Source organism: Lissotriton helveticus, chromosome 8 (assembly GCF_964261635.1).
Source record: "Lissotriton helveticus chromosome 8, aLisHel1.1, whole genome shotgun sequence".
Taxonomy (NCBI): Eukaryota; Metazoa; Chordata; class Amphibia; order Caudata; family Salamandridae; genus Lissotriton; species Lissotriton helveticus.
The window spans coordinates 617,102,474-617,390,831 of record NC_136069.1 but is presented as its reverse complement, the minus strand read 5'-3'; the positions used below and the strand labels follow the sequence as shown (position 1 = coordinate 617,390,831).

The following is a 288,358-nucleotide window of genomic DNA, read 5'->3' as shown; positions in this document are numbered from 1 at the left end:
GGCAGATTGCCTTAACTGTTGGGGCCAAGGAGAAGTCAGCATTTTCAACCCCAGAAGGATATTACCGGATCCAGGTGATGGCCTTTGGTTTGAAGAATGCCCCTGCCACCTTTCAGAGGTTGGTCAACCAGGTGATGGCTAGACTGGAGGATTTCAGTGCCGCCTACCTGGGTGACATTGCTGTGTTCAGTTCCAGCTGGGAAGAACACTTGCAGCACCTCAGTAAAGTGTTGAGGGGCAGGCCTCACGATCAAGGCCAGTAAGTGCCAGATCGGGCAGGGTTCTGTGGTGTACTTGGGACACCATGTAGGAAGCAGCCAGGTCGCGCCCCTACAACCCAAGATTGACACTATTCTGGCTTGGGAGCCCCCAAGATGCAGACAGAGGTGAGAGCCTTCTTAGGTCCCACAGGGTACTGTAGGAGGTTTGTTAAGGGCTATGGCACCATTGTTGCCCCCTTAACAGAGCTGACATCCAGGAAGCAGCCCAAAAAGGTGATTTGGACTGAGTCCTGCCAGAAAGCTTTTGATGTCCTGAAGGCAGCCATGTGCACGGCGCCCCTGCTCAAGGCACCCAACTTCTCCAAGGAATTAGTCGTGCAGACTGACGCTTCAGAGCATGGTGTGGGAGTGGTGCTCTTGCAACTGAACGAAGAGGGCCTAGACCAGCCTGTAGTCTTCCTTAGCAGTAGACTACTCCCCAGGGAACAGAGGTGGTGTGCCATAGAAAGGTAAGCTTTTGATGTGGACTGGGAACTACAAGAAGCTGAGACCATACCTGTTTGGGACTCACTTCCGGGTTCAGACAGAACACAGGCCCCTAAGATGGTTGATGCAATTGAGGGGTGAAAACCCCAAACTGCTGAGGTGGTCCGTCTCCCTACAGGGAATGGACTTTACGGTGGAACACCGCCCTGGCACAGATCACGCCATCGCAGATGGTCTGTCCAGGTCCTTCCGCCTTAGTGAAGAGAACTCCGAGGAGGGTAGGTAGTTCTCCCAACTTTCAGCTGGAGGGGATGTTTGTTAGACTTGGCATCTTTTGGCGTGTTTTCCCTGAGTTTTTGCTTTCTGACCTCCCAGGTTTTGACTTTGTTTTTGCTGGAGTAATGATTCTGCTCACTTTTCTCACTGCTGATCAGTGGTTAAGTGCAAGTGCTCCTGTGGTAAAATGCGTTGTGGATTGGTGTTTCCATGATTGGCCTATTTGATTTATGTGTCAGTCCCTAGTAAAGTGCACTGCGCGTGCCAGGGCCCATAAATTAAATGCAGTTGGTGGGCTCCAGCACTGGATTGTGCCACCCACGCAAACAGCAGGTAAAGTGTAACTTTGGCCTGTCTTTGCAGAGCCTGTGTGCAGTCTGGGACTGCCATGTCTACTTGGCAAGTGCACCCACTTGCCAGTCCCTAAACCTTCCCTTTTCTACATGTTAGCCACCCCTAAGGTAGGCCCAAGGTACCCCTGGGGGCAGGATGCATTGTATGTGAAAGGTAGGACATGCCCTGGTGTGCGTGGCATGTCCTGATAGTGAATTACAGCCAATTTTGTTTTTCACTATTGCAAGGCTACCTGTTCCCATAGGCCAGAGTTGGCAGTTTGATTATAACATCTTATAATCCTAACTGACCCAGGGAACATGGTAGAAAAATGAATTTAGTATGCCTGAACTCAGAATGATAAAATACACCTTTTAGTGAAGTTGGTTTTAATATTCTGTGTTTGAAAATACCACTTTTAGAAAGTAGGTATTTTTTTGCCTAACCATCCAGCCTGCCCCTGCTAGGTTGTGTATTGCATGTCTGGTTTGTGAGTGACAGGGGCTGGGGTGGCTCCAGGAGACGGGGTGAGTCAGCACAGGGCTAAATAGACCCATCTGCATGTAGAGTGGTGGGAGGAGTAGCACCTGGGTCTGAATAGGGCTGTGCCTGCCTTCCACAATGCTGGCTCCACCTCCTGTGGTGTGTCTGAGGACCCTGGCCCATCCTGACAAAGAAAAGAAGGAGTCTTGTAAACAAAGTGCTGCAAGACTGACCAGAACTGGTTTGAACTAGATAAAGGACCCTCTGCCTTAGGAGGACAATGGATTTGGTGGTATAAATAATGGGGCCAAAACCCCAGAACATTAGAACTCTTTTGGATCAAGAAGACTGCCAAGAAGAAGAGCTGGAGACGCTGTGAGGAGGAACTACCACTTTGCTGTGTGCTTTGGTGTGTTGGCCTGCAGTGGCTGCTTCTGTCTTGGGCAGTGAAAGGACTGGACTGAACATTCTGCAATCTACTCTTGCGATTTTCTCCAAGGGCTTGAGGTAGAGCTTGTCTCCTGTTCAAGATGTCTCAGGAACAGCAAAGACTTTTCTTCTGCCCTCAGCACTGGGACTGTGTGTTTTATGCTGCAACAGAAGAAAAGCAACTCAACGACGACGCTGCCGACTCCGTGTCCTGACGGCATCGAAGAGGGCGCCTCCGCAACGCAACCCTGGTCTCACCGACGATGCCTGCTGACGCAGCCACGAGCAGCTGCTCGCACGGCGACCTGTGGGCACCGCACTCCGCACCGCCTCGCTTCACGGCGACGCCGTGGTATCCCCGACGATGCCGCTCCATGCGGAATCGATGCCGCTGCCTGCACCGTGGTCCGAGGGCATCGCTCGTAAAGTTACACGACGCACTGCCCTCATCCCGCACTGCAGCCTCGGCCTACCGACGCCGGTGCCATCTACTCCAGTTCGTCAGCCAACGACAGCGCTTCAGCAACGACGATGACGCTGCTTGCACCGTGACCTGCCAGCTCCGTGGTGAGCACCGCCTTCATCTCACAACGCAACCCTGGTCTCACCGACCACGCCATCTGATGCCACCACCAAGCCGCTGCTCGCACCGCGACCTGAGGGCACTGCACGCCGTACCACTGCACTTTGCACCGCAGCACCCGACCCCTGCCGATGCCAGTGCTCCTGACTTCAACAGAGAGATCGACCTGCAACACGTGTGGCTTTGAGGGCCTCGATGACTCCTGCACCGACCTGCGGAAGCGACGCCTGCGGACACCGTACTTTCGGAAGCTCAACGAGAGGTCGCCGACGCCCTGCATTTCTAAAAGGTACTGTTTGCGTGTTTTCCCAATACCATAGCTGACCCGCGACGCCGTGGTCAGCCAGAACTGTTTGGATTTGTTTGCTCACGACGCCTTGATAGCCCTGGATGGAGCTATCGACATCAAGGAACTGTTTTTCAAGGTTATTTTGATAACTGAAGATTTTTAAGTACTGTATTGTGGATTTTAATCGTTTTGGTCTTGTCTTAAGTATATACAAATATTGGATATTTTCCTAAACTGGTGTGGTGTCCTTTTGTAGTGCTTACACTGTATTACTGTTGGTTATGTGCAAATGCTTTACACACTGCCGCTAAGATAAGCCTGACTGCTTGTGCCAAGCTACCAAGAGGGTGAGCAAGGGTTATTTTAGGAGTGTAACTCCCTTATCCCGACTAGGAAGAAGGGTCCCTATTTGGACAAAGCTGCAAGCCCTTGCCAACTAGAGACCCCGATTTCTAACATCCAGTGAAAGCCCAGATTCCACAGGAGGTATGCGATCTAGCAGACTAAAAAAACAACATCTCGTAGAGAGCTCTCTCGCTCATAGTACAAGACTGGCTTACAAAAGAGCATGGGATGAATTTCTAGATTTAGGTGCTTCTTTTAGAGCCAGCAACGAATTAGGTTGGGAGAATCATAGGGATGACGTTCTACAGTTTATAATGTCCAACATAGAACGGAATATTTCTGCCACTTCAATTGCTGGCAAACTTGCAGGTCTAGCCTTCTATGGTAAGGGTTTTTGGGGCTACAAACTGTCAGTGGGAGAACGAGGTAGGAGAAGTTTACAAGGCTGGGCTAAAATGAGGAAGCATTGTCAGTTTGTGAGAAAACCTATATCTTTTCAAATATTATGTAACATCATTCAAGTTGTAAGTTTTAACACAAATTTTCTATTCACAATTTGAATTCTTATTATTCAGACTTTGTATGGTTTGGTTATTTTTTGGAGCAGTCAGGATCTCAGAGTTATCGAGTAGAGCAAAATCTGAAGGGCTAAAAGTGTCAAAAGTATTAATAACCTAACTGTCTTTACAAATTCTGTTGGAAAAATCGAAAACAGATCAGAAGGGGAAAGGAGCTACAGTGGTATGGCGGAAGCTGAACGGCCTGCTTTGGCCGGTAAAAGCTTGGTTTGAATTTAGATCAGTGAATGACTCTTTGCACATCTTTATTTTCAAACAACAGGACGACTCTTCTTTAAAAGCATCACAGATTTTATCAGTTTTAAGAAAAGCATTAAGCCTCTTAGGTTATAATCCTAATGATTTTGGTACTCATTCCTTCAGAATAGGTGCCGCTTCAGAGGCAGTAAGAGGGGGTTTCTCCTTGAAACAATTAAAAAGTTTAGGCCGCTGATCTTCCAACTGTTGTTTGATATATGTTAGAGAGTTAAAGGATTTATAAGTTTTTACTGCATTTCTAAAAAATTTCTCTTTTTAGGTAATCTGTTCAGCCCATCTGCGTCCATGGCAAACTTCTGGATCATTGGACATTGATTTATAAAATGGGCAAAGCCTAAATAAATCATTATGGACAGAACCTTGGCTTTAGCTTTGATGATATTAAGATTCATTGGTGGGGCAAAGGCGGTATGAAATGGGGTCAATTGATGCCATTCTTAAGTGAGCTGCGTTTGTCTAGAAAATATCCAAACATTTTCCTTATTCATTTGGGCGAAAACAATATTGTACAGCTTTCAAGTCTTGGGCTGCTGATTGCGATCAATCAATCAATCATTGGTTTGTTGAGTGTGACTTCTCACCCGTAAGGATCTCAAGGCGCTGGGGTGGAGGGGAGGTGCAGGATTCAGTCCATCAAGGAGGAGGTCTTAGTGGAGAACCATGTTTTGAGGTTTCTCATGAAGATGGGGAGTGATGTTGTCTCTCTGAGGTGGAGCGGTAGGGTGTTCCAGGTTCTGGCTGCGAGGAAGGAGAAGGAGCGGCCTCCCGATCTGGACTTCCTGGTGCGGGGGCTACGTTTTGGGAGAGCTGGGCTGATCGTAGGGTCCTTTGAGGTGTGTGGAATTTGAGCCCGCTGTTCAGGTTTGCTGGTCCGGTGTTGTGGAGGGCTTTGTGTGCGTAGATGAGAGTTTTGAAGATGATTTTAGCCTCGATGTGGAGCCAGTGGAGTGTGGGCAGGTGCTGGGAGATGTGGCAGTGGGCTGGTAGGTTGAGGATTAGTCTTGCAGCGGGGTTCTGGATGTTTTGTAGCATGCGGTGAGGTTTTTGTTAATTCCGGCGTAGAGTGCATTGCGGTAGTCAAGTCTGCTGCTGACGAGGGCATGAGGGAAGGTCTTTCTGTGTTCGAGGGGGATCCATTTGACGGTCTTGCGTAGGAGACGGAGGATGTGGAAGCAGGAGGATGCGACGGAGTTGATCTGGCAGTCCATTTTGAGTTTGGAGTCCAGGATGATTCCGAGGTTGCTTACATGGTCCGTGGAGGTGGGTGGGCTTCGGAGGGCCGGGGGGGCCACCAGGTGTCGTTCCAGGTGTCGGGTGAAGGCCCATGATGACTACTTCTGTTTTGTCGGTGTTGAGTTGTAGGCAGATGCTCTTCATCCATTTGGCGACTGCCTCCATGCCTTCTTAAAAGTTGTGTTTGGCTGCGTTGGGTTCGTTGGATAGGGAGAGGATGAGTTGGGTGTCGTCTGCGTATGAAACAATGTTGAGTTTGTGGGTTCTGACGATGGGGGCGAGTGGAGCCATGTAGACGTTGAACAACGTGGGGCTGAGGGAGGATCCTTGGGGGACTGAGGGAGGATCCCTGGGGCACTCCGCAGGTGGTTGGTGTAGGGTCCAAGAGGAAAGGAGGGATTCTGACTTGCTGTGTTCTGCCGGAGAGGAATGAGTGGATCCAGTTGAGGGCATTGTCCCGGATCCCTGCATCGTGAAGTCTGCGTATCTGAAAGAGACACGTTAGTATTAGATTCCTTACCTTAGATTCCTTACCTTAGAATATCCCCAGGCGTCAGACTGGATCCGGAAACTTTTGCGTAGCAGTACCCTTGTGCGTCGGTAGGCGTCGTCTGTGGCTCCGCGTCCGTCGTCGGCGTCGTGGGCGCCGTGATGACGTCGTCGGAGTACTTAGACGCCGCCTCCGCGTGCTGACGTCAGTTCTTCTTTTTTCCGCGCCAGCAAGCGCAGATCTGGAAAAAGCAGTAACCCTAGTCAATTTTGACTAAACTTTTTGATTGCTATTTGGAAGTCTCTCGACTCCGAAACGGTGCCGATAGGGATGCCCGGCTTCAAGCATTGCGACGATTGCGACCGGCTGATGTCGGTCACGGATCCTCACCGTGTGTGTTTGTCGTGTTTGGGCGTCGACAACGACGACAAGGCCTGCTCCGACTGCCGGGCCCTCTCTTCGAAAGCCAGGCGGGAGCGGTCCCGTAGGCGCCTCGAACTCCGGCAGTCGGCCCCGCGCCGTGGGAGGTCCCGATCCCATGGGAGGTCGGGGGACAGGTCGCGGGCCCGGAGCCACCACAGCTCCGAGAGTAGGCCGCACTCCTCCGGGTCGAAGTCGTCGTCAGGTAAGCGGCACAAGAAGTCCAAGCGGCGTCATCGCTCCTCGGACTCCCCCTGACGCTCGCGCGATGCGGCCGGGGGTTCGGGTGACACCGCCCACACGGCTCCGTCGGAGGCGCGGGCGCCGCGTCCAGCCCCATACCCTACGGTCCCTGGGCTCAACGCGACGCCGGAGGAGGTCGAGCGCTTCCTCATGGCCATGAGGAAACTCTCTCCTCCGACGGGCTCCGCGGCGCCGACGGGCCCAGCGGACCCGTCTGGGAGCCCTAGCGGGTCGGCGGCTCCGGCCCCGACGCCGTCGGGTGCTTCGGCCCCGACGCCGCCGATGCCTTCGGGCCCGGCGCCGCAGGTCCCTGTTATCCCGACACCGCCGGCGCCTTCGGGCCCGGCGCCGAGGGGTCCAGTTGTTCCGACGCCACCGGCGCCTTCGGGCCCGGCGCCGCAGGACGCCGCTGGTCCTCCTTCGGGATCTGGTTCGTCGCCGGTGGATCTGACGGCCTCCCCGGCGTCGGACCCTCAGGTGTCGCCTCCGGCGCCGTCCTCGGGCGGCGCCGACCCCGGTCCTCCTTCCGTTCCTGTTCGGCCGTCGGGACGGCCCCGTTGGGCGCCGCTCCAGACGCCGTTGGGTGAATTTCACTTTTATGAACAGGCCCCATTGGTTGAGGACCCTGAATTTCAGGAGATGGGTGAAGGAGAGGACTGGGAGGGGTCTGAGGACCCTCTGACCAGGGAGTGTCAGTCTCATGAGGACTGGACAGGAGACCTTGGGGAGGCCAGTGGCCTGGACACCTCTCCAGACACTGGGTTTGTCTCCCCTCCTACCGTGGCTTCGGAGGAGGGGGCAACATATAGTGTGGTGCTGATGAGGGCTGCCAAGGCCTTGAGCCTTGAGCTCCCCGTCGCGGCCGTGAGGACTAACCTCCTCACTGAGGTCCTTAAACCGCAGTCAAGCTCGGCCGAGCCTCTGCTGCCCTTTAATGAGGCCTTGACTGACGTTCTTCTGGGCACTTGGTCCAAGCCCGCTACGGGTTTGCCCGTAGATAGGAACGTGGCCAGACGCCACCGCCCAGCCCCGGGCGACCCATGTTTTCTGTCCTCCCACCCTACCCCCGAGAGCCTGGTCATCCAGGCCTCCAATTCCCAAACCGCATTCCCGTCGGCCCCGCCAGATCGGGAATCCAAGAGGTATGACCAGTATGGGAAGAAGATCTTCTCATCCATTAGTTTGGGCCTGCGGTCTTCCAACATCGCCTGCCTCTTGGGACGTTACACCCACTCTGTGTGGGATAAGGTCGCGGAAGTGCTGCCAGAGTGTCCGTTGGAGGTACGGGCCAAACTCGGCCAAGCCCTTGTGGAGGGCCGGGATGCAGCCAAGTATTCCATCCGGTGTGGGCTGGATACCACTGACTCGCTGGGTAGAGCGATGGCAACGACGGTGGCGGTCAGACGCCACGCCTGGCTGAGGTCCGCCAACTTCTCAGCAGATGTCCAGAGCACGCTCATGGACATGCCGTTCGATGGCCGTCGCCTCTTTGGCGACAAGGCAGACCATGCGCTTGAGCGTTTTAAGGACTCCAGGGCTACGGCCAAGTCCTTAGGCCTCTCGGGCCAACGCCAGCAACCGGCTGCCTATCACTCCTTTCGTGGCCACGGAAGGGGTGCGCCCGCACGTGCCGCCAGCCACGCACCGCAGGGCAATACCCAACGCGGTGGCGGCCGTGGGAACCGCCGTCCAGGCGGTCGTGGGCAGCGGCGAGGTCAGTCCACACCTTCCCCCGCAGCATCCGCCTCAAAACCCTCCTAGTCCGTGCTTTCAGGCCCATGTGACGCCAGTGGGGGGCAGGGTTCGCCATCACCACCTCCACTGGCGCACTGTCACGTCGGACAGGTGGGTGCTGCAGATCGTCCGAAGGGGCTACTCCCTCCCCTTCGAGGCGACTCCTCCAGCCATGCCACCGCAGAACCACCGTGTATAGGGGGATCACTTGCGACTTCTGCAGGAGGAAGTTACGGCGCTCTTGGCCAAAGGGGCCATCGAGCGCGTTCCTGGGCCAGAAGTAGGGTGTGGTTGCTACTCCCACTACTTCCTGGTACCCAAGAAGGGCAAAGGGGGCCTGCGCCCTATCTTGGACCTACGGAACGTCAACGGCTTCCTCCGGAAGGAGAAGTTCAAGATGCTGACACTGGCTCAGGTCTTAGCTGCCCTGGATCCAGGAGACTGAATGGTAGCGTTGGACTTGCAGGACGCTTATTTTCACATCCCCGTCCTGCCTGCCCACCGGCGCTACCTGCGGTTCATGGTTGGCCACGAGCACTTTCAATTTACCGTGCTCCCCTTCGGCCTTACCAGCGCCCCACGGGTGTTCACAAAGGTGATGGCGGTGGTCGCGGCTTATCTGCGCAGGTTGGGGGTTTCAGTCTTCCCCTACCTCGACGACTGGCTGTTGAAGGCGGGCTCGCCCCAGACAGTCGTCAGCCACCTCCAGACTACGGCAGACCTCCTGCATCAGCTGGGGTTCTCGATCAATGTGCCAAAGTCACACCTGTGCCCCTCTCAGAAGCTCCTCTTCATCGGAGCGGTTCTAGCGATCAAGGGTAATGGGCATGATTAGGCTGTGGGGTTTTAGGTTTAAACCTATAATAACTGATAAAACCCCACTGAAAGAAAAATAGCCCTCACCGGTGAAAACATATAAACACTGAAAAAACACCTGCACAACCACAAACTAAATGCCATTCAAAGAAAGGAAAAAGAAAGTGAAAGAGTCATTTTGTTCTTACTGAAGGGATCAATACAATGTAACTTTGTTATACAAGCTAGCAGTAAGAAAGACTGGCTAACATTATTCTGCTTGAGTTTTGTTCTTTAGGGATGCCACTTAAATATTGTTTCTTCTTCCTTTTACTTTTTTCAGTTTTATGGCCTTTGGTCTAAAGATGCAGGGTTTAGTTTCACGTCTTAGGTTTAGTTTAATTATTTTATACACTGTACAGAATCAGGACATATCAAACTCACACTTGATATTTTGGCAGCATTTGATTCTTTCACTGATAGGTAAAATGGCTATTTTCATAAAAATCTTTCCTAATATGTGTCATCACATTTACCCACAGAGAATGGGTAAAACCCTTAATACATCAGACCATAGTTTCTAGTGGGTCAGTATTGATAGTAGGCGAATTGCCAACACCTCAGGCTTTAAACATTAATTGCAAGGTATAGCATCTGGGATAGTGGTGAAAACGTGACACCAGACTTTGGGAAAACATGGAACGCAGTGTCACTTGTTATGCTCTGCAAAAAATGTTCTGTCCAAGTTCAACAAAGATTGGAGTGGTATTGTTTGTATTTGTAGTGATTCAGCTACATATATAAAACATTTGTGTGATGACATGTCAAAATTGATACCCGAGCTGAAGTGATTCCCTGTAGAAGATCCTTGACACTTGTTAGATGGTATGCTGAAAGCATCTTTACAATCTTCAGAGTTAATGAGGGATGCTATTGACTTTTTAGTCCATTCTGGTGCACTGTTTTCTTATGCCCAGGAACTAAAACGCAAAAATTTATCATTTCGTGCTTTATGTGGCATCAAAGAAAGAGTCATCCCAACTGTGTCCCTTAGCTGCCGGTTCTCAGCCCAAGGTGCTATGAATGCTGAGAAGGCCTTTTCACAGAAGTTTACATGGGAAGGAAAGCACGAGCGCACATGACCAAAGACTCACTGAAGAAGTATTGTATGGTGTACTACAATAAGATTAATTTGCAAAAATCTCTTTGGACCTCATATACACTATACGTACACTGTCTATATACCATGTTCAAGCAAGCAATGATAAAAGCAAAACGTTCCATAAACACCGGAAAAACACTTTTTCTGTTGTTTTTAGTGGTGTGAAAATGTGTAACCACTGATAACAACTGTTTTTTAAAATATTGAAAACACTGAAAAAACCCCACCAGAATTTACCAAAAATAGAAACTGAAAACAGGACAGCCTAGGCATGATGTAGCAGAACGGTTTCAAAATGGAATGACTGCTATTGGTGAGTGGATGGCGAGAAACTGCCTAAAGCTCAATTCCGATAAAACGGAGGTGGTCATCTTTGGTACTCTTACGCCAGCCTGGTCCCCAACCTGGTGGCCACCAGCTTTTGGCACCCCCCCCCCCGTGCCCGACCTCTAAGGTCAGAAACCTAGGGGTAACCTTCGATGACCAGTTGAACTTCATGGCACATGCAAATAAGGTAGCAGCTTCTGCTCATTTTAAACTTAGAATGATAAGAAAAATCATTCCTTTTCTGCCAGACACGGCCGCCAAGACCCTGGTTACTTCTCTGGTCTTAACATCATTAGACTACTGTAATGGACTCTTGCTTAATGCACAATCCCGAGTCACAAAAAAGCTCCAGACTATACAGAATGCGGCGGCACGCCTGTTGTCCAGAACGCCTAAATTTGCACCTATTTCAGAAACATTAAGGACCTACCACTGGTTGACCGTTCAAAACAGGATTAAATTCAAATCTCTGTGTACAGTTTATAAAGTACTGCAGGATCAAGGACCTCGTTTTTTTAAAGACCAGTTAATTCCTTATAACCCGGTCAGACAGCTTCGATCTACATCTCTCAATCAACTGGTGGTCCCTCGTTCCAGAACTGTCTCCTGGGGCGACCGCCGCTTTGCGGTGGCGGCTCCTAAAATATGGAATACCTTACCTCATCACATAAAAACCAGTTCTTCACTCTTGCAATTTCGAAAAAGCCTGAAGACATGGTTATTTAACCAATAAAGCAGATCACCTATCTGTAAGAGCTTTCAATCACTAGGGAGGGACATTGTTGCAGTCTAGCGCCGAGACGCCTACGGGTATTCGTTCGCGCTCTAAAAATGTCAGTAAATAAATAAATAAAATAGACTCGGCGCAGTTTCGGGTTTATCCACCCGAGCAGCGGGTCCGGGATATTCAGGCTCTGATTCCCATCTTTCAGCCGTTATCCCGGGTTTCGGTCAGGTTGACGCTGCGGCTTCTGGGGCTGATGGCCTCCTGCATCCTACTGGTGCATCACGCCAGGTGGCGGATGCGGGCTCTGCAGTGGGACCTGAAGTTTCAGTGGGCCCAGCATCAAGGCAACCTATCCGACCATGTCCTGATCTCGGAGGGCACTGCGAGACAGTTGCAGTGGTGGCTCACGGACCGCGATTGGGTCTGCGGCAGATCCCTCTCCCTTCCCCAACCGGAGCACGTAGTTGTGACGGACGCGTCCCTCCAGGGCTGGGGAGGCCACATGGGAGAGGCGGAGATCAGAGGCCTCTGGTCTCCGGCGGAGACTCGACTCCACATCAACCTGTTGGAGTTACGGGCGATTCGTCTAGCACTGAAGGCATTCCTCCCCTCTGTCCGGGGGAGTGTAGTGCAGGTGTTCACGGACAACACCACCGCCATGTGGTACTGCAACAAACAGGGCGGGGTGGGGTCGTGGACCCTTTGCCAGGAGGCTCTGCGCCTTTGGCAATGGCTGGAACATCAGGGCGTGACCCTGGTGGTTCAACACCTGGCAGGTTCTCTGAACGCCAGGGCGGACGAACTCAGCCGCCGGTGCATGATGGATCACGAATGGCGTCTGAACTCGGACGTGGCGCAAGGCCTCTTTCAGCAATGGGGAGAGCCTTGGTTAGATCTATTCGCCACCGAAGAGAACGCGCAATGTCATCAGTTCTGCGCGTTGGAATTTCCAAGGCGGCACTCGCTCGGCGACGCTTTTTGTCGCGAGTGGAGTTGCGGTCTGTTGTACGCCTTTCCGCCTATACCACTTCTGCCCAGAGTGCTGAAGAAGATCAGGCGCGACCGGGCCCAAGTCATCCTCGTGGCTCCGGACTGGGCTCGAAGGTACTGGTATCCCGAGCTACTCAGTATGTCAGTCGATCCCCCGGTTCGTCTGCCTCTTCAGGAGAACCTTCTGTCGCAGCAGCAGGGGACGGTCCTCCACCCGAACCTGTCCAGTCTCCACCTCCATGCTTGGAGATTGAGCGGCGACAGTTGAGGCCATTTGACTTGCCTCCTGAAGTCTGTAACGTCATTCTGGCAGCCAGGCGTCCCTCCACAAAGTCGGTATACGCCTGCAGGTGGAACAGATTTGTGGCATGGTGCACAGCAAAGGCTGTGGATCCTCTTGCTGCCCCTCTTTCAGAGGTTCTTCTCTTCCTTCTTTCTCTTGCCCAGCGGGGCTCTGCTCTGGGCACTATCAAGGGCTACCTTTCTGCCCTTTCAGCCTTTCTCAGGCTACCTGATCAGCCTTCTTTGTTCAAGTCCCCTATTGTAAACAGATTTCTTAAGGGCATCACTCACACTTTTCCTCCTGTTCCGTTTGTGATGCCTCAGTGGGACTTGAACCTGGTTCTGACTTTTCTGATGTGCGCTCCCTTTGAGCCACTTCACAATTGCCCTCTTCGCCTTCTGACTTTGAAGACTGCTTTCCTGGTTGCCATCACCTCTGCCAGGAGAGTGAGTGAGCTCCAGGCTCTTTCTTGTACTCCACCTTTCCTTTCTGTCCATCCGGACAAAGTGGTGCTTCGTACCAAACCATCTTTCCTGCCCAAGGTTGTCACGGCCTTCCACATTGGGCAGTCTATCACCTTGCCTACCTTCTTTCCGCCACCGCATCCCTCTAAAGAGGAAGAGCGGCTCCATCGTCTGGACCCAAAACGTGCGCTCTCGTTTTATCTGGATCGCACACGCCAGTTCCGGGTGGATGACCAACTCTTTGTTGGTTACGTGGGCGCTAAGAAGGGGAAAGCGGTGCACAAGAGGACCATCTCCCGGTGGATCATCTTGTGTATCCAGGCATGCTACTCCTTGGCTAGGAAGGAGCCCCCTGCTGGATTGCGGGCTCATTCTACCCGAGCCACGGCGACTACCACTGCCCTGGGCAGGGTGTGCCCTTACAAGACATCTGTCAGGCAGCTACGTGGGCATCGCTGCACGCGTTTGCAAGACACTACTGCCTGGACAGCCAAGTCCGGAGGGATGGCTTCTTTGGCCGTTCCGTCCTCCAGGACTTTCTGGTGTGATTATTGGTTCGCAGACCCACCACCGGGGTTGGTATTGCTGGGGTATCTATTCTAAGGTAAGGAATCTAATATTAACGTGTCTCTTTCAGATGCACAAGTTACTACTTGTGTAACGATATATCTGTAAGAGACATTAGTTAGTATTAGATTCCTTACCGACCCGCCCATCCTCCCCGTTCTGCGAACCAATATCTAGGGTTAGGGTTGTCCCCTTCAGGGCCATAGTTTCAATGGCACCAGTGTTGGTTTTTAACATGGCTCTGCGTTTCTGGCGCGGAAAAGCTGTGTCTAAGAACTGACGTCAGCACGCGGAGGCGGCGTCTAAGTACTCAGACGACGTCATCACGGCGCCCACGACGCCGATGACGGACGCGGAGCCGCAGACGACGCCTACCGACGCGCAAGGGTACTGCTACGCAAAGGTTTCCGGATCCAGTCCGACGCCTGGGGATATTCTAAGGTAAGGAATCTAAGGTAAGGAATCTAATACTAACTAATGTCTCTTACAGATATATCGTTACACAAGTAGTAACTTGTGCGTTAGGGTGCGGTGAAAGACTGTGTCGAAGGCCGCTGAGAGGTCGAGGAGGATGAGGGCTACCGTCTTTCCTCTGTCCAGGAGGGAGCGGATGTTGTCTGTTGCGGCGAGGAGAGCGGTTTCTGTGTTGTGGTTTTTCCTGAAGGCGGATTGGGAGGAGTTGAGGATGTTGTGCTCTTCAATGAAGGTGGCGAGTTGTCTGTTGATGGCTCTCTGTGACTTTCGCTGGGAACGGTAGCAGGGAGATTGGTCTGTAGTTTTTGAGGTCGGTGGGGTCCGCCGAGGGTTTCTTCAGCAGGGGGTTGCTCTCGGCCTGCTTCCAGTCCTCAGGGAAGGAGGCGTTCGCGAGGGAGCGGTTGATGGTGAGGCGAAGCATGAGTGCAATGGTGTTGGAGGCTCTGTTGAAGATGTGGTGGGGGCAGAGGTCCGTGGGGGCCTTGGAGTGGATTGACTTCTTCGTCTTCAGTATGTCTTTGGTGGCGAGGCCTGTCCAGCTATCAATCGTTGACTTCAGGGTGTCGGGTGGTTGGTGAGGTTTTAGTGTGTTGGCTGTCTTCGTCAAAGTTGTTGTAAATGTTCTTGATTTTGTGATGGAAGAAGGTGCTGAGTTTGTTGCAGAGGTCTTGTGAGGGAGGGATGTCTGTAGACTCGCTGATGGGTTGGGTGAACTCCTTGATGATGCTGTAGAGTTCTTTGCTGTTGTGCGCATGTGTGGAGATTTTGTCTTTGATCGCAGCTTTTCTCGTATTTCTGATGAGTTGGTGGTGGGTTTTGGTGGCGGCTCTGAAGTTGTTGTGGGCTTCTGTAGATTTGGAGTTCCTCCAGTCTTTTTCGAAGCGGCGGCATGTGCATCTGGACTCTCGAAGTTTGTTGGTAAACCATCTGGCTTTCTTGGAATGTGTGTTGTTGTTCTTCTTGAGGGGGGCTATGGTGTTGGAGCTGTCAGAGATCCATCTGTGCAGAGTTTGGGCTGCGGTGTTGGGGTCGTCGTCTTCCGCGATGGTTTGGGTGGAGATGCTGAGTGAGGAGGTGAGCTGGTCATCAGTGATTTTGGTCCAGTTTCTTCGTGGGAGCAGGTGCTGGGTTCTGTGAATGGTGGATGTTCTGATGGTGAAGTGGATGCATCAATGGCCTGTCCAAGGGAGCTTGGTGGAGTGTCCTGTTGTGAAGAGGGAGTCGAGGGTGTCCCCAGCTGAGTGCGTGGGTTCGGTCACGATCTGACGGAGTCCTATGTTGTGGAGGTTGTCCAGGAGGGATGTGGTGTTGGGTTCTAGTTGGTTGTCGAGGTGGAAGTTGAGGTCTCCCAGCAAGGTGTAGTTGGTGGAAGCAATGGCCTGCGGTGTGATGATGTCCATGATGGAGATGGTGAATGGTCCGCAGTGTCCGGGGGAGCTGGTAGATGAGGGTTTCCCGGAGGGTGGTGGTAGGGCTTGCCTGTATCTTGAAGTGTAGGTGTTCCATCAGGTCTGTGGGCTCGTCGGGGAGTGTGCTCAGCTGGAGGATGGATTTGTGGACGATGGCGATTCCCCCTCCAGGCAGGTGGGGAGGCCTTTCCGGGAGATCTTGTATCCTTTGGGAATGGCGATAGCGTTGTCCGGTCCCAAGGTTGTGTTGGTCCAGGTTTTGGTGAAGAATGCAACGTCCGGGCGGTGCTGTCAAGGAGGTCCCAGATTTCAGTGGCGTGTTTGTAGAGGGATCGGACATTGAGGAGGATGCATTGCAGGGCCTTCAGTGTCGTTACGTTCTTACGGGTGGGTTGTGCAGGATCCGTGGTCTTGGTAGTGGTGCAGGTGTGGCGGCAGCACTGACAGCTGAAGGGTCTGTGGGTGTTGGCTAGTGATGCTAGCTTGCAGTTGTTGCAGCCTGGTTGACAGCGTGGAGTGCCGCTGGGTTGTAGTTTTGGCGGTGCGGAGGTCCAAGGTTCTTGGCGCTGGTCGCATTCGGGTCGGGCGCAGACCGGCTTGCCTTTGGTGCGTCCGTCATTAAGTAGGGGTCGGGGAGGGCTGAACAGCTGGGAGGCGGGGAGGGGAAACTGGCTTGGGTGGTCGCGCTGGAGGGAGCCGCCGTGGGGGCAGCAGCAACGGGACAAACGGGCGGGAATGTGCACTAAAAGGGAGCAAAAAACAGCGCAAAAGTAGGAAATGGAAGGTGATAGCAAAATTGATAAAGTGAAGAAAGATAGAAAGAGAGTAATGGGTGAGAAAATAAAGGGTGAAAAACGAAAAACAGAGCAGAAAGGAGAAGATAAAAGGAGCCGAATAAGCAGAGCGAGAGAAGGAGTCAGAGGTCCACTGGACCACCAGGGATGAGGAGCAGGTATAACCTGCGGGTGGAGGAGGGACTCGAACACCAACACTTCAGGAGCAGGGGCTCAGGAGGGCCTCACTTGATGTGAAGCTGCGAGTGTGGGAGAGCAATTTCACTGACAATAAATCAGATTTAGAGTTAATAGTCACATCCTGGGCAAATACGACACCAAATACGAGGCTGATCCTGACTGCTCTAGAGCTCAGAAGGGTTCGGAGGGGAGGGAACTGAGAAATTCACAGCTGTAGACAGAGCCAGAAGGAAAGTTAACAGAGAACTTCATTGTTTTTGCGGTATTAATGGGATACATTTGCTAGATCATGTGTAAATAACAAAAGAGGATTTCCAATTTTTCCATCCAGATGGGGTTCATCTTTCATTCATAGTGAATGAATTATATTTGCTAAATTAAAGAGGTTATCTGATATGCTGGGTTTGAATACTTGGTGCTAAAAGATGGCTGTTCGTCTGCAGCTTTTCACAACTCTTTTTTCAAACCACTGTCTGTTAGCCGGTGGGATGTTTGATTTAACTGCTAAGCGACAGTGTGAACAAAAATTATTTATGTTGCTCAAATCGAACCTGTTTTCTTTCCTAAGTTGGTTTTTATAGTTTTGTTTCCTATTCAAATTGAACATTATCGCAATTAAAGGCATCGGGGAGGAGGGGGGACAGGAAAAACGCCTGTCCAGGGTATCAATGTATGTGGGGAATCAATTAGGGGCAGCAGGGGTGTTAGACTTGATTTGTATTAGTTAGGCCTTATCAGTTTTATAGTAAAATTACGTAAGCTGCATGCCTGTTGCAAATAAAGCAACCTTTTACCCCATGCGGCCTTTGATGTACTCATTGTCCGACGCTCCTGGGAATTTCCATGCTGAACTTGTTTAATTGGCCGTTGTCTTTTTCAATCAATCAATCAGAGTGCTTGTAAAGCGCGCTACTTACCCATGAGGGTCTCCAGGTGGTGAGGGGAGGGGGTGCCGCTACTGCTCGAAGAGCCAGGTCTTGAGGAGTCTTCTGAAGGCGAGTAGGTCTTGGGTCTGCCGTAGGTGGGCAGGTAGGGTGTTCCAGGTCTTTGCGGCCAGGTAGGAGAAGGATCTGCCGCCGGAGGTCGTTCGTTAGATGCGGGGGACAGCGGCGAGGGCGAGGCTGGCGGAGCGGAACTGGCGGGTGGGGGTGTAGAAGCTGAGTCTTCTGTTCAGGTAGGCTGGTCCGGCGTTGTGGAGTGCTTTGTGTGCATGGGTGAAGAGCTTGAAGGTGATCCTCTTGTTGACGGGGAGCCAGTGTAGGTCTCTCAGGTGGGGGGTAATGTAGCTGTTGAGATGTTGAGATCAGTCGGGCGGAGGCGTTTTGGATGCATTGTAGTCGTTGTAGGTGTTTGGCTGGGATTCCTATATAGAGTGCGTTGCCGTAGTCCAGTCTGCTGCTGACGAGGGCCTGTGTCACTGTTCTTCTTGTTTCGGTCAGGATCCACTTGTAGATCCTGCGTAGCATGCGGAGGGTGTTGTAGCAGGAGGAGGAGACGGCGGTGACCTGTTTAGACATGGAGAGGGAGGAGTCGAGGATGAATCCTAGGTTGCGTGCCTGGTCGGTGGGTGTCGGTGGTGTTGCCAGTGTGGTCGGCCACCTGGAGTCGTCCCAGGCTGAGGGGGTGGGTCCGAGGATGAGGACCTCCGTCTTGTCCGAGTTCAGCTTCAGACGGCTGCTCCTCATCCAGTCGGCGACGGCCTTCATTCCCTCGTGGAGGTTGGTTTTGGCAGTGTGTGGGTCCTTGGTGAGGAAGAGGATGAGCTGGGTGTCGTCAGCGTAGGAGATGATGTTGAGGTCGTGATGGCAGGCCACTTATGCGAGGGGGGCTATGTAGACATTGAACAGCGTCGGGCTGAGGGATGAGCCCTGGGGGACGCGGCAGATGATGTCAGTGGCTTCGGATCGGAAGGGTGGGAGGCGGACGCTCTGGGTTCTGCCGGAGAGGAAGGACGAGGTCCAGTCGAGGGCCTTCTCTAGGATTCCGGCTTCTTGTAGGCGTGTCTTTAGGTTGCGATGGCAGACCGTGTCGAAGGCAGCTGACATGTCCAGGAGGATGAGGGCTGATGTTTCGCCGTTGTCTAGTTGGCGCCTGATGTCGTCTGTGGCGGCGATGAGGGCTGTCTCGGGGCTGTGGTTTCATCTGAATCCGGACCGGGACGGGTCGAAGATGTTGTTGTCTTCGAGGTGGCGGGCCAATTGTATGTTGACGATTTTCTCGATGACCTTTGCTGGGAACGGGAGCAGGGAGAAGGACCGGAAATTCTTGAGGTCCTTGGGGTCCGCCTTGGGCTTCTTGAGGAGGGCGTTGATTTCGGCGTGCTTCCAGCTTTCCGGGAATGTCGCTGTTTCGAAGGAGATGTTGATGACCTTCCATAGTTGGGGGGCGATGGCTGCGTCTGCTTTGTTGAATACGTGGAGTGGGCACGGGTCTGACGGAGATCCTGCGTGGATGGAGATCATGACCTTGCGTGTCTCGTCGTCGTTGACGTTGGACCAGGACGTCAGGCGGTTGGTGCTGCTGGTGTTCGTGGGGGAGGAGGAGTCTGGTGTAGTCGGGCGGTTGTGGGGTTAAAGCTGTCGTGGATGTCAGCGATCTTGCGGTGGAAGAAGGTGGCTAGCGAGTCGCACAGTTCTTGTGAGAGCGGGATGTCGTTGGCGTTGGAGAGTTCCTTTACGATGCTGAAGAGCTCTTTGCTGTCATGTGCGTTGTTGTCCAGGCGGTCTTTGAAGGAGGATCTCTTGGCTAATCTGATGAGGTGGTGATGTATGCGGGTGGTGTCCTTGTGGGCTGCGTGGTTGTCCGGTGTGCGTTCGTGGAGCCATTTCTTCTCCACTTTCCGGCATGCGCGTTTGGAGGTATGGAGCTCGTTGGTGAACCAGGTGGCTCTCTTGCTGGCGTGTTTGTTGGAGGGTTTCTTGAGCGGGGTGAGGGTGTTGGCGCAGTCGTCGATCCACTGTTTGAGATTGCGGGCTGCGGTGTCTGGGTTGGTGTGTGGGTTCTGGGCGAGGATCAGCTGGTCTTTGGTGACTTTGCTCCAGCAGCGGTGAGGCAGCTGTTGGGTGCGGTGGTGCGTGGTTGGTTTCTTGAAGGTGAAATAGATGCAGCGGTGGTCGGTCCAGTGGAGTTCGGTGGTGTGGTTGAAGGCGACTTGGGTGCCTGTGGCGAAGACGGGGTCCAGCGTGTGGCCGACGGCGTGGGTGGGTGCGGTGACAAGTTGTCTGAGGCAGAGGTTGGCGAGGTTGTCGATCAGAGTGGCGGAGTTGGCGTCGTTGTTGTTCTCGAGGTGGAAGTTCAGGTCCCCGAGGAGGATGTAGTCCGTGGAGGCGAGTGCGTAGGTGCTGGCGATGGAGTCGCTGAACTGGGCCCGGGGTCCGGGGGGTCTGTAGATGAGTGTTCCTCTGATGGTGGTGTTTTGGGGTCGGGTTGGATCCAGAAGTGCAGGTGTTCGGCGGTGTTGAGGGTGTCGTATGCGTGGGTGGCGACCTTGAGGGAGGACTTGTGGACGATGGCTATTTCTCCTCCGATTCTGTTGGCACGATCCCTGCGGGTGATCTTGTAGCCGTCTGGGATGGCTATGGCGATGCCGGGTGCCTAAGAGTCGTTCCACCAGGTCTCGGTCAGGAAAGCTACGTCTGGGGCGGAGGTGTCGAGCAGATCCCAGGCTCGACGGCGTGTTTGCGTGCGGAGCGGGTGTTGAGGAATATGTAGCGTAGGTGGTTGGGTCCAGTCCTTGGAGGTTTGCTGGCTCTATTTTTTTTTTTTACATTTTGTCCTTATTTGCCCGACTCTCGTTCCAAGAAATAGCCAACCACCTTACTTGTCCTTAGGAAAGAGACCAGAAAATGATCCCATCCTGCACCCGGACAGACGTACCGAATTGGCGGGAGGTACTTTCAGGAAGATCTTACTCCATCTAGGCATATTTCAGCCTGTTGGACCAGGTTCGTTGTCGTAGTCAGGCGGGACCCCCATCTGGACCATGGAGTGTTGGGGCATAATCATCGGACCCGGGGGAAAAAAAAAAAAAAAACCCGGAAGCCCGAGTAGCTATTCATCTCCACTTAACTAACAGATTTCAAAATGCAAGGTTCCGAGAACTGCCAGATCTAGCTGTGTCCACCCTTGATGTTTCATAGAGAGATGACAGCCAGCCTGCGTGGGTTGGTGCTTTGGAGTCAACCCAATGTTTACATATCTGCCGTCTCGCCAGGAGGATTGCGTAGAACAGAAAGGTCCTTGCCAGCCCAGTTATGTTGTCATCCAGACCAAATATAATTAATGGCAAGCTGAGGGATATTGATATTTTGAGAATTAACTCCAAGGTAACCTTAACTTCTTCCCAAAATGTGATGATACTGGGGCAGTCCCAAAACATATGAATATCGGAGGCTGCTAGGAGGTGGCACTTGTTACAGCACTTTCCTGGCTGGAATTTAGATAGCCTTTGGGGGGAAAGATATTCTCGATGCACAGTAAACAGGTGGTTACGCTTTAGCCATGCTGGCTCAACAGCTTTGTAGAGGAGACTAAAAGATCTAGACCATAGGTCCTCACCCTGAGCCCCCATGTCACTTCCCCACAACTCCATCGGGAGATTAAATTTGCCGTCTGCCTCCTCCATAATGGATCAGTACCAGAAGGCCACTTCCTTACCCCCCGTTTGCCTTTCTACCAGATATTTTTCCAGAAAGCTGCACCTCCCAACCTGATCGTTTTTGCTTAACTGCTCCCGGGACCAACTGACCAGTTGTATATATTTGAATCTTGATAGGGCTGGGCCGACCCTCTCAAAGAGCACCTCCCATTCTACCAGAGAGCCTCCTGCCATCAGCTCTCCCCATCTTAGGATCCCGCCTCTAGTAGGGGAACTGCGAGGCTATCTTTTAGACAGGGGGGAGCCCTGGAGAGTCCCAGATTGGGGCGAGATTGGAAAAATATGCCAACCCAACTCTAGCTTTTATTTGAACCCAAACTTTCGGCAATGATTGTAACATCTTTAGCCTCACCTTTTTAAAGAACCTCTGGTGTCCAAACTTAAATAAAAATCTGTCAAGTGGAAGGTTAGCCCAGATTAACATGGCCTTAAACATTTTCCCGTTTGCTGTGTCTGCTGGGGTCTTCAGCAACATCCTGGAGTGGGACAGCTGAAATGCCCAGGCGTAGTACTCTAAGTCTGGCAATGCAAGCCCTCCCTTTTCCCTCCTCCTCCTTAATTTTTTCCATGCCAGCCTTACTGTTTTATAGCTCCAAATAAAAGAATTTATTTCCTGCTGACATTTATGGAGCTGTTTGGGGTCAAACGCTAGTGGGATGGAGTTGAAAATAAACGTAAATTTGGGGAGGATGGACATTTTCACTAGGTTTGTTTTCCCAAACACAGTTAGGGGGAGGAAGGACCAAGCTTTCAATAGTGCCTTAGACTCACGAAAGACCCGGTCTAAATTGGTCTGAGCTAGGGTACCGATGTCATGGGTGATTTTAACTCCCAGGTAGCGAATTGAGGGGGTCACTGGAATATGTATGTTGTCAATGTTCCAAGTCATGAGCTCCGTTTCCCCCGCATTAATTTTGTACCCGGAGACCCGCCCAAATTCCTCCGCCCTCTCTACAACCAAAGGGAAAGCCTGAGCCGGGTCTGTGGTATAGATGAGAATGTCATTGGCGTAGAGTCCAACCTTCTTCGCCCAACCACAGAATTCAAAAGACGGGATGAGGCACTCGTCTCTCAAGATTTGGACGAAAGGTTCGATATAATTGTTGAATAAGAGGGGGGAGAGCGGACAGCCCTGCCTAGTGCCCCTCATGATTTGAAAGGGCTCGGTGCGGGAACCGTTGACCAGAATACTAGCCCTGGAATCTCTATATAGAAGGTTGATGGCTCGACAAAACTTGGCCCCGAGTTGAAAATTCCTCATTACCGCGGCCAGATAGGGCCAGTTGACCCTATCGAATGCTTTAGTAGCATCGAGGGTCATAATGGCCAAAGGAAGGGCAAAGGTTGAGGCGATATCAATCGCACCAACCAGGTCGTGGGTGACGTCTGCTAACTGGCGCCCCCATATCAATCCCTTCTGATCTTGATGGATAATCGTGCCTATCTCACTCCCAAGCCGTGCTTACAAAAGAGCGGCGAAGATCTTATAATCGTTGTTTAGGAGCGAAATCGGCCGATAGGACCCACAGTCAGCTGGGTCCTTGCCTGGTTTTAGAATCAGTGCAATGTTTGCCTCACCCCACGACTCAGTTGGCACCGCTCCGTTCAATAAAATGTCATTGAACAGGACAGTCAAAACTGGGACAATGGCTGAGCCCAGAGCGCGGTACAGCTCACCAAGGATACCATCTGGCCCAGCGGCCTTCCCCCGCTTCAGTTGTCTGATAGCGTTGATAACTTCTGCCTCTGTTATTTCCTTGTCAAAACGATTGCTCTGTTCCAAGGAAAGCGCAGGAAGACCAGCCTTCTCTAACCACACTTCCCTAGCCATTGGGTCATCCATAGTCTCCTCTTTATATATACTCTGGAAAAACTCCTGAAAGGCCCTTCCTATGTCGATGTTTGAGGTCCTAGCTGTACCTTCCCCCTCCACTCTCACTTCCCTGATATACTTTTTGGCCTGATCTTATTTAATTTTCCAGGCTAACACCTTGCCTGCGGCCTCTCCGTACTCAAAGTGTGAGAGCTTGCTAGCCTCCCACCTCTTTGCCACCCTTTCTTGGAGTATATTATCCAGATTTGCTTTTAGCTCCACCCGTCTCTCTTGGTCTACTAAGGGTATAGTGCCAGAGCCTAACTTCAGGTCTAGGAGTGTCAATTCCCGCTCTATGCTTGATATCGCTTCTCTGTATTGCTTCCTTCTATACGAGGCTCGGTTGGTGATACATCCTCTTAAGTAGGCCTTAAATGCCTCCCATACAGTCGCCAAGGAGGCCGAGTTTAAATTACATTCTAGAAATGAAGTAGACTCTACTATAAGGAAGTCCGCCTCTTCTTCCTCAAGCAGAATCGTCCGGTCGAAAGACCAGGAGGTATATTTAGTCTGCTGATCCAGAGTTAGGGTTGCTGGCTCTGTTGCAGGTGAAGCTGCAGGTGCGGCAGGAGAAGGGTGCGTAGGTCCGTTTAGGGGTGGCCTGGAAGCAGGTGTGGTTTCGGCCGATGTTGAGTGCATGGAGGGTGCTGGTGTCGTAGTGGAGTCTAGTGTCGTGGCATTCGCGGGGTCCAGGGGTTCTGGCGCTGGGCGCGGTCCAGGCGGGCGCAGACGCGCCTTGCCTTAGGCGCGCCTTCAGCATCCGTGCAGCGTCCGGCATATATGGGGAGGTGGGAGGGAGGAGCAGCTGGGAGGCGGGAGCAGCGATCGGGCAGGGGGCAGGGACGCAGGGGTCACAGTGGTGGGGAAGCAGTGGAACAGCAGCAAAATGGGGCACAAGAGGGAACAAAAGAGTGTTATAGAAGGCAAAAGGGGCACAAAAAGGGGGGAAACGAGTGGCACAGAGCACATAAACGAGGCACACAGGCAGAGGGGCAGAAAAGGGGGGAGAAAAAACGAGTGGCACAGAGCACAAAACGGGGCACACAGGCAAAAGGGGCGAGAAAGAGGGGTGGGAAATGAGTGGCACAGAGCACAAAAATGGGTTACAGAGAGGGGGAGCAGTGGCCCAGAAGCCAGAGGACACTTACCAGCGAGTTGGCAGCGGCAGCAGGGGCACACAGTCGGAGCTGCGTGGAGGGGGAGCGACCTACCAGGAGGGTCAGGGGAGAGATAACACTCAACAAGTAACTCCACTCATGGAGCAATCTAACTATTCTGACCTTTCTCAAAATTTTGAATCACCTGATTGGAAGCCTGTGTTTACTACCTGATACATCCTGCCACATTCTGCTGAAGTCCGCGACTACTGCCACGGAACCGGGGGCCGTCTAGATCACCACAGGGCAACGCTGACGACTGAAGCGGCCAGGGGACTTCATCCCCCACTGTCCTTTGCGACGCGCATGCCGCGCACTGCATTTTCAAGCACCAGGAGGCGCTGAAAAGGGGGCCAGGGCTCCCGTGTTTACTACCTGATACATCTTGCCACATTCTGCTGCCACATTCTGCTGAAGCCCGCGACTACTGCCACGGAACCGGGGGCCTTCTAGATCACCGCAGGGCAACGCTGATGCCCGGAGCGGCCAGGGGACTTCATCCCCCACTGTTCTTCGCGGCGCGCATGCCGCGCACGCCGCGCACCGCGTTTTCGAGCACCAGGAGGCGCTGAAAAGGGGGCCAGGGCTCCTGGAGCGCGGGAGGCGCGCGTGCGAAGGGCGGGCCCATCTGCGCCCGTCAGAGGCAGTAAGAGGCTGGGCTGGGACACTCCTCTGATAAGTTTGGATTCTGCATTTTCTCCTTGGAAACCCTCAACCCGATAGAAGAACTAAGGTACTGCTAAGAGTCTGCTAAAAAATGGAAAAATGTAAGGGGGTTGCTGGCACGCTAGATGCCTTTCTAGTAAGGGCGGAGTCACTCTTAACCCATGAAATTAAATTGTCTGAGCGGCGTCTTTCCTTAGACCCCTCTACATTACAGAGAAACTTAACAACTGACATCTCTTCACCTGTATTGGGGGATAACAACCTGGAGATTCCACCAAACATTACCTTAAGTGCCCTGTCTACACCTGCCCCTGCCCCTTCTCTATCTCCTCTCTATATACTAAGCTCTTCAGTGGCCCCAAATAGAGCTACCAGGGCCAGGGCTGCACAAAACGTGATTACAGATAGGACTGAGCCAAGAAAAAATAAGGGCAAGGATAACAATGGCACTTCTTCCCCCTTAAAAACCACTTTGTTTGGAACACAAACAGAGATAAACTTTTCTTCTACACCATTGAATGTAGCCAACACTAAGGACGTTATGACCGTGTTTCCTGCAGGACTGAACGACCCTGGGTTAGAAGTAGCTCTAACTCGAATTTGTGACCTGACTAAAAAAAAAAATTCTAGACTGTGGGATAAAATCAGCCTTTTACAGTCTAAAATAAAAACCCTAGGTTGTAATATTGTGGGTGTGCAATCAACCAGAGCGTAAAGGGAGGTCACAAGGCCAGCAATGGATAGTTGCTCATTTTCTGCCCATGAGGGGAATTCTGAGAACACACATAGGAATAGATCCACTCCAAATAACAAGGGGAAAAATAGTTTTGATGCACTGTCTGTAGGATCGAATGTGGTAGTCTCCCAGGGCCCACAGAGGGGGTATGTAGTAAATTCAGACATGAGTGCTGGAGCGAGTGCTCCTATAGGGCGCCTGAGAGCTAAGGAACCTAATGATACTTCGGCCCCTAACATGGAGACATTGTGACTCCCCCTGACATCATGACCTTATGTTTTGATTTTGCCTGGGGTTCCAGCATTAAGGGTTGGGCACAAAGAAAATTGGATTGACCTAAGGAACAAAACTGTAGACTGGTTGGCTAGACACAAGAACTATCATCCTTCTGATAGCAATGAGATTAGAATGGTCCGCAGGGTAGGATGGATAGGGCAGTCCACTAAGAGTATAAGAGGTGACTGCATTGTGGTCAACTTTCGTAGGCCAAGGGTGGTTCACCATCTTTTACAACATCGCGAAGCAACCTTTGCCTTTGATATTGGGATTAGTGTACTTCCCTTGGGATTTTTCTACAAGCCGGAAGCTGGGAGCAGAGCCCTTGGACTTCCAACTGCCACACAATTTAATAGATACCAAGCATTGTCAGACCTGGATTCCTAGGACTGACAACTACTTGGAATTCGGCAGGGTAAGACCAATGAGGGTGCAGCTGTGGCGATTCCTATTAGTGCCTTGATAGCTCCTATAGGGACAGGAACTATAGCTATTGATAATATGGTCCCAGAGGAGCTTATTAGTACTCGCCTAAGGGATCTGACAGGTAACCTCGATAGTATTCAGAACGAAACTTTATGTAGGAATTCTGGAGGACTTGCAAAGTGCATTGTTGACTTAAGCAAAGTGTGTGATGGGAAAGATCCAGTAGCCAAGCAGAATGAGGAAGATATACTAAATGGCAACTGTCAGTAACTTTGGTAATGATTGTGAAGAAGTCCCAACACTAGAAAATGGTAGTGAGAAGACAAACTGTGAACAAATTATGGGAGAATGTAAAACAAAGATAAAATTGACCTCATGGAACATTGCAGGGATTAGGAGAAATCAAAGGGATGTAATATGGCAGGATTACATTGGGCCGATTGAAATAGTCCTATTCCAAGAAACCTGGGCCATGGAAAGCCCTCACAAGATAGGATTTCAAACCTTTAGTACTGCTGCTATTCCGTCAGCGAGAGGAAGGCCTTCGGGCGGCCTAGCTATTTGGGTGAAAATTAATCTAGGTGCTGACTTTAAGCAAATTGATTCCCCTTCTCAAGACATCTTGGGAATAAAGTTTCTAGCACCAGACAAAAGGGAAGTTTACATCTTCAATATATATAGTAGACCAAATGCAGCAAGTAGAGAAGTAGAAGTTATCGAGCAACTGGATCAAATTTTAACTACGATTAACCAGAGTGCTTTGATAATTATTGGGGGTGATTTCAACCATAAATTTGAACCTGTGGCTGGGTTTGAAAATATCTTTGAAGATGAGGACTTGGCCAATAACATTCAATTTTTGGATAGTAGCCCAGTAGTATCTTGTACATGTGTTGTAGCGCAGCTCTTAATGCTGGTTTCAGCCCATGGCCCTCGCGCCTGTAATGGGCGATTACCTTCTGATAGCCCTAACTTACCAACATTTACTCGGGGAAGTTCTAAAAGTTACATAGATTATATATTGGTATCTATCCCACTTTGGTCTATGGTACACGATCTATTAGTTGAAGATCGAACAGAGAGTGATCACTACCTTTTATGTCTGACGCTCTCAGCCTCCCTTTTTTTTGGAGATGTGACCCCAGCTATAGTCCAATTGAGTTTTTATTATTGAATAATTGCAGGACACTTAAGTGACCCTCGGTTTTGGGAAATGAAGAGACAATTAAAAAAATGTATGATATTTACATAGAAATAGTCTCACCGTATATAAATTTACCAATACTAGAGATACCAATTATGGATAGGCATGATAAGCTGGTAGAGGAACTTGAACAAATATTAAGTAAGGCTCCAAAGCCATCTAAAAAGGGAATATCTAATTCAGCAAAGCTAGAGAACCCATGGTATAACAAAGATTGCCGTAATGCAAAAAAAGATTTGATTCATGCGACAAAGGCTAAGGGTATGATAATTTTAAAGGAAAAAAAGGATTTGTTATAAGAGGGAACTAGCTCAGGCAAAGAAAAGTTGGGAAGATAACATCTGGACTGAGTTGATAAATGCAGGTAAATTAAATGACCAAGCACCTTTTGGCGTTTGATATCTAAGGGTAACAAAAAAGGGAAATGTAATAAGGACCTTTTCCTAGATGCAAACACCTGGGTAACTCATTTCTCGCAACTTTATTCAACCGCTAATAATGATCTCAACTTTAACGAACTTGCCATTAATACAAGTGATGTCCCTTTGCACTTTATTATAGCGAAAACAACAGTAGCAATAAATTCAATAAAAGCAGGGAAGGCACCTGGAACGGATAAGATACCAGGTGACCTACAGAGGCACGAGAAAGAGGTTTGGGTTCCCTACATTAATCTTTTGTGTAATGCATTTGCATCGGGTGCACCGATCCCTGAAACATGGAGGGGTGCAGAGATTGCAACTATTTTAAAAAAGGGTAACCGTCACGATCCGTCGCACTATTGGCCGATTAGTTTAATTGATGTTTTACAAAAGATATATGCACGTCAAATTTTAAATAAATTGAGTAACTGGATTGAGAAGTAAAGTATTTCATCTAAGTATCAAGCAGGCTTTAGAGCCAAAACTAGCACATTTGACCAGGTTTTTTTTTATTTTATTTTTTTTTATTTTTTTTGGGTTCGTAAGAGTTTTATTGACAGTTAGCTTCATAACATTCAAGTCGCCTACATCCCTCCGGCCGGCTACATTCCTCAATCATATGTGAAGGTTATATTTTACACAGCTGTTCAGCCGACAACCAGCGGTCCGGCAGCAATTGTATCGGATTCACGTGTACATCAAATCACATGGCATTGCATATTTTAGGTATCTCTTACTTTTGTGTTTTATAAACATAACTTTAACTTTGATCAAGAATTTCGAAGAACATCTCTCAAGTCTGCCCTTTGTATGTGGTCATTCCATCCTGCGGTCAGTTATGCCCCCACCTTAGACGACCATGTACAGTGATCCCCCCCACAACCCATCCAATGTGTAAAACTGTTCACGAGCCCCCTGAGTCTGCATTCAGTACCGTCATTCATCCGAATCCTCCCCCTCTGAACTGCCATCATCGTCTTCCTCCAGCGGTTCACATATGTCTCCCCGGTATTTATTCCAGGGTGACCACACTGCATTCCATTTGCGCGGGTTGGCCCTCTTCTTGTACACCGCTCTTTCCGTCACCATAATCAAATCCATATTCTTGCACCACTGGCCTAAAGTTGGTGTCTCAACCGCCCCCCACTTTTGTGCTATATCCCGTTTAGCCACCATGCATCCCACAGTCGTCCATACCTGGCCCTGGCGTGTCAGGTCCGTCGGTCCCCACATATGAAGTAAGGCCACAAGGGGGTCTGGCACCAGTGTCGTGTATAATGTCTGTGAAATGGTGCGGGTTACACGTCTCCAATATTCAAAAATCCTAGGGCACTCCCAAAGTGTATGCAGGAATGTACCCTCCCCACCACAACCCCTCAGGCAGCGCGGGTTATCTGTTCTGTGTAGTTTGTATAGGGTTGTCCTTGTGAAGTATATTCGGTGAAGGACCTTCAGTTGGACCAGACGGAACCGTGCCGAAATACCCGCTTCTCTGGGGGAAGCTAGCGCCGCATTCCAGTCTGTTTCATCCATGTCACCCAGTTCCTCCGCCCACTTCTCCCGCAACTTAAGTAAGGGGTCGGGCATATTATGTAATAACTTACGGTAGGTGAGGGAAGTGGCGCCAGTTTGCATATACTCTGTCAACAATCTGTCCTCCAGCGGAGAGGACTCCGGGACTGTTGTTCCCGCTGGTATTGCAGTCATCAGTGCGTGCCTAATTTGGATATATCGATACGTTTCATTTGGGCCTAAGTGGTAAGTCTGTTGGAGTTGGGAGAATGGGACTACACCATCAGTCGCCCACAAGTCTCCCACGATAGATATACCTATGGTGTCCCATGCAGTGAAGCCCTTAGTATGCCGCAGGCTCCCGAGTGCCCTAGTGTCCCACAAAGGTGTCAATTTCGTTATAATTCCCCTCCATTTAAGCTTAGCCTGTGCGCTGTGCCAGAGTGTCACTGTATGTTTGGTCGGTCCCAGGAGCTTGCTCGCCTTACCCTTATGATACAGCGGTGCCAGCAAGCTCTGCACGCCCAGTTGACATCTATCTGCCAAGTAGGCCGGATCATCCTGCGGGACGTGGAGCCAGTGATTGATGACTTTAAGCTGCGCTGCCCAGTAGTACAGTTGTATATTAGGCAGGGCTATCCCGCCGTCATACCAACTTCTAGTAAGTTTCATATGCGCTATCCGTGGTGGGCGTTCGTTCCACAATAAGTTATTCACCACCGCAGTCACTGCCCGTAGATAGCTCGCGGACACTACGCTTGGGGCGTTTTCTAGTACATACAAGAATCGTGGCAGCGCCAGCATTTTAAATAACGCTGCCCTCCCCAGCAACGTTAATGGAAGAGTCTTCCAGTGTCTGACGTCCCCCTTTAATTTATTCAACGGTGGCAGTAAGTTCTTCTCATAAAAGGTCGTAGCGTCCCTCGTGACGTGTATGCCTAGATATTTAAACGACGTGCCCGTCGTTTCCAGAGGGCAGTCAGGTGGTAGAGCGGGGGGGGGGTCCCCTTAGCTCGTATATGACAGATTTGGTCCAGTTTATCTTATAGCCAGACGCCCGTCCATGCACCTCACACAGTGCCAAGAGTACTGGGACCCCTTCTTCTGGGTTTGTGAGGTAGATCAGCATATCGTCAGCGTACAGGGAAACCCTGTCTTCCCAGTCGCGACTCCATGGGATCCCCCTGAGCAGTGGAGTGGTTCTAAGTATCACCGCCAGTGGTTCCAGGACTAGTGCGAAGAGTAACGGCGAGAGCGGGCACCCCTGCCTCGTCCCTCTGTTCAGTGGTATCTCACGGGAGACATGCCCATTGGCCGTCACTCGTGCCACCGGATCAGTATACAAAAGCCGCACCCAGGCTATGTATTTAGGGCCAAAGCCCATATGAGCCAGTACCGCAAAGAGGTAGCGCCACTCCACCATATCGAACGCCATCCTGGCATCCAACGACAGAATGGCCGACGGTTCAGTTAACAGCGACGCCCGTGCTATTGCACCGTGGACTCTCCGGAGGTTCAGTGCCGTACTTCTGTGTGGCATAAAGCCCGACTGATCCGGGTGAATCAGCTGGACGAGATGTGGCATCAACCTGGTGGCCAGTAGCTTAGCCAATATCTTAGCCTCCACATTGAGGAGTGATATCGGGCGGTAAGACCCGCATTCTTCAGGTGGCTTACCTGGCTTCGGGATTGCCACAATGATGGCCTGTCTCTGATCGTGGGGCAACAGCCCTCTAGCCAGGCTGTCTTTGTACATGGCTAACAGGTGCGGGCTCAGCGTGTCTGACATCACCTTGCACCACTCGATCGGGACGCTGCTGGGGCCCATGGCCTTCCCAGAGTGTATCTTGGTAATGGCTTCTTGCACTTCGTCTATTGTAAAATCAGAGTCAAGTTCTTCTACTGCGTCCTGTGATAATGTCGGCGTCGGCACATCAGTTAGCGCTGCCACCGCCATCTCTTCCGTGACACAAGTGTCTGGGGTATAGACCTCCTGGAAGTGGTCCGCAAGCAGACCTACAATTGCCGCCGGACGTGTGTGTGTCTCTCCTCCCCTATCTTTCAAGTGCAGTATGCTCCTGGCTCCTCCCCCCTTCCTTTCCAACCAGGCCAAGAGCTTGCTGGCCTTGTTCCCCACATCATAGACTGTTTGTGCCGTTGCTGCTATGTGTTCCACCGCCCTCTTCTTGAGGTGGTCTGTGTGGAGTCGCTGACTTAGTTGTAGGGAGTGCAGGGTGTCTGCCGATGGGCCCGTCATGTGCGCCTCTGCAAGGTTTAGTTCCAATTGTGTGGCTTCTCTCTCTTGTGTGCGTTTGTACCCTTGTATAGTCGAGATGGCCTGCCCTCTCAGAACCGTTTTATATGCTTCCCATAAGGTCGTGGGGGAGTCTACTGAGGTTAAATTTTCTCTAAAGTAATTCCGGGTCCATTTTTTCAGTTCCCTTTTTATCCCTGGTATCGCTAGATAGCCCGGGCGTAGCTGGTACATTCTTTTATACACTCTTTCCGGACACGACAGTGTAAGGGTCAAGGGTGAATGGTCAGAAATACCCCGCGGTCTAATTTGAATATCATCTATGCTAAGGCGACCCTCCCCTAATGTGAAGAAGTAATCAATGCGTGATAGGCTGTTGTGTGTTGCTGAGTAATATGTATATTGTCGCTCGCTGGGGTGCATACTTCGCCACACATCCACCAGTCCCTGGGACTCCACGAACTCACTGAATCGGGAGGGGGCTGGAGTATGTAATCGTACAGGGAACCTGTCCTGTGTGTTATGGATGACAGCATTGAAGTCACCCCCTATGACCACGTCACCTTCCGGAAGCTCCAATAGGAACCTCCCCAGTTCAGGGAGAACTATGTTGTGTAGTGCTGGGGGGATGTAGACCGATACTATAGTCAGTGGTTTGCCCTCCCATTGGCCGCAGGCCGCCGCAAATCGGCCCTGGTCGTCTGTTTTCGTAGAGAGAAGCAGGAACGGGGATGATTTCTGCAGTAGGATTCCCGTCCCCCTCGACCCTGAGGTAAAGTCAGAGTGTACTATCATGTGGTAGCCCTTCCTATTTAACGCCTGGCTTGCAGTACCCACCAGGTGAGTCTCCTGAAGGAGGACCAAAGCCGGGTTCACTCTCCTAATGCCCTGTACCACTAGACCCCGTTTGATTTTATCTCCCAGTCCCCGTACATTCCAGGACATGAGCTGCAGCGGCACCACTGGTACCAAGTGGGGGCCTACCCTTGGGGCGTCAGCCTGTACATTGTGCACCATGTTGCGATTTGGGGTGGAGCAATCTCGATCGTCACTAGGGAATCCCCACACGGGCAACGGAATGGTACAGTGTCTATGTGCATTATTGCCTTACAACGTGTTCTTCCAATCTGAAATAACTTGATAACAAACAACACCACCTACAGTGAGGTGTAAACTTTTAAACTCGCTCCCTCTTGAACTCCCCCCCTCCCTGCCCTCATGCCATACGGACCCATAACTGCCCGCCCCCCCAACCTAGCAGAGTGCTTAGCCCCTAAATTGAACTTGATACTTGCTCGTTGAGGGGAGGAATGCCCCATGATCGGCGGCCTCTCATACTCTCCTCGGGGGCCCTTCGCCCGATATCCAATGGCAGTCTCTCAGGCAGTAGTCTCTCATGTCCGTTGACTTTTATTAACCGGGTGATCATTGTCCCGGTGCAGGGACGTCTTCCACCCTGCCCGACACTTCTGAATGTTCTCCTTCTGCGCGGTCTGGGGTCAGCGAGCTCGCGCGGCCCCTTGCGGGTTGGTCACCTTTTTTCCTGCCCCCTCTACGGTGTTGGGCGGCCGGCCTCCATCCATCAAGCCACTCTCGCGCCATCTCAGGGTTGTCAAAGAACCAAGTCTTGTTTTCCGCTACTATTCACAGTCTGGCCGGGAAGATCATAGAATAGGGAATTTCTCGTGACCTCAGTTCCCTTTTGACGTCCAGGAACGTCTTCCTACAACGCGACCTCCGCAGTGTAATCCGGAAAGAAGGCAATTGTCGTATTCTGTATCTTGATCGGAGGGGATCTCCGGGCTGCCTGTAAGATGGCGTCTCTATCACGAAAGTTAAACATGCGAGCCAGAATGGGTCTCGGAGGCGCTCCCTGTTGTGGTCTGCCCCCTGGTACTCTGTGTGCTCTTTCCACCGAAAAGAACGTCGATAGACCCTTGGGCTTCAGTTCGGTTTTGATCAGTTCTTCGACAAATAAGTCCGTCGCTTCCGTGCCTTCCGATTCCGGAACTCCCAAAATCCTTATGTTGTTGCGCCTTGACCGCCCTTCCTGGTCGTCCAGCTTGTCTTTGAGCGCTCTGTTCTCCGCCGTGACGCGTTCCATCGCCGTCTGCTGCTCCGACACATCCTCTACCAGCGATTTAGTGACTACCTCCAGCGAGCCCACCTGTAACGGGGTGTATAGGCGGTCCCTAGCCTGCGAGACGTATCAACCGCCTACAACTCCCAGAACCCCTCGGGACGCCTCGACAGGCCGAGAATGGACTAACCCAGTGTTGCCTTCACTCCCATCTGTCTCTCTCTCCTCATCCCAGGACATGGACTGGAGCGGGTCGGAGACGGCCGAGACGGAGTGGCCCTTTAAATCCTGGACACTGACAGAAGGGGAGGAGCCGGCGGACTACGCATTCCCGACAAAAGGTCGGGACCCGGAAGGACAGGGGTGCTTGTACACCTGGAGGACGGAGGAGCGGAGAGCGTGGAGAGAGGAGCGGGAGAAGAAGACGAGCGAGACTGGAGAAGGAGGACACGAGAACCGAGAGGCGTCGAAAGGAACATCAAGGGAGAAGGAGGACGGCGGAGAGCGGCGCATACCAACAGAGGCCGGGAGAGCAGAGGAGGAGAAACCACAGAGAGAAGCTGAGTCGGCGCCAGCTGAGGACGGCAGAAAGCCAGGAGGCCACCGTTCCTGTGAGCCGCCCAGCCACTCACCCAGGGGAGGTGCGTGGCTCACTCAGGTGCGTGATCGCTTGCGGGGCTGGGCTAGTAGTAAAGGTACAGCAGGTACCAAGCCACGGGAGACCTAAGTCCCGGTTCCCTATTCCTGTGCACTCCCCTCCACCCACCTAGGGCACTGTAATTAGTTTGAGCACCGGTGACTACTCCCTCACTCCCTATCCCCGTATTCTAGGAAAAATACAGTGTTCTCACAAGTCCCTGTTTCTTTTGTTTATGGTAATTCCCGCCCGGGGAGAAGCAAGAGCCAGCCGCGACGGACTCCGAGGAAGAACCAGACCCATGAACACCCGAAGTACACCGGAAGAAGGAGAAGGACCGTAGAAGAAGAAGGAGTCGCAGCAGGTCACCCCGGAGACCCCCCTCACATAGACAGAGCTGTACCGACCGCTTATTTACTTTAATAAACCCACAAGTGACCAAAACCCGGTTGTTGCCTATTTCTGCCGCGCCCCCACTCAGCCCCTCGCTTACACCACCTTTTCCGATATTTTATGAAGGTCCGCTCTTAGTAATGTAATCTCCGTGGAGATGGAGCCTACCGTGGTTTGCACCTGTGTCAAAGTGCGCATAACATCATCCAGCGTCGCCTTTGGTCCCTCGCCATTCCCTTCCACTAATTTCCAGCCGGGTTGCCGGCTCTCCGTTGGCGAGGACGCTCCCTTGTTGTACGCATATTTCTCGAGGCGGGTCTGTGCCGCACTCCCTCTGGATCCCTTCCCGGCCATTACGCCGGTGATTGCTGCGTGCGACAACTGTGGCCGTTTCCGCTTGCGCAGTCGCGTTGAGCTTGCTGTCCTTCGCCCCCCTAACGTAGCCTTGCGATCTATGGTTCACCCCGGCTCCGTCGCAGGGGGAGCAGTTTATATAGTAGTCCAATAGTAACCGGCCTGCCCGTGCACAGTCGTGGCCACGTGGATGGGCACTGTTCAGAGGACTCTTGCTAATGCGCTTCCCATCACAGGCAATGCCCGATGTCGTGCGCCTTCTCAGTCAGGGGTGTGTGCCATCCGGTGTGCCGTGCGAGTAGCCAGGGTCACTGGATGTCGCGTGATGGGGACTCACTGCGCCTGATTCTCCAACTTCGCCGCCACTCCGGTGTCACTCCCTCGCACTGTACCTCGGTGCGGGTGCGCGGCTCCAACACGTGCGGCTCGCGGTCCGCGGGAGCCCATCCAACACTCCTGCTCCCCTCGATGGATGCGCCGGGGAAATCTGCGGCCGCACTTAGGGTCAGGCCCCGCTGAGTTTTCCAACGGGGCTCGCCTGCACGCAAGGAGCCCTCGCACCCCCTGCCGGGGACGCCCCGCGTGGGAAGGCTCGCCCTCGCCGTGAGCGCCGGTTCCCAAGCGCGAAGCCGACGGTGGTCCGGCGGCGCCGCTCACGGTGCCTCGCGTCTCTCGTCAGCCTGCCGTTCGGGACGCCTCTGCCCTCGGATTCAGTTGCGCCAGGTGTCGGATTCTCAGCCGTGGTCTGGCCGCCACTCTCGGCTTGCCCTTGTCCGGCGTTGCTTCGCTGCTCGCCGACCGGGTGCTTCCGGTCCGGCCAGTCCCTGCTCCTTGCACTTCCGGTCGGGGTGGCTCGTTACTCGCGCCCCCGGCTCCAGATCGCCGCTCAGGCCGCGCAGGTTTTCAGTGCTTATTCGGTCTCCCGGTTTCGGATCGCCACCGGAGTCACCGCCTTCGATTCCGCCCGGTCTCGGGCTTCAGGTACTCCCCAAAAGAGGCAAATGGTGATTCGGATGTTAGGTCGGATTTGAGGAGAGGCCGCTCTAATCACGGAGCTCGTCCTCTAAGCTGCCGCCATGCTCGGCTGCAAGCCACACCCCCCTTGACCAGGTTTTTAGATTTCTTTGGATTATCTGGAAGTACATTACAGTTAAGAAAGCTCATCTGTATAGAGCCTTTGTAGACCTTAAGGCGGCCTTTGACCTCATACCCAGAAATCTCCTGTGGAAATCATTAAGAAACCAGGGTGTCCCAGGGGAAATCCTCGGGCCGATCATTAGATTACACGAGGACAACTTTGCAAGGGTTAGATTGGGGCCAAATGGCGAACTTACTGACCGTATACAAGTAAATAGGGGGTAAGGCAGGGATGCATGCTGGCCCCTACCTTATTTTCGTTGTACGTTAACGACGTTCCGAATACCTCTTGGGCTGCGAACATGATTCTCCCAAGTTGGGGGGACGCCAGTACCGGCACTCTTATTTGCCGATGATACAATTTTATTATCACAAAACCCCAAAGGTCTGCAAAGCTTACTTAATACTTTCGAAACTTACTGTGAAACAAAGGGCTTGGAAATTAATTCTACCAAAACCAAATATATGGCAGTTAATCCACATAAATCTTTTTTTTTTTAAATGTAACTGTCAAAAATGATAAGATCGAATACGTGCTAAATTTTAACTACTTAGGTATTATTTTAGATTCCAAAATGAACTGGAGACCACAGTTGGACAAAAGCAAAACAATATTCATTCAAAATACAGTCCCAATAGTAAGGAAGCATGAGAGCAGCTTGTCTAAAGCTGTTTCTCCTGCACTTGAGTTATACAAATATAGGGCGCAATCTGCTAGCCTTTACGGGGCAGAACTGTGGGGTCATGTAGCAAAGAACATCTTTATGGTGCACAAGAACAAATTTTTTAGGAAACTGTTAAGTTTGCCAATGCGTACACCACTAACACCAGTAGTAATGGATTAAAATATCCGCCGCACTGACCAGCATGCGATTTTGCATCCACTATTGTTTTGGGTCCGTCTGTGGTCAACAGATGAACTTGTTCACTATAGACAATGTTTGGAGGAAATTTTTAGAATTTAAAAATGGCACCAGGTGGAGAAGCTTAGCACGCATCTAAGATGGTCGCGTGAGCAAAGGGCTCCCGGGACTCTCGCCGCCTCCCGCATATATCCTGTCACGAATTCTGATACAGACGACGGGTTATTATGGACATGACCCTGCTGACATAAAAGCTCTTTTCAGGAATCGATTTGGATGCCGGGAACCGGACTCACTCTACTCCGATAGTTGAAGGCCTACACCGAGGAGCAGCCCGGGACTCGAGTCCCCGAGATACCCTGGAGGCAATTGAACAACAACGGCCAGTGGAAGTCGACTGATGCCCTTGACGTACTTTCGGTTTCGTTTTCTGGTTTACCGAAACCGGCTGCCCTCTGACTTTGTTGGCCCATGGTCTAATTGGATTGTACGCTTGCATGCTGCGCCTCGTTTTCTGACTTTTCTCAGCTTGATTCGCGAGGAGCCATTCACACCAGGTCCCAAAGGCCCCTTCGGGGTGCGTCGCTCAACATGGCGAACAAGCCTGAAAGTGAGAAACGGACGACCAAGACCACACACCGGGGGGGTGCCATTCAATCCAGTATCATGGATCGCTACACTCGCCCTAAAGGATCCCCCAGTGGTGTTGGTAAAACCTCGGACGAGCTTGGAGATGGCTCCCCAGTGACGGAGGAGTTGACTTTACGAGACGTCATGGGCGCCATTGCGAGCATGAAAACATCCATGGGCCAGCAATACGAGACATTGGCCTTAAAGCTTGACACAGTGGCTATTGATGTCAACTTGATCAGGACTGATCTGGCGAAGACCAATGAACGGGTCAAGTCTTTGGACATCAAGACCGCCAGTCTTGGAGGAGCTTCGCGCGCAACCAAGATGGTCGCGTGAGCACAGGGCTCCCGGACCTTCGCCACCTCCACCGTTTATCGTGTACCCTATCCTGACTTAGAGGACGGGTCGTTTGTGGCACAGCCCTGCTGATCATTTATCTGTTTTCAGATTTCGATTTGGACTCTGGGAACCGAAGTTACGGACTTCTGAATCTTGTTGGCCTGCTCCCTGGTGCCACCCCGGGCTCTGCTTCTCTGCCAGCCGGACAGTAATCGAACAACAATGGATCGCCTGAGTCACCTCAGCTCGGTCGTCTACTTTCGGTTTCGTTTCTCGCCCTGCGACCTATCTGACTCTGTCCGGATCGGCCTCCCTCGGTTGCCCTCCACCCTACCATATCTCGACATTTGCGGACCTGCCTAGTGTGGCTCACTAAATGGTGTGGATTGCCCACTTTCTGCTTTTGAACTGTTGCGGGCGCACCGAGTGTAGCCATTTTCACCAGGTCTCAGGCAACCCTCCGGGGCACGATATCCAAGATGGCCACCAAACCCGAGGGCGAGAAACGCACGACCAAGACGGCTCTCCGGGGGGGTGCCGTGCAGTCTAACGTCATGGACAGATACACCCTCGCCAGAGGCTCCCCGGGAGGACCGACCAAATCCCCGACTAATGTCGGAGAGGATTCCTTGACGAGTGAGGACTTGTCGCTAAAAGACGTCATGGGCGCCATTGCTGGCATGAAGGCCACATTGGGTCAACAGTATGAGGCCTTGACTCATAAGCTGGACACGGTTGCCATTGATGTTACCCTGATCAGGGCTGATCTTGCGAAGACCAACGAGAAGGTCAAATCTCTCGACCTAAAGACATCCAGCCTCGTTACTGACGTCTCCGATTTACAGACAGAAGTCGGCAACTTGCGAGCCTCCAATGACTATTTCTCTCGGAGCTTGGAGGACTTTGAAGGCCGTGCACGGCGGAACAATATCCGTCTGGTTGGTGTCCCGGAGAAATCGGAGGCCTCTTCGGTGGACCTGCTGGTGGAGGACCTTGTTCTGAACCACCTGGCGCCTAAAGGCCTCAGCAAGTTCTTTGCTGTGGAACGGGCACATAGGATACCGGGAGGCCCGCCTAAGCAGGGAGCCACTCCACGTCCCATCATTGCTCGGATCTTTCATTTTCGAGACAGGGATGCGATCCTCCAAGCATCGCGTCAATCTGGTCCTGTGGCATTTGAAAACTCTACGGTCAGTTTCTACCCAGACTTCACCCAGCAGGTACAGAAACAAAGACTCGGATTCCAAGGAGTGAAGGGGAGGCTGAGAGACAGAGACATGAAGTACGTTATGCTCTTCCCGGCCCGACTACGTGTGGTGTATAGAGATCGAACATTCTTCTTCGACCATCCTGGGGCCGCGAGGGACTGGCTTGACACTCTGCCCTCTGGGCAGGAACATTCTGAACGATTTGGACATTCCGGAGGAGCGGAGGGCGGCCCGGTGGAGCAGGAATAGGGAGCAACGCTGGCTCCCGGGCCACCGCATTGACTTTCAGCTGTGGTTTGATGCTGTGCAACTACTGCTTGCTAACGTTTGATCTTTTCGGGGTGTGGGCGGGGGGTGGGTGAGTCTTCCTCCTCAGGGGTTCTTTTCGTAGACTAGTTGTATGATGGGGCGACAGGCACACTGCAAGTTGGGGTGGCTTTCGAGTCTTACGCAGGGGTGCAGGGTGGGGGGTGAGGTGTTCAGGGGTTTTTTGGGGGTTGGGGGGTTGCAGTTTGTGTTTCTTTGTTTTCTTCAAGGCATAGTGTTGATGTGCTCCTGCTACATAGTGTCGCGTCTGGTGTGGGGTGGGATCGGGGTTGGTTTCTGGGATGGGGGGGTAGGGGACTTAAATTGCTGTGTTGGAACGTCAACGAGTTGGGGGACAGGATAAAACGGGGAGTGGTATTGCAACTGTTGCGGCGTTTATCCCCTGATGTGGTGTTGCTTCAGGAGACGCACTTGATTGGTAATACATGCCACGCAATGAATAGGCGTGGGTACCGTCTCCTGGCCCACTCCGGTTTCACCTCTGGTTCTAGGGGGGCGGGCATTCTGGTACAGAGCTCCCTCCCTCTCGCTATTGACGACATTATCCTTGATGATAGGGGTCGCTACGCCGCCATTGTGGGACGCTGGAAGGGGAAAGTCATCACCCTGCTCTCTGTTTACGTCCCGCCTGGTCTGCAGGCCACTACCTTTGCCGATCTGGGACAAGTACTCCTGGGGGTCCCTGAGGGTCAGCTTGTGGTGGGAGGGGATTTTAATTCTGTAGTGTCGGGGATGTGCGATCGTTACCCTCCCCGGGAAAATGCACGGTCTCAATCTTGGCTGGGGGACTTCTTGGACACTCTGGGGCTCACTGATTGTTGGCGCCTGCTCCACCCAGGGCAATCGCAGTACACTTTCCACTCTGGGGCTCACGGCAGTCTTTCGAGACTAGACTATGTGTTGATGCCCTCCTCACAGGCCTCCTCTATCAGGGAGATAAAACACCTTGCTAGGGGTATATCGGACCACTCCCCGTTATGGTTAGTCATAGATACGAAACTAGGGACTGAGGGCCGAGTGGCTCCGATTAACCCCTGGTATCTCCGTGATCCAAAGGTGAGGGCTGAACTGATTAAAGCGCTTGACCATTACTTTGCTGATAATGTGGGCACCGTCTCCTCCTCTGTCACACTGTGGGAAGCGTACAAAACTGTGATTCGGGGCCACGCCCTTTCCTTGATTGGCAATGTTAGGAAGGTTCAACGGGAGGAGGTTGTCCGGCTCGAGAACGAAATCACTGTCCTCGAGGGGGAGTTGGAATCCGGGGTCACACCGGATAGACTGCACCTACTGAGTCTTAAACAACTTGACTACAGGGCACTGGTTACGGATGCTGCGAAAGAAATGGGCAGGGAACAGCAGGGGCGTCTGTATGATGTGGGAGACAAGGCTGGGAAGCTGCTTGCTTGGCTGGATAGGAGGGAGCGCGCGAGTCGGGTGGTCCCTGTGGTTGTGAATGTGCAAGGAGTGAGTCTTACTGACCCCGCCGACATTGTGGACTGTTTTGCCGACTATTTCCGGGACATGTATTCCCCTGTGTCCGATCGACCCGAGCATGACTCCCAGCTACTTCTGCGAGACCTCTCGCTGCCTCGTTTGTCGGACCCTGAGAGGGGCTCCTCGAGGCACCGCCCACAGTGGAGGAAGTAGTTACTGCCATCTGCTCGGTCCGCTCGGGGAAGGCCTCGGGCCCCAATGGGCTCCCCATTGAGCTCTACAAGCTCCGTCCGGATACGATAGCTCCGTATCTACGATCGATGTTCCTGGAATCGTTGGAGTCGGGTTCCCTTCCCCCTGACCAAAGATTGGCCACCATAGTTGTGATTCACAAGGATGGCAAGCCACGCGACCGCTGCACCTCCTTTAGGCCCATATCTCTGATCAATGCCGAACCGAAGATCCTGGCTAAACTGCTGGCTAACCGCTTAGTGACTGTCATAAGCGATCTGGTTCACCCGGATCAATCCGGGTTTATACCGCACCGCAACACGGCATTGAACCTCCGGCGCCATGGTGTCCTCGCGCGGGCGGGGACGTTGCGCGAACCGGCCATTTTGGCGTCTCTGAACGCACTATGGCGTTTGATACGCTGGAGTGGCCATATCTTTGGGCGGTCCTCTCTAAATTTGGCTTCGGCCCGAACTTTATTAATTGGGTGAAACTGCTTTATACCGATCCCTTAGCACAAGTGGTCGTCAACGGCCGTGTCTCCGCCCCATTTGCCCTCGGCAGAGGGACGCGCCAGGGCTGCCCATTGTCTCCTCTTTTATTTGCCCTCGCTCTGGAACCACTGGCGGCCTGGTTGAGATGGGAGCCATCTTTGAAGGGCATTAGATGGAACTCAGACTTTGAGGACCGGGTGTCCTTATATGCAGACGATATCCTGCTGTATCTCACGTCGCCTCGGAAATCGTTGATCGTTCTTTTCGACGTCCTTACCTCATTCCGTAAAAACTCTGGTCTCGTCATCAACTGGTCTAAGTCGTGCGTCTATGTTCTTTCGGCCGAGGCTCCTCTCTTGCCCCGCGGCTGCCCTGTTTCGGTGGTGCGGGCAGGCTTTAAGTATCTGGGGATCTTTATTACCTTGGACCCGGTACTTCGTTATGAGCGCAATTTGCTGCCCCCGCTCCAGCGCCTCCGCGCTGATGTTGTTGCGTGGGGTAAGCTCCCCCTCTCCCCCCTGGGACGAGCTGCACTGTTCAAGATGATGTTGCTGCCCCGGTTCCTTTATGCGCTTCAAAACACGCTCGACACGGTGCCTGCTAGCTACTTTCGGGAGGTCGAGAGTCTACAAAGGCGATTAATATGGGGGGGGGGCGATCCTGTATTGCCCTGGCGAAGATGACACTGCCGTGGTACGACGGGGGCATCGCGCTTCCCGATATTCGCCGATACTATTGGGCCTCTCAGCTGAGGGCGATTAACGATGGTACCTATGGTCCTTCGCCGAACCCAGCGTTTGAAATGGACAAGTGGCTCTTGCCCGGCGGAGATTATAATAGGGCGCTGTACGCGAGGTCTGTTTGCAGGACCCTCACGGGCCCCACCATGACGGCGGTGCAGGTGTGGTATCGTGCGACGGCGGCTCTGGGCTGGACAGATAAACTGACTTGTGCGACTCCGCTTTACGCGTCTGATAGGCTCGGGTCCCTCTGGACATCGAAGGGCTTTGATAAGTGGGATGTGATTGGTATCAGCAGGGTGAATGATGTGTGGACCAAGGGTAGGGTCAAGACGTTTGAGGAGCTGAAAGCGGAGTACGATTTGAATGATATGGAGTTTTTTCGTTATGCGCAAATTCGACATGCCATACTATCTGTTTTCCCCTCGGGCACAGATATCCCGGAGGCGTCCCCGCTGGAGGATCGGATTCTGGACGGGCACGTCCCGGACAGTACGATTTCGCTCATATACAAAAAATTAATCAACAACAGGATTGACCTCCTCTGCCATCTTCAAGAGGTCTGGACCAGTGACGGTCTGGAACTTGATGATGAGGACTGGCAGGCGGCGATCTCTTCCCCGAAGGAAGTGGCGATCCCGGCGCGCCTTCGGTTTGTGCAGCTCAAAATTCTTCATAGGGTGTATGTGACTGGTCCCCGTCTGGTGTGTATGGGATTCTCTGTGGATGGTCTGTGCAGGCGTGGCTGTGGTCTCGTGGGTACATTTCTCCATATTATTTGGGAATGTCCTGCCGTGATGCGCTACTGGACTCGGGTGCATGAGGTTATGAGTGAGGTCACGGGTGTGCGGTCAATGCCTGAGGCGAGGAGATGCCTGTTGAATGTCTGGGAGCCGAATGACTACAGCGGTGCGCAGCTTCGCTGGGTGACCCTGGGTAATATGATTGCTAAAAGGGACATTGCCCAATTGTGGGGTGCTCAGAAGCCGCCGACGGTTCTGCTGTGGCAACAAAACATGGATTGGTGCATGTTTCGAGAGAAGACGGTTTATGTTGCCCGTGGCACGCCCCGTAAATGGGGTACGATCTGGAATCAGTGGAACACATACCGTGGTGATATATGTACCCCACCTCCCACAGACTTTGAAGCTGACCTATCTTCCTCCCAACCTATTGTTTCCTCCACTATTGATTAGGTGTTCTTGCTTGCTCCTGTTCTCCCTCCCCCCCCTTCCAAAATGTATGGCCCTGTCGATTGAACTGCTAGTGTACTCCCTCCCCCGACGCCGCAGCGACACATCTGTACTGTACTGCCTTGTGTTTTGTTTTCTCTATTTGTTTATGTATGTCTTGATTTTAATAAAAAAATTTCACCAAAAAAAAAAAAAGACCGCCAGCTTTACAACCGACATGTCCGATCTCCAAACCGAGGTTCGTAATCTACGAACCTCGAATGATCTGTATGCCCGCCGGCTGGAGGACTTCGAAAGTCGTGCGAGGCGCAACAATGTACGTATCATCGGGGTTCCGGAGAAGTCCACTGAATTGACGACGGATCTCCTTGTGGATGACCGGATACTTAATCATCTCGCCCCTAAGGGCCTCAGTAACTTTTTTGTGGTGGAGCGTGCCCACAGAGTTCCAGGCGGGAAACACAAACCAGGCGCCCCACCACGGCCCATAATAGCCAGAATTTTCAATTTCAGGGATAGAGATGTCATCCTGCAGGCATCGAGGGCCAATGGCCCCACGAAATTCGAGAATGTGACTGTCAGCTTCTACCCAGACTTCACTCAATCTGTACAGAAGCAGAGGATGAGATTTATGGGGGTGAAACGAAGATTGAGAGACATGGGCTTGAAATACGCTATGCTCTTCCCTGCCCGACTACGCATTGAATATAATGAACGAGCGCTCTTTTTTGATCGGCCTGAGGTCGTTAGTGACTGGCTGGATACTCTACCGACGCATCGAGACCGCACGGAGCAATCTGGAGGCGCAGATGGTGGCCCATTGGAACAGGAGGAGTGAGTGACTACCGGTGCGTGCTCTACATGGACTTTGCAGCAGTGGTTTAACTTTTTGTGATTGTATATATAATGGTATATACCCAGAGGCGGCAGGGAAGACAGGACTCTTCCTCCTCCCGGGGTGTTTTTTCTCTTTTTGTAGACTAGTTTCAGGTTAGGGCGACAGGCACACTGCAAGTTGGGGTGGTTTTTTGGACTAACGCAGGGGTGCAGGGTGGGGGGATGTGTTTCTGGGTTTTCTTGGGGGTGGCGGGGGGAACTTAGCTTTATTTTGTATTGTTTCAGAGGCAATGTATCACTGCATATTTTGACTTTTGTGTCCTTTTCGCTGTTGGGGGGAATCCGCCTTCATTATTGGGATGGGGGGTAGGGGATTGAGGGTACTAAGTTCGAATGTCAACGGCTTGGGAGACAGGATAAAACGGGGGATAGTGCTACAGCTTTTGAAACGTCTTTCCCCTGATGTAGTGTTGTTACAGGAAACGCATTTGATAGGGAACACATGCCACGCAATGAATAGGCGAGGTTATTGTCTAGTCGCGCACTCGGGATTCACCACTGGGTCGAGGGGGGCTGGTGTCCTTGTTAGGAACTCCCTCCCCTTGGAAATAGATGATACTATCCTAGATGATAGGGGACGATATGCCGCTATTACTGGCAGATGGGAGGGGAAGACGATTTACATACTCGCCGTGTATGTTCCGCCAGGTTTACAAACTACGACATTTGCTGACTTGGGGAAAGTGGTGTTGGGGTTCCCCGAAGGGATTTTGGTTGTGGGTGGAGACTTTAACTCTGTTGTCTGTGGTAGAGAGGAACGCAGCCCCCCTAGGGATCTTGCGAGATCGCAATCTTGGCTGGGTACCTTCCTGGAGACACTGGGTCTGGTTGATTGTTGGAGGCTGATGCACCCTGGACAGGCACAATACACTTTTCATTCGGGTGCACACGGGAGCCTCGCTAGGCTTGATTATGTCCTTATGCCGGTGGTGCAGACCGTCTCGGTGAGAGAGGTTAGACACTTGGCCAGGGGTATTTCGGACCACTCCCCACTGTGGCTTTCCATTGATATTCAGCTGGGAGCCGGGGGTCGAGTGGCCCCGATTAATCCCTGGCATCTCCGTAATCCTAAAACCCGGGCGGGCGTGGTCAGGTCCATTGATCATTATTTCGCTGAAAATGTGGGGTCAGTGTCCTCCTCCATTTCACTATGGGAAGCCTTTAAGACGGTAATCCGGGGTCAAACTCTGTCGTTGATTGCCTGTGCTAAGAAAAGCAAGAATGAGGAGGTTGTACGACTGGAGGCTGAAATCACTGCCTTGGAGGGAGAGTTGGAGTCTGGTGCCATGCAGGATAAGCTGCATGCTTTAAACCTCAAACAGTTTGACTATGGAGCCCTGTTGACTGATGCTGCCAAGGCCATGAGTCGTGAGCAACAGGGGCGACTGTATGATGTGGGAGATAAAGCGGGGAAGTTGATTGCCTGGTTGGATAAAAAGGAAAGACGGAACCGCGTTGTGTCTGTTATTGAGAGAGCGGATGGAGTGCGCATTGTTGATCCGGTGGAGATAGTGGAGGGTTTCGCACACCATTTCCAAACGGTGTATGCGCCAGTCTCAGATAGACCGGAGGAGGACTCGCACTTATTGCTTAGAGATATCGCATTGCCTTGCTTGTCTGATCCTGATAGAGAGCTTATGGAGGCGGAATTTTCCAACGATGAAATAGCGCTCGCTATTCGCTCCATCCGCTCGGGAAAAGCTACGGGCCCAAACGGTATTCCCATTGAATTGTATAAGCTGTGTCCGGACAAAATGGCGCCGTATCTCCGTGAGATGTTTCTGGAGTCGCCAGATGTCGGGTCCCTTCCCCGAGACCAGAGACTTGCGTCCATTGTTGTAATTCATAAAGAAGGGAAACCCCGGGACCTATGTGCGTCCTACAGACCGATATCACTTTTGAATGCCGAACCTAAGGTCTTGGCAAAACTGCTAGCAAACCGGCTAATAAAGGTGATTGGCGACCTGATACACCCGGATCAGTCCGGATTCATTCCTCATCGCAATACCGTGCTGAACCTGCGTCGTCTTCATGGCGTCCTCGTGAGAGCAGTCTCGTTACGTGAGCCGGCCATCTTGGCCTCCTTGGATGCCATGATGTCCTTCGACACCGTGGAATGGCCATACTTGTGGGCGGCTCTCGCAAAGTTCGGTTTTGGCCCAGGGTTCATCGGTTGGGTCAAACTCCTTTACGAGGATCCGCTGGCCCAGGTGGTGGTTACCGGCAGGGTCTCGGAATGCTTTGTTCTCGGGAGGGGCACACGACAGAGATGCCCTTTATCTCCACTGCTCTTCGCGCTTGCCTTAGAACCCCTAGCTGCTGGCTGCGGTGGGAAACGTCGCTTAAAGGCATTAGATGGGCCCCCGACTTTGAAGACCGCATATTATTATATGCGGACGATATCCTCCTATACCTCACTTCCCCTCGGAAGTCACTGGGGGTACTGTTTGACGTACTTAGCTCATTTGGAAAGAACTTCGGCCTAGTGATTAACTGGGCTAAATCTAGTGTTTACTCGCTCACTGGGGAGGTACCACCCTTGCCGCGTATCTGCCCGATACAGATATCGCAAACCGGCTTTAAATACTTGGGGATTTACATATCGCTGGACCCTGCGGTTCGGTATGAACGCAACCTGTTTCCTCCGCTTCTTAGGCTTAAATCCGACGTAGCGGCTTGGTGTGGCCTGCCGTTGTCCCCGGTTGGGAGGGCAGCTTTATTCAAGATGATGTCCCTGCCCCGATTTTTATATGCTCTCCAAAATATGCTCGACCTCGTACCTGCCAGCTATTTTCGCGAGATAGAGAGCCTACAGAGGCAGCTGATATGGGGCGGGCGTCCTCGCATTGCCCTAGCGAAATTGACACTGCCCTGGTACGAAGGGGGGCATCGCGTTACCGGACATCAAACGTTATTACTGGGCATCCCAATTGAGTGCAATCAACCATGCCATGTACGGCCCTATGTTAAACCCTGCATTCGAAATGGATAAATGGCTGCTCCCGGGAGGGAACTACAACAGGGCGCTATACTCCAAATCGACTGGCAGGAAATTAACGGGACCCACCGGGGTTGCAGTGCGGGTTTAGTGTAGCGCGAACGCAGCTATGGGGTGGTCGGACAGATTGACTTGAGCGACCCCGCTCTACGTTGCTGATAAATTGGGTAGTTTGTGGACAACTAAGGGCTTCGAGAAGTGGGACCTCATTGGCATCAGTAAGGTCGGGGATCTCTGGGTCAAAGATAGGATCAAGACCTTTGAGGAATTGCAAGCAGAATACGCGCTCAGCGATAGGGAATATTTCCGTTATATGCAGATCCGACACGCACTTGGTTCGGTTTTCCCGGCCGGAACCTTGATCCCGGAATCTTCTCCTCTTGAAGATAGGGTGCTTGACGGACACGTCCCGGATAGCACTATTTCCCTAATATATAAAAAAACGTATTAATGATTGAACAGATCTACTCCTGCAGCTTCGGGTAGCCTGGACCGGTGATGGACTGGAGCTGGATGATGAGGATTGGCAGGCTGCAATATCTTCTCCTAAAGAGGTCGCGATTCCGGCCCGTCTCCGGCTGGTGCAATTGAAGATCCTACACCGTATCTATATAACAGGTCCCCGGCTGCTGCGTATGGGTTATTCTGTGGATGGGTTGTGTAAGCGTTGGTGTGGTAGGACGGGTACCTTCCTCCATATCATATGGGAGTGCCTGGATGTGGTGTTATTTTGGAATCGTGTGCATGCTGTCATGGAGGAAGTTACGGGAGTCTCGTTGTTGCCTGAAGCCCGACGCTGTTTACTGAATGTGTGGGAACCAAATGATTATAATGTGGCACAGACGCAATGGGCTACCCTTGGGAATATGGTGGCTAAAAGGGACATAGCGCAACTGTGGGGGTCTCAAGGAGCACCTACGATCTCAGCTTGGAAAGAAAACATGGATTGGGGCATGTTTAGGGAAAAAACTGTGTATGTCGCACGTGGCAGACCCAAGAAGTGGGGAAGAATATGGAATCAGTGGAACCTTTATCGTGGGGAGATCTGTACTCCTCCTTTTGTAGATATCCCGGAAATGTCGCAGTCCCCATAGCCCAACATTCCTTGTACTGTGTAGATTCTTGCTGATGTTGTGATTGCCGGCTCCCGGCCCCCCTACCCCCTTCCCATGGCTTCATCTACTGACATTTGCATATATTTCTCTTGATACGGCTCTTCCCCTCTTGGGAAGGACACTCACCATATAGTCGATTTTTTGCCTCGATTTTCTTTTGGTTTGTTTTTATTGTTTATTTATATATGTTTAAAATGTAAAACCTTAATTTCATCCTGTGCAATATCATATGCTTCCAAGAACAATATGCTGAATCGCTGCCGGATCCCCGGGTTGTCTGCTGAAGAGCTGTGTATTAGTGTAATATTATGTTACTGTCTCGTTTTAGCGACGGCCGGCCCCTGTGGTTGTAGGCCCGCAAATGTATTATTGCAACTGTAAATAAAGTTTTTTTTTAAAAATGGCACAAGGTTGCCGTGGCTGAATCATATTCAGGATTGGTTCTATAAAATAGGATTAAAACAATTCTGGAAGGCCCCTCAGAGTTTGTCTTCGAGATCAAAAAAACTGTTGAAACAGGCCTTTTGGGCATTTATCCAAGGTACTTTGTCCCATAGTTCAAAACTAGGTACTTTATCTGCAAGGTTTCTTGTTATAAAACCCAATGGCAAATTTGAGTCCTTTTTGCAGATTGATACAAAGACTGTGAAATGGGCACGTAGCGATGGTGGTGCAAATGATGGGTGTTGTGATATCTGCCACACTGGTGCAGAAGAGAACGAATTGCATGTGTTGTTCTTTTGCCCAGCCTATATTCATGTTAGGAGGAAATGGATTAAACCCATTTGCCAACTGTTGGGTATTAGATCATGCCATGAGGCGGGAAGAATATTGCAAACAGGCACGACACAAGCAATAGCATTTAGTGTAAGCAGATACCTCTTTGGTGTTGATCTTATAAGAAGGAAAATAGGACTGAAGCTCTAGGTATCTTTAAGTACATTTGTGTGTTAATGAACTTACATATAGATTTGTACTAGAGGGACCATGTTGCTCTATGTAACATTTTAGATGGTCTCCACGGAACCTTGTATACTTTTGAAAGAGCTACAAATATTTTTATTATATAAAGTGCTCCCCAGACAAATGTGTGATTTTGAATACCACCAAAATCGTTGTTTTATTGTGAATGAATTGTAAAATGTATCTTTTGGTGGGATTTTATTCATATTTAATGTCTTTTTAAATTCTAAGAAAGGCCTTATATTGGGACATTGATTCCCAAAGAAATTGCCCATTTTCGGGCGGAATACCCCTTGAAATACCGATGTATGACTTTTTATATTGAATGTCATCTTTTATGATTTTTTAAATGGAAAAAAGATCATTGAATTGAATCACCTGAATGAAGAGTCAATTGGCAACGCTGGGAGGCTGTTGCGGAAGGTAAGATGACTCGTATAATAAGTATAGATGGTAAGTTTATTATCAGAATATACAAGTAAAGGCCCACGGGAATAATGGGGAAAACGGACCGACCAGGTCATAAGAGCAAAGGCATCTGACCGTACAGTTAGAGTGACGTCATATTTATAGCCACCGAACATTCGGAGGTGACTCACAGTGATGTATACCATAGGATGAAAAGGAAAACAGACTATAGAGCATTGACCATAACAATAGGCCATATTACACGGAGTAACACGAAATTACAATAGTACATATACAACATCTACTTTTCCCCTGAAATTTGGAACAGAAAAACATATCAAAAGAATACATAGTCATCAAAACGTTTAGGAAACCTAACTTCTCTCGCAGTCCGTGCCTGCACCATATGGCAGCGTTCAGTTTGGGTGATATTAGCGTCCGTAATCTTTTGATTTACATTTTGCACTTCACTACATCCTTCTGTGTTGTTTGTCCCATCCTGGTCAAGAGTACCACTCATATCCTCAAGGAACGTATTGTCTGAACTATCGTTGACAGCATTGTCTGTGACTATAGCAGACGAATTAAGGCTTTCATTCATGTCGTAAAAACTTTGGTCACAGGACACATTTTCCTCAACATCAGATATGCTGTCATTGCCACCTTTCATTAGTTTCGACCTTCCATTCATTATGATTTTTTCCTGACCAGCCTTTAACTTTACTACATCATCTTTGCTTCGCCATCCTTTACCTCCCAGGAACACTGCTCCCTTAGAAACCTCCTTTACACACATCGGATGAGTGAAAACTGACTCTCCCTTTGCAACTTTGTACTGCTTTTTCACAATAACCTAATCTCCTTTTTCTATCAATTTCTCCTTAGCCTTATTTGTCATGTCAGTATACCTTTTAGTTATCCTCTGCTCAGCAACTATCTTTCCTTTCCCTTTGCTCACACCTTCATTTATGGTTTTTGTCATTGTGTCATTCTCATACCATTCATTGTATTTGGGTGTAAGCTCATTGTTACATATTCTCCCCCTCATCAGATAGAAAGGTGTATGTTTAGTTGTATCATTAGTGGTGTTGTTGTAGCTGCTAATATTTTCTCTTAAGTATTCTTTTATGGGCAAATTTGAAGCAATTGCTAACTGAACTCCTTCTTTTAAGAATCTATTCATCCTCTCCACCTGCCCATTACTCTTAGGACTATATAATGGCGTTTTTTCCTGTCTAATTCCTAGATTTTTCAAAAAGTTTGTAATTTCTTCAGATACTAATTGGGTTCCGTTGTCGGAAACTAAAATTTTAGGTTGCCCTTCAAGTGCAAAAATCTTTTTAGAAACTGTATCACGGATTCGGTAGTTATACTCTGTAAAAACTCATAATGCACCCATTTAGAATAGTAATCAGATAGTACTATTAAGAATTTGCAATCACTTTGTAACACATTAAACAATCCTGCAAAGTCTATTGCTCTCTTTGACCAAGGTCCATTAGGTACTTCGACCATTTGTACTTCTCCTTTACTCACTCTCCAATGTTTGTCTGCTTTCAAGCATTGTTCACATTTATCCACGTAAGTATTTACATCATTCTTTATACCTGGCCACCAATAATATGCCTTTAAAATGTTTTTAGTAGCAGTGCTTCCTGGGTGTCCCCTGTTTGCGAGATGCATTCGTTTTTTCCTCAATATTGTGGGTGGTACAAAAAGGTCATGCCTTTTAAGGAATCCATTTTCAATAGTTAGTTCATCATTAATTTGTTGGAAACACCTAAGCTCAACTTGAAGGTTCCTAACTGGAGGCCATTTTGTGGTTAAATACTCAAATACCTTTTCCAGTACATTGTCTTTCTTTTGGTTATCTAACCACTCCTCCTCTGTGATCGATCCATTACACATGATTGTGGCATCAACATGAGCTACCACACATTCTGTGTCATCTAGAACACCTTCCTCGCGATACGTTATTGGTAGCCTTGACAAACAATCTGCCCTGCTGTTTTGATCTCCTTTTATGTGTCGTACTTTAAAGTTATACTCTTGTAGTTTTGATAGCAGTCTTATTAGTCTTGAACTAGCCTTCCTATTTCCACGTCCAGACCCATCCATCATGTATATCAATGGTTTATGGTCTGTGACTATCTCAAAATCTTTCCGCCACAAGAAAGTTTTTAACGTTTCCACAGCCCATACACATGCAAGCGTTTCACGTTCTATGGTACTGTAACTTACCTCAGCGTCACTTAACTTTCTAGAAATGAAGGCTATTGTATTTTCCGTTTGACCTTGCTTTTGGCAGAACACGGCACCAATACCTTTAGCGCTTGCATCTACCGTTATTACATTTTTTAGAGTTGGGTCAAATGGTTTTAGAGCATACACTCCCAAGATGTTGCTCCTCATTCCATTAATATCTTAAGTTTTTCTGTAATAATTTTCTTAAAGGTTCGACTTTGTCTGCATAAGCTGGTATGAACCTTGAATAATACTCGCTTAGCCCCATGAATGACTTTAGAGTCTCTTTATAGTTTGGTTTTGGAGCCTCTCTTATTGCTTTCACAAGATCATTTTTAGGCTTAATTCCTTCCGACGTTAGAACATGACCTAAATACTCAATCTTACTTTCCATGTACATACAATTGTCTTTTGCAACAGTCATTCCTTTTTCTTTCAATATTTTTAGTACTTTCCCCAAAATTTCAGTGTCCTTTTTCATCTTTAGAATGTATCAAGATGTCGTCTTGAAATGCTTCGACACCTTCGATGTCGCCAAAGAGAATGTCCATTAATTTTTGGAAAATGCTTGATGCGGACGCTAGTCCGAAGGGCATTCTGATGTACCTAAATGCCCCGCGAAGGAAGTCACAAACGTTGTACATTTTTGGGATTCCTCACTCAAACATACCTGGTGATACGCTGATCTTAACTCGATTAATGAAAAGTATTTTGAACCTGCAGTAGACGTTCGTATTTCCTGGATCTCTGGAAGTGGGTGGCAATTAATTAAGATATTTTTATTGAGTGATCTGAGATCAACATATTATCTGATTTCACCAGATTTCTTCTTTTTAGAGTCTACAATTGCCGATACCCTCTCTGATGCATCTGTCGCCTCAATGACCCCTTCTTTACACAATTTGTCTAGGCCATTTTTTAATTCATGCTCTACAGACAGTGGTACAGATCTTACCTTGTGTGTCACAGGCATTGCTCCATATTTTAGTTTTATTTCATGTACGAAATCTTTAACACAACCTATTTCATTTTTTAAAACATCCTTAAAATTCTCTAACAATTGTTTTAGACGTTCACAATTTTCTTTTACATTAATTGAAACTACATAATCCTCTTCAAGAATTATGGGTTCCTCTGTCCCTGGTTTTAATATCACTCCCAGCTTAGCCAGATTCTTCCATCCCACCAAATTGCGACCACGTCCTGCCACATATATTTTAGTATCTATTAATCTTCCTTTAAAATGTGAGTGTATCATTGAAATAGCCGACCATGTCGATATCAAATTCCCCAAATGCCTTTGGGTTTAGATCTGTTTCATACAAATTGATATTATGCCATTTCTCTTCAAATAGGGTGTCAGATATTATTGTTATTGGTGGCCCTGAGTCGCAGTGAATTGCAACTCAACTTCGCCTATCATCACTTTCACTATAGGTCCTTTTATTTTCCCATCAACTATGTCAACGGACAGTACTATATTTGCGCACATATCCTCTTCAAATTCACTTAAAGCACTGACTTTCACATCACTCATTCGCTTTTTCGTTTTACATAAGGTTGTGATGCCCACATATTTTACATTTAACTCATCTCTTTCCTAGAGCAGGGCATGCCTTGTAATCTGCTAAGTGTTCCTGTGAACCACATCTAAAACAGCATTACTTTTTACCTTCTACCTTCTTGTTACTCTTACTTCTTTCATAGTTTCTATTTTCATATTTCTTTTTTTTCCTGTAAGTAAAACACATTAGAGTTAGCATTTGTGCAAGACAGTTCTTTTGTAGATATTAGCGATCTCTCAATACCCTTCGCAATATCTATTACTTCTTGTAAGGTAGGGTTCCTACATGCAAGCAATCTCTCCTGTACTTTCTTTGAATAACAATAAAATACTAGATGGTCCCTTATATAAACATCAGTCATTTCCTCAAATTCACAGTCTTTTGCCAAAATGTGCACGCTCGCAATATATTCCTCAATAGTCTCTCCTTCCTCTTGTTTCCTACCATGACATTACTTTCCTCTGAAAACTGTTTTTCAAGTCTCTTAATCGCTTCCTGGTAATCGTTTAATGGTATGAAAACACCTGGTGGGCTTTCATACTCAGGCGGACTATCGAATATTTCCTGTCCTGCCTTCCCCAGGAGTCCAAAAAGTAGTGCTTTTTTCCGCTCAGAATCATACCCTTTTCCATCAATTGAAATTATGTAATTTTCGAATGCTCTGAGCCAACGCTTACATTTCATATGTGGTTTCCCTGGTTCATCCAAGAAGAATGGTGGCACACATATGTTATTGCTTTGTGACATTATCCTTTTTTTTCTCTTAATTTTATATGTTTTACTCACTTCCTTTACTCAAATGTATCTTATTTCCTCTTTGTTATTGTTAAATATTTTCCTTCATTTTTGATAGACTTCCATTTGCACTTTGTTTTCATACTTCGCGTGAATTTTATCTTATTCCTCTTTGTTATTGTTAAATGTGTTCCTTTATTTAGGATCGTCTTACATTTGCGCTTTTTCCTCTTTATAACGCTTCGCATGGATGCTCTTAAATGCATTATTTTTATTCCTGTCAGATCATATTTTCCTTTATCTAAAATGGCGGCATGCTTCTACGTGTTGCGTCGGTCTGACGTATCCGGATTTAACCCAGTAACATTGCTTGGTTAAAATCCTACGTTATATCCGACATGAACTCTGCTTTCCTGACTGGAATTCTATGACTGACGCTTTGCTGGTAATTTTCCCCACAAAGTTAATACTGTTTAAGTGCACTTACTTCAAGACATTTCTTTTCCATTAAATCGTCGGCACAGGGTCAAGGCTGATTTCCATATGGCCATGTCTGAACTGGGGTGGTGTGGAGTGCAAAAAAACGATGGACTTAGGCACAGATCTCTGTACTAGGGTGAATGTATGACATTGTTCTGCATTCTGTCCATCAACTGTTATTTTTGCATTTGTCACCCCGAGTGGCATGGGTACCTTACAGAAGCCTCATTTCCCTCCTGAGGCGGAAGCCGGGAGGTCTCCTTCTTTTCTTTTCATTATTGGCACTAAGGAACCTCTACCTGTATTTTTATTTCGTGTCTTGAATTGTGCTTGATTTAGAAGCATTTTTAAACTGGTAGACTGTGTATTTTATCTTGCACTCGATAGGGCTTGACTAATAAGCGCCCTTGAATTTAGACTCCCCCAGCGCTCCTCAGCGCTTTGTGCCCCTTCCCCCCCTCCCCTACCTTCGAACCGCCCTCGGCCGAGCATTGACGCCGAGGGTTGGGATTCGATATTGGTGGCCATATTGGGTGTGGGCCAGGCAAATAGCGCGCTCTAGCAGCGCTATAAAAAGGAATTAGGGACTGCTCCTAGCGATTACCTAACAGAAGCCTCATTTCCCTCCTTAGGCGGAAGCCGGGAGGTCTCCTTCTTTTCTTTTCATTATTGGCACTAAGGAACCTCTACCTGTATTTTTATTTCGTGTCCTGAATTGTGCTTGATTTAGAAGCATTTTTAAACTGGTAGACTGTGTATTTTATCTTGCACTCGATAGCGCTTGACTAATAAGCGCCCTTGACTTTAGACTCCCCCAGCGCTCCTCAGCGCTTTGTGCCCCTTCCCCCCCCTCCCCTACCTTCGAACCGCCCTCGGCCGAGCATTGACGTCGAGGGTTGGGATTCGATATTGGCGGCCATATTGGGTGTGGGCCAGGCAAATAGCGCGCTCTAGCAGCGCTATAAAAAGAACGGTCATGACTCCGCGCAGCGGACGCGTACTGCGGACGCGCCGGATCTGTGCCGGAGTCGTGCCAGAGTCCTGCCCGTCTGCGCCCGTCTGCGCCCGTCTGTGCCCGTCCGAGCCCAGACGAGCCTAGGGCCAGTCACTCTGCCAAATACAGCAAATACCTCATGCACTTACTCCCGAGCGGCATTACTTCGCGCTCGCTCCGTGCCACCTTCATACTGTACCCCGTTTCAAACGAACCCCTCACCTTTTACTCACTGTACACTCTGCCACCCCCCTAACCATGTAGCGGTAAAACACACTCTACGTCTGGGTCTTTTGAACTGTAGGTCTCTCCCCAGACACTCGCTGGAGGTTAACCTCATTTTAGAACAGGAATTGGACATCCTGTTTCTAACTGAAACATGGCTTACGCAAGGTTCAGAAGCAGATATGGTGAACGCCCTTCCCCCGGGCTTTTTAATCCTTACCCAGGATAGACCACTGGGTCGAGGAGGAGGCGTTTTAGGACCCAGGCCGCTAAACTAGCTGGTGTCTGTTTTGGCCTCCTCCGATCGGTACGCAAAATACTGCCCCTGATTCCTCCTCCATCTCGAAACTCCTAATCCAGGGTCTGATCATGTCCAGGTTAGATTTTAGTAACGCGATCTACCTCGGTGCCCCAGAGATCACTCTGAACAAACTCCAACAAGTTCAGAACGCGGCTGCACGAATGCTATATAACATCCCCATGTCTCGCTCGGCCAAACCAGCTCTGAGGGCGCTACACTGGCTGCCCATACGGGAAAGGGTGAAATTTAAATCCCTCTGCCTTGCTCACAAAATCCTGCAAGGCAAAGGTCCCCCAGTCCTTCAAAAGATGGTGGTCCCGTATAAAGCCGGCAGAACCCTACGCTCGGACCAGCAATACCTGATTGCTGCCCCAGAGTTAAAAAGGCTCGATCAGGAGGAAGGAGATTCTCCGTTAAGGTCGCGGCCCTCTGGAATGCTCTCCCCTTAGGTCTACGCGCGGAACCATGCCTTTTGCGTTTTCGAAAACAGTTGAAAACCTTCCTTTTCTGCTAATATTTGATCCCCCTTTCTGATTGTAGTACGACTCTGTTTGGCAAAGCGCTGGGATGCTCCAGGGTAACCGTGCGCTGTACAAAACCGATTTAATAATAATAATAATGCTCAGACCTGAGTCCCATGCTCTCCACACCACTGGAGTCAAGCTATCCTGGCTGAAGACGGCTGATAGCCAGAAACCGGTCCTAGGATGCTTGATTCCGGTCCAGGAAAGACATGGCTTGGCAGTTCGGGCTGGACTGTTCCCATGAGGCACAGGGTCAAGGCTGATTTGCATATGGCCATGTCTGAACTGGGGTGGTGTGGTGTGCAAAAAAACGATGGATTTATGCCCCGATATCTGTACTGGGGTGAATGTATGACATTGTTCTGCATTCTGTCCATCAACTGTTATTTTTGCATTTGTCACCCCGAGTGGGATGGGTATGCTCAGACGTGAGTCCCTTGCTCTCCACACCACTGGAGTCAATCTATCCTGGCTGAAGACGGCTGATAGCCAGAAACCGGTCCTAGGATGCTTGATTCCGGTCCAGGAAAGACATGGCTTGGCAGTTCGGGCTGGACTGTTCCCATGAGGCACAGGGTCAAGGCTGATTTGCAAATGGCCATGTCTGAACTGGGGTGGTGTGGAGTGCAAAAAAAACGATGGATTTAGGCCCAGATCTCTGTACTGGGGTGAATGTATGACATTGTTCTGCATTCTGTCCATCAACTGTTATTTTTGCGTGTGCAGTGTCTTTACTCACACGCAAGTTACCATAGAGTTAGAATGGGAACGAAAGAATTGGAAACCAGTTCTTTTAGGTCACTTCCGGATGGACTAGGAGAAAGCTACTTGAAACTTAGACACTTGGATAGTCAATACCCACAGGAGCACCGGAGTACTCGAGTTACCTCACCCACAGGAAGCGGGTGCATATGTGTCAAAGTGTGTCGGGTTTCGTCGCTGAATCCTATGGAACCTTGAAGAAAGATGCTGCAGGCGACCAGGAGAGAAGTGTCCGGTTGGATCCAAGGGCGGATCAAGGATGAAGAGTATCTGAAAGCAGAGGGGACAGAGTCTGGATCACTAGCCAGTGACCAGGAAGGAACGAGGCGATGTCGCGAAGCAATCCGGTGATGTCGTGAAGCTTATCTCTGCAGCCTCGTGGACCAGGAGGCGTCGACGACGACCAGGAGTCAGGCACGGACTGTCCCACGAAGGCTCTCGCTGTCGGCGGTGTCTGCTTCTGGATTGGAGTCAACAAGCCTTGGCTAAGGCAACCCACACAGGAATCGAAGATGGCTTCTTAATCAGACCAGCAAGGTCTGATGGGCTGCTCCTTTTCAGGGGAGCAAGGGCCAGTCTCGAGCAACCAAACCAGCGGAGGAAATTCAAAGGTTCGTCGTCAAGATGGCCACTAGCCAACGGGCAAGTGACCGGACAGACGCGTCGAGCAGGAAAATGCAGAAGGGCCCCACGCAGAACTCGTGGAGTGTGGAGGGCTGATCTTCGGTGCAGTTGGTGCTCAGGGCTGGGGCTTCTCAATCCCCAATGCACAACTTCGAAGGTGCCTCGGACGTTGCACGGAAAGCAATTCGCTTGCTTTCCAAGATGGCCTGTCCCACGTCTCCTCCACGGGTCTCAGCTTTGCTGTGGCTGTGGATTGGGCTGAAGGAAGTCTGGAAGTCCGGGTCTTGTCAGGCTCTGTGCTCGGGCTCCGGCGGGAGCATCGACAAAGCAAGCCGTTGATCGCTGGATGGTGCCTGCTTGTGCAGGGTGGTCACTCCTTGACCACAAGGGAGATTCTTCAGTCTTCTATCTTCAAGTAGATCGTCGAAGGTCCAGAGTTTCGTTTCAAGTTTCAGTCAGGATTAATCTAAAGTCTTGGGACTCAGCTCCTACCTATATACCAAATCTAGGGGTTGGATTACCTGCTAGGTCCCTCCTATGGGTGGGACCAGGGAAAGGGGTGGTTACACCCCTTTCCCTTTGTCCAGTTTCGCGCCAGAGCTGGGGCTGGAGTGCCCCAGCACCGGTTTGAACTGGACTATGCATGGGACACCTTGTGTGCCCCAGGCAGGGTCTCATTTCTTTCAGCCCTCCCTGACCCAATACACTACAGCCTGTCTGGGGTGGTGATAGCACCTCCCAAGACAGGAAACCTATTGTCCCAGCGTCCCTCGCTGAAAGGACTCCCAGCAGCAGGAGGTCAGACTCGTGTCTGTGGCAGAAGCATCCATTTTGTGAGGCTGAGGCTCTGGTTAACTTTAACCGGGATTAGTAGGAACATGTCTTCTCCCTCTAGAAGGGTGGAATGCTACCCCCGTCGCCAGAATTGGCGAGGGGGTAGTATTGACACCTTGCACGACATGTTTCGATAAAGCTAAACCAGAGTTAGCATTTGACCGCGAGGTTCATAATGCACTTAAGAGAATATGGTATGGCTATATCCTAGAACAGCTATAAGGACATGGTTCCGAAAGCTGCAGGCAGGCTCAGCTCATGCTAGAGCCTCATCTCACATAAAACCCAGCACTCTGCCTCCAGGATTGTTAAGGCCTGCCATAGGCGTGACTTATAGGTGTATATGTGTCTAGATATAAGGTTAGATATAGGAATACTATATCTAAGCAAAAGGGTGATTACACAACCTTGCCCCAGCTGAGTGATCAGTCAGTTGTGTCAATGTGAGTGGCCAGCCAGGGGTGGCATAATACATGCTGCAGCCCCTGGTAGGCCTTGGATGCACCTATGCTCTGGGTACCTATAGTACACTGTACAGGGGCTCATAAGGTGACCCAATGTCCAATTGGAGATGTACCTAAAGTACATGGAGTCCATTTTACAGTGAGAGCAGATAGCCTGGGACCATGATTAGCAGGATCCCAGGCCAACTAAGTCGAAAACCAGCTAAACACTAGGCAAAACATCTGGGATAACCATAGTCAGGTATCCACCTTCCTACATCTGGGAGTTGAGAAGTGAATTGTCTGTTGATGGAAATCTCATGAGAGGTGATAAGATGGTGCCACCTTCATCCTTGAGAGAAAAAAATACTTGTTTTATGTCATGAAGGACATTTAGGTATTTACAAGACCAAATGTATAGTTAAAAGTAGGTTCTGGTGGCCAGGTGTGGACATTTCTGTAGAGAGGTTGGTCAGGGATTGTAATCTATGTTCTTCTGCTGACAATACTTTAAAAACCCTCAGGCCTCCTATGGCTGATTTTCTATGCCCAAGTGCTCCTTGGGAGGCTGTTGCTGTAGATATTATGGGTCCAGTAGGAAGCTCAGAGAAGTTTTTCATTTCTATGATGGATGTTTTTTCAAAGTGGCCTGTTCTTAAGGTTATCAAAAAATTAGATACAGACACTGTCATTGCATTTTTCGATGACATTTTCATTTCAGAAGGAAATCCTGCTACCATAATTAGTGACAACGGTGTGCTATTTACCTCAGATGCTATCTGCATTATTTGGCAAAGTGTGGGGTCATTCATAAAACCACTTTCTTGTATAACCCGAGTGGAAATGGTTTAATTGAGAGGTATAACAGAGTTCTTAAGGGAGTAAAAACAATGTATCTTGGGAAATTCAAATCATGAAAACTTTGCGGTATTACAGACTTGCTTTAACAGATTCAACTAAATTTTCTCCATTTGAATTAATGAGAGGGAGAAAACCCAGGTCTAAATCTTATCCTGGTTGGCTAAAGATTATAGTGAAGTTTACTGGTCTTCAATAGAAGTCAAAAACAATCTTTCGCTCAAACATGACATATATAAAAAAATGTATGATGCAAAACATGCCACTAAAGATGTGAAAATAAGTATTGGGCATTGGGTCCAAATCAAGAAACCAGGTTTCATTAAGAAAGGGATGAGCAGATTTAGTGATCCTCAACGTGTCATAGCCCTGAGGAAAAATGCTGTTATCTTAGAAGATAAGAAGTGTTGGAACCTTAAAAGGGTAGCTCTGTGTAATGCTTCTCCTTCAAAAAGAGTTCATATTAAATATGATCAGAAGGGTATTTCTAATACGGGTGGATCACAATCTTTCCCTACTGGTCACAAGGAAATGGACACCGAACAGACCTCATCTCCCATTGCCCTAAATAATCCAGACCCAATGCAATGAGACAAACATCACTGGTAGCATAAAAGGCCACTTTTATTCGTTAGATCAGGCAATTTCATAAATATCCATAAACCTTCGAACAGTTGTAATTTTACATTTATCTTCAGAACCGTTGAATTTGCATATTGTACCAAAACCATAACATTTATTTTTGCATTTATTTATTTATAACTGTATTGTTCCAAAACCAATATAACTTCCTTTTTCTTGAATTCACCACCATGTTTCCAAATCTTTCACTTTCCATCTTTTCTTTCCTTTTCCCCAATCCGGTACCTCCCACCACCCTCTCTCATGAAGGACTGTCAAGTCCGCTCTAGATCTTGACCTCCCCCTATTCCGCCACTACCAGATAATAGGATACACATCAATTGCCTGACCTACCGTGGCATATTGCAGGATTAACATTTCTGTCTTGTCATACAAAGTTTATTAACATACACAAATTTATTTAACATCTTGTAATCAAAAGGGGCGGGTGGGCGGGCCTCGCCTAAAAGCTCCTGCCTCTAAGAAACTGGAACCTAAGATGGCTCCTCTCCCCTGACTAACGCCTACGCAGCAATCTAACTCGCGCGCTGCCCTGCCCTGACACGTCATCGCTCGGGGGAGACCGCTTCGCTCTGCTCCCCCCGAGGATCTCATAAACATCAAGTCATCAGATAAAAAATAAAAAAGACTTACTAGACGTCCTGCAACACTGAACGACTATGTGGGTGAATAATTTAATTCCTTGTGTTGCAAGGGAGATGTGTAGTGTTCTGCTTGTTCTCGTGTATCGACCGGCTGGCGGAGCACGAGGACAAGCGGAAACCTTACAGTGCTTTCTTTTAAATGTTATGTGCGCGTGTTGTTTATCTCGTGCTTTTCTCAACTGCTTTGTGAATGTTTAAACTAGTAACGTTGCTAGAGACAGTTGTTAGCCTTGTATGCCGTGGTGCGACATGCATCTGTTGTATCCGGTTAAGTCTTTCTAATAAATACTTAAATATAATTATTTTGTTCAAGTGTATTCACTACACTTGTCTCGTGTTTTTCCCCTTGCTCGGAGTTCCACATTCGCTCCGAACGCTCCTGGCAATTTCACGGGTGAGCTGTTCAGTTGGCCGTTGTTTTTATAAAGGTGAAGAGCGCTGGATGACTGGATGTGGGCTCCCATTTCTTTAATAAACTTACCTCAAACATTTTCCTCCTCGTCTCCAATTTCATTTTCACAGGCGGCCTCAGAAGTATTCCTCTATGGTTAGCCCCACACCTAGCACAGGCGCGCACCCGGATCGGGGTGTGGCTTTGGTTGGAAAGGTAATTGCAAACACAACAGTGATGGACAGAATGTGGATCAATGTCACACATTCACCCCAGTCCAAAGATCTGGGCCCAAATCCATCGTTTTTCCACTCCACACCACCCTGGGTTAGACAATGGCGATATGCAAATCAGCGCTGACCCTGTGCCCCATGGGAACAGTCCAGTCCGAACTACAAAAGCCATGTCCTTCCCAGAACGGAATCAAGCATCCGAGGACCGGCCCGGTTTCGAGGTAACACCTTTCATCAGCCCGGCTAGCTTGACTCCAGTGATGTGGAGTGCCTGGGACTCACGTCTGAGCATCCCCAGTACACTTAGAGCGGTAATTGCAAACACAACAGTGATGGACAGAATGTGGATCAATGTCACACATTCACCCCAGTCCAAAGATCTGGGCCCAAATCCATCGTTTTTCCACTCCACGCCACCCTGGGTTAGACAATGGCGATATGCAAATCAGCGCTGACCCTGTGCCCCATGGGAACAGTCCAGTCCGAACTACAAAAGCCATGTCCTTCCCAGAACGGAATCAAGCATCCGAGGACCGGCCCGGTTTCGAGGTAACACCTCTCATCAGCCCGGCTAGCTTGACTCCAGTGATGTGGAGTGCCTGGGACTCACGTCTGAGCATCCCCAGTACACTTAGAGCGGTAATTGCAAACACAACAGTGATGGACAGAATGTGGATCAATGTCACACATTCACCCCAGTCCAAAGATCTGGGCCCAAATCCATCGTTTTTCCACTCCACACCACCCTGGGTTAGACAATGGCGATATGCAAATCAGCGCTGACCCTGTGCCCCATGGGAACAGTCCAGTCCGAACTACAAAAGCCATGTCCTTCCCAGAACGGAATCAAGCATCCGAGGACCGGACCGGTTTCGAGGTAACACCTCTCATCAGCCCGGCTAGCTTGACTCCATTGATGTGGAGTGCCTGGGACTCACGTCTGAGCATCCCCAGTACACTTAGAGCGGTAATTGCAAACACAACAGTGATGGACAGAATGTGGATCAATGTCACACATTCACCCCAGTCCAAAGATCTGGGCCCCAATCCATCGTTTTTCCACTCCACACCACCCTGGGTTAGACAATGGCGATATGCAAATCAGCGCTGACCCTGTGCCCCATGGGAAGTCCAGTCCGAACTACAAAAGCCATGTCCTTCCCAGAACGGAATCAAGCATCCGAGGACCGGCCCGGTTTCGAGGTAACACCTCTCATCAGCCCGGCTAGCTTGACTCCAGTGATGTGGAGTGCCTGGGACTCACGTCTGAGCATCCCCAGTACACTTAGAGCGGTAATTGCAAACACAACAGTGATGGACAGAATGTGGATCAATGTCACACATTCACCCCAGTCCAAAGATCTGGGCCCAAATCCATCGTTTTTCCACTCCACACCACCCTGGGTTAGACAATGGCGATATGCAAATCAGCGCTGACCCTGTGCCCCATGGGAACAGTCCAGTCCGAACTACAAAAGCCATGTCCTTCCCAGAACGGAATCAAGCATCCGAGGACCGGCCCGGTTTCGAGGTAACACCTCTCATCAGCCCGTCTAGCTTGACTCCAGTGATGTGGAGTGCCTGGGACTCACGTCTGAGCATCCCCAGTACACTTAGAGCGGTAATTGCAAACACAACAGTGATGGACAGAATGTGGATCAATGTCACACATTCACCCCAGTCCAAAGATCTGGGCCCAAATCCATCGTTTTTCCACTCCACACCACCCTGGGTTAGACAATGGCGATATGCAAATCAGCGCTGACCCTGTGCCCCATGGGAACAGTCCAGTCCGAACTACAAAAGCCATGTCCTTCCCAGAACGGAATCAAGCATCCGAGGACCGGCCCGGTTTCGAGGTAACACCTCTCATCAGCCCGGCTAGCTTGACTCCAGTGATGTGGAGTGCCTGGGACTCACGTACACTTAGAGCGGTAATTGCAAACACAACAGTGATGGACAGAATGTGGATCAATGTCACACATTCACCCCAGTCCAAAGATCTGGGCCCAAATCCATCGTTTTTCCACTCTACACCACCCTGGGTTAGACAATGGGGATATGCAAATCAGCGCTGACCCTGTGCCCCATTGGAACAGTCCAGTCCGAACTACAAAAGCCATGTCCTTCCCAGAACGGAATCAAGCATCCGAGGATCGGCCCGGTTTCGAGGTAACACCTCTCATCAGCCCGGCTAGCTTGACTCCAGTGATGTGGAGTGCCTGGGACTCACGTCTGAGCATCCCCAGTACACTTAGAGCGGTAATTGCAAACACAACAGTGATGGACAGAATGTGGATCAATGTCACACATTCACCCCAGTCCAAAGATCTGGGCCCAAATCCATCGTTTTTCCACTCCACACCACCCTGGGTTAGACAATGGCGATATGCAAATCAGCGCTGACCCTGTGCCCCATGGGAACAGTCCAGTCCGAACTACAAAAGCCATGTCCTTCCCAGAACGGAATCAAGCATCCGAGGACCGGCCCGGTTTCGAGGTAACACCTCTCATCAGCCCGGCTAGCTTGACTCCAGTGATGTGGAGTGCCTGGGACTCACGTCTGAGCATCCCCAGTACACTTAGAGCGGTAATTGCAAACACAACAGTGATGGACAGAATGTGGATCAATGTCACACATTCACCCCAGTCCAAAGATCTGGGCCCAAATCCATCGTTTTTCCACTCCACACCACCCTGGGTTAGACAATGGCGATATGCAAATCAGCGCTGACCCTGTGCCCCATGGGAACAGTCCAGTCCGAACTACAAAAGCCATGTCCTTCCCAGAACGGAATCAAGCATCCGAGGACCGGCCCGGTTTCGAGGTAACACCTCTCATCAGCCCGGCTAGCTTGACTCCAGTGATGTGGAGTGCCTGGGACTCACGTCTGAGCATCCCCAGTACACTTAGAGCGGTAATTGCAAACACAACAGTGATGGACAGAATGTGGATCAATGTCACACATTCACCCCAGGCCAAAGATCTGGGCCCAAATCCATCGTTTTTCCACTCCACACCACCCTGGGTTAGACAATGGCGATATGCAAATCAGCGCTGACCCTGTGCCCCATGGGAACAGTCCAGTCCGAACTACAAAAGCCATGTCCTTCCCAGAACGGAATCAAGCATCCGAGGACCGGCCCGGTTTCGAGGTAACACCTCTCATCAGCCCGGCTAGCTTGACTCCAGTGATGTGGAGTGCCTGGGACTCACGTCTGAGCATCCCCAGTACACTTAGAGCGGTAATTGCAAACACAACAGTGATGGACAGAATGTGGATCAATGTCACACATTCACCCCAGTCCAAAGATCTGGGCCCAAATCCATCGTTTTTCCACTCCACACCACCCTGGGTTAGACAATGGCGATATGCAAATCAGCGCTGACCCTGTGCCCCATGGGAACAGTCCAGTCCGAACTACAAAAGCCATGTCCTTCCCAGAACGGAATCAAGCATCCGAGGACCGGACCGGTTTCGAGGTAACACCTCTCATCAGCCCGGCTAGCTTGACTCCAGTGATGTGGAGTGCCTGGGACTCACGTCTGAGCATCCCCAGTACACTTAGAGCGGTAATTGCAAACACAACAGTGATGGACAGAATGTGGATCAATGTCACACATTCACCCCAGTCCAAAGATCTGGGCCCAAATCCATCGTTTTTCCACTCCACACCACCCTGGGTTAGACAATGGCGATATGCAAATCAGCGCTGACCCTGTGCCCCAGGGGAACAGTCCAGTCCGAACTACAAAAGCCATGTCCTTCCCAGAACGGAATCAAGCATCCGAGGACCGGCCCGGTTTCGAGGTAACACCTCTCATCAGCCCGGCTAGCTTGACTCCAGTGATGTGGAGTGCCTGGGACTCACGTCTGAGCATCCCCAGTACACTTAGAGCGGTAATTGCAAACACAACAGTGATGGACAGAATGTGGATCAATGTCACACATTCACCCCAGTCCAAAGATCTGGGCCCAAATCCATCGTTTTTCCACTCCACACCACCCTGGGTTAGACAATGGCGATATGCAAATCAGCGCTGACCCTGTGCCCCATGGGAACAGTCCAGTCCGAACTACAAAAGCCATGTCCTTCCCAGAACGGAATCAAGCATCCGAGGACCGGCCCGGTTTCGAGGTAACACCTCTCATCAGCCCGGCTAGCTTGACTCCAGTGATGTGGAGTCCCTGGGACTCACGTCTGAGCATCCCCAGTACACTTAGAGCAGTAATTGCAAACACAACAGTGATGGACAGAATGTGGATCAATGTCACACATTCACCCCAGTCCAAAGATCTGGGCCCAAATCCATCGTTTTTCCACTCCACACCACCCTGGGTTAGACAATGGCGATATGCAAATCAGCGCTGACCCTGTGCCCCATGGGAACAGTCCAGTCCGAACTACAAAAGCCATGTCCTTCCCAGAACGGAATCAAGCATCCGAGGACCGGCCCGGTTTCGAGGTAACACCTCTCATCAGCCCGGCTAGCTTGACTCCAGTGATGTGGAGTGCCTGGGACTCACGTCTGAGCATCCCCAGTACACTTAGAGCGGTAATTGCAAACACAACAGTGATGGACAGAATGTGGATCAATGTCACACATTCACCCCAGTCCAAAGATCTGGGCCCAAATCCATCGTTTTTCCACTCCACACCACCCTGGGTTAGACAATGGCGATATGCAAATCAGCGCTGACCCTGTGCCCCATGGGAACAGTCCAGTCCGAACTACAAAAGCCTGGGGATGCTCAGACGTGAGTCCCAGGCACTGCACACTACTGGAATCAAGCTAGCCGGGCTGAAGAGAGGTGTTACCTCGAAACCGGGCCGGTCCTCGGATGCTTGTTTCCGTTCTGGGAAGGACATGGCTTTTGTAGTTCGGACTGGACTGTTCCCATGGGGCACAGGGTCTGCGCTGATTTGCATATCGCCATTGTCTAACCCAGGGTGGTGTGGAGTGGAAAAACGATGGATTTGGGCTCAGATCTTTGGACTGGGGTGAATGTGTGACATTGATCCACATTCTGTCCATCATTGTTGTGTTTGGTTGGAAAGGTAGCCTTTGACAGCGCGGCAGCGTGCACACCTGTCACTCTGGGCACCATTTTGGGGTTGTTTTGACGGCGTCTGTTGCAGGATAAAGCGACCGTGGGGAATCGAAAGCAGAAAGACCCGCATCAGCCGATCTCTAGCTAACTGTATCACGTATTACACACGCTCTCCCAGATCAGTCTGCAGTCCAGCTCCCAGGTTCCTCGCCGTGGAGGCTGCTGCTGTCAGCGCTCAATCAACGCCGCAGGAGCCCCCGCTCCCTATATCCATGTCCATGAGGGCTGAGTGCGGGCCTTGGATGCTGTGCGTCTGCTGCCCGGGTTAAGGAGTGGTGACCGGAGTCACAGAGACCAGCAAGGACCGCTAGGATCTGCTTCAGCTGGAAAAGTGTCTGGGTGTGGGCGTCTGGAAGGGAGGTCCTTCATCTGTGTTTCAGGGGTAGTGTCACATTTGTTTATAACATCTTCCCCACCTCACCTTAATAGTACCCCATATTGAAGCGCGGCCTTCAAAATCTCAGAGGAAGGTGTCTTAGCTGAAAACCTAGAGGTGACGTTGATCTACTCAGCAGGTATGGGTGTGGACGTCAGAGAATACGTGTGTATTTTTAGGGTTGCGCAAATCTCTTCATAATATACTTAACAAAGGTAGTGACGTTCTCGCCTTTCTAATACAGAATTTGTTCAAAACTTGCTTGTAAATTCGTTGATGTAAAAATTATTTAAATGCCACATATATCCTTTTGTTGCATTTCCGTTTCACTGTGCTCTGAGATTAGTTATGTACAGTGCTCCGCTGGCATCTATTCTGTAATCGCCGTCCTATTAAGGTGCATTACTAGCTATGTGACTTGGCTTGCTGCCTTGCTCTATGGAAAAAATATTTATAATGAAAACAAGTTCAGTTATAGCCCACGTTTCACTTTCATGTTTATTTATTTAGTTCTTGATAGAACGTGTTAAAACGTCATGCATTCGTTTTCGGCGCTTTGCAAATGTTCGGTTGAGATGCATACACATCCACACAGGGGCGTATATGTGTAACCCACGACGTAAGGAAATGACATATTTTGCAATACAATCGTGAAGGATAGTAGCCTATAATAGATTTCTGATGAAATGTTAACGCCGGGTGTCAAAGATGGAATACGTGTAATCAATGAGGTTAGGAGCTTCTTATAAACATACAAAAACCAATGGGGACTATCGCGGGACAGCGCCTGCAGCAGGACCAGATGGTAACCCAAAACACCCCTGGCAAATTTTGTCGGACCTTCCTTCATACGATGCATAGCTATCCTGACCACTACAAGGGGTGTTGTGGTAGTTCTCCCCCCCCCCCCCCCAAACAAAATGGTGACAAAAGTGGTGCATCCTACAAAACATTTTTCTTCTACCTTCCCGTATTCCTTCCTCTCCGCCAAATCCTGGAACGACCTCCCACTCCACTCAACTTCACTCGCCAACTTCAGGAAAGGACTCAAAACCTGGCTCTTCAACTAAGGCTCAGCGCCAGGATAACAGGCATGGCTCCAGCAATTTTTATTAGGGTGGGCCAATGGTGCATTTGGGTGGGCCACTGCGGGCCCAATTTGTCGCTTCTGGAGGTAGCCCCAAGTCCTATATAATATCGTATCTATTTGCAAACAGTCACCATGATACAACTGATCGATTCTGTGTGTATACAGAGCATGTGGAGAGTTATTTGAAAGTAAGAGCAATGTATGGACCTAAGTGCAAACCCTCAAATTCCAGTAGGCCAGGATTCAACACCAGTACTTCCCAGACCGATTATACACTTTTCTACCATCCCTCTCCTGTGCACCTTATCTCACAGTTGACCTTGGGCCCCAGCCCTATATCAGTCACCATCCAGCTCCTCTTTCATTATTCTGGTAAAAAACATTAGTAAAATCACCTTCAAACTTAAAACATTTAATATAGCAGTAGATATAATTAGAACAAGCTTTAAAATATGTTCCACAGTTGCCCTAATGACTTGACTGCTAATTAAATTAACAAAAACATAAAGGACATGACAAGGCTGGCTTTAGCGCTAGTGTGAAAGTCTTTTTTGGCGCCCCACCAGTGACTTCTTTCTCCGCAGATACCATGACTACCACCCTCCAACAGTGCCCTTCATCGCTCCTTAGCTCCCCTCTCAAATGCATTTCATTTGTTGTATACTATTTGTTGTGCTACTCATATCAGTGTAGGGTGTTACAGTACTTTACATCATGTACACATTATACAGAGACAATGAATCAAACAAGTATTTAAATCAGTGTATACGGAATGTCACATAAGCCAATGAGGGTTATAAGGTGTAGGAATCACATCATCCATACTGGTGGGCAGTATATTTTAAGAGTTTTCGGTCTGGAGAAGCACAAACTCAGAATTTAAAGCGTACCCCAGTGGTTGGCTTTACTAATAAAAATGTATATCTACCCAAAAGAACTCTTTTTAGCAACATTGTAATAATGAAAGACTGGGGAAGTTTTAACTATATCGCAATACAAAAAAAGGAAGTTCTAACTATACCATTCAGGTTTGTATGCAGCTCTTTGATAGTTCATAGGTCACTGCCCTATGAAAGGATTATAACTTCTGAACAACCCACTGAGCTATGCACGTAAAATACAGTTTATCTGCATTTCAAAACTACCAACAGTCAAAGAATTGCTCTCCAGCAGGATCATTAATCACCAGTTAGCTGGACATCTTTACCGTTGCCTTGCATCTATGGCCATGAAACGATAAAAATGATTTAAATAAAACATACACAAATTATGCTCAGCCTTTGCAGATAAAAAAAAAAGTGTCACACATTTTCTTTCCTACTCAGTTCATGAAACTCTGCCTCACAGCCCAAACTGATGAGCAGCTACACGGGTCAGGAAAGGTGAAATGGGATAAACAAACTTATTTTTTCCAGCACTGAATAGAAAAGGAAATATCACTGCCGCCGCTGATAAAGAAAGAATTTGAATCCTTCACCATTCCCCACTGAACCTGCACGACGCAGCCCATCTTTCTAAAAGGAGATGCATGATTGGGGTTGCTTGTGAGAAAGAGCCAAGGCCCATTCACGCAACTCGCAGAACAGGAAGGAAAACCAGGTTCGGAGGAACCTTTTAAATTAAAAGTGCTCATTTTCTATTGAAGAAAAAAAAATGTATTGGCTTTTTAAACCATCACTGCGAGGGCCAAGGTTCGTGTTTGGGTGGGCCAGGCTCATGTTTGGGTGGGCCAGGCACACACACTAGAACCGGGCCTGGGAATACCCCATGGATAATAATTCACACTCTATAAATACTGATTGATTGATATATTCAATTGTATTAGGTTTTAAAGCATAGTAAATGGTGACCTTACAGTGCACCATTATACAGCAATCTACATTGGGGCTGTTCAGTGATTCCCTCACTATCACCCTCTAACAGTACCTCTCATCTGTCAATAGCCCCTCTCTCACATGTATTTGTTTTATAGTGCCTTTCATACCAGTGTGGAGTGTCGAAGCATTTTATATCACACAAACAGTTACAATGAATCATATGTGCGTAAATCAGTGTATAGAAAATGTTACATAAGACAAAGAGGACAACAAGGTGTAAGATTGACATGTCATCCATAATGGTAAGCAATTTTTAAGTGTGCTTGATCGTGGGAAGCACAAACTCAGGATTCAAAACATAACACAGTGGTTAGGGTGGACCTTACTAATCGGAATGTATTTCTACCCAAACAAAGCCTTTTCAGAAAAATTAGGATAATGAAAGACTGGGAAAAAACATAACTTTCAAACTTAGATTACAGTTTTCACATATGAACTGGGCACTAACTAAAGGATTTCTGTGACAAAAGCGGCCTCCTGGCAGGGCCGGACTGGAAACCAAAACCGGGCCCGGTAAAGTGCTCGGCCAGCCCCCTCATGGGGGTTGTGGGTGCCGCCGAGCTCTTTGCCAGGGGCGGTTTTCGGCTGATTTTGTTACAGGGCCGATTTTGCAGCTACCAGGGGATTGCCCGGTGCCTGCTACAGCCAGTCCAGCCCTGCCTCCCGGGGAAACACCCTATACCCGGTACGGCCAGTCTGCCATGTCCTGCTACCCACACTGCTGTAGTTCAAAATAACCCAATACGTTGTTGAACGTAATTCACACCAACCTCTAGGCCATTGACGAGTTGGCAAGAAAGGTGTTGGAACGTTGTTTTTTTCCCCCTTTCACAGTTTTTCTGGGTCTGGTGGATTAGTGAATTAATATGCCCACTGTAGGGGCCTGTGATCGGACTCATGGTCACAGGTTCAAATCCTGGCAGGTCCACTCGGTCTTTCATCCTTCTGATATTGATCAAATGAGTACCATTGAATTGGATAACAATAAACATCTGTTATTCAGCAACAAGATACGCATGAATGTGAGCTTTACAAATACGCATATTATATTTTGTCTCTCTTTGGGCAGGTTCAACTGCTACTGCTCACACTGATGCTAAATAACCTCTTTTATCATGGCATTTCTTTTTTCCAGTGAATGTGAAAGCCCATTAAGCAGCGAGATGCTCACATTAACATTTGAAAGGCTAGCTCTGACCTACCACCCACTGTGTTGTTTAACATTTCACTGCAAGAAACTACAAGAAAAAAACAACCATTGGGTCTCTCTTTTGTGGGATGTATGACGTTACAACGCATACCTTTACAACGCGGTTTTTACCACGCATACCATTACAACGCATAGCGCTTTGGGGTGCTGGATAGTGAATAGTTTAATTTACTATTCCAACTCCAGTCCCCGTGGATAGTAGGGAAGGTTATTGGATAGTAAATTAACCTATTCCCTATCCTAGAGCGCCCCCCCAGAGCAATGCGTTGTAAAAGTTGCGTTGTAATGGTAGGTCGTTGTAAAAGTTTCGTTGTAAAGGTTGTATACCCTCTTTTGTGACCATACACATATTTTGCCAGAGCTATTGGCCTTGCCAATGTTTTTAAGCTGTGTTATAGAACAGCATGGCTGCTGTGCAGCACGTTGAAAATGTATAATAAAGTGTTCCAAGGCTTTATTTTACCTTTTATATATATATAACCAAGAAAACATTATGTACAACTGAATGACACGAATAAAAAAAAGAATTAACATAAAAAATGTCGTCTTGGTTTTTTTGTCCTTGCGATGCTGGCAACTTCTTCCTGCCTGTTCTAATGCTAGTATTTCTTGGCTTTGAAACTTGACCATGACTGACTAAAGCTGGCTGCACACATCACCTACTTGCACCAGTGTGGAGCGCTACAGACAAACATCACGTTTACATATCTGTGGTTGCGTCAATCGTGGCTCTGCAAGGAGCTGTTCGTCAATGGCTGTGCTGAAGGACTATTTTAGAAAACATGTGTAATGGGTCTGCCGATTCGGGTAAACGCCTCCAGGGCCCACATCAGAACCCATGGCAACTCAGAGAATTCCCAGAGTTCTCTGATGTGCTTTAATGACCTGAATGTTAATATACTGGCAGGTGAGGCTGATTAGAGACTGAAAGGTGCCTTCAATGTCAGACTTAAAAAGTACCTGGCACAGAGGAACGAGAACAGGGAGGTTGACGTGAAACGAATAGTCTACACCCCAAATCTTACCAGAAGAGACAGTGACCGTAGAGAATCGTCAACAGAAAAGAACAGAAAGATCTGCAAACATTTTCATGCCAATTAAACTGTTTTAGTTCTACAATAACTCAGCCTAAAAAAACTTAATACAGGGTAGGTTAGTACTAAATTGGGCAGAAGGGCAGAAAAATAATAATAATAAAAAAAAAGATCATTGTTGTTCTGAGCGAGGGTACTTATTCCTACTAAAATGCACCAATCGCTAGATAGGTCCAAATACAATTATCACATTTTGCATTTGTTTCAGCAAGCACTCCAAGTCCTTATTTAATGTGTTTATATTTATTAAATCACTGGAAGGTCCCAATTTCCTGAGTCTCTCAGCAGAGAAGGTTAGGTTCATTAACTTTCAGTTTTTTATTGATATATTTATCTATTTTTACAATTGAGTAAGAAGACCGCTTCCTGTCAGTGCAACAATCCGAAGAAAGAGGGTATTTATTCACACCGTAAAATGGGGCAAAACTTTGCTAACATCATTCCCTATTGCCAGACATATTCAGAAACATGATTGAGGTGTTCGGCGTTTTGGCGCATACCACGTTTTTCAAGAAAATATCTGAGATTAGACCGTTTTCTGTCTACAGAAAAAGTTGTTTGTTCTGTTAGAAAGGTGCATCCTTAGCTAGATAAAGTAAACATTTTATTCCCCTCAAAAAGTTGAACTATTGTCTAATAGGATCCAACTACTAGAGCGACACAGCACCACTCCACGAGAGGCAGCAATACCGAAGGCAGGCAGAGTAAATAGCGTGGGAACTTCACATAAGGGAAGCGCATAGTAGTACTGTACGTGGGGCGGGCAGCTCGCCCCCTTCCGTGCCATGGTTCTAAAGGATTCTATGTCCCACCCATGGACATATCCCACCGGGAATCCAGCGTGTCAAGTAAGTACTTGCCAGGCTTCCCAAACCTCCTTCATGTGACCTGGTTCCGCAGACATGTCAAGTGGTGTGAAGCAGAGTTATTTGTTGACATGGAAGCAACACTAGCGCCCTTAGTTTCTGAAGACGCCGCCTCAGCGCATGCCCAGAGCTCGTGCCAAAAACAACTGCTTAGATAAACAGGTGTGGAGGTTGGGAGGGGAACAAGGGCTCCAACACGAAGAAATGGTGGGTGGTAAGTGATTCTAAAAGCAGTAGTTGGCTGAAGGGGCGAGCGTGTGGCGTAACAGCTTGAGCTGCCAGCTTTGGATCTCAGGAACAGGGTTTGAGTCTCAGCATTGTGCCTAAAATAAAAAAAAGACCTAAAGTTTAAAAGTATGTTAATCAACAGTAAAAACACCTATAAATGCTGAAAGATGAAGTGGGCACCGCCTTGAGCCAGGGAACCCAAACACTTGGGGAAGTGCTCGTCAAATTAAAAATCTAGTTCCTGAGCCACAAACCACCTCTCTTTAACGAGAGAGCGTCCCTGCACTCGCAGAACAGCTCCCATCGGAGCAGAACAACTGGTCTTTTCCGGCATGGGAGGAGGTGGGTGGGACAAATGCTGCAATAAAATGCAAATAACTACAGTCCAGAAGCTGAGCACACTCCCACAGTGTAACACGAGCAAGAAAGAAATTATAAAATAGCCCCCCCCCCCCCCCCCCCAAAACCACAGATAAGCAACCAAAGTGTAAAGATGCAGTACTTAGTCCCTGCTCCGTTGGAAGGAAACAAAGACAAAAGGGGGACAAAGAGGTAGAAATGAAATGAAATGTGTATTTATAGAGCGCGGTTGCTGCCCAGGGGCGTCCAAGCGCTAGTATGAGGTGTATTTGCTGAACGAGAGAGGTTCGGCTGGGAGATTAATGGTGGGCATTGAACAGAAAAGTTTTCAAATGTTTCCGAAACGAAAGAAGATTGGGGTTGGACCTGAGGGGAAGGGAGTTCCATAGCTTGGCAGCATTGAGAGAGAACATCCTGCCACCAGCTCTTGCTCTTTTTATTCTGGGCACCAAGGCCAGGAAAGACTGACTTGATCTAAGATTTCTGGTGGGGTGGTACTGGGTTATTAATTGGCGGCCGATTGCTGGACCTGTGCGCCAAAATGCCTGGTGGGAAATACACATTGCCTTGAAGGCGATTCTTTGTCGTACGGGTAACCAGTGCAGCTTGTTCAGCCCAGGTTTGGCTGATTGTCTGAAGGGCAGCTGGAGCAGTGTCCGTGCACTGCAGTTCTGCACTATCTGCAGCTTTCGTAATGTGTATTCCGGGGCACGGAGATACAAGGCATTACTAAAGTCCAGCCGAGATTGAATCAGGCCCTGGACGGCAACCTGTTTGGCCTCCATAGGCAGGAGAGGGAGGACTTTCCTCAAAATCCAGAGAAGACCAAAGCAGGTTGCGGACAGTTTCGTGGCCGGAGTGTTAAAAGTAAGAGCTTTATCCAGCCATACACCCAGGCTCTTTATGTTGTCTTTGGGGGCTGGGGGTTGCCTAGGCAGGGTGGCCAGAAAGAGTTGAAGTGTACTGGAGATGTGGGTCCCAGAAGCATTAGCTCCGTTTTATCCCCATTTAGTTTAAGGGAGGATGTCATCCATCCCTTAACTTCCTCCAAGCATTTCGATAGTCCTAATGAGTATGATTGGCCGCCCTCCTGCGCCAGAGAGACCACCAGCTGAGTGTCATCCGCATATGAGATGATTTTAATGCCAAACGGACGGACAACCTCAGCCAGTGGTTTCATATAGATATTAAAAAGCGCAGGGCTTAGGGAAGAGCCCTGCGGAACTCCACAATTCAATGGTCTGCTTTTGAGACTGTATCTCCATCAAAAATCTGGAAGGACCTAGTGCTCAAAAATGATTTGAGCCACTGCAGTGCCGTGCCTGTTATTCCTACATCCACTAATCGGCTCAGCAGGGTGACATGGCTGACCGTGTCGAAAGCAGCGCTCAGGTCAAGGAGGACCACTGCCACTGATCCCCCTTGATCTAAGATCCTTCGAGTTTCCTCCGTGACTGCTAGCAGAGCGGTTTCTGTTCCGTGCTTCCGTCGGAAGCCTGTTTGGGTGGCGTCTAACAGCTGGTTATTCTCGAGAAATTCCTTTAGGTGGGTGTTGACATGTTTCTCGAGAATATTGCTCACCCATGGGAGCAGGGAGATCGGGCGGTAGCTGCTAAGATCCTCTGGATCAAGATTTGTTTTTTTGAGCAGAGCCCGGACCCTGGCCTTTTTCCATGCAGGCGGGACGGTGCAGGAGGTGATGGAGGCGTTTAGTAGGTTCATTATGGTGGGAAGCACGGCTTGGCTTGACAGTAACATTATCTCTGGCGGGGCTGGATCGCATGGTGATCCTGATTTTACTTGATGAGCTAGTAGGTCCAAGGATTCGAGGTCTAGCAGAGGGAAATGATCTAATGTCGCCAGAGGTTGGGGGGGGGGGGGGGGGGGTGCCATCCCCGGGTTCCCCTGTCCCTGTGCTCTAGGGTTTGTAACTGCGGCCGGGAAGGAGGAATAGATTTGGTTAACCTTCTGGTGAAAGAATTCTGCCAGATCATTGCAGTGAGCCGAGGTTTTGGCAGGAGGCATGGTCGAAGTAGAGATTTTTGTGAGGCTTTTTACTATATGGAAGATTTCCTTAGGTTTGGACTTAGCTTCCATGATCTTTCCTGAGAAATAGGCAGATTGAGCGGACTTTACATCGCTCTTGTACGATTTAATTGCCTCTCTGTATTGAGTTTTTGCCTCTGGTGCGTAGTCTAAACGCCACCATCTTTCTACAGAGGCGTTTTTTATCTCTAAGGGACTTTGAAAACCAGGGGGCAGTGTTATGTAATCGTTTTGATGTGACTTTACGAATGGGGAGAGTAGCTTCAAGGGATTTTAGTATCTAATCCTCATATTCTTGGTTGGCTACGCTCGGGTCCTCGTTGCGGAGCGGGCAGGTGTGCATCAGGTTGTGGAGCCAGAGGTCAATTGGTAATCTGGTCCAGTTTCTGGAGTTCCTGACCAGGGGGGTGAGGGGTGGTGATTTGCAAGTGGTCCATGTGAAGGGAATGAGGGAGTGGTCTGTCCAGGGGAGGCAGGTTGGTTGACCGACCACTAGTTCAGTGCAATTGCTGAAGACTGGGTCCAGAAGGTGACCTTTAATATGTGTGGGTGCTTCTACCCGTTGGTCTAACTGAAGGGCTGCTAGGTCGTCTATCAGTTCCGTGGCTATGTGATCATGGATGATGTCAAAGTGCAAGTTAAGGTTGCCTAACAGTGTAAAGTTGGAGCTGGTGGTGACCTGTTCGGCTAAAATGGCTGGGAGCGCTTTATGAACCGGTTTGGCCAGGCCTGGGGGCGGTAGACTATGATGCCGGAGAAACAGTTGGGGGAGAAATCAATACAAAAAGCAAGGCTCTCACAGTCTGGAATTAATTCGGGGGTAGTGCGGCAGCGATACTGCTCTTTACATACGATTGCTAGGCCTCCTCCTCTCCCTTCAACCCGATCTAGCCGGGTGATTTGGAAGCCTGGAAGTAGGGCTGTTACTATATCCGGCTCGGAATCTGGTGGTAGAACTGACCACTAACACAAAAAGAAAAAGCAGTGGACGGAGTTTTAGCCCACACAGAAGTGTATATACTAAAGTATATGCAAGAGGTTGAAACCTGACCTAAAGACAGCGAGGAAATAAACTTTATTATGTATTTCACAATTCTACCAAGTGGTTCTATGACATATGATGCCATCAGCCAACCGCAGCCGAATCCTGGAAGTGTTGCTGTTTTTCTGTGGGGAGTGGTCAGAGTCAGGGGATGGACTGGGCACTAGTGAGGAGTGCCTTTACGGCTTTCGGGATGTGCTGCTGTGAAGCCCCTGCCTACACTGTGTCGAGGACATCAGAGTGGTTGTGGGGCCCACTATATATCGCTGTGTTGAAGCACTGGTGACAGGCTCCCGCTGAATTTCTACTGGGCAGCAGGGCAGAGTGGACAGAGATGCCTTGCTTTCAAGAGCAGGTGCCACCTGCCATAATGACTGGAATGGCACTGTAACCGCTGGGCGAGCCGCTTTGACCATGAGGCGATTGCCGTAGGTGGACTGCAGGAGGGCAGCTTCACCAAGAATGAGTGCTATGGACCCACTCCCTGACCCCTCTCTTTCCAGGGGCCAGAGTACGGACAGCCCAGGGCAGAGGCGCAATTAGAGCCACATTTCGGGGTGGGGGGGGGGCGCTAAGAAAACATTTCGGGGGGGGGGGGGGGTGAAACTTTAAGCAATAGGCAGAGTAGAGCTGCAGGGGCTCTTAGAAGGAGTGAAACAACACCAAAGCCTCATTAACATGCAAATGTTCTTTAAAAGACCTGTGAAGTGCTCGTGTGCCGCTGTGTGTGTGCCCGGAAAGCTGTCTCATCCCGGGATGCCACACACACAAGGGGGGGTTGCTGAAGCCCTTTAAGTCCAAGGCCTTTAAGTCCAATGGGTGTTGCGCGCCTGGCCCAGGGACCCTCCAGTGAGCAGCAGTGCTCCAGCCCCTTCTGAAGACTAAAGAGCAGAGGTTCCCTTCCTTCTCCACTCTCCCGAGCAGCACCCAGTTTGCAGGGGGTCCTATGGTGACGCTGGCTGTGGCCCCCTCCTGAGGGTTCCAACTGCTCAAGCTGCTAGGGGTAGGACGGACCCCCCTGTGCAATGTTCTGATCCTCACCCCCACACCGGTCTTTATCCTCCGGCCTGCCACCGCCCTGACGTGGCGCATGACTGCTGGATCCCTGGCAAAGGGAAGCCCAAGTGGCATATCATCTTGCAGGCCGGGACTTCAACATCACCATGGGACGAGGGGGTCCCCATCCTGCTCAAACACAGTGCAATATTGATAGCTATACAGGCCCCTGTGACTAAACAAAACGCTGTAGACTCTTCTCGAGTTCCAGCCCAACGCCACTGACATTATCCTGGCTATTCACCCCCCTTTTGAACGAAACGCGTTTGCTGGGCTGTTATTGCTGGTATTTTTGAAACAAAGAAGCAATGGAGAATAAAGATTGATTAGTTTTTTTTAATAATCAGTATTCGAGTCTCCTCATTTGAATAGCAGAATATTGGAAAAATTGCCGCTGCACCTTGGACATGGGACTTTTATAGAAATGACTGGCAAATCAAAAATGTAATTGGACTTTTTGAGTGCTTCCCTTTTGTATGATTATCTTCGTGTGTGATAAGGGTGTTTTAGGACAGCTGAACACTGGGTTCTAAGCACCAAATTGAAATTCTAGAATTTACATCTGTGCAGTAGGGTGTAGCCATTGCTGCCAAGGATTCTTGTTTTGGGACTTTTTAAGATGCATTATTATTATACTGTGCTACAGCCCATAGGCAAATATTTTATTACATGGAATTTCTCAGAATACCATAGAAGGAGAAAGGTTGAGCGTTTGTGATCCACCAATGAGAATAGATGATATGCAGTGCAATACACCTTGAAATGGTATTTTGAATGCCAACTGTAATTTTGTATACATATGCAATTTTGCGGCTGTATTCCTGATGGTTGCCTTATGGGTAAACTTATGCTCATTACAAGGGGCCACATTGGTTATGATGGTGAGCTATTATTCATAATAGCTAGAGGCCTGATTAGCTCACTGGGGAAAATATTTCCGATGCCGTAGTTCTGCGTTGTTTATTATAAAAAGTTATGATAAATGAATGTATTAGACTGGATTTATTCGTTGTTAAAAGCATTGGTTAAAGTCAGTAGGACATGTTGGGTGGACTGTTATTTCTGTGTATTGAAGCCAACAGAGCGGTATTTTGCTAGATGAAATGCCCCAGATTCACTTTGTAGAGAAGATGTTTTGTGGTGTTCACTGCCTCTGACAAATTCTAGGGGAGCAGATTTGCACTGTAATAATTTTTGCCCCAGGATCTACTTCGCTGTCTGTCAAGAACTTGTACTAAAAAATAAATAATATATACATCCATTACCCAGTCGCGCATGCTATTATTGAGTAGTTAAATTTAGGAACACATTTCCTTAGGAAAAGCATGTTTTGGTTTGTTTAGAACTTTGATGCGGTTTGACGAATCCTCACAAAACATTCAAAAAAAGTTGTCCACCTCAGCGCTTTCCTGAAGAGTTTTGCGGTTATTTGGTGGGTGGGTGGGTGGGTGGGGGGGGGGGGGGGGGGGGGGGGGGGGGGGGGGGGGGGGTGGGGTGTGTGTGTGTGTGTGTGTGTGTGTGTGTGTGTGTGTGTGTGTGTGTGTGTGTGTGTGTGTGTGTGTGTGTGTGTGTGTGTGTGTGTGTGTGTGTGTGTGTGTGTGTGTGTGTGTTTTTTGGGGGGGGGGGCGGGGGGGGGGCCTAAACCCATGTCAAAAAGGAAGATCATCCTGGACTCATCTGATGATTACAGTCAGGCTATTCCTGCAAATATCTGGGTAAGTCATCTCAAGCCATCCTGAAGTATGCCCGCAGGACAAAAAATTTTATTGTGATGACAAACCTAGACTCATCACAAAAACTACAGTAGGATGGTGTTCTGATGACTTCTACTGGCAGGGAGTGATTACCTTTTACAACTCCACGAATACTAATTGACAACTTCTGGATGAGGTAGAATTACTCCAGGATGGGTTCTAGCTAATTTAAGGATGACTCAATTATTCCAGGATGATCCTATAACCGCTCCAGGATGGAAGTGGATTACTCTGGAATGATCCCATGACAATTTCTGGATGAGTGTGGATTATTCCTGGATGATCCTATGACACCTTCAGGATGGCTATTGATTACATCAGAATGGCCACATTATATTTCCAGAATGAGTGTTGATTACTCTAGGATGACGTGGTGAAAGGGAGGCATGTTTTTGTCCTTGATATTTGGATTTAAGCGGGGACTCCAAGACAAGTTCATTTTCACGGTCTGATGCGTAATTTTTAGTTGTGGATTATTGAAGAAGGACACTAGCCATCCCTGCTAAAAGGGCCAGGTTTTCAAGTTTCTGTAAATTCTTCCGCAAACTTGCATCACCAGGCTGAGAAGTTGTGCTTTCAGCATGAGCTTTGTTACCAACTCTCATATAATCCAGTCCACTCTGCTTGGCTTTTTTGTCCTTGCATCTTTTCGCTGCAATTTCTTCCTCTTGTAGTTCGCGTAACACCCTCTTAAGTCTACCAGCGCTTCCCCGATTGCCACAGTCCATTAACATCTGCTTTTTCTCCAGTGCCCTTTGAAGTAACACCTGTTTTAGACCCTCTGTTGTGCCAGAATAGCTTGCAATTATCTCTTGAAAAATATCTTGAATCATTAGACACTGTTTCTTCACTAAAAAAAGCAAGAGAAAAAAATATATATTTACATATAAACTTCAAAACAGAAAAGAACACATTGACCACTTGCAATATATCTTCACGCTCTAGCCATAATATATAAATAAAGAGCTATTGATAATAAAGGACAAATGTACAATCTATCCATAACCAAGTAAGTAAGTTTTCCTTAATAGACAGTACACATTGTAAGCCTGAACTTGAACCTCCTGAAAAAAGTTGCCTAAATAAAATAGTTTATCCAAAAATGGCTGCCTTATAGTAGTGCCACAAGCTAAACGTTTCAGTCCTTTTCATAAGTGTCACATTTGTCTCTGGAGAGCAATCCAAGGCATATGTGGGGACATGCATGTTCATTTTTACTGTCCATTATTGGATTAATTAATCATAAATGTAGGTTTTTACTGAAACAGGTTGGTAATTTGTACCGTTATCCTGCAGTTGCAAACTTATTATAAAGGTTTACATACTGTGCTTACCAGATGATTGGAACAGAATCATAGCTTTAAAATCTCTCTCTTCGGTGATTGGCCGACCAGCTTCATCTACATTTTCGACCAGCCATTTACAAAGAACTTCCCCGGGATTGTCCAAAAGCAGGAAGTCACTATCTTTTCGAACACACACAGAATGATCGTAAGTGAAAAACAGGAGGTTGAATGAAGCCATGATTATGTCCTGCTAGATATAAAAATCAGGAATTAGTTTGTGTGTGGTTTAAGTTTCAGAGGTAAAATACAAAGCATATCAAACTGATTAACAGATTTAATGGGAGAAAAGCACCCCAAAAAGTACACTGACCTGGTGCAATTTCTATCCAATATGCCTAGATTTTGGACTACAAAGAAGTGTTTGGGCATGCACTGAAGGCCATTGAGGAAATTACCTAATATCAACTTTATTTTTGGAGAGCCAGAGTGTATGCTTAGGTCTTGCTGCTCAGGACAAATAGTAATAGCAAAGTAGAGGCATTATGAGAGAAATAGAAGAACTATCAATAAGTGAACTTTCACACTGGGGTTTGTGACGGGTAATCAAGGTACCTATCCCCACAGATGCATAGAGAGACAGCTGCCTGCTACCCTATGTCCACCGGCACCCCCAACATGAAAGGACAAGCGTTAAAAATGCAATAGGTTTCACCTTTTATTAAGCTAAAGATATTAGCTTTGCTAGTAGTATTGTACGTTAATTGTACAATATGTAATGGCTTTATAAATGAAACAAAAGGCAAATACATAAAGCAAAAGCATTGGCATAGCCAATAGGTCTCCCCTCTGGGACCTTATAAGTGTTTTGCCAGAGGTGTTTGGAAGTTTGGTAAGAGATGCAATTTAACATAAAGGGATCCCATACCTCGTTGACACATGCAGTACCCGCAGTTCAAACGAGAAGAGGGCATGGGGAAACCTCTTATAAGATCTCAATCAATGGGGAAGGCACGCGTTACTGCAACTTGTGCGTGCTTTCACCGTATAAATATTTAACACATGATCCGAGGCAGTTGAATGCTAGATCGAGGAAAGCGAAGAGAGAGAGAGAGGGGAAGAGAGAGAGGGGAAGAGAGAGAGGGGAAGAGAGAAGGCGAGAGAGAGAGGAGAGAAGGCGAGAGAGAGAGGAGAGAAGGCGCGAGAAAGAGAGAAGGCGCGAGAGAGAGAGAAGGCGCGAGAGAGAGAGAAGGCGCGAGAGAGAGAGAAGGCGCGAGAGAGAGAGAAGGCGCGAGAGAGAGAGAAGGCGCGAGAGAGAGAGAAGGCGCGAGAGAGAGAGAGAAGGCGCGAGAGAGAGAAGGCGCGAGAGAGAGAAGGCGCGAGAGAGAGAAGGCGCGAGAGAGAGAAGGCGCGAGAGAGAGAAGGCGCGAGAGAGAGAAGGCGCGAGAGAGAGAAGGCGCGAGAGAGAAAAGGCGCGAGAGAGAAAAGGCGCGAGAGAGAGAAGGCGCGAGAGAGAGAGAAGGCGCGAGAGAGAGAGAAGGCGCGAGAGAGAGAGAAGGCGAGAGAGAGAGAAGGCGAGAGAGAGAGAGAGAAGGCGAGAGAGAGAGAGAGAAGGCGAGAGAGAGAGAGAAGGCGAGAGAGAGAGAGAAGGCGAGAGAGAGAGAGGGCGAGGGCGAGAGAGAGAGGGCGAGAGGGAGAGAGAATAGGAAATATTAATGTGATTTATCTCAGGGCTCGATCCCTCTGCCTCAGTACTTTAGCAGTAGGTCAGGTTGTAACTGGATAATATATGGCTGGGATCGATCGTGGCAGATGTAACAAGACCTGCTTCATTTTTACAGAGATCTTAGCGGTCAAGGTAAATTAGCGCAAACGGGGAATACGTAATTGGCCCTGTCTTGTGGTTCTCAAAATCCGGACGCCGTTGTTTTCCCGATATCGAGGTCCAATACCCGTGTCACAAAATCTCAACGTACCGAGACGATTTTTGTGTCTACGAACCGATAATGATTAGGACATCATTCCTATGTATTTGCGTTACAATCGAGGGTTGCCAACACCCCTAAATCACAGTTTCCGTCCCATTCCTTAAACTCCATTTTGTGAACGGCATCCATCTTGCATCTTGCCCTCATGATAAGTCAATTAAAGGTCGAGCTTGATCCAAATAGACACGTCCACCTTTCGTGACTTTCCCCTGACCTGTCCCAACTGACTCCACTGTCTTCGGCCAAACCTGTTTAGGCAGCTCCTCGCCCAGTGGCCGAATGCGATAGCATCTACGCATAACATTCCACGAACCATTCACTACATACAGACCGCGCTTTCTGCAAACATGCACCTGTCCACGTTCCTTGTTTTATGGCCAGGTTTATGACTGGGTTACACCTTTCTTTATTAAGGTTTCATCGATATCTGATGGGAGCTCCAGGCCTAACTGGGTAATCTATCAACGAACTGGACATCTAAAATATGGGCTTGCTTACATGACTTCGCTCTTTGTATTATTGTAGAAATATGTATATTGCCATACCATAAACTCAAGATTCTTGCTTGAAGCCATATATCTTGTATATAAGGAGACGGCTGGTTCTGTAAAAACAAACAGTCTCCCAAAACCTACTCTCCGTGTGGTGTACTTCTGGGACACGTGTTACTTGGTAGCTACCAATAAAACTTGATCTTTGACTGCGATAGAAGACTCATTGTTTCTGTGGTCCGGAACAAGGGAACTCAGAGGTCTTCGGGTGTTATCCCCTGACACCAGCGGGTTCCTAAAAACCCGTTACCTCAGTTGTCGCCCAACTCGGGGCGATATCAAGCGGTGACGGTCCAAGCCAGATGTTCGTGAGGAGCTTCGTGTGAAAATTCCGGAGGACGGCCAGCCACTTCAGCGACCCCTGTATGTCGACGTGGTTCCGAAGGTCTTTGCTGCGAGGTTCCCCGCGTCCCGACGGCTACGAAGGACTGCTGCCCTGACTATCGCCTTGTTTTGGACCCAGTGATCCTTGGTAGAGCGAAACGATAGACGAGTCTTCTAGCGACGTCACAGATCTTCAAATTCAGTTAAGTATAAGTGGAGCGTCTCCTAGTTCTTAGTTTGTCCTTAGTTTTTGGTATCCTTGAGATACGACTTGATTTGGTACTTGCAAGCCCCAAAGCCGAAGGACTCGTGTATTCACGAGAAATATCGTAACAAATATATCCTTTGAAGTTTGAAGCTAGACTAGTGAGCGAAGATGCCTGGTTTTAGCAGACTTGGAAACTTGTTTTGTCTTTGTTGTAGTAAGGACTCCCAATTGGAAGATTCTTGTCCGGTTCCTCCAATTGGAACTCCAACGTATGAACTCTATGTAAAGCACGGCGTAGGTCCTATAACATATAACGAGGTATGGATAAAATACACCCGCAAGGATGGTGTTTTGAAATGGCCCCAATATGGTAGTTTCGACCAAGAAATATTAGATAACTTAGAGGTCAAATTGTTCAAGAAGAAAGCCCGGCCGGCGATGTTTGACTCTTTCCGCTTATGGCGCAAAGAAGCCAAACAGAAAGAAATAAGATTAGCAAAAAAAGAATAAAAGAGGTATGTCAATGGTGCAAGCTGCAGTTGCATACAGAGATAACGAGGAAGAGCAGGAGAGCGAACAGATGCTTAGGAGCAAGAAACTAGCGATAGATAAATGTTACCCGATGTTGCCAAATAGAGGAAAAGGTCAAAACGAAGGATCCGAGAAAGATCCATTAATGTCCCACCTATTAAATTCTCCGCCACCCTATGCACAAAATGCCACAGCACCTCCGCAACCTTTAGTTGCACCTTTGGTAGCTGTAATACAGGCTCCTTTACCGCACCCACCGGCTACTCTTCAGCTGGCTCCTGTTTCTTTGGCGCAGCCTCCTCAAGGCTCACCGATCACGTCTACTTCTCCTACCGTTCCTTCTAAAATTTTGCCTAGTGCACCTTCTAGTCTCTCTGATACTCGTTCTACGAACATTTCTGTTTCTGCTTTGCGTGACTCTGTTCTACTACCAGTTATTCCTCCACTTTCACCTTCCGTCTGGCATAAAATGGCCAGCATTGTTACTAACTTTCCTTCACCACTTTTTCGGTCGCCTAAAACGACCCCTAACACGGAACGAAGACAATTACGAAGCCAAATGCCTGATTATCAGGAAAGGGAATCATTGAATAAGTTAGCACGAAATTGGGCTATGGATACAGCGAGATATGATGTAGAGTCTGTCATGAACGTCTTCCGTCAATGGGATGAACCAACGCAAAGATACGTCTTTGAGCAGATGTGTGTTTTCCTGTGTGAGGATTTGGAAGATAATGGTCAAAAGAGCAGCCAGCAAGAGTTGTGTAGTGTGCGATTTAAATTTGGGGAGGGTATGATAGTTGGTCCCGACGTTGAAAAAGCAGTTGAGATATTATTATCACATCGAAGTACGGGTGGTAATTCTGGGTCATCCTCTGACAGTGGTACGTCTAGTAGGAAAAGAGCGAGACAGTACCCCATGAGAGAGGTTCCTCCGGTTTGGAGGGAAGGTGATGCAAACGCAGTTCCACCGGTTCTGCCTCATTTCCAGCGTGTATGGGTACATGTCCCCTGGAAAAGATCCGAAGTTTTAGCGCTCAAACAGACACTACCCGATCCCCGTAAAAACCCAACTGGGTATTATAAGGAGTTGTCCCAAACTGCAAGCTCATGTACAATGAATTTAGCGGATATAGACATGTTGTTTGGGAACGTTGTTCCACATCCCTTATGGAGTAAGATACGTCATACGGATCATGACCAAGAATTAGGTGACTCATGGGCGAACATTGCGACTACAGATGCTAGACAAATCGGTGGTTTCAAGCCTGAGCCGTTAATAGCTGAACTTCCTGGTAGAATTATTGCGTACATGAAGACAATTATGCCTGAAGTACGTGTAAACTGGGACAAGCTATCCACGTGCAAGCAGAAGAAAGACGAGAATGTGTCTGACTTTTTCACAAGATTTGAGGAAACTTTCACTTACCATAGTGGTCAGGATATGGCTACCGAGGGTGGCCAAAGACTGTTTGTAGACAAGTTTGTACACAATTTGCTTCCTGAATTGTGTGCTAAACTAAAAGACTCAGAAAGTGCTTGGGCTGTCTCTACGTCAGCGCAGATTCTAGCAACAGCCCAGTACTATGAAAATAGGCGTAAAGACGAGTTAGACAAGGCAGACAAAAAGACGAAAGATTTGAAAACTAAAGTTCTTCTCCAACAGGCCTATCCGCCTCGGATGGCTAGCCAGCCCAATTATCAACAGAATCAGCAGTACTCTAGAGACGCGCAAGGAAACGAGCTTTCCCATCAGCGTCCTACGTATGGCCCGAATCAATGTGCGTATTGCAAAGAAGAGGGTCATTTTAAAGGTAATTGTCCGGCTCTTGCACGACGTTTAAACGGTGCCCAAGGTGTAAGGGGAAGAGGTGTTCAGCATGCCTCTAGAGGTAGAGGCCGTGGAAATTTCACTCAGAATATAACTTCTTTTCCGCCTCAGAAATCCATGAATAGCTTTGATCAACAGAGTAATTCATCGTCCAAGTCAGCTCAGTACTATGCTGACGACTATTACACCGAACACGATAATGAGGGTAACGATCGCTAGGACAGCCATGGACAAAGAGAGGGAGTTGTTTCAGTTCCAGTAGATCAGGATGGACCTTATGTCGAGGTAATTACCTCAGGAGTGTCAGAGCCATTTCTGCTGGATACTGGTGCTACAAAAAGTTCTATTATGCACTCAAAACTTCCTGGCGCACCTTTGTCTGGCGAAATGAATGTCTCAGTAGGCTTCTCTGGCGCCCCTGTTAGAAACCCGATCTCTAGTCCTGTTTCCCTTTCTGTTGGCCCCTGTGAATTAGAAGCACCCCTCATTCTTACAACAGGTTGCGGTGAAAATTTGTTAGGATTGGATTTGCTAAAGAGATTGTACGCGACTTTGTACTGTTCTCCCTCGGGAGTACAGCTTACTTTAGGGAAAAAAGTCATTTCTCCAATGTACTTGTCAAAAGAAGGTATCCCAACCGAATTGTCATCACTTCCGGATATACTGTGGGCTAATGGTTCCAACGATGTAGGTCGTTTAGAGATAGCACCGTATGTCGTAACTTTGAAAGCCAACGTCAGATTGCCACGTATTCCCCAATACAAAATATCTAACGAATGCGAGAAGGCATTATTAACGATCATTTATGATTTGATCGATAAAGATGTTATCGAAGAAACAGGAAACATTTGTAACAGTCCAGTTTTACCGGTCTTAAAACGTACTGATCCTTCACAGCCCCCTGTGTATAGGTTTGTGATTGACCTCCGAGAAGTAAATAAGGTAGTTATACCGCAGTTTCCAGTCGTCCCCGACATTACTGCTTTATTGACAATGGTTCCAGCTTCAGCAGCTTGGTTCTCGGTGATTGACCTGAAGAACGCTTTCTTCAGCATCCCGATCGCCGAAGAGAGTAGAGACCTTTTCGGCTTCAATTTAGGAGGACGAAGCTTCCGCTTCAAATGTGCTCCTCAAGGCTACTGCGAAAGCCCATCAATATTCAGTCAGGCTCTGAAAACACAACTAGACACAATTGTATTGCCAGATGGGTCAACATTGATTCAGTACGTAGACGATCTACTGATCGCTGCAGACACTGAAGAGATTTGCAAGGAAGCTACGTTGTCGCTATTACGTCACCTATGTGACATGAAGCACAAAGTCTCCCTTTCAAAACTGCAATTTTGCCGACAAGAAGTAACCTACCTAGGTCACATCTTGTCGAAGGAGGGAAGGAGACTGACACCAGAAAGAATACAGGCAATCACAGAACTAAGTGCCCCAAGGACACAGAGAGGTGTTCGAGCTTTTTTGGGCATTACATCGTACTGTAGACAATGGATACCGAATTTCTCACTACTAGCCAAACCCTTACTGTCACTACTCCGCAAAGACACGCCTAAACCTATGCCTTGGTCTGAAGATTGTCAGACGAGTTTCCGCGAGTTGCGCGATGCATTGTGTTCGGCTCCTGTGTTGGGAAACCCCAACTACAGTAAGCCTTTTACATTGTATGTCCACGAAAAAGAAGGTTGTGCATTATCAGTCTTAATGCAACTCTTTGGGGACAAACAGCGCCCATGCGCGTATTTTTCGGCAACTCTGGATCCAGTGGCTAAGGCACTGCCAAGTTGTCTAAGAGCAACAGCCGCAGCAGCTGTCTGCATTCGACAGTCTGCTGGATTAGTCATGAATAATACTCTGATCGTTATGGTTCCGCATGCAGTAGACATTTTGCTAAATAGGACAAAGACACAACACCTTACTAGCGCTCGACTATCCAGTTACGAACTTACCCTGCTAGCAAGTCACATCCATATAAAGAGGTGTGATACACTCAACCCCGCTACGTTATTACCCATCCCGACAGAGACAGACAAGATTGACAAGCATGACTGTTGTTTCAGGACAGAGGAAGAGACAAAAGGGAGAGTAGACTTACAAGACACTCCCCTTCCCGAATGCAATGATACTCTATGGGTTGATGGTTCATGTTTCAAGTTGCCGAATGGTGATACGACTACAGCATATGCCATAACGACATTACACACCATTCTAGAGACTGCACGCATTTCCCACGGTTCTGCACAAGCCGCCGAACTTGTAGCGCTTACTAGAGCATGTGTGCTGGCAAAAGGAAAGCGAGTGAATGTGTACACTGACAGCCAATATGCCTTTGGTGTGGCTCACAGTTTTGGGAGATTATGGCGTGAACGTGGGTTCCTTACGTCCCATGGTGCAAAGATACAACATGGCCAGCTAGTTAATGAACTCCTTGAGTCACTCACCTTGCCCCTACAAGTCGCCATTATAAAATGCAGTGCACACAGAAAGATTCAGGATGATGTTGGCCGCGGAAATGCATTTGCAGATGAGGTTGCGAAAGGAACTGCAAGGAACACAATGAGTCGGATGTATGTCATGGGTCCCGCTAGCTGGATTGCTGATGTGGGAATGTGTGAGGACACCATTGAAAGCGTAAAATCGATACAAGCCGAGGCCACTGAGAACGAGATGAATGAATGGAGAGGAAGCACAGGTAGATTGGATGCGAATGATTGTTGGGTCGAATTACCGGAACACCAGCGATGGTTATTACCTAACGCATACGTACTTGCAGTAGTAACGATGGCTCACGGAATGGCACACATCAGTTCGAGAGGAATATGTAAACTCTTGGCCCCAGTATGGCAGAATAGCAATATCCCAAAATGTGCAAAGAATGTGGTCGAAAAGTGTATGGTATGTTTGAAGTACAATCCCGGTAGGGGAACCCCAACTCCAGCTGGTCATTTTGCGCCTCCAACGTACCCGTTCGAGGTTTTGCAGCTCGATTTCATCCACATGGAGAGGTGCAACAATCTGAAATACGTTCTCGTTGTTGTTTGCGCCTTTTCAAGGTGGGTGGAAGCGTACCCCCTTAAGGACAATACCGCCTTATCAACTGCCAAAGCCCTTGTCAAAGAGTTCTTCCCTAGGTTCGGTATGCCTAGAATCGTCTGGAGTGACAACGGAAGTGAATTCGTAGGATGCGTGATGAAGAGAGTGTGTGAGTGTTTAGGCATCCACCAAAAATTCCACGCTGCAAATCACCCCCAATCAGCTGGATTAGTAGAGTGCTACAATGGCACTCTAAAACTCAAACTAGCCAAGATCCAAGCCAGTACAGGTCTTAAATGGCCTGACGCCCTGCCTCTAGCACTTTTGTCAACCAGGACGACTGTCCACTCCAGGTTAGGACTTAGCCCCCATGAGATTGTGTTTGGCCGCCCAGCCAACGTCTGGGGCGTGCCAAGACCCAAGAAACTAAGCGAGATAGAACACCCCGTACTGCTTGACTATTTGTGCGAATTGACAACTAAATTGCGTGTTTTACACCAACAGGTTCACAGTTCTTCTCCACCAGCCTCTGACGATCCAGGTCACCTCATCGAACCCGGTTCGTGGGTTTTGGTGCGGAATTTCCAGCGCACCAACAACGGACAGCCGAGGTGGACTGGACCATACCTGGTGTTGCTTTCAACGAGATCTGCTGTTCGGGTTGAAGGCAAGAAGACTGGGTACATGGGACCCACTGCAAACGGGTCCCTCTACCCCTTCCATACGACCAGTGGGTCAACAAAGGACTTGCCGACTCTGAGACAGAATCCGTACCTCGCTTCATCCCTTTCAGCGATGCCCGTTTGAAAGAAACTAGTACCGAAAAGGAGAGTGATCATATTTTGCAAGGACTTGTGTCACCATCTATGCAATTGGACACTACTGAACCTGAAACGCTGTTTGAAGATCACACCGTACCTGGGAAACGACGATACAACCTGCGGTCTAGACAAAAGAACTAATAAAAGTTTGATCTAATGTAATTTCCTTTTTCCCCTAAGAACTATTTTTGGATTTTCAGCTCTCTCGTCCCAAGGGAACTAGCTCATTTTTGATTTTTCGAACCGCCATCCGGTTCTGCTGCTAGGGTCGCGGTTAAAGTCTGGGGAGTGCAACTGGGAAGTTCTAGGTCCGCGGTTCTGATTGGTCCACGGGAGTTACCCCGGACTGAGCAGAGTGCGCTCCCTGGGAGAATCAATCAACCACCGCGGGCAGCAACTAGAGGATGGAGTTTCCAAGGGTAGAGAGACCTGTCAGGCTCACGAACTTCGAAAAACAATTATGCACGATACTGTCCAGGAGAAGATTCCTGATACTATGTGTTTTAATGTTATGTAGCATACTTGTGTTTTTTACTAGTTATACACTATTCGTTTTTAAAGTTACCTTCTCGAATGACACCCAGACACCACCTCCTCCCACTATTTCTCCACACTACTTTCACCCTTTACCTGAACACGAGTCTGCCCGAAGACTCGAATTTGTAAACAACTCTTTCATCCAGCTTCTACATCAACACCAGTCCATAATGAACACGTCAAACTGTTGGATATGCGGACTTATGCCACACACAACCGATAAGGGGGTCCCATACTTCATTTTGCCATTTAGCTACTATGGTTCTCTGTGGGCTTTCCAGACCTTGTTTTTATTCGCCCTAGAACCATACCAGACCCGTTCCGCTGCGAGCGATTCCAGTAACAAGGCACTAATCGCAGGGATAAGGAACATGAGTAGGGATATCGACACATATCTGACAATGCCCAAAGATGAACTGAGTCCCTACACCCGTTGGAATGTGACTAAACATGGGGTTTACCTGGTCAAGAGCCAGGCAGCACAGAAATCTCGCCCAGTTTGGATAGTTCCCCACCGAGGTCACTTATGCTTACAGGGTATTGGTAGGAACCCCACAGCACAGTTGGGAAAGAGCGTTTGCACGGAAACCCATGTATTTGCTTCCCAAACTTCCCCTATACTCTTGGCAGCCAAAGGCACGTATTTCGTATGCCACGACCAAGCCTACACGTGGTTGAACCCTGATTTCTCAGGTACATGTTTTATTTCATTTCTGCTGCCTCCTACCTACACGGCCCGAGCAGATTACCATCGGACAAGGACAGCTAGAGGTGTCGTGAGTAAAGACGACACCGCGGGTCAGGAATTCGCTGACTTCGCAAAAGGTTTTCTGCCATTTTGGGGGCCCATGGCGAACAGCAGGAATATTCGTCAGTTAGCGAGGATAGTTGAATCCGCCGTGACTACGACGGCCGGAGCACTTGGCAATTTGACAAAAGAGCTTCAGTCGGATCGACTTATGACCCTTCAGAACCGAATTGCCTTAGACATCATACTCGCCGATCGTGGTGGTGTGTGTAGAGTCATCCAATCCAGTTGTTGCATTTTCATCCCTGATAACGCACCGACAGTATACCAGGCCATCTCCAAATTACACGAAATATCTGGTTCCCTTCACACCTCGTGTGTACGGAAGCCTGTGTCGCAGGAGGAGCTGAGTAACAGAATGATGCTACAGCAACATCTCCACGAATTTCTTCATACCGATTTGGACTCAGATTAGCATGAGTTATTGCCTTATATGAGGGCAAAAGGAGGGTCTGCGGTTCTCAAAATCCGGACCCCGTTGTTTTCCCGATATCGAGGTCCAATACCCGTGTCACAAAATCTCAACGTACCGAGACGATTTTTGTGTCTACGAACCGATAATGATTAGGACATCATTCCTATGTATTTGCGTTACAATCGAGGGTTGCCAACACCCCTAAATCACAGTTTCCGTCCCATCCCTTAAACTCCATTTTGTGAACAGCATCCATCTTGCATCTTGCCCTCATGATAAGTCAATTAAAGGTCGAGCTTGATCCAAATAGACACGTCCACCTTTCGTGACTTTCCCCTGACCTGTCCCAACTGACTCCACTGTCTTCGGCCAAACCTGTTTAGGCAGCTCCTCGCCCAGTGGCCGAATGCGATAGCATCTACGCATAACATTCCACGAACCATTCACTACATACAGACCGCGCTTTCTGCAAACATGCACCTGTCCACGTTCCTTGTTTTATGGCCAGGTTTATGACTGGGTTACACCTTTCTTTATTAAGGTTTCATCGATATCTGATGGGAGCTCCAGGCCTAACTGGGTAATCTATCAACGAACTGGACATCTAAAATATGGGCTTGCTTACATGACTTCGCTCTTTGTATTATTGTAGAAATATGTATATTGCCATACCATAAACTCAAGAATTCTTGCTTGAAGCCATATATCTTGTATATAAGGAGACGGCTGGTTCTGTAAAAACGAACAGTCTCCCAAAACCTACTCTCCGTGTGGTGTACTTCTGGGACACGTGTTACTTGGTAGCTACCAATAAAACTTGATCTTTGACTGCGATAGAAGACTCATTGTTTCTGTGGTCCGGAACAAGGGAACTCAGAGGTCTTCGGGTGTTATCCCCTGACACCAGCGGGTTCCTAAAAACCCGTTACCTCAGTCTCAATAATATATACAAACGAGTTAAAAACATTGCATGCACATGGAACGAAACCAGAATGATAGCCTTTTTGGCGAAAGTAGATATTGCAAGATGTTGGAATGCGTCGGACTACGTTTCCTAAATAGGGCGTAAACCTCAATCGCCACAGGCAACCAGGCCTTTCAATTACACAAATAGCAAACAAAATAAGGAACCAGCATTACAACGGCTAAGTTATGTGAAGCATTTATCCTTATGCTTTGAAACGCATCCATGAAAACTGCCAGTGTTTTAGAAGATGTGCTGCTCTGCACACTACACAGCTTGGGGAACGTGACCAGGATTCCAAAATAGAGCACACATTCATTTAGTAATGAAAGCTCACTACAAGTTGCAAGGACACAAGTAATGCTCAACAATATACAATATTCACATAAATAAACGTGCTTAGCCTTCTTTGATTGACAACTTTTCAGTAGAGCGAAAACTGTTCCATTTGGTCGAGAATCTTGAACACACGCAGGTGCACTTGGAACCAACATGGGACCTACAATATACGGGCAGTAATTTATTTTTCCTTACGGCGAAGAACTTGCTGTAAAACACATTTTTTAGGCTTTTTGCAATTTTCAACAACTTACACAGGCACGCACTACGTCACACATACACAAAAATACACATGCTCAAACACAAAAGGTGCATATTAAACAAGCAGGCAGGCTGATACAGACAAACATCAAACACACATCGCAACGCAGGCATTCATTATAACACGTACAAAGCACACACATGCAGGGAGCTGCGTCTGAATTTGCCCCCTTAATGAAAACTCGTGCTTTCCGAAAAATGAGGAAGCTGGTCTGGGACGGAAATTGAGCAGCTGGGACCGAGAGCGGAGGATCGATGCTGCTCTTTTTTAACAGCTGCAGCACTTACCTGAGTATACGCTGGAATCGATGAAGGAAGTGGAGTTGGAAAAATAAAGAGACCGATGCCAATCCATCTGTCCCTTTAATTGCCATTGCACTCACGGCAGTCTTCGTTCTTGCCGGAGAACAATGACGTCACTTCCGGCGCTCCCGGATGTGCGTAGGCTTTTGCTAGAGGAATCCACTGGCTTCCGATATATGAAAAGGTGAGAGAGCTGCTCTTCATTGAGGATCTGCGGTTCGAGTACCAGCCAGCCGGCAGACTGATGGTTTGCAGTAGGTGATTTTGGCATTGTGTTCGAGGCAGCTGTGCTTTTTAAAAATGTATTTTAGTATTGTGATGGAGTGAATTCGGCAGTCACCATGACGACAACGCTTGTTTTCCTTTGCAAGACCTATTCCTCGGGCCATGAGCAGGTCTGTCCGCAGTTGTTTAAAGAGTCAATCGGATTCCACTAAACTATGTGTTTATGGAAATACTCTATGAAGGAAGTGCAGCCTGGGGGTACAGAAAGTATCACATCACAGCAGCGCCTCCCGGCATTCCGCGTTCATAAAAAGTTTGGGGGTTTGTAGGGCTTTTGGATTTTAGGGCGTACATGGTCATTTTAGGGTTGAGGGTGGGTTTGTGTTTTGGGGGGCCAGGTGTAATTTAATGGTTTAGAGCATGTTTGGGGTGCGAGGGTTAATTTTAGGGTTTAGGGTGTGTTTGGGTTTTAGGGTACAAGGGTTATTATTAGGGTTTAGGGTGTGTTTGTGTTTGGTGTGCAAGGGTTAATTTGGGGGTTCAGGGTGTGTTTGGGTTTGATGAATATAGAAAAGTTACAACCGTTACAGCGTTCTGCTGCCCGAAAGGCGTGCTTATTTATTTTATTTATTTTAACATATTTATAGAGCGCACAGCTACTCAGATGAGTGTCCCGGCGCTAGTGAACGGAGCGAATACGAGGAGGCACGGGTACGGAGTAGCACCCGGACTACTGCTGAAACAACCATGTCTTCAGTAGTTTCCTGAAGTGCAGAATATTAGGCGCTTGTCTGACTGTTACCGGAAGTTCATTCCAAAGGTGAGCGACCTGGACTTGGAAGGAGCGCCCTCCCAAGCGGGCACGGTTGAATTTAGGCACACTCAGCCGATGTTGGTGAGATGATCGGAGGGCTCTACCAGGTATGTAGTAGCTCACTCTTTTCCTAATATAGGTGGCCCCAAAACCATGAAGGGCCTTAAAGGCGATGGATAGGGCTTTAAACTTGATTCTATGTCGGATGGGAAGCAAGTGCAGCTTCTTTAGATGGGGCGAGATATGGACTCTGGGTCCCAGCATCAGGATGGCTCTTGCGGCCGTATTCTGCACGACCTGGAGTTTCCTAAGGAGGCATTCTGGGAGACCCAAATAGAGGGCATTGGCGTAGTCCAGCCTGGAGGTGATAAGGGCCTGGACCACGGTCCTTCTATGGGAGAGGGACAGAAGTGGAAGAAATCTTCAGAGCATTTTCAGGGTTCCGTAACAGGTAACGATCACAGATCGAACTTGGGTCTTCATGTTCAATGAGTTGTCCAGTTTGACCCCTAAGTTTTTGGCTACTTCCACCGAGGTCTGTGGGAGGGACATACCAGGTGGCCACCATTGTCTCCAGATATCCTGGTCCGGAGCTCCGTAAAGAATAACTTCGGATTTAGCGGAGTTGCACTGAAGCTGGTTGTGACTAAACCAGGAAAAGACCAGTCTTAAACAGTTCCTTATTTTGTCGCCATCCAGAGCCTCACCCTTCTTATAGGTAAACAGAAGCTGGGTGTCGTCAGCGTAAGATATAATCATGGCTCCAGCCGCTTTGGCCAACAGGGCGAGAGGAGCCATGTAGAGATTAAATAATAATGGGCTCAGAATAGAGCCCTGAGGGACACCCACCTCCGTTGGAGGCATGAGGGAGGAGAAAGGTGGGTTCCAGACTTCCTGCCTTCGGTCTTCTAAGAATGAAGAGAACCGCTTCAACACCGTGCCCCCCACCCCACAGTCTCTCAGTCTCTGTAGGAGTCTCACATGGGGCACGGTGTCGAAAGCAGCAGATAGATCAAGCAGAATCAGAGCCGCTCTCCCGCCTGAGTCAAGAGTCATTTTGATAGATTCCGATATTTCGAGGAGAGCTGATTCGGTGCTAAAGCCAGCTCTGAATCCTGATTGGCTCGCATGGAGACAGTTGTTCGACTCCATAAATTCGGTGGTGACAGTTCACATGGTTTTCAATGACCTTGGCAATGAAAGGCAGGAGTGAGATGGGTCTATAGTTAGACACTATTAGAGGATCTGCTGTAGGCTTTTTTAACAGTGGCAGGAGTTTGGCGTGTTTCCAGATGGCTGGGACCTGGCCACTGCTCAGAGATAGGTTCAACACCGTATTAACCTCGGCATTGATCACCTCAGCCACTGATGCCAATGTTTTAGCTGGGCAGGGGTCTAATGGTGAGCCGGATTTTAAATTCTTCATGATTATCAGGGATTGAGCTAATGTAATAGAAGGGAATTGGAGGAAGGTGGCAGTAGGTAGTGGTTTGACGTGTGGGGGTAATGAGTTAGTCAGTATCTTAGTGGAAGGGTTGAGAGAAGTCTGTATGTCGACTATCTTCGTGTGGAAGAAGTCTGCTATTTGGTGTGTCTAGACTTCAGAAACTTCGCAATTGGATATAGCTGCTGGCGGTGAGGTGAAGTGTTTGACGATTTTAAATATTTCCTTACTTTTATTGACTAATATCTCAATTTTAGTTTCGAAGAGCCGTTTCTTTTCCTCCAGGATTTTCTGGTGGTAAATTTTTAGTTCTTTTTTTATAAAGGGATTTGCTATTGTCACTAAAGTTTTTCCTCCATGTCCTTTCCAGCTGTTTACAGACACTTTTACACTTGCGCAAGGTTTCATTAAACCAGGGTGCAGAGCGATGTAGAGTCCGTCGGGACCGAAGGGTCTCGGATGCTATGGTCTCCACTCCCTGTTTTATCCAGTTTTCCAGGTTGAGGGCATCCAGTTCTAATTTATTACTGCTGACAAAGGAGTGCGTTTGCAGTGCGGAGCTGAGGGCCTCTGGGGTTATCTTGTGAAGAGCTCTACATTTGAGAAGGGGGGTTTTAGTGTTGGTGTATACTGGTTTCATGATTTTAGCCATTGAAATTTTTAGCAGGAAGTGATCGGTCCAGACCAAAGGGGTGATTCTTCGGTTTGGCACGGGGTGTTAGAGAAAATTTGGTCTAATATATGTCCCTTCTCATGAGTGGGTCTATTTATGAGGGGAAGCAGGTTCAGAGAGTTAAGGGTCTCGCCTAGTGTAATGTTCTCAGCACTCTCTGATTTGTCCATATGGACATTAAAGTCTCTGCGTATGGCGAAGTCTTTCAATTGAGAGCACATTTCCATTGCTGTCTATAATAAAGGAGGTGCTTGCTTCAAAGTGTGTTGGCATGTTCTACGAGGACAACCTTTGTTTGAATGGATATGTGTGTGTGTGTGTGTGTGTATGTGTGTATATATATATATATATATATGTGTATATGTATGTATGTGTGTGTGTGTGTGTGTGTATATGTATATCCAAGTAAATCCCGCTAGCACAAAGGATGGAAGCAGGCACTGACAACAGGAAACTGGAAAGGGTTTTTATTCGGCAGAGATGTACCCTGGACGATGCGTTTCGGTGGACGGTGCCACCTTGATCCCATAGCGCGCTACCGCCATTACACTGCCTTAAAGTACCAATGGATGACGCGTGTTTGACAGTGTATTTATGAATTCTTTGTATGTAATGTCTTTTATGAATTTTTCTTAAAATCGAATAAAAGTATTTTGACTGACTGACAGTGGCCACAAAAAACATACTGGTATGTATGCAACAATGAAAAGTGAAGAAGTAAACACGTTTGGACAATATCAAATCATGACATGAAACAAAGAAACTCTTCATTGTGTGACAATTATAACAATTGCATCAAACACTCAATACTAATAATGTTATTATACAGTGGGAGTGATGTACCCAATGAAATAACCTAAGTTAAAATCAATTAGATTGGAAACACAACAATATATGTGTTAGTACATATAACTGCGTGACTAATCATAGCACAGAGCGATGCAATTAAATAACATATATGTATTGCAATTAATCATTGTCACGCTCCGCCTAATCAATAAATATATGGACACAAGATAGGAGAACCCACAGATAGGCACCTTTTCAATTAGGGAGGGAGAGGCATTACAGGAACTTAAATTGGTCCTGATGTCCCAATTGAATGAAATGAAATCTCAGCTGCAGTTATACACACTCAGAAACATGACAAAATAAAATGTGTAAATAAACAAGTTAGAATCCCTAGTGGGCATGTACTGAACAACTGTTAGGATGTGGAGAGTACTAGCTAGCTGTGGAGCTTTCTTGGTTGGACAAGCGTCCAATCTGAATAAAAAGGCCTCCCAGGAAAGACTGAACATACCTGTTTGATTTCTCAATGTGACTCTACTATAAAATATAGTGTCAGTATAATGGGGTGCTTGACATGTGGTGTGACGTACAACCAAATCAAGTGAGGGAACTTAAAGAAAAAGTAAAAGCAGTGGCTGGCAGAAAGTTCTGCATGCAGCTGAAAGCACTTGAACTGGGCTTAAAGGATGCTTGGAACCCTCCCAATGAATCACGTGAGAGAGTAAGTCTATAAATGGATGTACAGTTCCTCGTCCGAGTTCAGACCATTAGGGATCTTGCTGTTAAGCAAGATGATATAGTGGGACTCTAGTCTGCACAGTTTTAACTCCCTGTTGCCACCCCTGATTTTCTTGGTAACCAAATCAATGACATAATACACCAGATCACTACTATTGCCCGATGTGTTTCATTGATGGGTCATGCAACTGGGTATGTTTTGTCATCCTTTGTGATGGCACGGAGGTGTTGAAGGATCCTGACGTGTACCATGTGTTTGGTACTGCCTGCGTATTGTTTGGGACAAGGGCACTGAAGCACATATATGCAAAGTCTCTCCTGCAGTTAAAGGAGTGACTTATTTTGAGAGTGGTGTTAACGAATGAGCTACAGATCTCACTTATGTTGAGGCCAATAGTACATGCCTTGCATTTGTTGCATTTGTGGCATTTATGAAAACTAGGTGCTAGTGCCAACCAAGAGTCTGATTTGATTGTCTCCGGGCTGCTATTACACAACTCTCCCCACATGGATTTGGCCCTGCATATCAAATGCCAGTGAAAATGGAAAATGTTCCTTACTGTTTGATGTTACGCATTGTAACCCGTGATCATTCTCACTGTACCCTGAGTTTTGTATCTGGTCTTTTTCTCTTTGAACAGCAATGCCTCCCTTGAAATGGACTCCACTTTGGTTTATGTGGTCCTCAGTAGCTCTTGGCCATAGCCCCTTTCTCGGAATCTGAGGTCTAGCTTAGCCTGAACTTCCCTCAATGAATGCATTTCGCTGCAATTTCTCTTCATGCGCAGGTTTTCAGCATAAGGACTGCTTTGCCTTCATTCTAGTGGATGAAAACTCTGCGCATGGAGTTGCCAGCCGTTTTCTTGCGGAAGGTCTTGGTGTGGATTCTAATGTGTGTGAATGAATATATATATATATATATATATATATCAAGTACCTGGGGGAAGGGTGCCCTCCTCAGGCCCTTGAAACCCCATCCAAAGGGGTAGAGTCATCAAAAAAAGTTGAGGGGGCAAGCTTCCCTGTTTCATTTCCAGATCCTGTGAACCCCATTCCCTGGGGCCAAGTTAGTAAAGGTGTCTCAGGGACCCCATCCTCCTGGACAGCACAAGAATGCAGGCAGGGAAGTCATGTGTGCTCCCACCCAGCCGAAGCAGAAAGCTGCTCCATCCAGGTGGGAAGCACTAAATTTCTCCCTTCACACAGGCAGGGAAATATAAAATTGCTTGTGCCCTATAGGAGCAGAAAGAAAAGCTGCTTCTGCTGGATGGTAGCAATGCTGAATCTCACCACACCCAGGACGTTACCAGCCGTTGCAACGCAGTTTTTACCACGTGTTGCTATTACATCGCATACATTACAATGCATGCGATATTACAACGTGTGGTAAAAAAACGCGCATATGGATGGCCATGACTGGGAAATGTTAGGTCTGAAAAAAAGTTTGGGACTGCAACCGGTTGTCCGTTCATCTAAACACTTTTTAGAGTTAAGATTTTACAGATGGCGAGAGATCTGTTACTTCATAGGAAAACCTTTGTTTTGCTGCTAATGCTGGTATGGTTTAATAATTTGCACAGAATTTATGTACACATGTTCTTTATTTACATTTGCCTTTTGAAGGAACCTCTGTATCTGCAACCAAGTCCCTGGGCTGCGGGGTGCCTCAAGGTTCCTCCTTGAGCCCTATGCTATTTAATGCGTACATGAGACCACTGGCTGGGATTGTTCGTCCGCATGGTATTAAGATCATCACATATGCTGACGACACCCAGCTGGTGGTCTCTCTTATGCATAAGAACGCCCACCAACCTCAAACCAACCTGATTACTTGCCTGAAGCAGGTGAAGAGTTGGATGACAAAGTCATGCCTGAAGCTCAACGGAGATAAAACTGAGCTTATGCTTCTTGGCCTGTCAGCTCCTTCCACCTTGGAGCTGTCATGGCCTACTAGTTTAGGTGCACCCCACACACCGAAAGAAAACATAAAAAGCCTTGGGGTTTGGCTGGACAAGTCCCTGACCTTTTGATTCACAAGCAACTAAATTGTCAGCGACCTGTTTTAGTCTCATCAGGATGATGAAAAAAATCCTCCCGCTTCTACTATTTGATGCCAAGCAGGTAGTTATCCAGGGCCTAATCCAGTCCCGTATTGACTTCAGTAACGCCCTGTATCTATGGGCGCCTGAATACTGCCTGCAAAAACTGCAGCGGATCTAGAACTGTGCAGCACGCACACTCCTTGGAATCCCACGCAGAACCCCGATAGAGCCGGGACTCAGAGCTCTACACTGGCTTCCTGTCAGAGAAATAATTACGTTTAAATCCATGTGTATCGCCCATCAAGCTTACTGGAAAGCTGGCCCAACAATTAGCCACCCTCTAATCACCCCTTACTATCCAAAGAAAGAGCTTTGCTCTTCCCATGCTTTTCTGGCAACAGTCCCTCGGATCCGGAGATCCAGAGCAGGAGGCCGTTCTTTTTGCTTATAATGCGCCCAAGCTATGGAACTCACTCCCCCTACACCTAAGATCTAATCCTAATTTGCTGACCTTCTGAAGACAGCTCAAAACCTTTCTTTTTAACTAATCAAGCCTACCCTTGGACCGACTCACCGGAAGGTTCAATCTAGTTCCTAGCGCCTGGACGCCTCAGGGCAGCTGCTGCGCTTAATAAAACCTCTTTTCGTTTCATTTCATTTCATTTGAACCTTTAAAGTTATCTGCAGTTTGCTTAATGCAGAGTCCAACATTATAGTGGGGATTCCAAAACACAATTTCTCAGTTTCAACTCCCATTTGGGGGTTTTGGGGTGATCTACAGGAGAAAATGACAGCAAACTTGGCTGGTGCACTGAGCACACTTTCTTATTAGTTTTTGTGAAGTTTTGTGTAAATCTTTTAATTGCTTCTCTAGTTCTAAATTATATGTGGATCTCCGTGGATAAGAGACCAGTGTCCACGTACTCCACATTTGTATGACTGGACATGGACTCTGTTTCGAGCAGATCCTTTTTATTCAGTCAGAGATATTTGATTTAGCGTGGTGTCTTCAGATTATTTTAAGGTCTGGAGACTTTGTGAAAATATTTTCCCTAGACCAGGGGGTAAAGCACTATGTTGAGGTTACTCCAAATCCCCACTGAATATTGTAGCCAGGGTACAAAATACAAGTTTTTTTTTACCTCCCATGCCCCCACTTCCCCCAAAATAAAAATTATTATATATCGCTTATTGAATACTACAATATGCATTTTTATTTTTAAAGCAGATTTAAGAGGAAAATCTATTAATGTACTCCTAAATTCACATTCTGAATAAGCATAAGAATAGCTTTCCTATTGTGATTATGAAGCGCCACCATGATCTTCTTTAGAAATGGTCTGTTTGTGTGTTCAGAGAAGACCTGGTCACTGAGAACCTTGTAATCAGTTGCATGAACGTGTAAGTGAAATTGACCTTTCTTAAGTTAGACAAAGCATTGGATTTGCTAATCAATGAGGTGGGACTACCCTGGCTCTGAAGGAGAGGTGGTATCTCGGAGCCCCAGCATGGGCTCCTTCAAGTAGATTTTATATCGCGCACAGCTGCCCCAGCGAAGGGGCGTCCTGGTGCTAGAACAGGTACTGAAACATAACACAGAACAAGAAAAAGGACCCTAGGCGGGTACAGAAAACAAGAAAGTTTTAATCATACGTCTAAAAACAGTGAGATTATTCAACGCACGAATGTGCACCGGGAGAGCATTCCACAAACCAGCGGCAAGTACTCGGTAAGATCGGCCACCCATCCTACTGAGTTTAAAACGGGGGCAGAGCGCAAGATGGAGAGCCTCCGATCTCAAAGACCTCAACGGAATATAGGGAGTGAGCAAGTTCGCAAGTGCCGGCGGCGAAGAAAGCTTCAGAATTTTAAAGGCCAGGCATAGCGACTTGAACTTAATTCTTTGCCTAACCGGCAGCCAATGTAGAGCAGAAATCGTACTGGACACTGAACAATGTTTGGGAAGGCCAACAATGGCCCGCGCCGCAGCATTCTGTACCCTTTGAAGTCTAGATGCTTCGGCCTGATTAATTCCCAACAGCAGCACACTGCCGTAGTCCAGCCGAGATAGAACCGTGGCTTGAACCACGAGCTGCCGGGTGGAAGAATCGAAAAACTTGAGGACAGGTCTAAGGCCACGCAAAATACCATAGCAGGTAGCTGCGACTTTCTTCGTATGACTCGAGAAAGAAAGGGCCGAGTCCATCCAAATTCCTAGATTCTTTACCTCGGAGACAGGAACAGGAGTGACGCCCAGTTCCGGCGGCCACCACTGATCTCCCCAGAGCTCTGCGTGTTTCCCCAACACCATAACTTCAGTTTTTTTGGCGTTCAGTTGTAAGCAATTGGTTCTCAGCCAATTTGCTATGGCCAAAAGTCCTGCTCGGAATCTAGGGGCATCCACCTCAGGGTCACTACTCAGTCACCGCCAGCTGCGTATCGTCAGCATATGAGGTCATTGTCAGACCCCATTGTTTGACGATCGCAGCTAGCGGTTTCACATACAAGTTGAACAATGTTGGGCTCAACGAGGAGCCCTGAGGGACCCCCAGATCCAGAGAATGGAAGGTGGACTGGCCAGGTGGTATAGCCACTTTGAATGACCGACCGGAGAGGAAAGAGCAGAACCACTGAAGAGCAGTCCCCGCAATACCAGCCTCCTCCAGGCGCTGAGTCAGAATACGGTGGGACACAGTGTCGAACGCGGCGCTCCGATCTAATAAGAGGAGCGCCGCCGTTCGCCCAGCATCGAGCACCCCACGTAGGTGCTCGGTCATATAGAGCAACGCGGTCTCGGTACTGTGTCCCGACCGAAAACCATTCTGACTCGGGTCTAGGATATTATTGCGAGCAAGATGTTCAGATAGGATGGAATTTACATGTGCCTCCGTGATTTTGGCTATCCAGGGGAGAAGGGATATGGGGCGGTAGTTCTCAGGCAAAGCCGGATCTAAAGTAGCCTTCTTCAAGACAGGAGTAACTACCGCCTGCTTCCATAAGGAAGGGACCGTTCCAGAAGATAGCGACAGATTAATTAAGGAAAGTATCGAAGCCCGGCACGAGAGGGGAAGAGTCCTGATTTGCTCAGGCTTCAGAGGATCTAACGGAGATCCAGATTTGATCCTGAGACCTAGTGTGTCAAAAGCCTCCCTGGACAGGTCCGGCAAAGAAGATAGAATCTCCACCTCCGGCGAGTTAAAGCTCCCTAACTCTGGGTCAGGCAGTGACCGGTTGAATCCTCGATAAATAGTCTGCACTTTTTCTAAAAAGAAGGATGCCAAACCTTCACAATGAGCGTCAGTGCAGATTGCAGTCGAGGTGGCCCTTTTATTCAGAAGGTCCTTAACGACCTTAAAAATTAGTTTTGAGGGATTGGTGCTGGTTTGGAATTCCTGGGCATAGAATGCGGCCCGGGTTCTGCAAATTGCCCTATGGTAGTTCTTAAGTTTGGCAAAATAAATGGACTTCAGATTAAGATCGTAAGTCTTCCTCCATTCCCTCTCAGCTTTCCGGCAGATTTTTTTTAGCTCGGCAAGCGAGTCATTATACCATGGACTTGGTACTTTAGTATGGCATTTTGACCAGCGCATTGGTATAAGGGAATCGAGGGCGTCCGAAATCCATTTGCAAAACAGTTCGTAACCTTGCTCCACATTCAAAGTAAAGCCCAGGGGCTCTTTCTCCAGCATCCCGAAAAACTCCTCCAATTTCAACTTATGCCACTGCCTTTTAAAAACCAATCTTTCCGCCGATTTTAAATGGCAGATCATCGATGGGGCAGGAGACTTCCACCAACAGATGGTCAGTCCAGCCCACCGGGATCGGGTTGGACACCTTCACCCCCTCGAGTAGTAAAAAAGGGGTCCAAAATGTGGCCCCCAGAATGAGTAGGCAGGTTAACTAGTTGAACGAGTTGCAGTGCTTCAAGGTCCGCGAGCAGAGTGTCTATGCCCGTGGACGCCCTACAGTCGAAATGGATATTAAGGTCGCCCGTGATGTTAAAATTTGCACAACTAGGTGCAAAAGAGCTTACCATATCGGCAAGGGCAGCCTTAAAAACTGTATCATTACCTGGAGGACGGTAGATGAGAATACCGCTGAGAGTGAAATGATGACTGAAGGCCACTTTAAAAAGGGCACTCTCACAGGCAGGCAGATCAAGAGATTTCCATTCCGAGGGGTAGCACGATTTTACTACCATGGCGATGCCGCCACCCCTCGTCGGACGGTTCAAAGTAAAAACCGTATATTCAGATGGAAAAGTAAGGTTGAGGATAGCGGCATCAGAGTCTTGTAACCATGTTTCGGTGAGGAAAAGTAGGTTGGGCGAATCCTTCACTAAGAGGTCATGTACATATTGATGATGCTTAACCAACGACCTCACGTTCAAATTCCAGATCCGAAGCATACGTCCCGCGATGTTATTATGTGTGATCGCAGCACTCTCTTCCAGCGATCGAATCCTGGCCGGATTTTCTAAAGACCAGCTATTGCAGGTACACACATATGGGCCGGATAGTGGGTGTACCGGATCGCACCGATAAACACCAAGTCTTCCACCAATGGAAAATATCTCATCCAGAGTGTAGCCAAGTGTCAGAGGCGTCGACATGAAATAAATCGAGCTAAGTGCCCAGAGTCCTACCACGACTCGCGCTTCCTCGTCGCTGACGAGCGCAGACGGGCAGGACTCTGGCACGACTCAGGCGACGCGAGGGTGCCCCGACTGCGCGCCCCGCTGCGTGGGAAAGGGCGACTTTAAGTTGGCGCTCCCAGGAACAGGACGAGCGTGAGGACGCTCCAAGATGGCGCCCGCCGGGCTGGGCAGAGCCCAAGGCAAAATTGCGCCCAAAAAGGACGGACCACCCAAGGGACCCGGACCCACCAAAGCGGCGGTGCTGACACTCAATTATGTGCGGTAAGAGGGAGGGGGAAGAGCCCGGCCTAGACCCGCTAAAACCAGGGGAGAAATGAAAATAAATAAACGCAAATAGAAAACCAGGAAATGTTAAAAAACGAAGCGCCAGCAGCAGCGCAAATGCAGCAGTACAAGTACCTGTTCAGGTGGTCAGCGGTCAGAGACAGCCTCGGGGTATATACTGCCAAAGGAGACCATTCCTAGATGCAGAATGGGAAGCTGCTCATGCGGAGATGATCTGGGTTTCCTAAAATACAATTGCTGGCTGCCAATCGAATGAGGCACACCTCCTCCCTCAGCTACAAATACTTTAGAGGTGGTGCCTAATAGCACGGGCATGACAAAGGTGAGTGTTCCATGCTGGAATAGTGTTTAATACACTGCCCCAGAGAGTCAGGTGACACACTTGCTCTGCATTGTGCGTCCATTGAGGCCCTGGGACTTTGGTGCATGAAACCACTGAGCGTTCAGGTAGTGAGAAGGGTGGGTGTTGCGGTGGGTGTTGCGGGGACTGGTGTGCCTTAGTGAAGGTTCCTGTGTTAGGATTAGTGAGAACTAGAGGGCTCAGACAGGAAACAATCAAGATCTCTACAGCTAAAAGTGCAACTTGTATAACATAGAGACATAGGTTGTGTTACTGCCCCCTACGAGAATAATGGGTCAAGAGGGGGAGGAAGGCATGACTTTTTAAAATCTTTAATTTGCTCATTCTGTGAGAAATGTTGTAACTGAGATCGGGAATTCAGGTAGTCTGTGTGACAGAGAGCCATCATACGGTGGGACTGGGATACTGAAGATATAACATGATCTCTTGCACACCGCCAAATTATTGACAGGAAGCCACAACAGTTAAAGAAACTCTTTCCTCAAGGAATGTGTTTAAGACGTCGACTGAACATACAATTTAGAATTTGACAGCAAGGGTCACTGCCTTGGAACTGGAGGTCGGAAACCTACTGTCAAGAAAAAAAATTGTTTAAGACCTGTCTGTGGATATTCTTGGTACAGCTGGAATACCAGTTGAGGGGAATAAAGAAAGCTTTGTGGATGGAAAATGTCTTGATCCTTGTGCTCCTTCAAATACCGAAGGGTACAGTCCTTTTGATGGCGATACAGATCTTTTGGATACAAAGTGCTAATGCTGGTACAAGTCTCAGTGTAGCAGTCTGTAAGGCTTGTACACTCCCATCAAAGAAACAGAACTGAGATGAGAAGCCCAGTGATGTGTTGAAATGAGAAACCATATGAAAAACAGGTACTACTTCAGGCTGTTCGCCAATGAAGGAAAATCCAGTTAGAAGATGAGCAGGCCTAATCTTTCTGGAATACAGCCCCACATAACCTTGAATCAGCAGTTGCAGCAGGCAAAGAAGGTCTTGATTACATTCAAAGTGGTGGTATCTCTACGGCACCTAGTGAAATTGAAAGTCCTATATGAAGGCAGGTTCCAGATCTTCTTCCAGGTTTAGGCTGTGTATTAGTTTATCATGGTGTTAGCAGTTAGGCTTAGTCATGTGAAGGAAGTGCAGGGCAGAGTCCAGAAACTGACTGAGATTCATGCTTTTTGACATGTCTCTCCATATTGTGCCTTGAATTTAATCCTTTGAGGAAAGTTCTCATGCTCTTGTGCTGCCCTCTTTCTCTTACTCTGTCAGTGAGAGTGACATAGCTATCATTCTGGAGATCAGTTCTGTGGATGTACAGTAAATAACTGTAGTCTTCAATATGATATGAATCGTTTCATTGCTAAGCAAGAAGCATAGTGGTATCTGCATCTGCCTTTACAGTTCTTCTCTGATATGTTTGTGTAGTCTTTTGTTTCTCTTCTGAGTAAAAAGATCCTGGTTGCAGGGGCCAAGCAGTGGTTTCCCTTAGGAACAGAAATTGCCAGATAAGACAAGCTAAGCCTGTCTGTTCCTCCCCAGTGGCATGATGTCTTCAGCAGTTGTAGCCATGCCATCCAAGTGAAGACGGGTACACAGGCAAGGCAGTTGCACCTTTGGGCTGATGCAGCAGCTGTGATGTGTCTTCAGCAGTTTCAGCCTCCGAGTCAGATTGGCTCCACATCTGCAGTAATGCAGCTAGTTTTCAGCAGTGGTTGTACTAGGTTATGAGCTTGCAGCAACTGCTACCGGACACAATGATGCTTGGACTTGTAAAGTTGTAATGCAGTTAACAATAGGAACTATGTAGAGAGACCAAGACACCCTCTCATGACACATGGTGCTCCTCATTTTGCTCCGTAGGGCAATCTTCTTTCTCTGGGTGTTGCTCACTTTGGGCTTCACCTCCAGCAGGGCTAAGCACTCTCCTTCCCTCTCTCAGCAGGCAGGTAGGCTTCTAGGCACTAGACAGACCCTCGGCTTCTCCAGAAGAATCTTCAGATTTCACATGATGTCCGCTCACATCAGGGAGACTTGCTATGAGGCAGACACCAACCCAGGTCACAAAGTCCTTTGAGTACTCTGCAGAGCACACTCTGTTCCTTGTCCCATTTCTTCATGACAAAGGAAAAGTGGGGTAGTTTGGACCCACTTATATGCACATTTTCCAGATGGGAAATGAAGCGCAAGTTTCTGCTCCTGGTGACCATCTCCTTTTTGGTTGAAAATGTCTTTTATTATTTCCATGGCTAAGAGGACAACGAACGAGCCAATTCGCTCTATGGTCATCGGGATGCAACCGGGCAATTGCGTTTTCATGGTTGGCCAGAAGGATAACAAACATAGCAAAAAAGAGAACACCCACCCCACCCTCCTCACTCCATTTAAAAACTGTGCATCCAATAAGTGGTAACAATAAGGTCGAATCAGGGAAGACCCATAGGGAAAGACACATTAGGTAGCAGAGATATTCGTAGTTGTCAGTCTGGGAGGGTCTGCAAGTAGCAGGAGATGCAGATATTTGGGACAAGTAAGCTCCGTGAACTCAGACGTTAGTAATGTAAGGCTAGGTGCCCATAAATCATGAAAAGGGGCCCCAGGATGGGTCAGAGAAAGAGATATCCTCTCCATTCCCAAGATACCCCACAACCTATGAAGCCATCCCAACTGGGTTGGAACTGTCTTAGTGACCCAGTGAGAGAGAATATTCTGAACCGCCGCCCCCAGTGCAAGAGCCACCTGTTTACCCCTGCAAGATTTAAGGGGAAAGGTAATAGCGTTAGGGAGGCCCAAAAGAACATACACTGGAAAGCAAGGGATCTGTGTATCAAAGTGGGAGTCAACGTCGTTGAGGATCTGTTGCCAATATGTCTCTAAAGAAGGGCAATCCCATAGTAAGTGAGTTAGGGTTCCCAACTGGCCCCAAGCGTGCCAACATTGCGGACTAAGTGAGGGGTTACCTCTGTGAAGTCTGACAGGAGTAAGGTACCAATAAGTAACTACTTTAGTGGCTGTCTCAACGGAGAATATATATTGGAAGCTGTGTGGCCGGCCCTAAAATAGACATCATTCCACTCTTTCTGTATCAAGATTCTACCTAGCTCCCCTTCCCAACGTAATTGACCAGAAGTCTTCCCGAAATCTGGGGCGTATCTAGTAAACCTATATCAGTCCGAGGTCAAATGTGCATCAGTGTGATGCGTAAGCAGCCACTTCTCAAATGAAGTGAGGTGTCTCTCCGCACCCCCGTACCTCCCCGTGCAGTACCCAATGGCGAATCTGTAGATATCGGTAACGCTCTGATTCTGGTGAAGCCTGCTTCTTGCGAAGCTCAGTGAAGGAGTGGGGGCCAGAGAGATCAAAAAGGTGCCCCACTGAGCGATATGATTCTGTGGTCCAGTAACGGATTTCTCAGAATCAAGGCCTGTTGTAAAGTTGGGGTTATGGACTATGGGTGTGATTGGTGACGGAAAAGTAGTCAACCCCCGAGGGACAGTAACCTTGTCCCACGCCAGCAGGGTAAGTCTAGTCACTTTCGAGAGGTATAGGTTTCGGGGCCGACCCAGGCATGCCAGAAAGGGGACACCTATAGGGGCTTGCCAGCAAGCGATCTGTCCATAAATAGCCAATGTTTTTCGGTCTCCGGACGAGACCACTCCACTAAAGCCCTAAGTTGAGCCCCCTCCAGTAAGCTTGAAGATCAGGGATCCCTAGACCACCCTCAACAGGGTCCCTGTAAGTGAGATCCCAACGTAAGCAAGCCCTTTGGTCGTGCCAGATAAATTGTTCTATGTCTCGTTGCAATGAGCGTATGACCCCAGGTGGAGGTACAAGTGGCAGTGTGTGGAATAAGTAAAGAAGCTGGGACAACATCACCATTTTCACCCCAGCTATACGGCCCAACCAGGAAACGTAGTGCTGCCTCCATTTGCGGAGAGATTCTCTGACCTGTCGGGAGATTAACATCAACTTTTGGAAGCAGTAATCCGCGGCAGGCAAAAGGGCAGGGCTTGCCCAGAAAATTCCTTAACTTGAGCAACAGAAACTGCAGCCCCACCCCCATCCCTATCCTCTACCAAATGGCAGTACTAAGACATAACTAATCAACCATTGTTTGCTAGGAAGATGCTCATGGAATTTCTAAAGGGAGCCCGGTCTACATTCCCCAAAATTCTTATGTCTGGGTCTCTTACCTTCAGCTACCGGAATACAGGTGGTATACTTCCTATCTAGGGGAAACTGTTTTCATCTTCTATCGTGCACCATACTAAACCAGATGCATAGGAAATGGATCCCATTGGCCCCTGAGAGAAAGCAAAAGTAAGAGTGTGTCTGTGTAAATTGTCTTTCACTTCCATGCTTTCCATACCAGTTCTACACACACTTTCACCATACACATGGGTTGTCAATGCAAGGTTCTGGGTTTCACATAACAGAAGAACTTTACAGAGAAGGGTCAGTAGCCTGCGCTGTCACTGACACAGTAAAGAAAAGGTCTGATCACACTATAAATTCACAACATGCTGCCACCACTGCTTAACGTGATACACTCAGGGCATGCATAGTAGTCCACTGCCTACTCTGAGGGCACTCTTGGTGCAACCCTACAGGTCGCAGGACGGGACCTGAAAATCTCTTTACTTTTAAAAGTTAAAATGTCCTCCATAATTAGTGACTCACATTTTGATAACCTAATACATATTTTTTTCGTGTCGCTGAACATATACTTGCTGTTGTTTACAGAAGTACAACACTGTTCAACAACTTGAATTTTGACATACTGCATTGCATTGTACATAGGGTGATGGGGTAAGTAACTGAAGTTCCTTGAGGCCTAATATTAACTGGAATTAATTTTGAGGAGCGCTGGTGCTTGATTTCTACCTTCCCTATAGTGGTCATTGAGGTCTTCTCTGCTGCAAGGTGTTCAATGATTTAGTACATTACTTTGAAGAAAAGAAAACACTTTGTTGGCACATGCAACCATAGTATCATTAAACAAAAAGTCAGCAACTCCAGTGCTAAAGATAAGTACAGGAATCCACCATGGCTCTAACCCCTATTAAATAGGTAATGCACATAAATATCAAAACCAAGAAAAACCACACTGGAACCCTATAGGAACCAAGATGAAAGAGTAGGAGGAGACGGCAGGCAAACACAACAAGCAATACAGCATATCTCAGAAAGTTGGGGACAAACCACTTCAGTCTCCTCACCTCCTCCTCTTCTAGGAAAGAACTGCCTCGAACTACTGTAACTAGACCCACCTAGCCCCCCCCACCCCCCCAAATTTTTTTTGCATAATCACCAAAGATCCCTCAAAAGTAAAAACTTAGTGCACCAGTCACCCCTCACCCTTCTATCCATAGCAGCCCAGAAAAGCTGCTAGTAGTTTAGCCTGTGAAAAAACGTGCAGCTCGCCCTGATGGACCACCTTCAGCTTCACTGGGAGGCCAACAGAAGCCACCAAAACCTTGCTCTGCAAACTTTTCATTGTCAAGCTGTACGTTGTGAGAAGTTAGCCTGGCATATGATGTCCACTAGTTCTAGTGGGCACCTTGCACCAGTCTAATCGACCCTTATTGATGGTGGTTGTAAAGTCAACCTTATACAAAGCTATCCTAGTGGTAGCATGAACCAGTAGTCTTCAGGCTAAGACTTCAGTAGGCGAGTCAAGCAAGTTGTTTTACCATATATAGGGCCATATGTATCAACACATTTCCCCATAGACACAGAATGGGCCAAACCCTTTGATACATCCGGCCCATAATCCCTTGAATACCAAATGAAAGGACACCACACAAGGTATATATCAAATATATATGTATTTAATCTAAACACAACCCCTCTGCACTCTTTACGAGGTCAGAGATAAAAATACAATACAAGTCACACAGTTAATCCACAATAAGTTGCACAGTCTACGTTGTGCCCTAGGGGCCTCACTAACCATACACTAAGAAAGTGGTATGAGTACCACGTTAGAGTTAGAAAGCAGGCCTAGGGCCTGTAGAATCGCTGGGGCTACACTAAACGACCAAAGGTTAGGAAGTAGGAGACCCACGGGAGCCGCGTGCAGTGTCTAAACACAGGCGCGGGTTCCCATTGACTTTCTATGGAGTTCGTAAAAGTTACAAAGTTACAAGTTAAGGACACTTCCGAATGGACTGGGACGGAACCCTTTTAGACTTAGACACTAGGAGGGCCAATACCCTTGAGACTACCAGAGTGCTGGTGTTACCTCACCCGCGGAAGCCGGGTGCATAGGTGTCTTTTGATGTTGAGTTTCGTCGTCGTTTTCTATGGAGCGCTGCAAAGAAGTGCTGCAGGCGACCAGAGGAAAAGTGTCTGGGTGGATCCAAGAGTGGATCAGAGATGTGAAGAACCTGAAAGCAGAGGTGACAGAGTCTGGGTCACTATTATGTCTGATGCCCGATAGAGCTACCTGGTTTAGTTATAGGGGAGACTGGCTGGGGACTCCTTCCTTGGACGTCACCTACCCAGTTGGTCTTTAGACAGACTTCCTTTCGTCTCTCCTGTTGTCTCTTCCCACATCCTCCCTCTATTCATGTCTCTCCTTCTCTCCTCTCTCAATGTATTGAGACTGAGCTATTTTGTCTGATGCCCGATGGAGCTACCTGGTTTAGCTATAGGGGATATGGGCCGTGGATTCTCTCCTTGGTCGTCACCTACCCAGTCGATCTTTAGACAGACTTCCTTTCGTCTCTCCTTGTTGTCTCTTCCCTTATCGTCCCTTTCTCACCCCCCTGCCCCCTCCACTACTTTTCTCTCTCCTTTCTCTCCTCTCCTAATTGTATTGCCTATTTTTTGATGTATTGTGTAATTGTTGATCTTTTTCTGTTACATTGTTGATTCTCATGTAAAGTGCTCTGATACCTTCGGGTCTAGCCAGCGCTATATAAAACTCTTTTAATAAATAAAATAAATAAATAGCCAGTGACCAGGAAGGAACCAGGCGATGTCGGGTGCTTTAAGGTGAAGAAGGTGAGTTTGTCGCTTCAGCCACAAGGTCCAGGAGGCATCGACAATGGCCAGGAGCTGGATTCGAGCTATCCCACGATGGATCTAGATGACTGCAGCGTCGGTATCCGGATTGGACCCAACAAGCCTTGGCAACGGCAACCGCAACCCACGCAGGATGTCGAGATTGCCTCTGTTGCAGACCAGCAAGGTCTGTGGCGCTTTCCTGTTTAGGGAAGCAGGAGCAAGCCTGGATCAACCAGGATCGAAAGTCCGATTCAAGATGGAGACTTCAGGGGGCTCACTAGCCAACGGGCAAGGAGCCGGGAAGTCGCTTCGAGGACAAATGTAAAGGCGGGGCCCACGGGACACCCGCGGAGTGTGGGGGCCTGGGCTTCAGGTCAAATGGTGCTCGGGGCAGAGGCTTCTCGTACCCCAATGCACAACTTACTGAGGCTTCAGGAAAAGAGTGCAGGTAGCAAAATGCAGGGTGTCCAAAATGTCCGGTCCCACGTCTCTCGTGTCCGCCACGGGTCTCAGCTTTGCTGTGGATGTGGGTCGGGGTCAGAGAAGTCTGGAAGTCCAGTTCTTGAGTCGCAGAGTCTTCGGGTTCCGGCGGGAGCCTTGAAACTGAAGACCGGCAAAGGTGCTGTTGGTGCCTGTTTGAACAGGGTGGTCACTCCTTGACCACAAGGGAGATGTCTTCCGTCTTCTAGTCAGAATAGAATGTCGAAAGGTCCAAGAGTTCTATATCAAAGTTTCGTTCCAGGATAATCTAAAGTCCTGGGGACACAGCTCCTATACTTATACTAAGGATGGGGGCTGGATTACCTGACTAGGTCCCTCCTATGGGTGGACCTGAGAAGGGGGGTGGTTACACCACTTTCCCTTTGTCCAGTTTCACGCCAGAGATGGGGCTGGAGTGCCCCAGCAACTGGTTTGAACCGGGCTATTCATGGAGCACCTTCTGTGCCCCAGGCAGTGTCTAGATGCATTCACTGAATGCAGCCCTCCCTACCTCAATACACAAAACCCCTGTCTGGGGAGGTGGACAGGAAACCTATTGTCCACGCCACCCTTGCTGGAGTTTCCCCCAGCAAAGCAACAGGAGGTCAGACTCGTGTCTGTGGAGCAGCATCCATTTTGTGATGCTGAGGCTCTGTTTAACTTTAACCGGGTAAAGCAGTAAAATACATGTCTTTTCCCTCTAGAAGGGTGGAATGCTACCCCCGCCGCCAGAATTGGCGGGGCGGGGGGGGGGGTAGTTTTCCAAAGTGTTTGACACCCTACATGACATATTTTGATAAAGCCAAACCAAAGTTAGCATTAACCGCGAGGATTATAATGCACTTAAGAGTATATGGTATGGCTATATCATAGAACAGCTATAAGGAGAAGGTTCCGAAAGCTGCAGAGGGGCTCAGCTCATGCTAGGGTATCCTCTCACATAAAACCAAGCACTCTGCCTCCAGGATTGTCGAGGCCTACCATAGGAGTGGCTTATAGGTGTATATGGGTCTATATGTAAAGGTAGATATAGGTATACTATATCTAAGTATGGGGTGATTACACCAAGTTACCCAGGCTGTGTGAACAGACCTGTTGTGTCAGTTTCGAAGGCAAACCAGGGGTGGCACAATACATGCTGCAGCCCCTGGTAGGCCTAGGGTACACCTATGCCCTGGGTACCTATGGTACACTATACAGGGGCTCACAAGCGTGACCCAGTAACCAATCTGGTATGCACCTAAAATGCATGGTATCAATTTAGAGAGAGAACAGCTGGGCTGTGGGTCTGATTAGCAGGCCCACAGCCACATTAAAGTCGGAAAACCAGAGAATCACAGCAAAAAGTGGGGGTGACCATAGGAAGCAGACCCTACTCTCCTACACACGTTCTTTCTAGCAATCATCTCCGGGCTTAAGTATGGAAATCTAATAATTAATCTGTCTCATCAGCTTCGTCGCTTTCTGACGTGTTGCCTCTTGAACTAAAGGGAGGCAGCACAGCACAACCATCAACAACCTAGCTGAGGCAGATCTTTATGAATAGAGCCCAAGGGAGGTCTAATATCCTCTTCAACTGGTGATGATTATCAGATGTAGAGCTCAAGAGGTAACGGAGCACCGCTGCTTTTTACCCTGTCAACAACTCCGTATAGACCATTGAGGAAACACACAACGCTCAGTCTGTCATCTCTTCACAAACTGGTTTAGAAAGAAAGAAATTGGCACCGGGTTATGTGCATATATTTACATCACACTAGTGAACGCTAAATAATAATAAAGTCAATGCCTAATTGAATTTTGTGTGAAAATATTTTTCTTTTATTTTATTATGATTATAAACCTTTCTCCCATATTTGAAACAATTGATAACTGACTGAATAATTATTTACATGTGTATAATACAAATTAGTGCTTTACAATTCAAAACGAAATCAAGATAAATTATTTCAAATAATACAGATTTAATTCCCCTTCAACGCGTTTCGGCGGTTAGCCTTCCTCAGGAATTCTGTATGTACAAGTTGATACTTTTGGCAAGGCTGGAGGTGGCCTCGGTTAGTATCTTTCTCCGGAAACTCTCGATTGGATTCTATCTGGTTGGTGTTTCTTTAATAATTTCTGTGGCCACCTTATGCTGCGCGGAGATGGATAATGAAAAGTTGTGGCGATCCCCAATTAGTTATTTAGGGTGCGGGTCACGCTGTGATACATCTCAGTTAGGGTGTAAGTTCCCATCTTGAAGAGTGGGGCTGCAATAATTATTGAACACGGAGGAACCCTTCCGCGCGATGGTCTCCTGAATGGTTTTGAATGTCTTGAAACCTCCCACCCACTTCACACTGTCCCCATGGCCTGGTCCCTCCAGTCACTGCAGTATAACATGAGTAAGAATCCATAAAGCCTCCCATATCACATAGCCACCCCACCACCAGTTTCAATCTCCACCTTCACCGTCATTGCAGCAGTAGCCGCTGTTTCATGTTGATGTGAGCATCTAGAGCGTTTATTTAGCAAGAACATGGTCATCCCATTAGTCATATGAGATTAATTGGGGGAATTCTCCACAACCTCTTGGCCATTTGTAGTAGATAAGATGTGGAGCTTCAGGAACTCTTAATTATTTTTTTTCTGTGAACCTTAAGCAAACTTTCAACTTGGGCCACAGCAAGCAAAGTCAATGTCCCTTATTTATCCCAAGGACATCAGTCTCATCTCATCTAAGCAGCCACCTTGTTGGTGTGTGGTTTTGTTTTCGGAATGGTGATTATCTTCTAAGCCTGTGCGTGGGAAGATAAGTAGAGTAATGTGAAACATCATTTGTATGATGCAGGTTACACTGAATGGACTCCAGTCCTAAGTGTCACATCGTGGGACCTGAGACTGTTCAGTCATTTCTTAGTTATTCTTTGGGGCATTGGACCTAGACCTTAATATAGAAAGACGCTCTCTGAGACTGGCAGAAAGAACATGGAGACAACACCCTCCCAATCCCATCTTGCCCTCCTTAGAGCTGCAAGATCCTCTCACAAAAACACAATTTTTCAGAGGAAGCGTCATTTTTTCGTCTTCAACTCTCTCGCGCCAAAAATAGACCTAGAGAACTGTTCAACATTATCAAAAACCAACCCTGCACCCCTTAACCGAGTGGCCTCCATTAGCAAATGCGAAGAAATCGCCAACTTTTTCTGTGAAAAAATCGCAAAAATAGACAGCGCTTTCCTTGACGATCCACCCTCCCTCTTCCCTCAACCACCCCTGATTACCTCACCTCTTCCCCCTCTCCCCTTGAACGCTTCCGACCCCCTCTCACCCCCTCCCTTCCCTCATCCCTCCTGAACCCACCCCCGTCCACTTAAAAATAACACCTCATGGCTTAATTTCCATCCTATATCTGAACATGAGGTCTCCAACAATTTAGCCAAAACCAAACCTTCATCCCACACCAAAGACCCACTCCCTCCCGCACTCATCCAAGATCTCAAACATGTTATCGTCCCCTACTGGACCAAAATCATCAACACCTCCCTTTCTACAGGGATTGTGCCCATCTCCCTTCAACTCGGGCAAATCACTCCCATCCCCAAAAATCCTAAAGCTGACCCCAACGACCCCAATAACCTCTGCCCCATCTCCAACCTCCCCCTCCTCTCCAAAGCCCTGGAAAAATGCGCCCTTCTCCAGCTGGACAAACATATCGACACATTCAACCTGCTGGACCCCCTCCAATCTGGCTTTCGCAAAGGGTGAAGTACGGAAACAGCTCTTCTCAATATAGTTGATGAAATTCACCTAGCCCTGGACAAGGGCGAGACCTACCTACTCATCCTTCTTGACCTTTCCGCGGCATTCAATACAGTTTACCACCCAACCCTACTCAACACACTCAAAAATCACATCGGCCTCAGTGGCACTGTCCTTAATTGGTTCACTTCCTACTTTCAACACAGAACCCAACCGATTAAAATTCAAAACTGTCTCTCTAGCCCAACCTCTGTCTCCCTTGGTGTCCCGCAAGGATCCATCCTCTCTCCTGCTCTCTTTAACCTCTTTATGGAACCCCTTTCCCGGATACTACTCAAACAAGAAAACATCAATTACCACCTATATGCTGACGACACCCAATTGTACTATAAAATAAAATCCCATGAAGATATCCTCCACCTCAACACGGCCTTAACCAAGATCCAAACCTGGTTCCACAACAATCATCTGAAACTCAACTCGAACAAAACGGAGATCATCCTCTTCTCTCCCAAAATCAACCCATGCCCCATCCAATCATGGATCCCCAACCTTAATGGGTTAAACTGCTCTCTCTACCTCGCCGATTCAGTTAAATTACTCAGCATCGCCATCAACAATAAACTCACACTTAATTCCCATGTCAAGAACTCAGCAAAAAGTGCACTCTTCACTCTCCGGCATCTAACAAAAATCAAACCTTTTATCCTAGCCGAAGACTTTAAACTAATTATCCAGTCTCTTGTTCTGTCCAAAATAGACTATGGTAATGCCCTTCTCTCTGGCACCCCCAAAACCTACCTTGCCCCCATCAAATCCGTTCCTAACCTCGCCACCAGGCTAACTACTAACTGAAGTCGCTTTGACCACATCTCCCCTGCCCTCAAGTCCCTCAAATGGCTCCCCATCGAAGGCAGATCCTCCTTTAAAATTGCCTCTATTACTCACAAAGCCCTTTACCAAAAGACCCCATCCTACCTCTCAACTCAACTAAACTTAAAAAAGCTGGCTGTGCCCGAACACTGAGAAGCACCAACACTCTTCTTCTCATACCCCCTACTCAAGAAAGCTGCTTCGAAATCCCGCTCCTTCTCTGGTAAGACCCCACCCATTTGGATTGCCCTACCCAAAGACCTTCGTTGCAATCACTCCAGCTTCAAAAAAGACCTAAAAACTCATTTGCTCACTAAATTTTGGGGAAACTAAAAACCAAATCCCAGATACCCTCTTTGACTACCGCTCCTTCTCCTCCCCCTCCCCACTCTCTCCCTCCTTTCTCCCCCCTCCCCATCTCTTTACAACCCACTACCCTCTATGTCTTTTAAATACCCCTAGACACTCTGTTAAATTTACTTTTTATAATAACATTCTAGTTCCGGCACCTGCTTCTCTATCTCTATCTATATGTACCTCTAAATCACAATGCTCCTTATATTACTCCCTGTATTGTTTTATTGGTTTGAGCACCTGCATAACCCGGTTTGTTCAACTGCCATGATTGTTTGTATTATGTACTCCCATTGCTTATGTAAAGCGCTCTGATACCCCAGGGTGGAGCTAGCGCTATATAAAACCTTCAAAATAAAATAATAAAAAGTGTGCTGTAGCTTTAGACATTTTGAAAGTGGTCATTATGTACAGCTTGAAAAGAGGTATCTCAAACGTGATGGTGGATACATAGCTATAAGAAGTGTTCAGTAAAAACAAAGGTTATCTTTTAATAGCCCCTGTGCACAGAGTAGGGAGGATGATTAACACGAAGCCTACAGTGCAGTTTGCACGCTTATTGTGCAATGCCTTGCTGTTGAGCTTGAAAATCGGAAAAAGATATACGCTAAAATAGATGTGTCACCAAGACTATAATCATGAATACAGTTGGTCATGTTTTGGCTTGATAATAGGGTTTAGCTCAGGTTGTGAAAACTCGCCCTGATACGTTCACTACAAGTCTCAAACAGACCTAGTCATAGGTGTAATCAACCTCTTGTGTTTTTTTCAATCTGGTTACCGCCTTCATCACTCCCTGTTGATGCGATGTCAGCCAACACGTCTCTGCACGTGTTTCTCTGTTGCTTGCATGCTTCACTTTCCTTGTAATATATGAGGTCTGTATTTTACAGTGCCTCATTGGCCTTATTCATAAGGTGAAAAAAATAAATTTAATTGTTTTAGATTTAGTAAGTACTGAACTGTTCGTTGCCTAGACTACCTAAGTTCCACGCTTGTCTTTGGGCCTTTATGGCCCAAAATATGTGCACTAATTGAAAATGTATTTTAAGCTGTTTTTTGTGAGCTGCAGACTGCATGTAGCTTATAATCGTGCTTGTTTTACACATATGTATTTATTTTCATTGAGGCTTTTGAACAGAAATGCATACCGAGCCATTCTAATTGTGCCATCTGGACTAACGTAACAATTACAGGCACCTTATTACATCAACCATGGAATGATGTAAAGATGTACAATTAAGAATATGAGCTCAAATAATTATTCATTGAATTATCTGTCCACTTGAGCAAAGCCGCCGAGAGGGTCCTACTTTTAGGGTCCAAGCACAGTTGATACCAGATTTTCAGAGCCGGTCTGTTTTTGTGAGACAACCCATCTATCCTAAAGATCAGGTGATGGATATTTTATTAAATAAAATGAGTGGGTGTTTAAGTGGCGTTGTGGATATATGAGTGGATGTATGAGTGGTTCTATAGATCTGTAAGTGGGTGTGTGAATTATTGATATTGATAATTTTTATAGGGCACTCGGTTACCCGAAGGCATCTTGGCGCTGGCATCTGCTTATTGATATCCGAAAATAAAAAAAGGGCTTGCAAATTAGATAAAGAAGGCTGTACTAAAGGGGCAGAAAATATGAAAAGAGCCAGGTTTTAAGCAGTTTTCTGAATTGCAGTAGGATGGGTTGTGCTTTGAGGTAGAAAGGCAACTTGTTCCACAGTTTAGCAGTGGCAACAATAAGTCTTCTGCCACCCCAGGAAGTTTTCCTAATTTTGGTTACTACCATTTTTTTGGTTGATGAAGAGTTCTTCTAGGGGTATACCAGAGGAATTTCTTTCTAAAATAGTTAGTGCTAGTATCATGAAATGCTTTGTGCCAGGCAGAGCGCCTTAAAAGCTCCTCTTTTTTGTGATCGGTAGCCAGTATAGATCCTCAATAGATTGAGAAACTGATGTACATTTTGGGATCTTTATAAGAAGGCAGGCTGCCGCATTCTGGACTACCTGCAATTTATTTAACTGACTTTGTTTGATGCCTGTAAAAAGTGCATTACAGTAGTCGATCCTGGAATGAACTAAAGAGGTGAGTACTGTTTTTTCAAGATCAAATAGAATGACAGGGAGAATCATTTTCTGTGTTCCTAGAAAAAACAAAACAAGAGGATGTAACTTGATTAATCTGCCCTGAGAAAGTTGGATTTCTATCAAAGATTTACCACAGATTTCAGACTTTGCTGACTGGAGGGGAAGGAGACCAATCTCTTCCCTGAGTTTAACTTGGGACAATTGTCTCCCATCCAGCTTACTTCCTCTCACATACAACTACTGAAGCGTTTGACAACCTCGTTGGGATCACATGAGGTCGAGACTACAATTTGCTTATTGTCCATGTAAGAAACTTTGGAAAAACCAAAAGATCTGATCAGTTTGGCCAAAGGTGCCATGTAAATATTAAGAAGGGTGTGGCTAAAAGGGGACCACTGAAGGACTCCGCATGGTAAGGTGAAAGATTCAGATGTAAAGTCACCAACTGCTACTGATGATATCCCTATGTGTTGGACAAATCTCTTAGCTGAGATCCATTAAGGCACTCCTTTGGAAGTTGGGGGTGGAAATCTATTGGATCTCAACTGAGAAGATGGGCCTGATCCCTAGAGAGGGGATTAAAAGTAAATGTATTGGGAATTCATAGCCACAGAAACTGTGACAAAGTGCAAGGGGTCTCTTACTCTAGGTTTTGTAGCTTGCGGTATGAACAAACCATTGATGAAATTACTCCCTCCCCTGCATGGACATTCTATTTCCAATTTAGATACAGAACCCCACCCATCAAAACGTTCTGTAGCAAATGGCAAGGGAAGGTTTAATCAGATGTCCTGTGCCCAGTATGTCTATATGGTCTGGAAACATTGCTACACATAATATTCTTTTGCCCGTAATATAATAATCTATGGGCAAACTGGATTGTCCTCCTCTCTAGGAATTTCGGTACTAGACTCTACCTAGAATCATACAAAATACTCAGAACTGACAAGTAGAGTAGTGGCTTTTGGTATGGCTAAATACGTGGTGAAACTTTTTGGATTAGGCCTTCTAAGTGAATTCTTAGAAAGTGAATTAACTGATGTGGGGATTGTGAACACAATAGCACACCTCTTTAATCTACCAGCTGGTTAATACTAAACTAGCTAGGGCTACCTCCCATAGTAGGAATACAATGTAGGGAACTCTTGCGCTTTCTGATCTTCATATGCTTTATTGTTCGGTATTAGATCCTGCGATAGGCAAATGATGCAATTGAGTACTTAATACTGAGAAGTTATTTTAAAGTTTGCTTTTATCATTCCTTTGTGCCCACAGTATACTGAACAAAGTCCGGGGACTATAAAACTAGCAGCCTTTCCCCCTCAGTATATTGAGTGGACCAAGCTGAAACTGCATTTGTTTTATTTTAACTCATTTAATTGAATGTGGCTAATGCTGAATTTGGTTTTCAAAATATTTTAATTGAGAAGAGGGTGTGGTTGGTCATCTCGGGCTATATTTGCACTTGTCAGTTTATTTGTAATTGCATATTAAATTTTTGCTAAAGTGTTTTGACTTTTACATGTTGATGAGACTTTTTGGGATTATATTGCCGTATATTTAATTCTGTGATCTATTTTTCTTTTCCATATGATTGTATATTCGTGTTTTGTACTTCTATGATCATAGTGATCGAACCTCAAGTTTATGATGATGATGATGATGAGCACTGAGCGACAAACGGTATCTAATGTGGAGTAAAGATCCAAAAAGATTAGTGCCGCTTTTCTGCCGCTGTTCATGATCACTCCAAGTTATTCAGATGCTGTGACTAGCACCAACTGGATGCAATGTTTTTTCTGCTAGGTATCCAATATCTCATCCTCCTCCAAAAAGGATGAGAGCTCAAAGTTTAGGTGTTTCTACAGGATCTTGGCTATTTGGGGAAGACTAGAGATGGGTCTAACCTCATTATAGTCGAGTGAAGGTTTTTTTCATCAGGGGAAGAATGGAGGCTTTCTTCCAAATAATCGGAAAAATTCCTGCGTGGATGATCCTTTTTAACAGCTTAGTAAAATAAGCCCAGATTGTACTTGTTGCCTAATGCAGAATTTAAGGCAAACATGGATCCGAAGGGGTGCCTGGTCTAGTGGAATCTATAAGCATTCAGCCTTTGTCTTCATTAAGCGGCTGAAACTCAGAGTACCATGCAAATTAGGTGTGTCCTCCAAACTGGAATTCTTAGACTTGGTATTCTGGCTGGGATCGAACTCGCGGTATATTTCCTTTACCCTTTCTTGAAAGAAGGCTTCTATCTTGTCATACAGTACTTGGTCGGGTACCAAAGTGTTTGGGGTATTTGGACTGGAGAGCATTTCAACTCTTTTGAATAACTGTTTGGCCAGGTTGATATTCTCCATGAAGTAGTTTGCCTTAATTGTTATGCTCATTGTTTTTATTTGTTTTTTTTCTACATCACAAAAGATTTCCCTCCATTTTTAGGTTTCGCCTCGCCGAAAGCTGCGCAGCAGACTTTCGCGCAGGGCGAAATCTTTTGAGTTACAGTATGGATGTTTGACCCGCCTCTGTTTCCCATTGGCTAGCTCCATAAATGGAGGCTAGCCATTGGAAAACCGAGGCGTCCGTCATTCTGCGAGTCGACTCGTGGGCGTTCCTGAGATTTTTTTCTCATCCAGCCCCTTTTAGGACGTCAGTGTGGCGGTTGTTGGTTTTTTTTTTTTTTCAAGCTTCGTTTTCGCCATTTTGGAAGTGCCGTTTGCAGGGGTAGGTTGCGCGATGTCCCGCTGTCCGGTCCCGCTGTCCGTTCCCGCCTCCCTTCCCGCTGTCCGTGTGCCCGTCATGTTCTTTCACTCACCCATTTAAAGCACTGGTGGTTTTACAAGAAAGGCCCGGATGAAGAACAGTGCAACACGGCCCTGGACATAGCAATCTCTGCGTGTTACGGCGTGAGGGGCTCGAGCCGCCTGGAGACATCCGGAAGATTGATGAATGAAGCCTGGGGAATGGGGTGAAGTAAAGGTGAACGCACTCTAACTGCCCCGCCGCAACCGATTCACACTCCCTAATATTCCGGATTTTGACGTACAATCCTTCCAGCTGTGGGGCCCCAGCAACGGAGGGGCTCTATGCGGACTGCTCAAAGGCTGACTGGGGGGGGGGGGGGGGGGGGGGGAGAGGAATGTCCAGCGGTTTTATTATTTGCCTTTGTTTCTACCAACACTTCGGTTGCAGCTGACCCATGCGCTTGGAATTCTTTTTAATACCATGATTCATTTCTGCGCACAGCTTGCACCCCCGGGGTTTCTGGGTGGCTGTGCTTGGGGTTCGCACTTGTATGCTCTGTCAGGGTTTGTAGATGTGTTGGAGTGCGCTTTCTGTGGCTCTGGGTGACCCCGTCCTGAGATGGTACATTCCAATGTTAACAATGAAACGGCTGACATGTACTGGTCTTGTACACGCATCCATTAAGTTATAACCATTATTTTTTACATTTCAATTGTGCATCATTTTATTTTATACCTCATACTCCATCCTATTTTACCTGACTGGGTTCTACCCGTCATTCATTTAATCCTGTATGCAGTCGTCAAACCTCATAACATTGCTCGTGAGAGACCAAAGTGGGTCACCGTCCTCGACGGCGAGGTGTAAGCAATGTACATGGTTGTTTCGGGCAAATTGTTTTCGTCCTTTCTGCCTTTTGTTTCCTCTCTGTCGAAGTCAGATGTCGAAAAGTAAGTCTCTGTCCACTAAACAAAGTGCTGAGGCCTTCTGGCTGCAACCACCCGCACACATTAAGCACTGCGCCCGTGCCACATCCTTAATTAAACTAAAACAGAAAGACAAAGGGAGAGGTTATGGCGGAGGGCCTGGCATTCAAAATGCTTCAAAGTATGCCCTTATGTTGGGCGACGTACTACCAGGCTCTTTAAGACGCAGAACCGTTCATATAGGGCAGAGTCTAGAAATACACAAAAACTGACGAGCTTAGTGTACAATTCAAAGGGGCTGTCTCTGTTACTGCTGCATTGATCCAATCCGTGTAATCAGTAGGAGCGGCATTGAGGCCCTTTACAAGGGTTGGCTGACAAACGGGCAGGTTTTCATTAAACTTATCAATATTTATTTTTTGCCAAGCTCTTGCTTTTATTGTCTGTGGGGCCTTATTATCTGGCGCTCCTTTAGGTAAAGTTTTTAACTTGAAGAATGCCATATTAGTGGTTTGACTGATTTCAACTCTCACTAGAGTTATTCCAGAAAATGTAATTGAGAGTGTGGCCTGCGTTGAGTGGCATGATAAACCAATTGTTTTAGGTGAAAATATTGATTAGTAGTTCAGTTTCTTTATGAATCTATGGGATCTTGCAGCTTTTATAATGGCCACCCTGGTTCACATACTAGATGACAACAGCACCCCCGACATTGTCTCTGCCCTACCACCCGGCTATAAATTACTAAAACAAGATAAAAGGGGAAGAGGGGGTGGGGGGCACAGCCATCTTATTCAAAGAGCACCTCACCTGCATCCCTATGGTAGTCAATTGTACAGGCACACATGAGATTCTAGCTTTCTCGGTGTTCAAGGAGAATACAAACTATTTGGAGGGGCTGTTATCTACAAACCTCCTGGCTATCACCCTAGCTTTAGCGCTAATTTGCTATCACAGCTTCTCCCTCTCTGCCTAAAACAGAACCAGTTTCTAGTCATAGGTGACTCTCGATATCCACTATGAAATCTCCACCATCCGGGGCCAAACACCTGGATAATGATATGGCAATATTACAATTAGCCCAGTAGATCAATGAACCAACCCATGTGGCTGGGCATACACTAGATCTGCTGTTCTCCAACATTAAAACTATCAATGTCTATGACACCAAATCATTACCCTAATCTCTTTCTCCTTCAGCCTACCAGATAATTCATCCCAGGCTGAAACAGTGTATCAGTCAGGGAAAAGAGCCTGGAATCAAATCACCCTTGACTCGTTCTCCTCACACTTCTCACACTATAACCTTGACGCGTCTTACTCTAATTCTGCTCATGCAGAAGCTGAACATCTCCAAAAAGAAATTCAGAAAGCACTTGATCAGTGTGCCCCTAATTTAAACAGCAAACCCAACAATAAAACTCAATCTGAAAAAGGGTATTCATTAGAACTAAAACTAATGAAAAAAAAAGTGTCAAACCCAGGAGCACAAATGGAGACTGTCAAAGGACAGCTAGGATAGACAAAACTACCTAGTCGAACTAAAAAGCTATCACTGTGCCCTAAAAATGCAAAGATAAGTTACTATACAAAAAGGATCGAAGATAAAGGCAATTCATCTAAAGAACTTTATAAAGTAATCCGAGAACTCTGCAAGCCCACTAGCCTATCTCAAGCTATGGCTTCCGCAATCAAGAATTGCGAGCTACTTAACAACCTCTTTACAGACAAAGTGACCAAAATCTATGCATCCTTTAACAATCACCCAGAGGGAGATAATATAGACTGGGAAATCATGGTCCCTCACCCCCTGGCCCAGGCCCATCTGGCCACTCTGGCCCCTTTCTCAGAAGAACAGGCAGCTAAAGCTATGACTGAGTTAAAGGCAGGATCACCACTTGATCCCTGTCCACACTTCATCTTTTCTCGACTAGTATCAGTTCTATGCCCCCATGTCACCAAAGTTTTTAACCAATCTCTAGAGCTAGCCTCCTTCACAGACATATGGAAGGAAACCGGGGTCTTCCCTCTATTAAAAGAAATCAGGCCTTGAAATCTACGACCAAGCAAATTACCGACCAATCTCGCAGCTACCGTACCTGTCCAAAGTCTTAGAGAGATTGGTCAATAGACAACTCACCACTTTTCTGGAAACCAATAACCTACTGGACCCCTCCCAGACTGGCTTTAGGGCCAACAACAGCTTCGAGGCCACTTAACTTGCTGTATCAGATAATATCAGATCCCTAGTGGATCAAGGCAGAGCCGTAGTATTGACCTTCTTGGACCTTACTGCGGCTTTCGATACCGTATCTCATAACAATCTACTACAAATCCTCCATGAGAAAGGATTACACTTAAAAGCCCTGTCATGGTTCGCATCCTTCCTGAAAAACAGAACCCAAAAATTTCAAATGGGATCTTCATCCTCTACCCCAAAAAGCATTAAATATGGAGTCCCACAAGGAGCCTCTCTGAGCCCCACCCTTTTTAGGGCTCGCCTGCTGATGCGCTTCTGCGCATCGCTGGCGAAGCTCTATTACGGCTTATCCAGTGTTTAACCACCACTGGCGATTCCTTCAAGTGCATGTGCTTTTTAGGTCATTGCGCAAGCCCTAAAAAGCGCGTGCACAATGCCACCAGCCGCCTACCTGCCTGCCTCGCATTACCAGATCAAAGGCAGCCCAGCCCCCCTCCCACAAGCTTCTCAGCGTGTGCTCTGCCTCAGGCCGGCATTTCTCCTCCCCTCGGGCAAACAGATAGCCGCAATAACACCCTCCCTGCTCAGCTTTTTTCTCAATTTCTCCCCGTCTACACTTCCCATTAGGAGCCCTTCCTCCCCCCAGATAATCTATCTCCATAAGAGATAAGCAGCTCTTCCACCATCTCAAACCCGTATCTTATTAGTGCACGATATACAGCTCGGGTGTAGCTACATCTGAAGGGATTTAACACGAATACAAAGTGTGAACTGATCACCTGGGACGCTGCACGTCACATTCGATGTACTGAAGGCGACCAGTACTGCTATAAACAATTCCGTTTTCGACGTTGAAAGGATGAAATGCGAAGTCAGCCTGTCTGCATTGGGACTTCTGACATGGTATGCTTACGAGTGCTTGCAGTGAGGTCACAACAGTGGTTAAAAAAACTCACTCTGAAGCGTTGACATTTGGATCACTAATAAGCAGATGTTGCTTTTACGGTTTATTTTCGGCTTGCAATTTTACCATGGATGCTTGCTGTGCCCCTCAATTGGAAAACATTGAGCATTTTCTATCTAGATTTGAGTCTTTACATGAATCGGCCTTTGTTTGTAATACATTTAATGGGAGCACGGGCAGGGAGGAGTGTGTTTTCAGTTTTACCAGTTTCGGACTGCTCTCTCGAATTTTCTTTTCTTGGTATTGTTTGCAGACCGGCGAAGCTGGCAGTGGAAATAGCGCATTATTCACTCAAACATGTCCTATGCATGGTGTAGAAATGTTCCCGCACTTTTAAATGTTAAGATAACTTATTCGTTTTTAAAACTCAACTACTTAGTTTGCCTAATTCATAGTTAGAAAGCGATACAATATTTGATGACTAGCGTTCGCATGTGAAAGTCATTTATTTTCCTTATGTCTGTTAGTTGGCTAGATTCAGGAATGCGCCCCCTTCGACCCCCCTCCCCTTCTGCTGTGTCCATGAGCGGGGTATTAATTAACATTCTTATCATGGTTACGGCAGGCGGGATGGGCTGTCTTTCCTAGAAGTGGGCGGGGCTTGGAGCTGCAGACTATGCTGAGGTAGAGCGCATACAGAATAGCCATCCCGTGGCCGCTCAGGAAAGCATGAGCAGCATAGCCGTGCAGGGCCATGTTTGATGGTAACGGGTTGCATTTTTACAGTAAAGTTCCTCTCGGTGCTGCTGCTTTTGATCATAGTTATTTTCAAATATCTGGGTCCACAGAGGTGTTTTTAAGTTAGTCGGTGAATAATTAAAAAACATTGTTGGAGGTCTGCCAGGCAGCTTACCTCGTCTGGTTTTCATATTGAAACCTAGAGCAGGGCATTATACTACCGCTGGCAAAGTGCTATATCGGTTCAAAAGTAATATCTAGGGTATCAAAATTATGTCCCTATTGCTGAAAGGTAAATTGGGTGAGTTGAACAGAGTGCATAGTGTTGTTTCCATGTTCTCGGGGTCCAGAGCATTTGCTAGGATTGGCCTAGACAATCATTCTAGTCTTATAAAAAATGCATGCACACATAGAAAGGCTTTGACTCGGACCTACTCATCAATTGGCATGTGTCGTCAGTAACATTTTTGCTTTCGCACCAATATACCAAGGCAGTGGCGCAGCCCACCTCTGGGTACCGATGCACCCACCACACAGCTCCACCGAGGCACCCACCACACAGCTCCACCGATGCACCCACCACACAGCTCCACCGATGCACCCACCACACAGCTCCACCGAGGCACCCACCACACAGCTCCACAGATGCACCCACCACACAGCTCCACAGATGCACCCACCACACAGCTCCACAGATGCACCCACCACACAGCTCCACAGAAGCACCCACCACACAGCTCCACAGAAGCACCCACCACACAGCTCCACCGATGCACCCACCACACAGCTCCGCCGAGGCACCCACCACACAGCTCCACAGATGCACCCACCACACAGCTCCACAGAAGCACCCACCACACAGCTCCACCGATGCACCCACCACACAGCTCCGCCGAGGCACCCACCACACAGCTCCGCCGAGGCACCCACCACACAGCTCAACAGATGCACCCACCACACAGCTCCACAGATGCACCCACCACACAGCTCCACAGATGCACCCACCACACAGCTCCACAGAAGCACCCACCACACAGCTCCACCGATGTACCCACTACACATCTCCACCGATGCACCCACCACACAGCTCCGCCGAGGCACCCACCACACAGCTCCGCCGAGGCACCCACCACACAGCTCCGCCGAGGCACCCACCACACAGCTCCGCCGAGGCACCCACCACACAGCTCCGCCGAGGCACCCACCACACAGCTCCGCCGAGGCACCCACCACACAGCTCTGCCGAGGCACCCACCACACAGCTCCACCGATGCACCCACCACACAGCTCCACCGATGCACCAATTAAGCTCCACCGATGCACCCACCACACAGCTCCACCAATGCACCCACCACACAGCTCCACCGATGCACCCACCACACAGCTCCACCGATGCACCCACCACACAGCTCCACCGATGCACCCACCACACAGCTCCACCGATGCACCCACCACACAGCTCCACTGATGCACCCACCACACAGCTCCACTGATGCACCCACCACACAGCTCCACTGATGCACCCACCTCCACCGATGCACCCACCACACAGCTCCACCGAGGCACCCACCACACAGCTCCACCGAGGCACCCACCACACAGCTCTACCGAGGCACCCACCACACAGCTCTACCGATGCACCCACCACACAGCTCCACCAATGCACCCACCACACAGCTCCACCAATGCACCCACCACACAGCTCCACCGATGCACCCACCACACAGCTCCACCGATGCACCCACCACACAGCTCCACCGATGCACCCACCACACAGCTCCACCGATGCACCCACCACACAGCTCCACCGAGGCACCCACCACACAGCTCCACAGATGCACCCACCACACAGCTCCACCGAGGCACCCACCACGCAGCTCCACAGATGCACCCACCACGCAGCTCCACAGATGCACCCACCACGCAGCTCCACAGATGCACCCACCACGCAGCTCCACAGATGCACCCACCACGCAGCTCCACAGATGCACCCACCACGCAGCTCCACAGATGCACCCACCACGCAGCTCCACAGATGCACCCACCACGCAGCTCCACAGATGCACCCACCACGCAGCTCCACAGATGCACCCACCACGCAGCTCCACAGATGCACCCACCACACAGCTCCACAGATGCACCCACCACACAGCTCCACAGAAGCACCCACCACACAGCTCCGCCGAGGCACCCACCACACAGCTCCACAGATGCACCCACCACACAGCTCCACAGATGCACCCACCACACAGCTCCACAGATGCACCCACCACACAGCTCCACAGATGCACCCACCACACAGCTCCACAGATGCACCCACCACACAGCTCCACAGAAGCACCCACCACACAGCTCCACCGATGCACCCACTACACAGCTCCACCGATGCACCCACCACACAGCTCCGCCGAGGCACCCACCACACAGCTCCGCCGAGGCACCCACCACACAGCTCCGCCGAGGCACCCACCACACAGCTCCACCGATGCACCCACCACACAGCTCCACCGATGCACCAACTAAGCTCCACCGATGCACCCACCACACAGCTCCACCAATGCACCCACTAAGCTCCACCGATGCACCCACCACACAGCTCCACTGATGCACCCACCACCCAGCTCCACCGATGCACCCACCACACAGCTCCACCGAGGCACCCACCACACAGCTCCACCGAGGCACCCACCACACAGCTCCACCGAGGCACCCACCACACAGCTCCACCGATGCACCCACCACACAGCTCCACCGATGCACCCACCACACAGCTCCACCGATGCACCCACCACACAGCTCCACCGATGCACCCACCACACAGCTCCACCGATGCACCCACCACACAGCTCCACCGAGGCACCCACCACACAGCTCCACCGAGGCACCCACCACACAGCTCCACCGATGCACCCACCACACAGCTCCACAGATGCACCCACCACACAGCTCCACAGATGCACCCACCACACAGCTCCACAGATGCACCCACCACACAGCTCCACAGAAGCACCCACCACACAGCTCCGCCGATGCACCCACCACACAGCTCCGCCGATGCACCCACCACACAGCTCTGCCGAGGCACCCACCACACAGCTCCGCCGAGGCACCTACCACACAGCTCCGCCGAGGCACCTACCACACAGCTCCGCCGAGGCACCCACCACACAGCTCCGCCGAGGCACCCACCACACAGCTCCGCCGAGGCACCCACCACACAGCTCCGCCGAGGCACCCACCACACAGCTCCGCCGAGGCACCCACCACACCGCTCCACCGATGCACCCACCACACAGCTCCACAGATGCAACAACTAAGCTCCACCGATGCACCCACCACACAGCTCCACCAATGCACCCACCACACAGCTCCACCGATGCACCCACCACACAGCTCCACTGATGCACCCACCACCCAGCTCCACCGATGCACCCACCACACAGCTCCACCTACACAGCTCCATAGAGGCACCCACCACACAGCTCCACCGAGGCACCCACCACACAGCTCCACAGATGCACCCACCACACAGCTCCGCCGATGCACCCACCACACAGCTCCGCCAAGGCACCCACCACACAGCTCCACCGATGCACCCACCACACAGCTCCACCGATGCTCCAACTAAGCTCCACCAATGCACCCACCAAACAGCTCCACCAATGCACCCACTAAGCTCCACCGATGCACACATCACTCAGCGCAACCACAGCATCACTCAGCGCAACCACAGCATCACTCAGCGCAACCACAGCATCACTCAGCGCAACCACTGCATCACTCAGCGCAACCACAGCATCACTGGTTCAAATATGTTCTTTCAATGTTTCAAGCAGTTTTCAAGCTTTCACGCTTTATTGCAAATCACAAAAAGATGTTAATATTTCACTTCTGTTCTTGGATTTTTGTCACAATAAAAAACACTGAACATAATCTTCACAAAAGTTATTTACAAAAGTTTAAGCTATTGCCATTACAAATTAAATAAATTATTTAAGTATTAATTATTTAAAAAAATTAAAAGCCATTGTTATTTGTAATATCAATACATCTAAGTCACGTAAATACAAAACATGTTGCATTAAAAATGCTATAGGTGTCACATTTGCGAAAGTTATAACTATTGGCATTGTAAATGACAAAGCTATTAATTTAGCTATTTAAAAAAAAAACATAAATAAAAAAAAATAATTTATAAGACCAATAGCTCAAACTTTCCTAATGCGAGCCCTATTGCATTTCCAATGCTTGTTAATGCGTATGTCTCCTCCCTAGTAGACAACAGCAGGGAATGGGTCTTTGATATTTGCTCATACTCCGACGATACATAATTAATGATGCCCCTGGTTGACAGTCCGACTAATATCGACACTAAGAGCAACCTAATCAACAACCTCGCCGAAATTGCAACTTGGATAACAGAGCACTGCCTAAAGCTAAACGCTGGAAAGTCTGAGATCTTGCTCTTCGGGGGTGCACACTCAATTTGGAACCGCAGCTGGTGGCTCCAAGCATTTGGTACCGCCCCTGAACCCAAACCTGTTGCAAAAAATCTGGGCATCCTATTCGATGATACCTTATCCATGCAGGATCAGGTATGCACGCTGTGTGGAAAACGTTTTGCCATACTGGACTTTTCTCTTGGATCCCTTTGAATTGCAGGAAAACTGTCACACAGGCCCTTTTTCTGAGCAGACTGAATTATGGAGATGCACTTTATGTTGGCATGGCCGATTACTTTTTTTCTCGACTTCAAGTAATCCAGAACGCTGCTGCTAAACTGGTCTACAATAAAAACAGATACATTTCAGCATCCCACAGCATTAAGGAACTACACTGGTTGCCGATGCGCCAAAGAGACAAATTTAAGCTCCTTTGCTATGCACACAGAACCTTACATAAGAAAGGCCCGCACATTCTGCGGGACAAAATGGAATTCCACAGCTCATCACGCAGCCTGAGATCGCGCCATCAGGCCCTTGCAAAGGCCAAACGTACTACCTAAGTCAGATGGGCGATCGCTCCTTCTCTAAGTCAGCTGCATTTTCTGGAATGACCTCTCACTTGACTTACGCTTGATAGATGATTATCCGCTTTTTAGAAAGACGCTTAAAAACCTTCCTGTTCCCCTGATGCTAAACCAATTGATCATTAATTTAGAATAACCCGCGCCTTTCTGTTACCGCATTGTATGCGATCCTAGCGCTATAATGTCCTCTGGGATGAATGTTGCGGAATACAAATACCTCTAGTTGGAACCTTGCCACGAACAGGATGTCACTCAGTCATTTTCTTTCACTTCCCCCTCTCCTCCTCAGAAACTCTTTGCTGCTTTGTAACAACCGCAGAGACCATTTCCTGCAGATTCTTTCATGTGATGTCTACTACGAAAACGGTAAGTGCTGCCTTTTTACCGTACAGTTACTGGAGTTCTTTACATACATAACAGTGGATTACTAACTGCCCCTCACTTGGCCATTGTTTTGGGGCTGTTCTATTTTTAAGTACCATGCTATAGTCTCTGCAATAAATGCTGTTTCAGGCAAAAACGTATACAGCATTTGTTTGGATCCTCTATAAAGTTTAAGCATGTTTTTGTTTCACCTTATTAGTCGTACCTCATGCCTGCACACACACAACTTGAACTGCAATGTTTGTGGACGTGGTTCAGGCTCTGCTCAACATTTTGTTCCTTCTTTGTGTATTTAATTACCCATTGTATTTTTCTTCTTCTTTTTTTTTTAATTCATTTCCAAAATAATACGCATTATTACCATGATACAATCTAAAGAATTACGTCTTACCAGTCAGTGATACATCAAAAGCAGCAGGCACTATAGAGTCTAATAAGTGACATACAAGAATGTCAAGTCCAGTGCATCAAGTATATTCTAGAAACATTATCAGTGTGATGTTCATTCACTCCGAATCCTGCAAGTCAGACGAGGTCTGTCGCTGCAGGTATTGTCGTAACGGCTCCCAAATGTCTCTGGGCCTGGATGGAATTGGCAATTCCTCCGCATACAGCTCAAGGTTTTCCTTACAGTATACCATGTCGCTGATCCAGTGGTCCAATTTCAGCCCAAGTGTGGCTTCCCATATCTGAAAGAGACACGTTAGTGATAAACTCCTTACCTTAGAATATCCCCAGGCGTCAGACTGGATCCGGAAACTTTTGCGTAGCAGTACCCTTGCGCGTCGGTAGGCGTCGTCTGCGGCTCCGCATCCGTCGTCTGCGTCGTGGGCACCGTGATGACGTCGTCGGAGTACTTAGACGCCGCCTCCGCGTGCTGACGTCAGTTCTTCTTTTTTCCACGCCAGCCAGCGCAGATCTGGAAAAAGCAGTAACCCTAGTCAATTTTTGACTAACTTTTTGAGATCATTTATGATCCTTTCTCGAAGTCTTGCGACTCCGATCGGTGCCGTAGGGATGCCTAGTTTCAAGCACTGCGAGGAGTGCGACCGCACGATGTCGGTCACGGATCCTCACCACCTGTGCCTAACTTGTCTAGGCGTCGACCACGACGACAAGGCCTGCTCCGACTGCCGGGCCCTCTCTTCAAAAGCCAGGCGGGAGCGGTCCCGCAGGCGACTCGAACTCTGGCAGTCGGCCCCGCGCCGTGTGAGGTCCCGGTCCCACGGGAGGTGGAGGGACAGGTCGCGGGGACGGAGCCACCATAGCTCCGGGAGTCGGCATCACTCCTCCGGGTCGAAATCGTCGCCAGGTAAGAAGCACAAGAAGTCGAAGAGGCGTCATCGCTCTTCTGACTCCCCCGGACACTCGTGCGACGCGGCCGGGGGTTCGGGTGACACCGCCCACGCGGCTCCTTCGGAGTCGCGGGCGTCACGTTCTGCCCCACACCCTCCGGTCCCTGGGTGAGACGCAACGCCGGAGGAGATTGAGCGCTTCCTCGTGGCCATGAGGTCCCTTTCTCCTCCGACTGGCTCCGCGGCACCTCCGGGCCCAGCGGACCCGTCTGGGGCCCCTAGCGGGTCGGGGGCTTCGGCCCCGATGCCGTCGGGTGCTTCGGCCCCGACGGCGCCTTCGGGCCCGGCCCGCAGGGCCCCACAGTCCCGACACCGCCGGCGCCTTCGGCCCGGCGCCGCAAGGTCAAGCGGCCCGACGCCGCCGGCGCCTTCGGGCCTGGTGCTGCGGGACACCGCTGGACCTTCCTCTGGCTCTGGATCGTCACCGGTGGACCTTGCGACCCCCCCGGCGTCGATCCGTCAGGTGTCGCCTCCGGCGCCGTGCTCGGGCGGAGCCGCCCCCGATTCCTGCTTTGCTCCGGTTCCGACGTCGGAGCGGCACCGCTGGGCGCCGCATCCGACGCCGTTTGGAGATTTTCACTTCTACGAACCGGCCCCATTAATTGAAAACCCTGAGTATCAGGAGATGGGTGATGAGGAGGATTGGGAGGGTTCTGAGGACCCTCTGACCAGGGAGTGTCAGTCTCATGAGGACTGGGCAGGAGACCTTGGGGATGCCAGTGGCCTGGACACCTCTCCAGACACTGGTTTTGTCTCCCCTCCTACCGTGGCTTCGGAGGAGGGGGCAACCTATAGTGTGGTGTTGATGAGGGCTGCCAAGGCCTTGGGCCTTGAGCTCCCCGTCGCGGACTTGAGGACTAACCTCCTCACTGAGGTCCTTAAACCGCAGTCAAGCTCGCCCGAGCCTCTGCTGCCCTTTAATGAGGCCTTGACCGACATTCTTTTGGGCACTTGGTCCAAGCCCGCTACTGGTTCGCCCGTAGATAGGAACGTGGCCAGACGCCACAGCCCAGCCCCGGGCGACCCATGTTTCCTGTCCACCCACCCCACCCCCGAGAGTCTGGTCATCCAGGCCTCTAATTCCCAGACCGCATTCCCGTCGGCTCCGCCGGACCGGGAATCCAAGAGGTACGAGTCTGGGACTGCGGTCTTCCAACACCGCATGCCTCTTGGGCCGCTACACCCACTCTCTGTGGGAGACGGTTGCGGAAGTGCTGCCAGAGTGTCCGTTGGAGGTACGGGCCAAACTCGGCCAAGCCCTTGTGGAAGGTCGGGATGCAGCCAAATATTCCATCCGGTGTGGGCTGGATACCACCGACTCACTGGGTAGAGCGATGGCAACGACGGTGGCGGTTAGACGCCACGCCTGGTTGAGGTCCGCCAACTTTTCGGCAGATGTCCAAAACACTCTGATGGACATGCCGTTTGATGGCCGTCGCCTTTTTGGCGACAAGGCAGACCACGCGCTTGAGCGCTTTAAGGACTCCAGGGCTACGGCCAAGTCCTTGGGCCTCTTGGCCCCGCGCCAGCAAACGGGTGCCTTTCGCTCCTTTCGTGGCTAAGGAAGGGGCGCCCCCACACGTGCCGCCTGCCACACGCCGCAGGCTAACATCCAGCGCGGTGGCGGCCGTGGAAATCGCCGTAGAGGCGGTCGGGGACAACGGCGAGGCCAGTCCACACCTTCCCCCGCAGCATCCGCCTCTAAACCCCCCTAGTCCGTGCTTCTCGGCCCATGTGACGCCAGTGGGGGGCAGGGTTCGCCATCACCACTCTCACTGGCGCACTGTCACTTCGGACAGGTGGGTGCTGCAGATCGTCCGGAGGGGCTACTCCCTCCCCTTCGAGACGACCCCTCAAGCCATGCCACCGCAACACCGCCGCGTATCGGGGGATCACTTGCGGCTTCTGCAGGAGGAAGTTTCGGCCCTCTTGGCCAAGGGGGCCATCGAGCGCGTTCCTGGGCCAGAAGTAGGACGTGGTTGCTACTCCCACTACTTTCTGGTACCCAAGAAGGGCAAAGGGGGCCTACGCCCTATCTTGGACCTACGGAACGTCAACGGCTTTCTCCGGAAGGAGAAGTTCAAGATGCTGACTCTGGATCAGGTCTTAGCTGCCCTGGACCTAGGAGACTGGATGGTAGCGTTGGACTTGCAGGACGCTTATTTCCACATCCCCGGCCCACCGGCGTTACCTGCGGTTCACGGTAGGCCACGACCACTTTCAGTTTACCGTGCTCCCCTTCGGCCTTACCAGCGCACCACGAAGGTGATGGCGGTGGTCGCAGCTCATCTGCGCAGGTTAGGGGTTTCAGTCTTCCCCTACCTCGACGACTGGTTGTTGAAGGCGGGCTCGCCCCAGACAGTCGTCAGCCACCTACAGACGACGGCAGACCTCCTGCACCAGCTGGGGTTCTCCATCAATGTGCCGAAGTCACACCTGTGCCCCTCTCAGAAGCTCCTCTTCATCGGAGCGGTTCTCGACTCGGCGCAGTTTCGGGTTTACCCACCAGAACAGCAGGTTCGGGATATACAGGCTCTGATTCCAATCTTCCAGCCTTTATCCCAAGTCTCGGTCAGGTTGACGCTGCGGCTTCTGGGGCTGATGGCTTCCTGCATCCTTCTGGTGCATCACGCCCGGTGGCGGATGCGGGCTCTGCAGTGGGACCTGAAGTTTCAGTGGGCCCAGCATCAAGGCAACCTGTCCGACCATGTCCTGATCTCGGAGGGCACTGCGAGACAGCTGCAGTGGTGGCTCACGGACCGCGATTGGGTCAGCGGCAGATCCCTCTCTCTTCCCCAACCGGAGCACGTAGTTGTGACGGACGCGTCCCTCCAGGGCTGGGGAGGCCACATGGGAGAGGCGGGGATCAGAGGCCTCTGGTCTCCGGCGGAGTCCCGGCTCTATATCAACCTTTTGGAGCTGCGGGCGATTAGTCTAGCACTGAAGGCATTCCTCCCCTCTGTCCGAGGGAGTGTAGTGCAGGTGTTCACGGACAACACCACAGCCATGTGGTACTGCAACAAACAGGGTGCGGTGGGGTCGTGGACCCTCTGTCAGGAGGCGCTGCGCCTCTGGCAATGGCTGGAACATCAGGGCGTGACTCTGGTGGTTTAACACCTGGCAGGTTCTCTGAACGCCAGGGCGGACGAACTCAGCCACCGGTGCATGATGGATCATGAATGGCGTCTGAACTCGGACGTGGCGCAAGGTCTCTTTCTGCAGTGGGGAGAGCCTTGGTTAGATCTATTCGCCACCGGAGAGAACGCGCAGTGTCATCAGTTCTGCGCGTTGGAATTTCCAAGGCGGCACTCGCTCGGAGACGCTTTTCGTCGCGAGTGGAGTTGCGGTCTGTTGTACGCCTTTCTGCCTATACCACTTCTGCCCAGAGTGCTGAAGAAGATCAGGCGCGACCGGGCACAAGTCATCCTTGTGGCTCCAGACTGGGCACGAAGGTACTGGTATCCCGAGCTACTCAGTATGTCAGTCGATCCCCCGGTTCGTCTGCCTCTTCAGGAGGACCTTCTGTCGCAGCAGCAGGGGACGGTCCTCCACCCGAACCTGTCCAGTCTCCACCTCCATGCTTGGAGATTGAGCGGCGACAGTTGAGGCCATTTGACTTGCCTCCTGAAGTCTGTAACATCATTCTGGCAGCCAGGCTTCCCTCCACAAAGTCGGTATACGCCTGCAAGTGGAACAGATTTGTGGCATGGTGCACAGCAAAGGCTGTGGATCCTCTCTGCCCCTCTTTCCGAGGTTCTTCTCTTCCTTCTTTCTCTTTCCCAGCAGGGCTCTGCTCTGGGCACTATCAAGGGCTACCTCTCTGCTCTTTCAGCCTTTTTTAGGCTGCCTGATCAACCCTCTTTGTTCAAGTTCCCTATCTTTAATCGATTCCTGAAAGGCATCACACATACGTTCCCTCCTGTTCCCTTTGTGATGCCTCAGTGGGACTTGAACTTGGTTCTTACATTTCTGATGTGCGCTCCCTTTGAGCCACTTCACAACTGTCCTCTTCGCCTTCTCACTTTGAAGACAGCCTTACTGGTAGCCATCACCTCTGCCAGGAGAGTGAGTGAGCTCCAGGCTCTATCCTGTAAACCTCCTTTCCTTTCAGTCCATCCGGACAAAGTTGTGTTGCGGGCAAGGCCCTCCTTCCTACCCAAGGTAGTCACGGCCTTCCACATTGGGCAATCTATCACCTTGCCTACCTTCTTTCCGCCTCCGCATCCCTCGAGAGAGGAAGAGAGGCTCCACCGTCTGGACCCAAAACGTGTGCTCTCGTTCTACCTGGACCGCACACGCCAGTTCCGGGTGGATGACCAACTCTTTGTTGGTTACGTGGGCGCTAAGAAGGGGAAAGCGGTGCACAAGCGGACCATCTCGCGGTGGATCATCTTGTGTATCCAGGCGTGTTACTCCTTGGCAAAGAAGGAACCCCCTGTTGGGCTGAGGGCTCATTCCACTCGAGCCACAACGACTACGACTGCTTTGGGCCGAGGTGTGCCCTTGCAGGACATTTGCCAGGTGGCTACGTGGGCCTCGCTGCACACGTTTGCAAGACATTATTGCCTGGACAGTCAAGTCCGGAGGGATGGCTTCTTTGGCCGTTCCGTCCTCCAGGACTTTCTGGTGTGATTATTGGTTCGCAGACCCACCACCACGGGGTTGGTATTGCTGGGGTATCTATTCTAAGGTAAGGAATCTATCACTAACGTGTCTCTTTCAGATGCACAAGTTACTACTTGTGTAACGATATATCTGTAAGAGACATTAGTTAGTGATAGATTCCTTACCGACCCACCCATCCTCCCTGTTCTGCGAACCGATATCTAGGGTTAAGGTCATCCCCTTTTAGGGCCCTAGTTTCATGGCACCAGTGTTGGTTTTTGGCATAGCTCTGCGTTTCTGGCGCGGAAAAGCTGTGTCTAAGAACTGACGTCAGCACGCGGAGGCGGCGTCTAAGTACTCCGACGACATCATCACGGCGACGCCGACGACAGACGCGGAGCCGCAGACGACGCCTACCGACGCGCAAGGGTACTGCTACGCAAAAGTTTCCGGATCCAGCCTGACGCCTGGGGATATTCTAAGGTAAGGAATCTAATACTAACTAATGTCTCTTACAGATATATCGTTACACAAGTAGTAACTTGTGCGTTAAAGCAACTCTACGCTTAGCTAAAAGTAAAGCAATACGTATAAACTTCCCTATAATCCTTCTCATCTGTGGAACATAGCATAAAAGGCAAGCTAATGGTGTAATGGTGTACATTGAATTTGTAGCCCCGACGTTTCCTGTATTTTCTGTGTTACTTGTTCCCAATAGCAGGCCACCCTCTTACATTCTCATGCAAGATGCATGAAATCCACCTCCGTCTGGCCACATCGTTTACAGGTGCTAGTATCTCTCAAGCCATATTTATGTAAACGCAGGGGCGTGTGGTATACCTGATGCAAATATTTAAAATGAATTACGCAGAGGTTCCCATTAGGAGTGAGTTTGCTGGTCAGACTGCACACGTGCCCCTATTCTGCAAGGGTCACAGGGGGGGTCAGCACAGCGTTCCATCGGGAAAGGCTTTTGTCTGAAATGGCGGTAGTTTAGGCTCCTATTGCCCTATATAATCTCGTGACGAGCTTCTTACTCGTGGGTGTTGTGAGTATAAGTTGTGAACGTTGTAGGTTCGGCTGGATATGTATGATGTGATTTGATAGCGTACCTCAATCTGTGTACCGCAAATCTAAAAAGTAGTGTGGGGTTGGCAATGTAGTGCAAATCCTCAGAGGTGAGGAACGTACCACCCGGATATAGATCCTGCATTGTGCTCAGACCCGCTTCGTTCAGGAGCCGCATGGGGCCAGTTTCCTGAGCTACCGACCGTGCCATATGGTGCTTTATCGGCAGCGCTGGGGCATAGATGGGTAGCTTATCCGCAAGCCGTCCTGTTGTCTGCCATGCCGCTATTGTAGTGTCGATCGTGTTTATTTTCGATTTGGGTGTATTGCGTCGCGTGTGAGTGATGATAGAACGAAGAGGGACCGGACGTCACCATCCTCAACTGCCACATGAGGTGTGAGGCATGCCCGTTAAACCAATAATACGCATATTGTGCCTGGGCACTCAGATAATATATGTAGGGGTCCGGTGCACCACATCCCCCTCTGGTATAATCCAAGGTGATGACTGCTCACGAAACCCGTGCCTTACCGCCACCCCAGATCAGTTGTATCAGCGAGGTAGGCAGTATGGCGAAAAAACCCTTTGTCAGTTTAATAGGGATCTTAGAAAATAAATATAAAAAACGAGGCAACACTACCATTTTTAGGAGTGCGATACGGTCCGCCAGTGAAAACGACAATGCTATCCAAGTATTTATTTGGCGATCAAGTGTAACACAAGCTTGCCCATAGTTCTCACGTACAACCACCTCCGTATCCCGATGAAACCAGACCCCAGATACTTAACTGGGTCTGTTGACCATATAATCGGATATTCCAATGTCGGTGCGGAGGTAATTGCCGTCAGGGGAACAATAATCGACTTGTCCCAATTAATATGAAGGCCGGAAAGCAACCCAAATCGAATGTATTCCCTCAGTACCTGTACCAGATTACGAGCGGGCTTGCGTATGAAGAGCAGCATGTCCTCAGCGTAAAGCGATCTATTCACCGGGCGATGATTAAAATTCAGAGTCTTCTCCCTGTGTCTTTGGCGTATAACGCTCACCAGGGGCTCGATTGCGTGTTTTTCTTATTTCTATTTATTTACTTGGTTTTATATCCACTTTCCTGGGGGACTCAAGAATTCCGGGCATTCTTTGTTAATGCACACCAAAAATGTGCCAATGAGCAGCATGACACGGGATTTATTTTTAGCTTCTTTTTCCAACTTTCAGCTTGGTATTTTGCATTCTGTTATATTGCTACGCAACGGCATCTTGGATCTTGGTTTTATATTTCAAATTGCTGGTTCTGTGAAACGCCTACCTGTTTCTTGTTTTTTTTATTTTTAATCCATGCATTTAAGTCAACACTCACCAGAAATGTGCCAATGAGTAGAATTATGTCCTGACTACTAGCTTGGTCTTTGTAATCTACGATATTGCTATGCTGCTGCTTTTTTGGACCTTGATTTTATAACCTCATGTGTGTTAGTCCTTGTAGGAAAGTAGGATCCAACAGCTTAACAACTGACATCCCTCCCTCCCGAGACCTCTGCAACAAACTCTGCTCCTTCTGTCTCTTCAAGATCCAGACTCTCTACGACAACTTCGATTACTTAGACCACTGCCCCGCCCCAACCCGCATCTCCAGTGACTCCACCCAACAGACCCTTCTCATCTGGACCCCTCTCACCACAGAAGACACCTTATAGACAATGAAGAGCATCCACTCCAGAGCACCTTCTGGCCCCTGCCTGCCACACATCTTCCAATGGGCTGCCACTGCCATCACAAACCGTGCTACACTGTACTATCAACTGCTCCCTTGAGACAGCCAAGTTCCCCGACAACTTGAAGCGTGTCGAAGTCAAGCCCCTTCTAAAGAAGCCCTCTGCAGACCTGAAGAATTCAGGCCCATCTCACTTGTTTCCTTTGGCAGCCAAATTCATCGAAAAGGCAGTCAACACCTAGCTAGCACACTTCATAGAAACCAACAACATCCTAGACACCTCTTAGTCCGGATTTAGCAGCAACCACAGAATTGAGACGGCCATGGACCCCTCGCAACCATAGTCAGAAACCACGGGCTCAACATTGTCTCCTACGCTGATGACACCCAGCTCTTCCTCTACCTCACCAAGGAACCCGACATCATCAGGCACAACTTCCAGGGAGGGATGAAAGCTGTCGCAACCTGATTGAGGAACAGCTTCCTGAAGCTCAACTCGGAAAAAAACTGAAGTCATCATCCTCTGCTCCACTCCCTCTGCATGGGACGACACATGGTGGCCCCCTGCCCTTGGAAATCCACCCACCCCAACGGTCAATGCTCATAACCTCGGCATCGTACTTGACTCAGCACTCACCATGAATGGCCGGGTCAACGCCATATCCTCCACATGCTTCAACACTCTCTGCCTGCTCCGCAAGACGTTCAAGTGGATCCCCCGACTCCGTGAAAAATGTCACTCCCGCACTCATCACCAGCAGACTGGATTACAGCAACGCCCTCTACGCCTGAATCAACAGAAATTCCTCCATAAACCCCAGAAAGCTGCAGCAAGACCTATCCTCAATATCTCATGGGATAACCACATCCCCCATCACCCCTGTGACCTCCACTGGCTCCCTGTCGAAAGAAGAATAACATTCAAGCTGCTCACACACGCCTACAAGGTCCTCCACAACACCAGACTCCAATAGCCTCAATGACCGAATATCCTTCCACACCCCCAAGAGAAACCTCCGCTCAGCCGACCTCTCCCTAACCACGTCCCACGTTTTTACAAGACCAGAGCAGGTGGAAGATCCTTCTCCTGCCTCGCAGCCAAGACCTGAACAAACTCCTGTTTCACCTCCGACTGAGCTTGACCAGGCATACATTCAGGAAAGACCTCAAGACCTGGCTCTTCGAATGACCCCACGTAGTTGCTCACTGCCGCCCCCAGCTCCTTGAGACCCTCATGGGTGAGTAGTGCGCTTTACAAATCCCTAATTGATTGATCTGCTTTCATGGCTACCCCCACTTTTTGTTGGTGTTATTCTGTTTACCAACTAGTCTGACAGGGATTCTGCTAATCAGGACCCCAGTCACTGTGCTTCCTCCCTAAATTTTACTGTGGTAAGTAATTTGGTGCCTTTCCAGTTGGCTACTGGAGTACCCATGTACGTCTCTAGTATATGGTACTAAGGTACCCAGGGCATAGGTACACTAGGGTTCTCCCACAGGCTGCAGCATGTATTATGCCACCCACGAGAGACCACTCAAACTGTGACTACAGGCCTGCCATTGGAGCCTGTGTAAGCTGGTGCTAGCACCACTTACGACAGATATACGTTTCCTTATATCTGAGGTCACTACACTTAAAACCTATGTCATCCCTTAAGCAGGCCTTTCAGTCCTGAAGGCAGGGACTAGGTATAAGTGTGAGGGTGCCCTGCATGAGCAGGACACCCCGTACACACCCCAGAGTCAATTCTCCAGGCTTTGTTAGTGCTGTCCACCATTTTGATACATATAGTGGCCATTTGTTATTATGAGATGGCTAACTATATACTGGCTGTGCTGACCCTATGCATGTTTGGTATCAAACATGTTGGAATCATTATTGTTGGAGGTATGATTCTATGCACCAGGGGGCTCCTCCGGGAAGCCATCAGTGCTCCCGGTAACAGCCTTCCAGGTTCTGCCAGCAAACAAGTGCTGCTGCCGATCCCAGATACGATTCTGCCCTCCTGCTGCTGAGCTGGACTCGAGCAGGGGAGGGTAGAACAATAGGCTTCCTGTTACAGTGAGGTGTGACCACCTCCCAGACAGGACTCAGTGTATTCAGCTGGGGTGGGGGTGCTTGCCAGCGCCGCCAGACTGCTTTGAAGGGCACATTTGGTGCTCTTCATGCATACTCCAGTTTGAGCCAGTTGAGGGAGCCCTTGGCTCTCGATCTGGCGCGAAACTGGACAAGAGAGTATCCTCCCCTCTGTCTCTGAAGAGACACTTGAATCGTCCCAACCCTTTCCCTAGGGTACTGAAAGGCTTACTTGTGGGTGGCTCTTCAGATTCGTACTGGGACAAGATTAAAACCCGAAACCACTTCAATCGTCTGGGCTCCTTGGACTTCATTGCACTTCACCTGGAAGAGAAACTGCATCAAGGAACACCCCTGATCTCGTCGTCCTGCCAGTCTTCTGCGTCGTCTGTGCCTGTGCTCAATCCAGGTTCCTCTCCAGGCCTGTGGGCATCAAGTACATCCAAAGTAATCTCCCTTGGAGTAAAGGAGTCACTCCCCTGCATCTGCAGGCATCGCATGGAAGCTGACCAGTCTGCTGCTCCTGATGTCCTACAGACTCTGAAAGGCCCAGCAACACAGATGGTGGTTCTGCAACTCCCTCGAGTCCTGCCCTGCCCTCTCAGCAGGTGTGAGGCCGGTATCCCTAATCTGAACTGCTGGAACAGAACCCCTGTGCACCACGTCGACTTGCCGTTGCCAAGCCTTGTTGACTCTGTCCTCCGGAGATCTTCGGGCTGCAAGAAGCTCCAGCTTCCAGCATCCCTTCCTACCAAGATCTTCGTCCTCACTGCATCCTCTGCACCGTGGGCCTACATCTTTGGTGAGCTGCTCGAGGTCCTCCTGGAATCCTGTGCCTTTGGCCTTTGGGTCCTTTTGAGGGTCTTCTTTGTCATCAGTGGGCTCCCCTGCTTGCTCAGGGCCTGCTCTGGCTCTCCTGCACTTGGGGAGTCCCTTGGACCTCGCTGGTCCCAATGCTGTCCCTTCTTCGTTCAACCCATGTTACGGCTGCCGAGGCTTATTGGTTCTTCCGCCGGACTCCGACCCCCTGGTTTTTGACTCCCGATGTTGGATAACTCGTGAACAGCTCCTGGTCTTCCACACCATCGCCTGTTCCTCACAGCTGCAGTGACAAAGTCACTATCGACACTCCTGCATCTTCCGTCATCTGTGGTCATTGCTCTTCCGTGCCTCCTGGTCACCTTTGGGTGGCATAGACTATTTCCCCTCTGCTTGCAGGTTCTTCTCTTCCGGAATCCATCCTTTGATTCCACTTGAATCGTTCACCTTCGCCAGCAGCATCTTTTCCGAAGTCCTCCATTGTGGTCTACTACGGTTTCCGACCTCACTTAACACCTTTGCAGCTGGCTTCCCTGGAGTAGGTATCCTAGTTCCTGTTGTATCCACAGGTGGGGGACTCTCCAACCTTATGTCTTCCACTGGATTTCTTCAGGGTCCACTGGGAAGGATCCTTCTTCTTAAAAACTGCAGTAGTGACTTTCCCATTGACTTGCATTGAGTACGCATCTGTGTTTCCACTCTGCACACAGCCTTCGTGGGATTCCTGGGTACTTACCAGGGGTGGTTCCTTGAGTCCCCAGCTCTTCTGAGTCTTCTGGTCTTAGACCTGACTTCAGTTGTAGTTTGCATTCCACTTGATTGGTAAATGATTTGGTCTCCCACTGTGTATTTGTGCTAACTTACCTGTTTTACATTTGAAATATTGTGTGTATTTTGTTGACATGTCCGTGTAGGAGATAGACCAAAGTGTGAGTATGTAAAATAAATATAACTTTTTATAAGTACACTGTGGTTCTTTCTTGTTTAAACTACACTGTGTGGTTATTTCTGGTAAAACAAGCTGCTTAACACTCCTTCTGGACTAAGCTGAAGGCTGCTCTCCACAGCTCGACTTGGAGACTTTTCAATGGTTGTCCAAGACCACTAAAATCACCATAAGCGTTGTCTGGATTAGTGCAAGCTGTTTCACTTAAATAAGTGTCCACCATATACTAAGCCAGCCTCCTACAGTCCTGTCAAACTCTCAAACTGATAGGTGGGCATGACAAGGCTTCATTTTTCTGCCTTTTACAGATTGTTTTTGGGGTAGTTCATTTTGTAAAATGTATCCTTCTCTCTTACTTCTCTCATCATTAGAGACTGGACAGTGTTTCTCCCATTCTCTGGTGGTTATTTTAATCCTTGTTTTTCTGGTCCTCGGACCATTTTTTTTCGGTTTTTACTTTTACCCTTGGCGCACCAATTTTTCTTTCCCTTCCTTTCTTTCCCTCCCTTCCTTTCCACAAGAAAATCACATGTTCCACTCTCTTAATGTTTGATTTCCTCATGTTTTCCTAAAAGCTGATTTTTCTGTCAGCGGATTTCCCTCCTAGGAATGCATTTCTTCTCAATTTCTATCACAAGTTTTTCTTTTCACTAATAATTATAAACATGAAATGACTGGCACAGTTTTCTGTCTAACAATTGTCATGTGACTAAACCACAATGAGTATATACTATGTGCATTGTCATTTTAAATGTGCATTGTCTTTTTAAAACTATCATTGAACTTGTGAGCCCATTTTTTCCCCTACCTACCCCTTCTCTTTTCCATTTCCCTTCGACCTTTTCTTTTCCTTTTCCTTCTTGTTTTCTTGCTTTACGATGTTTGGAACCTTTCTTTTTGTATTTCGGTTTTCTTAATCATTATGCACATTGTTTGGGTGTACAGTCTTTTGTATGTTATGGCTCATATTAATGGTTATCAGCCTTGAGAAAGCCCTAGGTGTGCCAGCCACTGTGGGTGAAACATGTGTCGGCTGTACTTTCTTTCACATCATCTTTTAAATCCTGATCCTCTCAAAAACTAATCAAAGATACAGAGAACTCTTTGGGCATTTATTCTCCAATTAACCACACAGAGATTCAGCAAAATCATAACTGTTTAATAAGTGAACAGGCATAAATCAGACTGCATAAAAGTTGGTCAGAGCCTTCTAGACCTTTTGGTTTTCTAGAGTGATAGGAGGAAAATGTGGGTTGGTTGGGCGTACGTGATATTGGTGATAGATGTATTTTGTAGGAGTAATTCTAGTATTTACAGTCGACCCAGTATCATTCTCCAAATTAAATATATCGCAAGAGTCATTCTTACCTGGTGTGTTGAGCCTAAGGAGTTGATTCTTCGAATATGTATGTGGGTTAAAATGGCTAGGGGTTCCGGCGCAAGGCGCTGTACAGGCACAAATGGGCTTGCCTTTGGCGTGCCCACTGTGCGCTCTGTCCTATTTGAAGGCCACATGAAGGGACGTGGCCATGAGCCTGGCTACACACCAAGCGTGTGTCGGTGCTTCGGATTTCAAAATGAGTGGGTAACGAAAAATCGACACTGGAGTCCAGCCCCCCAACTCCCAGCGCATGCTGCCCCGCGTTTAGAGAAATACTGGAAAAGAATGTATAGAATTACGATAACCCTGTAAAATTTTAAAGTCATGAACTGAGCATAGTAGGGTCATAAGCCTTCCAATATGGAGCTTCCAACGGAGCGCTACCCTGAAGCACTGTACCTCCCACAAAGACACACAGTGTCTACAAGGAACTCAAATGTTGGAAGCTGCGCTGATGCGCTCCTCTGTCCCTTTTAAAGGCAGACATGAAAGGGCGCATGGCTACACACAGAGTGTGCAGTCAGCGCTTCGGTTTTTAAAAATAGTGTGATAAAAAATAGAACTGGAGTCCAGCGCCCCTCCCAACTCTCAGCACAAGCCTCCCTGTGCTAGTAGAAATACTGGAAAAGAAAGTGCAGAATTAAAATAACAGTGCACATTTTTTAAATCCTAAACGGAGCATAATGGGGGGTAGCCCTTCCTATCTGCCGCTTCCAACTGAGTGCTATCTGGGAGCCAGGCACCTCCCAAAAGGAGACAGGGTGTCTACAAGGAACTCAAATGTTGGACACTGCGCAGACGCCCTCGTCTGTCCCTTTTAGTATTAAATCTTTTTATTAAGCAGCACAGAAAAACACAGCATCTCACACCGCCAATGCATCTGTCGGAGTACCCGGCGGCCATGAACAGTTCAATAGCGTGAATACGGCCAATAAGTGCTCCTACTGCCAGTGTTAACACAGCAAGCCGCCTACAACCCATCTGGGCCGGCCGCGTCATAAAGGCTGAGATGCATATGCAGGCGGCGCTGACAATGGAGTACGAATATGCAAGAAGAACAGAAGAAGGAAAAAACAAACCCCAACCCCCACCTCCCACAACCACCCATCTCCTTGTCCACAGCGCAAAGACTAATACCATAGGGGATCACTACTCTAGTGGGTGCCATCGGGTGCGTAACTCTCCGGTGCCTTGCGCTTGTGTGGCTGCGTCTTGGGTTCCGGGAGCGGGTTGTCCGCCAGGCGCAGCAATCGTATATAGCGGGGACAACTCCGCTCTCGGAACTCCTCTGTCAGCAGGGACAGAAACGGTCGCCAAAGTGCTGCAAATTCTTCTCTCTTCCCTGCCTTGGCCAATGACAATTTCTCCATTCCCAGGATTGCCCACAGCCTATGTAGCCAGCCTATTTGTAGTGGCGGTTGGACGGCTCTCCAGTGTGCCACAACATTCTGCACAGCTGCCCCTAACGCAATCGCAATAAGCCTCCCTCTCCAGGATTTTAGGGGGTACATCAGAGCGTTAGGGAGGCCCAGTAGGACATAGGCCGGAAACCTTGGCAGCTGGGTATCTAGGTGGGAGTCTATCAGATCCAGGATCGAGTTCCAATATGGCTGAAGGTGGTCGCAGCTCCAGAGTAAGTGCTCCAACGTTCCCAGTCCCCCACACCCCCTCCAGCAGCGGTCACTGACCCGGGGATCCCATTGATGCAGTTGTTCGGGTGTGTGGTACCAGTATGTGGCAACTTTGGTCATAGTTTCGGTGAGGCCCGTGTGATGGGCAGAGTGCCTGGCTCTGTAATAGACTCCCCCCCCCCTGCCCCCCCCCATTCCTTGCACGTGAGTTGTCTCCCCAGGTCTCTCTCCCACCTGACCCTCCCTGCATTGTATGTTTATATGTTGGTGAGGAGTAAGTGCTGGTACAGATCTGATATTAACTTTTTGTCGGATGTACGTGTCAACAGCCACTTCTCGTATGGGGTAAGGTGTCGCTGTGCACCGGGCCGGACCGACGGTTGCAGAACCCAATGACGGACCTGTAGGTAGGGCAGACGGTCCGTTTCAGATATACCATAATCTTCTTTCACCTTCTGGAATGGGAGAATGCCCTTCAGATCGAACATATGTCCCGCATCCCTACAAGGTGTCTTCCACCATGTCGCGTTAGCCCGAGGGTCGAGGCCAGGCGAGAAGTCAGGGTTATCGAAAATCGGCGTCATGGGGGAGGGAAAGGAGGTGAGGTCTCGCTTGACTGCCACTCTGTCCCAGACATCTAGGACTGTACTGGTGATCCGTGAGGCGTAGAGGTTAGGAGGCCTGTGGCAGCGCGGCAAAAACGGGATGCCCTGAAGTGTACGCCCAGCAACTGCCTGGTCCTGAAAGAGCCAGTGTTTGGCGGATTCCAGTTGATGCCATTCCACCAGAGTTCGTAGCTGAGTTGCCTGGAAGTAGAGAGTGAGGTCGGGCACGCCCACGCCACCATGGTCAGGGGGAAGTGTGGCGATTGTATGCTTAAACCGCGGACGGCGGCCGTTCCAGATAAAACTTGTTAGATCTGATTGGGTTTTCTGAAGCCATCCCGCTGGTGGGCGCAGAGGTAGGGTCTGGAATACGTAAAGAATCTGGGGCAGCAGGGTCATTTTTACGGCAGCAATCTGACCCAGCCAGGACAGGGTCAGGTGTTTCCACCGTCTGAGGTTATCCCGAAGTCGGGAGCTGAGCCTGGCATAGTTAGCGTCCGTGGAGGCTTGCACTGTCGGGGCCAGTAAGACCCCCAGGTAAGGGATGGTAGACTCCGTCCACTGAAGGTCAAATTCAGCCTTGGCATCCTCTAGCACCTCCGGTGACAGTGACAGATTCAGGGCTTCCGACTTCGCCACAATGATCTTAAAGCCTGAAGCCTGTGCGAAGGTGTGAAGCTCGATAAAAAGCGCCCGGAGGTATTGCATCGGGTTAGTCAGGGAAAGTAAGATGTCGTCAGCGTATAAACTGATTGTCTGCGTGTCTCCGCCAAACGGTATGCCTGTAATGAGGTTGTGATCTCTCACCCGGCACGCCAACGGCTCCATGTAGAGCACGAATAGAAGGGGAGAGAGTGGGCACCCCTGCCCGGTCTCCCTGCCAATTGCAAACCTCGGGGATGTGTGGCCGTTGACCCGGACTGCGGCGTTTGGTTGGCGATAACAATTGAATATACGGTTGCGAAGGGTTTCTCCGATTCCGAACAGCTGCAGCACCAACTCTAGATAGGGCCACTGCACCCTATCGAAGGCCTTCTCCGCATCAATCGTGAGGAGCATGCAGTCCGGTCTCGTCCGAGACCCGGCCTCAATGAGGTGGAGGACTCGCTTAGTATTGTCGCTTGTCTGCCACTGTGGAATGAAGCCTGCTTGATCAGGCTCCACCAGCTGTTGCATATAGGGCGCAAGCCGACTTGCCAGGATGCTGGTGTAGAGCTTCAGATCGATGTTCAGCAGGGAAATCGGTCGATATGAGCCGCACCGGGTGGGGTCCCTTCCCTCCTTGGGGATCACCGAGATGGCGGCCTCCAGTAGGTCCGGAGGGATGGCACCAGGCGTGTCGAAGGTGTTGAAAAGGTCCTTCAGCAGCGGGGCCACTTGTGGGCAGAAGGTCTTCTAGAAGGCCGCCGTGTAGCCGTCTGGGCCAGGGGATTTCCCCAGTTTCAGGTGAGAGATCGCTGAGATGACCTCCTCCAGGCCTATGGGCCGGTCGAGGAATGCCGTCTGTGCCTCATTGAGCGACGGGAGAGTTGCACCCTGCAGGTAGTTATGGCCATCCTGCAGGTCGAGGCCGTCCGCTGTGTAGAGGTCGGCGTAGTAGTCGCCAAAGGCCGCGGCGATGGCCGCGTCCTCAGTGATGGGGGCGACGGAGCTGGGCTGGAGGGTTCGGATCTGCTGTCTCTGGCGCTGCTACCGTAGTCTGCTCGCCAACAGCTTCCCGCAGCGGTCTCCCCCAGTATAGTACGCGTGTCGGAGACGCATGGCGGCATATTCCGCTACGTCCTGGTCTTATGCCGCCAGCATCTTCCGTTCCATGCATAGTTGCCGCCACGCCCGTGCAGCCCCCGTGCGTTGGTGCATCTGTTCCAATTCCGCCACTCGCTGAGTGAGTTTGGCCCTTTTCTGCGCGCGTTCCCTATTGTTAGCTGTGGCTATAGAAATGAATTTGCCGCGGAGAACCGCCTTAAGGGCCGCCCATTGCGTAGCTTTAGAGGTATCTCCGTTGGCATTATGGGAGAGGAACTGAGCGAGCGCTGTTTTAATCCGCTCCAGTGTGGTCGGAAGCTGCAAAAGGTTATCACGCAACCGCCAGTGCCGCTGAGGGCCGGGCGCCGCCGAGACCAGGAAGGACGCCACCACTGGTGAGTGATCAGATAAAGAGGCCGGGAGTATCTCCACGTCGCCTGCTTGACGCGCCAGCTGGGAGGAACACAAAAAGTGGTCGCGTCGTGCATATGTTTTGTGGGCTGCGGAGTAATAAGTGTATGCTGTTGCCCGTGGGTGTGCGTGTCTCCACAGATCAACGAGATCTAGGTCTGTGATATGAGCGTGTCCCGCCGCTGAGAGAGCTCTCACCTGACCGGACCGCTGACCGGAACGGTCTGCTGTGTTGTGAAACACCAGGTTCAGGTCACCCCCGAGCAGTATATGTGGATGCGTGTTAGCAGTGGCGGCCTCCAGGTCAGTGTGTAGGAATTTCTCATGGTTTTCGTTGGGTGCATAGATAGTTCCCACCAATAGTGTCTGCCCCGCTACTTGGAAACGATGTACCAGCAACCTACCCCTGATCTCCGCCTCTTTTTGCAGGACCCTACCCCCAAACGACTTGGCCACCAAAATCGCCACTCCGGCCACCTTCTTGTTAGCGGACGAGAAGAACTGCCAGGGAAAGGTTCGGGATTTGAGCCTGTGATGATCTTTGGGCAGCAGGTGGATTTCCTGCAAGAGGCAGATGTCCGCCTTTGAGTGCTCCAGGAGAGACAGGACCGCCCTGCGCTTACTAGGGTTGTTGAGCCCTCTCACATTGAGCGAGAGAATCGTTAAGTGGTGTGTCATCCCAAGCCACTACGTGCGGCACCAGGCCTGCACCGGCCCGTGGCTAAGCTGGTCCCTGATTTGCACGTAATGGCCTAGATAATCCCGGAGGAGACACAAAATTTTGTGGACAAGGAGATCCCTCGCTCTCTCCCCCCCAACCCCAACATCCCCAAAGTCCCACATTCCCCTCCCCACCCCCCTCCAACCCCACTCCAACCTCGAGTGTCTTGTAAGCGAACATTGTCCCAGTTCCAGCCATTAGACCAACTGGATCTGTGGTAAAGTAGAACGTCAATGGGGAAGCAATGACAACGGCAACCCGCTGGCTCCCCGCCCCGACCCTCTCGCCGCTCGGCGGCTGTGTATATCAGTGGCTCAACCCGTCGGGTCCCCCGGCGCGCTAGCAGTGTCTTTTGTCACTTCTCTGATAGCGTCAGCTTGCTCTTGCGCCACTGTTTCGGGGTTGGGCTTGCTGATCTTCTTCTTGGGGCGCTTATGTCTCACCTTTTGCCAGCTGTCTCTAGCGCCTGGTAATGGCGCCGTTTGGGATGGGGAAGTGCCGGACTCGTCTCCCGAGCCTCCCTCGTCATGCGGGATGCCCAGCAGGTCGCAGGTGTCATGCAGGGACCTAAGTTGGTCGAGGTTCCCGTTCCATTTAAAGACGATGCGGAACGGATGCCCCCAGGAATACGGGACTCCCTTCTCCTGTAGAAAAGCAGTGACTTTCTTGAACGCACGACGCTTCTGCAGGGTAATTGCGTGGCCCTGATAAGTGAGGGGGTGTCGCTGCCGGGCCATCTTCAGGATGCGTTCCTTGAGGGGAAAATCTGTGAGGAAAGCAAGGATATCCGGGGAGAGGGTCTGTGCGGTGCGGAAGACCAACTCTGTGTGCTCTGTCGATCCGAATCTCGTAATCGTCAGGTTCCCCCAGAATGTCTCGGAACAGGCCCTGTAAATAGGTTGTCACATCCCCCCCCTTCGGCTTTGTAGGGTAGATTCCGGACGCGGATGTTATTGCGTCGGGAGCGGTTCTCCAAGTTCTCTGAGTGGGCCTGCAGATCCATCTGTTGCTCCTGAAGCCAAAGTATTTCTTGTTGAAGTGCGTGTACTTCCCCGCTTCTAGCCATATCCGCCGTCTCCACCTCTCCCACCCGTTCTCCAATCTCGTCCACGTCTCGCCTTAGTTCCTTGTACCCCCCGACCATCTCCTGTTTGAGAGTCTGTATATCTTCTTTAAGGGAGGTGAATAGCGCCTCCATAAAGGACTTCGTGGCTGGCGCCTCGCCGTCTGCCCTGTCCCCATCTTTGGGCTGTGCCGCAGGTGTCAGCTTGTCGGGGCTTTTCTTGCTTTTGGCTGCTCCCTTCACCAACATGTCCGTTATGGTGCGCCCAGTTCTACGATTTTTGGAGGACATGGCCGGGTTGCGGTGTCAGGCCTGTGGTTTGCCTACCCCTTGGGTGCTCCCCTCCTTAAGGCTATCGGTGGGCCCAGCGGCAGTTACCGGCGGGTACGCTGGCCGGGTCTCGCAATGGACGCGTGCTGGCGGTGTGGCGCCTCCTGTCTCAATGGTGCCTGGAGCTGTAGTCTGGGCCGTCGAGCGAGGGTATTTATGCTCCCGGTGCAGACGCAAGGGGGGCGAGCTCAGGACTCCTGCGAGAAGCTGCCCCGAGGGCGGCCCGCGATGTGCAGTGTTGCCCGCTCCAACGTCCTTGGGAAGGTCAGCCGCGATGGCACAGCGGGGCCTGCGTGTGGGGCCGCCACTCGGGGGCCACGGCAGCTCTGGAGCGGCCACGGCAGCGGCGGGTGTCGCTGGGTGGGGTCTCAGCTATGTTGTGCGGGGCCTCCCAGCTAGGGCTCGGACATTGAGGCAAGGATCCTTCGCCTCTCCGTCGTACCAGACCCCTCAGGTCTCGCGCGGGTCATCTAGGCCGTACGCCGGGGGCTCGAGTGTGCCCCCCGAGTCTCCTGCTCTCCTCCCACCAGTGCGCTCCTCACCTCGGGCCCCGGTCTCATCAGGCCTCCGCGTGGGCACCGCCGGCTCCGTCCAGCCACTCAGGATGGTACCGCCGCTGGCGCTCTGCTGCCCTCGTCCTACAGGTCCCCAGCGCCACTGCCTCATTGTCGGCGTAGCGCCGGGGTGCACTGCTCCAGCCCGCGCCCGGGTCGGGCGCTCTCCTCCGGAGTCTGTTGGAGCCCCGTACGAGTAGGCCACATGCCGGGGCCTCGATTTCTGAAGCTCCGGTAGGCACCTCCGTGTCGCTCCAGCCAAGCCGCCGCCGGAGCAGTCGGTACCCGCCGCGACCTCTTGGGCTAGAGTCGCGGGACTGCAGGGCCTTGCTGCCAACCCCTCAGGGAGCGGATCGACCCCGTCTCCACTCAGAGACCCGGACCGCCAGTCGGAGTGGTGCTGGCGAGCCCGCCATGGCAGCTGCCATTTTCTCCGCCGCAGCCTCCGGCCCCGGCCCTCGTCGGATTGTCCACTCGGCCAGGCAGGCCCCACAGCCGCCTCGATGGTGCAGGTCACAGCCGCAGTCAAGTAGGGGCCAGCGCCGCGGCGTTAGGGCTGTGTGGGCTGCGTTAAATGCTATTAGCAAGAGCCGGGGCAGGGAGCCACGGAGACCCACGTCTGCTCAGGTCGCCATCTTGGCCACGCCCCTCGTCTGTCCCTTTTAAAGGCTGACCGGAAGAATGTGTGGCTACACACCCGAGCGCAAGTCAGCACTTCGGTTTTCAAACCTGAAGTTCTTCAATCCCCCAACTCCCAGTGCAGGGGAGTATGGGGGTCCAGTGCAGGGGAGTATGAGGGTCATGTGGCTGTATAAGTGTGTAAAAGGATGTTTGAGTGGTTTCTGGGTGTGAGTGGCTATATGGGTGTGTGAGGGGCTGTGTGGGTGTGAGTGGTGTGTTAGGGTCTATCGGTGTGTGAGTTGGTGTGTCAATGGTATTGCTGTGAGTGGGTGTGAGCCTGTGTGGCTCTAAGCTTGGGTGTGGGAATGTTTTTTGGGTCTCAGAGTGAGTGTGTGAATGTGTAAGTGGGCATGTGAGTGTGATGGATACCTGTATGAGTGGGTGTGGAAGTTGCTGTGTAGGTTCTGAGTGGTGTGTGTGTGGTAGTATGGGCGTGGTAGTATGGGCATGTGAGTGGGTGTGTCAGTGGTTGTGCTGAATTGTGTGTGAGTGCCTGTGTGGGTCTGTGAGTGGATCTCTGGGTCTGTGAGTGGATGTATTAATGATTGTATGGGTGTGTGTGTGGCTGCATGGGTGTGAGAGTGGGTGAACGGATGTGTGAGTGGGCGTATAAGTGGTGGTGGATCAGCGCAAAAAAAAAATATTTTGGACAATTCTTTTCCCATGATATGTTCCCTTATAGACCTCTCCATCAGTCCCATGGGGTCAGGGTAACGCTACCCTGACTCCTCCTATTCCCCCCCATGCAGTCGAATCACTATTCACAAAATGACAGCTGCAACTTTTCTTTCAGGTTGCGGCTAGCCGATCAGGGCATTGCTGTGTATTTGCGGATAGATCGTAGTGGATCCGTGTTGGATTCACATCTCTAGATAAACATGCATCCTTTATTTTTATAAATTCCTAAAGTACTGAACAGCGTTTCCCCAAATTACAAAAAGCACCCTTTCTGGTCCAATATTTAGCTTTGTGCCAAATTTGTTGCAATTCTGTTCAGCGTTTTGGGCTGTAGTCGTGTCTAAAATAGCTATGGTAAATTGCATGAGCTGGCCTTGAGAAATGTACTTGCCCACTCAGTATGGCGAGTTACATTTTTATCAGGGCAGGCTATTTGTGGTAAATGCAATACCAGATAGTTCCATCTCACAGTGTGTTTTATTTGCTTTAGTTTTGAAGTGCAGCCAGTGTTGTATGATCTTTAACAATGGCTTTCCTCGTTGTGGACTCATCATAAAGACAAAAGTTCAGCAGCGACTCCATTTTTAGCTCGAGCCTAAACAGCGCTTGCGCTGTAGACGATCTGGTATCTCTACTTTGTGTGGTCTGACTCCTCCCCCAGTCTGCATTGGCATTAGTGTGTGTCCTTTAAAAATCTTAGCCTGCAAATAGCTACTTGTTAGTGTATGTCCCAACTTTTCTCGCAAGTATACTCCCACAGAGTATTGCTGCGGGAGCGAGCAGGAATGAGCACGTAGTCCCTACGTGCAGTTTATTTGTCAAAGCAATGTGACCCGCTCGTGTCAGTTGCTGCTGAAAACTTGAGCCACACATCTATCCACGCACTAGGCGAGGGCTTCGTGGGCGAATGTCCACAGAGCCATGGAGACTGCCCAGGCCAGTTTCATCCTCCAGCCACATGTCTTCTATCCTGTAGGTAACACGCAAACTTAATCCTCACAGGTCTGGTACTTCCATCTCCACGTGATACATGAGCCTTCCCCAAGTCATAACGTTTAATGAGAAATAGCTGCTGTCTTGTTCAAGCGCTGGTGACAGTGAATGACATGCAGACACCTGGCTGTGGTGAGGCGTATGTCTTTGAAGGTATGGTACTGTCCCTCAGGGTGCGATGGGAGGAGTATTTGTGCTGACCAATGTCATATGAAGATTACAGCTCACTGCTACATCTCCCTTTAATCGCAAAATGTGCAGACAGTCTCTATTGTTTCGTTTTGTTGTACGATTTGACAGTGGTACAGGTTGGAAGAATCATTAATGATGTAGACATTTGTCGTGAAAAAATACTTTAAGCAGTGCAAATTATGTAATCACCACATCTGCAACAAAAGGGAGTACAAGAAGGTTTATCGTACATGCCAGGCTAGGTCAACTGGGAGAGTCTCAAATTACGTACACTTAGAGTCTAGTCTTATACTAATTTTGCCATCAGTCCATATTTAATTCACAATAGAAAAAGCTTCCTACTTTTCCGTTATGTGCCACCCAGATTACATACATTTCCTGCTGGTTTTCCGTGTGTTCTTGACTTCTCACGCCACACTTACTTCAATGAGAACATTCTTGCTGCTCCGAGTTTCCGGTTACATATTCCAAGACAGGAGGTTTCTCAGCCAGAATACAATAGTAAGGAAAGAACACTTAAGCCAGACCGCATTTTAGATCTTTTTTTGTAAGCACACTGTAGGTTATTTCCAGATGCATATGTGCAACTTACCATGCACGTTTAAACACACGTTTAAACCGCTTTATACTTTTTTTCTTTCTTAACATGGCAAAGATTCTTAGTTTGAGGGCAAGTGACAGGTAAAACAGAATAATTATGGCCAAAATTTAAATTAGAGTTTTGATTCATTTCATATTTAAAAATCAATCAGTTTGCGCCTGATTGATTACAATTTAGCTGAGGGGGTCGTTAAATATTATGGGACCTTCACCCACTAACATTATTCTTGTGAAAAGTTATTAGAATGACATCTCTTTCTACTCTATTTTTCTGATTAGAACATTTTGTCCATGCGAATTACGTAAGCAGTAAATTATCCTGGCAAATTACACAATTAACAGTCTAAATTCTATCTGTACTTTGATTAGTACGTTGTATAAATGTTCAAGCAAAATTCTATGTCCGGACTGGAGGCGAGGATTTTGCCTTCTCTCTTCGCTTTATTCGAACAGCAGTACTTTAAAAGATTTAACAACAACTACGTTTCCCAAGAACCTCAGGGCCAAAGGTAGTAAATAAAACACATGGAAACATCTAATCAAGTCCAGATCAGGGAGCACGCAGCCCCATATGGTCTTCTGCCAATATGCCTTTGCCCTCTTTCTTTCCTGCTACGCAGCAAGAGAAGTACCCCTTCAAGCTTTGTCTCTTGTTGTTTTTTTTTTTTCTTTCTTGAATGCTTCTGATTAGTATACCGCTATGTTGTTAATGTGATTTCGGACCGTTTCCTGCCTTGGTTTGACTTTTAATGCTGCCTTTGTCGGTCCGCGCATAGCATGAGTTTTAGTCATCCTTTGATGTGTTATTGTGTTATTATTTTTTTATGTGCCATGAAGTGTTTTATTACCTTTAACATGCTTTTCTAGCCACGGGACGGGATTTCCGTTCCTACACGCCTCCTTTACTGGTTCCGGGCTCCGCTTGGAAGACCTCCCACCGCCAAGAGGTGTGGAGGCGGTTGTGGATGCGGCGGCGCTGCTCTAACGCTCCTGTTTTTCTGTTCGAGCTCCACGCGCGCATTCCTGGAGCCTCATGGCCTGAGGAGAACACCCTCAGCGGGTCTGTAGGCAGTAACAGCCTCTAGCTAACGGACGGCTGCCTTTCTTGTTGGTGAACGCTCTGTTGCCTCTTTCTGTTTAACACAGAGCACAGAGTCGGTTTTCTTTTCCCTGAATGCCCAAGTCTGGGTCTGTACTCTGCCTGAAGGCCTAATCTGGGGACTTTACCCAGGTGAGGTCCCATGAAACCGGGATGTTGTGTGTGTTGATTTGTGTCTTCTGCCAGCATTTCGGTCCCCAGGGGCAAGAACCCCATTGAATTGCAGTTTTCTCGCACCTGATTGCCGGCTGACACACAGCCTTTCCTTGTTGGCCTTTACTCAGCCTGGTGGGCTACTACCCAGTTATTAGAAGGTACTCCGGGATAATTTACAGATGGAGTACTACGATGACTATCATGAGGATCCTCTGGCTGACATGCCTTGGGGGGGATGCTTTTTATGAGGCGGTCAATACCTTTATCTATAGAGCAGTTGATGAGGCAATTACTCCTTTAGAGTAGAGGCTTTCACGCAAGATCGCTCAGGCGTTTGATAAGCTAACGCCTCTTCTTCAAGCTCCCCCTCCATCCCCGATGCCTGCGGGCACAGGAGATCTTGGCGCTCCGCCGCCTATGAGGCCCTGGGACCCAGGGGTGGACCTGGACCATTTTCACAGCTTAAACAGGCCTTTTTGGATAGTCAGCCTGCCCTTCGTGCAGGGACCCCCCTACTACTCCACCGGTCGCGCCTAACGCAGACCCGGAAGCCGCAGGAGACTCAGATTCAGGCCCTTCTAGCCCTTGGCTTCTGTCCCGTCCTTCCCAAGCTGGCCAGGGCGCATCCCACATGCTGGACCCCAATGATATTGTACACCCCTGCTCCTCAGAGTGGGCTCTGGTGGAAAAGTTTGCCTCTTATGTTGCAGGGCATATTCGTCGTCCCCTTGAGAAGGAAGCACTCAATTGACTACACGAAGAGTGTCCCTGACCGTCACTGAAGTGGTGGAGGGGAAGGTGGCCCTGACACCAGAAATCGATTCCTGCATGACCACTTTTTGGCAGAAGTTCATTCGGGATCCTAAAAAAGGGATTGACCGCTCATGGAGGGCTTGTCAGAATAAGCTCCTTGATGCCCTGGGCCCCATTACAAAAATGTTTGATATGGCTGAGGAAGCCAAGGCGTCGATCTCTATAATTTCTCCCGAAATGTTGTCCCGTTGGGACCAGAGAGCTCTCATATTTCTGGGCAATGCTGACTGTGCCCTTTCCACCGAGCGCCGCCGCTCCCTCCTTATTAAGATTGACCCAAAATTAGGGGATCTGGCGGACTCGGAGGCGGGTGACATTGCCCAGGGTGGTCTCTTTGGCGAGCCTTTTATAAAAGAGCTCAATAAATTTGTTAATACATTTACTTCATTGGACAAGGCGTAGTCCACCATCAAAAAGGTTTTTCCTCGTGTTTTTCACTGGGTCGGCCAAGGCAGGGGCTGCTCGGCCGATTGTCAGTCTCACCAGAGCTCCCAAAGAGGCTCCAGGCAATTCCAGGATCCATCCCGCTTCAAAAACTTCTACCCGACCAGAGGTGGCCGCGGAAAGGGTAAAGGATACCGTAGAGGAGCATCTACCTCAAGCCCCGGTGAGTGTTACCCCTTCTTCTAACTAAAAATAGGGGGGTGGCTGGCAAATTTCCCAGGCATGGGCGTCCGTCACACATGACGCATGGGTGCTTCAGACAGTGCAGGGGTTCCATATAGAATACCTAGGGAACCCAGGCCAGCAAACCCCACCACGTCCCATTCAGTTTTCTGTGCAGGACACCGCCCTTGTCGACGAGGAAGTCTCTTCTCTCCTCGACAAGGGTGCCATCTGTCGCTCCGATCCCCACCCCAGAGGGTTCTTGAGCAATATCTTTTTGGTCTACAAGACCGATGGCGGACGCCGTCCTGTCATAAACTTGAGTGAGTTCAACGAATGGCTGATTTATCGTCATTTCAAAATGGAGGGAATCCACCTCCTCCGGGATGTTTTGTGCCCACCTCCTCCGGGATGTTTTGTGCCCACTCGATTGGATGGTCCGCTTGCACCTCAAGGACGTGTATCTGGTGATCCCGATTTATCCTCCCCACAGGCGCTTCCTCCAGTTCAAATAGCGCCATCGGACCTACAAGTTCCCGGCGCTTCCTTTCGGACTCTCCTTGGCGCTTCACCAAGGTGCTCAAGCCCTTGGTGGAGTTCCTGCAAGCCAGAGGTTTTCGGATGATCGTTTATCTGGACGATCTCCTTCTAATGGGCTCTTGTTCCTCGACAGTTGTCTGCTCCTCTCCAGATGGTAGTGGATCAGCTTCAGAGTTTTTTTTTTTTATCAACAAGCAAAAATCTCTTTTACAACCTGCTCAGTCTGTTACGTTTCTGGCGTTCGTCATAGACTCCGTGCTCAGCCTTCCGGCCAGGAAAGTGGCCAAGATCCATCACGAGCTGAGACGCATACTCTCCAAACAGCAAGTTTCCCTCCTACAACTAGCTCGGGTAGTGGGTCTCCTGTTGGCTTCCATCCAGGCCATTTTTCTGGGTCCGCTCCACTACCGGACTCTTTAACACCTCAAAGCGGTACAAAAGGGGGTGGTGATGGACAGAGCATCTGAACCAATCAAACACTCACACCCAGTCAACAGATCTGGGTTTAATCCATCATCGTTCTTTAGCCCACTCTGCCACCCCAGTTCAGACATGGCCATATGCAAATCAGTCTGACACTGTGCCTCATGGGAACAGTCTAGCCCGAACTGCCAAGCCATGCCTTCCCTGGACTGGAAACAAGCTTCCTAGGACCGGTTTCTGGCATTACAGCCGTCTTCAGCCAGGCTTGCTTGAATCCAGTGGCAAAGTGAGCAAGGGACTCGCGTCAAACCCAGATCTGTTGACTGGGTGTGAGTGTTTGATTGGTTCAGATGCTCTGTCCAACACCACCCCCTTTTGTACCGCTTTCTTCAACACCTCAAAGCGTATTTTCTTCGCAATGGTTACCCTTACTCTCACAAGGTTTCGCTGAACGAGTCCCGGGAGGAAATTGAGTGGTGGTTGGACCACATGGAGGCTTGGACGGCCGTGCGATTTTCGGTTCAGCTCCACATCTTGTTATAGAGTCAGATGCCAGCAGGCTCTGTTGGGGTGCTACATGCGGGAACCTCGCTACAGAAGGGTTTTGGTCTCCTGCCGAACAGAAATTGCATATCAATTGCCTGGAACTCCTGGGGGGGTTCCTTTGCAGTTCGCTGCTGGACAAGGAACTTGGTGCATTTATGTGTCCTCCTCAAGATGGACAACAATCTCAGGGGCACGAAATCCCAAGCCCTCTCGGACCTAGCAGCGAGTTTTTGGCAGTATTGCCTGGATAGTCACGTTTTGGTCACAGCAAAGTATCTCCCTGGAGGCGACGATCGGGAAGCGGACTTCCAGTCCCGCCACTTCAGGGATTCCAGTCTCTGAATGCTCGATCGGAGCGTATTTGCGAGGCAGAGCAACATCTGGGGTTCATTCTCAGTGGACCTGTTCGCGTCCAGACTGGACCACAATCTCCTTGATTTTTCAGCTGGAGGCAGGACCCATTGGCAGTGGCCATGGATGCCTTCCTCCAGGAATGGAGTGTGGTGCAAGGGTTTGCCTTTCCCCCATTCGCAATGATCACGAGATCGACGGCCCAAGTTCGCCGGCAGTCGGCGGACCTAGTCTTAATCACTCCCCTTTGGAGGTCTCAAGTTTGGTTTCCAGTTCTTCTGGAACTTTCCTGGGATATTCCAATCCTACTCAAACCCCCCCCCCCCCCAAACCCGCCCACTTTGCGTCCTTACTTCTGAGTCCCAACAGAGCTCTGCATCCTCTGGTGTTGGCGAACTCATTGAGGCTCATGGCGTGGCGGATTTCTGGGGCAGATGGGAAGCCCCAGGTCTTTCGCAGGAGGCTGAAACATTCATCTCCAAGGCTTGGGCGGACAGTACCGTCAAGAGTTACAGATCCTCGTGGGCAGATGGTCCCGTTGGTGTTTGCGACAGGGTTTTGATCTCCTGGTTGCAGACATTGTGCACATGGTGAAATATTTAGCACAATTGGCCTCCCGTGGCATGGCCTATAGATCAATCAACACTTTCCTTTCGGCCATCTCGTCTGTCCATGTTCCTGTGAATGGTATACCCATGTGCGAATACCCAATGGTTTGCAAACTGTTTCGTGGCATTCGGTTCTCGCTTCCTGCTGAGCCTCGGTACTTGTCACTTTGGGACGTAAACAAAGTCCTCAGTCTCTTTCTTTCTTGGCAGCCAAATCGTTTTCTTTCTAGGAAAGAACCCTCTTCCAAATTGGCCATGCTGCTCTGCCTAATTTCTTGCAGTCGTGTCTCTGATGTTCGAGCTTTGGACATCACCGGCAGGATGTTCACCCCGGATGGAGTAACCTTTACCCTTCTCTGTCGGATGAAGTGACATACTAGGGTGATTTCTTACCCCGCGTTCCCACATTATCCTAAACTCTGTGTGGTTAAATGAACCAAGGCATATGAGGAAATGACTGTCAAGTTTTGTCCCCCTGGTGATCACCAACTCCTCATTGCTTTCCGGAAGCCTTTTAAGGCTGTTTCCTCTCTGACCATCGCACAATGGGTTTGATGGGTGATGCAAGAGGCTAGGATTAGTCTCCGTCACTTCGGAGCTCTTTCCGCGAGAGGAGCTATGGCTTCTAAGGCATTTGGCTTGGGTGCCTGCTTGGAGGATATCCTCAATGCGGCAGATTGGTCTTCGGACTCTACGTTCAAGAGATTCTACTTCAAGCCAGTGCTGAATAAGGCTCACTTTGTGGTGAGGAAGCTTTAAACTAGCATAATCCTCGCCTCCAACGTAACAGAAAGTTTCAATTCTATTAAGGACTCGGTGGCGAGGATTATCCCGCCCTAGGTTCTAAGAAGAGACGTCCCTCCCCGTACTGCAGTAAGTAATTTGTCTCACGAATTCTTGGGATGGGATACTTTTGCTCAGCTGTGATAACTGTTGCTTTGGTTTCAGGTTTTGCAGTAAAGGCTCTTTTGGAAATGTTATCCTTCTTTTGGCAGGTTCTGATGCGAACAAACAGGACACATGAAGAGGTTGCGTTGGCTGTCTTCGCACGACGAAAGAGGGCAAAGGTATATTGACAGAGGACTATGTGGGGCGGGTGCTCCCTGATTGGACAATGTTTCCTGGACTTGATTGGATGTTTCCATGTGTTTTATTTACTACCTTTCCCTGAGATTCTTGGGAAAAGTAGTTGTTGTTAAATCTTTTAAAGTGCTGCTGTTGGAATAAAGCGAAGAGAGAAGGCATAATCCTCGCCTCCGAGTCCTTAATAGAATTGAAACTTTCCGTTACGTTAGCTAATTCATTTTTCATTCTTCATTGAAACTACCCAATCTGCAGTGGCACTAAGTCGAGGTAAAATGTGAGTGTAACGTGAGGTGTTGCACTGCACTCACTTAATTTATTTGTAAGGATACGAGTAAATCGCACACATGTTGGCCCACTCATTGCAATAGGTGATTCGAAGGTGTCTCTCTAGTAAGCGGTAATAATGTGAGAAAACCTGTTTCAATTTTTTTAAGTGGAGTTCTTGGGTTGCAGCATAGTTCTGGGAAAGCCGGTTTAGCGGAGACACTCAAACTGCTCGATGGGACCCTTTGCATGTAGCCGCCTCCTGGCCTCCACCTAAAGCAGGCAGTTTACTTCTTCCATCCAAAGTCCATTTACTCTACTGCCTATTTGGGCATAACACATGAGGAACTGGGCATTGCTGTCAAACTTCTTCTAAATGCTGAAATGTGGCAGTGAATGTTCAGTGACTGGTGTTCTTCACCTGATGGTAAGTCACTTCCACAGTAACATGGATCGCAAGGTGAATAACTTTAAAAGTACAGTATTTTTTTGGCATGTAACTAATGCAGTTGTCCAGTGACTTCTGATTTTGACAGTCTACTATTAGACCCAATGGTTGTTGGATTTTGTATGTGAGCCTCAACTGGCAGTTTCCTTTATTGTCAGCTTTTCTTGTGAAGAATGACTAAAGATGTTAGAACCTCCTCCTCTCAGACCCCTACGAGTGGTGGCTGTAGTTTAACCAAGGGGAAGCGGGAACCCAATTGTCAGCTTTTGGGGTATTTTGGACAAGTGCTATGTTTTTATCCTGAATAGGGCTTTGTGCAGTGAGGATGATGGGTGATTCTTCAGATGTTAACCAGCTCTTGTGAAATGATTCAGTTACATTGAAATACAATATTTTTTTCCGTTAGTAGGTGTTTGTTTAATCATAAATTACATCTGGGAGGCGATAGCACTTTGTATATTTTCCCCAGGGATTAGACTACGTACATTAAAAACTTTATTCAAAACTAAGCTCAGACTTGAGCCTTCCTCTTTTATAGATTTGTTGCTACCTACTTGTGGTGCCAAAAAAGGTGTACTGTGTCAGGACTCGAAATGGCTGCGGTTTTCACCCTATTTGGAAGAGTATGTACAGCAAATGACCTCGATAGTGGGCAGAGTGGATAGGGCTACTGGGGGTTGCCACTGTCCAGATGACCCAGAGATCCACTGTAAGCTGGTAAAAAGCTAAATACGAAAATATACCGACTGTAGAAGTCTGTATTGACCATTGAGTTTAAGACTCCATTCTCAGCAGGATACAGAAGCCTTCTTCTGCATAATGTCAACTATTTACTTATTTGGTAATGAAAAAACTTTGATTTGGTTTATAGCGCAACTGGTTATATACAAGATTCTAAGCCTCGGGCAGAATTGCTCAGTTAAAGCATTATTTTACGTATTTCCTTCCTTCCTTCCTTCAATGGTGTGAAAGACACAGTTACCTGACTTGTAGCGTTTGCTCTGGTTTCATTGGTAGAGTAATGACCTACTTACCTATTGCAGTTATTCTGTGTATATTTCCCTTTGTGCCCACTTAAGATGACTTTGTTAAAATGCACATCTAGCTGGTAGGGTGACTGCCATGCCAGCTCAGGAACCATAACATCAGTAAGCAGCGAACGTCCAGTAACAGAATGGATATCTTTATAGTATAAGAGTGCCCTCTCACTACCCTCCATTGTCTGAATGTTTTACAGTTTCACATGACTGGGTAATTTGCTGCATGGCTAAACACTTGTATGATCCCAAAGGCAAGACCTATTGGCTATGTCAATGCTTTTAAGGATTAGTGTCACAGCTTGCATGTGTTGTGCGCCAGCAACCAGTTCAAGGCAGTCATTACTGACAGTGTTCAACTGTACTTACAAATGCTTTACAATCTGTTCAGGAAAGGTGAGACTTATCCCACCTTCCCTTCTGTCTTAATATCGAACAGATTCCTATTCTGCTTTATAAATGTGAATCTAAGAATGAACCAGTGCTATAAAAGAAAATTACTTACCTGTAACTACAGCTCACCACCATTAGTTTCTTGGATAGATTCACCTGCAACCTACAGACATGCTTTGAGAATTGAGCTGTGGTGGGATTTGGGGGAGAGTGGATGGGGGAAGGAAGATAGGGTAAGTTTGGCAAACATCCATTTGGTAGGTTGAAGTTATAACATTGAAAATTAGGTGATATGCCCCTCAAGAGGCATTGCTCTTTTGGATGCAATCATGTTAATACTGCTTATTTCTGTTACAACATGGAAGGATTCAGGCATGAAAGTTACTAACGCAGAAGAACTGTATTTACAAGTAAGTAACTTTTTTTGTCTCGACTGCTTATCTCACTTCATAGTGCAGTTCTGAGAATACAAAATAGTTTTGGTTGGTGTGTTTGAGACTTTGTGTACCATACTTTAAACTGGGAAAATAAACACTGAAATGTACTCTTGGTAGTGTGTTTGGGACTTTGCCATCATCAGCCTTATTAGCGTGATCGAGACAGTAATACATTTACCAGCTAACATCAATAAGGCTTAGCAGCAATTATTTTGATTGCTATTATTAATTATGCAGTCTAATCTGCTTGCCATGAAACTGCTTATAATAGTTTAAAGTGAGCTTAGTTGTGTTCAGCTGTTAGATGGTTGCTGTGTTGAGCAATAAAAAACACTGATGTGAAGAACCGGGTTTTTAGAACCCAGCGGCGCCAGGGACACGCCCAAAGTCTTCGGGTTCTCCTGTCTTGGCAAACAGAGACACAGAATACTTCTAGGTGGCGTCAGAGATCAAATGTATTAGCTGCAGCTAGTAACAGTAATCCCAGCAATACAACACGGTGTACAACTCCAGAAACTGTTCAATTTTGTAGAGCAAGACATCAGTATTTATACACAATATTCACATTACAAATGGACACCCACTGCAGCAAATTCTGACCAATAGAAGCACATTTCTATACATTATCACATTCCAAAAGGCTCACTTTACATTGTACCAACCCCACAAGTTAATTATTAGGATGTCCCAAATTCAATTTCCACCAGCCGGACAAACCCATAATTGAAAGCACAATGCATGTAACGAAGGAACATAAAAAGGAAACGATGATGGATAACGAGCAAGATAAGGCATGTGTAGAAAAGCTAAAAGTTAACGATGTCCTGAACTTTGACTTGCAATCTCAGATAGCAATCAACCAAGGAAATTGGCCTCGCAAAGGGTCAGTTTCAGATAAAGAGGTCAGTTCCTTACAATGCACCTTAGAGTCAAGAAAAGGCTTAAGTGCATGAACAACTAAGCCCATGCAACTTCGTTCGTCTAGTTACCGCCATGGGCCTACGTGATGGCAACACCAAAATGGAGGCACGAACAAAATGGAACCCATATTCGAGACAAAGTCTCTGAATACGTAATGAACTCGCTAGTTAACATGACGAATTCACTCCATATTAGCCATACTTGCTAAATACGGTACAACATGGCACCCAGGATCTGGAATGCGCTCCCTCCTGAAACCAGGCTTATCTCCTCCACTGCACTCTTCAAGAAAGAGGTGAAAGACATCCTTCTGGCCAAGATCTCCTGAACTTTATAGGTGCTGGATCAGAGACTCTGCATCGCTTTGTACCACTGATCACCTTGTCCTTGGCACTATACTCCTACTTGATGGTGACACTACTACGCTACTCTCTTACTACCGACCAATATATGACACACTTTGGATTATTGAATCACCCTCCCGATGCCCCCACCCAGTGTTCTCTCTATCCTAAGAAATTGATATAAGCCATCCACACATCCAAGGTTTACCTGAACCCTTCTGTAGTGGGATCAATGACTTGTGCCGTCTTATATTACTTGTTTACCTGATTGTATATTGCTATGTTTTCTGTACGTTACTGTTATCCTATTATGTTAGTGACTATTATACTGCTCCCATTATCTCTGTCCATTCCTGCTGCCCCTACCCCTGTCTCTGTGAAGCGCTCTGATATCCGTAAGGATCTTATTCGCGCTATATAAAACTTTGAATAAAGGTCGTGACGGAACCATAACATCACAGGACAAGGCAGAATTTTACAGAACCTCAGATGCCGCTTTTGATTGCTGTGGCTTTTTGTCTGAAACTCTTTTTAAATGTAATTATCTTGACCAAATTGTTTAATTATTATCAATTTTGGTGGTGGAAATTTAAAATTTTACGTGGATTCGTGCAATTTGTTTTGGACTTGCTAACCTTGTAAATTAATAGCAAAAAAAGTGAATTTTTAACCCAACGTGAAATGTGTTTTTGCAGAATGAAAAGGGGAACGAAAGATCAGGATTCCAACCGTTGTGCAATGGATGAAGCATGGGATGTTGCAAAGAAACAAAAGAATATGGAGGAGGAATGTTATGAAAGCTCTGAAAGTCATGACTGGGGAAATTTACTTCCTGACATTATCCTACAAATATTTCAATACTTGCCTCTCCTCGACCGAGCATATGCATCACAAGTCTGTCGAAACTGGAACCAGGTGTTCCACATGCCGGACCTTTGGAGATGCTTTGAGTTCGAACTGAATCAGCCAGCTACATCGTACTTGAAGGCTACACATCCAGAACTGATAAAACAGATCATTAAGAGACATTCTAATCACCTTCAATATGTCAGCTTCAAGGTAATAACTTACTCTTTCTATGAATCTCTGAAACTTGCTACGTGAATAGTGATATAAGTCAGGTAATCCAAACGTAAACTGTATGAATAAATAGTATGTTGTATTCTGAATCTCATACACAGTCGGCTGTTAAAATCATGTTTTGCATTTGAAAATACTATTACTCCCTGTTAGAAATGGGGTTTCTAGTGGCTAGGGTATGCACCTAAACCAGACACAACCCACCACTCTAGTCAAGGTAAGGGAGTGACACGCACAAGAAAACCCCTGCTCACCCACTTTGTAGTTAGCAGAGCTGTGGGCTTATCCCAGAGTCAATGTGTAAATCATTTGCACAACACACATACACCAGTAACACACCAAACACACCACAAGAGAGACTCCACACAGGATTATATAAAAAATATCTCATATAATGTATAAAACACATAGACCACAGTCACATAAATCATAAATCACTTTGCCAACTAGGCAATTGTCATATCATCACAGTTAGTGCAATAAAGTAAATACTTATAGGTTGCAAACCTCATGAAAGCACCCTTCACCATGACTGTACATATTTTGCAGGTCCTGAAATGATACTAGTTATCCTATTATTGCAAGGTATAAACAACGTAAATCATAACACCCGGTCATAAAATGCAGGTTAGGTCATAGATAAATCTTGGTTGCTAACCATACTCTGCCAGTCCTGTAAATGTGAAAAAAACACATACATCACAACATCTGCGCATAAGTATGCCGCAGTTGGGTAATGCACTACACAGCAGAATTACCTACAGCATATCCATCTTACCATATGTCGCCAAGAAATTATCAGAGACCCATAAATTCTGATAGTCTCGCCATCGAACTGCAGGGCACGGCCCTCCTGTGCTCGTATTAGGTAGTATACGGTATCCCCAGATTCATAACTTAGAGTGCAGAAACACCTGGCCTCCTATTGGGGACAGTATTGTAATATGTCAACGCTGTTACTCAAGGAGCAGGGGCCTCTGTCGAGGTTTATCCTGTGCCCCTACCACCACAGCAGCCTGGTGTCCCCGCAGGGTATGCACCTACATGAGGGAGGTGCACACAATGCTGAATCCTGCGGGGAGACCTCACTGAGTCCCCCACGTGTAAGGTAATGCAAAGGCAGATGCCAAACTACTACACAAGACAAGACTGAGTTGGGGAGTAGTCCTCACACCCCAAGGGAGCACGACTCTAAGGAAGGGAAGGGCTTGTGCGTCTCCACCAAGCTGGCCAGCCCCACACACTCCACAACGTCAGCGGAGTTCCTCTCCTCCGCTTTCATTCTGTGCCTCGAGGCTCCCGTCCAGCAGCAGGGCATGAGGTGCTGCAGCTCTCTTCATTGGGACGGTAATAGGAAGAGGAGGCCCTTCTCTCAGGCAGAATGCAGCCACAGACCAGACTTCTCATTGCGTCTTGCTAGCCAAGGGGACCCTGCTAGGGGGGATCCTCACGGGCCGCACAGTAGCAGTGCAGGGGATATCGGAGCTGGCTGCTTCAGTGGAGACGAAAAAGCTCTCACCCATGCACTGTTGTCCTCAATGAGCAAAGCACAGAGGAAAGCGCTCAACACACACTTCTTTGTAGGGCCAGTATGAAATCCCAATAAAGTGCTCATCGTGCGCTTCTCTTGTACCCAATAACCAAAGGAATAAAGAGCTCTCCAGGCTCTAAGTTTTCAGAAACATAGGGCAGGCCACCAAGCCCTGGGAGATCACTGGGGCACCCAGCAGGAATAGCTGCAACAGGTCAGCACACAGAGTCCTCCTTGCAGGCCACACACAGGTCAACAGAACACACAAGTGATTTCATTGTTGGTTCCTCCTGGCAGCATAACAGTTCCTTCTGGCAAGGGAAAGTCTGTAGAGCCAGCAGAGGCTGGCTACAAGTCCCAAGAAGTGTTTACAATCATGGGGTCAGAGCCCCTGTACTTGTACTGAAAGTCTTTGATCTGGAGGTAACTCCAAACAAAGTTGAAATTGCACAACACCCTCTTTCGGTCCCCAGCATTGGCTCCAGACACACAACAGGAGTGGGAGGGGGGATACAGCATTTTGAAAGGCAGGCATAGCCCTATTCAGGTGCACGGGGCAACACCTCACTCTGCTCTAGCCCAGAAAAACACATCCGGATATGCAGGCATACCTCAACTCCCTTTCTGTCGATGAACTGTAATCTTATAAAGCTCGACTACTTACCAGTGAGGGTCTCAATGCACTGAGTGGGGGGGGGGTTGTCTGCCGTTCAGGCAATGAGCCAGGTCTTTAGGTACTTCATGAATTGTAGCAGCGATGCTGATTGCCTGAGGTGCAGAGGCACGGAGTTCCAGGTCTTCTCAGTGAGGTAGGAGAAGGATCTTCCTCCAGCCGTGGTCTTGCAGATCCATGAGATGGGGGCCAGGGCCAGTTGGGTGGAGCGGAGATGTCTGATGGGAGTGTAGAAGAAGAGGCGGTTGTTGCAGTATGCAGGCCCGGCGTTGTGGAGGGCCTATGTAGGCGTGTGCAAGAAGCTTGAAGGTGATTCTCTTGTTGACAGGTAGCCAGTGAAGGTCTTTCAGGTGGCTGGTGATGTGGTTGCAGCGTTGAATGTTCAGGATGCGGCTGCCTGAGGCGTTCTGGACGGTCTGCAGTTTTTTGTGGAGTCTCTGGTTGGTGCCAGTGTAGAGTGCATTGCCCTAGTCAAGTCTGCTGCTGATGAGTGCATGGGTGACCGTTTTCCTGGACTCTGTGGGGATCCACTTGAAGATCTTATGAAGTAGGCGGAGCGTTTGGAAGCAGGAGGACGAAAAGGCATTGATTTGGCGACTCATTGAGGGCGAGTAGTTCTAGATAATGCCGAGGTTTCGTATGTGGTCCATGGGTGGGGGGGGGGGGATTCCTTTGTGAATATCTAGAGTGAATGCACATAACAGGCCCCTGTTAGTCTAAACCAGACATTGATTGCACAGGGATGTGGAATTCCTATAGCCCAACGCCCAGGACATATTGTTTGGGGTCAAGGGCAACAAGTTTTAATGTGTATTTTGTCCTTGAGACGAGTAGGCCCAACCCCCTACAGCACAAACCCTTTGGCTGCCAGATTGCAGTACCACATTAAGGATCAGGGAAGGGTACTGCTTGCAGTTTAGTTAATATTTGTGTGCATGTGTTAATGCTGTTCAAACTTGTATTTATGGTTCATTAATTGAAAGCCTTTATTGTTAGGGAGAGCGCTTTAAGTAAATGTACGTTCTGACTGCACTACTGACAGTGGTTCCAGGATGAAAATGTGTACACACGGTTTCAAAGTTTAGCAACAGGAGGCTATGCATGATGCTCACAGAATGTTCTCTGATTAAATGCAAATATTTGCAGAAGCTTGAAAGCAAGATTAATGTTTCTTTGCTTTAAATATAAAACGTTCCTAAAAAATGAAAGTAGGGAAATAACATTTTGCTAAACTACTGTAAAATTTCAGGTACCATTTCTTTGCAGCATCATTTAGTAAAATGTGTTGATGCATGCTAGTATTTCCCAAAAATATTCATATTGGAAAATTTGTGTAACCAGTTTCAATAAGATTATGGGAAACAAAAATAAACAAGCTTTGGCAAAGCCAGTAGGTCTGACAATGGTGGTCAGCTTTTTAGTTTTGGCAATGCGTGACTTGTTTTGGCATGGCTTTTGTAAAACCTTATTGATGTGAGAGCTGCCGGGCCCTCACCATTATAACAAACATTGGCAAACGCTAAAAAATGTTTTTGGTCTAAAAAAAGCACACACTGCCACATTAGTTCTCTTCCAGGGGATCCTCATCAATAGTCATAAGCATTAGAATATACCCGCCCATGCGCGGGCCCCCGGAAACACTATATCATATGTGCCCCACATATATATCTATATCTATATCTATATCTATATATATATATATATATATATATATATATATATATATATATATATATATAACTCCCAAATTGCCTGCGGCTTAGGAGGCACTACGACAGTTCTCCGCCATCCGGCTTTCTTTTCATTTTCAGCGCGTGTCTCCTCGTTGCACAAAGTATTTCGCCCGACGCGTTTCAGGGAGGGAATCCCATCATCAGGGGCTGCCAGCAAAGGACACTCGATTAGGCATCTTCAGTTTGTCAGAACTTTAATAATACAAATCACGTGGTATGCGCAGGAGGGGTTCCGCTCCGCACCATTGTTTCTGGGATTTGTAGTCCAATGAGATGCTTGTGAGTTCGTTATTCTTTATAGTAAAGTCGAGTGTTTCATGTTTCATAAAGCAATATTCTTGACCTGTAGTAGGTGGCATTTGAGGTGCTGCGCGCTGTGCATTCAATGATGAGTTCTGTGCAGTGCTCCCAATCAGTTTAGGAGCACTCGCCTCACGTTGCACTGAAGGTTTATATTTCCATGCAGGTGATGGTGCACTCCCCACGGCACAGGCGGCCGTGTTGTAATATAACTCCCAAATTGCCTGCGGCTTAGGAGGCACTACGACAGTTCTCCGCCATCCGGCTTTCTTTTCATTTTCAGCGCGTGTCTCCTCGTTGCACAAAGTATTTCGCCCGACGCGTTTCAGGGAGGGAATCCCATCATCAGGGGCTGCCAGCAAAGGACACTCGATTAGGCAATTTGGGAGTTATATTACAACACGGCCGCCTGTGCCGTGGGGAGTGCACCATCACCTGCATGGAAATATAAACCTTCAGTGCAACGTGAGGCGAGTGCTCCTAAACTGATTGGGAGCACTGCACAGAACTCATCATTGAATGCACAGCGCGCAGCACCTCAAATGCCACCTACTACAGGTCAAGAATATTGCTTTATGAAACATGAAACACTCGACTTTACTATAAAGAATAACGAACTCACAAGCATCTCATTGGACTACAAATCCCAGAAACAATGGTGCGGAGCGGAACCCCTCCTGCGCATACCACGTGATTTGTATTATTAAAGTTCTGACAAACTGAAGATGCCTAATCGAGTGTCCTTTGCTGGCAGCCCCTGATGATGGGATTCCCTCCCTGAAACGCGTCGGGCGAAATACTTTGTGCAACGAGGAGACACGCGCTGAAAATGAAAAGAAAGCCGGATGGCGGAGAACTGTCGTAGTGCCTCCTAAGCCGCAGGCAATTTGGGAGTTATATTACAACACGGCCGCCTGTGCCGTGGGGAGTGCACCATCACCTGCATGGAAATATAAACCTTCAGTGCAACGTGAGGCGAGTGCTCCTAAACTGATTGGGAGCACTGCACAGAACTCATCATTGAATGCACAGCGCGCAGCACCTCAAATGCCACCTACTACAGGTCAAGAATATTGCTTTATGAAACATGAAACACTCGACTTTACTATAAAGAATAACGAACTCACAAGCATCTCATTGGACTAGAAATCCCAGAAACAATGGTGCGGAGCGGAACCCCTCCTGCGCATACCACGTGATTTGTATTATTAAAGTTCTGACAAACTGAAGATGCCTAATCGAGTGTCCTCTGCTGGCAGCCCCTGATGATGGGATTCCCTCCCTGAAACGCGTCGGGCGAAATACTTTGTGCAACGAGGAGACACGCGCTGAAAATGAAAAGAAAGCCGGATGGCGGAGAACTGTCGTAGTGCCTCCTAAGCCGCAGGCAATTTGGGAGTTATATTACAACACGGCCGCCTGTGCCGTGGGGAGTGCACCATCACCTGCATGGAAATATAAACCTTCAGTGCAACGTGAGGCGAGTGCTCCTAAACTGATTAGGAGCACTGCACAGAACTCATCATTGAATGCACAGCGCGCAGCACCTCAAATGCCACCTACTACAGGTCAAGAATATTGCTTTATGAAACATGAAACACTCGACTTTACTATAAAGAATAACGAACTCACAAGCATCTCATTGGACTACAAATCCCAGAAACAATGGTGCGGAGCGGAACCCCTCCTGCGCATACCACGTGATTTGTATTATTAAAGTTCTGACAAACTGAAGATGCCTAATCGAGTGTCCTTTGCTGGCAGCCCCTGATGATGGGATTCCCTCCCTGAAACGCGTCGGGCGAAATACTTTGTGCAACGAGGAGACACGCGCTGAAAATGAAAAGAAAGCCGGATGGCGGAGAACTGTCGTAGTGCCTCCTAAGCCGCAGGCAATTTGGGAGTTATATATATATATATCTATCTATTCAGCCAAACACTCTCCTCCATGCAAGAAAGAAGTCCGGGCCACTTTAGAGTTGCAAAGCGTTTTTAATTCAGAAGGCTTTCTCTCGACGCGTTTCGCAGGTGAAACCTGCTTTTTCACGAGCTTGCGCCTTAGGAGCATTCGACGTCGAGGCACCATGAACGGTCCAGGTCGACGTCGAGGCACCATGAACGAGCGGGACACTCGGCTACGAGATCCAGGGATGGTTCAGTGATCCTAGTGACCGAATCAGCCTCCCGTCACTCTTCTGGCTCTTCCAGATCCCTGTCAAGATCCAGAAGTCCTGCCCGCAGATCTCGAAGTCCTGCCTGCAGACCTCCCACTGATGGTGTGGAGTTGTCTCCCAGATGGAATATGCCTCTGCACAGTTGGCGAGACTCAGGGGCAACAAGACGGCTGCAGGAATATGTCAGCCCAGTACACAGATCTCCTCTGCAAAGACTTGTCGAGGTAGTGGACAGTCGCAGCCCTCCCAGGTGCAGAGGAAGATTGCCTGTGAGGCTAGCTGCATCTCGTTCCCCTGCACGAGAAGAGCGCTCAGGGAGGTCTCACGAGAGGAGGCGCAATCGTTCCCCTAGACGGGAGGTACCCGCCAGAAGATCTCGCGAAAGGAGAGCTCGAACACCAGCTACTTCTCCTACCTCCTCTACCCGCTCTTCCATACGGGATTACTCCCCCACTTTGATGATAGCCCTGTCTCTAGGGTTTCCCCGGTGGACGATATCAACACCTACCATGATGTCCTACAGAGGGGTGCACTGAAATTAAACATTGAGCTGTCTGTGCCACAGGTTTCCACGACAGTGATCTTTGAGACTCTTCACCAAAAGTCAGGGTCTCGTCCAGTGCTACCGTTGGTCCCAGGGATCATGGATCCTGTCAATGATGTGTTCCTGGCTCCAGCATCGGTAAAAGCGGTGCCGGCTCGCATCCAAAAGAAGTATAAGGCCGCACCCGCTGACTCAGTAGTCGTGGCGGCGGCACGAAAAACCCATGCAGTCTCTCCCTCCTCCTCAACTCCTCGTGATAAGGACAGCAAGTTGCAAGACTCGTGGGGCCGCAAGGTCTGCAGTTCTGCCGCTTCGATGCTGAAGGTTTCTAGCGTGGCTGCGCTTTTAGGCAGGTACAAAAGAGCCTTATGGGACTCAATGGAGCGTTTTAAATCAAAATTGCCTAAGGAGGACCAACAAGACTTCGAGGAGACCCTGACGGAAGGAAGTCTGGTGGCTAACCAGATAATTAGCACTGCTGCAGATGGAGCAATACTGGCGGGACATACATATGCCCATGGGGTATGTGCCAGACGTTCATCGTGGCTGCGCCTGACAGGCCTCAAGCCCGATGCGCAACAGCGCATTCTGAACCTCCCGTTTACCGGATCATCTCTCTTTGGCCAGCACACGGACGACGAGATGAGTCGGATGAAAGCCGAGCTCGACACCGTCAAGGCAGTCGGCTTAGAAAAAAAGTAAGAGTTTAAACGCCGTTTCAAGACCAACAAAGGCACAGGGGCTCAACAGAGGGTTCAAACCCCTCTGTGGTCCCAAAACAAGACCCAGGGCAAGACCCAGTTTCGGGGTGGTAAAGCCAGCCGAGGTAGAGAAGGTCACCAGCAGTCCTCTACCTCGACGACAGGAGGAAAACAATGAGCACTGGCTTCCTCTAGCGCCGTTGTCCACTCTAGTGGGAGGAAGTGTTTCAAAACATCTGGCAGAGTGGGACAGCATCACGAACGATCGGTGGGTGCTGAATACACTGCGCAATGGATATGCTCTTCGTTTCCGTGTGCCTCAACAGGACATTCCCCCAAAGAAATCTCGTCCGCACCAACTAGTTCTGCTCCAAAAAGAGGTGAAGGCTCTTCTCCAAAAACGAGCTATAGAAGAGGTGCCTCCCTCACAAAGGGGAAAAGGAGTCTACTCCAGATACTTTCTTGTCCCCAAAAAGGATCAGGAAAACAAGTTCCGGCCCTTCCTGGATCTTCGTGTTCTGAACAAGAACATAGTCAAGGAGAAGTTCCGCATGCTTGCTCTTCACCAAACATGTCCACATCTGCAAGTAGGAGATTGGATGTGTTCGATGTACTTTCAAGATGCCTACTTCCACATTCCAATTGCCATGCGACTTCGAAAGTTCTTAAGGTTTCTGGTGGGCAGCAAACACTACCAGTACAGGGTCCTGCCTTTCGGGCTAAAGTCAGCGCCGAGAGTATTCACCAAATGCATGGCAGTGATGGCAGCCTTCCTGCACAAAAAAGGACTTTTCTCCTATCCCTACCTAGACGACTGGCTCCTAAAAGGACCATCTCCTCAACAGGTAGAGAACGACTTCCACCTTTGCCTGCTACAATTGCACAGGCTCAGCCTCCACGTCAACATGGAGAAGTCAGTACAACTACCAACCCAATCCATTTACTACCTGGGCTCCGTTCTGGATACAAAATTGGGAAAAGCGTATCCTTCGGAGGAGAGACTATTTTCTATGCAGCAGAAGTGCAGAGTTCTACTACAGTCCCAGAATCCAACAGCACGTCAAGTAGCGTCTCTGCTGGGTTCCATGGCGTCCTGCATCTTCCTGATTCCTCACGCCAGGCTGAGGATGCGACCTTTGCAGCAGGCTCTGGAGGATCAATGGGATCAGTCGACAGGGCTCTGGGAAGACAGGATCTATCTTTCCCAGGTGACGAAGACCTCCATCAAATGGTGGACTCACCCTCGCAGCCTTCTGGTGGGAGTGCCTTTTCACCAACCTCTCCCGACACAGTCTATAGTCACAGACGCGTCTCTCTAAGGCTGGGGAGCACACATGGGGTGTCTGCAGATTCAAGGAAGGTGGTCAGCAAAAGAACAGACCTACCATATCAACATGCTGGAGCTTCAAGCAGTCCATCTGGCTCTGAAGTCCTTCCTTCCTGCACTCGAATCACACTCAATCCTGATCCAAACAGACAAGACGACGACCATGTTCTACCTGAACAAGCAGGGCGGAACTTTGTCACGTCCTCTCTCGCTGGAGGCACAAGCCATATGGCACTGGCTGCTCACCCAGAACCTCACAGTAGTAGCGGTGCATCTCCCAGGAGAGCTAAATATCAGGGCCGACGCACTCAGCCGGCACTTCGAAGATCAGCCAGACTGGGTGCTGCACGACGAGGTGGTGGTAGACCTCTTGCATCGCTGGGGTCGTCCAGAAATAAATCTGTTCGCGGACGACAAACTCAAAATGCCACGCCTTCGCATCCAGATTCCACCGTCCAGGGACAAGGAGGAATGCCCTTTTGATTGACTGGTCAGGGACATTTGCTTACGAATTTCCTCCTCTGCCCCTGATTTCGAAGGTGGTGTCCAAACTCATCAGATCCAGCATGACCATGATCCTGGTAGCCCCAGACTGGCCTCGGCAGTGGTGGTACCCGGACCTTCTACAGCTGTCGGTGCTTCCACCCAGGAGACTGCCCTGCAGGCCGGACCTGCTGACCAAGATGGGGGGGAGGATTCTTCATCCCAACCTTCCCTCACTGCACTTAACAGCATGGCTCCTGAAGTCCTACAATGCGGACATTTAAATTTGCCACCTGATTGTATGCACATTTTAAAAGCAGCGAAACGACCCTCCACAAGAACGTCTTATGCGTTTAAGTGGAAGAGGTTTTTTTCTTTGGTGCAGAGAACGTCACTTTGATCCCTCATCAGCACAGGAGGATGTGATTCTGCCTTACCTGCTGTACCTAGCAAGATCTGGTCTTAAGTATGCTTCGATCAGGGTGCACCTCTCGGCCATTACGGCTTATAGGAAGTCTCCTACTCAGCCCTCCTTCTTCCAGATGGAGGTGGTCAAGGACTTCTTACAGGGGTTGAAGAAAGTTTACCCCCCTGTTAGAAACCCTTCTCCTCCGTGGGAATTAAACCTAGTGTTGTCTAAGTTGTTTGGCCCCCCCTTTGAACCCATCCACAGAGCTTCCTTGCAACACCTATCGTGGAAGGCCGCTTTTCTAGTTGCAATTACATCAGCGCGCAGAGTAAGTGAGATACAAGCGTTGTGTACAAAAGAACCCTACGCTGTTTTCCATCACAACAGAGTAGTCTTAAGGGCACATCCATCCTTTTTACCTAAGGTTGTCTCTGATTTTCATATAAATCAGTCTATTTCTCTACCTTCTTTTTTTCCAAACCCTACGACCCCGGCTGAGCGGTCGCTGCACTCTTTAGATCTCAAAAGAGTCCTTAAATTTTATTTGGAAAAGACCAAAGAGAGTAGGAAGGCGGACCTATTGTTTATCAAATATGGTCCACAGAGAACGGGCTTTCCAGCTGCTAAGAGATCCATCTCCAGATGGATCGTCTCCTGTATTAAATTGGCGTATCAGCTTGCAGGCAAGCCCTTACTTTTGTTACCTAAAGCACACTCTACTAGGGGGAAAGCGGCCACAGTAGCTTTCCTGCATGATGTCCCTATGTCAGAGATTTGCAAGGCTGCAACCTGGAGATCAGTTCATACCTTTACAAGGCATTACTGTCTAGAATCTGATTCCAGGACTGATACTCAAGTAGGACAAGCCTCTTTGAGGAATCTATTTGGGTAGCCTGCGGCCTGTACAAGCTTAGTTTTTCTAGGCTGAGTAATGTTATTACTGTATTGTTACTCCTTTGCCCGCAGGGAGATGAGGTGAGGCTCGCTATTCTATTCTAATGCTTATGACTATTGATGAGGATCCCCTGGAAGAGAAGGATTAGTTACTTACCTGTAATCCTAGTTGTCTTCCAGGGGTATCCTCATCAAAGTCATAAGCAACCCTCCCGCCTCCCCGGGCAAAGGATCTTTATTAATTTGGAGATATTGTTAACCTATTTGTTTCCATGGTTTTTCAGTCTCCGAAAAGAACAACTGACCCAACTGTCACCCCTGAGGCATGATGGGATACTGGGGGTCATGAGTGCCTTAAAGGCACGGTGTCAGTTTTTTGTAGTATGCAGCTACAGGTTAGCTTTTCAGTCTTTTTAGACTGTGTGTTTGCAATGCAGCCTGGGAGCTTTCTATGCTTTCAGGATATAGTAAGAATTTCTACTGCTTTTTCAGCATTAAAACAGTTTCAAAACAATCTTTGGTGTTGTTTTTCATGTTTCTAATGCATATGTTTCATGTATGGTGGGAATTCTTTACAGCATAATCCAGCTCTAATGTGTATTTGGCTGCAATTGCTTGTTTTTATATATATGTGTATATATATGTGTGTATATATATATATATATCATATATAATATAGTGTTTCCGGGGTCCCACGCATGGGCGTGAATATTCTAATGCTTATGACTTTGATGAGGATACTCCTGGAAGAGAACTAGGATTACAGGAAAGTAACTAATCCTTACTGGCACTCAACAAAACTACTTTGTGTACTGATATGCGCCTTGTGAAAGAGCAGAATACTGTCACTCACAGCGAAGCTAGCCGAGAGAGAATTTTAATAAACACAAAAGGTCATGGTTAACGCCAGACCAAATTAGGGGCCCAATTATTAAAGAACGTCTCAAAAGTGCACCTTTGGTATATGGCTTTCGTGAGTTCACAAGAATTTACATAAGTAGGGCAAGAAATTGTACTTCTACAAAATATTTGTGAACTGCATTTTAGCATGAGCAAATATGCATGTGTAGATTTGCTCATGTGAAAACCTGGATGTTTGAAAGTTCATTTTCCCTCCAACTACTTTTTTCCCCAACTATGAAAGAAGGTTTACGTATGCCACTCTCAGGAGTACATTTCCAACATTTCTCAGTATGGCAAAGATTAGAGAAGATTTGTTGAAAACCCTAAAACATGCAAGTTAGTAGGTTTGTAGAGACTCAATAGGACATTCCAAGCCTGGAACTACTGCTTACAACCATCTTCAGTCCCAGTATGTGGAGCTGCGGAAACGTGGCAACATAAAATGATTACTAGTATTCAAACGCGACTATGGGATATGCCCTGGCATAATCCGAGAGGCTATATAAGAGCTTTTATATATAATGAGATTGCTGCCATAATTTGTGGCAGCACTACATGGCACAAAAGGGACAAGTGGATTTTGTTACAGGACAAGTAGATTTATGAAGCAACCTGCCCCATGGCCATGGATGCAGTTAGGCTGCAAAGCATCAGAGTCATAAGCACACAGAAATGCCCACTTCTAAAAGTGGCATTTGTAAAATAGTAATAAAAAATCAGCTTTCACCAATAAACAGGATTTATCACCACTATTCCAAACATAACAAACATGGTCCAGATTGGAAATTACCACTGAAACGCATATAAGGTAATTCCCAATGCAGATGTTGGTTCAGGTACAAATTAGACCCATCCCGTCGACGAAGATAGTTCCATCGATTGTCGACGCTCCACCGTCGACAGGAATCCTGAAGGTACCGTCGACGAGCTCTTCGTCGTCGACTAATATCTTGCCGTCGACGAAGAAGGCCTTACTGTCGACGAAGTTACCGTCGACGACGTCCTCGACGACGAAGTTACCGTCGACGACGTCCTCGACGACGAAGTTACCGTCGACGACACCCTCGTCGGCGAAGTTACCGTCGACGACACACTCGTCGGCGAAGTTACCGTCGACGACACCCTCGTCGACGAAGTTACCGTCGACGAAGAAAATGAACCAGTCGACGACCTGCTCGTCGACGAAGCAGACAATTCCGTCGACGTAGACACCGTCGACGAGTTCATCGTCGATGAAACCGCTACCTGTCGACGACTGATCTGACAACGCAGAGGGAATCAGGCTTGTCATCAGCATCGGTGGCTCCATCGACGCCTCCACAGTGAACGTGTACGGCAATGCAAGTGTGGTCAGTAAAAACATCCACAATACCTTTGCAATCACCGGCTACCACTGCTTCGCTCCTACAGAAGCGTGGTTCATCCTCCACAACTTTGTCTCCATTAAAACTGCTAGATAAATTGTTGGATTCTGAGGAAGAAGAATCCTACGAGGACGACACTTTCCGTGCGGCCAGGAGCCCTTCGGACTTGCTCATAAAAATTCAAGATTTAGATCAGGAGGAGGAGGAGAATTTCCAGGAGCACTCTAGTCGGGAGACTGTATCTGCACCTAGCATGCAAATGCCTATGGATTTGTTCCAGAATCTCCAATATATGTTGAGCGATTATTATAGCAGGTTTCCACTTTCAGAATCGGGTGATTCTCATGTCTCTACGCCTAGGCCAAGAACATCTACGGCAACTTTAGGACTTCAAGAATCAGTTTCTCAAATGACAACTGAAGAATCCCGGCCCGCACTACCTTCTTCACCAGTACCATCCCATCAGGCAGGGGGTGAAAATTTGTCGGAAGACGAATGAGAAGACGGTGAATTGGACGACAAGTCAGTATCGTCGGAGTGGGACGACTATCAGGCACTAACCCCTTCCCCAGCGCCCCCGCCTACGGCGGATTCTCCGCCGGTGGACATTGCCAGCTTTCATAAGATTATGGATAGAGCTATGAAAAGGTTCCTCATCACAATGGAAGCTAAACCAGACGAATGCTTCCTATATGATTTTAAGGATTTGCCACAAAGACAAAGTTGGTCTATTCCAATCATTGACTTTATATGGAAGGAGGGTCTGAAAATAATGGCTACACCAAATTCTTTACCCGCAGTACTACCTCGGGTAGATAAGAAATATAGAGCACCTAGTTTGTCACCGGCATGTCTGATTGGTCAGGCTAAAACGGAGTCCGTAGTTACGCAGGCAGCTCAAAGAAGAGCCAAGAATCCATCTGCACAGGTCTCTGCTCCCCCCGATAAAGACGGTAGACGTCTTGACTCAATAGGGAAGAAGGTGTCAACTATTGCGGCAACCACGGTCCGAGCCGCAAATTCACTTGCAATACTTGGAAGGTATGACAGGCAGATGTGGTCTGACATATCGCCTTTCATCGAGAAGCTTGCAGAACCGGATAGATCTGAAGCAAAAAAGATCCTACTAGAGGGAGAGCGCGTTTCTTCTGAAATAATTGATGCTGCAGTGGACGTGGCAGCCACAGGTTTCGGGCAGCTGGTGGGAGCAGCTGTTCTCCGGAGGCAAGGCTGGTTAAAGGCTACATCTTTTCGTCTAGAGGTCCAGACAAAGATCATGGACATGGCCTATGACGGAGAGTTCCTTTTTGGTCAACATGTTGACGAGACATTACAAACCATAAAGAAAGACAAGACGGCACGGTCGCTGGGCTCTCTCCAATTTCAAAAGTCTTCCTTTCGTGGCGCAAGAGGAAGAGGCAATTTCTCGAACAGAGGTTATTCACAGCAACGCTCCTACAATAACACCCAGGAAAATCAGAGATACCAGCCATACCGGCAACAAACATACGGCCAAAGGAGAAATAATTACTCTCAATCAAGAGGAAAAACCTCTTATCGAGGAAGAGACAACAACAAGAGCAAGTGAGAGACACATCCTGCCACCACTTTGTCCCACCCTGAAACAAATTGGAGGAAGAATATCCCGATATTACTCAAATTGGTCCAAGATTACCACGGACAGATGGGTCCTGGACGTGGTTTCCAGAGGTCACATTCTCGAATTCGTCAAAGCCCCTCCAAATTCTTCCCCAAGAGGACCACCTCCAGCTCATCTCAAAGAGCTGTTTTCCCAAATACACTCAATGATTCGGAAAGGAGCAATAGAAAAGGTGCCTCAACATCAGAAGGGAACAGGATTTTATTCAAGATTTTTCCTGATCCGCAAGAAGTCGGGGGAATGGCACCCCATTTAATTTAATTTAAGGGAGTTTTATAAAGCGCGCGGTTACGCAAGCTAGCGTGTCCCTGCGCTAAGACAGATAGAAACTCATAAAACGGGCCACAGAGTCAGCTAGGTTTGTCGTGCATAAAGGTGTGTTTTTAGCTTCTTCCTGAAGTCTGCTTCAGATACTTCAAGACTAAGGTCCAAGGGTAAGGCATTCCAGCCCTTCGCCACCAAATAGCGAAAGGATCTGCCTCCCATGCGAGCCTTCCTCGTCCTGGGTACCTTTAGTAGGCCACCATAGGAGGAGCGCAACGCTCGCGTGGGTTCGTATCTGGAGACCAAACTCTGGAGTGGTGCAGGTGCCCTCCCATTAAGGATACGGTGACAGGTACAGAGGGCCTTAAACTCCACCCTGCTCTTCACCGGGAGCCAGTGAAGAGTCTGAAGTGCTGCCTTGGAGGCCGATCTTTTAGGAGGCTTCAGAATAAGGCGAGCTGCTGCATTCTGCAGTACCTGGAGACGATTTAACACCTTACTGGTAGCTCCAAGGTACAGCAGGTTGCCGTAGTCTAGGCGCGATGTCACGAGGGCATGCACCAGCGTCCTGCGGGCCGACATGGGAAGAAGATCTAGTACCTTCCGCAGACCTCTTAGGACGCTGAAACAGACACCCACCACACGGCCTATCTGAGGTACAAAGGATAGATCGGCATCAAGCAAGACTCTTGGCCTCCCGGCAGGGGGTTGGGACCTCGCCTAGGCAAGAGGGCCACCACGCCGACGACCACACAGATGGACCACCTCCCACCACGAGCACCTCGGTCTTATTGCCATTCAATTTGAGGCAATTGGCGGACATCCAGGTTGCCAACTCCTGCATACATGTTCTAAATTGTTCCGCCGCAAGACCGGGTGCGCGCGAGAGGGAGATTGCCAGCTGCGTATCGTCGGCGTGGGATACGATATTCAGACCATGGCCCTCCACAATAGAGGCCACCGGGGAGACATATAAATTAAACAGGGTCGGACTCAGGGACGAGCCCTGGGGCACGCCCTGTTCCAAGCAGATCTCCCCGGAATAGCATTCACCCTGGCGGACCTGGAAGCCTCTTCCCGTCAGGAAGGACTGGAGCCATCTAAGTGCAGTGCCCGATACTCCTCCATTATTCAGACACTGTAGCAAGGTGGTGTGTGCTACAGTGTCGAATGCCGCACTTAGATCCAGCGCCCATCTCCAAGGGATGACAGTCAGTGGCAAATGGAACATTCAACAGAAAAAATGACACATAAATCTGATGGAATTAAGAGCTATTTTTCTCGCCATGAAATCCTTTCAGGCGATCTTGGAGGGCTCTACGGTGTTGATACGAACGGACAACAGAACCAGCATGCATTACCTGAACAAGCAGGGAGGCACAAGATCGGCTCGGTTGTCCCATCAGGCGCAGGAGATTTGGAATTGGGCCCTGGATCACAACATCAATCTGTCGGCGGTCCATGTCCCAGGGGTTGCCAATGTCCTAGCGGACTCACTCAGCAGGTCCACCGGAAGCAATCACGAATGGGAGCTACATCAACCATCCCTGGATCAGATATTCCGAGAGTGGGGTCATCCCGACCTGGATTTGTTTGCAACAGCTCAGAACCTTGAAATATCTTTAGTAGTTTGCATACTAATGTTCAGGCATAATAAAGCAAAACCGGAAACTGCTCGAAGACCTTCAGCAGTAGCTTATGCATGCTAATAACAAATGCCCCATACAGCTGCCACAAGCACACAGTCCATGAGCGTCCAAGTGATACTTGATGAAAAATGTCTTAACAGGTAATGGGGGAGCTGTTTAGCCAAAGTCCTTATTTGCTGGATTCATTGTCCGATGGTAATTTTAATTGGAAGCCATGGAATGTAATCCAGCCCTACAACTCACTGACTCTCCCTCCCACTCACTGACTCTCCCACCCACTCACTGACTCTCCCACCCACTCACTGACTCTCCCACCCACTCACTGACTCTCCCACCCACTCACTGACTCTCCCACTCACTCACTGACTCTCCCACCTACTCACTGACTCTCCCACCCACTCACTGACTCTCCCACCCACTCACTCTCCCACCCACTCACTGACTCTCCCACCCACTCACTGACTCTCCCACCCACCCACTCACTCTCCCACCCACTCACTGACTCTCCCTCCCACCCACCCACTCACTCTCCCACCCACTCACTGACTCTCCCACCCACCCACTCACTGACTCTCCCACCCACTCTCCCACTGTCCCGCTCTCCCACTCTCAACACAACACATATTGCATTACAAATGCAATAGGTGTCACATTTGCAAAAGTTTAAGCTATTGGGATTGTAAATAACAATGCTATTAATGTATCCATTTTCAAAACCAACACATACAAAAATATTGTCATTTACAATGCCAATAGCTCAAACTTTCCTAATGCGAGACCTATTGCATTGCAAATGCTTGTTTTAGATGCATGTTACAGAATTGTGTCTGAGAGATCTGAAGGGTTAATCTTTTGTGAAGGAAACCCGGTTGGCCGAGGCAGCTGTGCTGTTGTGTATTTAGTTCTTCAAAGGTTCTATAAATGTTTCAGAATTATTCAAAAATCTCTCTACATCACTGTAAGACTTGTTGCCTCTTCCATGTATGACGTGAGCAGTCTCGGGGAACCACATAAAGGTTTGGGGAGTGCACCCCAATTCAAAGGAGATCAGAGGACAACAAGAAATTGATTTGTCATAGGCGATTTCGGAGCCAAATGGAAGTTCTCAAATGATTCCCAAAGTGATAAGAAGCGATTTAAAAAATAAATAAATAAATAAATACAGGTGGAAAACACACAAACTACCGAATAGGTACTTATAAGGAGGACCCTTATAAAAGAGCTTTTATATGCCTTGGTGATAGTGAAATTGCTCATTTCACTTCTCACATTGAAGTAAAGTGCTTCCCAAAATCAACCTTTGTGCTAGCAGCACTGAGGAGTGAGGATCTGCAATATGTTACATATTCAGAACCCCCAAAGCCTGCCCTAGATGTTACAGGAGCGGAGAGTCCCCTGGATATAGGCATGGTCCTTTTAAAAGATGTTTTATAAGCCCTGGTTTTGGAGAAAGTGCCCCATTCATTTTCCCCATTACAGATCCCCAGTCCCCTAGATTAACATGGCAAAAAGTTATTAGTTAATAACTCCCGACAGGAAACACAGAAAATATAATTCAAGGACTCAGTAGAATGGTATTGATAAATCCAGCAAATGCAATTGTTGAATGTATTCTAAAATGTACGGACAAGAAGTTACAAGACTTTCTTGTATGTTATCCAGAAGTCAGCCTTTCAGTGATCTGTCCTGATTGGTTAGAGTTAGGTGGATTAGCCAAGCTGCTTTGATGAAGTGATAAGTTCCACCTGGGGTGAAGAGTCATTCTGGGAGGAAAGGGTCCTGCTGCATAGGAATGCCAGAGCAAGGGGAAGGGGTTGTAAACCACAATCTTCAAAAGGAGTGGACAGGCAGAAGAAGCCAGTTTCATGTACACCTCTACCCTCTGAACCCTGCTAGATTGCAGGCTTAAGAAAGCACTGTGCAGATGCCAGGGGGAGGGAGAATATGCAGATGATCTGTCCTAGAGGTTGGTTTAACCAGCTCTTGCCTCTCTGCTGAGACTTCAGCCATTTTGAATTTTGGAGAACTAGTGCTTTCTGGGAGACCATTGTGCCACACATTGGGGGAAATGGTCATGCTCTGGGGTGTTGCACCTTATTGGACAGGAGTTCCCTCCTGTGTGATCCCAGAGAACACTGAATAAGTATCTGAGAGGGGCAGTGCATCTCAGATCTGCTGCTTAAAACCCCAGACGAAGGGTCCATGCTGAAAGTTTGATTTGCACCAACCAGGCTACCTACACTCTGACTTTGCCTACTGCACAATCTGGAACTGCAGCCCTGTGGATCAAATCTGCTTCAGAAGGACTAAAGAGTGGACTCACTGCAAGCTACAACTTAACAGATCTCACCTGAAACATCACCACCAATAATCCCCAGCCTGGAGTGACTCAGGGGGTTTTGTCCCAAACTGTTAATGACCATCTAGGAGCTTCCAGACCCTTGGAGTAAGTTGTGGACACTTTGGCACCCTCAAAGGAACTTCAGAACTTCTGGAACTTCAGAAAGAAGTTCCAGAACATTGGAGCAACTTTGAAATAAAGCTCCATAAATAGACCAACTCGACCTGGCCAGCCAAGTCTGCAATCCTCAACTGCGAGCCTGCCAGGTACGTCCATCTGAAAAGCTCGGGAGGTGCGACTTCCAGAGTTTGATCGGGAGCTGGTCGAAACCCGAGCCGGCCAACCCTCCCTGAATCTGGCTTGGTGAAAAGCATTGAGGGACCCCATGAGAAAAGACTCCATATAAGTTTCTAAGTCTGAACGTAGAAATGGTGACCTGGACCAACCGCGAGAGTCAAATCGCCCACCTTCAAAAGCGAACTAGCCTGGATCTCTGGTTCATTCCGATGGAAAGCTCCGGAAGTCTGACTTCCATGGGTTTGACTGAGAGCTCATTGTAAGGCAAGCTGCTGGGAAATCCTTGCCAAATTGGGACTGGCTGAGAGCTTAGAGGGACCCCGGGAAGAAAAGCTCCAGAAAAGTTTCTAAATCTGAAAGAGACCATTATGGATTCCTTACGTTAAAATTACCCCCAGGCTTCAGACTGGATCCAGAGAATTTTTTCTTCAGCAGTACCCCCCCTGCGCTTCGGTAGGTGGGGTCGGTCGACTCCACGTTCGTCGTTGGTGTCGTGATCGCCGGAATGACGTTGCAGTATCTACTTAGACGCCGCCCCAGCGCTGACATCAATTCTTTCTTTTTCCGCACCAACCAGCGCTGATCCACAGAGAGCGGTACCTCTAGTCACTTTTTGATTGTCAGTTTTTCAACTTTTTGTCTATCTATTTGAGTCGTTCGACTCCTGGTGCACAGGGATGTCAGATCGGGGAAGCGGATTCAAGCCTTGTGGCTCCTGCCACAAGCAGATGTCAATTACGGACCCCCACCTCGTGTGCCTCTGGTGTCTCCGGGCCATGGCCCCAAAGACTTTGCGGGAGCAGTCCCAAAAGCTTCTGGAGGCCCAGCAGTCAGCTCTACACCGCTCGAGGTCCCAGTCAAGAAAGAGTTTGCAGGTCTGGTTGCGGAGCCATCACCACCACCACTCCTCGTCGAAGTCTTCGGGTAAGTCGAAGAACAAAAAGAAGTCGAAGAATCAACGTCTCTCTTCGCGTTCCCCACATCCATTGGCAGACACGACGCGGGATGCGGACGTTAGTCATCTGGCTCTGCTCGGGGAACATGTTGGGTCGACTCTGAGCCTCCCCATCCCCCCTCCCCCCCCTTCCCAGGAGCAGGAGCGACTCCTGCCCAACTTCATAGTTTTTACAAAGCCCTCCACTCCATCTTTGGGCAGCCGGACTCTGCCTGCGCGCCTTCGGGCCCCGCGGACTCGGCTGTGGGGGCTCTAGGCTTTCGATGCCTGCAGCTTCGCACTTGGTGCCCCTGGTACCCCAGGGATCCAGGCCTGTTTCGGTGCTGGTCGACCTTATGACACCTCCTCTGGCACTGAATCCAGTGGTGACACTTCCTCCCCTTTTCCTTTTACGATCCTTGTTCAGCATCTGCAAAAAGCACAGAAGGCAAGACCTGTAGCGTTGCCAATGCTAGTTTTTCCTGAGGTGTTTGAAATAACCATATGTGAAACTATTTATACTTATCATGCATACACCTCGTCTTACATCGTAGGTTTTGTTTTTCACTTGATGCACCTTAATAAATTCAGCAAATACTCCACTTGCAGGACTTGTTCGAACGATTTAGTATCTCATCTCATGTTTTTGTTGGTGTCAATCGACTCCTACAGATACAGCTTGAAAATGTTCAGGTATATGCATATAGAGTACTTAAGTACTTGTCAGATTTCTATTTGTGTAGTATTTACAGTACAATAATATACAATTATTTTTAATTTTTTTACGCTTAAACTAAAATATCTGTTTGATTTTTAAGGTGGACAGCAGTAAGGAGTCTGCTGAAGCAGCCTGTGACATTCTTTCCCAGCTTGTGAATTGTTCTTTAAAAACACTTGGACTTATTTCAACTGCTCGGCCGAGTTTTATGGATTTACCAAAGGTAATTTTGATTCTTTTGATATGAGGATTTTCACTAGATAATTAAAGTGGAAACTCAAGTGTTTTCAAATATTGTATACCAAAAGTTGTATGTGTGAAAATAATGGGGCAAATAATACGTTATTTGGAACCATTGTGCTATCCTTTCACTCATTTATTATCAAAGTGCTGAAGTCAAAATCAGTTATTAAAGCAGTACTCTGTGACCAACTTTAGAAAAGAATGCTTATTGTCTCCCGGATTTCATTCTAAAATCCGCTGAGAAAAGAAAGCAACCAGTGTTCTCTAAACAAGACCTAGTTATTGTGATTATATCTCACTCACGATGTTAATCTCTTGAGCATGGATATGAATATATACCTTTGTTTATAACGGTTGCAGAGGAAAAAGCTTTGTGTCACCAGAGCGTGATATGGTATCTTTTAGCATTGTTCAGAGAATGAAAGAGCATCTTGATCTACTCTAGGCATCGTGGGATTCTTTTTTTTTTTTTTTGAAAACCTTTATTGTACAAAGAAAGCTCACAAATACGGGCCTACAACCCACAAGGGCTGGCCACCACATGATAGATAACATAGTAAACGAAAAACAAGTTCTCTACAGGATATGTCACCAAGAACACAGGAGAAACAACAAAAGGCATCGAGCAATCAGCAAGAACAGGACAATAAAAGGTTAATTTTCTAATGCGGGGCGGGGGGACAGAAGAACAATGGGCCGTGCAAAACACAACCAGGGAGGGGCCACGGCAAGCCGCCATCTTATGATCACAGAAGGAGAAAAGAGGCCATACAAACATAGCTATCAAAGAGTATAAACATAGTCGGAATATAAAGAAACGACAATGGCATCAATCAAACCGCGCCTACCCGTCGCCGCCCCCACCCAAATTGAGGAGACATGATCAAAAAGGCCCAAATAATAAAAGACAATACGATACGCACCCCAACAGAAATAAAGGAACCCTCAATAAGGAGGAAAAAGGGGAAGAGGGAAAAAGGGAACGAAAGAAGGGACTCCCACCAAACCACGCACCCCCAGGAATTAAGGCAGGATAAGAATCCGGCGAGCGACGTAGCAAAAAGTCGATACCGAATTATCAGCGAGCCACAATCAGACACACACCGGAATGCGAAAGCCACAGAAACTCCCCCGGGGGACACAGGAGGAGACGGAGTCCCGAAAAAAGTGAACACACAAGAGCCATAGAACAGAAAAAGAGGAAATAAGGGAGGAAAAAGACCCCCCAATATAGACAGACCCCCCCAACCCACCCCTAAAGCCCACCCTGCACCCCTGCAGAAGGCTACGGCCTACCCCCCCGCAGCGTGCCTGTCGCCCTAATTAGAACCCGAAATATAGCAGAGCAAAGTTAAGTCGGAATAAAAGACAAAAATGGGAAGGGAAGAGAAGGAAACGAGGGATGGGAAACACACACAGACATACACGGGGGAGGGCCGGGAGACAGGAGTAAAAGCACCCAGCCACCCGCCTGAGTCGAGGAGACAAGTCCCCGGGAAGTCAAAGAACATCAGGTTAAAGTCCAGGAGTACCAGTCAGTCACTCAGAACCATACCGGGACAGGTTGACCATCCAAACCAGTGCAAGACTACCGCACACAGATGCCAGTATACATCAGCCCTGTCCTTGTTTGTCCAAAGGGGAAACGGTCCGGTCCAGCAAGGACCAGGGTACGAAGAACAGGAGACAGACAGCAGAAAGATCCAACGGCAGTCCGGAAAAGGCACGTGAAGTGGAACACGGAAGATCCAGGAAAGTCACGAAGTGTAGCACACGATGCAGGCACAAGTCCAAGGATATGTCCAGAAAAACCGACCCATCCGGGCCAGCGCAGGAGGCATCGCCGGGCAGCAGCGGCCGAAAGGAAGCGGGAGAGTCATGAAGGCCTGGCCAAGCAAAATCCAGCTCCCGGGCTTGAGAAAAAGAAGGCAGCGCAGGAGGAGGAGGCCCCATCAAGTTCAGTACAGCAGCAGACGCGGTCGTAGCCGGGGCCAATTCCGCCAGGATAATTCCAGCCGCACCCCTCGGCGGCACAATCACATCCGGCCATGGGGGCCCCGGAGGCCCGCCGCGAGGAACCATCTCCGAAGCTAGGACAGGCGCGGTCACACAGAGCCGCCAGTAGAGCAGGGCGTCCAGGACCTCCTTAAGTGTAGGAAAACCTTTACAGTATCCGGCATCCGGGCCACGCCGCGGGCCTCCAGCGCCCGCCCAGGCCCGGTCAGGATACCCGGGGTCGGTCGCCATTTTGAGAGTCCGACAAGGCAGCGCGGCTGAAGATCTCCGCCGGGGCGGCAGCAGAGCAAACAAAGTCCCGCCGACCGGCAACAGAACACCCCGGGCAGGAAGGGGGGCCACCAGAAGAGGGGGACTTGCAGGCCACCCAACGCCGCCGGTCCCGTTCTCCGAGTCCGGGCGGCAAAATCAAAATGGCCGGTCCGGAGAACAAAGGGAGAGCAAGCCGGACACACGAGGAGCTCCGACCACGGAAGGCAGCGCCTCCACCACAGGCCTCCTCCCCACGGGAATCGGCCAGGAAGGACCTCCGGCCCACACGAACAACGGCCTTCCGACCACCTCCTCCGCGCCCCGGAGGGTAGATCCGCAGGCTCCGTCCGGCCCGGGAGCCGGCAAGAAGATCCAGGCCAGTCCGCCTCCGACTCCCAAAAACAATCGGGGGCACTGCACCGGATCCACAGCAGTCAGAATAACCGGAACAAGAGGTAAGTGCCTGCAGGGCGTCGTAGCACTACCACACAGCAAACAGGGCTTCCCGGGGCAGGATTACAGCAGGATAATTGAGAAAACAAAGGCGGGCGAACGGAGCCGAGCTAAAGCGCGGCCATCTCGGTCGCGAGCTAGGCTCCTCCCCATCGTGGGATTCTTGGTCCCTTCCTATTGCCACACTCGGAAGAGGTACCAAATTGAATTTTACTGTTAGAGGATTGCATGTATGATTTATGATGCGCTGTTCTGTCTTGCTCAGGAGTTATATAAACAAGTATTTACAATGCAATAGGGCGCACATTATTAAAGTTTGAGCTACTGGCATTGTAAATGACAATGCCTTTTATTCATTTGTTTTTGAAACCTGCAATCGGTGCAGAAGCACGCACTTTGAGCGTATAGTCCTTGCTTACGATGAGCAAGGCTGGCAGTAAAAGAGACTGCCAGCCTTGCTTCTCATAAGCATGGACTACAAGTACAAAGTGCTTGTTTACGCACTGATGCAAATGAAGAAAAGGTGAATAATTTTGATCTGATAATATCACATCATGCAGCAATATTGTTGAAACATTATAATAATGGGCTTCAGCCTGGGTTTCTATGCGTGTGGTTTGTTAAATAAACCAGAAGAAACTATGCATTACTTCGTAAATCCTAATTTATTATTGTGCCTTTTTTTAACATACTAATATGTTGGAAAGCTGTGGAAATGTGCATGCATTAAGTTAAATGATGCTTTCTGCCCCTTACTGAACAGCGTCGTATTCATTTTGCTGCCCAGTTAAAGATGGATAAGCCAAGTAAAGTGATTGAAGATGCATAACGCCTCAACGGGTCAATGGATAAACCTGGTTAGTGTTGTGGCAGCTGACTCGGGGGCTACCAAGTTTGGAGCTCTCTAGTCGGCAATACAAATCTAGACAACATTTGCCCTGACTTGCTGTTTTATCCCTCGCACTGACTTGAGGTTTTATCTCCGTACACAAATGTAACCTGGGATTTAGTACCTGACCAAAAAGCTATAATATACCCCATGGTATCAGAGCGCTTTACATAAGTACCAACACGTTACAGATGACATTAATTTTAGTAGGCATGCAGAGATGAAGTGATTTGCCCAGAATCACAGGATGTTGAGCGTTCCTGCCAAGACAACATTTGTTTATATACTTTCTCCATGATTTCCAAATAGACATTAGTCAGGATTTTAGAATATCTCCATTTATGTTTCATAATTAAATGTGAAAATCTTAATGCACTCGTTATTCGGTTTATTTCGTTGGTCATTAAAACTTGTGGAACAAAGAAAGGCATTGGCAATAGTTAGCAGTGTTTTCCCTGGGTGAGGTTAAGAGGTCGTTCTGCCCACTTATTTCAGTGGACTCAATGCGCAGCGGACATGCTGTTGCTCAGCTGCGTGTGATGCTGTTTATGCCGTAATTGAAGCCGCATGCCGTTTCACTGCACAGACTAGTGCGTGCCTGTGCCTTTTTAGGTCTCGTGACCTACAATGCGCGCAAGCGCATTGAGGGAGCGAGAATTCAAGTCGGCAAAATCCTCGTCAAACCAAAGGGCTTTCAGCCGCGGTTTTCTTTCAGTTCACGTGAATCACGTGAACAAACAAGCACGCGCATCAGGCACTCCTCCCACACCTCACGGACATCTGTTCATTTCTCCTGCACAAGGCTCGCAAAAGGCTCTCCTCCCTCCCCACATCAAAGGCATCAATCACCCTCCCACAGGCTTCCCCAGCGCTGCCCCGCCCCCTGCTTCACGGCCAGGCCATCTGTTCCCTGCCAGACCTCTCACACCTCCGTCACAGCATGCCTGTGCTCCTTGATTTATTTAGTAACAGTGCCGCTTCCAGACACCTCCCACCTCTGACACAACATGCCCTTAGGCCTTTATTAAATAACAGCGCCGCTTTTACTTTGTGCTCATCTGCTTGGTGTGTTGCTTGTTTTATCCTGTCACCTAAGTGGTGCAATAGCTGAATGTTACTGAAACCGGGCATAAATCAATTTCGCTGCTCGTCTTTAAAGCATCTTTTGATCTCGCAAGTGGCCCACCAATGTACAATATACAGATATATTTGTAAATCATGTGTTATGTGTAACAATAGTAGAACAGTTCTTTCAGCACAAATGCAGTCCGTGATAGCTGCAACGCACTCAAGAACGAGTATTCCCAGATTGTTATAATGTTTGGCTTTTGTAAATCTTGCATCTGTGTTTTCTCTGCTGTCACTTCAGCTCACCAGGCTGCACCCCCTCACCCCTCGCTCGTCAATGTCCCTCCCACCCTTCCTTTGATCTCGCCCAGAGTTCTTACAGGCTAATGGCCCTCCCCCTCACCCAGCACAGAGCGCGCATCGTTTGTTTACTCTCCCAATTTGTCTTACTGGCTCGCGTTCTTTCTCCCTTTCGCTCTAATAGTCTATGCTTGTGGGAATTATTTTAGGATTTCAGCAGTGAAAAAACGGGCCTAGTGTTTTGTGAGCATCACTGTTTGAGCATAATTGGGTATAGTACTTGAGGAGGGTGCTCTATTCACATCTTATATCTGTTAATTCCGGGGTGCACCCTTGCAGCCAAAGGGTTGTTGGTGTGTACGTTTAGTCACACCATTGGTATTCATGTGTTTATGTACCCTGTTCGTAATTTTCAGAGCTGCCCACCCAGAACTGTAGAGTTCACTTTCAAACACTGAAAGTCACAGCCTTACATCCTGCTTTCCGTGATTCATTATTTTATATTGCAGGGCGTCTATGGTCGTGGTTGGGTCGCTCTCCATCAGAGCCTCCTCTCTGCCCCTTCCCTGCTGCTGCTCGCATAGCACTCCCTCCTCCCCCTCCCTTTTCATCAGCTTTAATCAGGCTCATCTGCTGCTGCCATTCCCCCCCCTCCCTTCTCGCCCAGTCCTTCTTGTTTAAACTTGTTCGACTGACACACACACTTCTTGTTCGGACTACTCGGCATGAGGCCCTCTGCTTCTTCCCTTCCCACACATGCCATCCGTGTAGCTTCTGGTCAACCCTGTTGCTTCCAACCTTCACGTCGTGTCCCCCCCCCCCCCCCACACACACGCACACTCTACTCCTCCTACCCCCAATCATGTGTTGCTGGCTGTCATCCATCCATGTGCTTTAAAAAGGTGAAACTTTTGTGTTTGCACTAGTAATGAGACGGATGTACATACAAAGCGTCCAGGCACCTATCTTTTCACTACAGCACTTGATGGTTCTCTCTCTCTCTGTCACTCTCTCTCTCATTCCCATACACAAACGTTCACTTTCTATCGCACCCTCCACCTGTGACGTCACTCTCTGCCTCTTGCTGTCGCTCTCACCCTGTCTCCTTATCCTGTGTCTCTTTCTATCTGCTTGTCACCCTTCTCACAGTCACACCATCTCACTGTCTCTAGCCCCTGATCTCTTTCTTTCTCCACCCCTCGCGCTTTCCCTTTCTTTTTCTGTCCCCTCCATTCTCTCTCTACCCCGCTGTACTGTCTCCTCTTTTTCCCTCCCCCTCGCACTCTATCCAATCACACTCCTCCTTCTTTTCCTCTTTCTTGTAGCTGTAGGCGCTTCTCCATTTTAGTTATTGTCTCTCTCCTTCTCCTCTTCATCGCGTGTCTCCCTCGGCCTTTATCCCCCCCCCTCTCTATCTGTTCATCTGCCTGGTCTTGTACTCATTCTTGCCATCTCTCTCTCCTATATGCCATCTATTTGTGCACTTCTGTCCCACCCCCTCTCTCCTCCTGTTTATCTGTCTCTCACTATCTCTGCACCTCCTCTCTCTGCTCTTCTTCTCCCCCTGTGTCTTTGCTTCACTTCAGCACATCTCTCTGCCTGGTTACTGCTGCAGCTCTTCATTCTTTCCCTGTCTTCACAAGTCAAACTATCCCTCTCTCTCTGTTTCATGTATGTGTTTTTTTCTCTGTCGTTTTTTCCCCCTCTGACGGTCTTTTACCGATTTCCAGTCTGGCTGTTGCTGTCTTTCTTCAGTTACTGTGCCTTCCTTCACCTCATCCATTGGTCTCTCTCTTCCACATATTTGTGTGTTGTCTTGTATGCATGTATGTACCTCGTTCGTTCTTCCTCTGAGTCTCTGTCCTACTTTTGATAGACCAGCCGCACTTCTCATATATTTCTGTCTTTGTACCTGAATTCCTCGCTCACCCCCTCGCTCACCCCCTCGCTCACACCCTCACACCCCCTCACCCTCACACACCCTCACACAACCCCTCACCCTCACTCGCCCTCTCACCCACCCTCTCACCCTCACACACCCTTTCACCCTCACATACACTCTGACCCACCCTCACAAAACCTCACCCTCACAACACCTCACCCTCACACTCCCTCACACCCCCTCAGAACCCACACCCCCTCACACACCCCCCTCACCATCACACCCCTCACCCTCACACCCCTCACCCTCACACCGCCACATACCCCCTCACCCTCACACACCCCCTCACTCTCACACACCCCCTCACTCTCACACCCCCTCACCCTCTCACCCCCTCACCCTCTCACCCCCTCACCCTCTCACCCTCTCACCCCCCCTCACAATAGGTCTCGCAGTAGGAAAGTTGGAGCTATTACAATTGCAAATAACAATGCCTTTTATTTTTGTTTTCATTTTAAAAACATAAAGGGCTTTGTCATTTACAAAACCAATAGCTCCAACTTTCCTACTACGAGACCTATTGGCAACGCCAGTGCTTTTTTATTTTACTGAAGTTCTCGTGTTTTGGTATCTCAGAAACATCGTGTGATTGTCTGAAATGGTAATACGAAGGCCATTACTGTCCAGAGGATGTGCTGTAATTTCTGTCCATATCTTCAATAAACTTTTCCTTCAATCCTTGCGCAGAAGGGTCAATAGTAATAGGACAGGTCCAGTTCTGACCATCCTGACGACCTTGTTTGTTGGAATTCATACAGGTATCTCGGGCATAGCGTATGTCCCTGCAGCCCCAGCACTGCGAGGCGCTACCCTGAACCGAGTGGAAGCTTGGCAGCCCCCCCGTTCCTCGACCGAAATGTGTTATTACAATTTGTGGTTCTATTATGGCTGGTAGAGTAGGTAGCATCAGGGGCATAGCTATCAATAGTGCAGCAGGTGCAGCGACACCGGAACACAGCTGACTGAGGGGTCCACTGCACCTCCAGTTATAGCTATTGTTTCTTCCAGGCCGGGGTGGCAGACCTACTTTGGATTAATAGCCGCCGTTGAGACCCTTGCTATGCCACCGGATGCACAATAATGTTTGATCAATAACACCATGGTTGGGGGGCATCCATCACCGTACCTGCGACTCCCATCATTTCAAGTTATATCACTGGCGCAGGTTTCACCAGGAAATTATATACTTTTCCTGGTCTCGACAGTTTGTATAGTTAAGAAACTTGGAGCTTGATAATCGCAGCTCACGCAGATGCCAGATAGTGTGAGCCTGGGCAAATGACTTTGTCTTAAGAGGTACCATTTAGTTTATCCAAAACTGGGTGTGCTTATAAACGTGCTAATTCCCGATGTAAAGTGCTGTATAGAAAAAATGGATTAACATTTTAGCAAAGCACACAGTGTGACGTGTATTCCTACATTTTATTGCTATGATACCTATATGGGCAATGCCGCCATGATGCAGAAAACCTCACGCTACCACAGCTGTCTTTCTAATCACACTGAAATATGGTTTTATTTCACCTCATGTAATTATTTCGCACAGGGGTTTTAAATGGGTTTTAAAGGCCTCTTGCGTTGGTATCGAGCTTAGTAAAAAAAAGAAAAAGGATCGTCCGTGTATGGAATGGGTCGTTTTTTTGTCTGCTGCATATAGGAAATTAGAAGTGTCTGCTGTGAGAGACGGGTTGCGCTTTGTTTACGAAATACTTGACTATTTCCTCATGCCTGGATAAATAAATAATGTTCCTGCTCAAAGGCAGATAAATGGTTGAGGACACCAAGGAGCCACCAGTGACCCCAAGAGAGTCCAGTAAGACGGATGGCCCCCACCCCTGTCTGACACCTGGCCCGGCCACTTATCTGCAACTTAGTGGCTCCGAATTTTAGCTGCGGTTTATTTACCCTCCTTCTGTGTGAAGACTTTCCCTGATTAATCGCTTACTGGTAATTCGCGCCGCTAACTAATGTCAGAGTGAATTACCTCACAGACTCTTTCAAGCTCTGGCCCGGGACGCAGGGGTCAGCGGCACAGCTGAGCCCTCCCATGGCCACACTCTGTCCAGCCATTTGTTTGCTTCCGAGCCTGTTTGCTGTTCTTGCAGCTAGGCCTGGCGACAGCCTGCTCGGGCTCCCAGCTTGTCTAATTGGCCTGCAGCAGCAGTGAGCACACGATTTAGCAATATTTTCTTTAAAACATCGCTGCGCTAAGGGGGTGGGGCGGCCACGCGGCGGCCGCATGCTGGTGACGGAACCGCTCTGCCATCAGCCGCGGTTGGGCTGTGCTTATGACGGAGCGGTTCCGTCATGTCCCCGCCCGCTCAATAGAACGCTCAGCGCAGGCGCGGAATCTGCGCCGCGCAGGCGCGGCGGCCGGGCCATGACGGAACCGCTCCGTCATCAGCACAGCGCCATCGCAGCTGATGACGGAGCAGTTCCGTCGTCGGCATAGAAAGGGTTAAAAACTTCTGCTCCTACCGAGAGATCAGGTTTCTGGCTGCTTAAATCACACCGCCGTCCCTGCGACTTCCCTGAGAAATGCTGTAAGAAAGTATTAATAAACACAGGGAAAAATAATGTGGTAATAATGATGTCCTACTCAGGTGGCAATTATAGGCAGCATTTGAAAAGCAGGTTAGGGCGGAGCTGCCGGCCGAAATACGGCTGTTTAACTCCCGGTCATATTAAATAAATATATATTCTATATTAGGCACGAATTGGTGTCCTTGGAACTGCCCTGTGCACAATGAACTACCAGCCGTAGAAAGACATTGCCTATTTTTGGGGGTCAAAGGCCTCTACCAAACCTTAAGACTACTTTTCATTTCAAATGCAAGGTTATCCAGCCTGGGGCGGGGCTGGAGTAATTGCTGCTATTGTTAGTGCTGAGTCGCCAGCTTGTGTTGTCTCAGACACCCCACTCCTGAGCCAGCACTGACTCTAGCCTCCATTTTGTGGCCGGTCAGCGTAAGCCACCATCTTGAGAGGGCACGGTTTTCAAGTATGCCTGCAAGCAATGGTTGTTTCTGTACCATTAAATCAACTATGGTTCACCTTTTTACTATTTTAACCAGATATAGTTTGCTTTGGATAATTATTGCGAACGGAAAATGAGGAAAAAATAAAAATACAGAGTTGCATTTTTTTACTTTTAAGGGGTGAAGTATGTAACTCGCGCTTTTTTATGGCTACATTTTTTCCACTTAATTTTGATAGCTACGTATTCTTTCCAACTTAAAGATTGAGTGAGGTGTGTATACATTATGATCAATCAGCTCATTACAAAATGTCAGCCGTGATTACATAATGCTGAGAGGAGCCGCCTTGTCCTTAGTGTACCTCTTTTATGACCATAGTCTAAGGGTACTAAAACTAGATGGAAAGCATGTTGGTCAATGGGGCTTCGAGGCGCTAGGTGCCTCATGATGATGTCAGCTGGGGGAGTTGCTGCGTTGTTGAAAAATGCAAAGCGCTGCTTATTTTCACTGCTTTGTGCACTTATCACAGTACACCGCGAAAGCAGTATGCGGCCCAGGCAAGCTGGTTATTTATAGTAAAGATTGAGGAATTTAGCAATGAGTCGGAGGCAAAGAACAGGAGATGCAATACAAACAAGCAGCACTGAACGTGATCGCTTTCGCGATTGCTATTGTAAAAAAAAAACGCCCGCGAGTGGTGCGCGTGCGCCACTGCGAAGCATATGTTTTCAATTATCGCGCCCGTGTCTGGGCACGATAATTGAAAACATATGGGCTTTGGTGCGTGTAACAGACACTAATAGGCCATGGGCAGAGCTACGCGCCCGCCTATGGCCACTGCAGCTGCTGCACCATTCAAATTGAGACCCTTTTAACTGCAAGGTAATTGCAATTGTGACTGCCTGTTTAGAAGTCAAATATATCAATAGTATGTGTTTAGAGGAGTAATGACAACTTTTGGGCCCGATGCTGCTGCACCATTCAAATAATGATCCTGTTGCCTGCAAGGTAACTGCACTTGTGGCTGCCTGTTTAGTTGTAAAATATAGCATAGCTCTTGTATATTAACTTTATTTTTAACGTGGAATGTTTATTACAAAATTTTGGATTTGATCATAATGACCAAATAGATTAAGTTCCAAAAATCAATTCGATAATAACTATAAAGTGCAAAGAAAAGTATTGAGGCATGAATAGGAAATGCCACAAACATTCTAAGGCTAAAGCATCTGCTTTACACAACTAAGTAATAAAAAGCAAGCAATATTACAGTAGACTGATACTGTTAGCAGCTGTTTGCCTTTTCCTTGGGAAGAGATCTTATCTTGACAGTGAATGGGGCTTAAACAGTGTGAACAGCTTTTGTAGAAGTATCGGAAATGTGCCCAAAAAAGTTGTGCACCAAAGCAAATTAATTTGGCGTGGGAACGGATAAGAGCCACCCTTTAAGATATATTAAATACAAGAGATTTCACAAGATCAGCACAGGCACTGTGCACGTGAAACCTAAAAATAGAAAATATTTATATCTTTAAAATGACACCAAAATGACCAGAATCCAGTATAGGGAGCTGGAGATTTGAACGCTTTCTAGTGCTTCACAGGATTGTAGTGTAGTTCCTATATTCCCAATAGGCTCTGCGCATTGGAATAATATCTTCAATAGTATAGACGTAGGACAGAGGTTAACTAGGTCTTCTACTGACGATATTAGACTTAAGTTTTGTGTGCCAGCTAGCTCAGAGTTCACTAGAAACTTTCTCGAAAAGGCGAGGAGGATTTTAACCTCCCTGGATAGACAAGGAGGGATTTAGTTTCTGACAACCATAGAACATGACAACTTTGCTCTCCCTGATCAAGAGTATATCTCTAGAGCCGTGTGAAAACAAAAGACAGCTATTTTACTCAGTCAATACGTGCATACTTAGTTTCACCAAATTGTAGAGAAAAGAAGAGACGGGCGTTTTCAATAAAAGGTGTTATTTATTGATCAGTCTCTTTTCTCATACAAGAGAAATGAATCGCTACAATTGCAATACTTAGGGTTAAGTAGAATGCATATAGTAAAAGCAGGATTATAAAATAATACTGTAAAAGCATTGATATGGTTTCTTAGCCATATGATACTTTAAAATGGATAAAAGATATACATACATATATACATTGACTAATCGTACTCAACTGGTGCTTCTAACTACGCCTACCCCGGTGTACCTGACCTAAGCCTAATACATGGGAGGGAGTAAGTAAGTAGCAGTTTAAGTTAAGTTTGTTTTGCCAAGAATCTGACTCAAGAATTCTCTGTAAGGGTTTAGTCAGTTCAGTACCTGGGATTTAGAAGGCTGGAGGGCTGGTATCTCTTTCTCAGGACTCGGTATCCCAGTCACCCGCGAAGGTGGGCTGGAAACGCTGGAGGCTGGATTTCTCGGCAAGAGAAAAGACACCGTCTTCCTCAGCGCGTCAAAAGGGGAGGGGCAGCGTCCGTGGGCTCTCGCATCAGCTGGACTCTCCGGCAAGTAGTCACTGCTCCAGGTTCATCACCACCGTGTGTTTGCTTAGGGCAGCGTTGGTATATTTATACCTGAGAGGTGCTGGGTTTGACGTAAGGATGGACATAAGACGTCAATAAAGATGTCACTAAGAACTGATCGTTCTTGCAGTGCTTTACAGGAGTTCTCGGACTAAATCAAAACATAGCAGGCGGGGATTTCCCAGTTTGCTCGAGGCTTGGATTTGTTTAAGAACTCGGTGTGCTTTCTAGGGGGCTGGAGGAATAGTGCTTAATGTGACAGCATGCGCTATGACTAATTTATGAAACGGGTTTCTGTGCCGTTGTATGGATATTAGTGATTTATAACCGGACAAGGGTCAGGAATAGGAGTATCGATGCAGGTCCCTAGATAAATATACTACAGGATAAATTCAAAGTTTCAGACCAACCGCGACGTAGCCCTGCTCAGATACACTAAGAGGGAGGCCCCGTTGAAAATGTTACCTTCATACTTGGAAACTGTTCTGGAGCTTTTTCTTCTGGGGTCCCTTGCTGCTTATCGCCAGCTTGACTTTCAGCGAGCTCCCTGTCCAATCCTGGGGTCGGACCTCCGGAGCTCTTCAGCCGGACAAACCTGGAATCTCTGCCGGGTCGCAGTTGAATGTGGCAGGCTTGGCCCTAATGGTCGGGTCGTCACCGTATGCATTTTTTTTCCAAAGTTCCCAAACTTTTGGAGGCCTTTCTAGAAGGTCTCTTTGTATGCCTCAAGTGTCAAAAAGAGAAATCCAAGGTCTGGAATCTCCTAGACGGTCCATGGCACTCCTGGACTACACTTCCCACAATGCACTTTGTCAACTCCTTAAAAGTCCATTGGACGCACTCCAGAAAGAGGGCTCTAGCTGGAGAAGGGGCAGTTAAGCTCTGTTAATCTGTAGCTGCAGGGAGTCTACTCCTTACTCATTCTTGAAGTAAGGCAAAGTTCTCAGAGCTGTAGTACGAGATCATGCAGCAGGCCCAGTCTTCACCATGCAGGCCCTTGAGTGCAGATCAGGATTCCAGCAGGATTGTCCCACTCCTTCTTGTAGTTTCAGGCAGCAGAACAGAGAGGCTATGCACCTCTCACATATTTATTCTCAGCTTCTGGGCATCAAGAGGGGGACACCCCTGACCAATGAGTGCCACCCTTCTTGGCATCTTATTATCCCAGAAAGCACATACAGCTAGATTAATCAAAGACCCGTTTTGCAAATCTTTAATAGCGATTCATAAGGAATCGCTATTAAGGACTTGCAAAACGGGATTCATGTAGGAATCGCTAAATAAATTGCGATTCCTACACATTCCTTATTTGCGATTAGCAATTTGCTAATCGCAAATAGGTATGCGATTTCTAGGGTGCCAGGGGTGTCCAAAGGACACCCTGTAGCACCCCTGAAAAGCAAATGTAGCCAGATGTTGCGCACACACATGTCCAAAGGACATGTGTGTGTGTAACATACCACTCAGAAAAATGCACTAAAGTGCATTTTTCTGATTTTTTGCTATTTACCACGAAGTCTGACTTCGTGGTAAATAGCGCCCAGAAATTGCGAATTCGCAAATTGAAAATGGTTGATGAATTGCATTTAAGGAATCTCAAATAGAGATTCCTTAAATGCAATTCCTCGCAAATATGCGATTTCGCAATTAGCGATTTTTGCATTTGGGATGATGAATCCCAAATGCAAAAATTGCACTCGCACAGGGCCAGATTCTCAGAATCTGGCCCTTTGCGAGGCGAATTTTCTTTGATGAATCTAGCTGTATGCTTCCAAAATCCATGATGGCTGATATTTCAGCAGAGCAGTAAGTGGTAACTAAATCAACTCTGTGTGGCTCATTTCCATAGCACTCCTCCCTCTAACATCTGCAAATTCCTTCCTTAAGCCTGCTATCTGGCGGGGCACAGGGGACTTGGGGTAGGTAGGCCTGGCATTCCCTGCCTGTCTTGTCCTCCTTCGAAGCCTCATGCTTTACGACCCGTCCCCCTGGCATTCCTGTGTAGCTGCAGAGCTCCCTCCAGCAGATAGCCTCTCCACTGGATAGCCTGTTTTCACCTAATCATGGCACCCTTGCTAAGCCTGGTAGCACTGACCAATCAGGGAAGACTACAGGCAGGCTGGATTTTGGCTTGCAGACAAAGTGTTAGAACTTCTTTTCTGTATAAGTTACGATATTCAACAAGTTATTGGTTCGATTTATCAATTTCTGATGGATACATATGCCTGTGGATTCCTCACCTTATGAATATCCCCAGCGCCAGCATTCTGTGGAAATGTTTCCTAGCTCTCCGCGCCGACGAGGTCATCATGGCTCCGCACGCTACTCCGCATGACGTCACCGGAGCCATAAGAAGACCACGTCGGCGTGATGACGTCAGTTCCCTTTTTTCGGCCCTGTCGACGCTAACGGACTCTCTTATCTTTCTAACTGATACTTTGTTTCGAGATTTTATTGGTTTCTGATTTTGCCATGTCTGTCCAGAGGAAGTCGGGTTTCAAGCCCTGTAAGGAATGCGGAGGTCGTATGTCGATCACTGACCCGCATGATGACTGCCTTTGGTGTCTTTCATCAGATCACGACGTCAAAGGTTGTTCTTCCTGCAGGAAAATGAACTCGAAGGCTTTGAAAGAAAGAGAAGCTAAGCTTTATATGTCCAAGATGAGAAAGGAGATTTAATTTGGGTGTGCCTCAGCGTTCTCTTTCGACCCCCTTTATGCCATATATGCCGATGGCGCCGTCATGGCAGATTCCGGGGACGAGGATGTCGATGCCGTTTGGGCGTACATTCTTCACGGATTCGTTCGACGCAGGTTGCTGTTACGAATCCGTCTTCGACGCCAGAGCCACAGACGCCGAGAATGGCGCCACCAACGCAGCAGCCGAAGATGCGCTCTAGAAGGGAAGCACAATGGTTTATTGAAAAAGAGCATTACCAAGCTGGTGACATGGAGGAAGGTGAAATTTATGAGTCTGAGGACTTGTTTGAAGACTTGTGTGAGGCTAGTGGCTTGGATGTTTCTCCAGAAGGGTATATTGCATCACAGAAGGCTTCTCCTTCAAAGCATGTCGCACCTTATCATGTTGTTATTAAGAAGGCAGCTGAACTATTGGATTTACAGCTTCCTATTGCTGAATATAAGCCTAATCTTCTTCCAGAGGTGCTTCATTCTCCTTCCTCTGTAATGGAGCCTCTCTTGCCTTTCAATGATGCCCTGGCAGAACGGATACTTGAGGTTTGGCGTAATCCTTTTTCTGCTCCTGCAGTTTCTAGATCTGTCTCTAGAAGGTATAATCCAGCACCAGGGGACCCTGAGTTTCTTTCTTCTCACCCTTCACCTCAGAGTTTGATGGTTCAGGCTTCATGCTCAAAGCAGTCTGTGGGATCCTTTCCTCAAGCACCGGCTGACCGAGATTCAAAAAAGCTTGAGCAGTCTGCGAAGAAAGTCTTTTCATCAGCTAGTATGGCTTCGAAATCCACCATTGCAACCTGTTTGTTGGGCAGATATATTCACACCCTTATGGACTCTGCCAAGCAGATTCTTCCTAAATTATCTGAAGAAGATTGGGTTAACTTAAGTGAAGTTTTGGCGGACTCTCAGGCTGCTGCTCGCCAAGTAATCCAGTCGGGCTGGATACTGCGGATTCAGTGGTAAGGGTGATGGGGTCATCTGTTGCTACTAGGAGACATGCATGGTTGAGGTCTTCTGGATTTTCACCGGATGTGCAAGCTGCTCTTTTGGATCTTCCCTTTGACTGCTCTAAGCTCTTTGGAGAAAAACCTGACTCTGCTTTGCAGAGATTTAAGGACAGTAAGGCCACGGCGAAATCCTTAGGATTACAGTCTCAGGCAAGAGGCTATGGTTTCGAATGTACCGTGGTTTTGGGAAATCTTCCTTTCGTTCCTGTCAGCCGCAGCAGCAGCAACAGAACTCTTTGTATAAGTCCTACAAAGTGTAAAGGCAGAGGTTGCCTTCGAGGGAGCTGGACGGCATCCCTCTTCTTCCTCCTCCTCCTCCTCCTCCTCCTCCTCTACCTTCCCTACCCCTCCCGGTAATGCAGGAAAGCAGCCCTAGATCTGCCGTCCTGGATCATGTGGGTCCTGTGGGAGGCCGGCTTACCCATTTTCTGCAAGACTGGAAATTAATAACTTCGGACCCTTTGGTTCTAGATCTTGTAGAAAATGGGTACGCTCTTCCCTTCAGGGAATTTCCACCTCTTTACCCTCCATGTCAGTGGTTTTGCACAGAGGATCATTTGCTTCTCCTTCAGAAGGAGGTTCTTACCCTATTACAGAAAAGTGCAATAGAGGTGGTTCAAGAGCAGGAAATAGGTCAGGGGTGCTTCTCCCGGTATTTCCTGATTCCCAAGAAGGATGGCAGGTTGCGTCAAATCCTGGACCTCAGAATTTTGAATCTGTTTCTGAAGCAGGAGAGGAACCCTAGCGCAGGTTCATCAGGTGCTGCAGCTAGAGAACTGGATGGTGTCCATCGACTTACAGGATGCATATTTTCATATTCCAATCCTGAAGTCGCACAGGAAGTATCTCCGTTTTACGGTTGGGTCTCAACATTACCAGTTTGCGGTCCTTCTGTTTGGTCTTACTACCGCACCTCGAGTCTTCACCAAGGTGATGGCAGTGATGGCTGCCCATCTCAGGAGGTCGGGGATCCCGGTTTTTCCTTACCTGGATGACTGCTTTTGAAGGCAGAGTCTCCAGAGATGGTGCATCGTCATCTGTAGGTTACAACCCAGCTGTTGTACAAATTGAGGTTTTCGATAAATGTACCCAAGTCTCACCTGGTGTCCTCTCAGCGCAACCTGTTCATAGGGGCAGTACTGGATACCACTGTGTGTTGAGCTTTCCCTCCTCCACAAAGTATTCTCGACATTCAGGAAATGATTCCCTTGTTTTACAATGGAGCAGTTGTTCCAGTTCTGAAGGTCCTTCGCCTGCTCGGTCTGTTCGCTTCCTGCATCCTGCTGGTCAACCATGCATGCTGGCACATGAGGGCGCTCCAGTGGTGCCTCCGCAGGCAGTGGTATCAGCACAATGGAGATCTCAGGGAGTCAGTCAGGATATCCAGAGAAGCTGCAGCGGATCTGTCTTTGTGGAGCGTGGAGGGCAATCTGTCTCATGGAAAGCCCTTTCATCTTCCTCCATCGGTGGCCACAGTGATAACGGATGCCTCTACCCTGGGGTGGGGTGCACATTAGGCCTGGGCGGTAAATTCCGTTCCGCTCGCAGAATTTTGGTAATTTCGCGTTCCGCAGAGAACTCGAAGTTGCGCGAAATTCTACATTCCGCGATTTCGCGAAATATTTTGCTTGTTCGCTTTCTCAAATACGTGTTCGTGAGATATTTCCCCCCGAACACGCAAACAGCGAATGCGAAAAGTAAAAAAGCATCGCGAACAAGCAATTCCGCCTGTTCACAGAATTTCTGCGTGTTCGCGGGGATTTTTTACCGTTTCGTAGAGTTTTGCGTTACGCAAATTCCGCCCACCCCTAGTGCACATCTGGTAGATCTGGAGATCAAGGGTCTTAAGTCTCCAGAGGAAAGGTTGTTTCACATCAACCTTCTGGAATTGCAGGCGATTCGTCTTGCACTCAAGGCCTTTCTCCCTTCCCTTCGTGGTAAGTCGGTTCAAGTCCTGACGGACAACACTGCTGACATGTGGCATGTCAACAAGCAGGGAGGAGTAGGGTTGTACCGTCTCTGCAGAGAGGCGTTGGGGCTCTGGTCCTGGGCTCAGAATCATCGGATTTGCTTGATGGCAAATCATCTGGCCTGGGTGCTGAACATCCGTGCGGACAGTCACAGTCGACAGTTTTCCGCCGACCACGAGTGGAGGCGTCACCCAGAGGTAGTTCGACACATCTTCCAGACGTGGGGAACTCCTCGGGTGGACCTGTTTGTGACTCTCAAACGCGCACTGCATGTCTTTCTGCCGTCTCCAGTTTCCGAGGCAGGGAGCAGTGGGGGTCGCGTTTCAGTTGAGTTTGAGCTGGCAACTCCTTTACGCGTTTCCTCCCATATCCTTGATTCCTCGGGTTTTGAGGAGGATTCGCCAAGACGGGGCCCAAGTTATATTGCTTTTCCCAGATTGGCCAAGAAGGGTGGGGTACACGGACCTTCTTCACCTCTCGTTGCACCCTCCGCTCCGTCTCCCTCTCAGGGCAGATCTCCTCTCTCAGATGGAGGGGCAAGTTCTACACCCCCACCTCCAGAGCATGCACCTTCATGCATGGAGATTAAACGGGCGCCTTGAATTCGTTTTCCCTCCCGCCTGCATTAAGGGGCTGACAAACACGTTCCCTCCCACTCCTTTTATTATGCCCCAGTGGGATGTGAATCTGGTGTTAACTTTTTTAATGGGTTCTACGTTCGAACCTATGCATAGTTGTCCGTTGAGGCTGTTGGCATTTAAAACGGTCTTCCTGGTAGCTATCACTTCGGCCAGGAGGGTGAGTGAGCTCCAGGCTTTGAGTTCAAAGTCTCCTTTTCTGACCATACATGCTGAAAGGATGGTACTCGGGACCAGGGCTGCTTTTCTGCCTAAGGTGGTTAATCCCTTCCACCTAGGTCAGTCCATTACCCTTCCTACTTTCCATCCTCCCCCTCACCCATCCAAAGAGGAGGGGAGACTACATCGTTTGGATCCAAAGAGGGCGATTAGCTTCTATTTGGACAGAACAAAGGACTTCCGTCAAGATGATCTGCTCTCTGTTGATATGCTGGTCGTATGAAGGGCAAGGCGGTGCACAAGCACACTTTATCCAGGTGGATCATCTTATGCATCAAGATATGCTCTTCTCTGGTTGGTAAGGAGCCTCCTGTAGGCATTAGAGCTCATTCCACCAGGGCTAAATCGTCTACTTCTGCATTGTCTAGAGGTGTTCTTGTTTTGGACATATGTAAAGCTGCAACTTGGGCCTCCCTCGATACTTTCGCGAAGCATTACTGCTTAGATTCCGAAGTGAGGAGGGATGGCCATTTTGCACGCTCTGTTTTGAAGGACTTTTTGGTATAGAAGGGTGGACACCCTCCTTCTGGTGAGGTACTGCTGTGGGATTCTATTCATAAGGTGAGGAATCCACAGGGAGATGTATCCATCAGAAGAACAAGTTACTTACCTTTGGTAACGCTTTTTCTGGGGGATACAGTATCTACCTGTGGATTCCTCACTGACCCACCCACCTCCCCGTTGTCCACCCTTATATACCTTAAAAGATGAGGTATTTGTTATTTGATGTATTTTTGTGTATTCAAGACTTTATTACCTCTATTTGTCCATTGTTGACTTATTTGAAATGTAAGCTTTCTTATTTCATTATACACTGTGTGTATTTGTAAGAATTTTGTGTACTATGTAAACATTGTCTCTATAGTCGGTCCGCCTGTTTTGCGTCAGTGGCACGGAAAAAATGGGTGGAACTGACCTCATCACGCCGACGTGGTCTTCTTATGGCTCCGGTAACGTGATGCGGAGCCGCGTGCGGAGCCATGAAGCTATGACGACCTCGTCGGCGCGGAGAGCTAGGAAAATTTTTTGCGGAATGCTGGCGCCGGGGGATATTCATAAGGTGAGGAATCCACAGGCAGATACTGTATCCACCAGAAAAAGCGTTACCGAATGTAAGTAACTTGTTCATCATTCTGTTAAGTCTTTGAATGATATTTCATACTTTCCTAGCAATAGTTATGCGTCCATGCCATATTGCCATGTTACCCTATGAGGCCAAGTAACTACAGTGGGGAAAATGAAATGTGCAATTTCTCCCTCACCAGGGTTTATAAAACATCTTTTATAAGGACCCTGCTAATAATTGCATGACTTCCCCATACCACCCCACCCCTGAGCCACCTAGGGCAGACCTGTGGGTTGCCTAATATGTACAAATGAGGTAGATTAATATTTCACAGAGCCTACAGCACCAATGTCGACTTTGCAGGGAGTTTCCTACACCAGGGAAAAATAAAATGGGCAGTTTTCCCTCACTTGGGTTTATAAAACATCTTTTAAAGGGACCCTGCTTATAGTTACCTGACCATTCCTGGAACACCTAGGGGTGACCTTGGGGGTGCCTGATACGTACCAATAATATAGATTATCACTTTTATAGTGCCCCTGCCACCAAAGTCGAGTTTGTAGTGAGTTTCAAAGCAATGTTGCAACTCAGGGCTGGTTTTAAAAGGACCTCATGCTCTTAGCAGTGCACATCTGCACGTGCAAAAAAGGCTGCTTGCCTCTAAATTACTGGCCCTATTATATTCTAGGAACTTATTGGTTGTTTTTAGCCCCATGCCCTATTACCTACTAGGGACATATAGGGTAGGTCATGCAAATTAGAAGTGTACCTCAATGCATGTGTGTGTATTTAACATAGCACCAGCCCTGGGCTTGACAGGGCGCAGGTAGTCCGCACACAAAAATTAGGGGTGAACAGGCCAAAAGGGTGACTTTCTAAAAGAAGCGGAGCTATATGTTCCTGAAAACAAGTATAGGTTTTGTTTGCAACAGCAGTCCCACTCCAAGGCAACTCTCCCTCCACATTGCAAGGCTGAACCCACGCTAAATCTCTGGCTCTGTTAAAGTCTTCAGGTAACTCAAAATCAAAAGTAGGTCACAGGTGCAAGAAGAGCAAGCTGGATTGGACCCCCTCTTGCTAGTTGAAGCAAACTGAGAATGTTGACATCCAGCACTCCAGGGGCCTTTTTCCTCCAGTATCTACCAAGTTTGAACCAGTTACTCAATTAGTCCACATCAGTCCCTTACATACCAGCATTGAGCATCCATATGTCCCCCGTCCCAGCACTGGTTTCTGACCCTGAACCGCACCAGGCTTGTCGGTTTACAGAATCACAAAGGGGTAGCTGTGAGAAGTTGGCCTGGTATATGATGCTCACTAGTTCTAGTGATCACCTTGTACCATGCCAAGCAACCCTTATGGTGGAGGTTGTAAAGTCAACCTTATAGATAAGCTATCCTAGGGGTAGCATGGACTAAGCATTCTTAGGCTAAACTCTGTAAAGGCATGTGAAGCAAGCTGTTTTACCATACACAATCCCCTTGAATACCAAATGAAAGGACACCACACAGATATATATTGATAATATATATAGATTTATTTCTACAAATATACCCTATACTCTTTATGAGCACAGAAGCAAATGCGTTAAAACAAAACACAGTTTAAATATACAAAAGTTGCACAATTTTGGATGAGCCCTAGGGGCCACCTAAACCATATACTAAAATAGTGGTATAAGAACCACTATGGGGAAAGTGAAGAGGCCTAGGGCCTGGGGAATCGCTGGAGCTGGTCGGGACTAGCAGTGATGAAGTCGGGAAAGGCCCGCGGGACTCTGGTGCAGCGCTTAAAGCGCACGCATGCACCAATGTCAATGGTGCGTAAAAGTTATAAAGTTAGTGTTTTAACCTCTTCCATGCTCATGACAAGGTCAGCTCGTCATGAGGCACACTGGAGCTGTGCTAATGACGAGCTGACCTTGTCATGAACAATGGGAATATCAACAATCCGCACAGGACGGGAAAAGCCTTAGCAGCCAAGGTGTTAAGAACCTTCCGATGGACCTACAAGGATAAAACTTTAGACACAGGCACTAGAGGTGTACACCAGTGTGGGAACACCGGTGTTGCTGAGTTACCTCACCCACAGGAAGCGGGTGCACAGGTGCGAAGTAGTGTCGGGTTTCGTCACGCAGGTCGATGGTGCTTGGAGCTGAAGATGCTGCAGGCGGGTCGTCGAGAAGAGTTCCGGTGGATCCAAGGGTGGATCTGAAGAGGTGAAGACCTGAAAGCAGAGGGGACAATGTTCAAAGTCACTAGCCAGTGACTACCGTGGAACCAGGAAGGAACCAGGCAATGTCGGGTGCAAACAGCAACGATCCTCTTGGTCCTTATGGCCAACTACATTCCAGCGCGACCCTTAAGATCTGCTGACCTTGAACTGGCCGTGGTGCCGCGCTTCAAGCGGAGTAGGGCTGGTGGACGCTCGTTTCGAGTGCGCGCAGCTGTCCTCTGGAACTCTTTGCCCCCAGCGATTCGCGCTATGAGCGATTTGCTTTCCTTTCGTCGTGCGGTGAAAACCTTTTTATTTCCTTAGTGTGTATACATATGTTTGTTCTTTTGTTTAGTTGTGTTGTGCAGCTGCCTTGTCGGGCGCCAGGACGCTCCTTAGCTGGAGCATCTGTGCGCCAAATAAAAAACGCATAACATAACATAACAGGTGAAAAGGTGAAGATTATCTCTGCAGCCACGTGGACACGAAGAGGTCAAGGACGTCCACGAGTCGATCACGAGCTGTCCCACGTAGGCTCTCGCTGATGGCGGTGTCGGCAACTTGATTGGAGCAAACAGGCCTTGGCTAAAGCAAGCCACGCAGGAATCGATTCAAGCTTCTCACTCGGACCAGCAAGGTCAGAGCGGGTGCTCCTTTTCAGGGGAGCAAGGGCCAGTTTGGAGCAACCAGACCAGCGGTGCAAATTGTAGGTTTCGTCGCCAAGATGGCCGCTAGCCACGTGCCAAGTGGCCGGGATGGCGCGTCGAGTGGCAAAGTGCAAAAGGGCCCCACGCAGATCGTGGAGAATCTTCGGTGCAAATGCTGCTCGAGGTTGGGGCTTCTCAAACCCCTAAGCACAGCGTCGAGGGTGCCTCGGGTGCTGCGCAGTCAGCTTCTCGGGGGTCTTTCAAGAGGTCCGGTCCCACGTCTCTCGGTGCCTCCACGGGTCTCTTCTTTGCAGGGACTGTGGATCGGGCTGTGAGATGTCTGGGAGTCTGGGTCTTGTCAGGCTCTGGGCTCGGGCTCCGGCGGGAGGCGGCGGCAAAGCAGACGTCGAGTTGCTGGTTGGTGCCTGTATTTACAGGGTGGTCACTCCTTGGCCACAAGGGAGATTCTCTTCAGTCTTCTGTGCAGCAGAATGGCGAAGTCCAGTTTTCTTCTTAGTTTCAAGTCGAGTTCAGGATGATCTGAAGTCCTGGGACACAGCTCCTACTCTTATTCCAATTCTAGGGTCCAGATCACCTGCTAGGTCCCTCCTCTGGGTGGGACCAGGAAGGGGGGCGTTTACACCCCCTTTCCTTTGTTCAGCTTCGCGCCAGGACTGGGGCTGGAAAGCCCCAGCACCGGTTTGAACTGGCCTATGCACGGGGACACCTTGTGTGCCCCAGGCATGTCTGATTCTATTCAGCCCTGTCCTACCCAATACACAAAATCCTGTCTGGGGTGGTGCTAGCACCTCCCAAGGCAGGAAACTCTTTGTCCATGCTGGCCTCGCTGGAAGGACTCCCAGCAGCAGGAGGTCAGACTTGTGTCTGTGGTGGCAGCATCCATTTTGTGATCCTGAGGCTCAGTTTAACTTTAACCGGGGTTCAGTTTAGGTACATGTCGTGTCCCTCTAGAAGGGTGGAATGCTACCCCCGTCGCCAGAACTGGCGAGGGGGTAGTATTCCAAATCGTATGACACCTTACTCGACATGTTTTGATAAAGCCAAACCAAAGATAGCATTTAACCGCGAGGATTATAATGCACTTAAGAGTATATGGTATGGCAGTATCATGGAACAGCTAAAGGACATGGTTCCGAAAGCTGCAGACAGGCTCAGCTCATGCCAGAGCACCATCTCACATATTTCCAAGCACTCTGCCTCCAGGATTGATGAGGCCTTCCATAGGAGTGGCTGATAGGAACATATGTGTCCATTTTGGATTAGGTATAGGCATACTACACCTAAGTAAGGGGTGGTTACACCGACTTACCCCAGCTGAGTGATCAGCCAGTTGTGTCAAATATGGAGGCCAGGCCAGGGGTGGCACAATACGTGCTGCAGCCCCTGGTAGACCTTGGAAGCACCTATGCCCTGGGTACCTGGGTACACTGTTACAGGGGCCAATAAGGTGAACCAGTTCCAATTTCGTAATGCACCTAAAGTGCATTGGCATTAATTTAGAGAGAGAACAGCAGGCTGTGGGTCTGATTAGCAAGCCCACAGCCACATTAAGTCATAAACCAGTGAAGCAAAAATTTGGGGTGACCATAGGATAGCAGACCCTACTCTCCTACAGTAGCCAATGACAATTAAACCGGATTCCAAGCCTCTTCCCCTCCATCAATAGTACCAGAGGCTATAAAGCTTGTTCGGCTCTGATTTGCATGCTGTCCCAGGTTTGCAACACATTTGCCACAATGGTGACGGTGACAAGGAGGTGGACAAACTGTTGCCCTCTCAGTACACTAATGAAGGCTTTTATTTGGACATGCAGAATGCAAATGGGTAAGACATATCTCCAGGCACTGACCTTGACTTTCAACCTGGTCCATCAACAGAGAACGTGCTTCCTTCTCAACTGTACTGCACGTGGGAATCCTCGCCCTACCATTACCGACCATTTGAACTAAATCTAATTACTGATGGAAGTCCTCCAACCAGTGCTGCTGTAGTTCAGGCTTTTTCTGCCAAGGACCCAGGAGACTGGATAGTGTGCCTAGACCTGGGAGATTTGTATTTTCATGTACTTGTCCTGCAGGCCCACAGATGCTACCCCTGGCTCACGGTTTTGAAACACTTACATTTTGTACTTCTACCTTTTGCCATCATCTCTGCCTTCATGGATGCTCACTGAAGTAATGGCGGTGGTCACAGCCCATCTTTGGACTTCTAGGAAACAAATATATACCGTACCTCAATGTTGACACTCAGTTTCCGACGGAGAAATATAAAACCCAATAAAAACTAAAATTACTAGGGCACAAATAGGCGTCAATAGCTTGCTGGCCCCGCTGTACGATCAGAGAAGAGTGCGTAAATTAGAGGGACCCACCAAACTTACTACATCGCTGTGGCATACAGCGACGGCGGCACTAGGATGGAAGGGGAGAATAACCAAGCTCACGCCACTGTGGGACTCTCGGGCCCTGGGAAACCTGAGAAACAGTAGAGGCTTTTCACACTGGGACACTATAGGGATAGCTACGGTAGGTGACCTATGGGAAAGGGGGGAGGTGATTCCACTTGTCAGATTGAGGGAAATATACGACCTGAGTGAGAGGGAATCATACAGATATGTTCAGATACGGCACGCATTGCTCGCTGCCATCCCCCCTGAAACGGAAGTGCCGGAGTCGTCCCTGCTAGAGGACCGCCTCCTCACAGACTTTATGATTGAACGTGCGACATCACTTACATACCGTAAACTGCTCAACAACTTACCGGACCCGATGACACCATTGAAGGAGAAGTGGGAGGGCGACATAAATGTAATGGACGAACACGAATGGAATGAGGCGGTAGGGTCACCAAAAGAAGTGGGTATCTACGCAAGATTAAGACTTGTACAACTGAAAATTTTACATAGGGTTTATTACACAAGGACCACATTACACCGCATACACAGAGCACAACATCCTTACTGCCTTCGCGGGTGCGGGGAGGAGGGCACGTTCTTCCACACATTATGGGACTGCCCACGTATCCAGGAATACTGGAGGCGCATAATGCGAACGATATCTCAGACACTAGAGACCTCCCTAGTCCCCGAACCACGAAAGTGCCTACTAAATGTTTGGGACCCTAACGATTTGTCCAGGCACGGTCAACTCTGGGCTACATTAGGTATGATGATAGCCAAGCGAGACATCGCACAGCGCTGGGGGGCGGCGGAAGTGCCAACGAAAACGCAATGGTGTTTAAACATGGACAGGGTGATGGTGACGGAAAGGGCGGTGTACTCTGGCCGGGCCTGTCTGGGGAAATGGAGTAAAATTTGGACTCCGTGGAATGTGTATAGAGGGGAGATTTGTGATTCCTTGCCGGAGGACGATCAAGAAATATCTGATGAGGAGGGGGAGGAGGACTAACAGACTCCACGGATTCCAAGGGAGGAGTGTCCACGGGTCGCGGGGCAGACCTGGGACTTAAATGCAGTATCAAGGGACCGGAAGGGGGGACGACTTGGAAGCTGCATCCAGGAGAGTTCAATTACTCCTATCGTGACTATTTTGCGCAGTTATGGCGGGAATTAGGATAGGCGGCACTGGAGGAGCGCTTCTTGACTCCGCTAATGCGAGACAATAACCTAACATTAACAACCATAATGTGATTCCTTTTGTTTTTTGTATTGTTGTTTTTGTTTAAAAATAGAAAACCAGGGGGCGTGGCTTGCAGCCGAGCATGGCGGCAGCGTAGAGGATGAGCTCCGTGATTAGAGCGGCCTCTCCTTCAATCCGTACATAAATCCGGACCACTATCTACCGCTCTGGGGGCGAACTTGACGGCGGTGACTCCGGAGGCGCTCAAGACCCGGGAGAGCGAGTACTCCCCGCGCACCAACGTGGCCTACACGCCTATGCTGAGTCAGGGGCTCAGGTAGCATTCCGCCCCGACAGGAAGTCCGAGGTGCCGGGACCAGCCGAACTGGAAGCTCCCGGTAGACGGACGACGGAGAGACACTGAGCCGGAAACAAGCCGCTTGAGACAGGAGACCGTGGCGGGGCCTCCGACACACGGCGCGACTACACCCAGAGACGGAAGCGTCCTCAGCGGCAACTACACGGCGGAATTAAGAGACTGTGGGAGACGCTGCCAGCGCGCCATTACCATCGCGCTTGGGACCCGGTGAGCGCGGTAAGCGAGAACTCCCGACGCACCGTGCGTCCTCGGCTGGGGGCGCAGAGGCCATGTACTTGCAAACAAACCCAGGTGAGTGGCAGAGCGGCGCCCGACCCCTCAAGACGGCTCGGTGACAGGGAGAGGTGCTGGACAGTGGGGAGAGGCGGCCAAAAAATCGGGCGCGGCGTATCCCCATCACTCGGTGCACGGTGGCCCCAACGCCACATACGACACACCACCTGCACCCCCCGAGGTTTTCTACCATCGACGCCATACCTTGGTTGCCTCAGACAGTGCAGCTGTGGGGGTCCGTCGGACGGTGCCCCACCACGTGGCAGTGAATACGAACAGACAAACTGAACTCTACTGGGCCACTGCCGGGGGCGCGCGTCTGTGTACGGCGGAACCGGGGTGCACCGAATTTCACAGCCCTACAGCCGGGGAGCAGTGGTGAACAAGCCGGAGACCCACGGGTGATACACGCCACACCGGCCACTACAATGGCTGGGAAGGGATCCAGAGGGGGTGCAGCACAGACCCGCCTGGAAAAGTATGCCTATAACAAGGGAGCGTCATCGCTGCCAGAGGGACAACAACCCGGCCGGAAAACGGTGGTTGGGGCTGGTGAGGGACCGAAGGCAACGTTGGATGATGTAATGCGCACCTTGACGCAGGTGCAAACCACAGTGGGCTCCATCTCCACAGAGATCACGTTGCTAAGAGCGGACCTTCACAAAATCTCGGAGAAGGTGGGCTCATTGGAGGTGGTGACAAAATCACTGGTTGAGGATGTGTCTGAGCTACAGACGGCGGTGGAACGTATCACGGCGGAGAACAAAGCATTAAAAGAAAAGCTAGACGATCAGGAAGGGAGGTCAAGGAGGAACAACATAAGGATCTTGGGAGTTCCGGAATCGGAGGGCGTGGAGGCGATGGACTTATTTGTCGAAGAACTGATCAAAAATGAACTGAAGCCCAAGGGTTTGTCGGCGTTCTTCTCGGTGGAGAGGGCACATAGGGTGCCGGGGGGCAGGCCGCAACAGGGGGCCCCTCCACGACCAATCCTGGCCCGCATGTTTAACTTTTGCGACAGGGATGCCATCCTACAGGCAGCCCGGCGCTCCCCTCCAATCAAGATACAAAATGCGACACTCCCCTTCTTTCCGGATTATACAGCGGAGGTTGCATGCCGCAGGAGAACGTTCCTGGACGTCAAACGAGAACTGAGGTCACGAGACATCTCGTACTCCATGATTTTCCCAGCCAGACTGCGAATAGTAGCGGAAAATAAGACTTGGTTCTTTGACACCCCTGAGATGGCGCGAGAATGGCTTGACGGCTGGAGGCCGGCTGCCCGGCAACGTAGAGTGGGCAAGACAAACATTGACCGCAACGCGGAGGGTCGCACGAGATCGCTGACCCCAGACCACACAGGAGGGGAACGCTCATCGATGTCAGACGGACAGGAGAAAGACCCTGGCACGGGACAATAACCACATGAAGAATGAGGGTCAGTTGACGCACGGGGTGATTGCCTGAGAGACTGCCTTGGATATCGGGCGAAGGGCCCACGAGGGGAGCACGAGAGGCCGCCGATTATGGGGCATTCCTTACCTCAACGAGCAAGTATTAAGTTCAAGTTAAGGGATGAGCACTCTGCTAGGTTGGGGGGGCGGGCAGTTATGAGTCCGTTTGGCATGAGGGCAGGGAGGGGGGTTGTTCAAGAGGGGACGAGTTTGCAAGTTTACACCTCACTACAGGAGGTGCTGTTTGTTGAAAAGTTAACCCAGAATGTAGGAACACACTGCGAAGTAGCTCTGCGCATAGACACTGACATTTTCCGGTACATGTCTAGGGATTCCCTGGTGACAGACAGGACGGCTCAACCCGAATTGAACCATGGCACAAAATGTACGGACTGACGCGCCAGGGTTAGGCCCCCAATTGGTACAGGTGGCTCCATTGCAACTTATGTTCTGGAATGTCCAGGGATTGGGGGACAAAATTAAGAGGGGATTAGTGATACAGAGCATTAAGAGAGCAAATCCGGCGTTGGTCCTGCTCCAGGAGACACACTTAGTAGGCACTGCTAGTCAGGCATTGAATAGGAAAGGATACCAAATGATAGTACATTCTGACTTTACCTCAGGATCGAGGGGGACAGGAATCCTATTGCGTAGGTCATCCCCGTTTCTACTCGCCTCCACGAAAATTGATGACCAGGGCAGATTCGCGGCAGCCTGGGGCCAATGGGAGGGTAAGCCACTGACTATAGTATCAGTTTACATTCCCCCAGCACTGCACAGCGTGGCCTTCCCGGCATTGGGGAAGTGCCTACTAGAGCTCCCGGAGGGCGACGTGATTGTGGGGGGTGATTTCAATGCTGTCATACACAACACTCAGGACAGATTCCCTGTACGGTCTCGTGCCCTGGCCCCTTCCCGTTTCAGCGAGTTCGTGGAATCACAGGGAATGGTAGATATATGGCGAACTATGCACCCCGGGGAGCTACAATACACATACTACTCAGCGACACATAACAGCCTGTCACGCATTGATTACTTCTTCACATTAGGGGAGGGCCGCTTTAGCATAGATACGATTCAAATCAAACCGAGGGGTATATCAGACCACTCGCCATTGACCCTCACACTGTCATGTCCGGAAAGGGCGTATAGAAGAATGTACCAGCTGCGCCCGGGATATCTAGCGATCCCAGTGATAAAAAAGGAGCTGAAAAATGTGACCCGAAACTATTTTAAAGAAAATGTAGCTTCGGTAGACTCCCCCACAACCCTATGGGAAGCGTACAAAACGGTTCTAAGGGGACAGGCCATATCAACCATAAAAGGGTACAGACGCACACAGGAACAAGAAGCCGCACAATTGGAACTCCACCTGGCTGAGGCGAACGCAGCACACATGACAGACCCGTCACCTGACACCTTGCACTCCCTGCGGTTAAGTCAGCAACTCCACACTGACCACCTGAAAAAGAGGGCTACGGAACACTTAGCCGCCACGGCGCAGACAATTTATGACGTGGGGGACAAGGCCAGCAAGCTCCTAGCCTGGCTGGAAAAGAGAGGGGGAGGCGCCAGGAGTGTATTGCAACTAAAAGATGGGGGTGGGGAGATGCACACACGACCATCGGCGATAGTAGAACTACTGGCAGACCACTTCCAGGAGGTGTATACCCCAGAAACTGATGTCACGGCAGACATGGCGGAGGCAGCGTTACATAATGTGCCAACGCCAACTTTGTCGCGGGAAGCTGTAGATGAACTTGACTCCGAATTCACGGTGGAGGAAGTCCAAGAGGCCATAAACGTGATACACTCTGGGAAAGCAACGGGCCCCAGCGGTGTCCCGATTGAATGGTGCAAAGTGATGTCGGAAACGCTGAGCCCGCACCTGTTAGCCATGTACAAAGACAGCTTAGCCAGGGGGATATTGCCCCACGATCAGCGACAGGCCACCATTGTGGCGATCCCGAAACCTGGCAAACCACCCGAGGAATGTGGATCCTACCGCCCGATCTCACTCCTCAATATAGAGGCTAAAATATTGGCAAAGCTTCTGGCCACCAGGCTGATGCCGCATCTCACCCAACTGATTCATCCGGACCAATCAGGCTTCATGCCGCACAGAAGCACGGCATTGAACCTCCGGAGAGTCCATGGTGCAATAGCCCGGGCCTCATTGTTGACTACACCGACGGCCATACTGTCCTTGGATGCCAGGATGGCATTCGATATGGTAGAATGGCGTTACCTCTTCACGGTACTGGCTCACATGGGCTTTGGTCCGAAATACATAGCCTGGGTACGGCTTTTGTATACCGATCCAGTGGTGCGAGTGACGGCCAATGAACATATCTCCCGCGAGATACCACTGAAAAGAGGAACGAGGCAGGGATGCCCGCTCTCGCCGTTACTCTTTGCCCTGGTCCTTGAACCGCTGGCGGTGGTGCTTAGAACCACTCCGATGCTGCGGGGGATCGCGTGGGGAGACGACTGGGAAGACAGAGTTTCCCTCTACGCCGATGATATGTTGATATACCTCACGGACCCCGACGAGGGGATCCCAGTACTCCTGGCACTATGTGAGGCGCACGGACGGGCATCGAGCTATACGATAAATTGGACCAAATCTATAGTGTACGTGCTGAGGGCCCCCCCTGCGCTACCACCTGACTGCCCCTTGCAGACAGCGGACACGTCCTTTAAGTACCTGGGCATACACGTCACGCGAGACGATAGTCTTTTATGCAAAAAACCTACTGCCTCCATTGAATAAGTTGAAGGGGGACGTCAGACACTGGAAGACTCTTCCGCTGACACTGTTAGGGAGGGCAGTGTTGTTTAAAATGCTGGCGCTACCTCGCTTCTTGTATGTACTGGAGAACGCCCCTAGCGTAGTGTCCCCGAGCTATATCCGACAGGTGACGGCGGTGGTGAACAGCCTGCTATGGGACGAGCGCCCGCCACGAATAGCGCATACGAAGTTCACTAGAGGCTGGTATGATCGCGGAATAGCCCTGTCTCACATACAACTGTACTATTGGGCGGCGCAGTTGAAAGTCATTAATCACTGGCTACATGCCCCACAGGGCGACCCGGCATACTTGGCAGACATCAGCTAGGAGTACCGGGCTTGCTCGCGCCGCTGTATCATAGGGAGAAGCGAATAAGCTAGTGGGCCCGACCAAACATACAGTGACTCTCTGGCACAGCGCACAGGCGAAGCTGCACAGGCGAAGCTTAAATGGAGGGGAGTTATAACGAAAATCACGCCATTGTGGGACACTAGGGCACTCGGAAGCCTGAGACAATCCAAAGGTTTCAATGCATGGGACACCATAGGCATATCTACGGTGGGAGACATGTGGGCGGCAGGTGGTGTAGTCCCGTTTCCACAACTCCAACAGGCCTACCAACTAGGCCCCAACGAAACATATCGCTACATCCAAATTCGGCACGCACTTATGACCGCAATACCAGCGGGAACCACAGTTCCGGAGTCATCACCGCTAGAGGACAGACTGCTAACAGAATACATGCAAACAGGCGCCACATCCCTCACATACCGTAAGTTACTACATAACTTGCCGGACCCCTTACTCAAATTACGGGAGAAGTGGGTAGGAGAACTGGGCGACATGGACGAAACTGAATGGAATGAGGCGCTAGCCTCCCCTAGGGAGGCGGCCATCTCGGCAAGGTTCCGTCTAATCCAATTGAAGGTCCTACACCGCATATACTTCACAAGGACGACTTTACATAAATTACACAGAGCGGACAACCCGCACTGCCTGAGGGGGTGTGGTGGGGAGGGTACCTTCCTGCATACACTCTGGGAGTGCCCTAAAATTGCGGAATATTGGAGACGTATAGTTCGCACCATCTCACAGACGCTAGAAACGACACTGGTGCCAGACCCCCGTACGGCCTTACTACATGTATGGGGACCGACGGACCTCACACGCCAAGGGAGGGTATGGACGACAGTGGGATACATGGTAGCGAAACGGGACATAGCACAAAAGTGGGGGGCCGCAGAGACGCCAACACTGGGCCAGTGGTGCAAAAACATGGATATGATTATGGTGACAGAAAGGGCGGTGTACAAAAAGAGGGCCAACCCACGTAAATGGAATGCAGTATGGACACCCTGGAATAAATACCGGGGAGACATATGTGACCCGCTGGATGAAGATGACACAGACAGTTCGGACGGGGAGGACTTGGATGAATGAAGGTGATTGATGTAGACTAAGGGGGCTCCTTAGCGTGCTACACGACGGGGCGGAATTCTGGGAGGGATTAACTGTACCAAGTCCTAAAATGAAGGAACGGGCATGACCGCCGGGAGAGCACGTCACGTACGCAGAGCAGAGCTGTAAGATGTTCTTCAAAATACTGAATCAAGAGTTATTGTTATGTTTATAAAATACAAAAGTGAGAGGTACTGATACTCAGCAATAATATTTACTCGAAATGTGTAACTACTCCGATATTGACGCTGCCGGACCGCTGGTTGTCGGCTGAATAGCTGTGTGACATATTTCATAACGAATGACTGACAACGTAGCCGGCCTCCGGGTTGTAGGCGCATTGACTGTATTGATAACAAATGTTAATAAACCTCTTACGAACCAAATAAAATAAAAATAAAAAAAACCAAAAACATGTATTGATCAGCAGAAGATTACGAGCGCTGTACCTTTCTTGCATTTAGGTGGTGAACAATACTGCAAGAAAATAACATTTAGATTGCAGCTTTACCTTATTGCAATGTGGATGTAAAATTGTGATAGCGGCCGGCCCTACGGGTTGTGGGCCAACAGCTGTGTACAAATCAAAGGTACAATAAAGGTTTTACAAAAAAAAAAACAAAAAAAAAAAAACTAAAATTACAGTCTTTCTGCAGTATTCGTGGGCCCACCTCCAGATGCTAGTCACCCGCTTGACATTGCTGAGTTTTTTTTTCCATCAGAAAACAAAAGTCCTTCCTCATGCTACGAGGACTCCCCTTTAAAGGGGCAACACTGGACATGGTGGCATTCAAGCCTTTCCACCCCTACACTTGAGTATAGAACAGATACAATCCTCATGTTTCAGGCACAGTCCTGGCTTTTGTTGAGGACGGTTCTGAGGCTTCTTGGGCTCCTAGCCTTGTGCATCATCATTGTTCTGTGCGCCAGAGGGCACTTGCTGGCCCTGCAGTGAAACATTTGGTTTCAGTGATATCAGTACCATGGCATTCTGTCCTCCATCAGAGGATGCAGGTTCTCACATGACCGCCATGTGGTTCTGCAACAAGCAGAGCGGGTTGATCCTAAGTCCTGTGCCAGAGAGTTCTCCACCTTTTGGAGGTGGCCAAACCAGCAGTTAATCTCCCTGCTGCTAATCACCTAGCAGTGTCCCTGAACACCAGATGAGAGGAGTTGAGCAGATGTGGGATGGTGGACCACAACTGACGTCTCCATCCCGAGGTGGCACAATGCATCTTTGACCAGAGGAGCATGCCATGGGCTAGATCTTTTTACCCAGCATACAAGCACAGAGTGTTGTGATAACGGCATACTGGAATTTTCACAAAGAGGTTCCCTGGGAGAGATCGATTTTGCTTGCGCTGGAATACTGGTCTCCTGTATGTATTCCTACCATTACATCTTCCACTTCGGGTTCTGAAGAGGTCACGATAGGTAGGGCCCAAGTCCTTTTTATTGCCTTGGATTGTACCAGAAGAGTGTGGAACCTAGATCTTTTATGTCTGTGCATTTGCCATCCTATTCAGCTAACCATTTGGGAGGACCTCCTGTCTCCGCAACCGGGGAGGGTCGTGCACCTGAACCTGCAAAACATACACCTTCTTGTTCTGCCATTGAACAGCAGCAGCAGCAGCTGCGGAGCTTTGATCTGGCATTAGACATGGTGGACATAATCTTTGCATCCAGTCATTTATCGACCAAGTCGATCTATTCCTGATGCTGGGAAAAGTTTGAGTCCTTATATAGGGACCAAGGTTTTGATCCTCCACAGTCAGAACTTGTTGGTGTGTTATTTGTTTGATCTTTGTCTTACCAAGGGTTTGTAATGGGCACAGTCAAAGATTACATGTCTGCTCTTCCAGTTTTGTTTTTGTTTACCAGATCACCCTTCTCTTTTCAATTCAAATATACTTTATTCGGTTTTTGAAATACAAAACCATAAAAGTTCATAATAAATACAATTTACATTCCAGATAATAATAAAAAACATTTTAAATGATCAAGGTACAGTAAGGTAGGGTCCCGGACATAAAAAATTCTTCTCCGCTCCAAGGTTATGGCAGTCTCAAAGGAGGCCGTGGTTAAACGTTGGAGTTCATAATTGGTCCGGGTATTCAGGGAGGGCAACATGGGATTATGGGGTAAAAGTCATGTAAGTCCCATATTGATATTGGGCCGTCTATTATTTGGGGCGGCCAAGTTTTCAAATAAGGGACAATATTTCGGTCTCTAAATCTCACAAGTACCAGGTCCCCTGCAATATCCTTGGGGAGAGAGCCCAACCAGCCCACCCTTCTAACACTCCTTATCGCTCCGTATAGATTGAGGCAATGGCCTATTTTTTGACAGCCAGAATTTGGTTTTATTGACTAAGTCATATTGACTCTCCATTTTTCCCGGTGGAAGAGCAGGTACACCCGCAAGGATGCACACGTAAGGGGCCGCTTCCGGGGGTAAATGAATAGAGTTAACTTTATTATGACCTACTCTAGGTGCAGTCGGCTGGGGAGGGAAAACTTTAGTGGGGTATTTAGCTGTTTTTTGCCCTGTCGCACTAGGGCCAGCAGGTTGTGTTTCACGCCTTTTTCCCTGCACAAGTGGTTCTAAGCCTAGATGGGTAGGAGGTGTCTTAGGGCGATTGGATGTGACACTGCGTTTGTCAACCAGCGAGTTTAACTTAATGGCTTTCACTATCTCAGATAGCCGTTCCCCTAGCAAGTTCATTTTTTCTAATATTGGAGCTATCATAGAGCTAACCAATTGTTCGATAAGGGGTAGTATTTGCAGGTGGGAAGGGAGTGTTATTGCTTCTGAAAACTCAGCAATCAGTGGAATCATTGGGAAGTTAGCAGTCAATGGATTTCTGCACAATTTTTGGGTTTTGGGGTTGTTTCCACCTAGATTGTCATCGTTATTTTTCCTTTTTGCAGATGGGACCTGAGGGAGTTCAACACTTTGTGTGTTCGGGCTGCAGGATTTGTTAACTAATATGGGGTGATCTAAAAGTGTAGCCTTGTCTGAAAGTGTACTAACACTTTTGGGCGGAGGGGGAGTTTCCAATGTGGCGTATTTGGTTTTGCATAGGAGGTTTAGCTCGTCTAGCAGGGAGAACGTTTGCCCAGTACTACAATGTGCCAGCCAAGGGGGGGGGTGGCCCGTCCCGTCCTAATCGGCCTTTGAGTGCCCTAGAGGGCCCGCCCTTTGCCCGGGCTTCGCCCCGGGCTATGTCCCACGTCGCGGGATTAGGAGCGAGATTTATACACTACGGGCGGGGGGGGGCGGGAACGCCGAGGGAAGAGGCAGCAGCTGTGGAGCAGAGAGACTGCTGGTCCTCGCAGTCCCTCGGCGTGTGGTGCAGTCTCAGTCCTTTCCCCTCAAGTAGCCCCACACAAAATCACAAGCGCTAGCAAAGCGCACGGGTCCCACGTCGTCCTTTCCGGCCAGTAACACACTGTGAGTGGCACCCGCGGAGCGGGGGCCGCGATAGGTTAATGTAATGTCCAGGCAGGGGGGCGGGAACGCCGAGGGAAGAGGCAGCAGCTGTGGAGCAGAGAGACTGCTGGTCCTCGCAGTCCCTCGGCATGTGGTGCAGTCTCAGTCCTTTCCCCTCAAGTAGCCCCACACAAAATCACAAGCGCTAGAAAAGCGCACGGGTCCCACGTCGTCCTTTCCGGCCAGTAACAGACTGTGAGCGGCCCCCGCGGAGCGGGGGCCGCGATAGGTTAATGTAATGTCCAGGCGGGGGGCGGGAACGCCGAGGGAAGAATGTAATGTCCAGGCGGGGGGCGGGAACGCCGAGGGAAGAGGCAGCAGCTGTGGAGCAGAGAGACTGCTGGTCCTCGCAGTCCCTCGGCGTGTGGTGCAGTCTCAGTCCTTTCCCCTCAAGTAGCCCCACACAAAATCACAAGCGCTAGCAAAGCGCACGGGTCCCACGTCGTCCTTTCCGGCCAGTAACCCACTTTTCAAAAGACCTATTATGATGGGTTCCTGAAAGGCCTAACACACTTTTCTCCCGGAACCTTTCAAATATCTTAGTGGGACTGTGTTAGACTTGGCTCTTTCTGCAAGGTCATTTCTAAACTTTTTGCCTTCTACCTCCTGTTCAAGGCATCAAGGTTGCCTCTCCGTTTCTATCCAGATCTCATAGGAGATGGCGCAGAATCATTTGTGCTGACAGACCAGCGCCAACCTGACCTGTGGCTGACACGCTCCCTTCCCCTTACCTAGATTTCACGGTTGTGACAGAGGTATCCCTCCTGGGATCAGGGGTCTTCTTGGGGAGGTGGCGGTCAGAGGCTTGTAGTCTTCGCAGAGAGCCAGCTCCACATCAGACGTTTGAAGCTATGGGCGATCTTTCTGACCCTGAACAACTTCCTGACATTTATCAAGAGGAGGCTTGTGCAGGTCCTCGAGGACAACACAACCGCTTTGTGGTACTGCAACAAACAGGGGGGAGTGGGATCCTGGGCTCTGAACTAGGAGGCGCTACGTTTCTGAAGGTGGTTGAGCCAGCAAAACCTCTTTCTGAGAGTCAACCATCTTACAGGGTATCTGAATGCTAGAGCAGACAAGCTGAGTAAAAAACTGAAGGTGGATCACAAGTGACTTCTCCATTCTGCAGTGGCAAGGGACAACTTTAAACAGGTGTGCATGTCTTGGTTAGATCTATTAGCCACTGGTGACAACACAGTGTCAAAACCAATGTTCCCTCTAATTTTTTTCCTCTGTGTGCGGCAGTGTAAGGTCTATGTGCGCTGCAACCAAGGCTTTGTGTGCCAGTAACCAGGCGCACGTTTGGGTGCGGCGCTAAATATCAGTCCAAACTTTTGCTTAAAAAACTGTGCATTTCCTCACATACAGATCCACGTGAACGGTGTTAAGGCAGATTTGAAACCGTCCCACACAGCAATTTGAAACCTTAGCAGCTATGTTGCTGCATTTCTTTTCTTAATTGAGCTGGGTTGCGGGGTGATTGTGTGCATTTGTTCAAGTTTTCCTGTTGATTTCAGCTCATGGTGGGCGCTGCGATTAACATGAAAACTTTAACAAATGCTCTCTTTGTGCAGGAGAAATAAAATTATAATAACATTATTATAATTTTACTTTTTGCAGTTTTAGGGCTGGGTTAGGGGCCGCATCAGGCTTTTGACGAACACATTTTAATGCTAGTGTCCGCATCCCCGCATTAAAATGCATTAGTAACGTATTCTAGCGCCCCTCTGACAATACTGCAATTGAGGCACACTGCCAATGAGGCAGCCCAGCATGCTAGAAACATATGAGAGCATGCAACTGTGCCATCAAATTTAAAATGCTATGCGTCGGAGAGATAATATTCATGAACCGCGCTAAGCAGGCAGGCCAGAATTTAACAGATCAATTAGCCGTGCCCCAACCAGCCATCTTGTGAGTCTACTCTGGGGGTACCAGCCATCACGAGGGTGATCCATGGAACGGGTCTTTCCTGCTGTTTTCCCACAATCACACCACCCTTTTGGTGACCAGAAGCACACACATGCTTCAAAGATTGGACACACCGGCGGGTGGTAGCTTTGTTTTTCCTTTTTCGCACCCCCCAGCTGAGAAGTCATATTACCTGAGCCTCTTGCGCAGGATGTTATAGTTTTACACCCTACTGGGCCTATTCCTTCCTAAACCCCTGCATCAGCTTGGACAGAGATTGTTGACAAAACAGTCAACTTCTCAGCCCCTGCCGCGCCCTCTGAACATGTGTACTTTCATGAACCGAAGGCACAGTATTGGTCTTGTCACTTGTTCCCGGGACTTGATTGTCGACAGAGCGGCACACAAGCGTTTAAGCGCGACCGGCAGAGGTAGGAGCTGGTAAAAGCACTCACTGATATCTGAATAATTAATGTAAAAGCATCAAGGTAACCATGTTGTTCCTGCTTACATTTCACATGCTTTACTTAAACTTGCATTCCCTATGAGTGTTTGCTTTTTCCATGATTTAGTCACTTTTTTTTAGGCAGCATATTACTCTCGTCTAATGCATAATTTGAATTGTGTCGCATCCAGGAGTTTATAGCGGGCCACAATTGGGTTGTAGCTGAAGGCAGTGCAAGTTTCTATCAATAGGGCAGTATGGTGTTCAGTGGAGGAGAGGTTGTGGCACTATGGTCAGAGCTGCCGACTTTGTAACTGGGGAACCAGGTTCAGCCTTCATGACCAATCCCCCAGACCACTCTCCTGGTTGCAACTAAAAGATCAGTTTGAGGGTCACAGTTCCAGAAAGAAAGCAGGCTCACTGTGCCACTGGATACAAGTTAGCCTGACTGATTAGGGGTAATACCCTGAAACCAGGCCCAGGACGCTTGTTTCTGGTCCAATGAGGACCTGGCTTAGGTGTTCAGGCTAGACTGTTCCCATGAGGGGAAAGGTCAGATTTTATTTGCATATGGCTGGGTCTAAGATGGGTGGCGTGGTGAGCAGAAGAATGATGGATTTAACCCAGATCTCTAGACTCAGGGTGAATGTTTGATTTGTTCTGTGTTCCTTTCATAATTCTTGTGTCTTTTGTATGGTAAAGTCAGGCCACTGATGGGTAACGTAAGTCTATAAAGAGTGCCCATCTACAAAAACAACCATTAGTCCTTAATCAGAAGATATCAATGCACCGATGACTAGGTCATGCTGAAGAGGAAGTTATTGAAGAAGCTCGCGAATTATATGAGGTGACCGCCATTTTATTTTTTAAAGTAATACCTACCATGAGGTTCAATAGTTGGCAGTGTCAATTTTCCCTTGAAACGATGGAAACTAAATCAACCTATGGTCTTAGACACTCAGAATCTAATGTTATTGTTCTGCACTTATCAACACCTCCTAGGTGCAAGGAAAAAATATTCAAGTAAGCAGTTAAAATACCTGGTAATTCCGTGACTGTAGTCAATAGATATTTTGTGAACGACCAACCAGTCAACTTTCAGATCTGTGATGAGTTCTCTTCATCATGAACACCTAAGTGCCCACCTTCAGTCTCAAAAGGGCACAAAGTAGGAGGAGGAGCTACGCTAGCAACCAAGATGGCCGCATAAGCTCCCGGCTCCGTCGACCTCTGTCGCTGGTGGATATATCCTGAACTTAATCCTGACCTCCCGCCAGACTCCCCTGTGTCCGAATCGTCACTGAGTCCAGGAACGCAATCCCGGAGTCTTTATCACCTTTTTTGACGAAGTTACACCGTCTGTCATTTTCGGGCCTTCTCCAGACTGTAAGCCGGGGCCTCGAGTACTGACCCAGCCGGGTTTCAGTTGAACAACATCGGCCGCGGGTACCTGACAGGGTCCGGTCTCATTGGAGTGACACAAATTCTCGATCCTGGTGGTTGTCTCGAGTCCCTGCGTATATTCGCTAGACAGCGACGAGACGTGGATGCCGTGGTGAGTGGGGGTCCGGTTCCTGGGACCCTGCTGCAGCCCTCTGGGTCCGCGGGGGGGCCCCCCGCTCTCGGCAGCGGTGTAAAGAGCGCACAGCCTGACAGTCGCCAGTCGACTTCGCCCACCCCACTCCAGTTGGTTTCCCCGGAGTAGCCGGCCTCCGGGGTTGATGACCTGCTTTGTCATTGATTAAGCGGAGATGGATCGGACGGCGTGTGGACCGACACTGGGGACCGTCATGGCCGCCATCGGGGCTCTTCACTGGCAAATGGAGGCTGCTCTCCACAACCTAACCGTACGCATTGAGACTGTTTGTTCGAGACCGGACCCTAGCCCAGAGTCAGACCCGCACTATATGGTGACCCCCGCAAAGTTTGATTTTATCCGGGAGGAGAACCCCGAGCATCGTTCTAATCTGACGCCTATTATATCTGCGCAATTACAGCGGCCCGCGACTGGAGCCCCTGACCAGCCAGCAAACTCGGCAAAGTCATCGCCCTCACAGGACTTATTTCTTTCTTCGTTTCTGGGGACCTCCATCGATATTCATTGGATTGACTTTCGTATCCCTGATAGACTTCGAGACTTGACTCTTCTGACCCTTTCATGCTATATTGATCCTCTCCCCTTTCTACAACGTTCTGACTCCTTTGCTATTGTGCTGGTCCTATCGGAGAGGGTTTGTGTGATGGATCGTAGAGGCCAGGGTTGAACTTGACTGTTTTAATTCTGTGCAGAGACTTCCTTTGACACTGCTGGGTGGTATCGGTGGGAGTGAGGGCCATATGGGATTCGTTTTTTTTTGGGCTTTGGTGTACTGACTGTGTTCGACAATGGGATTTGCTGCCTCTGTTATGTCTGGGGCTGGGCGGGATGGTATTTTCTCTCCTGGTGATTTCTCCATCAGTTTGCTTATAAGTCTGCTTTACCTCTCTTAGTACCATGGTGGGGAACGTATGTTCGCGGCGGGGGGGAGGGGAGTCCGGGAGCCCGCATTGGGTCGTAAGATATTCCTCCTCCGTCTTTTCCCTTCCTTGGGGTGTAGTTTAGGGGGCGACAGGCACACTGCTAGTGGGGTTAGGTCGTAGCCATCCGCAGGGGTGCAGGGTGGGGGGTTGTGTTTTTTTTTTTTTTTTCCTTTCTTTTGTTCTATGACCTATCTTTTCCCTTTTCCCCTCTCCACAAGAGATGTGGCGTATTCTCCTGAGCCTGTTGTTATGCATATTCGGGTGTCGAGTGTCTAATTTTATATCCTGTATCCTTGGTGGGCAGATTCTGATAATGTTTGCTTATGGTTATTTGTCTTGTATTGTTTTGACCCAGCTCCGGCTGGTATTGATACTTTCCAGAGGCCTACAATTAGATTGTATTTCTTCATTTCATCTGCCCGTTCGCCACTGTAATATGTTATACCAATGATACCCGAAATGTACATTTCTACTCTTGTGTTATAATTAATAAAAATATATATAAAAAAAAAAAGGGCACAAAGTGCACAAGAAACATCTAAATCTAGACCCTAGACGTTGACAAAGTAAATAATGGGTAGAGCAAACGGAGATACGAAAAAAGTTAGCATGTAGAATTACAGCCCAAAAAAATATGGAATAAGAATGATTTAATTAGCAAAGAGGCACATAGGAAGCAAAAACACAGAAAGTGGGTCTCTTACTGAGTTAGTTCCAGGGATGCTTTGGCCAGGGGTCCCATTATACGTTCGACAGAGGAAAGGGTACAAAGCTCTGACTTTTCAGCCAAGCGATTCCTGGAGAATCTAGAGTACAAAGGAACATTGTATTCATGGTTATCAAATTTGTGGACAATGGTTTCAGACGCATGGGACCTCAGTGGTAACAAGACCGGAATACATCTGGATGCAAAGCACAATAATCCATTTATCGGCTTATTAACACGTGTGATGACCTCTTCAACGAGCTAAGTATTAAGGCCTGTTGCGTCACCCAGCACCATGCAACAAATCTTTATAATCATCATAAGGTAAACTATTCAGTTTATACAATAGTACAGGTCTGAGTAGCTCAGGTTCTGTCGGTGCTTGGCCCTGGCAGTGCTAAAAATCAGATGCTGACATGGGTCGCTATTGGGCTACATTTTTGCCTTCACCCTCAGGGTGGAAAAAAATCTCAACTCTGCAGCAGTATCACCCTTCACTGATTGCATGCAACTTCAAACAGACGCAATATAGTTCTTTCAGCCTCATCATTTCTGAACGGAAGCATTTTCAATATTCTATACATCGAAGCTATAGTTGTAGCTTATTTATCTTATGTAGCTAACAATCTTTGGCAAAGCCAATAGTTACTCCAGTATTGGAACTTTCATAGATTCACATGCCTGAATCATTCCCCGTTGTCGAGACGGGAGTCTCCGGTATATAAAAAAGCAGTGCTTAGTAGTAAAGCAAACTGAAAAGAGGCCTAGGCCCATTTCCCTTTTGCAACCCATAGCCTTTGTTATGTAAAAAAGGCCCAAACATTTCCCTGAACCAATCGGAGCTCCTCACCCTCTAGAACCCTCCTGAGAGAACCTTCTGCCCCTCAGATTTTTCTACCGTACGCAGCTGCAGAGTGATTATGCGCCTCTGTTAACGTTTTCATGTTAATGGTTGCGCCCTTCATGGGCTGCAATTAACATGAAAACTTAAAAAAAGGCACACTATCACCCCGCAACCCAGCTCTATTTGGAGAAGAAATGCAGGAATCTTTCAAACACAGCGTGTGCTTTTAAGTGATTCTAAAAGCACACGCTGAGTTTAGTGCTGCGTTTCTTTTGTTTTCTAGAGTGTGGCTGCGGGCAGATTTGTGCTTAATGGTGAAAGCCTTTACAACGAAACTTTTACAACGCACTACCATTACGACGCAACCATTACAAAGCAAACCATTACAACGCATTGCGCTGGGGGGCGCTCTAGGATAGGGAATAGATTTAATTTACTATCCAACACCTTCCCTACTATCCACGGGGACTGGAGTTGGAATAGTAAATTAAACTATTCACTATCCAGCACCGCAAAGCGCTATGCGTAATGGTATGCGTTGTAAAAACTGCGTTGTAATGGCATGCGTGGTAAAAGCATGCGTTGTAACGTCATACATCCGTGCTTAATTGCAGCTCCTGACGGGCTCTGCAATTAACACAATGAACCCCACAGCTGCACTCTAGAAAACAAAAGACATTTAGCAAGAGGGAGCACTTGCTAAATGCAGCGGCGGCATGAATGCTCTCGCGGATGTGCACACCACAGACACAGCAGTGCGCGCTCTGGGGCACGAAGGTGCGCGGGCGCCCAGGCGCGCGGCTTCGTGGAAACACTGGTCAAAACTACTGTGCACTGAAGTTTCTTTCTGGAAAGTCAGTGGGAGACGCATTCCGACAATGATGGGACACAGGTCTCATGTACACCTCCCTTCCTCTGTCTCTCCTGCATCGTGTTCTGAGGAAAGTAAAAACAAACTGGGCTCAATTCATTTTAATAGCCATGGATTGAGCCAGATGTCTGTAGTACCCAGAACTTCTCAGCTTGGCATTTGCCTTCTAATTTGGCTACCTGTTCAGGATGATCTCTTGTCTCTGCAACAGGGGAGAGTCCTGCACCTGAGTTTCTGCAACCTAGACCTATGTGAGTGGAGATTAAACAGCAGCAGTTGAATGCTTTTGATCTGCTGGCCAGAGTATTTCTGTTATCCTTGCAGCCCAACGCACTTCGATGAAGTTTATCAATGTTGGGCTCTGGGTGAAATTCGCCCTTTGAAGGAGGAAGACAAACTCCATCGGCACCACCCGAAACCAGCTTTGAGCTTTTACGCTGAATGCACAAAAAAACATTGTGGATGGCTAAGATCTTCTTGAGTAAAGACAGGGACAGCAGTGCATAAAAGACTATGTTAAGATGGACTTCAAGATCTGCTACTCACCGGTAAAGAAGAGCCCAAACCCCCCCCCCCCCCCCCTCTCCCCTCCCGACGACCTGCGGGTTCATTCCACCAGGGCTACAGCTGCTATGACGACATTGCGTAGGGAGGTGCTGGTTCTCGACATCTGCCAAGCAGCAATGTTGATGATGGTTCACATGTTAACGAAACACTACTGTTTTGTCTGGTCCACGTTCAGATCCTCTGACATTTGCAGGTACCTCTCTGGTATACATTCTTAAGGTGAGAAATCTTTAGTTGGAAGTATTCATCAGAAGAACATGTTTCTTAACTTCAGTAATGCTTTTTCTTGTGAATACTTCTAACTGCAGATTCCTCACTGCTTCTCTACTTGCGGAGGAGACTACTGAACATAATAATAAGCTTCCAAGTTAGGTTGCTTAGAAAAGTCTCAGCATATGTCTGGCGATATTTTTAAAGTGAAGGAATTGTGGTCAGATAAAGTATCCACTTGTAGGAGCATTTATAAGGTTAAGTATCATCAGTATTCAAAATGCAAGCCAGACCTATTGGCTTTACCAATCCTTGTTAACTTTGAAACCCTTCCACACCTCATCCTTTTGGATCTGTATGCTGACTGCCCTGCAAATCTCATGGGAATTTGTAAACACAGCTTTAAATTTATTGTCAAATGAACCCCTTACGCCCTTTAACTTTGTCCTACTTTTGAGAAATGTGCACTAAACTTGACATAGCAAGGGCAAGCTAAACATGCTAATGGGCTGCCGGAGTTAACACACAATCCTGGATTAGCACCAATGTTTTAAGCCAATGAAAACATTTATTTCCAGTGTGCATTGCAACTTACCCTCGTCACTTGCATATTTAAAATGACGGCCTGAATTCACGCAAACTCGTCACCTGCATATTAAAATAGTTTTTTCTCTCTACAGAACAAAAGGCATTATCCATGCCACTGGGGACTGTACTTATCCCCACTGCTTCCAGCAATGTTCATCACAGCTCTCTATTCCCCTATAATTTTTTTGAGAATGGCAAATATAGATGTTTTGTTAAACTAAAAAATTCGAGATGGAAAAAGCTATTTATTTAACCTTGTGAAAGGCACATATTTACGCTTAATCATGGAAAGAGGGAGACGTAAAAATGAAAGATAGAATTGTTCCGTTTCACAAAATATTTTCGTGTAGACACCAAACGGACCTTCGTGAGAGACAAAGTCCAGACCAACTCGACCAACCAAGGAACTGTTCAACATCATACAGCAGTTCGCAAAACCCCCCAGCGAAGCCACAGATGGCACACCCTCCCAGGAACTCTGCGACTAGCTCTGCTCCTACTTCCATCTGAAGATAAAGGCCCTCTACGACAACTTCAGCGAACAGATGTCGCAACCATGAAGAAAACCCACTCAGGAGCCCCAAAAGACCTCTGCCTACCACACATATTCCACAGGGCAGCCGCCGCCATCGCACCCAAACTAGGACGGACCATCAACAACGCATTCATGTCTGGCATCTTCCCAGGCGAATGGAAATGGGTCGAGGTCAAAGCCCTCCTCAATGGCCGACCCAACAGACCTGAAAAACTACCGTCCCATCTCTCTCTGCCCATTCGCGGCCAAAGTCACAGAGAGACTCGTCAACACCCAGCTGACCGCCTTCATCAAAGAGAACTCCATCCTAGACGACTCCCAGTCTGGATTCCGCAGCAACCACAGCACCGAGACCGCCCTCCTCGCCGCCATGGACGACATCCGCATGCCACTCGACCAGGGACACACTGCCACCCTCATCCTTCTAGATCTCTCCGCGGCCTTCGACACCGTTCCACATTGCACGCTCGCAACAAGAATTCACGACGCTGGGATAAAGGAGCCACCCTCGACTGGTTCCAATCCTTTCTCTTCGGCAGAACCTATAGGATCGGACCCCTCCCCCTTCCTCTCCAAACCCACTAATATCAACTGCGGAGTACCCCAAGGATCATTGCTCAGCCCAACGCTCTTCAACATCTACATGGACCCCCCCTCGCTGCCATCGTCAGACAGCATGGGCTCAGCATTATATCCTACGCCAACGACACCCAGCTCATCCTCTCACTCACGAAGAATCCCGAAAACACAAGACTCTGCTTCCAGAAGAACGTGGCAGACTGGATAAAAGACAGCTGTTTGAAGCTCAACTCAGAGAAGACCGAGGTCCTGATCCTCGGACCCTACACCTCCGCCTTGGACAACACCTGGTGTCCCTTCGCACTCGGGAATCCTCCAACCCCTACAGACCACGCACGAAACCTCTACATCATCCTCGACTCCTCCCTCTCCATGAACCGCCAGATCAATGTCATCGCTTTCTCTAGCTTCAACTGCATGCGCATGCTCCGCAAGACCTTCAAATAGATCCCCTCCGACTGCAGAAGGGCTGTCACCCATGCGCTCATAACCAGCAGACTGGACTACGGCAACGTCCTATATGCCGGAATCAATAAAACTCTTCTACACAGGCTGCAGACCATCCAGAACGCCATAGCCAGACTCGTCCTCGGGACACCGTGTCACGAACACATAACCCAACACCTACAAGACCTCCACTGGCTCCCCGTCGAGAAGAGGGTCACATTCAAACGCCTCACCTACGCCTAAAATTCCTCAACATCGGACCCAAATACCTCAACAAGAGAGTATCCTTCCACGTACCTAAGAGGAACCTGCGCTCCGCCGACCTCGCCCTCGCAGAGATCCCCCGCATCCGCAGACACAGAACATCGCAGCCAAGACCAGAAACGAGCTCCTGGTGAACATCAGACAACTCTAGTTAGGGCAAGGAAGTTATACTCCAAAGATAACCCCTGCTCACCCCCTTGGCAACGTGACACGAGCAGTAAGGCTGATCCCGGAGGCAATGTAAGTTAAGTATTTGCGCCCGCACCCACCAGCAACAACATCCTAGGCCCCCCACAAAAGGAACTCCACACAAGGTAATATCAAAAATAGCCTTTGTATTATCAAAACACATCAGAATCAGAATCACAGGATGTACATTGTGCCAACTGGCACGGGCAATATTTACAAGGGATTATATACACAGGACAGGGCCACATGGACCACTGTCAGGAATAAGCACTTGGTAGAACTAGCACTTTGCAAAAATAGCACTTTATAAAAATAGCATTTTGTAGGAATAGCACTTAGAACATAGAACAATTGTAGCCCCAAATAATCATGGTAGAACACAACCAGTAACCACTGGTAAATCACTGTACCTTGCAACCATCGGCGCCATGAAATCCATCATACACAGTATCCCATCAGTCTAACTACATTAGACCCTCACCACCTAAGTAAAACCTTAACTAGGGGCGTAAATCACACAGGGAAGTATAATCTTCCTAACACAAACCTAAACTGGTAAAACCACCTCCTATTCATAAATCATATCTAGAGGCATCAACACAGGGTGCGCAAAACATACTATACACAGTACATTTCCTAACACCCAAAGCATTAGCACATAAATCACATTAGCGCATAATTCACAGTTGGTACATAAATAGCACTGAGGTCCAGGTTGCGCCACTGCGCCAAAACCTAAACGTAGCAGCTGCTCACTACTTGCTGGGCAGCTGAGGACAGGGACAGGGCCTAAACGCTGCAGCTGGCACTAAGTGCTGCGCAGCTGTGGAAGTCCAAAGTAGGGCGAAGGAGTGAGACTCACTCCTGAGTCCAGAGAACACATGTCCCTAGAGAGAAAACCTAAACGGTGCAGCTGCCCACTACTTGCTGGGCAGCTGTGAAACAAACTGCGGCATGGGCTCTCACTAGCCCTCCGGAACTAAAACTGCGCCAAAGGCTGGAGCCCTCTAGGCTCTAAAACAATGTGCCCCCAGGAGCCCTCTAGGCTCGCAAAAATAATGGGGCCTCGTGGGAGCCATCTGGGCCTCGGCAAATAACTCATATATCCCGGAAGCCATTGGGCTCTAAAAATAATGCGGCAGAAAGGGGGGGAAAGGATCGGGACCTTAAAGCAATCATGTCTCCAGCGATGGGGCCAAGCACAGGCTCGGGGCATGCTCTGCCGTGGGAGCCACTCAGGGCTTGGTCATGAACTAATGCCCGTGAAGGTCGGGGCGGCCAACTGCCATCGGGGCCGCCCTTGAGAAATGGCACCAGTAACCAACCGGCAGGACGTCTTGCAGGCAGGTTTCGGCGGGCAGCGCGGCACCTACGGGGCTCCCTCCTTCCTCACGGGAGCCCCGCGCTGCTACCAGCGGCCTCAGCCGCTGCTTCCCCACTTCACCCAGGCCCCGTCCTGGGACCCAGGGCTCTGTTTAGGCGGCGGCGGTCATTGCGGGGCTCTCTCACCTCATGAGAGCCTCGCCCTCTCGACGCGCCGGTCTTCACCCGGTCCCCCATCTCGGGACCAGGACTTTTCAAGATGGAGCCCCCAGCGAGGTTCAGGGACTTCCTTTTTCGCAAAATGGCCGCACTTCCGCTTCCGTCCAGCTGCCCCGCCCACAACCAGGCGGGCGGCGGCGGCAAAGTCGCGGGGTGGGCACCCGCTCAGATTTAAAAATAAGGGGATTCAAGTGCACAAATGAGGGGTAGACTCCTTCCGAATATCTGGGCATAAAGCAGGGCGGGCTCCTGCGAATTTAGGATATGCGAGAAGCGGCCATGATGCAGGGTGGGCACCTGCAACTGTAAATAACCAGGCATAACGCAGGGTGGGCACCTGCGAGGCACAAGGAGGAGGGGGGGTCCCTACGCAACCGGGCAATTTGAAATAAAGCGCTTCCCAGGCGCTAGGGGCATGGTAATCACAAGCCCCCCAAAGAAGGACTCTTCCAGACAGAACAGGGTCCCAGCAACAAGCTGGCAACTCAGGACAAGGCTTCCAGCCAGGAAGAAGTGTCCACAAGAAGTCCATCAGCAATCCAGGGACTGGGCATGGCCCAGGGAGGCAAGCCTTCCCCTGGTAGATTCTAGTCAGGAAAACAAGAACATTTAGCATGAGGTCACAGCCTCTTTTTTTTTTTTGTAAAACATATTTTTATTGTAGTTGTTCAAAGGAAAGAGGGAAGGGAGGAAAGGGGGAAAAGGAAAAGAATAGGCGACAACCCCGCCACAAATCCCACACAGGGGAGTGTAATATGCTATAAATGAAAATGCTGAAAGCAATCCACAATAGTACACACTTCATCAGGTAAGGTCAGACACAACGCTCGTGCCTCCTCAATTGTCCACAGAAATACTGTCCAGGAGCAATAAAAGAAAGGTACCTGAAGCCATAGAATTTCCCAGGCCCCAAGCTAAGCAGAGCCGCAACAATGAATAGTAACAAAAACCCCAACTGGTTCACCCCCCACCCTTCCCCGGTGGTGACGACATAGCCACGCTCCCACCATATCCCGGAGGGAGGACACACAAACCAATCATACTTGAAACAAATGCAAGGCTCGTAGCGTGGGCGGGCATACCGCCGACGGTAGGCCAGATGACAAAAAGCGGACTAGTGGACCCCATCGAAAGTGGAAATTCTTAAAGTCTCCCAGGAAGATGTCCGACATTCTCTCCATGCTCAGAAGGCCCCACAACCTCGAGTGCCACAGTGATATAGCCGGTGTTTGCGGCTTTTTCCACGCCGCTGCCAGGGTGAGCTTAGCTGCCCCGAGGCACAGCCACTGGATACGCTTATCAGCCTTAGTCTGGTGTTCCAACAATGGGTCTCGAAGACCCAGCAGGACATGAGCCACCGAGTCCGAGATCGGGTACCCCAATATCTCCTTGATGTGGGAGAGTATCTCCGACCAGAAGGGGCGGATGATCGGGCAATCCCACCAAATATGTTGGAAGTCGCCCAGCAGGCCACACCCTCTCCAACATCGGTCCGATGATGTAGGAAAGATGCGATGGAGCCTGGAGGGATACAGGTACCAGTCATACATTGTTTTCAGGTGGGCTTCCCGAAGGCTCACAGAATGGTTGTGCGCTGCGACATCCCTCCAGAGGTGTTTCCATTCCGCATCAGAAATGTCCCGCTCCAAAATGCTCTCCCACCGCTCCATATATCGAGGGTGAGGGGCAATCACCGTGCGCAGGAGCAGGCTGTACAAAAACGAAATCGCTCCCCGCATCGTCGAAGTGCGAAGCAAGAAGGATTCAAAGAGAGAGAGTGGACGAGTAGCAGCCTCACGAACCCCCTCCGAGGTCGCCCAGTGAAGGAGCTGGGCATGACGGTAGCATACTGTAGGTAAAAGACCATAATCACACATACAATTGTGGAAGGTGAGGGGCACGTTCCCATGAAACAAGTGCGTAAGTGCCCGACATCCACCCTCACGCCACTGGCGGTAGGGACCCTCCTGAGCGGCCGGCGGGAAGGCCGGATTAAAATGGATGGGGGTGAAGGGAGAGGGGAAGGTGGTCCACCGATCGTCACCAGTGATCGTATCCCACACCCTCAGAACCATGCTAGTGGGAGTGCTGATGTAAGCATTCTTTGGCCGATCTACCTTAGGCTTCCAGACCAGGTCCCAGATCGACCTACCCGCCACTGCCCGGTCCATATGGAGCCAGTGCTTCTCCGAAAGCTGTTGGGTCCACTCCACTATCACCCGCAACTGTGCGGCCTTGTAGTACAGCAGCATATCCGGGAGTCCGACTCCCCCCTCCTCCCTCGGCTGACGAAGTGTCGTAAAGGGTATCCGAGCCCGGCCCCCCCTGCCAAACAAACTTCAGCATCATCGTCTTCAGGCGGCGGAAGAAGTCCGTGTCCAAAGGGATAGGTAGGGCCTGGAAAAGGTAACGGAACTTGGGGAGGAGGACCATTTTAAGCGCATGTATCCGGCCGAGCCACGAAAGGTATTTTGGCTTCCACCGGTCAAGGTCATTGCGCACCGAAGCCAGCAGGGGGGGGGAAGTTCGCTGCAAAGAGGGAGCCCACAGTCGGCGTGAGGCGTACCCCCAGGTACAATAAGGATGAGGGGGTCCAAGACAGAGTCGTCAGCACGCGTAGCTGATCCACCTCAGCCGGCGGGAGGGTCAAATTCAGGACCTGCGACTTGTCAAAGTTGACTCGGAATCCTGCCACCGCTTCAAACCGGGACAGCTCCTCGTGGACAGGTGGTAGGGATCGAGCGGGGTCACCCAAAGACAGCAGGACATCGTCTGCAAAGAGAGATATTTTATGTTGCTCCCCGGTGAAGGGTATGCCCTTGATGCGGTCATTCTCCCGAATCGCCAGCGCCAGAGGTTCAATACTCAAGGCAAAGAGAGGGGAGAGAGGGCACCCCTGTCTCGTACCTCTCGTATGGGGGAACGCAGCTGACCGATGTCCGTTAACCAATACCCTCGAGGTTGGTCGATGGAAATTTGCCTGAAGCATCGTAAGGAATTGGGGTGAGAATCCAAAAGCAGTCAGGGTGCGGAACAGGAAGCCCCAATCGACCCGGTCAAAGGCCTTTTCCGCATCTAGACCCACCAGTACAGCAGGAATCCGGAACCTAGAGGCCTTCTCAATCAGGTGAATCACTCTCCGTAAGTTGTCATGAGTCTGCCGCCCTTTAATGAAGCCTGACTGGTCCGGGTGTATAATGGCCGGCATCAAATCTTGCAACCGGCGGGCGACGAGAGAGGAGTACAGCTTGGCATCCACATTCAATAAGGCTATAGGGCGGTACGAGGTACAGCTGGAGGGATCCTTCCCCTGTTTGGGGATCACAGATATCAGGGCCTCAGCCATAGTGCCCGTGGTCTCCCCGGCTGTTGCCATGCTATTGAAAAGGGAGACTAGGCAATCGACAAGTTCTGAGGCAAACGATTGATAAAAATAAGCTGTATACCCATCAGGCCCAGGGGCTTTATTGAGTTTCAGGGCCTTGATCGCCACCAGGACTTCCTCCCTAGTAAAGGGGGCAGTCAGTTGGTCATTGCTAACGGCAGAGACCTGTGGGAGGGGGAGGCCAGACAAAAAGGCGTCTTGCGCCTCCGTATCTAGAGAATCACCTTTATAAAGCGTCTCGTAGAATCGTCCAAAGATATCCGCCTTGTCCCCATCCCGATGATGAATCGTGCCTCCTGAATCCCGGATCCCCCCTATATATTCCCTCTCCCTCTTTTATCGGAGCTGGCGTGCCAAATGGCGGCCCACTTTGTTCCCCTGAGCATACGACCCCCGGCGCAAACGCAGGAGGGTTAGTTCAGAACGGTTGGTGTAATGTGCCTTCAACTTCCCCCTAATAGCCGACAGAGGTCGGAGTGTCATGCGAGAAGGGTTTAGTTTGTGGGCCCGCTCAAGTTTCTCAAGCTCAACCTCCAAGGCCTCCCGCTCCTCCCTACGCAGGCGATTAAGAGCCACGTTAAGCCCTATGCAGGTGCCCCTCAGCGAGGCATTACAAGCATCCCAGGTGTTAAAGACCGAGGTGTCCGAGCTCGGGTTAAGCGTCAAGAACTCCCTAATAGCTTTCCTGAGTTCCTTACAGGATGCCTCATCACGCACCAGAGCTGCCGGAAAATACCACTTCCGATACCCATCCCCCCGCACTGACCACTGAAGCTGGAGTGTCAAGAGGCCATGATCTGAGACAGAGAGAGGAAAAATCGTAGAAGCCCGGACATCTCCCCTGAGGGCCTGACTCACAAAAATATAGTCAATGCGTGAGTAGGTGTGGTGCACATGAGAAAAAAACGTATAGTCCCTGGACTGTGTGTTCACTTCACGCCATCCATCTAGAAGGCCCAGCTCCTCCATCCTTTGTTTAGTTACAGTGGAAAAGACATCAGAGTCCGTCCTCTGGGCCCGGGAGCTGTCCACAGCCTGATCCCATACCATATTAAAGTCCCCCATAACCACCAGGCGACCCTCGACGAAGGCCCCCACTGCATCCAACAGTCCCTGAAGAAAGTTATTCTGCTGGGCATTCGGCACATACACTACCACAAACGTACACAGGCGCCCCTGAAGCATCCCTTTAACCATCAACCATCTGCCCTCCTTATCGCTATTCACTCCCAGAGGCTGGAATTGAATGGAAGACCTAAATAAAAGAGCTACCCCTCTGTGCTTGGTAGAAGCGGAAGACCTGTATATGAGGGGAAACTGCTTATGTCGGAGCCGGAGCTCATCTCTACGGGCCAGGTGGGTCTCCTGGAGCCCCACCACGTCTAAGTGGTGATCCAAAAGGTATTTCCACAACTTCAGGCGCTTCTGTGGAGAGTTAAGGCCCTTCACATTCCAAGTACCCAAGCTAATAGGCATGTGAGTAGATCAGGCCCCCCAGCTCTCCAGCAGCCAAATCCAGCAGGCCCCCCCCTCCCTGGAGTCCCCCTCTCCAGACAACTCCCAGGCCCGGGAAATCTCTCCTCCCCTCCCAGCACTGGCTCCACCCGTACCACTCCCAGCTCACGTTCCCAGACCAACAACCAGCCCACAAGGCCTGGCATAGAAGGACAAGCGCCATCCACAACCAATAGTAGCGGGCCAGCAGACCAGTCCGCACACGCACAACCAACCACTCGTCGTCACCACCCCTCCCCCCCCCAACCCCCTGCCCCCCCTCCACCCAATAGCACCCCACCCCTCCCCATCCTGCCCCCCATCTTCCCCCCAACTCCCCAACAACCCAAAACACAAACAAAGTGAGTCCCAAGGTGGACAGACCCCGAAGAAAGTCTCCCAAGGGGCGTAGTTGGAGACCCAAGAACGAGTCTCCCAGGGCCAAAGACCGGGGTGTCTTCTCGGAAAGTACATTCATAGCCCCGTTACCTGCAAGTGCGTGCCCCTCCGGCACCAAGGCATGCGGGACGAAGATCAGGCCGCCCCAGAGCTGTTGTGACGGCGGAAGCGTGGCGGAGGCCACAGAGGCCACTGCATTCCCCCGCTCCTGAAGGCTAGTTGTGCGGTCGGGCCTCCTGCGATTCTCCGGGCCCACCCTGTGCCAGGACAAGGAATGGCGCCTTCTCCGCGGTGAGGGGCTCCGACGTTCGGGTGTCGGGGTCTCATCCCCAATCCCCAACAGTTCCTTTGCTTCCCGGAGAGAACGAATCTGTGCCAGCCTGTTCTGCCACCGGAAGATAATTCGGAAAGGGTGGCCCCAGGAGTAGGAGACATTGTGCTCTCGGAGGTAGGCAGTGATGGGACGGAACTCGCGCCTCTTCTGGAGCGTCGTCGCGGCCAGGTCCTGGTACAGCTGAGGTCGATGATCTCTAAATTGCAGGGAAGGGATATCACGCGCCTTCCTCAGAATCCTTTCCTTGACCTGGAAATCGTGGACACACACCAGGATATCAGGGGGGGGACCTCCGTTCCGCCTGGGCAAGCCCACTCTATGAACCCGATCCATTCTGATCTCCTGTACGTCCTCCTCATCCAGAATCTGAAAAAAGAGAGCTTGCACATATCCTCGGAGATCTCCCGCCTCACCGTCCCAGGGGACCGCCCTAATGCGAATGTTGTTCCGGCGGGAGCGGTTCTCCAGGTCTTCAGCATGGGCCTGCAAGTCTATATTCTGTTCCATCAGGCGGAGCACGTCCTGCTGCAGCAGGTGTACATCATTGGCCGTCCTGAGGTCGTGATCTTCCAGGGTGGCCACCCTTTCCCCGATGCTGTCGACATCCCGCCGCACCTCGCAAAGATCCGACGTAAGCTGGGCGCGAAGCTCCGATATATCGTCTTTGATGGAGGAAAAGAGTTCCTTCATGAAGGCCTTAGTTGCCGGGGCCTCATCATCAGATCTCCCCGATGACGAACCCCGGCACGGGGAGGCCGGGGCCTGAGAGCTCCTGGTAGTCCCCTCTTTCCCAGCCTTCACCTTGCGGGGATTATTGGCCATCACTGCTCCAGGCCCTTGACCCCAGGAGTCGGAAGAGCGTCCCGCAGAGGAATGGAGGGCAGGCAAAGGAAACCACAGGCTCACCAGCTGCCTTCCAATGCTCCAAGAACCAGAGGCAGTCTCAATGTCCAGCGCCCCAAGGGTGTCCACAGGGGGGAGACGGGAGGTGGCGCCCGGGGAGCCGGCCCCCAGCAATGCAGGTCTGCTAGGCCCACGACCTCACCGGACAGTCAGCGTCCTCTTCCCACGGCACCCCGCTCTGACTCCAAGACCGGCCGCCCTCCACAAGCTGCTCACCGGGTCTGCTTCGCCTCCGGGGATCCGGCCGCCAGGTAGGCCCACCTCCAGACGAACACTCCGCTATTCAGAGCGGCCACTGCGGGAATGCTGCGGACGCCGGGCATGCAGCCCAACCGTAACTCTCCCTGGAGCTGCGCGAACAGTTGCTCCCTCCTTCAATCCGCTCCCGCCGGGGCACGTAGACACCCGGCGCCAAGGAAGGCTGTCCCCCACTCCTCCACCGTCCGCAGCACCTCCTCTCACGGGGGGGGGGCAGGTCCGCCCTTGCTGTTGCAACGGATCGGCCACAGAACAAAGGCCTCGATTAGTCCGCCGGCCGCCCTCACGCAGGCCGCCGCGGCCGCAGGCCCCGCCTCCTCCCGAGGCTCCAGGTCCGGCGCCAGGCAGGCGGCCGCCCGCGACTCGGGGGATTGGAAGGCATCCGCCGGGCAGCGCAGGCTCTCACTCCTCTCTCCGGCTGCCGAGTCGCGCCGAGCCGTCTCCCGCCTCAGGCGAGGCCCCAGACCGGAGCGCCGTGCAGGCCCCGGGTATCAGGCAGCACCGACGTCTCGGGGTCGCGTCTCCCGGGGATCTCAAGAGTCGCCCCAGCGCTGGTCCCAACTTCGGGGGAGTTGAGGAGCAGTTTCCCGCCCAGAGAGACTCCAGGTGCCGTCGCGAAACAAGGCTATGCAGGGCCTGGCGCCGGAGGGGACACACAACACGTCCTACTCCGCTGCCATCTTGGCCACGCCCCCCCCCCCACAGCCTCTTTTTATACACAAAATCCCTTTGTCTCTAGGGTGTAGGGTTGGGGAAAAACCAGACGCAGCTGGTTCTGGAGCACTCTGTTGCTCAGCCCCTTTCCCCATTCACTAGCCAGGCTAGGGTCATCAGTCGCACCACAGGGGGCGGAGCCAGCATTGTGTGGGGAAAGCCCAGCCCTATTCAGGTCCCAGGTGCACTCCTCCCTCACATCAATCATGCAGATCTCTCCACTCACCACCGGGGCAGGCCCATCCTGACTCCTGGAGCCAGGCTCACCAGCCAGCTCCAGCCAATCACGAGCCAGACAGCCAGACAGCCAATTCACATAAATTACACAGACATGCCAACTTCTATTAGTGGCACTTCCACACTAGACACATTTATGCCGCGCACATCATCGCGCAGCATTTAATCACACGAGTCCGCACATACCAAACTCGCACCTGCACTTCCTACGCATCAGGAACTACCAGGGACACACATATTCCCCATGCATTCCTATGGGAGGGCAGGCCACTCTCACACATGCACTCAGAGAGCGCACGCACTATACACTGCGCTAAAGTGCGCAAAGACCAGAAATCACTATGAGGCAACCTTACAAGGCAAAAAGTTCAGGGGCGAACCTGCCAGAAGGGCCAAGTCAACACTCCTCGACCCTGCACACGTTCAGGTAGGACCTCAAGAACTGGCTCTTTCACTGAGCGCTTTGCAAATCCCTGATTTGATTGATTGGTTGATTGTAGCAGGAAACCCACAATCCTATGAGCCCATTTGATTGTTCCACTTCGCACCAAGTATCAAACTGCTTAGTTTCATTCATACAGTACGGAAAAATATTATTGTACTAATTGAAGTAATTGTTCTTTCGTAAGTAACGCAGCTTGTTCTGAATATAGTCTCCTCCGGTAAATAATTATAAAGTACTGTTAAGTTCTATTATATTTAAGGTGTACTTAAATGTTACTAGATTAGGACATCGATTTATTATTAAGGTATTAACCCCTTGCATGCTGATGACAGCCCCCATCCGTCATGCACTACGGCGCTCGTGAGCTGATGGCTGCTGGGGGCTGTCATAAACCCGCCCACTCGCGATTTTGCCGCACAGGCGCAGAATCGCCGCAGCATGCAAGGGGTTAAACACTTGAGTATCAAATTAAAATACTGTTTACATTTTATGATTTCTCACTTTACAATGGCTTTTTCTTAATTTTTCAGTCACACTTTATCTCTGCACTGACTGTGGTGTTTGTAAACTCAAAATCCCTCTCCTCCTTGAAGATAGATGACACACCTGTAGATGATCCGTCCCTCAAGGTTTTGGTGGCAAACAACAGTGATACACTCAGGCTGTTAAAAATGAGCAGTTGTCCTCATGTTTCTCCAGCTGGTGAGACTATTTATTAAATGCAATATTGTATAGAAATGCTTACCTTTGGAAATATGTTGTCATTTTGTCATTTTGACTGTTTTTTTAGTTTTGCAGGCTTGTTTAAAATAATTGACCATCAACGCAACTATGTATATTTGCAATCAAGGCATAAAAAAATTCTGATACATTTAGTACATTTTTGAAGGCTCATGGAAGTTGGCTACGGATGATGTCCCTGTTCACCACTTACTTGGGTTACATTGGTCCTTAGACAGTGGTCAAGGTATGTGTATATATATATATATATTCACTGAAAAAAACGTAGGTTTCAGGCCTTATATAGTTAGGAATTAGCATTTAAAAAACCTTTAAAATTCACTCAAAAAACTATAATAAGTTTTAGGGGTGTTATAGTTAGCTGGACATTTCACTCATACAAAACCATCGAAATTGCTCCTATATAGTTAGTTTTACCAATTATATTTCGCGCACCCGCAATCCACTGCTGATGATGTCACATATTACATCAACCAATGCATTTCGGGAAATACATTTCCCTTCGTCAGGGGCATCTACAAATAAAAGTACAGGTTTTATAATTAAGCTTACTGCATTTGCCTGATAAAGCATATAGTTAATGAAAAACATTCCCCAAAATTTAAAAACATACATTGTATCTAGACTGCAAACTTATTAGCTAAAGCATATTTTACACTCGTTTACTGCATGCACAGAACCACTAAAGTATTTCCTCAAACAAATTTAACTCCACACATAATCTCCCTGTTAATCAAACCGGCTAACTACGCTGCATGGATTAAAGTTATGGCGTGTGAAACCTACCTCATACTCCTGTGTTTTTCTGAACCTTGATAATAAGTGTTATTTGGATAAAATGGATCGAACATGAGTTAAGATAAAATGGATGACAAGCAAGGTGCAACTAAGGAGAAAAGAGTTGAAAACTTAAAATGAAATTGATTCATTGGACAAATTGTGTTGGGGCTGTGCAGCCTGGCGGAGCTGAAATGGGTTCCTTCTTTTAGATTCTGTCTCTACCAGATAAGGCGTTACCGAAGGTAAGTAACTTGTCCATTAAGCAAGTTTAATGGCTTCTGCCTCTACATTGGTTGGTTAAGGTTTTAATACTCCATCTTTAAAAGTTGTTTTTAGGTCTGGATGTTTTTTATAATAAAAAAAATGATAGTCTCATGTAAAGCTTCAGGGATCCTGCTACAGGCGGATGAGTTAAATGCCCATGAATTCACTGAAAGTACATACGGGAGGTTGAGTTATGAGTACGCAAGTTCTCTGCAACATACATTTCCAGCTTGTCTTTTTTTGCAAGCCGTTAATTACTTTTTGTTTTTTCCTATTAGGTATTCTTTGTGTGGCTGACCAGTGCCATGGATTGCGTGAGCTTGCCTTGAACTACTACCTGCTAAGTGATGATCTTTTACTTGCTTTGTCATCCGAGAAACATGTGCGATTGGAACACCTTCGAATTGATGTTGTCAGTGAAAATCCAGGGCAGACTCAGTTCCACACAATTCAGAAGAGCAGCTGGGACGCTCTTATTAAGCATTCTCCCAAAGTGAACTTGGTTATGTATTTTTTCTTGTATGAAGAAGAATTTGACCCATTTTTTCGATATGAAACACCAGCCACTCATCTTTACTTTGGGCGATCTGTGAGCAAAGATGTTTTGGGTCGTGTTGGGATGACTTGCCCTCGCTTAGTTGAGCTGGTTGTCTGCGCCAATGGGCTGCGCCCCCTGGATGAAGAGCTAATTCGTATTGCAGAGCGTTGCAAGAATCTGACTGCCATTGGGCTAGGGGAATGTGAGGTTTCCTGCAGTGCCTTTGTTGAGTTTGTTAAAATGTGTGGCGGACGATTATCTCAGCTGTCGATCATGGAGGAGGTGCTGATACCAGACGAGAAGTATAGTTTGGAGCAGATTCATTGGGAAGTGTCCAAGCACCTGGGTAGAGTTTGGTTTCCAGACATGATGCCCACTTGGTGAAGTCTCTCAAAAGCTTGTCCTTTGCAAATCGTGTAATAGAGCACAGTCAATCAAAGGCACCCAAATTAACTGTGTACCATAGATATTAATTTTATTTTAAAGTCTAATTTCAATGCTTTTGTTGCCTATAAATGTTTTTATATTTGCAGCTGCTTTTCCAAGGCAAAATATCTGTTTGTAAAGAAAAACCCTAGGGAACATTTTGATTCAGAATATCATTTTGGTTTTTGTCGGTGCTATTAAAATCATGTATTTATGTAGAATCGCCTGTTTCTGACTCAGTTATTGAACACTATCGTAGAATACATGTACGATAAATATGGCAACTCCTGAGTTTGCATGCCTTTTTGGGTTTCGCCTGCCAAAAGGCTGCGCTCTGCGCAGCTTTTCAGCGCAGGTGAAATCCTATGTCGACACTAAGCACTTCGGGAACGTCCCCCGGCTCTCATTGGCTAGCTCCATAAATGGAGGCTAGCCATTGAGTGCCGGATCTGTCCGTCAAGGCCGGACCAGATTCGGGGGCGTTCCCGAGATTTTTTCCCAGGGCGGAGTTACGTTTTTTCCCCGTTCCCTCCCCTTTCCCGCCGTCCGTGTCCTCTCCCGCCCCCCTCCCGTCGTCCGTGTTCTCTCCCGCCCCCCTCCCGTCGTCCGTGTTCTCTCCCGCCCCCCTCCCGTCGTCCGTGTCCTCTCCCGCCCCCCTCCCCCCTCCCGTCGTCCGTGTTCTCTCCCGCCTCCGAATCTGGTCCGGCATTGAGCCGGCACCCGCCTTCCTGCTCCGGCCGTCTTCTGCGTCTCTCCTCCCCCTTTCCCGCCCCCTCCCGCTTGACATTTTTAGTTATGTCGGACCGCAATGAAGCGCAGCCTGTGGGACAGGCAGCCGTGAGCGCTCGGCTGCAGTGTACTTGGTAACGCATTTGCATTTGCTTATGACCCAAAGCGCTAACCTTCTGCAGAGCAGCTCTCTGTGGCCGTGGCTGTGCTTAAATTACTGCCGTCATTATAGACTCTGTTGGTGGTACATGCGACATCGGATGGATCCTGTGTTTATCGTTCCTGCTGCTCTTTCGGGTATAAAACGAGCACTGGTCTGGCTTTACCGTGCGAACGTCGGTTTGGACAGATGTACACAGACTATTGTGGAGTCTCTGTTTGCAACTTACTTCGTTCTGTGCCTCGTACCTCTGTGCTCTTTGTTTTAAGCATTTCCCAAGTTTGCAGTGCTGCGTTCTCTCCCGCCCCCCTCCCGTCGTCCGTGTCCTCTCCCGCCGATCCGCTCTCCCCGCCTCCCTCTCCCCTCCCACTGCAGATCCCCGCCTCCCGAGCCGCAGCCGGTCCCGATGCCGTTGTAACACGGCCTCCGCTCTCCCCCTCCCCTCCTACAGCAGATCCCCGCCTCCCTCTCCAGGTGAGTGCTGTTTTATTTTTCTTGCGCCGTTCCCGCTCCCGCTGTCCGTTTGCGCCCCCCCCCCCTCTCAAAAGAACTCTGAAATCATGGCACATTAAAGTACATATTCCGTAGATGCATCGTATATAAAAATCGGTTAGTTCGTTTTTTCCTGTGCATCAGGCGCTCTTAATGTCGATCCGCTCTCCCCGCCTCCCTCTCCCCTCCCACTGCAGATCCCCGCCTCCCGAGCCGCAGCTGATCCCGATCCGCTCTCCCCGCCTCCCTCTCCCCTCCCACTGCAGATCCCCGCCTCCCTCTCCCCTCCCACAGCAGATCCCCGCCTCCCGAGCCGCAGCCGGTCCCGATGCCGTTGTAACACGGCCTCCGCTCTCCCCCTCCCCTCCTACAGCAGATCCCCGCCTCCCTCTCCAGGTGAGTGTCTACTTTATTTGGGAAACACCACAGTGAGTGCTGTTTTATTTTTCTTGCGCCGTTCCCGCTCCCGCTGTCCGTTTGCGACCCCCCCCATCCGTCCGTGTACCGCCAGCGCTATGCTGCAACTTCCCACTTCCCACTTCGTACGTGTTCCACGAGGCGTTTTGTCTTGGAAGTAGCAGCTGCTTTTTTCTTTTCAGATAAAAAGTGTGCAAGGTGACAGGCACATCAGAGGCTGCACAAGGGATAAGTGAAACGTGTACACGAAGGATTTGGAAAATGAACACTGTTTCTGGGCAGAAAAAGAGAAACTTTGTATTACAGCCCTTTGATGTCCGAAAAAGAAGAAATGATTTGACTTTAGACGTTAGGGAGGCTGCCTGAGGTACAGGGCGGCTGAGTGGCAGATGGCATTTCACTGAAATTACCTTTTGTCCTTGCCACGTGCCAGGAGGCGCCTCACTTTATTTGTGTGAACACGTGCACACTTGGACTGCTATAGACACGTCGTTTTTCAATCAGATTTTTATTTTATTTTAAAAGGAACATGACCATTTATTTTTGCTATGTTCCATCCTGGTGGGGTCCTAATGTCATACTTTTCATCCCATCTACGCTAATAGCATGAATATGACGTTTGGGAAATTGCAGAGTGTAGTTTATAGTTTTAGATTAAAATAGCTTCCCCTGTGTCCAGAACATGCACTGTGCGCTGTTGTACCAAAACTCCGAAAATGGGATATTCTATTAAAAGATCTCCAGTGTATGTTTGTTGTTGCCCTTTGTTTTGGTTTTCGCTTGATAAATGCGGAACTACATGTGGCAAAAAACAAACGGATAGCTAAGATGAGGTCGGTTAATAGGCAAGAAGACTGAGGGATGTAAGCGTTCAGCACTGACGTGTGGTGGTATAGTATTCAGCCTGCTATGGAATGATTGCATTGCAGCGCATGAAGGAATATTTTATATCTCAAAAGAACTCTGAAATCATGGCACATTAAAGTACATATTCCGTAGATGCATCGTATATAAAAATCGGTTAGTTCGTTTTTTCCTGTGCATCAGGCGCTCTTAATGTTTTAGCCGGCACTCAAAATGCAAACCAAACATTCTGGCTTTGCCAAGGCTTCTTTTGTCTTTGTCAACATGTGCGCCGCCCTCTTGCTCGGCACGCGCGGGGATAGTTTGTGACCGCTCGGGGGTCCTCTCCCTGTGAATCCGTCACTGCTGTCAGCGCCCAGGCGTGGGGTGATGCTGTTGCCAGGATACCTTTAAATCCAGGGCTGGTAAATCTGTGCAGCCTTCTCGACAGTGGTATTGATTAGAGGGTTTGAACTGTGACCTTTCTCCTCATTGACTGCACCATGACCCCCTCTGCACAAGTCATTCAGCAGGAACTTGAGGCGCAAAAATGAGCATGGTTAAACCTGAATATGGGATAAATGTCATTATGGGTGCATGGTGTACAATTAAAAATATGGAATATGGTCTCTTTTTTAAAACCGCTCATTTGTGGTATGATAACTGAGGTGAAATAGTCTTGCAAAACAGGGTTCCCTTGATGCTTTGTTGAGATGCTTGATAAACGTACGTTGTCGTCTTAGACACACCGGGGCTCTAGGGTGTGTGTGTATGTGACTGCTCCAGAGTGTGTGTGTATGTGACTGCTCCAGAGTGTGTGTATGTGACTGCTCCAATGTGTGTGTGTGTGTGTATGTGACTGCTCCAGTGTGTGTGTGTGTGTGACTGCTCCAGTATGTGTATGTCACTGCTCCAGTGTGTGTGTGCGTGTGTGACTGCTCCAGGGTGTGTGTGTGTGTGACTGCTCCAGGGTGTGTGTGTGTGTGACTGCCCCAGGGTGTGTGTGTATGTGACTGCCTCAGAGTGTGTGTGTATGTGACTGCCCCAGAGTGTGTGTGTGTATGTGACTGCTCCAGTGTGTGTGTGTGACTGCTCCAGAGTGTGTGTGTGTGTGTGTGACTGCTCCAGAGTGTGTGTGTGTGTGTGTGACTGCTCCAGAGTGTGTGTGTGTGTGTGTGTGACAGCTCCAGAGTGTGTGTGTGTGTGTGTGACTGCTCCAGAGTGTGTGTGTGTGTGTGACTGCTCCAGAGTGTGTGTGTGTGTGTGACTGCTCCAGAGTGTGTGTGTGTGTGTGACTGCTCCAGTGTGTGTGTGTGTGTGACTGCTCCAGAGTGTGTGTGTATGTGACTGCTCTGGGTGTGTGTGTGTGTGTGTGTGGGGGGGGCTCTCTTCTGCCCTCACTCTCCCCTATGCCCCAGCCGTCCCCTCTCGCGTTTCCCCTCTATTTCCTCGTTGGTTCCTCGCTCTGCCTTTCCCTCTTGTTCTTCTCCTCGCACCCTGACCAGCTCAACCTCCTCCATTCGCCGTCCCTCCTGCCCGCTCACCGTTGTCCTCACACACCCCTCTCCACTTAGTATGCCCCCTCCTTTCCTTTCTCCCTCCCATCCTCTCACATCCTCCATTGATACATTGTACTCGCCCTATCTTTCTTTTGCTTTCCTCTTCCAAATCTACCGCTTGTTTTTAAAATTTATATTGCCTGTCCACCTCCTGCCCCTTTCCTGTACCCCCCAAACTATCGCCTTCTCTCCCTTTCGTTTCACCCTTCCAGACTCTTCCCCATTTCTCTCTCTGTCCCCCATTTCTCTCTCTGTCCCCCATTTCTCTCTCTGTCCCCCATTTCTCTCTCTGTCCCCCATTTCTCTCTCTGTCCCCCATTTCTCTCTCTGTCACCCATTTCTCTCTCTGTCACCCATTTCTCTCTCTGTCACCCATTTCTCTCTGTCACCCATTTCTCTCTCTGTCACCCATTTCTCTCTCTGTCCCCCATTTCTCTCTCTGTCCCCCATTTCTCTCTCTGTCCCCCATTTCTCTCTGTCCCCCATTTCTCTCTCTGTCCCCCATTTCTCTCTCTGTCCCCCATTTCTCTCTCTCTCACCCATTTCTCTCTCTGTCACCCATTTCTCTCTCCTATTTCCCATTTCTCTCTCTCTCCCCCCTTCTCTCTCTCTCTCTCCCCTTCTCTCTCTCTCCCCCCCTTCTCTCTCTCTCTCCCCCTTCTCTCTCTCTCCCCCCTTCTCTCTCTCTCTCCCCCCTTCTCTCTCTCTCTCCCCCCTTCTCTCTCTCTCTCCCCCCTTCTCTCTCTCTCATCCCCCCTTCTCTCTCTCATCCCCCCTTCTCTCTCCCCCCCTCTCTCTCTCCTCCCCTTCTCTCTATCTCCTCCTCTCTATCTCATGTTCCTGTGACCCATGGCGTTGGCTGCAGGTGGGTTGGCACAACTCCTGTCAGAGAAGTGTCTCAATCCTGCTGTGGATTAGGGGCACGTGCCCCTGCTTGGTCCATGGTGAGGTGCTTTTTACACAGAAAAAGGTGTCTCTGTTAAACCGTAGTTTGAGAGTATTTTTAGTTATTGTGTTTTCTTATTGTACAAAACGAATCATGGTGGAACCGGGAATCTTATGCCAGAGCATCCCGGAAAACCCAAAAAGTGAAAGTGAAAAAAACATTTTGGAGAAAAATCACGTGATGTCACAGAAATCGCTTCATCTCTTAGTGGTGTTTAATGTAGGTGCATTTACAAACCCCAGCCCTCACATAAGGTGTCTGAAATGACTCAGACCTGGCAGATTCTCTTGATGCCCATGAGCAACAGTAAAGAGCATGTTCACAGCTGAAGAGTGACCACTTCACCATTCATCCCTTTGTGCCTGCAGACAGAGCTGAATACTTCACCTTTCACCACTTTGCATCTGCAAACAGAGCTGACCACTTCACCAGCTGAGCATCATTTGCATAAGCGTCATTGACACCCCATACTACCGATTTTTTTATTACATATGGTTTCCACAATTACTTAAAGTACGTATGTTGTGATCGGTAGTCTGTCACCTGCTATACATTCCACCATACAGTTTAAGATTCTTTTTGGTATTTGTATTCATCCATTTACACCCTTTTACGTTAAAATAGCTATAGCTTTACTGTATAGTTGCTATAAAAGCTTATAATATGGTATAGTGGGCACTTAAAAAAATATATCACTCCACTGCTAACAAAGCATGAATAAAAAACATTGCCATTTACAATGCCAGTAGCTCCAACTCCAACAAATGTGAGACCTATTGCAATGTAAACAACAATGCCATTTATTTAGAAGTAAAAAAAAAAAAAAAATGTCATGAGCAATGCCAATAGCTCTAACTTTTCCAAAGGCGAAACCATTGCATTGTAAATGCTTGTTTAAAATTATTTTACAATCTATTGTTTTTCTTTATACCCATGTTCTTGTTCCTACGTAAGACTCTCAGAGAAGCTACCAATCAAATACAATTCTTAAAGGTGCTCACACTCCTCTGGCAGAGTTGGAGCACCATTTGCTCCACTGACCACACATCTTCACAAACGAACCAGATTCCAGACTTTGTTGAAAACCTCAGAAAATCAAGCCCAGACTACTGAATAAATTGGAATTTTCTGCTTTGCAATTCTCTCCATTATTAAGAGAACATTTTTTACCTTAAAAACATTTTATTGGTACATATGAGCAGCGCAATAAAATAAATAGGGTAGACCAATGGCTCTTAACATTTTGACATCTGTGGACCCTTCCTCATTCATTACTGGAATCCAGTGACCCACGCTGAATCATTATTGGAATACAGGACCCAACCACGCAGTCATTATCAGGTGGGGAACCCGCAGAAATTACCCATGTCTCACTAGGGGACAGTGAGATGGTCCCAGGAAACCAGGTGCCCCCTAACACAAAGAAATACAGCACCTGGGTGGCCATCAATGGGAAAAGGGTAGAGGCTCTCAGAGATACTGGAGCTAGTGTGACCTCTGTCTGGTGTCAACTGGCCTCTGAGGAGCAGGTAATCCCAGGGGCATTCCACCAAGTAGCTGCTGTGGACAACTCGGAGCGCCAGTGTATGGTGGCGCAAGTTCCCTTTAATTTGGGGGTGGGAGGGTCTCAGGTCCCTTGAGGGTGGTTGTGAGCTCTACCATGCCTGTAGATTGTCTGCTAGGTAACGACCTGGAGAAGTCCTTGTGGACGATGTTGAGCTCAGGTCTCACTTGGAAATGCTTGGGTTGCCAGAGTGGGCATGCGTGTCTACTCGGTCAATGGCGGCCAGACAGGGTGATCAGAAGGACCTGGAGCCTGAAACAGTGGCCCAGGTCCCTGCCGAGAGAAAGGGCAGGGGGCGCAGGAGAACTGCCCCTGAAGTTCCCACGGAACGGGAGGAGGTTGACCTTGAGGGGACCCCCAGTGCCTACAGGGAAACAGGTAGCTGAACTCGGGGCATCTCTAAGCTGACCCATCAGCAGCCAGTCAGTCAAGAAACTTTATTCGGTCAGTATTGACGATCAAAGTGCAAAAGATACAGGGTAGTAGACCCACATATATTGTCTAACGATGTTTCTGTACATAATGTTCGCTGACAATAAGATTGCATCATCATAAAAAAAGATAAAATGGATAAAAAAAGATACATTTGAAAAAGAAATAAAATAAGACTTAACAAAGTGAGAGACCCACACAAAATGGAACCCATGCTAAATTTTACATTAAAATAAGATGAGAAGACATGTACTGTCGATTTAAACGTTATCAAAAAGGTGCGACTAGTATCTATTGAGCACAGTTTCCACAATTCGGCTGAATAACTCTTTGGATTAAAAAAAACAGCGGAACTTACAAATATCATAATGGGAAGAATCTTCATAAAAAGAGTTAACCTTATCCGGGCGGACCTCACCAAAGCAAATGAGAAGGTTAGATCTTTGGATATAAAGACTGCCAGCCTGATAGATGATGTGACGCAGCTCCAGCAGGAGGTACGTGATCTTAAAGCTTCCCGGGCCTTAGCAGACAGGAAACTGGACGATTTTGAGGGGAGGGTCGGACGGAACAATGTACGCATCCTTGGGGTCCCTGAAAAAGCGATTTTGAGGGGAGGGTCGGACGGAACAATGTACGCATCCTTGGGGTCCCTGAAAAAGCGGAGAATCCGGCCCCAGATCTGTTTGTCGAAGATATTATTCTCAACTATCTTAAGCCCAAGGGACTGGGGAAATTTTCACTGTTGAACGAGCACACAGAGTGCCCGGGGGCAGGCCCAAGCCCGGTGCTCCCCCCCGTCCGATAATTGCGAGGGTTCTGAACTTCAGAGACAGAGATGTAATACTGCAAGCGGCCCGCACGGGGGTCCCCTCCAATATGAGAATGCCTCGCTCTCCTTCTTTCCAGACTTCACACAACTCGTGCAGAAACAACGCCAAAGCTTCCTACCGGTAAAGAAGAAACTGAGAGACAAGGGCTTGCGATATGGAATGATGTTCCTGGCAAGATTGAGAGTGGAAGCAAGGGGAAAAACCTGGTTCTTTGATAATCTGGAGGTGGCGGCAGATTGGATAGATTGCTTCCACTCAGCGAAGTCCGAGAGGCACAATCGCGAGGGCGAAGGTGATCAGCTGGAGGCCGAGTGACGGCGGAGGTTGAGATCGGGACACTGAGACAATGGTCAATCAAGGGGCTGTCCCCGCTGTAGTATTGTGATATAGAAGCTGGGCTGTGGAGGGTGGGAGGGTGACTCCGGAATGCCGGATTGTTGTTTGAAGCTGAGGTGGGGGGGGGGCATACCACATCAATTCTCCTCCCCGTTACTATATTTAGTTAGAGTGTTGAGTTTGAGAGTGGGGCGACAGGCACACTGCCAATTGGGAATGGGCGTAAGCCATAAGCAGGGGTGCAGGGAGGGAGAGGGGGATCCAGGGTTGGCGAATTTTCTTTGCTTAAAGAATGTCCAGTTTGGGGGTTTATGTTTTCTCTTTTTGCATCAGGTGACAGTATTGCAATTAGATGCTAGAGATGTGGGGTAAATGTCATGTACTGGTCTGGGATCGGGGATAAGGGTGTTGAGCTGGAATGTCAATGGTTTGGGGGACAAGATAAAGAGAGGGATTGTAAATTAACTAATCAGAAGACATTCCCAAGAAGTCGTATTGTTGTAGGAGACACATCTTGTCGGGAACCGGTGCATGGTCCTCCATAAAGCGGGATCTGGGTTTACATCTGGGTCTAGGGGGGTTGGTATCCTTACAAAGAATTCCTTTCCGTTGGAAATCCAGGCTACTTGGGTAGACCAGAGAGGCAGATACGTGGGTGTCTCTGGACAGCTGGGATGTAGGACAGTGACCTTCTTGTCAATATATGTACCACCAGGCCTTCAGTCCGGTACTTTCAAGGATTTGAGTGCCATTTTTCTGCCCCTGCCCCAGGGCCTCCTGGTGTTGGGGGGAGATTTTAATGCAGTGCTTGGCGGGGGAATAGATAGTTTTGCAGCGTGAATCTTTCTGGATTCACTATGCTGTGCATATTCCGCAATCTGGTGGTTGGGTCCGGAATCGTAGTCTTTTTTTTCTTTAATTTTTTTGTCGTAGCCCAGGTGGGCGTCGACGTCCCACCATTTGGTGTACCTTCGGTGACGTCGGCGTGCTTCCGGCGGAAGCTACCACCCTTGGGCGCCATCTTCAGATTCTTTTTTCCGCCGTTGGGTCTGGATCGTCGCGTGAAGCTCCAGAAGTTTTTGAGGAGGAAAGGAGAAAATACAGCAAATCTTCAACGGTGAAGACCTGAGAAGATCGGGAGAAGAGGACCTTTAGGGAAGAGACGACGAAGAAAGGAGAGAACTTCGAAATCTTCGACGTCCTTAGAGGAATGCGCACACAGGGGGCCCCCTGAGCACAGGGATGTACAAGACGCCCTTTACATTCTGCAAGAACTGCCACCACAAGTTCGCACAGAAAGTCCAGCACCCGGTCTGCAACCTCTGCCTGCCAATCGACCACGAGAGCAGAGACTGCAACACCTGCTCCGTCTTCAAGCCGAAGACACTCTGAGTTCGAGAAATACAGAGGACGGCTCACCACACGATGCAGGGCAAGGGCCAAGCCCCGACGCTTTATGAACTTGGCCTCTCCACAGACGACGAGGACAACATCGCCGAAGGCCCAGATGACTTCACGGTCGCTGAGACCGATAAGAAAACGCCTGATAAGGTAGGAGAGTCTACGACCCCGAAAACTCCCACAGGGCCTTGAAAACCAGAGGCAGACTCTCGAAAGGCTGAGCCCAGAGCCTCGAAAGGAGCACCGGCACCGAACAAATCGACGACCGAAGCTGCATCCTCCGAGAAAGAGCCCAGCGGATCCTCCGAGAAGGACTCCCGAAGACCAGCGAAAAGCAAAGGTCATCGAAGCAAGCCCCCGAAAAAGGGCCTTCGACGTCGAAAGAAAAGGAGCCGAAGAAAGCTTCAACGTCGACGGCGCCACCGAAAAGGGCGGCCGAAACGCTCGACGACGAACAGGCCCGGGAGATGCAGAGAAAGAGAAGAAGGCTTGAGGCCGAAATGGAGAACATCCTTCAGAGAAAGAAGGACTTCGATGAAAAAATTAGAAGCTACAAGATCCCCTCGAAGCCGGCACCGACCGTCGCTGAGGTACAGGAGCTCGAGGAGTTTGACGCCGAAGAGCCGCCGAAAACTCCGGAACCTTCGGAGCACGAAGAGGAGGAAGACCTCTACTACACAGAAGGGGACTACGGGGAACAGCAGTCAAGCTACAGCTCAGGTTCCTCGACGGCCCAAGACCAGGAATGGCAGGACATCGAGGCCGAAAACCCAGAGGAGGCGGTGGAAACATACCCCTCGAGGCCTTCACCACCGGATGACATTGGGGCATACAATGAGGTGGTCAGAAAGGCGGCAGCAGCTTATGGGGTTAAGATGGAAGAGGAGAAGCCAGAAGCAGACTTCCTGCTCGAGACATTGCTCCTCATACAGACAAGAAGCCAGTACCTGCCCATGCTCAAGAGTATCACAGACCAGGGGAAGGAAGCCTTCAAGGACCCGGCTACGTGCAGATCAGTAACGCCGAGGACAGAGAAGAAATACAAATTCTCCTCCCAAGACCCAGCTTACATCAAGGGATCCGTCACAGCAGATTCTATAATCGCTGCAACGGCCAGGAAAAGGGCAAAAGTCCCAACAACGTCTGGAACTCCACCTGACAAAGAAAGCAGGAGGATGGATCTAACTGGCAGGAAAATTGAGAGGAACGCCGCAACGCACTGGCGGATGGCGAACTCCAACGCCCTCCTGAATAGGCATCAATACCAGCACTGGGATGAGATGGGACAGTTGCTCAAGCACCTCCCGGAGCAATACCGTGAGAGGACATCACACCTTGTGGAAGAGGGGAAGAGCATCGCCAATTCGTGCCTGAAGACAGCCTTGGATGGGGCAGAAACATCCAGCAGACTGATGGCTATAGGCATCACTGAGAGAAAGCAAGCCTGGCTCAGGATCTCAGGCTTCAAGGCTGAGGTTCAGAACAACATCCTGAACACACCCTTCAATGGTGAAACACTGTTCGGAGCCCCAGTTGATGAGAAGCTCACCCAACTGAAGAAGGACAACGAGACTGCAAGGTCCATGGGGGCCCTGCAGTTCAGGTGGATGAGAAGAGGCACTCCTACTCGGAGGCCGAACGGCAGAGGTGGAAGTCAGCGAGGAGATTCTCACCAGAGTTTCCACCAGGGGCAACAGAGTGACAACCAAGGCCACCAGGGCCAGCAGAGACAAAGCTGGAACTACCAAGGCAGGGGCCAGTCCTTTCGGTCAAGAGGAAATGGACGGGGCCAGAGAAGGAGAGGCGGTGAACAACCCCCCTCTAAGTGACTTCACACGGGAGAAGGTGCCCCACCTCCTGAACACTCTGGGGGAGGAGCACGGAAAAACAAAGAAGAGAGGCCTACATGGACAAAACACAAAAGAACATGTAACGCCGGTAGGAGGAAGATTGAGATTTTTTTCTCCAGGAGTGGAGAAAAATAACAACAGACAAGTGGATACTCAATATTATGCAGTTCGGATACTGCATAGAGTTGGAAAAAAGGCCACCAAACAAAACCAAAGAAAAGACCGCACTCTGGAAGAGAGCTGCAACTACTGCAAGAGGAAGCCAAAGAACTCCTCCTCAAAGCAGCCATCGAACGAGTTCCTTTCAAAGAACGGAACAAGGGAGTGTACTCAAACTACTTCCTAGTGCCAAAAGTGGACGAAAGTCTAAGACCCATTCTGGACCTACGGTTCCTAAACAAATACGTCAAAACTCAAAAATTCAAAATGACGTCCCTACAAGAGGTCATCCCACAGATAAAGACCGGGGACTTCTTGTCCACCATAGACCTCAAAGATGCGTACCTGCACATCCTCATGAATAGGCAGCACAAGCACATGCTAAGGTTCACAGTAAACGAGGATCACTTCCAATTCAAGACCCTGGCTTTCGGCCTAAAGTCCGCACCAAGGGTGTTCACCAGATGCCTCGCGGCAGTGGCCGCACACCTAAGAAGAGAGGGGATACACGTGTACCCCTACCTCGACGACTGGCTGGTAAAGGTAAGCGCTTACAGGACATGCAAAGAGCATGCAGAGGAGGTGACAAGAACACTAGCAAGCCTGGGTTTCTCCATACACTGGGGCAAATGCTCGATGGAACCAGAGCAAGTGAAGATCTTCCTGGGAGCCCAGATCGACACCGTCCAATGCAGAGTCTTACCGAGCGAAAAGAGAACGCTCAGCCTACTGAGGGAGAAACGTCACTACCAGAAGGGGCGAGCTCTGACAGTGGGGACTGTGAGCAAGATCTTGGGGATGATGGCATCATGCATACACTTGGTCCCCAATGTACGCTTACAAATGAGACCACTCCAAGAGTGGCTGCAACAGCAATGGTCACAAGCTACAGGAAGTTGGGAGGATCTAGTGGTTGTAACGCACAGGGTGCAGGAAGAGATAAGGTGGTGAACCAAGGAGAGAATAACAGAAGGGAAACCTCTAACACCACCGGACCCAACAGTGACCATCAACACAGATGCATCCCAGAAAGGGTGGGGCGCACACATGAACAAACTCAGAGTGAGGGGTCTGTGGAGCCCTACGGATGCAGTCAGGCACATCAACTACCTGGAACTGAAAACTGTGTTGCTAGCCCTCGAGGCTTTTCAGAAACACCTGTACAACCAGAAGGTGCTAATACAAACAGACAACACCACAACGATGTTTTACATAAACAAACCGGGGGGAACTCAATCGTTCCCTCTGTCAAACTTGGCACAGGAGATCTGGAAATGGGCTATACCACTAAAAATAGACCTGCTAGCCATACACCTGCCAGGGAAGGACAATGTAGAAGCGGATTGGCTGAGCAGGCAGACTTCAGCGTCCCACGAGTGGGAACTCAATATTCAGGAAACAGAGAGACTATTCAGGAAATGGGGCACGCCAACAATAGACCTATTTGCAACACACCGGAATGCAAAATGCCAGTACTTTGCATCCAGGCAACCAGAGGCAATGTCCCAGGGGAATGCCCTATGGATAAGCTGGTCAAAAACATTTGCCTACGCTTTTCCCCCGATATCACTGATCCCCAGGGTTCTCAACAAATGCATGAAGAGCAACATGACGCTCATCCTTGTGGCACCACAATGGGCCAGTCAGACCTGGTATTCTCAAATAATGGAGATGGCACAGGGGCCACCACACAAGTTCTCAAAAAGAAGAGACCTACTCTCCATGGAAAACGGAAAAATTCTATACCCAGAGCCAGAGAGCCTCAACCTCTCAGCCTGGCTCCTGAGGACTTAGAATTCGCACACCTAAAACTACCATAGAGCACCCTGCGTGTGCTACGAGAGGCAAGAAGGCCCAGCACACGCAAGTGCTATGGGGAAAAATGAAAAAGATTCACTCAATGGTGTTGCAGGAAACAGCTACAAAGGAAACTGACCAAGGAATCCACGGTGCGAAGGTACCTCACGCTCCTAATTAAGGCTAAGCTAAGCTCATCCTCGCTGAGGGTGCACCTGGCAGCGATTGTGGCATACACAAGAGGAGAAACAGGGAAAAGCTTCTTCACATCCCAAGTCGTAAAAAGATTCCTGGAAGGAGCTAAAAGAATGGCGCCGCCAAAGAGAATGCCGCCACCGGCATGGAACTTAAATGTGGTACTGACGGAGCTCATGAAAGCACCTTTCGAACCCATCCACAAAGCATCACTGCAAATGTTAACAATGAAAACGGCCTTTCTGGTAGCAATCACCTCGCTACGAAGGGTGAGCGAACTGCAGGCACTCACACTGCAGGAACCCTGCATCCAGATACACCGTGACAGGGTCGTGATGAGAACAGACCCACACTTCATGCCAAAGGTGGTGTCAAGGTTCCACATGAATCAGAGTATTCAGATCCCTAGTTTCTTCCAAAACCCCTCTACAAGCGCAGAGAGGTCACTCCACACCCTAGACGCAAGAAGGGCTGTGATGCACTACATTGAGAGAACGAAGGAACACAGGAAAACAAAACAGTTATTCGTATCCTTCGCAAACAGTTACATGGGCAAACTAGTGACTAAAAACACCATAGCGCGATGGATCAGGCCCACTCCACCAGGAAGAAAGGAGCAACAATTGACTTTCTGGCCAACATACCAATTCAGGACATATGCCTGGCGGCAAGCACTATTGCGTGGATGTACAGATGAACAAAGAAGCACAAGTAGGACAAAAAGTGCTTCAACATATATTCAACAACCAACGCTCATCTTCCACCCAACCGCCACAAAAGTAACAAAAACCGCTACAAAATCTATGCACAGCATAGTGAATCCAGAAAGATTCACGCTGCAAAACGAATAGTTTCTTACCTGTCGGTGTAGTTTTGCAGCTTGAAGATCTTTCTGGATTCACTAGCGAACCCACCCGCCTCCGCCAGAAAGATGAGGCTGGAGAAGAGGGTGGAAACACAAAGGAACGAAAGCAAGTTGAAGCTTACAAGATACGTGAAAAGAATTACGTTGATAAAACGATTAACAAACATAGCCATGGATTCACTACAAACAGAAACAAGAAAAAAGGAGACAGAAAAAAGAATCCGACGATGGCGCCCAAGGGTGGTAGCTTCCGCCGGAAGCACGCCGACGTCACCGAAGGTACACCAAATGGTGGGACGTCGACGCCCACCTGGGCTACGACAAAAAAAAAGAGAAAAAAGACTACGATTCCGGACCCAACCACCAGATTGCGGAATATGCACAGCATAGTGAATCCAGAAAGATCTTCAAGCTGCAAAACTACACCGACAGGTAAGAAACTATTCGATACCCGGCACAAATTCATATACCGTCACAGAGATGGCTCCCTGATTTCCTTGAGACCCTTTGGTTGGTTGATAGTTGGAGGGTACGTAACCCGACTCAGAGATACTTTACCCATGTGTCCGCCGCACACCACAGCAAGCCCAGGTTAGACTACATATTGATACCGGCGGCAATGGCAGGCTCAGAGAGGCAAGGTACTTTGGCAGGGGCATTTCGGATCATTCTCCGATGTGGCTGTAGGTCGAGTTCGGGCAACCGGCGATTGGAAGGGTAGCTCCAATTAATGCATGGCATCTGAAGGACCCGGCCATTAAAAAGGAGATACTCCGGGTTTCGGACTGCTATTTCCATGAGAATGTGGGCACTGTTGACTCGATGCAGTCACTGTGGGAGGCATATAAAGTGGTGCTGCGGGGTGAGGTACTCGCCTTGGTTGCAGACAAAAAGAAGAAACGCCAGGCGGAGGTGACCAGGGTGGAGGCTGAAGTGATAAGTCTAGAGAAACGGGTTGCCGAGTCTGCTGCTCAGGAGGACCTTCACCAGCTGAAGTTAAAGCAAGAGTATTATAACGGCCTCTCCAGGGAAAGAGCGATTTCTCATAATCATGCTGTGCAAAGTCGAATATATGAGCATGGAGACAAGGCTGGTAAACTGATCGTTTGACTGGAGAATGGGCCTCTAGGTTGGTACCTGACCTAGAAGGGTCGGACTCCTACAGAATCACGGATCCACAGGCGGTGGCGGATGAATTTTCTGTGTATTTCAAAGAAGTATACGCCTCAGCTGGCGGTTTTACAGAGGCCGAAAATGGTGAAATGATCAAAGATATCTGCATGCCGAGTCTATCTGAGGACAATAGGAAGTACCTAGACTCCTCTTTCACAGACGATGAAGTTGCGCTGGCGATTAGGGGTATAAAATCTGGGAAGACAACGGGCCCTAATGGGATACCAATAGAACTATACAAATTAAATGCCCATAAAATCGCTACGCAGATTCGGGCCATGTTTCTAGAAAGTAAGGAACTGGGTCAGCTTCCATATGATCAGCGGGTGGCGAATATCGTGGTCATTCACAAGACAGGCAAGACTAAGACGTTTAGTATAGGCCCATCTCGCTTCTCAATGCTGAGCCCAAGATTTTGGCGAAATTGTTTGCCTCCAGGTTGGTCAAGGTCATTACAACCTTGGTACATCCCGACCAGTCCGGCTTCATGCCACATCGTAACACGGCCCTGAATCTGCAGAGGCTGCATGGGATCCTGGGCGGCTCCCAAAAGATACTAGAGCCAGCAGTTTTGGTGTCCTTAGATGCCACCATGGCTTTTGATAGGGTTGAATGGGCCTATTTGTTTGCGGTTTTGGCTAAGTTGGGCTTTGGCCCGGAGTTTATCAGGTGGGTTTGACTGCTGTATGCCACTCCCTTGGACAGAGTGATCGTAAATAATTGTAAGTCAGGGGATTTTTCCCTTGGGAGGGGCACTAGACAGGGGTGCCCACTGTCCCCACTTCTCTTCGCACTGGCGTTGGAGCCTCTGGCGGCATGGGTCAGGTGGGACCGGTCGATACGGGGCTTGCGGTGGACGCCAGAATGGGAGGACAAAATTTCCCTCTAAGCAGATGATATTCTACTCTACCTCACTAACCCCGGGTGTCCTTGAGTAACTTTTTGGATGTCCTGACCATATTTGGCAGATACTCCGGGTTTGCTACAAACTGGTCAAAGACGGTACTGTTCATCTTATCTGGAGCTCCGCCGGTGATTTCACAGTCATGCCCTATAAAAATTGAACTGGTGGGGTTTAAGTATCTAGGCATATACATAACCTTGGACCCGAAAGTTAGATATGCTAATAACCTAGGGCCCCCTTTGAAGCGATTTCGGAAAGATGTGGATTGCTGGAAAGCTCTCCCCCTATCATTGCTCGAGAGGGCGGTGTTATTCAAGATGATGGCCTTGCCTCGGTTCCTATACATACTCCAGAACACAATGGACCCGGTGCCGTTGTCCTATTTTAAGGAGATTGAGACACTTCAAAGGCAGCTCCTTTGGGACGGCAGACCCCGCATAGCTTTTGTCAAGTTAACCCTCCTGTTGTACGATGGAGGTATTGGTCTCCCAGATTTGAGGAATTTCTATTGGGCCGCTCACCTAGCGGTGGTGAATCACATGGTTTATGGGCCCCCTGGGGACCCAGGCTATGCCATGGATCGTGGACAGGCACCAGGTGGAGATATTATTAAAGCCCTGTATGCCAGGCCCGGGAGGTTCCCACTGGCGGGCCCAACAGCGCACGCTGTACAAGTTTGGCACGCAGCTACCAGAAGTTTGGGATGGGAGGGCAGATTGACTTTGGCTACCACCCTGTTCTGTTCGGAGAAGCTTGGGAGCCTTTGGAGGTCTAAAGGGTTTGATAAGTGGGACCTCATTGGGATCAGTCAGATTAAGGATGTGTGGGGGGAGGGGCAGCGTGCATACATTTGAAACTTTAAAACAACAATACAGTTTGAATGATAGCGAACACTTTCGATACCGGCAGATTAGACACGCTCTTCTGGCTCACATACCTGGGGATGCAGAGCTTCCGGAGGCTTCTCCTCTCAAAGATAGAGTGTTAGATGGTCACATCCCCGAAAATACTATCTCCTTAATTGCTGGTAAATAATATGGGTGACCCGTTGGGAAGTATTAGAATAGCATGGTGGGCAGATGGACTGGAATTAGATGATGAGGACTGGGTAGAGGCAGTCTCCTCCCCTAAAGTGGTGGCAATTCAGATGAGACTACGATTGGTGCAGCTTAAGATCTTACATAGGGCTTACGTCGCAGGGCCTAGACTAGTGCATATGGGGCGTGCGGTGAGCGGAGACTGTAGGAGAGGCTGTGGAGAACTTTGCACTTTCATGAATATCCTATGGCACTGTGCGGAGATACAAACCTTCTGGGCAAAGATACACAATGAGATTACAGAAGTACTGGGGGAGGAGGTGAGACAGGAGGCCCAGAGATGTATACTTAATGTATGGGAACCCACGGATTTGAATGTGTATCTGAAACAGTGGGTGTCGTTGGCGAATATGGTGGCAAAGCAAAATATTGCTCAGTTGTGGGGAGCCAGCCGCCCGCCCCAGATTATTAAGTGGACCGAGGACCTGGATTGGTGCATGTTCAGGGAAAAAGCAATGTATGTGGCCAGGGGTTGTCCAGAAAAGTGGGGGAAGATCTGGGGGGCCTGGAATAGTTATCGCGGCGACTTATGTACACCCCTGGTGCGGAACAGGGAAACAGAAGCACAGGTATCCCAGTGATCCCAAATTTGATACATACTGTACTTTATGTTTCTGTACGCAAGACAAACTAGACCTCACTATTATGTCAATTGTTGTTCACCTGATGCTAATGTTTCATTGGTTTTTGTTTAATAAAAAGAATATTAAAAAAAAAAAATAGTGAAAACTTCGCAAAAGTGAACTCCTAAAAAATACTCTCAGGCGTAAATCTTCACAAAAAGGTAGAGATGGAAGAAAGTGCTCGTGCATATAGTGGAAGGGTACCATTATGCATAATTGTTATATAAACGATACAGACTCTACTTACAATTTTTAACCCCATTGGAGCAGAAACAAGTGGTTGAATAGATAGGGTATTATGCATAGTTAAGGAAATCGTCAACGTTTCCGCCCTACTAAAAGCCGGTAAAAATGTATATACGTACAGTTCGAGCACACGGTCATTATAACGTGTTTACTGATACTGGTGCTATTTGTAGATCATGTCCTATCAGTACATATAAACTGACAGGGCCAGGTATAGTTGGAGAACTGCAATGAATGGGTTAACCATTCTTCAATCTAAGTCTCCTGATAAGCCACATTTTCCCCAGAAATTTGGCTACTGGACAAGCTAATAATGGCCTGGAGTCAGTTTTTAGGATACGTAACGCCTCTTGATGACATTAAGTACCCATCTGCCTGCAAATGGAGGCTAACCACTTAAGCCTCAGGAGTTTATACAGTGGGCATGCAAATTTACATGGTTAACTGTCTCGTGAGACCCATAACAGTGGGGACAGCAGCGTGGTGTGTCATCAGATCCCCGCTGCCAAGCAGCGGTAAATGAGTTCAGAGGTAGAGTGCCTAATCTGAACTGTTTGTATAGCTTCCTATCACTCGGTATGATGTTAACCCCCATGTACTGCTCATACATACTAAATAACTTGAGTTTTAGGAATTCTATTGTAAGGCGGCCACCTGTTGATGACACATTTCTCTGATCTACCCAATTCCGATAGGGGGTCTTAACACACTCTCTGCTGGGTAACAAACTAATGTCAGACTCAGCCCACAGGTTCCCCAGGCCAACTGCAGAGAGGGATGTCTGGATGTTACTAAACCATAACATTGTTTTTATGGTTTAAATATTTTTATTGAATACTGCAAGGAGTGAGTGCACACTTTAATGGTCACACAGGACTCGTCATGAATGCTAAGCAGTGCATCGATATTACAAACTGAACAATCAACAAGTACTTCCCACCCACCACCCAAAAGCAGGAAAAGTAAGAAAGGAGAAAGACACAGAATAACCCAACCCCCCTCCCGTCCACGGTCCATTCTGGTGATGTAGTGCTGTGCCAAGCAGGGTATCAGTCTCAGCGGTTGTTCAGTCTACGAAGAGGGCTCCAGGCCTGTTAGGCGTAGAAGGCGCAGGTACCTCGGGCAGGACAGCTCCCAAAATTCTTGTGCGAGCAGAGTGAAAAATGGCAGCCATAAATCGCTGAAAGAGGAGCCTTTCCTGGCCAGGGTAAGGGAAATCTTTTCCATGCCAGCACGTGCCATAATCGTTGGTACCATCCCATGTGTGCAGGGATGCGGCGGGTTCTCCAATGAATTAATATGTTCTGGGCCGCTGTGCCCAGTACTACGGCTATCTGTTTCCCCCGCTTGGATTTCAGGGGATAGGTAAGTTAAGTTTGGCAACCCCAGTAGAAAATATGCGGGGAGCCTAGGGATCTCAGTATCAAGGTATTTGTCCACGTCGTCTAAAATGTGTGTCCAGTATGTCTGGAGTTGTTCGCAGTCCATTAGGAAGTGAACCAGCGTGCCCCCTCTTCCCACACCAAATTGTTTTTAAACGGTCTAGGCTACAGACTTCTTCAAAGGCAGGCACATAGTGGGAAAGCTCAGGTGTTTTTCCAGGCGTAGTCAAAAAAGAAGAGGGCATAATCTAGCTTTGTCCACTATTGAGGGCCTGCCCATGTCGAGCCTTAGGGGGTGGAGTGGAGTACTCAGTGGGAGAGAGCAGAGGTTCGTGAGAAATGTATTTTCTGTACGAAGAAGGCCCTCAAGATTGCCAAACCCCCAAAGGTCAGCTCCGTAAAGAACAGAGCTTACCACTTTCTATTCGTAGATTTGGAGCAATGCTGCTGTCTGCCTGATTTGTGAAGCCCTGTGTTCCTTTAATAATGCCCCAGTGGTTCCCTCTGATGAAGGGATCACTTCAAGATATGGTGTTTCCAGGACATTTTCTCCGCAAGCGTTACGCCCAAGTAATCAAAAGTGTCCACTCTCTCCAGAGGGGTCCACCCTAGCAATAGTTTGCCCTTGAATGATTTGTGTGGATTTAGCAACATGAGCTTGATTTTTGAGGTGTTGATCTCTAATCCTCTAGATACACAGAAGGACATAAAACGGTCAAGTAGCAGCTGTAAGCCACTGGGGTTTTTTGAGACCAGCAGGGTATCATCCGCGAACAGTAGAATTGTAATTTTCACTCCCCAAATTTTAGGGCCATCAGCGTGAACCTCTGCTAGGTACTTCACCACTCCATTTATGAACAGCGAAAAGAGGGTGGGCGTCAGGACACAGCCCTGGCGTACCCCTTTGGCAACTTTTATTGGATCAGACAGCTGCCCTTGGTCCCCCCATCGCACCCTTGCGTAATTGTCCTCATGTAACCAAATAAGAAGAGCCAGGATGTCATTTGGGAGCCCAAGTCACATAAAACATGCCATAATTTGGGTATAAGCTTACTTTAAGTCAAAAAAGGCAATGTACATACTACCCTGTTCTAATAACACTGCCTTCCAGGCCAGCAAGCTGAAACTGAAAACTTGATCAACAGAGCTCACTTTCTTTCTAAACCCTGCTAGGAAGGAGATAAGATTTAGTTTTCCTCCATCCAGTCTGTGATTTTGTTAAATAGAGCGCAGGAGAAAACCTTCTGAACAGCATCAATTAGGCAGATTGGCCTATAGTTGGAGAGTAGCAAACGATCCCCCTTGTTAAATACTGGGATAACTTAGGCTCCCTTCCATGACGGAGGTATCGGAGCCCCTTTGGCAATTCCATTTGCTTGAGCCAGAATATCGTTAGTGCAGTTTGGGATGTCGCTCAGAAAAACATATCCAGGTATGCAGTCACGGTCAGACGCTTTGTTTTTGACTATGGAGCACATACTTTTCATCTCCGCTGAGGAAAAAAGATTAGTACAAAGTTGGTTACTTCTATAATCAATAAGGGGGCCTTCCGAGTCGAACACTTCCAATCCTGCTGAGAAATTATCATACCAGGCAGCTTCGGAGATGTTACTTGTCAGTGATTTGGATTTTTCAGCATCACCCCTCATGACTAGTAGCCAGAACAGCTGGGAGTCCTTCCTTTGGCAAGCGTCGCAAATTTGGAGCCAACGGTTCTCGGCCCACTCCTTTTTTGCTTCGGCCTGTGCTAATTTGTAATGTTTCCTAGCCAGTTGTATCACATCTACTTGGTTTGCTCTAATTGCGGCTGCTAACTCAAGCCGCTGCTTCTTACACGTCGGGGTGAACCAAGAGAAGTGAGAGTGGTCTTAATGGCTTCTTGCAACGAGACGTTAAGAGAATAAAATAAGAAGCTAACTCAGTAAATAAGGATGTGTGAGTGGTCATTATTGCTGCAAGCTCGTTCTGCTTCGGTAGTAAGTCACTTTGTTTGGTGGAAGTGATCCAAAGTGCTTGGTTTATAGCTTCCAGCTTGGGGTCATCAATAGCTACACGTGCCCACTTAAGACGCCTTTTGTTGTTTGTGGAACAAATCTCCTTGGTTTTGAGCTTTGCATCTGTGCAGCTGGAGTTCCTGGTCCAAATGCTGTTCATGGTAAAATCAAGGGGGTTGTGGTCATTGTGGTTTGTCCAACTATCATGTCCGGCCATAGTCTCAGATCAAGTAGTACATAATGAATCCGGCTCACATACTTCTGTTGAATGTGTTAGCCCCCTTCTTATCGGATGTGGTGCGGCCATTGGCAGCCCATAGACCGTACTCGAGAGTAAGTGCTCGAAGCTGTAGAGCAGTTTGAGTCCATTTTTTAATAGTTTGCAGATCAAGCAGAGGAACATGCCACAACTCATCTATACTGTTGTTGAAGTCTCCTGCTAATAAGAATTGAGATAGGGGCTCTCTTTCATCGAGGCAATCTTCCAAAGCTTGTGTAGTTGGTGAGGGTATCCAAACTTCTTTTTCCAGCCTTCCCGTTGTGCTTTCAGATAAACCATGTAGTGGAAAGTAGCGATTAATTATGGGGACATTAAAAATGGTATTACTGGTGTTACTACAGGCTCGCACCTACTTCTATTGTGCTGTCACTTAGGTTTTTATCTGCCACTTCAAAAGACGAGGGGGCTAACCCTTCCTTGCTAATAGCTTTCACTGAGTCAGGACGGGAGCATTTACCTGGCTCCAAGACCCTAGTCATTGCGCTGCGCGTAGTGCGCTTAGAAAATATGGACGGAATTCTTTTAATTGGGTTCGAGGTTAAGCTAGGGAGAGGATTAAGTGCGCTAGTGGAATGCTGAATGTCTGAAGCAGCTGGAATCAAAGCCGGATCTAAGATGTCATGGCATTCATCCAGTAAGCCGTCAATAAGATTTGGAACACAACTAGTGGTGCTAAATTTACGGGTCGTCTTGGTTTTACTAACTTTCCTGCGACACTCTTCCCACACCCCTGGTTATCAATGGACTTCCTTTTCCCCATTGTGGTAGGTCAGTAGGTGAAAGCACTGAAATGTACGGACCAGAGGACAAACCAGTAGTACCAATCACACAATCTAAGTAGCAATGGTTATGACTTTGTTCAAAACTTCTAAACAAAAGGCGCTAGGTCAGTGACTCTAAAGTGGGGAAACCCAATGGCAAGTCTCAGAACTAGGACAAGATAGCAGACAGGAACGCGATGAATCTTGTATTTTGATTATAAGTGACAGTTTTTAAGAGGTAACAAAGTTCAAGGTCCCAAGAAGGTCCCAGCTGGAGTTGGAATGCAAGGACCAGAAACCAAGGGAGGGTGGCCCTGCCCTGCCTCATCCTGGCGTTGACGGGTGAAGGACGGGTCCGCCCTTGTCCCGGGCTTCACCCGGGCGTGTCTCGTGCCGCAGGATAACTTCGTGGTACAAAAGGGGGTGGTGATGGACGGAGCATCTGAACCAATCAAACACTTCAGCGCTTTTAAGAGCGATGGCGACTCCTCCCTCCTGGGAGACCGGTAATGTGTGGGGCTTGGAGTCCCCTCAGTACAGGCACAGACAGCAGGGGCACACAGAGCAGCGTCCGGCGCCACAGGATAACTTCAGCGCTTCTAAGTGCGATGGCGGCTCCTCCCTCCTGGGAGACAGGTGACGTGGGGGTTGGAGTCCCCTCAGCACAGGCACAGACAGCAGCGGCACACAGAGCGGCGTCCCGGGCTGCTGGATAACTTCAGCACTTTTAAGCACGATGGCAGCTCATCCCTCCTGGGAGACAGGTGACGTGTGGGGCTTGGAGTCCCCTCAGAACAGGCACAGACATCAGGCAGCAGCGGCACACAGAGTGGCGTCCCGCACCACGGGATAACTTCAGCGCTTTTAAGCGCAATGGCAGCTCCTCCCTCCTGGGAGACAGGTGACGTGTGGGGCTTGGAATCCCCTCAGCACAGGCACAGACAGTAGGCAGCAGCGGCACACAGAGCGGCGTCCCCATTGGCAGCAAGAAGGAGGTCCCACTAGGGAAGAAATCTGCAGGGAGCAGAAAGAGTGCCCTTCTCTGGAGGGTCTGTGGCGGCAGGCTGCAGACCAGGCAGCTGGTGATCAGTCCGGGTCACATTGGATCTACTGGGAGAATGGTCTCCTGTATAGTGAGCCTAAGGATGCTGAGCCTGGGTCAGCCCGTGTGCTGGTGGTACCCCAGCACTTCCTACTGGGTCTGACTCATGACGTGCTTTGGCACGATATTTGGGGTGGGACAAGACCTTTGACAGGCTTGTCACCCACTTCTTTTGCCCCAAATGCGAAAGCAGTCAGATGGACATTGCAGGTCTTGCCCAACTTGCAAGGCAAGTGGCAAGAGTGGGAGGAAGGTCAAAGCTCCACTCCAAACATTTGCAGTTGTTGGAACACCCTTTGAAAGGTTAGGGATGGACATTGTGGGGCCACTGGTTCCCAAGACAGCCATGGGCAACAGGTATATCCTGGTCTTGGTGGACCATGCCACCCGGTACCCGAAGGCAATCCCTCTCAGGACAATGCCGGCGCCAGTGGTTTGCCAGGTGTTAACCCCTTTGCTGCTGGCCCGTTTCCGCCGCTGTGCGGTAAACAAATGAACAGGGCGGGGCCGTGACGAACCCCAGCCGTCATCAGCACACGAGCACCGTGCAGCGTGACGGCTGGGGTTCGTCACCAGCATGCAAGGGGTTAATGGGGATCTTTTCCTGCATGCTGTTCCCCAGAGAGGTGGTTTGTGACAGGGGGACCAATTTCATATCCAAGTATATGACATCCCTGTGGAAGGAGTGTGGTGTTACCTACAAGTTCACCACTCCTTAACCCCCCACAAGGTAACGGTCTGGTGGAGAGATTTAACCAGACCTTGAAGGGCATGATTAAGGGTCTAACAGAACCCATGAGGCGTAAGTGGTACGTCCTCTTGCCATGCCTTCTCTTTGCATACAGGGAGGTGCCTCAGAAGTCTCTTGGGTTCAGAACCTTTGAGCTCCTGTATGGCCACCCTGTTAGAGGACCTCTGAGGTTGGTGAGGGAAGGCTGGGAGGCAGCTCGCAGGAATACTCCCCAGGATGTGTTTAGTTACATGCTGGCATTCAGAAACCAAAACTGCTTGCTTCAGGAAACTCGCTCAGGCGAACCTAGAAGCAAGCCAGGAAGAAATTAAGAAGTGGTATGACCAGAATGCCACTCTGGTCGAATTTCAACCTGGGAAAAAGTGTGGGTCATGGCCCCAGTGAAACCTTGTGCCTTGCAGGACAAGTGGACTGCGCCGTTCGAGGTGGTGGAGCGCAAAAGTGATGTCACCTACTTGGTGGATTTGCAGACTCCAAGGAACCCTTTGAGGGTCCTCCACGTGAACCGCCTCAAGATCCACTTCAAGAGGTCCGAAGTGAGCATGCTCGTGGCGACAGATGATTGGGTGGAAGAGGAGAGTGAACCTCTCCCTGACCTCCTGTTCACCCCGGAGCACGATGGGTCCATGGAAGGTGTGATCCTCTCTCCTACACCGACCCCCGAGCAGCAGGGGGACTGACGCCAGTTGTTGGGACAGTTCACCCACTGTTCTCTCTGACCCCAGATGTTACTCACTGGTGTACCCATGACATGGAAATTGGTGACAGCCCTCCTGTAAAACACAAGATTTACAGCTTGACTGACCGGGTCAGGGGAAGCATCAAGGAGGAGGACTCTAAGATGTTGGCGTTAGGGGTGTGTGTGTGTATACTTGTAAAGCGCACTGCCGCCCCATCTCAGGGCATCCTGGTGCTGTATACCGCTGTGGAACCCTTCCTGGCTTTCCCTGTGAGATGCTCCCTACTGGGCACCCCCAAGGTGAAGCCAGGCATCCCAGCGCTATTGGGCCCGTTAGGGGTGATCAAGCCCTCCAACAGTCCTTGGGCCAGCCCAGTGGTCTTGGTCCCAAAGGCTGCTGCACCCGGTGCCACTCCAGAACTGCGGTTCTGCGTGGAGTACTGTGGGCTCAATGCCGTCACTAGGACTGACGCGCACGCCATCCCCAGAGCTGATGAGCTCATTGATCGGTTGGGAGCTGCCCGGTTCCTCGGCACATTTGATTTAACGTCTGGGTACTGGCAAATTGCCTTAACTGATGGGGCCAAGGAAAGGTCAGCAATTTCAACCCCAGAAGGACATTACCAGTTCTGGGTGATGCCCTTTGAGTTGAAGAATGCCCCTGCCACCTTTCAGAGGTTGGTCAACTAGGTGTTGGCTGGACTGGAGGATTTCAGTGCCGCCTACCTGGATGACATTGCAGTGTTCAGTTCCAGCTGAGAAGAACACTTGCAACACCTCGGGGAAGTGTTGAGGGCTCTGCAGAAGGCAAGCCTCATGATCAAGGCCAGTAAGTGCCAGATCGAGCAGGGCTCTGTGGTGTACTTGGGACACCAGGTAGGAAGCAGCCAGGTGGCGCCCCTACAGCCCAAGATTGACACCATTCTGGCTTGGGAGCCCCCCAAGACCCAGACAGAGGTGAGAACCTTCTTGAGTCTCACCGGGTACTACAGTAAGTTTGTTAAGGGCTACAGCACCATTGTTGCCATCTTAACAGAGCTGACTTCCAGGAAGCAGCCCAAGAAGGTGATCTGGACTGAGTCTTGCCAGAAAGCTTTTGATGTCCTGAAGGCAGCCATGTGTACTGCGCCCGTGCTCAAGGCACCCGACTTCTCCAAGGAATTTGTCATGCAGACTGACGCTTCAGAGCTTGGTGTGGGAGCGGTGCTCTCACAAATGAACGAAGAGGGCCTAGACCAGCCCATAGTCTTTCTTAGCAGGAGACTACTTCCCAGGGAACAGAGATGGAGTGCCATAAAAAGGGAAGCTTTTGCTGTGGTCTGGGCGCTGAAGAAGCTGAGACCATACCTGTTTGGGACTCACTTCCGGGTTCATACAGACCACAAGCCCCTCAGATGGTTGATGCACATGAGGGGTGAAAATCTAAAACTGCTGAGGTGGTCCTTCTCCCAATAGGGAATGGACTTTGCGGTGGAACACCGCCCTGGCACAGAATACGCCAACGCAGATGGTCTGTCCAGGTTCTTCCGTTTTAGTGAAGAGAACTCCCAGGAGGTTTGGTAGTTCTCCCTACTTTCAGCTGGAGGGGACATGTGTTCGACTTGGCATCTTTTGCTGTGTTTCCCGAGTTTTTGCTTTCTGACCTCCCGGTTTTGACTGGCTTAGTGTTTCTGCGCACTTTTCTCATTGCTGATCAGTGGTAAAGTGCAAGTGCTCCTTTGGTAAAATGTGTTATGGATTGGTGTTTCCATGATTGGCCTATTTGATTTATGCATCAGTCCCTAGTAAAGCGCACTGGGTGTGCCAGGGCCCGTAAATCAAATGCTGTTAGTGGACTGCGGCACTGAATTATGCCACCCACACAAACAGCCCGTAAATGTAACTCTGGCCTGCCATTGCAGAGCCTGTGTGCAGTTTGGTACTGCCTTGTCGACTTGGCAAGTGCACCCACTTGCCAGGCCCTAACCTTCTCCTTTCTTACATGTCAGTAACCCCTAAGGTAGGCCCAAGGTACCCTTGTGGGCAGGGTGCAGTGCATGTGAAAGGTAGGACATGCCCGGGAGTGTGTGGCATATCCTGATAGTGAATTACGGCCCATTTCGGTTTTCACTATTGCAAGGCTACCTGTTCCCCATAGAACAGAATGGGGAGTTTGTATATAACATCTTATAAACATAACAGGCCCTGGAAACTAGGTTAAGAAAATAAAGTTTAGAATGCCTGAACTCAGAATCTAAAGAGGCATATTTTAGTGAAGGTGAATTTTACATTCTGTGTTTAAAAATACCACTTTTAGAAAGTAGGTATTTTCTTGCTCAGCCATCTAGCAGGCCTCTGCTGGGTTTGTGGATTGACTGGCTTTTGGATGACAGGGGCTGGGGAGCAGCAGAGGCACCAGATAGTCTAGGTGGGTCAGGAAAGGGCTGACTAGACCTGGGCTGCATTTAGAGTAGGGGAGATTTCCTTTCACCGGAATGGGCCTGGTCGGCCTCTGACAATGCCGTCTCTACATCCTACCAGGAAGCTACACCAGAGAGGGCAGAACTGGTTCTGGTTGGGCACAGACACTTTCTGCCAGAGAGGACAAAGGATTTTGGGCTATAAAAAGTGGGGCCCAAACCCCTGAATTTTAGAACTCTTTTGGACCAAGAAAACTTCCAAGAAGAAGAGCCGACAAAGCTGTGAGGAGGAAGTACCACTTTGCTGTGTTGGCGTGCAGTGGCTGCTTCTGTCTTGGGCAGTGAAAAGACTGGACTGAACTTTCTGCAATCTACTTTTGTGAGTTTCTCCAAGGGCTTGAGGTAGAGCTTGCCTCCCGTTCAAGAAGTCTCAGAAACAGCAAAAACGTCATGTTCTTCTGCCCTCAGCACTGGAAACTGTGTGTTATGTGCTGCAACCGAAGAAAAAGCAACCCGACGCCGCTGCCGACTCCGTGTCCTAAAGGCACCGCCGCACCGCGACCCTGGTCTCACTGACGACGCCTGTTGATGCCACCACTGAGCCGCTGCTCGCACCGTGACCTGTGGGCACCGCACTCCGCCTCGCTTCACAATGCCGCCTTGGTATCCCCGACGACGACGCTCCAAGCCAAAATTGACACCGCTGCTTGCACCGTGCTTCGAAGGCGCCGCTCGTAAAGTTACACAACGCTGTGCCCTCATCCCGCACCGCAGCCTTGGCCTGCCGACGCCGGCACCATCGACTCCAGTTCGCCAGTCGACGACAGCGCTTCAGCAACGACGCCGCTGCCTTCATCGTGTCCTGCCAGCACTGCGACGAGCACCGCATCACTTCGCATCGTGACCCTGGTCTCACCGACTACGCCATCTGATGCCACCACCGAGCCACTGCTCGCACCGCGACCTGAGGGCATTGCACGCTGCACCGCTGCACTTCGCACCGCAGCCCTGGACGCCAGCGCTCCTGACTTTGGTGAAGTTGCAGTACGGTGTCTGACAAAGGCCTATTTCGTCCCTGCAAGTCTTGTAGGAATAAGAGGATTCATATTGATGACCCACACAAGGACTGCATATACTGCCCCTATCCACAGCATTAGATGAAACAGTGCAAAATCTGCAGCATTTTCTCATCCAAGACCTTGAGGGACAGGGAAGGCAGGCTACTCTTGTGGCTGAAGAAGACACAGAGAACATCTTCTGGTGAAGAGAGTGACAACTCTTTCAACTCTCACAAGAGACCCAGGTCGCCTGAGGGTAAGTCGGAGGAGGGTAAAAAAAAAATCAAAAAATGTCCCATCAGACTAAAGATGCTCTTAAAAAGGAGAAAGGTGACCGGATGGTGGAATAAGTTGACTCGGGAGACTCCCCTTTGATATAATGGGCAACTGCCACTACTGGCTACACTGTCCGGCTTTCGGGCTGGGACCATATTGGCATCTCTACTCTTGGAGAAGACATAAGGGGATCGGCTCTAAAGTAATTTCAGGAGCTACAAAAGGACTAAAACCCAATTTTTTCGCTATCTACAGCTCCGACATGCCATTACTCCATATATTGAGGGGTTAGGGTCCCTGCCTGAGTTTAGTCCCATAGAGGCAAAGATATTTATGGGGGATCTTCAGGACCACATGATCTACCAGTCCCTGGTCACACATAGTTCCCCCACATTACAGCGTCTTAAGGAAGCCTGGGAAGGAGACATGGGCCTGTTGGAGGAGGAGGACTGGGTGGAGGCCCTGGCCTCCCCGCGGGGGTCAACCATAGCTGCGAGTCATCGCCTTATCCAGTTCAAGTATCTCCATCGGGTCTATTTCACTAGGGTCAGGCTCTGGAGAGTGGGATTATTGGCCTCCCCTGTGTGTCTTCGATGCCACCATGAGGACGCTACCTTGATCCATACTATTTGGCATTACACAGCATTAGCACACTTTTGGCGGGAAGTTCTGTCGTGCCTCTCTGAGGTACTGGACTGGAATCTCCCCAGTTCTCCAAAGTGGTCCTGCTACATGTTATGGATAATATAGGAGGTAACATATACAAATGCCACCTTATGCTATTGGGGTTCACCTTGACCAGGAGAGATATTGCTAAAGCCTGGAAGGCTCCGAAGGCGCCCTCAATCTCTGCATGGAAAAATGGTATGGACTTCTGTATGGGGCGGGAGGTCCCTATTTTTGTGGCCAGGGGGTGCCCGATTCAGTATTATAAAATTTGGTGGCGGTGGGCAGAGTATCGGGGCCTGGAGCTAGAGCCTGTTTCAGTAGCTAGGTCTGCTGGTGTTGAGTCCCTCCCGCAATAATTGACATACTATATCACCTCCTGGAAACTGTGGTATTAGATCTGGATGGTTGAGACTGCTCTTTTATGGTGATATTCTGGGTAAGGCATGAGTGCGATAGGGGTGGGGGTTAGGGGAATTGTTTCTTTTTTGCTCTTTGTTATTTTACTTTTGCTAAAATTTCAAATGTATTGCTCTTCAAATGTCCTATTTTGCTATTGAAATTGTCAAAGTCATTTCAATGTATAGTCTGTATGCACGAGTTGCTGAGTTACAGTGCTCTGAGATATATTTGTTCTTTGCCAAATAAAATCTGTTCTTAAAAAAAAAAAAGAGGAGAAAGGTACAAAAAATCTCCTTATAGCCTGCCTTGCCATCGCATTCCACGACTTCTAAGGGAAAGCAGCAGCCTGACTCTTCTTCAGGTTTGTCAAGGCATAAATCCTCTCTGCATCTGTATCACCATTGGTGCCTCGAATATCGATGACGACAATCCTCTCATCGTCGACAGTGCCAAAGTCATCCACAGCAGCCATTGGTGCTACCATTTGGTCGACATTGATACAGTCAATGAAGACCTTATTGACAACACCAGATTTGAACTCATCGACAACAGATCTGTCAGCAGTACACCTTTCGAGGCAGCAACTGTCAACTACATAATTGACAAAGGCTTCTATAGAAATAGTACCGATGTCAGTACCGTCAACCCCATCACAACATGGTTCCATATTGAGCAAGGCATCTCTATGGCCTGAGCTCAATCACCAAGAAAAGTTTCACCGTTGCTCCCTAGTCACTTGCTGGACACAGAAGAAACAGGTGACGATGGTCCTTCTGGGATAGCTCATAGTCCCTCAGAGCTGAACGTAAAATGCTAGGAGGAGGATGAAGACTATTATGATGAGGAACAATATTACCAGCATTGTTACTAGGTTCCTCCTAAACAATAACAATTGTACAAGTATTATGTAGACTATCCTAGTCTCCGCAACTACCACCCTCCTTGAGTCAGGACTTACAAGCTATGTTGAAAGATTACAGGACACGCTTCCTGCAACCCCATAAGGAACATACTGCAGCACCACCACCACCTACGGTGCCTTCTATGCCAATATTTCCTCCTCCTTCCACTCCTAGATGGACATCTTGTCCTATCATACCAGCTCCTCCTAGGGATGATCCATCCTCTTCGGAGGATGACACGGAAGAGGGCGAAATTCAGGACCCTCCAACACCTACAGATAAATTGAACAATTCTGTAATGCTCAAACTATCGCCACATTCATATCATCCTTCCAATTCTTCTCCAGAGAATTTTTATTTTTGAAGTATTTTTATTGGGATTTGTAAAGTGTACTACATACAGAGAATTAATGAAACCACATCAACATTTAAACCGAGTAACTCAGTGGCTATGTCAGTACATCGCTAGGATACATCCTTTAGTGTCCATAAGCAAAACCAGAGAATAAATCCAGCGTACATCGCACAGTCCTTGGACATAGAAGGTTACTTTCCAGCCATTATCTGGCATGTAAATGCCACCAGCAGGTGGTGTTCATAGTCCCTAGTACATGTTTCACCAGTGTTTGTTCCCAATAATTTCCATACAAGAGTTTCCACCAATGGGTCAAGATACAGATATAATATTCTTAATTGCCAAAATGCAATTCAGTTATTTACGAAGAGTTGTAAGGAAAGAAACAAAACTGAAAGCAACCATCCCAACATAAACAATAATAAGCAAAGGGGCCATATGCAGAGGGGTGAAGCATATCAAAGCAAACATAACGGGCGTGAAGGGGGGGTACAATATAATGAAGTTACCAAGGAGAGGGCTAGAAGCTAAGGGGGGAGGGGCCTCCAACCGGGATCATATCTACCCCACTAGGGCTGTGAATGCTCGGGGCACAAACCCTCATACCATATTTGATATTATTTGGACCGGCTCCAAGGGCACTGTGGACATTGCTGTTTAAGTCCTGTCGGAGCGTGACCCTGACTAGACTCCGACCCAGTCCCACTAGTCGCTAACTCCCAGGGTTCTCCAGTCACCATCACCTCCCTCCATTGGCCAGCAATTGGGTGTTTTCTCATGCCCTTAGATTCCTCCCAGCTGAGTGCTCTACTTTCTGCCCCAGCCCACATAATTACGTCCATGTTCCAAGTCTCAAATGCAGGTCCCCTCTGGGATTCCATGCCATTGCAATGCGGCCTTTTTCCAGGCCCAGCGCAAGATCCACTAGCCTATTCCCAACTTTGCGTTTTGGCGGCCTGGGGAAAAGACCCAAAAGGCACTTCTGTACTGTGGAGGACAGTACTCAACCCAACACCGCAGTGAGCTTACCGATCACTGACCCCGGTCATGTGACTGAAATCCGCTTCTGGGTGTAGGCACAGAGGACAGCCACTGACCTCCCCCCCCCCCCATAGGTCACATTAAGGCGGTGGGGCGTCATGTAAGCCATATGCATGAAATGGAACTGTATGTATTTGAGGCGTGTATTGTGAGAAATGTTCTTGGGGTAGTGCAAAACACTCCGCATCTGTAAGGACTCTGCCTCCGATCCTATCCCATTTTGCTTGTAGACTGTCTAAGGGATTTACTAACGCCAACAGCAGGGCCACAAAGAGCCATTTCACTAAGTGCCTCGCCGTCCCGAGCGTGAACAGGTTGTGCAATACTGGGTCCGTCTCCGGTTAATTTCTCTCTATACTCCACAGCGGAGCAAACCTACGAGCCAGGGCCTCATAGCGCAGGAACTGGTGCGGGGGAGACCACAGTCTTCCATAAGCCTGTTCAATGGGAGCAGGGATTTATCCAGGAAGCAATCTCCCACATTATCTAGCCCAGCCTTTGTCTAGTGGGCCAATTACTCAATTGTAAAGACTGACTGTGGATCACCATGTGGCAAACCCACGAGGGGCAACGTAGAAGTGTACTTTGCAAGTTGCCGTCCACTGCCCTGGCATCGCCTCCGAGCTTAAAAGGCAGTGCGCTGAAGCAAGGAGCAGTACGTGGTGGGCGTCATTGGTATCAGTAATTTTGCCACTATTAGGCTAGGGTGGGAATCTGGGTGCGATAAGAACGTTCCGTTTTCGTTCACGCCCTCTATCCATTGGGCCATCCACTGCAACTGACCAGCTAACATATAAAACTCAAAGTTCAGTACTCCCAGTCTAGCCTCGACAAGGGGCGTTGCAACGTTGTGAGAGACACCCTGGGGCTCCTGTCGCCCCACACCAAGTCTCACAGTAGGGTATTCAGAGGACAAAACCAGCTGTTAGGCATTAGAACAGGAAGATTGACAAAAAAATACAATAGGCGCAGAAGCATGACCATTTTAGATAAGGAGACCGGGGACATCACAGGCAATTGCAGTGTACGCCAAAAGTGCATACACGCACGTAATGAGCGTAACGCTCTACCCAGATTGCCGTCCTTCAAGTCATCCAGCGAATGAAATATATATATGCCCAGGTACTTAAACGTATTCTGAGCCCATAGTATGTCTCCCATCAACGCGTCCGGCCCAGGGATAGGGCAGCAATCGGGAATAAGTACGTCTTTGCTTTATTGACTCGTAGCACCGATAGGCCGGCGAAGTTGTCCAAAATACGTATAGCCGTTGAGGCGCCCTCAATTGCATCCGGTTTAACAGAAGGTCATTTGCGTAAAGGGAGACATGGTATGTCCTCCTTCTGATATCCAGACCGATCCCATCGCCTCCCTGGCGAAGCCTCTCAGCAAAAGGTTCAATTGCCAGGTCGAATAGGAGGGGAGTAAGGGGGCACCCCTGCCTAGTCCCCCAAAACACCTTATACTCTCTGGAGACTGTTCTGCCCGTTCTGACCCTTGCAGTGGGCGCCGCATACAAGAGCTGCACCCACTGCACCCAAGCCTCTCCCAGGCCCATGCACATCATCACTTCGAATAGATAGTCCCACCCCACAGTGTCGAAAGCTTTTTCCAGGTCGACAGAGAGCACCGCAGCCCGAAGTCTAGACGGGGCCTCAGCGTGATAAAGAACAAAGTAGAGCCTGCAAAGGTTATAAGAGGTGTTACGGGAAGGGATAAACCGATTCTGATCAGGGTGTATTAACGTTTTCAGACACGGTAGGAACCTACCGGCTAACACCTTATTCAGAATCTTGAAATCCATGTTGAGCATAGAGAGGGGCCTGTATTCTTTAACGCACGCCCTAGGCTTCTTAGATTTCGGGAGGGGGACCACCAGGGCTGCTCGCATGGAGCTAGGGAATTCCCCCGCTTCATTTGAATCTGCATACAGCCGAATCATGTGCGGCGCAAGCAGGTCTGCAAAACGTTGGCAGAATTTGGCCGGAAGGCCATCCTATCCTGGTGTCTTGCTATGCGCCAACGCATGGCTGGCGGCTTTAATCTCCTGCAGGGTGATATGTTCCCCCAGTTCGTCCTGGTCCTCTTCCTCCAACACACGCAGGGGCAGAGGTTCCAGGATTTCCCTCATCGCCGATCGAGGGGCAGTAGTTGGGCCGCATATAATTGTTCGTAAAATGTTAGGAGTTGTTGATCACATCTGGGCCGTACACCACCTCACCGGTGTCCAAGCCAATTTGTGTGATGGGGGATCCCCCTAGTTCCGGTTTAATTCCCCATGCCAACAGACGGCCTGCCTTACCTTCCTCCCTCTGCACCCTGTCCAGATAATCTTTGTGATTACAACCGCGTAGCCGCCCAATTGCGTGATTATATTTCGCTCTTGCTTCCTGCAGTGCCACTCGGGTGGCGTCCCCAGTACCCTGAGCGTTATCTAAGCTGCAGATTCTCCCCTTCAGATCCAGCAGTTCCCGATGGAGCTCTCTGTAGGCTCCCGTTGCCTGCCCCATACAGTGACTCCGCACCACCACCTGAACGGACGAGGCTGTATTGGCGTTGATGGGGAAATATGTATCTAGTAGTGTGCGCAGTGATGTGCGAAATGGGTCGTCTTCGAGTAGTGCCGGGTTAAGCCTCCAGGTGGGAATCGGAGAGCACCTTCCCAAAGGTTGGTGAGTCATTGCCAACAGACAGTGATCCAACAGGTTACGTCCTAAATATTCAGTATGGTTAATAGTGCCATTAAAGGCAGGGGAGCACAAGAACAGATCTAGACGAGTATGCAACTGGTACACCGGTGAGATGAAGGAAAACTCCCTATGGCTATTATGTTGCAACCTCCAAGTATCTTCGAGACCCCAGTGTGTGATCCATGCACTAAACCCCAGAGCTGTGCGGCATGGCTGAGACCCCATTAAGGGAGGATGTGACCGATCCGCGATAACGTCCGCCATGCAGTTAAAGTACCCCCCACCCCGAGAACCACATTGCCCCTCAGATTATCCACCAGTACCACAGAGAACGAGTCCAGAAAGCAAACCTGGTCAGGTGCATAGATGTTCCCTATGGTGACATCCTGTCCCGCCAGCCTCCCTACAACCAGTGCATACTGGCCTCCCGCATCCAGCCGCAACCTCTCAATGGCAAAAGGGACCCCCGGCTTGACCCAGATCAACACCCCCCTGGCAAAGGCCGAGTAGGTAGTTGCAAAGACTTAGCCCCTCCACCTCCGCTTCAACCTCCCAGCTTCCTCCCCACTAATGTGGGTCTCCTGGAGGAACAGTATGAATGTACCTGCGTCTCAGGTATGAATAAATATTATGGCTTTTTCGATAGACCCCATCCCCCTGATGTTTCATGTTAGGAACCGTATAACACCTTGAGTCCCTGCCATTCCTGCTGGATATCGCCAAGTAACACGAAGGGGAACCCCCCTTATCTCGGAACATCCCACCCCTCTGCAAGCATAAAAGACCAAAAAACCAACAAAAGGACCCTTAAGGTGGTCAATTCCCCAACCCCAGGGCAGTCCGACAACGGTCAGCTACCCAAATATCATGTGAAACAGTTAGTACTAAGTAAGGCCTTAATCCAGTACGGCTCTCAATGGGGGTTAGCCAAACAGAATTAGAAAGGGACGCCCCTATCAGTAAGAGTGCACGGGGCCTCGAACAAGCAACCAGCGGGCCGCGCCTTTCTAAATGACACAGCCGCCTTAGCTTACCAAATACTTCAAATAATATCATCCACAGTATTGGGCATCACCACCGGCAGCTTCACACTATCACTGCGGGAAGTGTCAGTTTCAGTGCCATCTGTCTCTCTTGTGGAGCCTGTCACCGCCTCCGGAGTAGGACTCCGATTCTGCATTAGCTCCGCCACAGCTTGCAGTGCCTCAGCTCTCTCAGTCTGCGATGAGGATGGTCTCTTTGATGTCCCCCTATGGAGTCGACGTCTCAAGCACTTCCCAAGTTCTGCGGCCTTCTGCCCAAGGACTCCAGCACCCCTATCCTTAGGGGTCTCGCCTTTGTTGGTTTTCAGCCAATCCCAGGCATCTTTAGGGCAGTCGAAGTAGTGAGTGTTCTCCTCCAACATGATGAGCAAACGGGCCGGGAACATCAGAGAGTACTGGAGGCCCTCGTCTCTCAATGCCTTCTTGATCTCTAGGTAGGAGGACCACTTCCTCTGCACCTCCAGCGTGTAATCCGGGAAGAGAGAGACCCTGCTTTTCTCGACAGTGAATGGGTCATCTGCCCGCACCTTTTGCAGGAGGAGGTCTCTATCCCGGAAGTGGAGCAGGCGGGCCGCCACCTGGCGTGGAGGCCTCCCAGGAGCCAGAGGCTTGGCTGGCACCCTGTGAGCCCTCTCCAGCCATATTCCACTAGGCCCAATCAAGGTCCCATACCAACAATTCGAGTGGGGCTCAGGACGCCCTGTAGACGAAGGCCAGCAAAGGATTGTTCCACCTCGTAACAGTTTTCACCACAGTCTTCTAGAGTAGTCTGCTAAAGCTACACCCACATCACTCCAGTGAGCACATTGTAGGTCGTGGGATCAGCTAACTACTTCCACTAGAATGTCCGTGCCCAGGGTATCTTCGACAAGCATGGCCCAACAATCCACAGCCTCTGCAGGCTTAATGGGACCTCAGTCACGGTGTTGCCCGGGAACACACCACCAAATGATTCTGTACGACGCCACTCGGGGCAGCGTCCGCCACTCAGTTCCAGTCCCAGCATGACCACCACCAAGTCGCGGCCCAACTCTGTCCACACACTGTCCGATGGCGCCCTGGCACCCCACCAGGCGTGCACTGAGCCCTCCTCACGTTGTGCCACTTCGCCAAGGGGGCCCCCTCACAGTGCTTCAGGCGGGTATGGGCACGCTGCAGGCTTGGCTCACTGCTCTGCACGTGGGGGACACCTCCACTCTCCCTCCTGAGGTTCCACTAGGTCTGCCACAAGGCGCAGCAGCCGCCACCCACCCCGGTTCAGTCACTCCGACTCCGCGGCAACCATAGGCCTCCTAGTGTCCCGCCAGCAGCAAGGATTCACTATGGGGCCCAAGCTCCAAATTCCGTCCTGGGGCCAATCCGCTGGTGTGCTAGGCCCATGTGACAGAGCCCCGGATCCGGCCGACTCGCTCACCGTTCTGGCTCTCCCGCGGCGCAGTCTCAAGCAGCCGCAACCAGGCCCCTCACCGGTTCCTATCCCCACAAAGCCTGCCACTTCAGATA

General features: G+C 49.1%; 2 protein-coding genes across 9 annotated transcripts; one reads left to right on the top strand and one right to left on the bottom strand.

The window, feature by feature from the left end:
• Positions 1–81,063: 81,063 nt before the first annotated feature.
• Positions 81,064–95,127, bottom strand: LOC144772846 (uncharacterized). Of its 2 annotated transcripts, none has more exons than XM_078657466.1 (3): positions 95,004–95,127; positions 82,150–82,348; positions 81,064–81,665 (listed from the first exon to the last, which is right to left on the bottom strand). In XM_078657466.1, the coding sequence occupies exons 2-3, from the start codon at positions 82,337–82,339 to the stop codon at positions 81,289–81,291; spliced, it is 567 nt and encodes a 188-aa protein (XP_078513592.1). In that variant the 5' UTR covers positions 82,340–82,348; positions 95,004–95,127; the 3' UTR covers positions 81,064–81,288. The 2 variants fall into 2 exon arrangements, with proteins under 2 accessions (XP_078513592.1, XP_078513591.1); XM_078657465.1 differs by having other exon boundaries at positions 82,150–82,351; positions 95,004–95,124.
• On the top strand, positions 95,077–250,674 carry FBXL3 (F-box and leucine rich repeat protein 3). Of its 7 annotated transcripts, XM_078657459.1 has the most exons (7): positions 95,178–95,272; positions 134,428–134,504; positions 164,832–164,903; positions 169,462–169,825; positions 190,846–190,968; positions 248,235–248,406; positions 249,768–250,674. In XM_078657459.1, the coding sequence occupies exons 3-7, from the start codon at positions 164,857–164,859 to the stop codon at positions 250,409–250,411; spliced, it is 1,350 nt and encodes a 449-aa protein (XP_078513585.1). In that variant the 5' UTR covers positions 95,178–95,272; positions 134,428–134,504; positions 164,832–164,856; the 3' UTR covers positions 250,412–250,674. The 7 variants fall into 7 exon arrangements, with proteins under 7 accessions (XP_078513583.1, XP_078513589.1, XP_078513587.1 ...); XM_078657458.1 differs by lacking the exon at positions 134,428–134,504 and having other exon boundaries at positions 95,165–95,272; XM_078657464.1 differs by lacking the exon at positions 164,832–164,903 and having other exon boundaries at positions 95,176–95,272.
• The last annotated feature ends 37,684 nt before the right edge of the window (positions 250,675–288,358 follow it).

What these genes read in the sequence shown, in the direction of transcription:
- LOC144772846 (XM_078657466.1), bottom strand. Translation starts at nt 82,339, where the DNA reads ATGGCTTCATTCAACCTCCTGTTTTTCACTTACGATCATTCTGTGTGT. An exon ending in GATTCTGTTCCAATCATCTG is followed by an intron (nt 81,666 to 82,149) that starts GTAAGCACAGTA and finishes TGCTTTTTTTAG; the next exon opens with TGAAGAAACAGTGTCTAATG.
- FBXL3 (XM_078657457.1), top strand. Translation starts at nt 95,126, where the DNA reads ATGACGTCACTTCCGGCGCTCCCGGATGTGCGTAGGCTTTTGCTAGAG. An exon ending in GGCTTCCGATATATGAAAAG is followed by an intron (nt 95,203 to 169,461) that starts GTGAGAGAGCTG and finishes GTGTTTTTGCAG; the next exon opens with AATGAAAAGGGGAACGAAAG. An exon ending in GTTTTATGGATTTACCAAAG is followed by an intron (nt 190,969 to 248,234) that starts GTAATTTTGATT and finishes TTAATTTTTCAG; the next exon opens with TCACACTTTATCTCTGCACT.